At 40.0% G+C, this 240,376-nt stretch overlaps 3 protein-coding genes across 10 annotated transcripts; 1 reads left to right on the top strand and 2 right to left on the bottom strand.

Moving 5' to 3' along the window:
• Positions 1-10,045: 10,045 nt before the first annotated feature.
• Positions 10,046-63,386, bottom strand: DCBLD1 (discoidin, CUB and LCCL domain containing 1). 2 transcript variants are annotated; one of them, XM_032484770.1, is made up of 15 exons: positions 63,185-63,386; positions 47,077-47,289; positions 32,173-32,307; positions 30,763-30,814; positions 27,068-27,140; positions 24,244-24,377; positions 20,012-20,052; positions 18,839-19,054; positions 18,323-18,447; positions 17,756-17,915; positions 17,560-17,667; positions 15,539-15,623; positions 15,258-15,307; positions 14,131-14,250; positions 10,046-12,206 (listed from the first exon to the last, which is right to left on the bottom strand). In XM_032484770.1, exons 1-15 carry the CDS (start codon positions 63,264-63,266, stop codon positions 11,572-11,574), a joined length of 2,229 nt encoding a protein of 742 aa, XP_032340661.1. In that variant the 5' UTR covers positions 63,267-63,386; the 3' UTR covers positions 10,046-11,571. The 2 variants fall into 2 exon arrangements, with proteins under 2 accessions (XP_032340661.1, XP_032340662.1); XM_032484771.1 differs by having other exon boundaries at positions 10,046-12,116.
• A 37,156-nt stretch (positions 63,387-100,542) lies between these two features.
• On the top strand, positions 100,543-207,441 carry ROS1 (ROS proto-oncogene 1, receptor tyrosine kinase). Its single transcript, XM_032484769.1, is given in 44 exon segments — positions 100,543-100,778; positions 107,563-107,607; positions 109,628-109,687; positions 114,396-114,456; positions 126,277-126,425; positions 127,080-127,218; positions 129,898-130,099; positions 130,755-130,831; positions 132,319-132,441; positions 132,608-132,792; positions 133,541-133,638; positions 134,549-135,045; positions 136,435-136,647; positions 137,373-137,483; positions 138,519-138,697; positions 140,777-140,968; positions 144,768-144,868; positions 149,077-149,291; positions 149,604-149,764; positions 150,129-150,273; positions 151,899-152,161; positions 154,003-154,066; positions 154,391-154,506; positions 154,508-154,594; positions 156,100-156,305; positions 157,149-157,435; positions 161,681-161,857; positions 163,758-163,960; positions 165,362-165,506; positions 166,339-166,571; positions 166,659-166,835; positions 170,385-170,553; positions 171,253-171,370; positions 174,304-174,494; positions 176,156-176,239; positions 179,186-179,321; positions 180,522-180,684; positions 182,001-182,065; positions 182,997-183,126; positions 188,788-188,885; positions 189,112-189,315; positions 190,333-190,467; positions 197,073-197,236; positions 206,229-207,441. Coding segments are annotated over 44 exon segments (6,990 nt in total). The 5' UTR covers positions 100,543-100,655; the 3' UTR covers positions 206,528-207,441.
• Positions 207,442-222,013: 14,572 nt separating this feature from the next.
• On the bottom strand, positions 222,014-230,672 carry VGLL2 (vestigial like family member 2). 7 transcript variants are annotated; one of them, XM_032484764.1, is made up of 6 exons: positions 229,729-230,671; positions 229,342-229,435; positions 227,175-227,487; positions 224,542-225,081; positions 223,320-223,382; positions 222,015-223,233 (listed from the first exon to the last, which is right to left on the bottom strand). In XM_032484764.1, exons 1-5 carry the CDS (start codon positions 229,794-229,796, stop codon positions 223,339-223,341), a joined length of 1,059 nt encoding a protein of 352 aa, XP_032340655.1. In that variant the 5' UTR covers positions 229,797-230,671; the 3' UTR covers positions 222,015-223,233; positions 223,320-223,338. The 7 variants fall into 7 exon arrangements, with proteins under 7 accessions (XP_032340654.1, XP_032340655.1, XP_032340656.1 ...); XM_032484763.1 differs by having other exon boundaries at positions 222,014-223,382; XM_032484765.1 differs by lacking the exon at positions 223,320-223,382 and having other exon boundaries at positions 222,016-223,233; positions 229,729-230,670.
• Positions 230,673-240,376: the final 9,704 nt, after the last annotated feature.

Raw genomic sequence — 240,376 nt, 5'->3', positions numbered from 1 at the left:
AAAAGACCTGCTCGCAAAGTTCACCTGCGGCTGGTGTCCAGAAGTTTGGATTTCAGGAGTGATCCCCCCGTGAACTGATTCATTCCCTAACTGATAAGAGTGGTTTACTGTGCCTGAAATGTTTCGGTAAACTATAGGGTTTATGTGGAATACCTGCTTTCCTTCTGGAAATTGTGAATTTTGGTACATGCTAGGCAAAGAGCACCTACGTGACTGAGTACAATAAAAACCCTGGACTCCTGTGCCCAGCCTCAGGCCAGCTTCCCTGGTGGACAGTAATTTATAGGTGTTTTACGTCATTGCTGGAGGAAGAAATCTCATTCTGTGTCATGCCATTGGGAGAAGACTTCGAGCTTGTGCTTGGTTTCCTCTGGACTTTGTGCCTAGGAGTGGGATTGCTGGATCATATGATAGCTCTGTTTTTATTGTTTCAAGGAACCTCCACAGTTTTCCATAGTGGCTGCATCAATTTACATTCCCACCAACAGTGTAGGAGGGTTCCTTTTTCTCTACACCCTCTCCAGCCTTTATTGCTTGTAGACTTTTTGATGATAGACATTCTGACTGGTGTGAGGTGATACCTCATTGCGATTTTGATTTGTATTTAATAATTAGTAACGCTGAACATCTTTTCATGTGCCTGTTGGCCATCTGTACGTCTTCTTTGGAGAAATGTCTTCTTAGGTCTTCTGCACATTTTTTTTATTGGGTTGTTTGGTTTTCTTGTGTTTTTTTTGGTTTTTTTTTTTGATACTGAGTTGTATGAGCTCTTTGTATATATTTTGGATATTAATGTCAATTGTGTCATGTGTGAATATTTTTTCCCATTCTGTGGGTTGTCTTTTCGTTTTGTTGATTGTTTCCTTTGCTGTGCAAAAGCTTTTAAGTTTGATCTGGCTTGATTTGTTTATTTTTGCTCATATTTCTTTTGCCTTGGAAGACTGATTTAAGAAAGTATTTCTACGATTTATGTCCAAGAATGTTTTGTCTATGTTCTCTTCTAGGAGTTTTATGGTGTCATGTCTTATGTTTAGGTCTTTAAACCATTTTGAATTTGTTTTTGTATATGGTGTGAGGAAATGTTCTAATTCCATTAATTTACGGGTGGCTGTCCAGCTTTCCCAGCGTCACTTGCTGAGGAGGCTGTCTTTTCTCCATGTGTGTTCTTGCCTCGTCTGTTGTAGATTAGTTGACCATAGGTGTGTGGCTTTATTTCTGTGCTCTGTTCTAGTCCGTTGATCTATGTGTCTGTTTTTGTGCTAATACCACATGGATACCACGTGGACATAAACATCACTGTAGCTTTGTAGTATTATCTAAAGTCTGGGAGGGTTATGCCTCCAGCTTTGTTCTTTGTCCTCAGGATTGTTTTGTCTTTTGTGGTTCTGTATAAACTTGAGTATTAACTTGTTCTAGTTCTGTGAGAAATATCACGGGTACTTTGATAGGAATTGCATTAAATCTGCAGATTGCTTTGGGTAGTATAGCTATTTAACCATATTAATTATTCCAAACCAAGAGCATGGGATATCTTCCCATTTCTTTGAATCATCTTTAATTTCCTTTATTAATGTTCTGTAGTTTTCAGCAAATAGGTCTTTTACCTCCTTCGTTAAGTTTATTCCTAGGTATTTTATTTTTAAGTGATCTTTAATGGAATTTTTTTTTTTTTTTTACTTTCTGATATTTTATTGTTAGTGTAAAGAAAAGCAACAGATTTCTATATGTTAATCTTGTATCCTGCTTCCTTCTCACTCCAATGTTAATTCTAATCTTGTACATACCAGTTTAAAGTAGACTCAAAATTTATAAAGTAGAAATTAATAGAACCATAAGAAAGTAATAAAAATCCATCACAATGGTGAATATTGCAACGAAACTTTGAGAGAAATCAGGAGAGAAGGAAGATTTAAACAGTAACAAGGTCATTTTAAAGTTAAAACTGTATTTGGTTATAAATGAAAGACCTCTAGCCTATAAGTAGGAAGATAGATGAAAGGACTATAAGAAGGGAAATTAGATACATAAAATGTAAAACAGACAACTAAAATGTAGATTCTATGCTTTGGAAAGATAAAATTTGCAATTTGATAAAGTGCCAGCAGGGGGCAGCAGATTCCAAATGTGATAGTAAGTTTACTTCTGCCTATTAGAGTTGAAAGGCTTTATGAAGATTATCAAATAAAATACTGTCTATTATGAGAATGAATAAACTGAGGACTAGAAAAGCTATTACTTGTCCAGAGTCACACAGCTAGCAAGTGTCAGAGCCAGGGTTCAAATACTTCTGTTGATTCAACTTTAACAGGCTATATACAAAGAGGGGGAAGAAAAGAAACGCAGATGACATTGTCAGCCTTTCAGTCTTCCTACCTTAATAATTATTTTTATTTTTCTTAAATGGTGAAAGGTTTCATGGAGCCTCGGATTGATTCTGTTTTGATTTTTAAAAATGATGGTTGACCTGGACTTGAATTTCACTGCATATAGTTTCTGTGTATGAGTGGCTGTTCAAATGCAAGAACTCCTAAAGTTACAAGTAGATTCGCAGATCCTTGAGTTGGTAGCATCCCCCCACCCCATACACACACACACACACACACACATGGCCTCTGTGTGTGCCTGCGGTCCCCTTATTCTGTAGTAAGCAAGGCTGTAGTAGGTTATTTGTGACATTCGGAGAGGTGTCATTATCACTAGATGCCTCCCTTTTGTCACCCTCACCATTGTTAAGGGCATCTTTACCTCTGCCTACGGCTATAACAAACGGATTATCGGTTTCTGCAAGCAGAAAAATAGTAGAACTAAAAAAAAAAAAATTAAAAACTGATTTTTCAGGGGAAAAAGACAAAATAAACTGCTGGCTATACTTATCATGAAAAAGAGAGTAAAAGCAAATGTGCAAAATGAGAAATAAGGGAGAAATAGCCATAAAAATCTAAACAGACAGATTTCCATAGGGAAAAAAAAACAGAAAAAAAAATGATCAGCGTACTCCCTACCCCCACAAATTACCCTAGTATATGGTTTCACAGGGGAATACCACTAAACCTTTAAAGGGCAGATGATTCCCTAGAAAGAGAAGAGAAGTTCTAAACTGTTTTTGTCGAGCTAATAAAACCTGATAAAGATTGACAAAAAATGAAAGGGCTATCTTGCAAAAGAATATTAATGCAAAAATCCTAAATAAAATGTTACCACTGTGAATTCAGCAACACTTTAATAGACTCATACACCATAACCAAGTGTACTGATGTTAGGACATCCAGTGGTATAATTAATCACGTGGCTGGGTCTAGAGAGGGTCCTAGGGAAGAAAATCATTTGCTTCTAATTCCAAAGATGCTGAAAAGGCATTGGTCAAAATTTAGTGTCCATTCTGGTGAAGAAAAAAACGGGGGCTAAACAGATGCTTTCTTAACATGATAACATATACCCCAACATAATCTGTGCCCCAAAGCTAGCATCACGCTTAGTAGGCAGATACTAAAAGCAGTTAATATGGCACTGGAGGAATTAAATGTACAAATAAGTATTGTAAAGGAGGTCGCCCCAGCACTGTTTGCAGACATTATGATCACGTTCCCAAAACACTGAATCAACTGAAAACTACTAGACACAATAAGGAAATTTAGTAAAGGAACAGGATATATAAACAAATCAGTTAGGACAAAAAAATTAACTATATATTAAAATATGTATGTCTATAACTGCTAATACCAACATAGATTTTCTCATGGGTCAGGCACTGTTCTAAGGGTTTTTGTTCGTTTTAAACACATATTAACTCTTGTGATGTTCACCACAATCCCATGAGGTATATACTATTGTGATCTCCATTTAGAAATAAGGAAGTGGAGTCATAGGTAAAATAACATTTTCTCAGTCACACAGCTAGAGCAGAATTTGAACCCAGGCAGTCTAGTCCCAGAATTTATGCTTTTTTCCATTAGGGCCTCCTGGTTCTTGACACATAAAGTGAGAGGTGCGGGACCATTTACAGTGACAACAACAAATAACACATAAGCATAAATTAAACCAAAAATATGCAGTACTTATATGAAAACTAAAGTGTCCTGAAAGGATGCAAAAGAAGGCTTGAACAAATGGAAAGGGCTACTACAGAAAATGAAAATTCCTTTAGTAAAAGAATGAATGGGAGGTAAAGCATTTGAAAATTCCAGGTGTAAAGCACGTGCGTGAGAAAGAGGACCGGTGATTAGGAGAGTTGGGATGTTAAGGGAGAATTCTTTACATTTGTGAGATATCTGAATAAGTCTGCCGGCCAAGAGGAAGCTAACAGTGTAGAGGGAGAAGTTGAAGATAAGGGAAATGGAATAATTGGAGCAAAATCTGAGGTTGGGGGTGGGGAAGGCAGTGGGTGAAGGTCTCAAACACCTTTTCCATCCACACAGGAAGGAGGAAAGGATTGGAGTGGATGCAGCTCTTTGTGGGAAGAGGGATGGGCAGGTGGTTGTAGGATCTGATTTTAATGACTTTACAAGGTGAAGGAGGTGGCAAGATCTCAGGAAAGGGCAGTTGTGCAGAGCGGCACTACTTTGGAATAGTTGCTGAGAGAGATGGAAATAGAAGTGGATCCCAGATAAGTGAAAAGTTTGAGGAGTAATGGGCCCCCGGTAAACCGGGAACTGGGGAGTTTGTAAGCGCCTCCGTGTGAGTAGGTATGCGGTGTTCTGCTGCTGTGAGAGAGATGTGAAGATGGGGTCCCGGGACTTAACATCCTCGGGGCCTCAGTGTTTGGTGTTCCTGGAAAGACAGCTGAGTGAAAATACTCGGACAGAATGGTTCAAGTGATGGATGGGGAGAAAATACAGCTTAAAAAGTTAACAGCCAGAGGAAAATGGTGGAATCCAGGCATTAAATAGATCTTAATGAGATCAATGAGGAAGTAGGAGGGGAGGGGAGGGATTGGAGGTTTTTAGCAGAGACAGAATTACCAAAGTTTCAGAGCTGGAGTTCTTGCTGATAAGTGTGGACGTGTATGGAGGTGGTTTGAATGAACTGCAGGCTTCTAGAGTAGATGTCAGAAAACCGTAAAAGTGACCACGTTGGACACTGAACTTTCCAACATCATGATAGGGGAAGAATGGAGAAGAATTGAGCTAGGTGACAGCCCTCAATGAGTGGGGAACATGGCTTGGAAGATACTAAGTGCCACACTGAGAAGAAAAGGTGGTAGCGCCAGCGGGCATGGGTATCGTAGAGGGAGAGTTTTGCATGGGGGTGAAAGACAGAGTGGATGGGGAAGTGGGTATCAGGAGGAAGGTGTGCACTGTGCAGTGGTTAAAGAGAAAAGGCAACCTCCACTTGAAAAGGACTAATGGAAATGGTGTTGGACGACTAAAATTTAGACTTGGGCAGAAAGAAAAGGAGTCAGTATTTACTGTATGCAAAACACTGATAGAAATTCATCTTCCCAACAGCCCTCTTATAATTTTTTCCACTTTAGGGATTAAAAAGTGGGTTTAGAAATCGCCAATGTTAAAATACACACTGAGGCATATTAAAAATTTTAGGAGTTAATTTGAGCATTTATGGATCCTAATTGGGCAGCGACAAACTGAAAGTGGGTAGGAGCACTCTGCCAACAGGAGCCAGAGTGAAGACCTAGAGAAAGTGCGCGAGCAGAGAGAGAGATTATCCAACTGGTGTAGTTTAAGCCTATCTGGCTCTTTGTGACTGGTTGTCCTTAGGTTTGGATTTCATAATCTTGCAGGCATTTCCAGGTTTAGATTTTGGTTTGCTTACCCAGGCCACCGTGGCATTACAGCCACCTCAGTCTCACAGCCTCCTTGTTTAACTAAATTAACACCAGCAATGTGCTTGAAGTCATGTATTTAAAAAAAATTAAATCCCAGGCTAAACCCAAGTTCTGTATGGTTCAAAAGCCTGTGCTGTTGGCAATAAATATGCCATCCCCCGCCTGTCAGGGAGGCATCATTCCAAGATGGCAGACGAGATAAGATGAAAAACTGTCTGTAAATTCCTGGGTGAAAAAAAAATCAGGAATTCTTTAAAAGGCCCAGCTAATCTCAAGAAATAAAGGGAAACACCCAGGTATCAGAATCAAAGAAGACACTGAAAAGTAGAGCGACAAGCCCTGACTGGAGCTGAGGCTCTGAGCACCCTGGGGTGGGGGAGGGTTTCAGTTCCTCAGATCCTGGGTAGGAGACAAGGTTTGGGGTTAGGCACTGGCAGGGAGTTGGGACAGTGAAAGGGTGAACCAAAAAAATCTGCCAGAAAGACAAAGGATGAATGGCCCTGGATGACAAGGGCAGTCTCCCCTGAAGAATTAAAACCAGAGGCCCGTGCCACACACAGGCTTGAGTCTAAACTTTGAGTATAGTCTGGGAACCATCTATACTGTTAAAATAAAAGTTAAAAACTGGTACAGGGTGGGTGATACTCCTGGTGGTAGAAATGCCAGATTTAGCAAATAAAAATTACAGGACATGAGTACTTTTTTAGTATAAATCTGTCCCATTTCTCAGAACGTAGGTAAACTAAAAAATGATTTGTTGTTTATCTGATACTCAAACAATTGCAGTATTGTATCCTGTATTTTATCTGGCAACCCTCCCTGGTGTACCCGACAGATACTGTAAATGCAAACCCTTCAGAAAGGACATTATCACGAAGTCTTCACAAGGAGGAACAAGCCCTGCTGAGGGAGGGCTCGCAGGCAAACATCCGAAAGCACACAAGGCGCAGGTAAGAGTCAGGAGAGACTATACACAGGGCAGAACCTCGAGAACTTCTACCTGTTCATTCACCGAGCAAATACTTCTAGAACACTGTTCTAGATGCTGGGAAAACACAGGAAACAAAAACAGACAAAAATCATTTCCCTTGGGGAATATGGTCTAGCTGGAGAGTCAGATAATAAGCAAGAAAACAAAGAAAAATGTGTGCTGGAATAGACAGAGATCCACGCTGAGGAGAAGAGTAAAGCAGGAAAGGAGTGGAAAGTGTCCTGGAGAAATCTGCCCTTTTTAGACAGGGAGAGGAAAGGAGAGCTCATGGAGGGTGCGCTGCAGTGCAGGCTTGACAGAGGTGAAAGCAAGCCGTGCCGATGTCTGGCGGGGAGCTTTCTGGGAAGGGAGGGCAGCAAGTGCAAAGCGTGCCCCTGGCACGTGCGGGTGACAGCGGGAGCCCCGCGTGGCTGGAGTGGGGTGAACCAAATGGGGAGAAGTGGGAGACGAGGTCAGAGGGAGCACAGCAAGAGGGGGGTGCAGACCACGGACTCGCCCTGTCCACACAGTGGCCACACGTGGCTATCTACATTTAAATAAATGAAAATCCCACAAAGTGAAAAATCTATCTTCAGTCACTCCAGCCACAGTTCAAGTGCTCAACAGCCACACGTGCCAATGGCTTCCCTATTGAGCAGCTCGGAGAATATGTCCATTCTTGCCTAAAGTTCTACTGGACATCGTTGATAGAGCCTTATAAATCGTTGTGCAGGCTTTCGCTTTTACTGAGATGAAGATAACAGAAAAAGAAGATAAAATCAGTAGGTTTTAAATTATTTAAAAGTAGGAATCAAAGCCAAAGAAAATACCATGACAGTGTAGAAAAGGGTGGGTTTGAAAAATAATCAGTAGACCTTCCAGAAGTTTTTTTTTAAATTGACATTAAAACCTCAGTGACTAAATTAAACAGCAAGTCAGATAGCAGAATTGGGAATTTGTAAACTGGCATATAATATGTAATCATACAATGCTTCTCGTGGGCCAGACAGTGCACTAAAAGCTTCATTTAATCTTCACAACAAGCCATAGGTGGGGGAGAGTCTTTTTCTTCCCCAGGTAACAAGCAAGGAAACAGGCACAGAAGTTACGGTTCGTTGTCCAGGCAGTCTGAAGTCTGTGCACTCAGTGAACTCAACCACTATGCCATGTTGTCTTTCAGGCAGTTTACCTAGAAGGCAGCACAGAATGATAAAGATGGAGAGTAAGAGAGATGAAGAGATATGGGGGAGAGAACGAGAAAGTCCAATGAGCATCCAGTGGAATTCAAGAAGGAGCGAATAAAGAAAACAGCAAAGAGGCAAGTGGTACTGGAAAGAAGGAGCTTTTCATCGTTGATAAAGATGAATCCTAAGAGTCTAGAAGCACAAGTCCCAAGGGAATACAGTTGCATTCACAGCCAAACACAAAATAGTAAAATTGCAGAGTATCACAGGCAGAGTGAAAATCTTTAAAACCTCTAGGGGAATTTATTCCCAGACCAGGGAGAGGCTGGGAGAGAGACCCGAGGTGGGAGATGAGCAATCCGTAGTGGGCCAGGAACACAGCAGTGTGGGTTCAGAGAGGTCACTGGGTGACTGGATGGGCTGTGTTTATGGACAGGAACCACTGGCAGCACTGTATTCAACCCTCGCTTCTCGTTCGTTCGTGGGACTCAGCTCCTCCCAGGTCCTGGCGAGAGCCTAGGCATGCGCTCTCTCGACTGGATTAAGTACAGGGTGAGCATTGCTCTCAGAACCTTAATAACTATCTGGTGCATGAATGAATGCAAGAGAAGCATTTTGAGAGTAGTGAGGTCCAGCTGGTGGCTGCACTTGGATTGCTGAACTGATGTGTGTATTTATGCAAGGCTGTGTGGTGGTGGTTCATGCAAGGCTGTCTGTGGTGTCTACAGTTGTGCCTATACTATGTGATTTTGATTTCTGCTAAGAATCTAAAGCAGTGTAAACAACACAGAAAAACCTCTAGCATCCTTTCTAGATGTTTTCTAGGCTGATTATAAATATTAGTGCAAGTGTAAGTAACAGTGATAGAACCCAGTTTCAGCAGCCTCTGTGGTCAGTGGAGTTGTTTGTCAGAGCAGATGTGTTTCTGCCACAGTTGAAAGAAGTGACAGAATCCAATCTTTGCCTCCCACTAGGATTTGATAACATAGGAAAATAACAAAATTGTCTCATTCTCACCTTTTCATATATGCTAATGTTGCAAAACAATGAAAAAGTATTTTTCTGCTCTTATTCTCTAGTTTAGGCTTGGCTTAGTTGGGTGGAGCAGACTTTTCCACTCACCCATTCTGGGCCACACAGTGAGGCCATCCTGAGGAAGTGGTGTTCTGACACCAAGACCTGTTTGCCTCTTTCTGTCATGATTAGATCATGAATACAGAGAATAATGTGATAGATGGACACAGCTCTCCTGTAAAGAAGTCTGTTCTTATGGACTGTCCAAGTCTGTTCTTATGGACGAACATTTTAATGCAAAAATTATATGCAGCCCAAGTGTTTCCCAGTTAATTGTTATCTGTAAGTCCTGGAGGAAGACACACTCACATCCTTTTTACATGAGAGGAAACTGAGGCTCAGGGTTATATAATGACAAACTGAATATACAAATAGATCTGTAAATAAAAACAGAACTCTGACCGGCAACCTATAGCAATAAGCATAGGAAACTAACTTCACTGTCCACAGTAACCAGCCTAATGTTAAGTCGGATTTGTAGGAAGTCAGACCACTATTTCTGGTAACAACCAGGAAGCCAAACTAGAACGCCTGAAACAGTCCACCTCAGATGGCTGGGATTTGATTAACCCACAGCTTCCCTAATTTTTGTCCCCACTTCCAACGTAAGACCAACCAGAGGAGCCACATGTGCACCTCAGACCAAATACAGAGGATGGCCCGCTTCTGGTTAATCCATCCTACCGCTTCCCCAGCCACCAGCCTCCCTGCAGGGCATACCTGAAGCCCTCCCTTTTCCCCACCACAAAGTGTTCCCACTGCTCTGCTGCCTTTGAGTCTCTCTCTGCCAAAATGCAAGTGATGGTGGCCGACTTCCCTGCTTAACAAGTCTGAATAGCCTTCACTTGTTCCCACTTGGTCTTCCTTTATTTCCACAATAACTGGCCCGAGACCCCGCAGCTACTGTGTGGCAGATCTGGGTCTGGAACCACCACCTGTCCGACTCCAAGCCCATGCTCTTTCCACTGTACCACTTGCCCTTTTATGGAGCCTGAGCTTCCAGCAGGCAGGACACCAATGAGAGTCAGGGGCACATTGGTTTGGCAGAGTTTATTACAATTAGTATGCATAGAAAACAATGTAAACTCCACAAGGTAAATGGTTTATCCTCCACAGTAACCACAGATGGTCTGCTGTGACCATCCAGCACCCTGACTATTTCAACGTCTATATGTTTCACAGAAAGTCGTAGTCATACAAAAAGGATTATAATACATTTTTTTAGGGAAAGGAGTTTTTGGTCCACATTTTCTATTAAACAAACATATACTTTCCTCTTTGGCAAAAGGTTAAGTCCCCCCCTACAGTGAACTCACAAAGCAGACTCAGATAAAAAGCACTGAACATGAGGTACAGCTAAGGTCTGGGCTAATCTGGAATTACAGATACATACTTAAGGGAAAATTTTTTCTTAAAAAATGTTGTTTCCAGCCAGCTTAGTAGAAAAGCTCTATGTAGATTTGGCCTCGGTCACTTTTGTAAGAACATACTTCAAATAACTTTTTTGTGTTTCAGAGTACAATGTGCTATTTCTGAAGAAAGTCATGAGAAAGTGTGGGCATCTGACCTCAGCAGTATTTTCACTCTGCGGCACAAGAGCATCTGACACAGTAACTCAGGGCATAATTGCTGTGCCACCTTCATTCAGTTTGTTGAGAAAGCAGTTGTGGTTGCTGTAAGTCTCAGCATCTGGCTTTACAGACAGTTTGAAAAGGCAAATTTGCATGTGAAATGAAAGCCGTATAGTATCTGCCAGGCCAGAGGTGAGCAAGAAGCAAAGTATGATGAAGGCCGGCTGCTCAGAGAGCCAGGTCCCTTAGGCCGAGGGCAGGGAGGTGACCGCAGGCCACAGAGACCTCCTGCTCCTTGCAGGCCCTGGTGGGCCACTGCACACTCCCACCTGAAGTGGAGTCTAAGGAACAGGCAGCTACTGTGGTGGTTGTGTTCTGTTTGTTTGTTCTTTTTAATCTACAATCATAATTGCTAACAACCACCCTGGTGTGCTTTTCATGCTTCAAGTAATTTCATTCCTTCCAGAAGAAGAATGTTAACAATGCTTTTAGGTCTCCATATCAAAGGAAAGGAAATGAGCCATAATAGCAAGATTAAATTTAAACAGACCTGCTGCTAACACAGTATCAGATAAAATATATTTAAAAAGCAAACATACTATTATATACGTTTTTCCAACAGCTGCATTCTGGCACTTAACCTCTGTGCAGAACTAAAATCTGCAAAGCAAACTTAAGTTACTTTAATTCTTGTTAAATACAACTCTGTACAGATTGCACATTTTACACCGAAGCAGCTCAGTATCACAGTTAGAGAAATGAAAATGCCATCTGAAAATTTTCATTTTTCTAGCCCAGCAAAAACAAACAGACGCTGGCCCTAAGGCTCAGAACAAAACCAGCTGCACAACTCTGTAAACAGTGTGAGAGGCGGTCTCTACGACTCCACCGCAGGATCCTATGAAATCGCGTACACGTACACACACGCACACACACGCACACACACACGCGCGCATCGCCCTCCTTCCAGTGCGGCACGCAGCCTGGCGCTCAGTACCACAGCAGGTTGCTTTCACATTGTGTCACAGCAGAGCGGTCATAGGCCGTCTGGTTGAGGGGTCTGAGGCAGTCCCTGGGGGCCGAGTAGGCAGCGTCGGTCTCGGGGCCGGCCTGGGGCTTCTGGTAGTCGGGATCGGCGCGCTCTGCGGCCAAGGCGCCGCCGCCCTTGGGCTGGTCGTAGCCCGGGTCCGCGGGCGCGGGGCCGTGCGGCAGCTGGTAGCCAGCGGCCGGGGCGAAGCCGCCGGACGAGAGGGAATGTTTGTGCGCCGGCCTGGGCCCCGGCACGCGGTACCCGCTCCGCTCCGAGAAGGTGTGCGCGCGAGCCAGGTGCCGCTCCACGATGGGCGTGGCGTACTCCGGCTCGGCGTGGGTCAAGGGCAGGGCGTACTCGTGGCGGCCCGCCCAGAGGGGGCAGTCGTAGTGGCTGCCGGCCTCGGCGCCCCGCCCCGCCTCGTCCGCCTCCGTGTCCATCGGCCGGAAGGTGGAGCCCTTCCTGGTGACCGTCCCGGTGCCGATCATGAGAGGCTGCTGGTAATCTGAAATCCAAAGGGCAGACGTTTGAGCACCCCTCCGACCCAGCCACAAACCGGCTGTCTGTAGAGCGGGAACTCTGCCGAGTGCCTGCCCTGTACCAGGCAGGAAGAGAAAGACCGAGATGTCAAAGGCGCGAATGCCGCACTTGCGGGCTTACACAACCTCACACCTGCTTTAGGAAGCCTCAGAGGCCCAAAGGTACTGAGAGGCGCGGAGGTTACCTTTAACCACCTCTAGGAGTATAAGAGAAAATACTTCACAGAGCTCTTAAACAGGCTCTTGAAATGCCTAATTTTGGAGGTGGAGGTAATACTGTGAGGAAAGGGAAAAGTGATTGAACCCACTGACAATGAACATAGAGCGTGATGTGGGCTAGAGGATGAGCAACATGGAGTAACTTAATAGGATACAAAGACCAAAGTTATAGGGTGGGGGCTAGTGATAATGGTGATGGTAATGATAAAGCTCATGTTTACTGAGTTCTTACTTGGTGCCAGCCATTACTCTATGATATTAAGGTATCAATTAAATTCTCCACACACACAAAATACCACTACGAGGTTGGGACTATTATTCTACTTTACAAATGGAAAACTGAAGCAGAAAGAGATAAAGTAATTTTTCCAACATCACACAGCGCATAGCCATTGGGGCTAGAATTTGAACACATGTCCCAAGTGTGAGCTGTCATCCATATGCTAGATCATGGATGGCACTGAGTGCTTTGCTAGAAAGTATGGTTTAATTCTGTAGAAACCTACCGAGGGAGACTGAAGAGGAAAAGGTGGGGAAAAACAATAAAAAGCTGAGAAATGAAACATAGAAGTCACAAATTAGGGGACTGGCAGCAGCTTTGAAAGGGCCACTCTTCGGGGACAGGTATCAGGGGAATTTGTCACCAAAGATGTATATATGGTGGGAGAAAAGAGGATGCTTCAGGTCTTAAGCCCTGAAAAATGGGACGCCCAGTCAGAAGCCACTTGGAAAAAGTGCACTGGAGCACATGTGGGGAGGGTTGGGAACACTGGGTGTAGTTTTGGATCCTCTGAGGAACTGATAACACTTGCAGGTGATGAGGTCCAGCAGGCAAGGACTGACTTCTTGGGCATGGGGAGGGAAGTCTGGGCGTGAGCGGCAGAGCAGACAGATGTGAAAGGAAGGGCTCTGCTGGGAGAAGCTGCACTAGCAGCTGAAGGAGAAGAGTAGGAAGCAGAGGACAGGCCAGGGCTCCTCCCTCTCCTCGCTTCACCCCCACGGCAGAGCGAGCACCGTCCTGGGAAAGGAACAAGGAGTTGGATTTTGGTTGGAGGGTTGCTCCCTTTTGCCCCTGAAGCAGGTCAAGCTTTCTGACACAGCGCCTGGGAACTGCTGGTTCCGTAGGCCTAGGGCACGGCCTGAAAGCCCGCACTTGTAGCAAGCTCCTGGGCGCGGCTGCTAGTCCTCAGAACACACTGTGAGTAGCAAGAAGCTAGAGCCTGCGCTACTCAGCGTGTGGCCTGTGGACGCCTACGCGTCTGAGAACTGTTTGTGACAGGTCTGCAAAGAGAGAAGTGCCCAGACAGGGAGCAAGTGTTCAGAAACAGTAATTTGAGAGAGTAGTTTTATGTCTTTTGAGTCTAATTAAAAAATTAGAGCTATGTATTTTAGTATGTCTTTTAAAAAATGTCATTACTACTACTAATTTATAAAAATATTAGTCCTTGATGTATTAGAACTTTTTTTTTTTAAAGCAAAAAATGGATCCTTCCTCACAAATAGTTGGGAAGCCTGGCTCTAGACAATGGCTTGTCTGGGACACTGAGGCCATTCTGATTCCTTCATCTCCTACCTCCTCTTCCTCAAGGGCAGGAGCTGTACTTAACTCATCTTAAGTTTAATTAAGGGCTTTCAGGTTTCAGTGACATTGCAGGACCATTGCTATGAGAGTCATTATGGCCCCTGCAGGTATGTAAGAGCCCCTCCCCCGTATGCAGCCCCTCCTAGCTAACAGCCCTGTCACAGAGGCTTGGTACTTACCTGCCATGTCACTTGTGATGAGATCCAGCTTTTGTGATACCTCCTTTTCATTATTGTAGCTGATGGTAAACTCAGCTGACTGATGCCTAGCAAAAGGATATTTGATCTGCTTCCAACAGTCTGGAATAAAGACAAGAAACAAACCTGTACATACCTCGGAACACACATACTCCACGACGGGTTCCTCGTTAAGGCAGAGGGCAGGCTGCCTTGGCCCCCGAGCGAGATAAATGCACAACCACAGCTCTTCAGCTATGTGCGGTGGAAACAGCATGCTGAGGTCATTACAACAGCAGCAAACACCACACTTTGTGCTGGGCCTGAAAATGTATTTGTGTAGCCCTCAGGTCCCAGATTACCCCTAGGTTAGACCACCTGGCCAGAGGTTTCCCTAATCTGCACTGACCCAGCATCTGTGACTTTGAGGAGTCAACACAGCTGGCTGTTTAGAGCCTATGGAAGTGGAGTTGCAAGTTGACCTTGAGATTCTCAGGGATCCTGACCTGCTGACCTCTCTCTGGACCACAGATGACTCGTTGCTTGGCCATCCTGTGTCCTATGGATTCTCTGAAACCTGCCCAGCTAGTCCTTCCCCCACTCTTTCAGACAGAAGAGTCCAGTAGAGGCCTGCAGATGCCAGAGAGTGCTGGACAATGTTCAGTTCACAGATGGGGCTTTTCTAACTTCTCCTTGATGACAGGCAGGGTGGTGACCTAAATGCCAGTTGTCCGAAAAAAAAAAAGTTTTCAAATGATAAGATGTTGAACAAAAATAAAAGTAAACTGGCTATGAAAATCTGAATTAAAGAGATATGATATAATATATTCCTTCCTTATAGGCTTAGAGCCATTAGTCTACTTAGAGCCATTATAATTAGGTTTATTTATTTGTTTGTTTATTTGATGGAGGTACTGGGGATTGAACCCAGGACTCTGTGCATGCTAAGCATGCACTCTACCAATTGAACTATACCCTATCCCCTACTTTGAGCCATTAGCTCTTATTTCTTTAGCCATGTAAGGGTTTTAATGAGGATCTGCTGATTAAAAGCATGGTTAGGTCCTTTTCATCAGCAGATCCTGTTTCTTCCTCAAAGACAGAATAAAACTGTAGAGTTTTCAACCAACCTGTTTTCTGAATCTTTGCTGATCCATAAGTATTTCCTTTCTTCTTCCTCCTATCAAGACAAAAAAATCCCACTGAAAAGGCTTCTAGAGGGTAATTACTGTTCATAAAATAATACTTGATACTTTCTACCTCTAGCCAACTTGTTTTTAAAATGTAAGTTAACATTTTATTGTAGAAGAAGTAATGTTGCTTTTCTACACACGAACAACGGAAGAGTAAACTTGGTTTTCTGATTGTTTACATAATTAAAGAAAAAAATTTTTAATGTGAAGTCACATACCTTCTAAGGACCGCGAAGATTCCCACTGCAGCCATCAGCAGGGCGAGGAGCACCAGTGGAATAACAAGAGTTGTGATGTTTATTCCTAAGAAGGGGAAAAACCACCACGTTACAACAGAAATGAACAGCAACCGAATCTTACAATCTAAAACTGGACATGATTTGAAAGAGCTTCAACAGTTTAATATACAAGGAAAATAATACATGCTTGGCATTTACCGAAATTGGAAAGGAAAAAGGATTCAAAACCCTGGCTAAAGTTTAGGAAAATAAAATTTATCTTTTTTTTCCCCCAAAGGCACCTTCCAGTGTTACTTGGGATTAACATTCACTCTAAGTTTGTTGCTTGGACCATATTAGATTCCAAAAATCAAAATTGAGGGGGAAGGTGTGTATAGCTGGGCCACCAGCCAGGAGCTATTCAGGCAGGTGGATGATTTAATAAGCACAGGAGAGCTCTTAGTTTGGCTTAAGCAACCAGTTCCCCCAGACGGTGGGCGAGTTTGGACCTGTGTAGTAACAGAGGCTCTGGGAACCAGAGCTTGGGAACTGTGGGCTGAAAGGAAATGCAGCCTGATGATCTCAGCAGCATTTCCACTCTGCTGCGTGAAACACCAGAGCGCGTCTTCCTACAACTGTCTTTTTTAAGGAGGAAGGTCGCTAAAACAGCCACTGAAGAGGCCCCAAGCTTGTAGAAACTGAAAACTAAAGGATAAATGTTTGTTCTTCACTCTTTTCTGTGTTCCCTGGGAAGAAAATAAAGGAGTGATCAGAAGTAGAAATTGTAGTTCATGAAAGGGAGGATAAGAAACTTAGAAGGGAACCAAATTTATGCAGATAACGGTGATGTTACTCATAAGAGTAGAAATTTGGGAAAAATATAACAACTTAAACATCCAATAATACGGGAATGGTTAACTAAATGATGGTATGTCCATATGAAAAAATACTATAAAGATATGTTTTTCAACTATTTCAAAGCATTGGAAAATGCTCATAATACAGTGTCAAGTGAAAAGTGTCTGCTACAGAACAAAATACATGGTGTGCTACCATTTTGTCTAAAAGTTATACCTATGGTTGACTGCATAGAGTGGAATATGCTGATTATCTGTGGATGCTGATTTATGATTTTTATTTTCTTATTTATACATCTAATCTTTCCAAATTTTATAAAATTAATAAGCAAATTATTTTATATTCTGAAACAATAAATGTATTTTTAATATTTATTACTTGAATAGATTATACATTTACATGTTCAAAATTCAAAAAGTAGAAAAAGCCAGGGAGGAATAATTTAGGAGTTTGGGATTAACAGGTACATGCTACTATATATAAAACAGATAAATGACAAGGACCCACTGTAGAGCACAGGGAACTATATTCAGTATCTTGTAATAACCTATAATGGAAGAGAATCTGAAAAAGAATATGTGTGTGTGTGTATATATAACTGAATCACTCTGCTGTACACCTGAAACTAGTACAACATTGTAAATGAACTATACTTCAATTTAAAAAAATTTTTTAAGTATAGAAAGGTCTGGAATGTAATGTCTCCCTTCTACTTCTGTTCCTTCTCCACAGGAAGTGAAATCATGTTTCTTGACGTTTTCCCAGATATTCCCCGCTTTCACACATGTGGTAAAGCACTATATAGACTGTTCTGTACTGTGCTTATTATTTTAAGTTGTCAGTATATCTCAGAGGACTTCCTATATTACTAACACACTCTTTTTTATGGCTATATATTCCATGGTGTGGAAGTGTTATTTTTCCATAAAAGATTTCCTTAGTTTGAAGGGCACATACATTTACTTCCAATCTTTTTCTACTTAAAATATTTCAGTGAGTTGTGTGAAAATATTGGTCACTTTATACATGTGCAGATACCTGTGGACCAACTGCCCCCAGACATTTATATGACAGAGGAAAAAGAATTTTGTTAAAGCTACTGTATTACTGGATAGAGTACCAGTTATATTCCTTAAGAATCCACAAAATGATAACTGCTCTACCTTCTGGCATTTCTTCAGAGGGGGTGGGTTTTGAGATTGTCTCATCTTCTCTTTTAGTTGAACCAACAATATTTGGACTTGTTTTGCGCCACACCAATGAGTCATTCCCTGAGAGAGAAGAGAGATTGGAAAAACCACGTTAGTAACACCACCTTGGGGAAGGAGACGACCAGAGTCCAGTAACTCACTGACTCACCCTGAGTCTCACTTGGTGTAATCTGGCAGCCAATGAGCTCCACTTTCAAGGCTATCCTCTGGTGCCATGTCTGGGGGATAACTCGCACATATCTGGCCACAATGGGAGGGATGAAATTGTTCCGCACAGGATCCCGGAAATTCAAGTTGCCCTGAAACACCTGTCGCAACAAGTAACTCTTACCTGGAGATTCCATTCATTTCTAGGTCTTATGATTTTTATCTTCTTATTTATATACCTAATCGTTCCAAATTTTATAAAATTAATATGCAAATTATTTTATACTCTGAAAAAATAAATGTATTTTTAATATTTATTACTCAAATACATTATACATTTTCATGTTCAAAATTCAGAAAATATAAACCTGGTTATAGGAAATCAAAGCCAGGATTCTATGTCTGCTGTATTTTTATTGACATGCTTGCTGTTGACAACATGAGGCTTTGCAATCAAAGGCTAAGTAACCCGAGGGGGCGCTGTGCATCAGTTTTCTGGAAACACATTGATGAAGACATTTGGAGGTCCACTCTCCTACTCAGTTCTTTCCTCCAGAGTGTCTCTTACCTTTTCTTCATTATTCACAATTCCTTTATAGGTCTTCCACTTGGAGTCATTGTTTCTGAAGTTCATTACAAAACTCTTTACGTAAAAGTTGAAATTTGACTGTGTGGATCCTGTGGTCCTAATTCCTTGTAAAAAAAAATGTATGGGTTAGTTTTAAAAATATGTTATATATAGCATGTATTGCAATTTCAGGTTTCTTTTTTTTCCCCCCTCATTTGAAATTTCAAATCATTTTACAGGCCTACTTTTCTTATTTGCATTTAAAACGGGATCATAGATGAGTGTTTTCACACTGACAACATGCCATAAAAAGGGTTCAGCACCGAGATATCAGCTTTCTAATCCATACATCCATATTTACAACCTGCACACAGGCTCCTCCCACAGAGACAATGTGAAGATTTGTTACTTTTCAACAAGACGTGGAGAACTTTGAGGTAGGGACACCTAGGCAAATCGAAAATATAATTTCAACTGCAGGTCATTTTGCTTTGTGAAACTGCACTGTGTCACTACCTGTTATTTTCTTTTTCTCTCCCAAATCTATCCTCAGCCACTCTCGCTGTTTGTGGTTCTTGCTCCTGTCCCCTGAAGCCCACGACGGGCCTTGGTCCTGAAGTCGGGCTTGGCCAGGAGACCAACGAACCTGGTCTCCAGCCTCATTGGTCCACTCCCAAGAAGAAGAAGCTCTGATTTGCCTGTCAGGTTCCAAACTCAGGGATCTGTTACAACCTAGAAAAAAGGGCAGGAAAATATTTCAAATGTAGACACAAAATGAAAGCAAAAAAAAAGCAAAAAAAACCCAAGTAACCTGCTTCACCTAGAATTATTCAAGTGATTTACTTCTATTCTGATACTGAATCTACTGTTTAATTACTAGTTTGTGAATGATCCAGACTTGCATTTCACCCGTTGGTGCTGTGGTGTCTCGAAATTGTTGCTGCTTTTCTTTTCATTGGACCTATATCCCCTATTCGTGACATCTCTCTGTCCCTGTGTAGATTCTCCTTTCTAACCCCCTAAATTCACCCTGATTTCAACAAAGCACAAAGTGTCTTAAAGGTTTAAAATGCTGAGGTTCCTCTCCCTTGATCAAAGGGGACTCCACTCTCTGTACCCTTGAAGAGCAGTCCATTAGGTGCTCTGAAGATCAGTAAGTTGTACCCAACATCACCCCTGAGAGCTTAACTACACCACGTCCAAGACCAGGTGGAGGTGGCAATAACGGCCAAGAAGACAAGTCCATATTATTCTCCTTGAACTATTTTATATGTGAGGGAAAATATTTACACAGAATATATTCCATGATGGAGGGGCTAAAAAGCCTTCATTCTATATATTCATTTTCAATAACGTCATTCCAGATATAAATCAAATCGTACAATTTAAAAGCTTTTTTTTTCCTATTATAATCTAACGTAAAGGAATTTATCTTAAAATAAATGTCATTTCAAATTTTCATTTTTGGCAAAAGTCTGAGAGAAACTCTAAAGAAAAATATTTGCCGTTTAATACTAATTGGGTCTCTTGCCTTATGTATTTTTAAGCCACAGCACACTTGGTGCTATGTGACCTGAGGGAAAAAGAAGAAATAATCCTTTAAACTATTACCATCTGAGGGGTATGGAAGACTAAACTACCCCTGAAGATTTTAAAATGCCAAATTTTTAAGCAAAGCGTGATCCTTACCATTGGAGGTAAACAGAAATCGCTTGTCTGACAGGGAACCACTGAAATAATAAACACAAAGACGAGGAGGTGAGTTGCTTAACTGGATCTTAATGACGGACATACCGCTACAGCAGGGGCTCCGGGCCTCCCCACACCTCGTGCGGTCCTCGCAGCCCCCGGCAAGGCCACAGTTATTCTCTCAGTTACTGGTATTTCACAGACCAAGAAACTTGGGCCCATCAAAGGTAAGTGACTTTCCTAAGTTCATACAGGTACAAGTGGCCAGGACTCTTGAGACACTGCTTCTGAATCAAACTCCTGTGCTGCTTCCATCAGCGCACACCACGCCATGCTGTGAAGGGAAGCACTGTGCACATCCACAGTCTCTGGATCGCCCTTAAATCCCAGCTAACTAAGATGTGGTGATGGAGGCAGACAGGATGACGGTCCTGGACAGTCCCTTTACTCCATCAGTCACCCCACGGCGCCCTGCTGGCCGTCGACAGACACGGAGACCCTGCCACTGTTAGAAGAATGACCCTGCCATTTGCTAGCTGCCTCCTCTCCAGACATGGCCACTCCTTCCCTGAGGGCTTCTGCCCCTGCAGTGTGGCTCGAGGGACAGCCTCAGCCCAGTCTCTCTCTGGTCACAGTCCTGCCTACTGCAGCGGCCACGCCAGGCCGTGAAGCAGCGCCTGCTCCTGGATGACAAGGTGCAGCCAGAGAAAACTCAGCGCCTCACTGACCGGTCCTGAACTGGGCCTTCACCACAGCAAGGCAGCCCTGCTCACGTGGCATCCACCCCGGGCCTCTGGACCCTCTGGTTCCACGGCTTGTATCACTCTCCTGGGTAAGCTTATCAAATCAGCCTTGTTCTGCTGTTGTCCCCTTCTGTGGAGGAGAGATCCCTAAGGCCTAAGGTCACATTTACCTTCTTGTAAATTCCTCACCAACTCAATGGTGCAACGATACACAGCACAAATAGAAAACTTGGAATCCTCAAGAATTAATCTTATGTGCGTTATACTTACTATGTTAGATACCAGAGGTGAACAAAAAAAGGTAGCTGTCACTCATTGTCAATCATTTTACAGTCTGAGAATGCTGCTTCCTATTGTAAATGATTAACTCCGAGTGCTGGGTGGTAATAATGGACAGAGAGTACTGAAATGTGAAATCCACAGAGAGCCCCAAGATAGTCTGGACAAGAGTATAAGAACCTTCACAACAAAGGTTTTGTGGGTTTTTTGGTTTTTTGTTTTTAAGAAGTAGCAGGTAGTCAAAGTCTCTGGAATGGATTTTCTCTTTCATATTCTTCGTCCACTCTCAGGCAGAGACTTCATCAGCCTGGTTTTCCACATAAAGGTTCTGTTATAATCTGTGCCAAATATAATGCAGGCACCCGTCACTTCGGCACAGGAGGAAACGCAGGTGCACTTTCCTCGGTTCCCGGTCAGCTGCCAAGCTGGGGCGAGGACCCAGCTCTCCTAACCTTTGAAGAAAGGTGCATGTTGTTGCAATTCAGATTTAAATTTTTGTTACCATTTATTTAGAGCCACTCTTTGACTGACTTTTCCATTTTCTCTACTGTTCCTGCACTAAATATTAGTGACATTTGGCCCAGAGAAGCCCAAATAATAGTGCTGCAACCCGGATCACATAAATGTTCTGTCAGTGGCACAAAACATTAAAATGTTTATTTTGTTGCTGTTGAAAAAGAGAAGTTATGAAAAGAAGGTTAGCTTTGGAGTTAACCCTGAGAAGATGCCGGGGACGGCTCTGCTTCCAAGATCCCTCTGCCTGGCTTTCCTCTAGTATCAGCTGGAATATGCTTTTCCGTTTCACCCAGTCAAACTGACTAAATACAGCCACCTAGGAAGAACTCTGTAGACAAAAAAGCTTCCTCTTTAAAAAATGAAAACGCCCTAGGGAGAATGGGGTTCTAGGGCATTCACACATTAGAGTGAATGAATTCAACCAGATTCCAGGAATTGTCAGTCTTCCCAAGGGACTGTAGAAGTGATCAGGAATAATCTGATATAAACACACAGAAAAGCCTTCCCTGCAGATGGTCTGAGCCATCATCCTCTGTGTGAGGTCAGTCGCTCTTCCTGATTCCATTCTGGTCTCCTCAGATCCAGGAAGTGACCCGACCCGGGATGAATCCCAGAAGAACCGAGATATTTACTTTAGGGACCCTGTCTTCCTCAGAGGCAGCGCTTCCTTCTGTGTTTCTTCCTGAACGCCAAACAATGATGTGTGGGAACAGAAGTTCAATGACCGCATGTACAGTGCTTCCCGCACAGCAAAACAGCACAGGTCAAAACAGCTGCTCCCTGAAGATCCGGGAGTGGAAGCGAGGGGAAGAGACAGAGCGCACAGCTCGCTGCAGGCCGACAGCCCAACCCACGGAGCCAGAAGGGAGAAGGGGCCTGGCCGTAATTCTGGGCTGCCTATCTACTCCCACCCAAATAAAAACTGGACAGTTTGTTCAAACAACTATATGGGGTGAGGAGCAAAACTCTTCCTAATTCCTTAATAGTTTAGATTTCCAGACTCTTATTTTTGAAGCAAAGTGTAATATCAAATGAGATAAAGTGACTTCCTACATTTTAAGTCCAGTTGATGTAGCAGAAGTAATTGAGAACACTATGTCTACTTCTATTCAATAGATTAAAGAATTTTTCTTCAAAATTAGATAAAATCCAAATAGTACAAGTTAAAATTTTTTACTGTCCTATTTTTGGACAAAAGAAGCATTCAAATATATACAGACATAGGCAAGCGACTCCAACAAACAGATTTAAAGCCAAAGGCCAGTTCTTCATTCCTATTTGGAGACAGCAGCAGCCAGCAAGTCCAGGCCACAGCTCGTTGCCTTCCTCAAACAGCACCAGAGCATCAGTGGAGCAAACCACGGAAGACATAGAGGAACGGATCCTCGCAGGTCAAAGTCAAGCAGACATGTAAAGCTTACTGTGCATAAAGTAATCACGTTTACTATAAATCAGGATATACATTTTAATTTCCAAAATTTAATTATAAATTTTAATGTTCCAGAATCTGAGGCAAATACATAAGTGAAAAAATGAATACACATATGTGTATGAATACACATACATATGTATATAAAATTCATATGTGCCTATATAATATAAAATGTTATTTATATATATATATAGTACATATGTGTGTGTGTGCAGTTGGCCATATCCACAGGTTCTATATCCCCAGATTCAACCAATCATGAAGTGAAAATATTCAGAAAAAAAATTCCAGAAGGCTCCAAAAAGCAAAATTTGAATTTGCCTCATGCTAGCAACTAATTACATGTATTTACAACTCTTTACACAGCACATACATTGTATTAGGTGTTATAAATAATCTAGAGATGATTTAAAGTACACAGGAGGATGTGCCTAGTTATATGTAAATATTATGCCATTTTATATAAGGGACTTGAGCATCTACGGATTTTCATATCCGGGGGATCCTGGAACCAACCCCCCAGTGTGGCTGGAGGAACCCTGTTCCCTCACTAGGTCCACCCATCCCAGGGGAGTTTCCCTCTGGACCATTCCAAGCTGCCTGTTTATAGGGGTGGCCATCTGGAGCCCAAGACTGGTCTATATTTAATTCTAACAGCTCTAGTTTTCTACTCTAGAAGCTGAGGAAACCTGAAAGCAATAAAAGCTGAGGCCGAAACGTTTAAAGTAAGTGACATTTTTCTTATGAAGCTAAAAGATCAGAGGATAACACCAAAGAGAGAAATTAACAATGTCAACAAAAGCCATATTTTTTCACTTCCCAACTATTACTCATCTTTAAGAGACTGTGTCTAGGGATCCTCCAGGGAGTTCAGTGGTTCTGCCTGGGTTTCAGTCCCTTGTCTCCTTTAGTATCTTTGGTAATATTGGCGATAACCAGTAATTTATAGAAACTGGAAACACTGAAGAGGAATAAGCCTTTATACTCCCTCCCACTGACACACCTGAGAGCAGAATACTCTTTTGCCCTCTACTTCAGACGTGAGCCATTTTAACTTACTTGTCAGCATAACCAGTGAGCTTTTTTATTGCTACATTTGTCTTCCACATTGACACCATAAATGCTGCTCTAAGCACTCATACATATTTTCCCCAGTTGACAAACCCTTGGTATCACAGGCCTGCAGCTCTTTCAAAATTGTGAGCTGATTAATTATGCCTGCAGGGTTACCTTCCACTCAGAACAAAAGGCAAAGTACTTACTCCCTTGAGAGCACACCATTGGCCAGGATTCCTTCATAGTGACTTATCCCTTTCTGCAGAAGCACGCTGATCTGACCACCCACTTCATCTGCAATTATTCCCGCATGGATGGCGGCTTTGCACAATAAAGAGGTCTGAAACACAGCAACATCATTGCTTAGAAATTACTCATCAACACATCTGAACTACAGTGGGAGTTTTCCACTTTGTCACAACTTGTGGTCAGGATCCCTGCTGGACCCATGACATAGCTCAATTATAATTCATTTAAATAAAAAGTAGACAACTTTGGAAGAAAATTACTGTGTAACTATTTGAGAAGAACATCAGAGTCACCATATTTATGTGGACTAACTTAGGAACTTTCCACTAGGTAGGAAGGAAGGGAGGTAATTTACTGTATTCATGGCTCCCAGTGAATAACGCCTATGGTGGCCGTGCCCTGTGTAGTCACCTCCCACACCGACTCTGAACAGGACCCTGTCGCTTGCTTTGTTCTGCTGCAGGTAACGTGGCCCTGCCAACCGCCACCCATGTCGGTGAGGCCCCTTAGACTCGGGCCCCGGATGATCTGCCACATGAGTAGAGCTACAGGAATATTTCTGGGCAAAGGGAGCTTAAGAACCAACCAGCCCAAACTGCTGACCCACAAACTCATCAGCAGGGAACACGGCTGTCAGTTCAAGCCACTAAATTTTGAGGTGATTTGTTAAGCAGTTGACACTATCCTATGAATTGCTTCAGTGCTGCTATAGTCTTCATAATTACCATGATGACAGCATTTTCTTTAGAGAAGTAATATACATTCATTATAGAAATTTTGGAAAATGTGAAAAACATAAAATCACATTGTCGTCACTTGGAGACAATCACTCACCAATATAATGTATTCGCCTCTGGCAAATATGTACTGTCTGCCTTTAATTCACAATACCTCATGAATATTTTAGGGTCTAATGGATGGGGAATTTTACACATCTAAAGCAAGGTCCTAGAGCAACACTCCACTATGTGTGGCAGACGGCAGGGAGGACATGGAGGCAGTCTTCTCCCAGGGGCAGGGGAGGTTAGCAGTTATGGGAGAATTGAGGTCAGGCTGGCTCATTGGTTACCAGGGAAACCAGCAGGGGGCACATCCTTCACCACCCCTTTGAACAATCAAATGCTGCCAACACCATCACATAAGCTTAGAAGCAGTTCCTTCCCCAGGCAAGCCTCAGATGAAACTGCAGCCCTACTGACACCTTTGTGTCACCTCGAATGCACCCTTGTGAGTGTTCCTGAAGCAGAGAACTCAGCTAAGCCAAGCTCAAACCCCTGACCCACAGAAAGTGAGAGATAAAACATAAATTGTTTTAAGCTTCTAAGTTTTTGGTAATATGTAGCAATAGATATCGAATATACCCACCATATCAATGTATACAAAGAAGACACTATTCAGACCTCTTTGAAGAGGTTAGCTTTCTAAATACAAATTTTCCCTCCAGGTAAAATCAATCTAAAAGCAAATGGTGTAAAGCCAGTTATTGCACCAAATAGGAAACTTGTTTGCTAGCACTTGCCAATCAAGTACTCAGATCTACCATGCGGGACACCACTCACCTGTTACCCTGTTACCCTGAAAAAGACAACTCTGTCAAGAGGAGGCAAGATAAACAATGAAAGAAAGGGAAGAAAATGATACTATTTTTCTTATTGTACATAATTCATAAGTTTCTTACACATTACAAAATAATAAATTAAAACTTCATATTGCCAGGGGGAAAACCCATACCTCAACTTCTTATTTCTTTTAGTTAATTTCCTGAAGTCATTTAGGACTTCAGTCTGTGCCAAGTGTATTTTCAAACTGAGGTATGGTAAATCATTTTATGATTCAAATAGTTTATAGGTCAAATCAATACCTACCATGTGTCAATCCTGTAAATCAAAACAATGCGTGAAAAAGGGAACAAAGAGCAAAATCACAAAATCTGCTGCTCCCAGAATCAGGATGTGCTAAAAGCAAAATTAAAGCCAAGTTTTTCCCCTCCTGCTGGAGATAAGCGCTCAATCCCCTAAAAGCTGTGTTTTCCCCATGCATAAAGACACGTATCAGTAACTCTTAGAGAAGTTCCATCACTAGACAGATTTCCATATTTCTAATAACTTGAGCTGATTCCATAAATTATAAGCCTGACTATTTTAAATAGCAATGTAAATTTTAAAAAATCAGGTATCAGATTTCCAGGATAGAAATCTGTAAACAGTAAGAAATGAAGGACTGTGTATCTGGATATAAAACATAAACTTCAGAAAATGATTTCTTGTGAATTAATTTTTCTCTGGGAATATCCAGAGTGTCTCAATAGGCGTAAGAAACTGGGGTGCAAAGAGGGAGGGAAGTAATATACAAGAGCAGGGCAAATGGCTTCACTGGCCCCAGATACAGTGTCTCTGTTCTGTGGCATAAAATGTTCATGTCCTTGCCTGTACTGTATGAATCAATTGGAGTATTAAAATAAAGAAATAAATTATAAGAAAAAGGGTAATCTCTTATAGAAACTGGATGGAATTATACCCTTTGGGTATAATAAAGGGTTTTGTTTAACCCTTTCACTTATAGAATGCTTAACTGGAAATGCTAAAAATAGGAACCACTGCATGAGTAACATTGGGTTTTATATGTATTATTTCATTTATTCTCAGGACAGAGAGAACCGTGCATCTATCTACCAAGTTTTATATCTTACTTGACTTCACTTTGTAATGAATTTAGGCAGAGCCACAAGCACTAACTCTTTTTAATTCCCTCCCTGCCATAAAATTGCCCTCAGTTACTTACATCTCTATATCCATCCACCACATTCCCAGAAATATCTCCTGCTATGTCTCTACAACCCGCTGGGCAGAACTTGCTGGGAAAAGAAAACAGAGTTTATATTTTATTAAGTTGTGCTTAAGTTAAAACATATTAAATTATACACAAAAGTATTTTCTCTCCTCCATACAACATGCAGAGATATCTTCTTTTAAATAATAAGTCAGAAGCCTGATTTGTAAAAACAGATTAATCTAAAATGTTGATCTGAAGGCTAGTTTAACACAATAACTATTTGCTTTATGTAAGGATTCATAACAATCTCTATTAAACAATGAGCTTCCCTAATGCATCTTAATTGATTTTAAGATGTCCAAGAAATGTTTTCAAGAAAAAAGGTAAAGTTTCTAAACACTATATAACTTAATCTTGTTTTTATAAAAAGAAATGTGTAAAATATATAAAACAACAACCTATGTTTTCTATGCCAAGAAGGAAACAAGGAAGACTATCTCTGGATTCTCTCTGAGTGCAGGATTTTGAGGAACCTTCACTTTCTGTGTTATTTAACTCTGTAAATTTGGATTCATTCTACAGGCATTATCCTATTAGAACATAATGGAAACCAGACATGCAAATTTAAATATTTAGTAGCCATATTAAAAACGTGAAAAGTAACAGGGAAAATTAATATCGATAATATGATCTATTTAACTCAATAGATTCAAATTTTATCATTTCCACAAGTAATGAACAGAAAAAAATTATCAAGATACTTCCAGTCTTTTTTTTTTTAATAGTAAATCTTCAAAATCTGCAGTCTGTTTTATAGTGACAGCACATCTCAATTTGAATTAGCCAGGTTTAAGTGCCTGAGAGCCACATGTGGCTAGTCTTGGATAGTGATGGTCTACATTAGTTATAAATTACTTTTGCAATCAGAAGAAAAAGGGTATATATATATTTTAGCTTTATTGGCGTATAACTGACAAATAAAAAGGATACACTGTGATGGTTTGATATATGCACACACCGTGAAAGGATTCCTCCCGTCTAATTAACTAACAGAGCCATCACCACACACACACGTGTATATGCATGTATGTATACACACACACACATACACATATATATATATATATATTTTTGGTGAGAACATTTAAGTTCTACTCTCTTAGCAAATTTCAATTATACAATATGGTGTTATCAGCGATAGTCACCATGTTATACATTAGATCTTCAGACCTTATTCATGTTACAGCTGAAAGTTTATACCCTTTTATGAACCTCTCCCTATCTCCCCTAACCCCCAGCCTCTGGCAACTACTTTTCTACTTTGTTTTTATGAGTTTGACTAAAAGAGATATATTTAAAATTAGGATTCCATTTACTTCAGAGTCATTTTTCAAGAAACTTTCCAGAAAGATGTCTTGGCATATGGTTCGGTTGAAGGGGCTTAGGTGCAGTGACCTTGGCTCTGTTACTACCTAACTAGCCATGTGACCATATTATTCCTTTTAAATTCAGTTTCTTCATCTGTTTCCATCAGGGTCAACATATCAGTAGGCTGTGAGGGACAGCTATACATCTACAAAAAACATGCAAAAGGAAACTCAAAATATTATATGAACATTGACAGCTTTGAAGAGGGATGCCATATGCCCTTGCTTCTATGTATGCCACATTACAATCATGTTCACTTGGTTTGTTTAAGAAGAATGTACCAGCCCAAACAGATTCCAAAATAGCAGCTGCTTTTATGTTATTTCCTCTCAGTTTCCTCCTGCTAACTCAGCATATTAGATGTGTAACAACATCTAATTATCAAAATTACCCAAATAAAGGTTTCATAATTCTCCCCCATTGACCTAAGGGAATCCAGCACTGCAGCAAAACATCAAGGAATTAAGAAATAAAAATGACAAGAATCCTATTACAGGTTTACAGCTTCTTATCCTAATCCTTAGAGCCAGGTGTATTTCAGAATTCCGGATTTGGGGAGTTTTAGAAAAGTCAAACAGTGCCAATGATCCATATGATGCAAGACTTCAGTGAGGTCTGCTAATATTAATCAAAACATTAATATCTCTGTATCGAATGCCTGGATAGTCATATTGAGTGAAATATATATGAAGTCAGAACAGCCTCATGTTTAATTGAGTCCAATTTTTGCTGTCAGATGAATTTAAGGTCACATTAATCAGGTACTGCCACCAAATGAGTTACAAAAATCTTTTGACTTTTAAAACTTTCTACATTTCACAGTCATGGGTGAAGGATTACTGACCTATACTAGCCATCACACCTTATCTATAACGGACACTACAGAACAGCTGGACTACAGCTTAGGTGACCTGGCACCGCAACATCACACTGTAGAGATGAATGTATCCCTTTCTTTGAGAGGACAGGAAATGACTGCTGATGCCCAGAGGCCCTGTCACCACAGGGATTGTACACGTATGGCTGGAGGGAAGATGTTGGTGAGCATCTGTATTGGATGAACGACAACTTTAAGGGCAACATTTAATTATTTGTCCTTTTCATTTTTGTCTTTTATGTGCTAGACTTCATATTAGTAAACCATGAAGTTGATTCTGCATATAAAAGAATCTCATTGATTACAAGTCAGATGGTTAGGACCATGGACTCTTGAGCTTGACTTTTGGGGAAGTTACTTATTGTGTAGCCCTAAGCCAGTTACTTAATTGCTTCGTGCCTCTGTTTTGGGGGTGTAAGAGAACCCGCCTTGTCAGCATATTGGAACATGCACATGAGCCATCTATATGCTAAATCCAGCCAGCTGTACCTGGTGCCAAGAAAACACTCTGAAGAGTTAGCATTGTTGTTCGTGTTTTTGTTGACAATGGCTTCTAGGCCAATGGTTCTCAACTAGAGGTGACTTCTGCCCATCAGGAGACATTTGGAAATGTCTAGAGAGACTTATCACAAATGGCACACCGAATACCTAGGCCAGGGATGCTGCTAAATGTCCACAACGCGCAGAACAGCTCCTCACAACAGAAATCATCCATGCAAAATATCAACCGTGCCAAGGCTGAGAAACCCCCCCCCCCAGACCCTTCTACTTTAGAGATAAGAAAATGTACATCAACAAGATTAAGTAATTTTTCCTTTCCAGTGAAAGTAAAGTTGGGATGAAAATTTTCATCTCCTATTCTCAGTAGGTTTCTTTTTTGTGGGAAAGAGAAAATGAACCCCCTCCAGAATTACAAAAGTCACTTCCAAATGCTGGTCAGGTAAAAAATGCACTCTAGACTCCATCTTGGCTCAGTGGTACTAGAGAACTCTGGGGTCAGCAAACTATGACCCATGTGTCAAATCCAGCCTGCACTTTTTTTTATAAATAAAGTTTTAATGGAACACAGACACCCTCATTCATGCACACACACATTGTCTATGGCTGCTTTTGTGCTACAAAGGCAACAGAAGCTGTCTGAACAGATGCCAAAGAGACCGCATTGCCTGCAAAACAAAATATTTACTATCTGGCCTTTGCCAGAAAAAGCTTACTGACCTCTGCTGTATAAGAAACCATTTCAAATACTTCTCATTAGTTCTACATCTATGTTCTACATAGATGATTATTTTAAAAATTAAATTAAATACAAATTAGGTAATTTCTCTGGTTTAATGTCAAGGAAAACAAAATGTTCAGCAACAAATGACAGCTGCACAGCGAGAACCCCTGTAATTACCTGTATTCTGTGTCCAAATAATGATTAGCTCGTTCCAAACACGTTATTAAATCTGTCATAAATAAAGATAATTGCAATTAGCAGAATGTATGGAAGTTAGAACACTCGTGCCCTAAAGATTTAAAATAACACCCAGTTCTGTGAAAGCATTTATTTATTATCTAGTTATCTGAACTCTTCTGTTTAAAAATAAATTACTGAGACACCATCTCCAGGATTTCATCAGTTCCCTTGATTTTTCTTTTCTACCATCACTGATGCTTTTTCAGCATTTCTCTAGTGAATGGTAACAGAATCTATTTCCAACAAAAAACCCAACACTGGTTAATTACTGTTACCACATACCTCCAAAGGTCAGGTGTATAACCTCCCCTGGCAAAAGGAAAACAATTTCAATAGCACAATGTGGTTCACAGAGATGGTTCAGGAACATTTTAACAGTTTAGCTAGTGACATCTGTGTGACCACAAAGCCAGGGTTTAGGGAAACTACAGATAACCTATCAGCTTTGACCAGTGAGGATCAAGCACTTACAAGGCGTGTGCTCTCTGGAGTAATTTGTAAAATCGAACCAATACCCAGCAATGGAGACTCTAAGACACTGTAGATTTTGATGCTTTTAGATTGACTTAGCATAGTTTCCACACTTGCTGCATAAGTTCTTTCTTTCCTTGATCTTTTCAACAGTTCTTAGGGAGAAACATATGGTGAGCACTGGCCATGCTGGGGCCTGCTAGGATTGGTCAGATCTGATTGACTGGGTGGGAAACGAATGGGGTACCCTCTTCCCAGAGTATTTCTGCTAGAGGAGATGGAGAGCAGGAACTGTGGGCACATCTGTGACCCTGGGCAGACTCTGGGCTACACGGTAATTACTCTGGGTTACGAGGCCCAGGCGTGAGGTCATGCTTTCCTTTCTCATCAGTGTTCATGCTCCTCTTCCCTCCTGCTCATGTGTCAGCTCACTGGTTAGGGCCCCCTGTGACATGACTTTATCATCCTCACACTTGCATGCCTCCCATGCTGGTGCACTGGTGTGTATGAAGGGTGGGGGGTGTCACTGCTTAAAAAGCTTGTCCCCAAGGCTAAGAAAGGGTTTGGAGGGGAGCACCAAAGAATAGCCAGACCTTAGAAAGGTTAGAAGGTTAGGCCCAAAGATATGCAATCCAAGGTTTCTAGGAAATGAGACCAACTCTTTCCCACATAAGTCAGCTGATCAATCTAATATGTGCTATGAAAGTGCTCAATTCAGCAGTTCAGACATAACTACTTACAAAGACACTGCATTCCTGTTCCCTCACATCTTAATTCTGTATCTGAGGTCACCATTCTGTCCAGAAATGGTGACTAACAAAAGGAATTCTAAGACAGATAAAGGTTTATAGATTTGTGTTGGTTCTTCTGCTATACCTGGATGGTCGCTGCTGGCATAGGTTAGCAAAAAACCCCGCCCAGAAATGTGGGATCCACTCTCAAAGCGAACAGTTACTTCATTGGTGTTCAGCAAAAGTTCTTTGGGAACAGTCATACTCCCACAATACGGACCTACAAACAAAGCACACTTGAAGCACATTTTAAAATTTAGACTAGTACAAAGAATTAGTATATGGCTTTTTTTCCCCTTAAAGATCAAATTTACCAGACAACACATACATAAGATTATAATCTTTAATCAATTGAAATTTTGCTTAAAACTGAGACTGAGAATTAGTGACTGATTGTGAACCTGTTTATACAGACAAACCAAGGTGAGGGAAGTGGCTGACCCTAGATGAGCATAGGTTGAAACTAGTTAACTGTAAAGAACCTAAGAGATAGATTCAGTTCCATAAAGAGAAAACTAACAAAAAACCAAACACATTAAGTAGTAAAGAAAATGTTATTACAAAAGTGGTATTTTAGGGGCCTCCTAAATATGCTTAAAGTATGGTCTAAATGTTGGTGTCCCCCCTCAAATTCATGCTAAAATCCTAATGTCCAATGTCCTGATATTAGGAAGTGGGGCCTTAAGGAGGTACTTAGTTTCACAAGGGCAGAGCCCTCATGAATGGGATTAGTGCTTTTGCAAGGGAGGCCCCAGAAAGCTTGCTTGCTCCTTCCAGCATGTGAAGACACAGAGAGATGGCTATGAATCATGAAGTGGGCTCTCACCAGCCACCACACCGTATCTGCCAGCACCATGATCTTGGACTTCCCAGCCTCCAGACTGTGAAAAATAAATGTCTGTTGTTCATAAGCTATCCGGTCTATGATATTTTGTTACAGCAGCCTGGGGAGACTAAGACAGGTAGTAAATAAAATGCTTTCACAAAAATGATAATCTAGGAGATTCTTAAATTTGTTCAAAGAAACTCACAGAATCTAAATATATAAAACAAATACTAATACAGACATAAAGGGAGATACAATAATATTAGGAGACTTTAAAACCCCATTGACATCAATGGACAGATCTTCAAGACAGAAAATCAGTAAGGCAACAGATATCCTAAATGACACAAAATAAGAGTCAGACTTAACTAATATTTTCAGGACATTTACATCCCCTTCCAGAAAAACCCCCCAGAATACACATTCTTTTCGAGTGCACATGGAACATTCTCTAGGATAGACTACATACTCGAACACAAAACAAGCTTCAACAAATTTAAGAGGATAGAAATTATCAAGCATCTTTTCTGCTTTTCACAGTGGCATGAAACTAGAAATCAACCAAAAAAAGGAAAATGAGAAAAAAAACAATTAAATGGAGACTAAACAACATGCTACTAAAGAACCAATGGGGCAATGATTAAATCAAAGAGGAAATTAAAAAATACCTCAAAACAAATGGCAATGAAAACACAAAATCTATAGGATGCAGCAAAAGCAGTCCTGAGAGGGAAGGTCATAGTGATACAAGCTTTCCTCCAAAAACAAACAAACAAAAAACACCTCAAACAAACAATTCAACCTACCACCTAAAAAAATTAGGAAAAAAAAGAAAAAACAAAACCTAAAGTCAGCAGAAGGAAAGAAATAATAAAGATCAGGGAAGAAATAGATTAAAATAGAGATTAAAAAATAGAAAAAAATCAATAAAACCAAAAGCTGGTTTTTTGAAAGGATAAACAAAATCAATAAACCTTTAGACAGGTTGACCAAGAAGAAAAAAGAGAGGACCCAAAGAAATAAAATAAGAAAAAAAAAAAAAAAAAAAGAGGAGAAATAACAACCGACACTGCAGAAATACAAAAAATCATAACAGAATACAACAAACAATTATACGTCAACAAATTAAACTACCGAGCAGAAATGGACAAGCGTCCAGAAACATAAGGCCCACCAAAATCGAACCAAGAAGAAATAGATAATTTGAATAAACTGATCACTAAAAGTGAATTAGAATCTTTAAAAACAAAACAAACAACAAAAAAAAAAACTTTTTGCAAACAAAAGTCCAAGACTGGACAGCTTAACTAGAGGATTCTATCAAACATACAATGAAGAACTTATACCAAGCCTTCTCAAACTCTTCCAAAAGACTGAAGTTGAGGAAATGCTCCAAGGTCATTCTACGAAGCCACCATCACCCTGATACCAAAACTAGACAAAGATACTACCAAAAACAAATTGTAGGCCATTCATCTTTGATGAATAGGGATGCAAAACTTCTCAACAAAATATTAGCAAACCAAATCCAACAACATATAAAAAAGATCATACAGTATGATCAACTTGGATTCATCCCAGGGACACAAGAATGGTTCAATATGTGCAAATTAATCAATGTGATACATCACATCAATAAAAGAAAGGACAAAAATCACATCATCTCAATAGACGCAGAAAAAGCACTGGATAAAATTCAACATCCATTTATGATAAAAACTCTTAGCAAAGTGGGTATAGAGGGAACACATCTCAACATAATAAAAGCTAAATATGACAAACCCACAGCCAACATACTACTTAATGGTGAAAAGCTGAAAGGCTTTCTGCTAAAATCTGAAACAAGGCAAGGATGCCGACCCTCACCACTTCTATTCAACGTAGTACTGAAGTCCTAGACAGCAATCAAACAAGAAAAAGAAATAAAAGGGATCCAAATTGGAAGGAAAGACATAAAATTATCATTATATGCAGATAATATGATACTATACATAGAAAACCCTAAAGACTCCACACAAAAACTACTAGAATTGATAAACGAATTTATCAAGGTAGCAGGATACAAGATTTACAGAAATCTGTTGCATTTCTTTGTACTAACAATGAAATATCAGAAAGGGAAACTTTTTAAAAATCCCTTTTAAAATTGCATCAAGAAAAATAAAATACTTTGGAATAAACCTGACCAACGAGGTTAAAGACTTAACATGATGAGAACTATAAAACACTGATAAAGGAAACTGAAGATGATTCAAAGAAATGGGAAGACATCCCATGCTCTAGGATTGGAAGAATTAATATTGTTAAAATGGCATACTACCCAAAGCAATCTACAGATTTAATGTAATCCCTATCAAATTATCCATGACATTTTTCACAGAACTAGAACAAATAATCCTAAAATGTATATGGGATCATAAAAGACCCAGAATTGTGAAAACAATCCTGAGAAAAAATAACTGAGCTGGAGGCATAACCCTCCCAGGCTTCAGATACTACAAAGCTCCAGTAATCAAAACAGCATAGGTATTGGCATAAAAACAGACATATGGATCACTGGGAAAGGATAGAGACCCCAGAAATAAATCCACACACCTGTGGGCAATTAATCTTCAACAAAGGAGGCCAGAACGCACAATGGAGAAAAGACAGTCTCTTCAGCAAGTGGTGTTGGGAAAGCTGGACAGCCACATGTAAGTAAATGAAGTTAGAACACTCCCTACACCATACATAAAAATAAACTCAAAATGGCTTAAAGACTTAAATATAAGACATAACACCATAAAACTCCTAGAAGGGAATATAGGCAAAACATTCTCTGACATAAATTGTACCAATGTTTTCTTAGGTCAGTCTCCCAAGGAAATAGAAATAAAAGTAAACATAAACAAATGGGACCTAATCAAACTTATATTTTTGCACAGCAGAGGAAATCATAAACAAAATGAAAATACAACCTGAGAAAGGGGAGAAAATATTTGCAAACGATGTGACTGACAAACGCTAAATTTCCAAAATACTCAAACAGGTCATACAACTCAATAACAAAAAAACAAACAACCCAATAAAAAAATGTGCAGAAGACCTAAACAGACATTTTTCCAATGAAGACATACAGATGGACAATAGGCACATTAGAAGATGCTCAATCACTATTAGAGAAATGCAAATCAAAACTACAATGAGGTATCACCTCAAACTGGACAGAATGGGCATCATTAAAAAGTATACAAATAATAAATACTGGAGAGGGTGTGGGGAAAGGGAATCCTCCCACACTGTTGGAATATAATTTGGTGCAGCCACTCTGGAAAACAATCTGGAGAGTCCTTTAAAAACTAAAAATAGAGTTACCTTATGATCCAGCAATCCCACTTCTGAGCATGTATCTGGAGAAAACTCTAATTCGAAAAGATGTATGTACCCCAATATTCGTAGCAGCACTATTTACAATGGCCAAGACATGGAAGCAATCTAGATGTCCATCAACAGAGGACTGGATAAAGAAGCTGTGGTATATTTATACAATGGAATAAAAAAGAATAAAATAAGGCCATTTGCAGCAACATTGATGGATCTGGAGATTGTCATTCTAAGTAAGCCAGAAAGAGAAAGAAAAATACCACATGATATCACTCATATGTGGAATCCAAAAAAAGAAAAAAAGAAAAGAAAAAAGGAGATACATGAACTTATCTACAAAACAAACAGACTCAAAGACATAGTAAACAAACTTATGGTTACCAAGGGGGAAGGGGGTGGGGAGGGATAAATTGGGAGTTTGAGATTTGCAGATATTAACTACTATATAAAATAGATAAAAAACAAATTTCTTCTGTATAGCATACAGAACTATATTCAATATCTTGTAGTAACCTATAATGAAAAAGAATATGAAAATGGATATATGAATGTATACGTATGACTGAAACATTATGCTATACACCAGAAATTGACACATTGTATCTAACTGTACTTCAATTTTTAAAAAATGAAGTTTATAAAAAAGCAGAATAACTTCTAATGCTTTTGAAATACCACAGTATAAATTATGTAATTAAGAGTATAATACATTCTTTGTAGAATAATTTGCTTTCTTTGCAACAGGTTTTATTTGTTTGTTTTTTTGTTTTGTTAGTGGAGGTACTTGGGAATAAACCCAGGACCTGATGTATGCTAAGCATGTGCTCTATCACTGAGCTATATTTCCCCCCTATTTGCAACAGTTTTAAAAAACCAAACCTGATTGTAAAGATATATACAATATTTAATCCTGTCATTTAAAAATATCATGAAGAGTGAGGAAGGGAAATATAGAAAAACAAGAGAGGAAAGAAAATCATTTGTGTAATTGGATATATGGATTTTTATGAATTTTAAGTGTGCTCACAAGCATGGAAGATAGGCAATTTATACTAAATCCATTTTTGTACAGCGAAGGAGAATGGTAAGCATCTTTGCAAAATTAAAGTGAGTCAGATTACTGTTCTTGACTTTTGCAACTTATTCCCAGTTTGTTTTATATATGTTTCAAATTCCTTGGTTCTTGGCACAGGTTAAGTGAAGATCCTTGCTTTGCTTTGCAAACCTAAGAACAACGATGAAATAACTAGTAACTTGTTGTGATTAATACATCAGAATATTTTTCTAACCATAATGACCTTTTCCAAGAAGAAATAAAAGCATATGTACTCTTCTCCAAATAGTGATGACGATACCATCCCAATCTTACCTTAAATTTCTATAGCATTCTAGTGAGTTCTAACGAAAACAGTGAAGAAGGCAAGGCTAAATTGATTACCAGTGAGAACTTGTTTGGAGATATATTTGGCATATAACACTGTGTAATTTAAGGTAAACAACATGTTAATTTGGTACATTTACATACTGTAATATGACTGTCATGGTAGTGTTAATTAGCACCTCTGTCACATTATATAACTGTCATTTCTTTGGAGTGTCTGGAATAATTAAGTTTTAGTCTCTTAAGCAAGTTGTATGATTATAATACAGTATTGTTGTCTGTATTCACTATAGTCTGCATTAAATCTCTAGGGCTTATTTACCACTCGTTGCAAGTTTGTACCCTTAAACAACATCTGTCCTTTCCCCTTACCACTCACCCCCTGGTAATCACCTTTTTACTCTCTCTTTTTTTTTTTAAACAAGCCTGCCTTTGTTATATTCCACATATAAGTGAGATCTTATAGCACTTGTCTTTTTCTGTCTGAGTTACCTCACTGAGAGTAAGGTGCTCAAGATCCATCCATGTTGTTGCAACTGACAAGACTTCTTTCTCATGGCTGCACAATTGGATTTTTTTTTTTTTAAGATTTTCATGGAACAGGTGAAAGGTTGCAAAATTATAAATACTTTACACAAATAGGTAAGAGCATATGCTAAGAACTAAGTTGCTGTGCAATACATATAATTTCCCAGCTCAAAAATGTGTAAATATAGTAAAATTCTAATTTGGTTTAATCCTCCCAAAGTCACGATAGGCATGGTAGGTAAATGTTTCTGGAAGAAGGTCAAAGGAAGAAAATTTAAACACGCACACTCCTTTAATCACCCTTACCCCACAGGCACCAATCCCTCTCAAATTCTCATTGATGTGCTGCAAAAACGTAATGAAACCCAGCAGGGATAGGATACCCTCTCTGTATAATCGCCGTCATTAAAAGTTATTTGATAGGTTCATCACGGCACAGCCATCCCAACAGCAGGAGGCAGTTTCAGTCCAGGGCGGGGAACAGAAGCCAAGGACTGGCTGCTGCATGGCCTTTGGCAAAACATCCAAATGGTTGCCTGTCTGAAGGTCTGACAGATAAAGATTCCTTTTCACAGACTGGAAATTAGTAACTGCATTCCTAGCATTAAAAGGGAAGAGATGAACGGAGAAAAATGTGACCGGCAGTGAGATGGAAAAATAATGGGAAACCACAAAAGGCTCATACAAGCCTGTCTTAAGCAATGTTCTCAGTTTTCAGCCAGACTCCCTTGAGGATGAAATCTTTCCTTGTGAAAGCCTTTCTCCACTCACGCCTGCCCAAACGATGTATTTCACTGTTAGTACTCTCTGTCCCAATTTTTAAAAAGGATCTACACCTGTATTTGAACGTTCACAATGCCAGTGTCATTGGAAACCCACACAAGAGCTCAGAGGTGACTTCTAGCTTTGACCACTGTTTCACTAAGAAGCATTTTTTAAAAACCTTAAATTTATCCAAGCACTCTGCGTGTGAGTGATGCCTCAACTCACAGCCAGGCTGAACCCCAGCCCTTCGTGAGGGGTCTGAAGACATTCAGCAGACCTAAGAGTACCATCCGCATGGATGTTTGCTTCACACCTGGCAGTGTGCGTGTCTCACAGAACTTGAACTTGCAGTCTCACTCCAACCTTCCCTCGCCTCTATCCTTGTCAGGGATGCAAGTTCCATCTTCGGAGTCCCAAATTCCCACCCAACTGGGAGACAGCACAAAGGCAGTTCATCAAGTCGGCAGAAAAATCAGGACAAATAAATCCTTCTACCTCTCGTGAAGGGTAACGAGCGTGGGACTGTGGGAAAAGCTATCAAGGACACCAAATGGAACAGCACCGCGGCATTTGGCACCAGACATGAGACCAAGAGCTAGCAGACAATGGACTGATTCCTTGGACAAAAGGAATAAAGGGCCCAGAACTGCAGGAGCTGCCTGCTTTGAGCACAGTAGGCCAGTTCTTCTCAACATATCCCCTGTCCCGTGAGCAGCTGAGAGGGGAAACCCTTTATTTTCCCACATGGGAATAAAAGCAAACTGTCCCACAGGGAAGAATGAACTGCCTGCCTGGAGCCAGTCCTCTGGATTCCCTGGCAATCTGACAATCCGTGCAGCAACTTTTCCTCCTCTGCATTCTCCACACCCTGCCTGCCCACATCTCTGGACACTACAAGGCAACAGTTTGCTTAATAACGGTTCCAAGTCATTTCAGGTGGGCCTATGCTTTTGGTCTGAAACTGATAACACTAAGTTAATGTTTCATCAGTGAAAAAGATGTGTTTCAGTTAATGTTTCATCAGTGAAAAAGATGTGTTTAAAAAATGGTATTCATTCTGTTAAAAGATACCAAAGAGACCCCCTCCCTCTCCATAACCACGCTCTCGGTGGTGAAAAACAGACGAAATAAAAACCTGGCTCTTGAGAGACTGGTCATAAATCAGAATGAACAACAATAACAACAAAAAACTCCTAACAACTTTCATTAACCTTATGAGCAACTTCTTAAGCACACGTGTGATTTCTCATGACAGATAAGAGCGTGCTGAGGAGACCAAGTGATGCTCCCTGGGTGCGACCACACAGTCAGCCTCAGGGCGCATGATCGGCCAGCTGCCAGGACAGAGGTACCTGGCGCGGCCCAGGTCTGCATGCAGAGGCGTGCTGATAAAACAGTCTCCAGAAGTGCTGAAGGTGCCAACGCCATCGGATTTGTGTCTGCTTTCCATTTGTTTTTTCACTGCAGTCAAATGGCAGGGTTGCCCTTGCTTGCTAATTGCAATCAGGTCACTGTACAAAATTACAGAATTTTCTAGGCCATTTTCTTTGAAAAGGAGAGAAATTAGCATCAAAAAGGGATATTCCTGGACTGTGTCATTAAAACCATAGTCACGTAAGAATGTAAGTGGTATCCCTGGAGAGTTTTGGTCTCTGGTTTCCAGACAAAAATCGGTGACAGAAGATAAATGAAGTAGGCAGATTCCTAGACAAAGGTGAGGCTTTCCTTGGGGCTATGAGACTCAGGTCAGGAAGTGCCTTCATACTGGAACCCACCTAGGCCATTGCTTCTCTCCCAACAAAAGATGGGAATTCACTGAAATGAATTACGGTGTGTCTCCAGGGAGGTGTTTGGGGAAAAGGAGGAGGAGGCGGCCAATACTTTTTTTCTCCTTGACGCTTATGGTTTTGTTAATGAGACACCTCGCATGGAACATCTGGCTGATATAACCTTTTTTTTTTTTCATATGTTTATAATTCTTTCTGAATTCTATCTTGGCATAAAAGGTAAAATAAAACAAACCAAAAGCAGTCCTTCTGAAGAATTTCCACCAGAGTAGCCCCAGCCAGAGAAGAATGCCCTTCTGGGCGTCTGAGTCCCAAAACAGCTTTTCTTAAGCTGGAAATTTCTTCAAAACCTTTTGTTTCATCTTTAAAAGTCACAGAATTTTGCATTGTCCATAATATGGCTGTGAGACGTAAACCATTTTTAAAACAGAGGCCGCCAATCTTGTGTTTCACGCTATTTGGAATTTTTTTAAAAATTGTCAGCTAAGGCATAATGCTTAGCTCTGACTGCAATATCCCAGACAGGTATCATTCTAAAGTATTATCACAGATACCTTGTTGCAATTGTAAGTCAAAACACTTAGTATTGTTTCCTGCTTTCTCCATTTCTCTTGTCCCCGTATAATACAAATATTAACAGTTGACTTCACATCGTTGTACTTCTAAGTCACTGACAATGGCTAAAAAAATACTGGGAATGGAGGTGGACGTACAGGAAATGTAAGAGAACAATTCTGGAACTTCCTGGTTTCTCTATAGTGCAAATCACTTAGCACAACACAGCCAATTGAACTGACAACCATTAGGTTCACTGACCATGAGATGATGTCTCTCTCCCTTATTCTTTTTTGACTAAGAAGCATTTTTTTAAAACCTTAAATTTATCCTAGCTCTCTGTGTGTGAGTGATTTCTAAGCACTCCATTTTATTCTCAGGATACCCCTGGGGGAAGGCCTGCAGGGGTTTCCATGTCTTCAGCAAATGACAGACAAGGACTACAGCTCACGTCTTCTGCACAAGGCACGGGGTCAGATGGCTTTTGTCACACTGAACGGGAAACACAGTGCAAGGAGTGGGATCTCCGGAGTCAAATGCCCAGACTTGAATCCCAGATCTACTTAAGTGATTGTGAGCAAGTTACATGATCTCTTTGAGCTTCAGTTACCTTACGTGGGAATAACAAGCATGCTCTTACAGGGCTATTGTGAGGCGGAAGGGAGTAAGTAATCTAGGATGCCAGCCCAGTGTACAGACAGAGCCGAATGTTCCACCGCATGCACCTTCTACACTGTTCCATGGTCTTTTCCATATAATAAGTAGAGTCTGAAAATTTTATGTAAATAAGTCTTTTAATGCAGAAGTGATATTTACAGATTGAGCAATCTTACTGTGACTCTTCCTACAGTGTGACTAAAGACACTCTATCTTTTTAAATGTGTAATAGATTTTTAAATATATAATGCTTGCCAAATTCAAGCTACATGCAGCCAGATTCATTAAACACTGATGGAGAACCTATGTATAAGACTATGCTAAGCAGTAGGGGCTACTCAAAAGATGAATAAATGCAGTTCCTTGCTCAGGAACCTCCCATCTGGTAGGGAAGCTAAAATAATGATCTCAGCCTGAGATAGGTGCTCTACTAAAGGCTTAGAAAAACAACATGAGCCCAAAAGGAGAAGTGACTGAACCTGATGGACATCGGAGGAGGTTCTAGGGTAAGAGCATTGGATTTGGTTTGCCTTTTCTCTCTCTCTCTCTCTCTGTGTGTGTGTGTGTGTGTGTAGGGGGAGAAAAGCGAGGGAGGAAAGAGAGGGAGGGACACATGGAAGGAATAACATCATCAAATGTGTTTAGGAGAAGGCACAGAGAGGAGGAGACGCAGCGATGAGGCTGGAAATGTGGGTGGGGAAGAGGGCCATGCTAACGAGTGTCTGTAGGCAGTGGGGGCACAACTGACAATTTCTGAAATAAGGAAAGAAAGAAATTATTACAGCAGTATTTAGCAAGATAACCTTGGATGGCCTGGAAGGAATGGAGACTGGTGAAAGGAGAGAGGGGGAAATCAGAAAGATCTTTCCATAAGAAATAGATACACAAGATCTTGAAAGTCAGTATGGGGTGGGGGGTAGAGTAGCTCCGTGGTAGAGTGCTTGCTAGCATGCACAAGGTCCTGGGTTCAGTCCCCATACCTCCGCTGAAAAATAATTAAATAAATAAACCTTATCCCCCCAATAAGCAAATAACAAAAATATTTTTCAAAAGAAAGTCAATATATATGTTTTATTTTAATAAGTTTAAAAGTTTGTGTTTAAAAATATCTTTTAAAGTGTGTTTTGTTCTTAAACAACAAATTTTCTAAAGTAAGAGTGATACACTTAATCAATTTTGCTGTATCCTGCCTATTTCCAGGATATTTTGAAAGGGAGAGTCAGTGTCAGTGTCATCCATTAAAACACTGTTCTAATTGATATTTGAATCTGAAATATCAGTCCTGAGTGTAATATGTGACAGACAGAAGGATAGTAACTCCATCTGATCTGTATCTGGCCTTTCAGCATCAATGAGATCAAGTGCATATTTTGCTTGATTACTGTGAAAGCTGGTGTGGATCACAATTGTTCACAGGGCACTCTGCTACCATGAATGTGGATTATGAAAGCATCCAAAGTATATGAACCAAACACTTAAAACAAAATCATAGGGGGCAGTGAACCATTACGAACTGCATCACAAAACTGTACAACTTCAGCATATTCACAGTGGCTAACGTGCTCACATTCCAAGTAGTCCACTCTTGGCAGAGCTTCCAAACACTAATGCCAGAAACATTATTCTTTTTCAAAACATTAACTCCTCATTTAAAAGCCTGATAGTGTTGAGTCTTAAAATCTCTTGACAATGCAATTAATTAAAAAAATAAAAAAACAACCTGAGCTGGATAAACTGAAACTATTCAGCTTTTCAGCCACACGTGTCACTGTGTGCTAGAGCCCTGTACACTCAAATTTCAGGAGGGCTTCCAGAACATATGTTCCCCCAAGGGGCACTTCAGTGGGGACCCCCACCCCCTCACTGTCCCGGGCCACAGCGCTGTGGATCCCTGCGACCCTGCCCTGACACCAGGGCTCTCCATTGCAGTCCTGCGGCCACACTAGCTGCAGAGGGCCTCCCACACTCCAGGGAGCTGGGCAATAGCCCCACAGGAATGCCTGCTCCCTGAGCTCAGAGCTCGCACAAGAAAACAAAGCTCTTCTGCTTCATCTCCTCCTCTGCAGATGCCTGCACTACTCCAGGAAGTTCACACTGACCGGGGGGATATTGTAACTAAATTAAAATATAGGTCTAAAGTCAGTGTTCCTGGGCAAAGAAAATCTGCTTGTTTTTTCCTAAGAAACGTGTATTTACTAAGGAAAAAAATCGACAGCAGAGAGAAGTCATAACAATACCCACAGATGAACCTTCTAACGTCCTCCCTTTAACAGTTTGCTCCAGTTATGTTCTATCTTACTTTATTCAGAGGGTTTTTCCTGTTATTATAACATTACTGTGTATTCATACTTTATTCAACACTTCGTCATAAGCGGCTTTCCACATTAACAGTCCTTTCAACAAATAGCAGTTTTAGGGGTTTAATATTCCAAGTATTATACGTTTTACTTAAATGGTTCCTTTCCACTGAACTTGTCAATTCACTTTTAAAATCACTTATTCATGGAGTATCTACTCCATTCAAGTCACTAGATTAAATATTGTAAGTCCACATATAAAGAAGTGGCTCCTCCCAGAATGCTCTTTAAAACCACAAAAGACACAAACATATACATGCAGCATACAGGCATATGCTTGTGTACACCTGCTATATGTGGCCTTAAACTCTTTAGTTCTTTTAAAATAAGCTTACAGGATTGAAATATTCTAATTTCCTTTCCGTGTATTCCATTTATTGCTGATTTCTCTTATTCTTGTCTGTTGGACTTGCCTTAACATGACCAATCAGGGAAGCTTTAAAGTAGCCTCAAAAGAAAGAAATTCTGAGCATCATTAAACATTTTATCTTAAGAACATCTCCAATCCAAAATATTAACTACATCTCCGGTTTAGGCAAAACTGCTCTACAGTGTAATACTGGGTTGATCCACCTGGGATGGGCAATAATGCACTGTGGTTTTCTTCGGGTGCTGGGGCTGGGAGAGGAGAAGACATCTGCAAACAGATGTCTTGGAGCCACAAAGACACAGATATGAATTTTCCTTTCAGTCCTTAACTGGCTGTGTGATCATCAGTATGTTACTTTAAAAACACACAAACAAACCCAAAGAACTCAGTGTACCTCAGTCTCCCTATTTGTAAAAAGGAGTTAGTCATATTTACCTTGCAGGGTGGATGTAAAGATTCCAGAAAATCTATGTAAGGGCCAAGCATGTGCCTATCACACAATGAATATATTTATTTCTATAATGAGCACATATTTTGTTTTAAAAGACAAACATAACTATGTAGAAAAAAAAACTTCAAAAGAAAAATGAACTTACTGGGCTTTACTGAAGTAAAATGCAATTCATTCCTCATTTTCTAATGAAGAGTCTAAATCTTAAAAATTCAGGAAGCTAGAAATGTGGAAGAGAATGCCCTGAGGCTGACCACAATCAAATTGTAACCCAGCTCCCAAAATGGAGTTAATCCCAGGCTTTGCCTCCCTTTTGTACATTTGTGAGTGTACATCACAGATGATGGAACAAACGCCTGGGTGTGGGAAAGCCACGTCCATCCTCCAATCCCATTTCAGGACAATTTGCTCTCCTCTCCAGTTCTTCTCACCTCAGCCTCTGAGCTGAGATAGACCCAAAGCAGCAGCGAGGACCACTCTGCTGCTCTGTCAGCAAGTGGAATCAACTACCCCTCTTCCGGGAAGGTAGATGCTTCCCCAGGGAGACCAGGGTGGAAAAGCCATTTCTGACCCTGCCGCACTTTCCCTCGCCTTTTACACTAGAGCTCTGACACTCGACACCCTCCTCTGAATGGGAACGAAATTTCCTGGCTAGTAAGGGATTCCCTAAAGACGGTCTCCATAAATTCACACATATTTGATTAACCAGAGCTCACTGAACAGTAAGTGTTCCCAGAGGCCGGAAGCATCCCTGAAACTCTCAAGTTTCCCAGTTGAGTCAAACCAGTTTAAAAAGTTGCAACTAATTATATGAAATCAATCATCTTTCCTCTGTCAGAGTAATTCAACCATCATTAAAATAGAGATAATACTCCCAAGGATAAAAAAGCTTAGGTTTTTTCTCTGCGGGGTCTAGGTGAGTTTAGACCTCTGGACAGTCTCAGGGCTGGTCTGGGCTACCACACTGGGAGGAGTGAGGAATCTCTGGGTGCAAAGGTAAAGACAGCCTTGAAAGCTGTGTGTTTGAGAGAAATGGCTCATAGAACCAGCAGGTGGACAGGGTTTTGCTTAAAACCTGTATCATTTTTGGAGTTGTACACACAAAGAATTTCAGAAAATCTTGAATCTCAAAAGAACCTGTTTATAAGATTCTGTCTATATTTTCAAATTGTCTAAACCCAAGCTGTTTCCTTGGGCTAAGGATTGCAGGGTCACTGACAATGGTAATTTCAGACTCCATCACACTAACTGCACACCCCAAAGCACAAAAAGGTTACTTTGGAAACTGTCCTTTGCACTTAAACAGAAAACTAACCCCAAACGTGTGTGTAGGGTCCCTTCACTCACTCCATCCAGGTCTCTGCTCAATGTCCCTTTATGGGAGATGCCTTCCCGACCACCCCATTCGAAGTAGCACAAACACACTCAAAATCAGACTCGGTATCACCTTAGGAAGACTCTTTTTTCTTATTCCTTATCTTCCTTTCTCACTACCTCTCATATTATAGATGCATTTGTTTATTCTCCACCTGCCTCTCCACCAGCGTAAGCTCCATGGAAGGAGGAACTTTGTTTTTTCACAGCCATATCCCACCTGGTCCTTCACACAGTACCTGAACACATGATCACTGTTCAATAACTATTTGTCACATGAATGAATGAGCTGTAGGTGGTTTAGCCAAATGCCATACATCCCCAGTTCTCTCCCTGGCAAGATATAAACTCAAATCAAGCTCCTGAAACCCATGTAAACCTAATACTAACATCTCAGATGTCTTTGTTGCAGCTTAGGACGCCAAGGTATCCATGTGAGCTACCCTGAGAGTATCCAAAGAGCAAGTGGCTCTTCGGATCTTCCCAGGCTATAACACTAGTGAACACATCATTTGTCCTCCTCCCCACACCTCAAACTTTCCCGCACCCACAGATACCCAGATCTCTTTTCTTACCATACTGATCAGAAGAGCTAATGAAGAGAAGGTAGTCAGAAGCACAGGTCTGGGATTCAATATCCAAATCTCCCAACCTGAGAATCAATCTCTTCCCCTTCGGTACTGTGATAGTCTTTTCACAAACAGTGTGATTGGGGTAAGTCCCTGGATAATTCTTAGATGTCATTGTGCCACTGTCCTCGTAGGTCACTATGTGCCCACAGCCATCACCTGTTAAAGAAAAAAAGATACAAAAAGTAAGTGAAATTAATATTTACTAAGGATTGAGAAAGTCCAGTATAATCTTCACCTTATGTATTTTATTCCTTCTATGGAGAAAGAGAGAAAAGCTAAAAAACAAACAAACAAAAAGACTTTATTATTAAATAGTATCTATTATTCCAGGTTATTTCATCTCCTGTTTCTCAGTTTTATCTTCTGAACATTGTTGGTCAAAATGTTTCATGTATTAGCATGAAAAACCCTTTGCAAATACACCATCTAATCAAATTACTTTTTCTAATTGTTAGGCAATTAGATAGACATGAGCACCAGGCAAGGGGAGAGAAGGGGGAGGGAGCAACCCAGAAAATAGCAGTACCCCTGTGCTCAGGATAAGGGGATCCAAACTTACTTTCTCTAAATGAAGGCCAGCAAAGAAGCCGGCTAGAATCTAACGCTGTGGCTGCACAGTAGAGAGAAGGACTCGGCTTAACTTGACCCAGTGCTTATTACAATGTAATTAACACCGCAGTTTGAGCCCCCTCCCACAGGCTTCTCTGTGCACATCATGGGTAAGAACCTGTGTAAAAGAGATGGGCACGCCTGATACAAGGAACATAAGCTGTCAATCAATTAATCAATCACAAAAACACCCCCTAAACCAGGTTATAAAAACAGAAAAAAAGGAAGGAGTGGCACCATTTTTCCTCTCCTGGATTGGCCCACCCCCAGTCCTTGGGGGTGGACTATATTTTACTACCTTTTACTTCACTAATAAAATCTTCCGTTTATATCACGCTCTCTGTCTCTCATTAGAAATTCTTTTTTTTTTTTTTTTTTTTTGGATGACTAAGAACCAAGGTAACTTTTATTCCCCTCTTTCTGGTAATATAATCATCGATCCATCTACCCACCCATACCTGCACAGTAGGCCCTTGGCATTCACAGAGTCACCATTTGTGGTTTTGTCTATTAGCAAGCCAACGCCATGAAACAATCTGCAGTGGAGAAAATACTATTACTCACTTCAGGGGTTAATGTCCTGATTAAATGAGATAATATATGCAAAATGCTCCTGGTAGAATCTGAGGCTTATGCTGAGAGGACTTTGTTTAAGAGCAGATCGTTCAGCTGGGGACTGACAATCATTCCACATTCATATCTCAGTTAATACCAGTCACAGATCTGAAGGTTACTGATAGACTCAGGATGTATCATTAGCGTCAAGGATCTACTGTATTAAGTGCTTGCCACACACCAGACATAGCATTGGCTGTTGACACATGAATGCAGCAATGGCTGAGTCTGCTCAGAGTCAGATGGGAGAAAGTCACATGTTGAGATAACTATAATAATAAGTGCCCTGTACCGTATCAGGAGCTTGAAAGTGCCAAAGAGGCAAAAGAGAGTCTATTTCAGTGAATTATCACTACTTCACTAAAACAAGAAATTCTCTTAAGACTTTTCTCAATACTGAAGTTAATCAATTGACCAATAAGTTGCTCCATAAATTAAAGTGACCAAGTTAATCACTCAGATATCTAACAGCAAGAACAACTGGCTGGGCTGCGAGGTTAAGGAGCAAACATTGCATTCAAATTACAAAATGTATGTGGTGAGTTCAGCTTCACCGAAACAAAGGCAGAAGTTCTGCCTTCTGCTGAAGGGAGAGAAAGCAGAAATCTGCTGGAGAAGGAACTCCCTGCAGTGGTAAAAGACGGCCTCAGTATCCCGAAGCTTCCTATGGAGAAGCCCCAACGTGGGTATCCTGGGAATCTGAAGCCCAGGGAGGCCTTCTTCCTTCTCCAGCCTATGCACTGCTGAAGATTCACCGGTGGGTCTTCCTTTATTCCACCCTCTTCCTGCCCTGAGGCTTGCAGCCCAAAAGATGATGGAGGCCTCGTCAAAATAAGGAGTTGGGGAGAACTGCAGAATCTGACCCAAATCAGCAGGAGGACCCACCTATTATGCAGAAACTCCCACAAGATTCCAAGCAGGGAGTTTGGACTGGGGGAGAGTTGACCTCAAGAAGCAATGTGTTACAGAATACCAGGGGGAATGCAGATAGACAGCTGAGATAAAACCACTCTGCAACCCGGAGGTCCGGGCAGAGGCAGCTGTGGAATTTATACAGTAGGACATAGGGGCCCACAGAGGGCTTGAGGAGGGAGATAAGGAAGGGGTATTTGAAAAAGATTTGCCACAGGAACCAGCACGCAGGAGAGTCTGCATCGGAAGAGCAGTAGGAGGGCGAGGAATGGGGTGGCTGGGTTGGGAAGGGAAAGAAAAACGGGAAAGTTCACAAGAAAAAAAATTAAGACTCGGGTTTTGACTAATTATAGTGGGAAAGACAAGATGAGAGGGGAGGGAAAAAAAACATTGAGATTTTGAGTCCAGTAATGAAGCTAATATGACAGAAAGGGAAGCCCAGAAGGCAAGCAGGTTTGGGGACTAAGGTTGTAAGTTTGGTCATTAAGTTTGAGGTGATAGCTATGTGTCCTGGCTCTCTGGCAGGAAGGATAAAATTGTTGAGAATTAAATGGAAATTATACTAGAGCAAAGTATATGGTACAGAGAAGCACAAAGTGCACAGTTTTGATTTAAAATTTGAATTAAATTTTGTAAAAAACAGACCCAATTCACAATATCTCTTGGAAACTATAAGACATGGCAACCATGCCAACAGGCATTCTCACAGGGCTAGTGATGCCCATTAAAGGGGGTGGCTGCCCCTTTAAAGGAGACAGATACCCTAGCTCCCCACCAGCTCCTGGTCCCTCATCACTATGACTTGTCCCACCTTAGGAAGCACTGGTTTTGAGTGCTCTGATAAAACGACACTAGGGTAACCAGTGTCCAATTATGAATATAAACATACACACAACTAACCCTCTCTAAGCCACCAGCATACCAGCTGGTCAAACACTTACATGCCTCTTTTCTTAATACCATGAAATTCTGCTTTTGTAAGAGAAGAGCAAGTGAAGTCTTTTTCCTAGAAAACACAGCTAAATATAAAATGTGGATCAAGTACATGGGAATCAGCCTACACATGATTACTTTATTCTAAATTTTATTTAAGTGACAAGTCATGACAAAGGAAAATCCCAGGGTGTCCGTTACGCAAGCCTGCAATCACACTTCTTTCCGATGCCTTCTACTCTAAAGCCCAAGGGGAAACCCATTCTGCCCAGTGACACTGGCAGAGTGTAAGCAGGTTTAAGGCTTCCGCACTCCTGTCATTACTTTATGCGGGGTAGCTGTGCCTTCCTGGAAAAGTTTCCCTTTTCCATCAACTATCAGAATGAAACTAGGTCTTTGGTCTGCCAAAAAAACCTGAAAGGAACTGCTAAGTTCTAATTTATTAAAAAGAAAACTGTCATCAGAGGTTGCAATCTCCCTCTTGCCTATGGAAGACGATGGAGTTTTCCGGGGCAAGCACTAATACAATAAATTGATTCCACGGTATTAAAGACATCAGCAATTTTCAACCTATTGTTTTTCTACAGTTTTGATGACTTCAAAGGACTACATATATTTAACAACATTATATACGATAATTGGAAGTTGCTAAGAGAGCTGCTCTTGAATGTTCTCACCACAAAAAGGGAACAGTATTATGCGAGGTGATGTGGTGTCAGGGGATGCTACGGTGGTAAATAACTTTGAAATACATAAATGTATAAAACCAATGCACTGCAGACTTAAACTTACACAATATCATACATCAATTATATCTCACTAAAACCGAGGACACAAAGAAGTAGAAATATGCCAAAGGGAAATGAAAAGCTTCGAGGGAGAGAAAATGCCTCCGGTATCATGTATTGAATAAGATGCATGCAAATGAAAACAACAGAGAAGCACGATTCCCATGAGCTCATCCTAACACTCTTGTAGCTTCACCTGGGGCCTAACTCTAACCAAGAACCACTGACAAAGACAAGAGCTATTTAAAAATCTATCAGTTTGTGTTCCATATGTAGTGTATCAACATCAATACTGTGGTTGTAACATTACAGTGCAGTTTGGCGTGATGTTATCGCAGGGGAAACTAGGTAAAGGGTACACACCGCCTCTCTGCATTATTTCTTACAACTGCATGTGATCTATGATTACCTCAGAATAAAAATTTTAATTAAAAAATTGAAGGAAAAAAACCACACCCTGTTAGTCTGGTTAAGTTTGGCTGGCAAGGTGTGAAAAGAAGGGGCTTTTATTTTGTATTTTATACTTTACTGTTTGGATTTTGTGGTCCTGTACGTTTTGCCTATTTAAATTAGTTTTAATTAATGTATTTATACCAGCTTGCACTGAAATGATCTCTATGGAATGACAACTAATAAACGAGGCCACTTTTATTCTAAAATCTCTCTGTACCAAATAGGTTAACCAAGTTCTCACAGTTACCTAAGGGGCATGGGGTGTTGAGTCTGAGGGGGTTCAACATCCGTCCTCAGTTTACAGATGAGCAAACAAGATGCCTATGGACTTTCTGTAAGGCTACTCAGCCAATGGTGGATCCCAGACGACAATGCCCAGGTGATCCAGTAATGGCTTTAGGAGTTTAAAAATGCTTTTGTCTCACCTCTTGATTTGACTTTGTAACGCACGTGTATTTGTGTTTAGTCTTGGAAAACCACCTGAACTGCTGCCCTCCCAGACCTCTTTAGATACTTTTACAACATTCGTCTATTAAAATGAACAGCTCCCTGATAAGATGTAACTGACCCTGGCAATGGTCATAAAGAGATGGAAAACTCCTGGGCAGAAGGTTGAGAAACTTTAAAATGAAAGGATCAGGCAGGTCACCACCTGTACTCACCAATGGACCTCGGCAGGACTACGAGTGAGGCAACAGTTATTACGTGTCTCCTCACAGGACACTGTGCTCTAAACACCAACACCTATGAAGTACTCTAGCCAAAAAGCAAAACAAGTGAATTAATAATTGACCCTGAATCTCATCAAGCCTTTAGGTCTCACTTCAGTCTACAGGAAATGCAGAGGGTAGAAGCACAAGTGTACTGACACCATGAGGAAGTCATTAGCCGAATCCAGGCTGTGTCATTCTAGGTACAACTGACCCAGTTTCTTCAACAATGAACTGTATGAAAGGACGTTTTAAAAAGCGTTTATTTTAGATTAAAGAAACTAAGAACCACAACCACTAAGTGAATCTTGTGGGCCCTGATTTAAAAATCCAATCTTAAAAAACCATTTTAAAAGGATAGTTGGGGTATTAAATAATATCAGGGAAGTATTATTTACTTTATTAGGTGTGATAATGGTATTGATGTTAGAAATGGTAAGAAAATATCTTTTTTTTTTAGGGATGCCTACTAGCATATATAAGGCTAAAATACATAATGGCAAGAGGTCTGGGATTTGCCATAAAATACTTCAGCAAAAAAGGGAGAGAGGAAAATCAATGAAAAAAATAGGAAAATATTGATGGTTACCTGGATGATGAGGATTCACGAGCTTTTTTTTTTTTTAATTAAAATGAAAAGAAATAAAGGTCAATCTTTAAGGGAAAAAATACAATCTTGGTTTTATGATTAAGCTCTGCATGGCACTGGGAGGATTCAGGGCAGTGAGCCAGTGTGAGGGGATAGGGACACTGAACTGACACCTACCTACCATCAAAGGGTGGCACGTGGCAAGATGGGGAGGGGGAAGCTTCGCCACAAGGAATCTGTCTACTCTTCAAAAGTGGCTCCCATAAGACGTCTATCTTCTCCTTCCTTTGATCTATAGTTCAGTTGTCAAAGCATATGATGACTCAGCTATGTATCATTTCCTCCTCTCCTGAGACTGAAAGCTCCACACTTTAGAATATTTGAAGGGTGGTCCACCCACAATGGGCCCAAATCCTGAGGTCTGCTAGGAGCCACAGCTGGTTTGTGAGACTGACCAACCACCTCCTCAAAACAATTTACAAAAATAAAACCGGATGGATGAAGTTTAGATTTTGAAAAAAGCCACAAGTACTCAATACTTTATAACTCCCCAAGTGATTTCTACCCCAAATTTAAGCATTTTCATTCTAAGCCTTTGGAAACAATCTGAATTAGAAGAGTCAGACTATGATAGCGCCAAGCAATTTGATATTATGGAAAAGTTAAAGTTTTGTCTTAGAAGACTATTTAATTTTTAAAACAGAGTACATAGATGTGAGGGAAAAAAAGGTTTAAAGCGTTTATTTTTATGATGTGGGATTAGAATTGATTTCCATTTTATTTATGTATTTATTTTCTGCAATATGAATATATTATATATAAACCAGAAAAACAATATAATGAAAATGACCAAATCCACCTAATGTTCTTTGTCACATTAAAGGCTACTTTCAGCATTAGTCTTAAGGTATATAGACTGGAAGAATCTCTGTAAACCAATATACCCAAACTGTCATTAAAAACTTACTCAACAAACAGCTCAAAACTTAGTATAATGCAGCTCCCATTTGAAGGAGCTCACGATCAAGGGGAGAGAGAGGTAAGTTAACAAATAATTCTTGACAGTAAAGTGACAAGTCCAAAAAACAGATAATGGACTCAATATCTGGTCTCCAAATGCCTGGAATGAATGGCTATGCCTCTGCTTTTCAGCCTCTAACATCAGCCATTTAGGAAGTATGGCTATACAGAGTATTTTCTAACTAAGCTTAAAACAAATCCAAGATGCTTGTCTGCACGAGTCAACCATTTATTTAGTCTACACCAATTCCCCCCACTAAGACAGGAAAGCAATAACTTCCTTAAAAGACTATTTCCTTTTGATAAGAAATCAAGTTCCACTAACAGCAAAGTAAAATTAAGATATACCTGGTATGGACTAAGTTCTGCAATACTACAAAGAATGAATTTAGGCTTTAAAAGAAAACTTTTAACTGAATTGCACTTGTTGGAAAATTATTTGGATGAAGTAAAACAAACAGTGCAAAAGTACTTTTAAGATTAATTATTAATAGTCCATAAAATAAGACAGCAGGCTTCAAACTTATTTTATTATGACCCATAGTTAGAATACAGATTTTTCTCATCACAATCTAAGTAAGCACACATGCAGACAGCTGTGTAAATAACAGAAGTCTAATGTTATAATACTTTTGATTACATGGAATGCACTGTGATATTTCCTATCTATTCATTTCTTTTTTCAATTAAAAGCATGCTGGTGGTGCCAATGGAAGTGACTGTATCACCTACGAAATGGGTTACAAGCTGCAGTTTGGGAAACAGTGCTCTAAAACACCACAAGTGAAACCGTTTCTAGAACCATGATTTCATGACAGTGTCCATGCTCTTCCTGATGTTCAAGTTACGACAGGTCTCAACACAGACACCATCACCCATGTGTGGGTGTGAGAAAATTCCTTCCCATGTGTGAGAGCAAGTGAGCCCGTGATGACTATGATCTTTTCAACCACAAAAGGGAGCCTGCAATGTCTAGAGAGCTCTCTGTCTGATGGTAAGGCCATCAGCTTTTCCAAAGTATTACTAATTTCACTGTCAGCCCCCTGCTCTCATAAAGCGTGTTCTTCTCCAATTGTGCTCAACTTTTGTACTTTATGCGTTACCTGGAAAGAAATGGAAGAACAAAGGCAGGAGAGCCTTTTTCTTCCATGTGAGAATAAAAAGAGTAAAACTGAATTTATGATGGTAAAACTTCAATTATTCAAAACCTTACTTTTCCTAAAAGGAAAATGGATAATATTTTGATGAAAATTACAGCTATAGACTAGAAACACGAGATCAAGTTCTGCAAAACTGTTTATCATCTCTTTAAACCTTATTCTCACCACATATAAAATAGATGTTAAAGGCATAACCAATAATCTAATGGAGACGATACTTTGGTCTTAGCAGACAAAAAAACATATGAAAGTATAATAAAAGGAAAACACAAGGGATTTATTGACAAAAGTCTCTCCATGTAAACTCTTCAACACAGTGTTTCCTATCAGCTAAAAAATCACTTAAAATAAACCAATTTGAATGCATGAAAATGAAACAAATCATTTCAAGAGGTCCTATCCAAAAGCCCCTACATAATGGGAGACTATTTCCATCAGTGCGCAAAGACATCAATAATTTTAACCTTAACATATTAAAAAGCATCATTTATGCCCAATGGAAATAAAAATCTGAAAACCTAGTTTAATGCTATTCTTTAATGTGCTTTATAAGTAAAATCAGTGAAAATTCTGTAGTCCTCCAGTCCTGTGACTCCTACTAAAAGGAAAAAAGATCATTGAAAGGGGTTGTGGAAGTAGGGGGTTAAAAGGGTTTGCATGCCTATTGTTTTTCTAATTTCGTAAATTATTCCCATACACTTGGGAGGTGACAGAGCACAGTGGTTGTGACCCTGGGTTCCTGTGTCCTTGGGAACTGTGTGGCCCTGGGGAGTCCCTGTACCTCTCCAAGTTTCAATTCATCCTCTCATATAGAGACAGCGATGGTGCCCAAATCACAGGGTTATCATGCGCATCAAACCCTACAACACTAGTAAAGCACTGACCACACAGGCTAGCATATAGTGAGAATTCAATATACTGTAATTACTATATTTTTATTTTAAAATAATACACATAGTAAAGTATCAAGGATATTGCTTTGAATTAGCTGACTTCATCCAAATTCCAGCACTCGTTGGCTCTACAATCCTACAAAGTTCCGTATTTTGTCTGTTCCAATCAGTTTTCCTCATCTTCAAAATGATCAACCATAACAGGGCCTGGTAAGGATGAATGAGGATGCACGTGCTAAAAGCTAGGAATTGCTGGAAAGTCTAACTGGAATGTATCCCCCAGGATTTACCTGGGGCCTACTAACTGCTAGGTCAGCATCTCTCAAAGTAGGCACTGTGGATCCCTCAGCCCTAGAGGGTTTACAAAAAGGTCACACCCTCGTCTCCAAATAAAGAGGTGTAAGAGAAATAAGCTTACAGAATTCTGCCTTTTCATTCATCACAGGACATCTCAAAGCCCTTGCAGTGCATGTGAAACTCTAACAGAGGATGCAGCCTGCAACATTCCCAGGGAATTCTGCTCAACAGCATCTCCTGGGTGTAGTGGGACGTACAGGCTGGCTCCTGCACAGGCTCACAAAAGTGGTACTTACAGAGAGACTCTGTAACAGGGCTTCTGGAATTAAAGATCAGAGGTAGAGACATGAATTATGGCCTTTAGAATTCTAAAAATGATAATGAAATTGTCCTATGTGATTGACATTCAAAAGCAAAACCTCACACTGCTGCTACCAAGTTACAAGGGGAATTGGCAATTAATTGAACATGGTGTTTGAGAGAAGTTTCTTAATTTCACAGATGAAAATGTAAAAGAAAACACACAAAAAACCACCTTTTTTGCATAGCATAGCAAGTCTAAGATGACTGTTTCATCCCTGCTAAATAGATACTCAAGATAAGGAAGTTGGAGAAAAGGGGCTGCTGACGTTTACCGTTTACTAGTAACATCAGGAGGCTGATGTAACGTCCACAGCGACGTTGCTGAAGCTGAGGATAATAGGAGCAATCCTCCTGTCTCTACAACGGGCCATATTTTCTAACTTCGCTTCCATGTTAAATATGCATATCGCCAACAGTCACAGAAAGCAAAACTGGATACTGACTTTTCTCTCTGGTGTCCAAGAATTCCAATATCACCAAGTACAAAGTTTGTCTAAGTTTTAAAAGTTGAAACTGTAAATGTTTCTCTCATGTTCTCCCATATACACAAGGGTTTTCACTTTGACAGATTTTTTTTTAATTAATGAGAACCAAAAAGTTATTGGAACAGGAAAAAAAATAATAAAATTAATTGAAAAAGGACTCTTTCTCATACTTAGCATTTATTGTAAAAGGTGACAGATCTTGAGTGTTTGAAGAGACTTTATATTATCTTATTTAATCATCCAGACAATCATATTTGATGGGTGATACTATTGGGATGATTATTAATTAGGATGATTATTAGGATAATATCAAAGGATGATTTCCTTTTCAAAAGTTATGGAACACTTCATACAAACAGGCATACATACAGAGAGCTGTATATAAAGTGTAATATCTCAAACATCCAAGTACATACCCCATAGCTTACAAGACAACATTTCCATTACGGCCCAAGATGTGCACAGCACACTTTCCCCCTCCTACTATTCCTGTTTACGTGTGAAGACACTGAGGCTCTCAGCAGCTGAGAAACTCAGCCCCAAGGGCTGAGCTGGCATCTGAACCTCACCTGTCTCACTCCAGAGACCAAGCACCAAGGCTGCACTTGCTGGTCACCCATTTTAGAGGTGAGGAAACTGAGGCAGAGAGATTTAAGACAGTACCCAACATCACACTACCGCTAAGCAGCACAACTGGTATTAAAACCCACATCACAATTATTTATTCATAGTCCTACTCTTTAGGTCTCAAAATTAACACAAGAAGCCTGCCATGTTTCATTCAAGGTTTTTTGTAAATCTTATGAGAAATTCCACCGCTCTCTCTCTTTAATTACTAAAGTAAGCTATTAAAGGAACAGTCTGAGGGGCAACTATTTTACTTTCAACAAAGGTTCTTCTCTTGGAGTAGCACCAAAGATGCTTTGTAAATTAAAGTTTCAGTAGATTAAAGGGCTGCTTCTCAAACTTCGTTGGACACAGCAACCTCCTGGGGATCTTGCTAACACGCAGAGCCTGAAATTTCTGGCTGTCCAGAAACCTTTAATAAATACTGGCCTTGCTCTTTGTCGGAAATAATAGTGAAAATAAGTTTTGTTTTCTTTTCCTTTTTTCACGAATAGAGTGCTCCATAAAAATCATTTACACACACCCTTTAGGTACATCCCCTAAACACTCCCAATCATGAAATGTAGCCACATAAAATTAACACGACCACATACAAGGATTTACAAGACAAAGACACTTCGGCAAATATGAGGGATTACAACTCCCAAGGAGACAGTCTGTGAAAACTAGGTTAATAAATTAAGCAGAAATGGCATTAAATGGTCAAGGCATACCTGACTACGTGGCTTAACTGCTGCTAATGTCACAAATGCCTAAGCACAGTCCCCAAATGACCTTCGAGATGAAGCAGGCCCCTGATGCCCCCAATGTATAAGCATCCGCAGATCTCAGAAGACCACTGGCTCACCTGGGCTAAACGTGTAACACCTGCTCCCGTTCTCAAGACTGTGGGCACCTAACTCATGGCAGCGTTTCTGGCGTTGCCTTGAAAAGGAGTCTCCGAGGTTCCCAGACCTTTTCTGGGTTGAATTTAGTTATTTTCTTGAACACAGGTATGGTGTTTCTAAAGACATCACAACAGTCATGTATGTGATTTAAAACACCTCGATGACTATAAGCCTTCATCTCATTCTCTCAAATGGCAGCCCCAGTTCATGCACTGACTCAGGAAATACTCATCAGCCTGTTATCGGCCAGGCCCTGCACCCGGTGCTGGTGGGAATTAAAAGTTCGGTCCCTGCTCTCATGGATCTTAGACTTTCCTCCTATTTTCCTCCCTCCCCTCAAAGAACCCTCCTCTTCAACTCCCACTGTAAGGCAAGTTAGGCATTTGGTTCCAGACTCAGCACCTTATGGCTCACAGAATTTATTTCCACTTTGGGTTAAAAATCAACATGTGGTGTTTTTCTCATCAGCTGAAGTCTCTCTCACTCCCCCACCCACGAGGCAGACAACTATTTTTTTTAAATTTATATACAAAGCAGAGAATGAACATCTGGAAGATGATATCAACATGACTATTCAATTGCAAACATGCAAAATTACTCCACAGTCTAAAGAAAAAAAATCTGGAAGTCTGGCAACATTTTTCATCTTCAGTGCCAGACTTTGAATATACCAGAATGAGTTCCTCTCCTTTAAATCCTTCTTTTCAGACTATTTACAAACAATGTTGGACTAGACATAAAACTTCGTTACTTTGTCTCGTTCAGGGTTTGATTCTCAACTGCAGTCAGCTCTGAGTTTTTAACAACAGGTCAGGGACTGTGTTTTCACTGCCTTCTCCCCAGGTCCTCCCTGAGCACCCATCAGGTAGGCACTGGCCACTGTGCAAGGCACAAAGCTTCTCCTGGACCTGACATTCTCACAGGGGGAGATTAGTGAGAGAGCTGACATTTATTGAGTTCTCTCTATGTGCTAAGTGCAATTCCAGATAAGGAGCTAATACACAAAACCTAAAAATGCAGAACAACTGGTTGCTCTAATATGTATAGAGCTGACTTCATACTGTAGGACACACATAGCAGTAAGTCCAAAACTCTATATAGGAAATATTTCCCTAAACAAGTTCCCCCCGCCTTAATATGACTCAAACCTTTGCTAAATGCTGCAATTTATTTAATTTCCCTATGCATCTTAAAAATAAAAACATAACTTTTGATAAATGTCAGATATCTTGCTTATTTCCAAACCGTGGTTTTTTATGACTTTTCAAGTCTGCTATAGTACCATAGGTTAAAGGATTCAGCTTTTGAAAAGTTAATAAAAACAGTTTGTGACACTACTCAGAGTTCAAATCCTGCTTTCATAACACCCTTTGATGAGTTTAATGAATCCTTTAGCACAATTTTTTTTCCTGAAATACATGGTATAACAATGTTTCAGAGTGTTAGTTACAAATTACATCTAGTAGAGGCAGAAGATATGGTACATACTGTTCTGCCGGCCATGCTCCCATCTGTCTGCTGTACTTGCATTTAAAAGGCAATAAAAATAAGCATGCCAAGAGCTGGGATGGCTAAACAAAATTAACTAGTGCAAACACCAGCTGTACCTTCGTAAAGAGCTTTGGTAGATTCTTTATTACTTAGTTTCCACTAATTAGGACATAACTTGAAAATATCTAAATATAAAGAAATTGTTTAATTCAACTCAAACATTTATTGAGCACTTTGGTCAGGTGCTGTGACAATAAATACAATTCCAGTTGCTGCCCTCAGGAACTTACAATCAACGAGTGACTGAATCCCAGATCTTTGACATGAAGGTTAAAGTCTGGGGCGAGTGCATACACTGGTGCAGAAGGTGCCAAAATAAACTTGTGCTTACTTTTAAAAAAGCCATTCACCCAAAACATCAGACATCAGTCGTCCCCTGTCGAACCAAATATAAAGGAGTGATGATTTAAAAACAGGCCTTCCCAAAGTAAAAAGTTAGAGTTGGGCAGAATTTTTTAAGCAATTTTTATATATCCAATTCTATGTTTAGAAGTTTCCTCAGAGATTAACTGCTTATTTTTATGCTTTATCTAATGCTTAAATCACAAGGAGGAAATCTTTAACATCCATTTCCACATATTTTGGTGAAGAGAGAATCAGGGATTTTGAACACAAATTCCTCACATGAATTAAGGGTATTTTATTGCACAAAACTTATAATCAAAGTAAGAAGATCTAAGTCCAAGGCTCTCGATTTATACAATTGAATCAGTGCTAACAATCAACTTCCATGTGATATTATGTAAGGTCACAATCACATGAAACAATCTTTGTGAATACCTAACTTTAGTTAAGTGAGTTCAGAGGAGCAGGGCATAAGAAAGAGTGAAAGTCAGCCCGAACTCTGCTCATCAAGCCCTAGTGCCTAGAGTCTGGCTGGCTGTGAATTCAGAAAGACTGAGATTTTTTTAATAAATTGAGCAAAAACACCATACAGGCAAGCAGCAGCCCTACAGAGGAATCAGTATAGTTTCATGGGGTCACCACACTGACTTTAAAAATTTGAATAATTTCTTTGACCAGACTTATAAATATTCAGATTAATTTACCAAATTTGTTTCTTGAAACATAACACAATGAATAAAAGTCTAATAATTAAATGGTCTGTAACACAAATGGTAGTAACATATTATCATAGCTCTAACATTATCAGATGTTTCAACAGTCTCAAAGCTGATTTGAATCAGAATTACCTGTGGGAACTTTTTTAAAGTGCATATTCCCAGGCCCCACCCACTGGACATTTTGATTCACAACCGGGTTGAGGCTTTCTAAAGCTTCTGGGGAGAGTGGTGATCCGTCAGGCTGGGGAGCCAAGAAGCACCAGACTAAGTTGACTCCAAGAACAATGAAGGTAAAATGGAATACAGTGTCTTCTCATCAAAACCAGACTGTTATGCTAAGGCTACCCTCTTATCTTCTAAACACTGAGAGCACTGATTTCACTTACGACCATCCAACTACGCGTCCAGTAGCATATCTCAAAACCTAAAATGGGTGTGCATGCTTAAATTTACAGAAGCTTGAAAAAACCAGAGACCCAAGGGCTAAAGCGGAAAAAAAATCAGAGTTTTGAGAAATACTTTTAAATCACAGATAATGCCTTTTCACTCAAGAGATATCAAAACTCTAGATTCTAGGAGATTTTTTTCAGGAAATGATCCAAATCTATGTTTCACTTCTTTTGTGGTTGAATATCTATACCTTTACTGGTTCTTTTAATATCCTAAATATATAGGATGCTTCATGGAAACTTCAATAACATCCTCTTCCATCAGTCATGTGCAATAAAATCTCAAATTTCAAGCTCTAGGAATCTAAGCAATCACTCTTGTTTCCAGAGAACTACTCTATAAAGTGGACCCAGTTTCAGAAGTCATCCGAAACTTCATTTGAAAAGATAAGTGACAGCTTTGGCCAGATCAGTACAGGGACAAATTGTACCATTCATAGATGCATTTAAAGGTGCATCTTCCAAGTGACTTGAGAAACATTTTCAAGTGCTTAAAACACCCATGATCAAAATCCTACATATTTACTAAAAGCATACATAATTATTAAAATTTTATGATATGCTCAGCATTCTGCTACAGTGGCAAGCCATATTTTGTCTAAATTTAAGCGCTTTTCCCCCCTAACAAATTGGTATGTAAACAAACTTAGGAACCACTACGAACATCTTGTGTATCAATGTTGCCGACTGGGAATGGATACATGGTTCAGTGAAAACACAAAAATGCCAGCATTTGACTTAGTTTTTAGTTTTGATTCTTGTCTCATTAGAAAACACAGGGCAGGGGTGTGGGGCAGTCAAGATATTCTGGATAGACTCACTGCCATCAGCTGTAGAAGGAAAGAAGTAGGGGAGGGGGGAAACAATTGAAAAACTTCGCAGAAAGCTGCCCCTTGCTATCAATAAAGAACTAAATCACAAGGATTTGCCTATGGCTGGTAAAACGGCTTAACTGCTTTCATCTGTTGGATATGTAAACCCGGTTGTGGGCTCATTAGGTCCAACTTGAAGCCAAGGACCAGGTCCAGGGGAAAATCAGCCTGGTCGACTCTCTCATACACCCAAGAAGGAACCGAGCCCCGGGGTCCGAGTTGGGGCGCAAGGGGCACACTCACACTGGCGAGGAGCCGCGCGGTCGGGCTGCCGGCTTCCCAGGCCGACCTCGGGAAAACATGTCCCGACCATTCCGTGCAAGCCACAAACGCACACGCTAGGATTCCAGCCCCGCAGGGAGTAGAGGCGACTGGGGAAGCCCGGCTGCCCAGCTGCTGGGCAGCTCTGTGCAAAGGAGCCTGGAGACGAGCGTCCCCGTACTGGACTCTCCCTAAGACGGCTGGGGTCGTCAGCTCGCGGCCCCCGGGCCAAGTCAGTTCCCACGGGGTTGGCAGAGTCAGGAAGTCTGGAAACTAAGTGAGCGGGGCTGCGGAGAGAGAAAGTGGGGAGGCGCCAAGTTGATCCTCCTGTTTGGGGGCGAAGTTAGGAGTCTGGTGGGGAGCGATGCCGACTGCAGTAACTTATTCTACAGTCGAGAGGCCGTCGGCCAGAAGAGTCCAGGACTCCGCAGGGAGCAGGCGGCGACCCCGACTTCCTCCCGAGCGCGGTCCCGACAGGCCCAGCCCGCCGCCCGCGGGACGCGCTCCACTCACCCAGCTCCTCCGCCTGGAGCCAAAACGGCGCGGAGACGGCGAGCAGCAGGGCCAGGAGGTCGCTGCGGGCGCCGGCCACCATGGCTCCGCCGGGCGCCAACTTGGCAGGCTCGGCCTCCCCTCGGCGGCCGCAGCCCGGGCCGGGCCGCCTCCTCCGCGGCCGAGCGCGGCGCCGGGACTGGGCGCAGCCGCGGCTCCGGCACCGAATCTCATTGGGGCGGCCGGGGGCCCAGCCCGGCGGGGGCGTCTCCCGCCCCGCCCCGCCCCGCCCCGCCCCGCGCGCCGGCACCCGAGGAGGAAGTCGCTCCCCGGCGGCGGCAGGCCGCTGGGGTGGAGGCGCCCGCGCTCCCCTCTAGGTGCCGGGCGCTCTCTGCTTCACTCTCTAGGTGCCGGGCGCTCTCTGCTTCACTCTCCTTTTCCTCCGCCCTTCTCCCCCAGTGCACGTGAACCTGCAAACCTGCAGGACTCCTGGCCGTGAGACCTGCCCGGAGCCGCGCTGTGCCCTGGTCGTCCCCAGAGTGCCCGAGCGCGTGGTGGGCGCTCCAGAAAGATTACTCTCCTCTGGGGCTTTGCCAATTCCACGGTGGTGGGCATGCCATTGACTGCAGCCCTGGGGGACTCGAAATATTGTCAGAGAGAAAGATGATGGTGACAAGATCCAGTTCAAGTCCCTCCATTCATTCATTCATTCGAAAGTTATTCCAAAAGTGTGCCTGCCAGACACAGTGCTAAACCTTGTGACACTTGCAGACGTTAAATCAGTCAAGTATGCAATACAAACCGCAATCGATGACGAAGAGTACTAGTGGAGCATCTTCAGGGAGATCTAATTAGATGGCAAGTGACCAAACTGCGGGGTAGGAATTAGCCAGGAAAGGCCTCACTTAAAAAGTGGAGAGTGAATGGGAAACAGAAAGGGGATAGGAAACAGAAGGCGGAGGACAAGAGAACAGACACGGTGTGCAAAGAAGCTGAGGGAGGAAAGAGCCAGGGTCGCTGGAGCAGGGCGAACAGGTGGGCACATGACCAGAGGCGGAAGCCCGAGCACAGGGCAGGGGCCGGAACGTGGAGGGCCTGGAAGAACGTGTAAATGACGTTCAGCTTGATCCTCGGAGCAACGAGCAGCCACGGGAGGATCTCACGGAGGAGTGACAAGATCCGATTCTCTGTGGGGTGGAGAAGGGCTTGGGAGAAGGCAGGTTGGAAGAGGGGAGAATTACACGGCTATTAGCGAGTAGTTGGATAGGGACGTGGCCATGGCAATGAACGAGGACAGAAGAAACGTATTTTAAAGGCTCTCTGACGTCTCCAGATCCCCTGTGGTGCTCCGCTGGGCGCCCGGCGTTTGTCCTGGGTAAGGTTCAGCCACACTTACACCTGCACATGCCGAGAGGGGAAAGCACTGGGGTTGGGAAGGAAACAGCCGCTCCGAAGTCCAGTAGTGGCCCGTCACTTCCTCTCTGGATACCCCCGATAGATTCTGCTCATACATGCATTCCTTTTTAACTCTGTGTTTTTAAACAGAGTATAAGCGCTGTTGAAATTTCAGATGAGATTAACTTTGAGGCTTTGCTTTCTCGAAGGTAGCAGAACTTAGAGGAAAGAACTTGGTTGGGCTTTAGAAATGAGGCTGATTCAAGTCTGAACCTCACATCGGCCACTGACTGGAGTTGATTCTCTCTGGGCCCCTGTCTCTTGGAGAGTACACACCTAATACTCCTGGCTGTCACAGGGACGAAATAAAATACGTAGATGAAGTTCTAGCATGTAAGGGGTCCTCAGTAAATAATACGCTTAGCATATTCGTATTGAAAGCAAATTCACACCCATGTTAGTATTAAATATTCTTGCACACAAAACATAAAAAGATACTGTGATGAATTGATCCTAACTCTAGCTTTCCCTGGTTCTTCTTTTCATTCTAAGACGGTGAATGTGGGCAGCTGCTGCTGGCCTCTAACAGGCGTGGCTCTGTGAGCTATGAATGAAGAAAGACAATGGGAGCATTGTTCCTCAGAGGAATTCATAGGGTGGGGCACGTGGGCTCCAGGGGTGGAGGGTGGCGGGGAACCTTTTCCATCTCAGGTGGTACCTTGATGGGAACCCAGCAGTCTATTCTACACCAGAATCCTGAGCCAGATCAGGGGAGAGATTTAGGATCTGGTAACAGAGAGAAAACAACAACAAAAAATGCCAGGTGGATCCTAATATTTTCATTCGCCATTCCTTCCTCTAAAAAAAAAAAAAAAGGAAAAGAAAAGAAAATCTCTAGTTAAGAAAAGCATAGCAAAAGAAAAACGTGAAAATACAACAGATTATCAATTATATTTTTGTATATGAGAAAATAAATAAGCCTCATTGAATTGATACGCTTCAACCACAAAGACTTATGTTAGGCGTGTGAGTGAACCTGTTTTATTCTTGAGTTGATACTATTTTGACTTTTTTTTTTAATAACAATGCCTTATGGAATCTCAGAATTGAATGTAAAATTCTAAGATTCCATTAAAAATTATAGTTGTTAGACTCTGGCTACAACATCTCACACACGAAGATTTAAAAACTGCTTATCACATGAAACATCTCCCAAGAGGGTCTCTCACAAGTCTATTTCACATTTAACCCCTCCCCCTACTTACCATCCAGTCTTTCCTTATTTTGTACTTTTGACTACAATTTATGTTTATATTTGCTAGCTCTTCTGTAAAAATAGAGAATAGCTGTCCAGGGCTGCCTTGCTTTATATATAAAATATATATCCTGTATTGCTTAGGTAAGACAGAATTTCAACAGAACTGCAAGGCTAGTATTATTCTAAAGTAATTAGAAAGCTTTAGATTGTGGTTCAATTTGACAATCTAAACAATTTTGTTCTTAACATTTAGTAACCCTGATTGTGGGTCTATGGAGTAGAACAAAAGAGAGCAATTTGAAACTCTTACAGGCTTCTACTTGCTGAATACGCTCTCTTTTCCAGCTCAATTCAGTAAATATGTTTTAAATGTTTTCTATATGTGAAACAATGTGATGGTGATACAATGAAAACAAATACAAAAGCCTCTCTCTTTCCATAATTCATGCTCTAACGATAGAAATTTGAGCAAAGTAATGATATAGTTTGATAAGTACAATGATAGTAGAGGTTCAGTGTTACAGAATCACAGAGGAGAGGTATCTAACTGGATTTCAAAAACCTAGGAGGGTGTGGGAGGGGTGAGCATGAGAATTAGAAGGAATAACGTTTGGCAGATGAGAAGAAGGACTCATGAGAAAGCGGAGAAATAGAGATGACAGGGAACTTATTTGAAATCAAACCTAATTCATCCGGGCTGGAGCAGTGAGCTTGAGACAGGAGTGGGAGCCTGAGATCTGGGGAGGAGGCAGGAGCAGGATCTGAGGGCTCTAAGGGCAAAGGGAATCGGAAAACTGGCAGAACTTGTTCAGGTTTGCATTTTTGAAAGACCACACTGGCTGCAGAGTCGGGAATGGATTGGAAAGAGAGGCAGGGAGACCAGTTAGGGGCCTGGGGCAATACTCCACACTAGAGATGAATACACCTCACCCCTTGTACTCAAAGTTGGGGGTCCCCAGACCAGCAATGTCTGCAACACCTGGGAGCTTTCGAGAAACACAGACTCCTGTCCCCACCCCCACCAGGACCTCTGAACCAGAATCTGCACTTTAACAATATCCCCAGGTAAGGATAAAGCCGCGGGCCAATCTGAGAGATAAAGGGTAGAAACACAAGACAGACTGAGTCTTAGAATGTAAACCATGAGAGAGAAGAGAGATTAAATTTTAAATTCAATGGCCCAAATAATTTGTATCACCCACATTACTTCTCACCTCTAACTCCCTATTGACTTTTCAAAAACATGGGTTGCTGAGTTTCACTAGGAATTCTTAAATGCTGTAGCTCACTGTGGCCAAGTCTCACCTTCCAGTCCCCTCTTTTGTGGGCCCAGAAACTCGATTTTTGTCAGTGTGCCTGACCTTGGGGATACTGCTCCATGATAATCACAGAAGTATATAAACCAGCATCAATGCCAATTTTTTTTAAGTTTTGTATTTTTTTTAACATTTTTTATTGAGTTATAGTCATTTTACAATGTTGTGTCAATGCCAATTTATTAATTAACAGTGATAACTATAAAATGGTGAAGGACATCCTCTTCAGCATGAAAACGACTTTGGAAGCTAGACTCTATCAGAGGTTATTAGAACATAAAAGAAAAGCAAGGCTAATTATTTGAGTGGTTCTAATGTTTGAAGGCAATGAAGTAAGGCTGCTTATACTTCCCACCCCTCACCCTTATTAAAGTACAGTATTATTTTGACACTTATTAGAACTGTAAGGGAGACTTTGTTCAGGACTATTGTAATAGGAGAGAGAGGTCAGCACCACCTCTGAATAAGGCAAAGACACCTGGGGATTTTGAGCCCAGAAGCAGAGTGATGTGGGACTGGATGGGACATTACTAAGAGGAGACATTAAGCGTAGGGGGATTCTTATTAAACCCACTTAACAGGATTCCTACTGAAGGCAGGTTGAGGATTTAGGCATCAGAAGTGGGGAATGAGGAACTTGATCAGATATCAAGGGTGGGGGATTCTCTCTAAACTGATTTAGCAGAAGTCTTGCTAAAACCAGACTAAGCAGACCAGAGAGGACCCAAGGATAAGGCACAGTCAAAAAGGCGGCTCAGAGTGTTACCAAGGCTGTTGCCCAGAATCATATACCTGCTCCTCCCTTGAATGGAAACCAATTACTTTTATCTAAGTTTCAAGAGGAAGCTGCAAAGAGGAAAAAACGGGAACTGGTTAGAACCAACTAGGCTCAAGATGGTGGGAGATTTGACTTCCAGTAGATCTTGAGCCTCACCATACACTTGGTGTAATATATTAGCATGGGCTAAATGACACACCCACCAGTGCCATGACAGTTGACGGTTGCCATGACAACCAGAAAAGCCCACACAAGGATTGAAAAGGAGGGTTGCATCAGTTCTGGGTCCAAAACACCCCTGTTCTCAGGTAAGTTATGAATATTCCTCCCACTTTTTCCAGTTCCCTCCCTTTTACCTTGGTCCTCCTATATATTTGGTGTCTCCACCCAAACTGGGTTGAGAAGTTGATTTGCAAACTAGGTTCCCACTTCTCCATTCTTTGGCCATTGAATAAAGCTTGTGCTGTTTCAGTCTCAGTATCCTTTATTGGCTACACAAATCCGACAGAAAACAACCTTCCTGGCTGAGACTCCTGGCTAGAACCCTGGCGCAGGTCTAGTCGACCAATTCTGTAATAGGAAGAGCTTGACTTCAGTTTGGTCAGGGAGAGCCATCTTTGTCACTCGCATGTGGATATTTCTGCCACCAGCACTAAAGAGCTAGATTAGGCAGGTCAAAGCCTCTCCCAGTGCAGAGCTTAACAGAGCACTATGTCCACTTGCCTCCTATACTGGCCTTTCTCTAATTTCCATTTCTTCTTTAGATATATTGTGATAATCAGGCTTTCTCCTGTCCAGACTTTCTCCCGTGTATCCTCATCCTGTTTCTAATTCATTATCTATTGATTTATGGTGTTAGCTTTCAAGACGCAACCCTATTTTCAAGTTCTATTTACCTGCAAACCATTTGTGTAGTTTTAAAAAATAGTTTTTGAGGAACGTTCATACACTTGATATGAATTGGTACTTAAGACAACTCTATGGTAGCTGTTACCTAATTATGGGACACTCACAGAGCACTCTAAGGCTGGAAAAACTATGAAGCAAAGAAATTTATTTATTGAAACTAGTGTTTCCCAAGTGGATTTGAAATTTCATTTTTGTTTTCTATGGCATGCTGGATGGGGTGTGGGGGTAACTGCATAGTTTCTATTTTGTTCTGTTTTTTCCAAATACATTCAGTGGAGACAGAAGAGATGCAGTGGGGCAGCTTCATCCCCCAGGTTTAAGAGCCCAAAACTAACCAGTGGCCCATTTCTACACTCTCTAACTATGCATGAGACTCAGATGGAGGGGACAGACCTGATCCGTGTGTATTGCTGGAGGGGAGATCTAGGCTTTGCTGTCATCACTGTTGCCACCTTCAGTCCAGAGACCTGAGCCATTTGTCTGGGTGAGGAGGGGAAGGAGGGGCTCACTTCCACCCAGGAGGCTAAGGTCCTTGTATTTTGGGAAAATCTTCCTGGGATTACACATCATTAACAGCTGTCACTCAGAACTCCAAAGCAAAGGAGAGCCCTCTGCCTCATTCATAACAGCCATGACTATTGACCCAAGGATTGGAATTGGACCTGGGAGCTGAGTGTCAGTTTCAGCTAACAGGCTCAAGTTACCACCCGTCTCTACTCTGGACCCTCCTTCTGAGCCTAGAACCCAGGGAGGAAGAGCTGGAGAGGGAGCTTGAGGAACAAGGGGTTGTCAGGGAAAGGACAGCAGGACGTGGAGGATACCACAGTTGGGGGAGCAAGCCCTGGGTGCGGAGCTGCAGGTCCAATTCTGAGGCTGAAACTGAACTTTAGACCTTTAGGATGACTTCTGAGATTAAAACCAACATGCTTGGAGCTGGGGAAGTAAGAGACAGGGTTGGGGAACCCAGCAGTCCTCATCCCAGCCCCAACCCTGTCCCCAACTCTTATGTTCTTGTGACACAGGGGACAAGGGGAAGGCTTTGGACAAGTAGTGAAGGAGAACTGGGTCTAGTTCCAGCTCCACAAACTCTATGACCTGTGCAAGTCACCCCCTCCTCCCTTAGAGCTTTAGTTTCCTCATCTCTATGAGGAGGAGGCTGGACTGGACAGACTGTGGTACTTCCTGCTTGGACAGCTAGGATGCTATCCTGATGCTAATGTGAGCCACTGGGGAGGTGGAGGTGATCCTTTGTAATCTCTGGAGGCATTACCGGAAACTTAAAACATTGAACAAGCAAACAAAAACTTTCAAGGAGAGGTGGCTGCCATTCTCTGCCCCCCCCCCCCCCCCGTGACTCTCAGATATTCAGACCTGAGGGCTGAGGGTTTCAAAGAACAGGTATCTGGTATGGATGGAGTGAGAGAATATCTATGAAGACACGCTCCCATGCAGGGGAAATCATGACACCTGGGACAAATGAGGGCTCTCCATTCAAAAGCCTGGGCCCGTTCTATCAACTTCTGCTAAGAAGTGTTGACACCTGAGTTGACTTTATAGTTTGAAGAAAACAAAGACCATTAGTAGCCACCAGTCCACTTAAACAGGAAATGCATTTCTTTTAAACAAGACAATGAATGTTACAGCAGGCAGACCTCAGCAGTGGGGTCTGGTCTTTCCTAAAATCCCTTCAGTCCTGTCCCCACACAGTGGTTTGTAAATTTCATATAAACTTACCAATTCTTATTCTGATAAACGTTTTGAATGCAGAAACTCAATGAGGTAGGAAATAAAATCCTAAGGATGAGTAGGAAATTGGATGATTCCTATTAAAACCTCTTGTCCACTTTTTTCCTAAAGCCTTAGATCTCCTACCTTCATGAGCTTTATCTGATCATCATTTAGCTCTATATGTGAAGGACTGAATGTCAGCTTGTTTGAGAGACAGCTCTGCCTTTTCAGGGAGGATGTTTTCCATTTTCTCAAAATCTCAATGTTTATGTCACATGACTTAAAAAAAATTGTGACTCCAGGCTACAAGGGGATGATCATAGATTGGAAGAGATAAAAATCTTGAAATCAAGACATTTGAGTTATCTTTCTTAGCACAGAGGTTTCTAAATAAACAGAAACACCTTTATGGGTTTGATTCTGAAGTCCTCATTTAGACAACAATTGTCTTGGTTAATGGAATTTTTATTTGAATAGAAACATAGAATTAGGAGATGGAGAGGCAGGTTATAAGGACTGCAGAAGACTGACAGTCTGTGAGCAGAGCTGCTATAGGAAGCCAGGCAGTCTGACACCAGCTCTCTCCGCTTCCCCTCTCCATCCCCTCCCCACACTTAGCCACTCTTTGCTGGCTTCTCAAACTTACCAAACGAGATCTTTAAGGATACAGGTTTGGCAGACCATGGTTAAAATATGAGCTGAACAGCTTCTCTGCCACTCCCTCTCTACCCCTTCCCTCACTGCAGCTTTAAAAGGTCTTTCGTACTTCTATGAATCATTTTTAAAAGCTTTGCTTTCTTCATGTGGCCCAGAGATGTCTTTGGGGATGTTAACTGATCGCGTTTTAACAGAGAATTACAGATGGGTCCCAACTACTTATGATTTTTCGACTTTATGATGGTGCAAAAGCAATACATATTCTACAGAAATTGTACTTTGAATTTTGAATTTTGTTCTTTTCCTGGGCTAGCGATATGCAGTAAGCACTCTCTTATGATGCTGGGCAGCAGGGTGTAGCTCCCTGCCAACCACGTGATCAGGAGGGTAAACAGCTGGTACACTTACAACCATCCTGTTCTCATATGACCATTCTGTTTTTCGCTTTCAGTACAGTATTCAGTGAATCACATGAGATATTCAACACTTTATTATGAAATAGGCTTTCCATTAGATCATTTTGCACAACGGTAGGCTAATGTAAGTGTTCTGTACATGTTTAAGTTAGGCTAGGCTAAGCTATGATGTTTGGTAGGTTGGGAGTATTAAATGCATTTTGATGTATGATATTTTCAACTTACCATGGGTTTATCAGGACGTAACCGCATCGTAAGTTAAGGAAAATCTGTATTTTTTTAAGATGGTGTCTTAAACAACTTGGGTTGCTATAGCAAGTACCCTAGACTAGGTGGTTTAAACAATAGAAATTTATTTCCCACAGTTCTGGAGGCTATGAAGTCCAAGATCAAGGTGCTGACAGATTCAGTTCCCGGTGAGAACCCTCTTCCTGGTTTGTAGATGGATGGCTTCAGCTTCAACATATAAATTTTGGGGGCAGAGGGAACACTTGGAATTATGTCCTGACTATTTATCGAATTTGGGGCCTGATAACCCATCACATATATTATTAAGTCTTCTCCCCTGTTGACTATCACTGGGGTTCAAAGCACCAGCTTGGCCTGGAGTCACCAAACTTTCCCCGGGAGGCCAAGCTGGTACTACTTTTCATTGGAAGGAGGCCAATCCAGCCGATTTCCAGCTGGAGACATAACAGGGTACTATCAAAGGCAAAAAAGAACAACGTTGGGAACCACTGAGACCAAGCAAAAGGTCAAGAGTAGGCTGGAAATACTGTCAGGAGGGGGCTCAGAGCCAAGTGAAGAAAACAACCTGGTTTGAGGACAAGGCCTACTTCTGAGGGATGGCAAAGTTTCCATCATGCAGCTCACGCCTGTCTGACTGAGGTGTGAAAAACCACTTCGATGGTCCCAGAATGAAAGTACAGTAAGAACGACAGACTGAGGAACTGAAGGTTTTGTTGGGGGCTCAGCTGGGCAATTCCGCACAGCCTATTAGGTCAGTGGCTCAGTTCTGCTAGTGTCCAAGATTAACTGGATCATTCCCCTGGAGAACACCGTCTCCTTTCTACCTGCCTGGCTTTCACGACAGTAAGGCTTATTTCTCCCTTGTTCCTCTGCATGTTCAAATGTTGCAGAAATTCCATAAGCCTCTTAAGTCACTCTGCAGAAAATCTGCTCTAGAAAGTTACCACGTGCTGTGTTATCAAAATGCGTTATTTAAAAAGAAGCGATTGGACTTCTGCTTCTGGGAAGACAGATTGGACATACTTTTCCTTATTCCTCTCACTAAATACAACTGAAAATCCTGAAAATTACATATAATACAAACATAAGGAGATTCTGGGAGCAGGAGAGATGGCACAATGCCTAGAGATATTGGGACCCAAGGAACAACATGGTGGTGAGTTTCTTTCATATTATATGTCACAGACTTGGAGCTAAAGGCTGTAACCAGGAAACACCAATGGGCACAGACCAAAGAACAAACACACATGTACACACACACACAACCACCAAAGCCTGTTCTCTCTAGCCAAAGGACCAGAAAAGGGACAGACAGCATAGGAAGACAGAAAACTTTTAGATAATCACTTCTCTACTCCAGCCAAACACCACAGATAAAACTGTGGCCTCATTCATGCCCACACCAGCATAGGCACAGTGGGGAGCCTAGACTTCCACCCTCATGGAGCTGTAATGTTGAGTGCCAACACTCCCTCTAGGGGGGTGTTAAAAGACCAAGTAAGGAGCTTGGTCTTTTAACCAGTTGGGAAGTATTCGCTCCCAGCTGGCTACTAAGGAGGTCCACCTCTTAACCCTGCAATATCAATGGAGATCCACATGGGGAGTCAGAACTCCCACCCTCACCCAAGAGAAATGAGACCCCCCCAGTCTCTCTCTCTCTCTCTCACACACACACACACACACACAAACACACACCCCTTGGGTGTCACTGGAGGCCAAGTGTGGACCTGGACCTTTACCTCCACTTGGAAGTGACTAGGCAGCACACCACTTTTCCCCTGCTGGAGGTGTGTCAAAGAAACCCAGCTAAAACAGAAGGTTTAAATCAGACCCAGAGTCTCAAAACATAACAGGAAAACATCCAAGTTTCAATAAAAAATCACTCACCATATCAAAAATCAAAAAGATCTCAAATTGAGAAAAAAAAAAAAAAGTAGATGCCAGTACCAAGATGACAGGGATTTTTTAGAAAGATTTTAAAATGGTCATGATAAAACTGCTTCAAGGAACAAATATAAATGTACTTGAAACAACCATCACCACAAAATAGAAAGCCTCTGCAATAAAAGAAAAGACATGAAGAAGAATCAAATGGAAATTATGGAGCTGAAAATACAGTAACAGAAATTAAAAGCTCAGTGGATGGGCTGAACAGAAGAAAGAAGGGAAAAGAGGAAAGAATCAGGAACTGGAAGACAGAACAATAGAAACTAGCTTATCTGAACAATGGAGAGAAAACAGCCTGAAGAACCATGAACAGAGCCTCAGGGACCTTTGGGGTGACAACAGAAGATCTAATAATATTGCCACTGGGGTCCTAGAAGGAGAGAAGTGAAAGGTCAGGACTGAAAAAGTCCTTGAAGAAATAATAGCTAAAACCTTTCCAGATTTGGCAAGAGACATAAGCCTATAGATTCAAGAAGGTGAATGAATCCCAAACAGTATAAGTCCAAAGAAATCCATGGAAAGTCATATCATCATTAAATTTTTAAAAACTAAAAACAAATAAAAAAAAAACTTTTGAAAACAGCCAGAGAAAAATTACACCTTACTATTGGGGGGGAGGGCAGGGTGGAAGTGGGGGTGAAATGAGAATGATAGCAGATTTCGCACCAGAAATCATGAAGACCAGAAGGAATTTGCACAATATTTTCAAGTTCTGAAAGTCAACTAGAATCTTACACATAGAGAAAATGTCTTTCAAGAATGAAAAGGAGGTGGGGAGGGTATAGCTCAGTGGTTGAGTGGGTGCTTAGCATGCATGAGGTCCCGCGTTCAATCTCCAGTAACTCTATTCAAACAAACAAACGAACAAATCTAATTATCCGCTCCCACCCAAAAAAGGAAAAGGAAATCAGCATATCCTCAGAAGAAGGAAAAATAAGAGCTTATCTCCAGCAGATTCCCTTAAAGAATGGCTGAAGAAGTTCTCTAAACAAAAAGGAAACATTAAAAGAAGAAATTATGGAACATCAGAAGGGAGGAAAGAACATAGTAACCAAAAATATGGATAAATACAATAGACTTCCCTTCTCATCTTGACTCTTCTAAGTTATGTTTGGTAGCTGAAGCAAAAATGTTAACATTGGTGTAGTTTAAAAAAGTGACTTGAGAGCTAAGAAAATTACCAGAGACAGAGAGGGACATTCTTTAAGGATAAAAAGGTCAATCTATCAAGAAGACATAGCAATTCTAATTGTTCATGTACCGACAACATATGTAAAATGTTTTAAGCAAAAAGTAATAGAACTGAAAGAAGAAATAAACAAGTCAGTAATTATAATTAGAGACTGCAGCACCCCCTTTTCAACAGTTGATAGAGCAACTATACAGAAAATCTGCAATACATAGAAGTAAACACCACCATCGCTCAGAAGGATCTGTGTGACATTTAAATAACACCCCACCCAACACAGCTGAGCACACATTGTTTTCAAGTGCCCACAAAACATATACCAAGTTAGACCATATCCTTGGCTAAAAACCTAACCACAACAAATTTCAAGTAATGGACATAATAGACAAATGGACAGAAAATGTGTTCTCTGACCACGGTGCAACCAAACTGGAAATCAATAATAGAAATACCTCAAAAATTTAGAAAAAGAAATATAAACTAGACCCAAATCAAGAAGAAAGAGGAAACAATAAAGATGAGAACAGAAATCAGTGAAATTAAAAATGAAAAAATAGAGAAAATAAAGAGTTGGATCTTAAAAAAAAAAGAAAAAAAAAAAAAGGAGGTGGGGAGGCTATAGCTCAAGGGGTAGAGTGCCTACCTAGCATGCACAAGGTCCTGAGTTCAATCCCCAGTACCTCCATTAATCAATAAACAAACAAACCTAATTACCTCCCCCCATTCAAAAAAACAAAACAAAACAGAGTTGAATCTTTTAAAAGATCAACAAAAGTTAATAAACCTCCAGGAAAACTGATAAAACAGAGAGAAGGTACAGAGGACCAATTTTAGGAATGAAGACAGGGACAGCACTACAGACTGCAGACACCGAAGGGGTCACACGGGAACACTTACATTACAAACAGCTCCACACACGCGCATTTGACAGCTTGGGTGAAATACACCACTTCTCTGAAAGACACAAAGCATCTATCACAACGCACCCAACATGAAATAAATAATTTGAAGAGCCCTATAACTATGAAGGAAATTGAATTCATAATTTTAAAACTTAGAAAAAAGCAAAAAACAAAAAACCTGCAGGCCCAGGTGCTTTCATTGGAGAAATCTACCAAACGTTGAACAAAATTAATATCAATTATATACAAACTTTCCAGAAAATAGAAAAAGAGGGAACACTTTCCAACTCATTTTGTAAAATTAATTTTACCAGGACACCAAAACAGACAGCAAGCAAACAAGTGAAAAACATCACTAAAACATACAGAACAATATTTCTTCACACTGTATATTCAAAAACCTCTAACAAAATAGAATCCAGCAATACATGAAAAGAATTATACTTCATAAACATGTGGGGATTATGTCGGAGTTGCCAGGCTGGTTCCATATTTAAAAATAAATCAATGTAATCCACCATATTAGGAGGCTAAAGAAGAAAAATTGCATGCTTATCTCAACTCACGTAGGGAGAACATTTGATGAAATTCAGCAGTCATTCATAAAAAATAGAAACAGAAAGGAAATCCCTCAACTTCATAAAAAATATCTACTAAAAAACCTACAGTGAACATCCTATTACTGTGAAAGCCTGCTGCTTTCCCACTAAGATTGGAAACAAGACAAGGGTGTCTGCTCTCACCACTGTCATCCACCATAGTGCTAGAAAGTCAAGTGAGTTCAACAGGCAAAAAAAAAAGGGAGGGGGTAGGTGGAAATAAAGGGCATACAGATCAGACTGAAAGAAATAAAACTAGCCTTGTTTGCTGATGACGCGATTGTCTGTGTAGAAAATCCCAAGGAATCTTCCAAAAATTTCCTGGAATGCACAGATGAGCTTAGCAAGGACTGGATTGATTTGTGAGTTCTGGAACAGGTCTAGACAGCCCACTTTCTCTCTTCCCATTTATTAATCTACTGCCCAGAATAACTTGTTTTGTATGCACTGTAGGATTAGAGGGATATTTTCATTCAACTCATACTCTGTAGTTAACAAGTCTGTCTGCTCACATCACCCCAATACTAAAGCAAAACTTCTATCGAAAACAAAAAGGTACTATTTTAATGTAGGTAAAATAGGTCGCATGAATCTTCTCAACCTGATCATGTGGAAAACAACACATGTACCATCGCCTACCCTAAAGTGTCATAAGAAAAAATATGCACTCATTTAGGTTTTAGAAAGAACACAAGTATAGCCATAAAGCAAAAATAGTTTAGGAATTTGAAAAAAAAATAAGAATTTCTATTTTGCAAAGGATATACTGACTAAAATTCACGGGTCGATGAAAAACTATTTGCAACTCCTAAACAAACAAGGAACCAACATTTGGAAAACATTCATGTTTACAAATCATCCAGAAAAATCCAGGAAATGTTACAGCAAACAGGCAAAGTACATGACATGTCATTTACAGAAACATAAATGCCTAACATGTATACAAACAGCTGTCCAGACTTAAATTTTAAATGCAATGAAATACCACTTTGCACCTGTGAGAATGGCAAAAACAGAAGTGAGATAATATAAAATCTGGTGGGGATGTTGGATGATAGGGACCCTTCTGCACTGCTGGAGGGAAGGTAGGCAGGAGCCGCCATTCTGGACAGTGATGTGGCAGTGCTCAACCAAATTAGGTCCCCATACCTCCATGATCCAGCCAGGACCATAAGGGGACATGCATGAGGATGTAGAAGAATCAGGATGTCCATCACTTGCGGGAGTGAACAAGTGAAATGTGGCGGCTACACACCTTGGAGCACCAGGCAACATTAACTTGATGTACATAGAACAGCACAGACCCATGTTAAAAACGTGGTATGGAGTCAGAAAAAGTAAGACCCAGAATGGAAGCTTGTGTGTGCAAATCTGTTATCAAAACACATATTCAAAACAAAACTAAACAAAACAATAAGACTTTTTACAAAGTTGAGTATAAAGCTCAAGAAAACATCTAAACTGCATTAGTCTTGTTGCCTGTAGTGGGGAAGACAACAGGGGTGGTGTACAGATAGCTAAGCAAAAGGGGGCCCTGTGTGGACTCGACGCTGTTGGTGACTTGGGATGAGTATGATTAGCTCAAGCCTCTGCACCTGAGGTAATTAAAGGACAAAAAGATGAAGAAGTAATGAAAGGCTGTTTGTGCAGGAAATTGAAAGCTGAGATGATTTCAACGTAAATCAGCGAAGTGGAGCTGGTAAATTGGGAAAGACCCATTAGGCATATGCCACTCAGCTCTTTTCTGTTGTCTTGGGAGAGGACCTCCATCGCATGGGCCCGCTTAGGCCCAGGGCTGTCTAGGATGGGGAGGGCAAAATTTCCTAATTTCATAATTTAGTCAGTTGGCCCAGTTGGGTCTCATACTTCCAACCAAGGTCTACTGATAATGGCTTCCATTTTTTTCATTTTAATTTTATTACTTAAATGGTTTATAGCAGGGTGGGGGAGAGGGGTGCTATTTCCTGGGACCTCACCCAGAGACTGCCGCTGTCACAGACACACAAGTAACCTGAACTGTGTTGTTTTATTTATTATTTGGCAACAAATTTTTCTACCTTCTTACCCACCTGGGTTAAAGTATAGCCTGCACTTGGCAAAAAGCAGCATCCTGAGTTGAGGAGCAAAGGTAATGTTCTCACCGCTGGAGAGAAGTGAAGCCTTTATCAGAACTTGATATCAGAGCCTGTTGACTCAGGTCTGTGTGTAAAATTAAACAAGCTTGCTTAACAGGCTTTTGCTGGCTACTTTCAATTATTACTCTGTTCCTAAGGTGTGGTGTCCCAGAAGGGAAGATGAAGGGGTGGGGGAGCTTTCTGGGACATGCTGGGAACAAGAGGCAGCAAAGGAGGTAACAAGGGAGCCGGACAGCATGTAAAAACCTTAGTCATCTTGGAGTGCCGCATGTGGCGCAATGACTGATGCCCCTGAACCTTAGGACAAAGGGGATGTTCTCCTCCATATATTCTGTTCAATTAGGCGAGAAAATTTGTGATACAACCTAATAGATTGCTGTTAAAAATAAAGGAACATTTCAAATGGTTAACTTCAGCTATTTTAAAAATTGTTAATGCACCACACCCTAATTCCCCAATCTTGGTTAATAAATGAAGTATGACTTGATATTGCTATTTTAAAATAATTAGTGTATTTACAGAGTCTACTTTTTGTACTTTTCTAAAAATGTACACCTTATTCCTCTCTGCAGTTATCTAAGTGATAAGCCCCAATCCATTATCATGGGTTCAAGTTCTTTTCTAAAACCAATGGAACGTGTTAAGTGTTTTAAAATAAAAGAAGCATCTTTAATTTTAGCCATTGTTATGAGTGCTCTATTGCTTTACAGAATGTGGTGAGTTTGCAACATGTGGGTTTTGTGTTATGTAACTGTAGACTTTGATCAGAAACACATAGTTAAATAGTAACTTGTAATAAATTTATATTAATATATAGCTGGGTTTGCAGATTCTCTGTCCAACTTAGAATGATAATAATGACTTTTAACTTTGAATTTCTTCAGTTCCAATTTGACGAGACTGACTGTATTTGAAACCTTGGGCTGGCCATAATGTTTCTAATATGGCTAGAAATACATTTTCCAGTGCCTGTACTCTCATCTCTGCAGTCCTCATAGTTATTCAGATGCTTAAATCTTCCTGTGTGCTGAATTAGAAGGAAGCAATATGAATATGAGAAGACACCTTTATAATGCAGAGTAGAAATTCACTGGGAATTATTTATCCATCATATAAACTCCAGAAGTTGAACATAAATTTCTAAATTATTTTCTTCTGCTTATAATATGATATGTGATTATTGTAAAAAGGGAAAACATTTCAGAAGTATGGGACAGAATTAAGGGGTTTTTTTTTGTCTTAATTCCTCTCCCTCACCCATACCAGAAAACCACTGTTACATTTTTGAGTGAGTTCCTCAAAAACTTCCAAAACTGAGGTTTGATTTTGCTACAGGAATACCACTATTTAAGTATAATTATTATTTTGTGACTGGATTGACCATCACATAGATAAAATTTTTCAATGCAGATAAAATTTGGCTTACTATATGTGATGTGATGATAGGGGCTTTGAGGAACTTTTTGACAGTGTCACACTTAACTCATTTTAGAGTCCATTCCTTTAGGACAAAAAGAGCTGGTTAGGCCTGTTTTTCTTGGTTCCCACAATCGTTTTCTGGTTCCATCCAGCTTTACCTCAAATTGCCATACCCCTAGTAAAAGCTTGCTTGCGAACTATCTGTATATTTTTACTGTAATAGTTCTCGGATACATTACTTTTCTGCTGCTTCTCTTTGCAGGAAAAACGTCAGCTAGTGTAGGCACTAGAGGCTTAACCTTGGAGGAAAGTAATAGCTGCCTCTGCCAACACAAGAAGAGCTTCTGGCACAGTTAATACCAAGTCCTTTGCATCCTGGAGAGATAAGAAAGCTGAACAGTTTGCCATTTAACACTTTCCAGTACATTAAAGGGGTGGACAATTGATCTCTGTTGATTTGCAACTGAAATTCTTAGCACATCAAGTGGGTGAACATAAGCAGGGGAGTAATTCTCAATTTTTTATTTCTGTTAATGCTTAGTTAAAGTGAGAAAATACTTATTAAATAAATGTGCTTATTAAATTAATGGATAAATACTTGGCTCTAACGAAGTGTGGTAATGTTTTCTCATTAGTAATTGAAAAGCCAAATGGTTCTAAGTCCATTCATTAATTCACTCACTCACATGTTGTTTGGTTAGTGTATCCAGCCATCTATCCATCTATCCATCTTCTTACTTCACCCATCTTCTCAGAAAACACTTTTCCGGAACACCCTCTGTGGAGGCAGCCCTGTGAGAATAAGACAGCAGACAAAAACTCTGTAAAACACCAAAGGCATCCCCAAGAAAGTAAGCATCAACACTGCAGTTACAATTCTCAGAGTGGATTTTTTGGGGAGGTAATGTTTCTCTTGAAAAAATTATAAAAATGATTTATCTAGCCCTGAAGGGACTGGCCTAAGAAATTAAAATTAGAGGTAAAAACATATACTTCAAAGCTCCACCCTAGGAGATCTTGATTTATTAGGTCTGGATCTGTCACTTACTAACTGTGAGTTCTTGATCAAATAGTTTTACTTTTCGTTGCTGGATTCCTCATCTATAATAGAGAGAGGATAAAACCTACCTTTCAAGCTCATCGGGTATATTAATCGCTGATACTATGCACGAGAGCCTTTACAATTCCCAGGTCGTACACGGCTCTAAGGTATTAGTCACATTTAAGGTACCTCAATGAAGTCAAAACACATTTTCAGAGGCATAGAGCCTTTTTCTTAGTTTTTGCAAACATTTTTTAGTGGCTAACGGACACTCTGTTCCAAGGTAATCAGCTGGTTTTTATGAGTGAAGGTAAATCCGTATCCCCAAATTCTTTCTGATTAATTCACTGTGGGGTAGGGATAGGACTGGGAGTGGAACAGGATGGGCAGAGGAGACAAGAGGTGCTGGAAGGTGGGTGAGAAGACAGGAGTGGGCGGTAAGAGATGGTGTGTGGAGTGGCAGCTGCACAGAGCCGGCCTGACCGTGGACAGTCTTGTGGTCCTTCCGGGGCTGATCCTCTCAGTCACCCTGAGAGGCCATGGACATTTTGAAAGTACACTTTAAAATCCTAGAACATAAGCTCTAGAAAAGAAGGCACAGTTATATCCATTCCAATCTTCCCATTTGGGGAGGAGGAAATAGTATCAGAGAGGTTAAGTGACTTGGTCAAAGTCACACAGCTAGTTACTGGCAGGGACATACAATAATTGGACATAAGTTGATTTGACACTGGCCAGTTTAGAATTCTAAAGCATAAACTGTTGAACTTCTATTTGTTCTTATTTTTAAATAATGTGTATATCAGACTTGGGACTCATCCTATGCCAGAATCACCCTGGTGTCAGGGTCAGTGAGAGGGCTGGGCTGGGTGGGGATCAGATGCACGCTGGCAGAGCGCAGGTTACTAGCACTAGTACCCTGACCACAGTAGCTCCTCCCAGAATGGCCTTCATTCCATGAGAACTCTCTTATCTCTCCATTGGGTTACATCTTACATTCTATGCTTTCACTTATGATGTTACAATATTTATTTTTATTTACTTTAAATTAATAAACATATTTGTCTGCTTAACAAGGAAAACTACTCTTATTTTCACTTGACATTCTAATGCCTCCCCTAGCTGACTATAGGTTCCCTAACAATGCTAACCTTATTTGGGTGGGTATAGAGTAGACAGGAGATAATGGGGTATTTGGACCATAGTGTGATCCCCTAAGCTCAGTTCCACACAGTTCAGAAAATCCACAGTGCAATTTCATCATTCCTCCCATTTCTCAGTTACACATGTTATACTAAAAGCTAAATGCCTCCATCTTGTTGGATTTGGCCAATCTTTTTGCAACAAATTTTTTAAAAATGTATCTTCATTGCTTTAAAAATTATAAAAGTAACAAAGGTATAAAAATTCAAACAACATAGAAATAAATAAAGCAGAGAGAGCCTTGAAATGGGGCATGGTTAGGGAAGGATAAAAGTGAGAGATATCCATAATAAAAGATAATATGAGTACTTAAAAAAACAGAAAATAACAAGTTTTGGTGAGAATGGAGAAACTGGAACCCTTCTGCACAGTTAATAGGAATGCAAACGGCGCAGCTGCTGTAGAAGGCAGTATGGAGGTTCTTCCAAAAGTTAAAAAAAAAAAAAAAGAATTACCATATGTTGCAGCAGTCTCACTTCTGGTATATATATCCAAAAGAATTGAAAACAGGATCTTGAAGAGATATTTGCATATCCATGCTCATTGTGGCATTAGTCACAAGAGCCAAGAGATAAGTGTCCATCCACAGATAAATAAAAAAGTGACATGATAGAGGTGTTGTAGCTACAGTGGAAATCACATTGCTATATATAAATGTATCAATCAAATCAACACAATGTACACTTCAAACTGACATAGTTATATGTCAATTGTATCTCCACTAAATAAGAGAAAATGTGGTATACATATAATAAAATATGCAGTCCCTAAAAAGAAGGAAATTTCATCATATGTTACAAAATGAATGAAATTTGAGGACATTATGCTTAGTGAAGTAAGCCAGTCACAAAAAAGACAAATATAGTATGACTCCACTTAAATGAAGTATTAAAGTCATCAAACTCTTAGAAGCAGAAAATAAAATGCTGGTTGCCAGGGGTTGGTGGGGAGGGGAAAAGGGGGGTTGTTGTTTTATGGAGTTTGAGTTTTGTGAGATGAAGAATTTCTGGAAATCTGTTGCACAACAATGTGCATAGAGTTAGCACTTAAAATGATTAGGATGGTAAATTTTATGTTATATGCTTTTTTTCTTTACTGCAATAAAGAAATAGAACCCACATATCTTACAACAAACAAACCCCAGTGATTATGTTTTATTGGAGGGCACGTGTTCTGTCTGAGCAGTTCTGGGGCTGGGGCTAGAGTCTCCAGCTTTCTGACTTGTGAGGCCGGACCTGTGTCACTCTGCCATGTGTATCTTGGGACAGGAATACAGATGTTGCCCAGAGGAGCCCCTGTCCTCCCTTGTGTGAGAAGAATCAGTCCTGGGTTCAGATACTCTCTGCACTGAGTAGGTCCCTGAATCTTCCAGCCTCGATTTCCTTGTCTACTCCTGTGGATAAGATCCACTTTGCTGTGTTGTGAGGATTAGATGTCTAGCCTTGTTAGCAAAGCATTCAGTAACTATTTTGATCACCAACTCCAGGCCATTCTAGTTTGATTTTCAGGGCCTCTGTGTTAGCAACCCAGATTCTCAGTGGTTCCAACAAGCAATTCCAGGGGAAGTTCCTGGGGACAAAACTTAATGAGTTCAGAAGGCTGGCATTTCATTCCAAAGCAACCAACAACAGGCAGGTTATCTGAATGGGCCTTTGAAATCTGTTATAAAGGTGAGCAACGGTCTCTAAAAGAAACATCAAAGACACAGCTCTCAAAAGCATCATTCCTATCAGAAGAGTGTTTGCACTGCCTATGCTATTAAACAGGAAGCTACTATGTAAACGTCAGGATCTACTGAGAAACTGTAAGTGGGAGGTACCTGGCCACCTGTAGTAGGAGTAGTTGCATTAACTAATTAGCAGCCAATCGCCCCACACGTATTAAGCAACGTGATTTAGAGAATGTATTATTTAACCCAGATGATAACACTAATTTTTTGAGGAAAGCAGCTTTCACAGCCCTAGATATATATTTTATGCCTCAAAGATCTTCTGCAACAAGCAGACTGCAGTCCTGAAGGACACTTGTTAGTATTAAAAATAATATTAAAAACAATCTAATTATAGTCTAATTATAGTCTAATTCAATCTAATTATGATTAGTCAGTGGTTATTTTTACAAGAGTTGTAGAAGTGGGCACAAAACAGAAGTTCATAGACAGCAGAATAAGAATTTAAACATATGCTTCCTTCTTCTCTCTTAGAGAATTAGACAGAATTAGAGAATTAGGTAGGATTAGAGAGAATTTAGCTAGTCACTGTCTACCTGTTTAGTTCCAGCAGTGCCGTGATACATATCCAAGTCAACATAGGCAAACAAAAGACAAACAGCTAAGACTAGGACCGAACACTCCTAGAAGAAAACAGATTCCAGCATGAAGAGCCCTTAGGGATCAGATTACTTTTCATTCCATGGACATTGTGACCTGATATTAAAAAAAAAAAGAGAGACCAAATATATGTCACTAGATTCATATTTGGTCTGTGTTCTTTCCTCCTTTGCTAATTGCTTTTACTCAGCTGTGGAGGCTGCAGCACCGCGTTACTCACAGGCGGTGTGCGCTGGCCTGTGGTAGCGCTTAGAAGCTGTAACAGGGAAGCTGTTTTTCTCAGTAATTTCAGTGCTGTCTTTCTGTGGAGCAGAAGAAAGTTGCCTTTATTTCCCTTTACCCCTACCTTTAGTGATGTGAACAAACAACAGTTTCCAAGTCTGCTGCTATTTGTAGTAAAAAGTATACATTTTCTTCTAGATTCCTTTTTTTTAATGTAAATAAGGAAATGTATATAATTTGTGAATATCATGCCTGCAACACTGGATTTATGCTAATAGAGCTAATGCAAATTAAATGTAATTGCTCTTTGTGCCCATTTCCCAGATAGATAACTGTTAAGAATGTTCTAGAATGTTCATTCAATGAGAGATTAGACTAAGATTATGTTTTCTCAGTTTAAGAACTTTAACACACTCGTGTCCAGATTTGGTCTTAAGCATGCAAAAGTAATTTATTTCTAAAAATCAAGTATTGAAGATAGTGAATGATTAACTTAAAAACAGAGAAGATTCAAGATTATCCTTATAATAGCCCTGTCACTCAATATCCCTGAATTTCAATATCCTTTCTTAAATTGAGGGAAAGGGGTGAAGTTGTAACTATCGTGGGCATGTGTAGTATCCGAAAAAGTGTTTTGAGGTTTTTGATGGAAAAAAGGCAGAAAACATTTAATTTTGTGATTTCTAAGGCTCCTAAGAGTCTATAATTTCACCAGAAACAATGAAAACAAAAGCTTTTTAAAAAGGCATGAATTGATGGGCTTTGAACTGATTAAATTTGTATTACTTGTCAGGGCTCCAGGGAGGTTTGCAGACATCAGTAGTTAACCATACGTGTCCAGTTTACCAATATAAAACAAGCCATTGATCTCACAATGAATTGAATGGCCTTATCCATTTTCCCATAAAACTACATTGTTAAACCAAAGATCTGTTTTTATTAACATAGCTTTTACTTACATTCCATTTGGGTTTATAGGGTGTCACACTGCCACCCTGTGGACATGAGGCTTTTCAGCTTTTAGGAGGTCTTTTAGTTATTTAGTTAATGAGTATTCTACCTAAAAAATATGCAGGCCATCAATCCTAGCAAACATACCACTCTGGGGAGAGATTCTGATTACGGGGGAGGCTATGCATGTGTGGGGGCAGGGATATATGGGAAATCTCTGTACCTTGCTCTTAATTTTACTACAAACTTAAAGCTGCTCCAAAAAATAAAGTTAAAAAAAAAATCACATGCAAAAAAAAAAAGGGCAAATAACATATCTATATCTATATATATAATTTATCCATATATGATTATATATTAAATATGTAATAACTTTAAAATTAGAATATATGAAGTTGTGAAATTTGGGGGCATTTTTCACCACATAAGAATTAAAAGAATAATTGTTTCCTACTCAAATGAAACTATGTAAAACGATAGTTACTACACAAGCCAGTTTTAAAAATATAACTATACTGTCACCAGAAACTGCAAAACTCATCCCAGGAAGTGGGCTTCTGCAGAATTGCCTTCTGAGTTAAGTCCCAGTCTAGGCTGACCAACTGTCCTGATTTTCCCGGAACTAAAATTTTCCTAGGATGCAGGAATTTCCATGCAAAAACTGGGGAAGTTCTGGGCAAACCAGGAAGAATTGGTCGTCCTAAGTATGAATCACATATTGCTGTCTTGCCGGGGGATTTTAGCCTTCTTTGTTTCTAGTAGTTTGTCACAGACTTAGGGAAGCTCGCTGTAATGGCTATAGAATTGAAAGAGAGTCTGATGAAAGTATATGGAGCCAATATGATGAGCAGCATTATTCATAATAGCCCCCAAATGCAAGCAATTCAAAAGTTTGTCAACTGTTAAGTCAATGCATAAATGTGGTATATTCATACAATGGAACATCATTCAGCCATTAAACAAAAAGGGACTGAAGTACTGATACATGCTACAACATGGATAAACCTTGAAGACACAATGCTAAGTAAAAGAAGCCAGGCACAAAAGGCCACCTGTAGGATTCCATTCCTATGAAATGTCCAGAATAGGCAAATCCATAGAGACAGAAAGCAGATTAGTGGTTGCCAGGGGCTAGAGGGAGGGGAAATGGGAAATGTTAATGGGTAGGGGTTTCTTTCTTGCATGATGAAATGTTCTTAGATTAGATAGTGGTGATGATTGCACAACTCCGTAAATATACTAAAAGCCATTGAGTAGCACACTTTAAATGGGTGAATTGTATGGTATGTGAATCACAGTTCAATAAAGCTGTTTACAAAAGAAAATGGATCCTTAGTGTCACACTGTAGCAGACTGTCAGCAAACAGGATGATGAGTAATATGGAAATAATATGAAAAATTAATGAACATGTAAGAGTTTCCATGATTAACCCCTCACAAATCTACAAGCTATGGAATCAATTAGCTTGTAAATGATTCAAAAGAGCAAGGAAACCATCAATTTCAGATGCAACTTTGTCTTCTATAGAGATTAGGAGATTTAGTGTCTGCTACATCTATCTGGGTTTGACTCCTGGCTCCATCACCTAACTGCTCCAGCTTCAGTTTCCTCACTTGTAAAATGGGTTTGTTTGACAACATATTCACTGAGTTGAGTCGCGGTAAGGACTGAAGACGTGCGGGTCTTGAGTGATGTGGTTGGCCTCCTGTGACAGGATTATCGTGGCTGTTGTTCATGCGAATCCTACTTTTCCTGTTGTCACCCCAGGTACTTAGCAAGTGCTGAGCTGGGCGAATTGCTGTTCTGGGTGAAGGAGGGAAAGCCTCCCTGCTCAGGCCGTATAGGGCTCTTGTCCTTTGCAGGGTGGCTGTGGTCTGAATACCTCGATGAGCTCCTCAGAGCTGCCATTCATCAGGAAGTCAAGCCAGCAGCATCCCCTCAGGCTCCCTGGGAGAGTCAGGGCTCCAGGGTTCCCTGGACCTCAAGTAGCCCATGAGGCCAGATGGATGGGGTGTGATGTTCTCCAGAATCTTCTTCCTGAAGGGCCTGCTCCTATCTTCTTAGACCATTTGTTCTTCCTTCATCTTTCTTTCCTTCTGGTCAGTTGATAGGCATTTTAAAATTTTATGATTTATACCACTATCTTTTGCTTTATATTTACAATGCAATAGTTTCTCTAGTGTTCCAAAGCTTGGGCAATTAGCAAAGGTTTATTTTATTCATTTAATTTTTTTTATTGGAGGAACTGGGGATTGAACCCAGGACCTTGTGCATGCTAAGCACTCACTCTACTACTGAGCTGTAATCCACCCTCGAAAAGGTTTTTAGTAAAAAGGTGTTTCAGTTGACTATTTTTCTCAGTATCATTAAATCACATCTTCTTTAGGTACAAGCTTTGCTGGATTTTGGCTTCGTGAGGCAGAGCCCAGTGCCTCTAAGGCACTGATGCTCCCTCACTCATGGGGCTGGCACCCAGGACGTGCCGCTGAATGCTTATGGGAGGTGAGCGAACCAGTCAGCTTACAACAGTGAGTCACAGGGGCGGGGGCCTTAACTCTGGTGCCTCAGACATGGCATCACTACAGTTTTTTCTGTTGTGTTTGAATCACAGGAGTTCTATGGAATTCTACAAGTTAGAGGAGTTAGGGTGAGGCATTCCTGGAGAGAAGTTCCTGGCTGAGCGCAACAGTCATGGTTATAAAACAGTTAAATCCAGTTCAGGAGGGGAAAGTGGAGGAGGGCTTCTGAAGTTGGAAGTTGGTGGGGGAGAGCTGGCAGTGCAAAATCTAGATTCGGTTCTGGTTCCTCCTTCCAGGGGTCAGAAGGAAATCATATATGGAACTCACCTGCAAGGGCTCAAGAAATGACAGTTGGAGCTAAGTCTCACAGAAGAATGAAGAAAACTAAGGTGAACTGAAAACTGACCTAAGATCAAAGCAGCAGAGGGAAACTGCTGAAGTTGTATTTCAAACGGGACCCCGTTCTGGAATTTATTATTATTGTATTTAACTTTGAGAAAATTTCTGATACCTAATTAAATTTTTAAAACTTGGCATAACAAGAGATTCTTTTGATAACTGCTAATACTAATAGCTGATCACATGTCAACTAAAAAATGCACAACCTAAAAGCTGAGACTTCTGTTTTATTCGATGGACTTTCTGAGGACTCGGCCTGAGAGGTGGCCTCTCAGATCGCTTTAAGACTGCTCCGAAGAAGCAAGGGAGGAACCAGGAGGTATAGGAGTTTTTTCAACAAAAACCAGGTAGTCAGAACATCAAGAGATTGTTAATTAAAGAAAACCAGTTATCTCAAGCTAAGGAGTTCAGTGCTTTTCTATGTGTGGGAAGGTGCAAAAGTCTGGGCTCCTGCGAAATCATTCCTTTGATATGCACCTTAGCTAGCTAGGGCCAGCATCCTGTTCTTTCCCATCCTGAGTCCCCTCAGGGTGCACCGTTGGCTGCCTGCTTACTTCCATCCTGAGCTCCCTCTGCTCACTGTTGGGGGCAGTGGTAGTGGCTGATTATCCTGATGGCCGAAGCATCCTTTGTTTACTGATATGGCTGGCAGCATTTTTCATTCACACTCACACACACACACACACACACACACACACACAGAAAGCCTAAAACCACAGTGACCGGGTTTTTCAAAAATGTATTTTTCAATAAATATTTGTTGAAGAGGTATTAGGTTGAATCATATGAAATGGATGTTCAACTATCAGCCATCTCACGTGTTAGAACCTATTGGCTAATGTCGTTTAAGGAATCGGTAGTGAAAACTCTCCTGCTCTCAAGGGATTGAAAATCTGGTGTGGAATACAGCCTTTCTACAAATAATTGATCAGCAAATAGTTACAAGTGTGCCAACCATGAGCAGAAAGAGAATGCAAGGACCCAGAACAATGGAATGAAGACTTGGGGGAGGTGGGGGTGGGGGTCCCTGGGAAAGTGATGTGAGGGATGGGTAGGCTGGGTCAGACTGAGGAAGGGGCAGGTCTTCCAGTCAGCAGAGGCTGATGAGGGAAGGGCCACTGGAGGAGGAAGGAACTGAAGGAGTTCTGGCCGGTTGGAGGGTGTCGTAGGAGAACAGAGGGAGAGAAGCTGAGCAGGTAGGCAGAGGAGACCCTTATAAACCACACCAGTTTTAGAGATTTTAGATATTGAATGGTCAAAGGGTAAACGGAGGCACATGAACAATTTTAAGAGTTTTTTTTTTTTTTTTGAGCAAATATAGATGCTAATTGGGCAGCGCCAAATCAGAATCCATTAGGAGCCAAGTGCTTAGGAGCACTCTGTCCACAGGAGCTGGGGAAGGACTTCTGTGGAGACGGGGAGAAAGCCAAGAAAGGGAATTATCTGATTAAGCAGTTGCCTCATTTGGGAAAAACTGGTTGGCTGTTCATGATGTGTTGTCCCTAGGTTTTGATTTCTCAACCTTGGGGCATTTACAGGCTTAGGTTTCAGTTTGATTACCTCCGCCGCCAAAGCATTAGAGCCACCTCAGTCCAATGGCTTTGTTTAATTAATTGAACTATCTGAAGGGAAATAGGGAGGCAACAAAGTGTTTTAAGCAGGAGAGCAACTGATTTTTACACTGGGTATTGGTGGAGAATTAGTCTCAGGAGATGGTGTAACTGACATTTCCAAGTGTGGTCCTAAGGTCTGAGCAGAATGAATTGTCCAAAGTCTGAACTGGTGTCCAGCAACCCAAGTCCTGAGAATGCAAAATCTGTGCCCCTGTCCCACTAGACGGGGTGTCCACTCATGATGAGGGCAGTGCTCGTCCTGGTGGACAGGGAGGCAGCTATCTTACCACAGCCCTCACAGCTGGGGCACTTGAGATTCATTGATAGGCTCTCTTGTTCCCCTGGGAAAGTGACTATTCAGTTTCCAGAGGAACAGATGGAAGTTGAGATTCAGAATGAAGGGGGCCTAAGGAAGACATCACAGTTCTCTTGTACCACTTGAAATAAATGGCTTGGGATGGATCAGCTGCTGAAAAGTCCCCTCAGAACAATGGAGCTAGGGTTTCAAAGTGACTATTTCAGTGAGAATTCAAGGCAGGTATGAAAAGCAACTGAAAAAGGACAATGATGACTACAGTAGCTGATCTGCTCTATGCAGTCACATTACAGATTGCACTGGACACAGCCGTGTTAGCTGTAGATAGTGCACTGTGGTTGGCAAGACTGTTTAATATCTGCGACAAATCTTACTAGTAAATAACAGCCCTGTGCTCCTGAGGCTTAATTAGGACCCTTCCTTCCCATGTGAGTGGGGTAAGCTACCAGAAAAAAAAAATGCAGAGTCCTTATTTTGAACTTTTGACATTCGATTTTTTCCTATTTGATACCCATACTTAATCGCTTACAAACATTTTTGTATCACCTGCAACATGCTGGGCTTCATCTTTACTTGTTATCATTTTATATTCTTTTTGTTTTTACTCTAGTATATTAATTTAGAAGCTTCTGACTAAGTATCAGAGTAACAAGTTGAAATGTCTTGAACAACATAAATATGATCTCATTTAAGGAAGTCTGGAAGTAGGTGGGCCTAGTGTTAATTCAATTTTTCATTGATTTTTTTATATTAAAACATGTTACAGAGTAAAACACTAAATTTGCATGCACTTTAAAGCCAAAGTTAGAGATACAAAGAAAATTTGAGCTCATGAGCAGCTCAAAGCTCAAAACTCAACCACAGGTCCAGGGATGGCCATAACCTCCACTTCACTTATTGATTCTCCTTGGCTGTCAGGTTCTCCCAGGGAGAAGATTCAAAACCACAGGGCACAGCAATCTTGTGAACACAGTGGTGTTCATGGTTAGAACAGACCAGTGAAGTCTAGTTATTTCACACATGTCAAAGGAATTTATTTGAATAAACTTTCCACAAAACTAGAGATCAGGAAACAGTCTGATTTGTTAAACTGATTGACCTAATGACACATCAAGGTCATAGGACATCTTTACTTCCTAATGAACCAAAGTGTAGTACATTGTCCAAACTCTATTCAGTCTTAGATCTCAGTCTTGGTAACCTTTTGAAAAATAGGTAGTATATTTCATATTTTTTGAGAAATACTAAATACAATGTAAATATTTATTTAAGGAATAAATATTTGAGGAATGTTACTATTACAAATGATAATAATACACTTAAATACTGCCATTCCCTCCGATGGCTTTATTCAAATCTAAAAACTGAGAAATGATTAGTTATAGCAACAATTGGAATGCAGGGATTTTTTCTCCTGTTTTTTAATTATTATTATCATTAAATTTTTTTTTTGGATGAGAGGGAGTGGGAGCAACTCTGAACTTTAAATTGATAGTCTTAAATAAAATACATTTCCTCCTTAAAAGAAGCAGGGCCATTCTAATTAGATATTCCAGTTCAGAAAGATGAAAAGAACACTGATGACCCACTGAAAACATTACCTGGCTAAAGGCAGTTTAGTGTCAAGGTTAATGTTAAGGTTAATTTTTTAGACTTTAGGTTCAATTCTGTACCTCCCATCTGTGTGAACCCAAGAAACTTTTTTAACCTTCTCAGGACTCAACCTTCTTAACTGTAAAATGGGTATGCTAATTAATGCTCAGTTTATTGCATCTCAAGAGAATGTAATGAGGTAATCCCCAGAAACATTTGTCTGTGAGCACTACACAGACACTGCTCATTCAGTGAGGCTTAATCACAACAGTGATAATTGTGTGTTGATCTACAACACATGGTAGAAGAAAACCACTAGAACCATTTTGAATTGAGTATATATTTCAAAACAGGAAGATAAAACTTTGACACAAATAGCATATCTTCAAAACTCCAACTGCAGAGTTTCTTTTTCTTAATAATTACCTTTCAAATAGGAAACCCTGATGAAGGCCCGCAAAGCATTTACCTCACTCTTGCCAGGCTTCTTTGATAATACAGCAGGTGTGCACTGAGCTCCACTCTCTCAGCTGTCGGCTACTCATGTCCTGATGCCTGTGATTTGAATTTCCCTGCTTCTCCAAGCCCAGTCTTTGAAATAAAAAAAGTAAGTGTTATATCATTTATATTGTTAAATATGTTTTTAGTAATATTAAATTATATTATTTAATAGTATTTAAGTATATTATAATAATGTATTATTACTTATATTTAATCATATTTAATTAAAATATTTGGAAATATTAAATAGTATAAACATTTTAATAATATTTAAATAAATATTGATTATTTTAACTACATAATTATATTATTATAAACCCCTATTTTAGAGGGGCTTTGCAACCATTTTGCCTCATAAAATTTCTTTCTTCTTAGCGAAGGATTCAATCAGAACCTTTGTCTGACATATATGTTGCATTATTTGCAAATGTAGATCAGGTAATTTAAGGAAGAAATATAGATCCTTGGTAAGTCTGAAGTAATGGTTTCCTAGTTCTTCATCTTCTCTGAGTTAAACAGTGTGCCTACAAGGGATTAATTTCCAAAATATACAAACAGCTCATAGAACTTAATATTAAAAAACAAAAAACAATACGGTTAAAAAAACAGGCAGTAGATCTAAATAGACATTTCTCCAAAGAAGACATACAGATGGCCAACAGGCACACGAAAAAATGCTCAATATTGCTAATTACTAGAGAAATGCAAATCAAAACTACAACGAGGTATCACCTCACACCAGTCAGAATGGCCATCGTTAAAATGTCTACAAGTAATAAATACTGGGGAGGGTGTGGAGAAAAGAGACCCCCCCACACACTGCTGGGGGGAATGTGGCGCAGCCACTGTGGAGGACAGTACAGAGGTTCCTTAAAAAACTAAAAATAGAGTTACTATGTGACCCAGCAATCCCAGTCCTGGGCATTTATCCAGAAAAAAACTCTAAAGATACATTCACCCCAATGTTGATAGCAGCGCTATTTACAACAGCCAAGACATGGAAGCAACCTAGATGTTTTGGTTGACAGATGAATGGATAAAGAAGATATAATGTGTATACACACACACACACACACACACACACACAATAGAATATTACTCAGATGTAAAAAAAAGAATAAAATAATGCCATTTGCAGCAACATGGTTGGACCTAGCAATTATTATAGTAAGTGAAGTACATCAGACAGAAAAAAACAAATATCATGATGTTACTTATATGTGGAATCCAAAAAAAAAAAATATATAAATATATAAATGAACTTAGTTACAAAATGAAAAGAGACTCACAGACACAGGAAACAAACTTATAGTTACCAAAGAGAAAATGGAAGGAGGGATAAATTAAGACTTTGGGATTAACATATATAAAATAGATAAACAACAAGTTTATACTGTATAGCACAGGGAACTAAATTCAATGTCTTGTAATAACCTATGATGGAAAAAATCTGAAAAAGAATATATATATAACTTAATCACCTTGCTGTATACCTGAAACTAACACAACAGTGTAAATCACCTATACTTAAAGAAAAAAAATAAAATAAAATGAACACTGTGTCTATTATCACAATAGCAATAAGAGCTTTTGAAAGTAAGAACTTTGCTCTCAGCCATGATATTGTAAGTGGTCAAAGTGCTCTCATTGAAAGTATGTGAGAGATTGTGAAATCTTTTTATTAAATATAAAAAGCTTAAGAAAACCATGTTTGTGCAAATGTTTCTAATCTGTGAGCAGATAACCTTGTTATATTAGCAAAGACTAGTTCACTGTTGCAATTAAAGCCACAATTTTATATCTTTTTAAATAATAAACAAAATTATACAAAGTTTACACAGTGCTATAATATCTAAAATAACAACCCGCAAATCTAGGCCTCTACCTCCCCGGTTCTGACCTTTTTCTCTTTAGAGCTCATTAGCAAATAACTTAGCATGTGCCTTACCTGTTTGTGTCTGGTGTGTCCTCCTCTGGCTCCTACCCAAGTGACGACAGGGATTTTTATCTGTTTGGTTCACTGCTGTCTTCAGAGTTCTTTGTATGGTCTTTGGCACATAGTAGGCATTCAATATCTGTTGAAGATTCATTCAACAAATCATTAGGACTAACTTAACCTCTAACTGGAACAACCTGGATATCTGCAGCGACAAAACTCTTGAACATGTGAAGAAACTGACTAAGAACGTACCAGGTGACAGGTACTAAAACTTTGTGACTAAGTCTGCTATTATCTCCATTTACAGACGAGGAAATTGAGGCAGACAGAACTGAAGTAACTCCCAAGGTCACTTAGCTGGTAAGTGGAGCCAGGACTGGACACAGGCTAACATGGGAGTTCCTGTACTGACTACAGCACTATTTCCGGGAGGCAGAAAGGGTGAGGGCTTTGCATTGGAGATGTGTTTTGGGGCGGGTGGGGTGGGGAGCGTAAGAGAAATAAAGTGCTTTGAACTCTAATACTATGTCTACCACCTAATAAACTCTCTCTCCATACATGTTAAGGGTGAAGAAGTGCTTTCTGATGCACCAAGAACCTCTCTTTACCTGCAGTAATTTTTGAAGCAAAGAAATCTGGAAGATTCCCATTCTTCTCTTTCCTAGGTGAATTTTGGTATATTCTTGGATAGACATTTTTAAGTCTGAAGTCAGTATGCAAAGATAATTGGTTTTGTGCTCAGACTAATCAGTCATGAGAGATAATAATAAATGATGTAATTAGCCGTTAGTAGAGTGTCCTACTCCCCCCACCCCTTTTTTTAATTGGTTTCTCAATTTCTGTAAAAAGGCCACTGCTGGAGCTTTTTCCCATGTCACTCAGTTTAATGATTACAATTATAATCACATATTTCCTAAAATGTGTGACTTCCCTCCAAGATAAAAGTCCTGGAACTTGGTTCTCACGGGTCAAACTTGCTGCCTCCTTCACCTGTTTCCCTTTCCCATGGTTTCCCTGCCTCAACGAGCTGTATTAGCACTTTCCTTGCTCTGTTCGTCTATTTCATGCTTGGAGTAGGGTTTGAAACAGCAGTAATTCTCACCTAAGCAGGGGGTGCTGGTGGTGTGTGAGTGACAGTCTGCAAGGTCACTGGTGACGCTATGTGATGGGGGTTCCTTGGCTTCAGTGCCTCAGGGGATGGAGAATCTGCATTAAGAACAAAGGTTATGTCTTTTTATATCTTCCATGTCTCTACTTAACTTTTGGACATATGAAATACAGTTAAAATAATCTTTTTTTTGGATCTGTCTTTTTTTAAATTGAAGTATAGTCAGTTTACAATGTTGTATCAATTTCCGGTGTACAGCATAATATTTCAGTCATACATATACATACACATGTCCCTTTTCATATTCTTTTTCATTATAGGTTACAAGATATTGAGTAAAGTTCCCTGTGCTATACAGTAGAAATGTGTTGTTTATCTAATTTATATAAAGTAGTTAGTATATGCAAATCTTGAACTCCTAATTTATCCCTTCCCACCCCTGTAATAACTTTTAATGTCATTCACTTCTAATTCTATCATCTGTGTCATATATGTATATAAACACAGGTTGGGGACACTCTGGAGGGAGAGGAATCGTAAAACACTGTTGTAGATTCTGGGTCCTCTGACCCAGAGGCTGGGAGAAGAGGGCCTGATTTTGCATTTGAAAACCTCTTAACTTTCTTAAAAAAGCAGTTTTAATTTCAGGGCTAGCTTTAGGTAAAATGTTTCAGTGGTCATCCAGTATCTCTGGAAATATCTTCCATGAAAACAATGCCTTTTAGTCTCAATTAGATTGAAAAGGCTCAAAAAGTGCAAATACTTGGGAGAGTTAACACATAAAGAGCAAAACTTTTGTCAGGAGATAAAAAGGCACTGGGTGCCTGGAGAGAGTAGTGGTGGGTTGTCCTAATCTCTGGACAGCAGGGCCAGGACAAACCATAAGGGCTCAAATGCAAGGATTTGCCTTGGAGACCAGAGGATCTGACTGGAGAAAGTTCAGCCAGCAGCCAGTTCATGGAAATCAGGTATCTAGGAACAGATTGAGAAAATACAAATTTGGAGTTGTCTAGTAGAAGTTTACAGAACCGCAGACTCTGGCAGAAACTCAATAAATGGAAGGGAGTCAACAAAGTTAAAGGGAGAAATCCAGCAAAGTGGACTGGGTGCAGGCTTCATTTATGGAACGAGGGCACCTGAAATTCTGGCCAATGGTAGGACTGAAAACCCAACCTAGGGGCACTAGTGAGTCAGTTTGAGAGAGGAAGGAAGAGGGCAGGGCACAGCCATTCAAGGAATGACTAATTAACACCAAGATGGTGGAAAATTCAACTCCCAACAGACCTTGACGTCCAAGATGGCGGGAGATTTGACTTCCAGTAGACCTTGAGCTTTACTATACACTGTTTGGAATACATTAATACGGTAAATGGCACTCCCACAGGCGCCGTGACAATTCCGAGGCTAACCATAGAAGGTCAAAAAGTGGGCAATGGCCCAATTCCTGGAATGCCAGCCCCTTCCCCAAAGGTAGCTAGAATAATCCTCCCACTTGTTAGCATATGAAGTTACGGAGCCCATAAAAATTAACAACACCCCCACACCTCATGGCCGCTCTCCCTTCTGAGTAGGACGGACTGCACTCTGCCTATGGATTGTGTATCTCTCTGAATAAACCTACTTTTATTCAGCGATGGCTCGCTCTTGAATTTTTTCCTGTGTGAGGCCAGGACCCACACTTGGCAGGGCATGTCCCAGGGATTCAACCAAGACTTGGGACACAGCCATCCTCTCGTCCCACAGTTTTTTCTTGTATCAAGTTCTCCAGTAAGAAGTTGGGGGCCATGGGCGCCAGGGGTCTGGGGAGCAGACAGGGAAGATGCTGTGAAACACACGTGAAGGAACCTCTAGGGACAATGATGAAAGTAATGCCCTCGGATTGTGATGTCTGTTCTTGTAGACAATGTGAACTAAAGAGGAATCAAGAAACAGGTTTTCTTTCTTTCTCTCTTCCTTAAAAAAAAATCACTCAGAGAAAAATACTTTGTTATATTTCTATCCATTTAAAAAATGTACGCAGTTGAGACCAGGCTCAGAACACTAAGTAGCTTTAGATACTTCTTTCTACCTAATATTACAGCATTAATTCCTTCAAGCTATTAAAAACTCCTCATGAGGCAGATTTTTAATAACTGTTAAGTAACTCACACAAAGAAAGAGCAGCCACTTAAAAACCAGCCTCCTAGAACTTTGTGATTCTGAAAAAGTTCCAGACTTGGAAGCAGCAGGGAAAAATGCTCTAAGCAAACACAACAACAATAACAATAATAAAGCCCCTGAGCACTTAGAGGAAATGAATATTTGAGAAGAGCCAAAAAACCCCAAATTATGCCTTTATGTGGTGATTTTTATCTTTTGTGGTATTGAGCAAAAGGCATGGGATGATTGACTCCATTTCCTTCTTCAAGCCTCAGGGAAGGAAGGCATGCAGAGAACAAAACAGTCAAATCACCCACTTTTGCATTTCAACCACTGAGGTCCCAGGCTCACAGAGAATTTAAATCTGATAATAAGGCCAGCAAAAATAAATTGCAGACCAGACACTGAACTTTATTTGTGTTTGTAGCTTCCATTGCTCTAGGCTGGGACTTTGGCTTTTGAAACTCAAAAGCTAATTATATCCTATTGTCCTTCTTTGCATTCTGTAGCATCACCCTTTCCCTGTGGCACAAGGATGAGGGGCACAGGTTTGAGGAACTTACAAGGAACTTAATTGTACTTAATGCAATTACAGTTAATATATGGTGCTAACTGAAGTCTGAAATATATTGTTTGTGGACTGGAACTATTTAACTAAATTGTGATAACTGGAATTTCTGCATTTCAGAACCATCCAAACAATGACTGCCTATAGGGTAGAAGATTTTATTTTCCAAAGGTGGTGCAACAATCTCTCCCATTCTACATGTTCTTCTAGGACCTTGCCATTCTCACATCAAAAGGTAGGGTCTAATTCCCCTCTCTTTGAGTCTGGGAGGTTTTTTGCTTCTCTGGTAATCAATAAAATGCAGCAAAAGTAGCTGCATAACTTCTAAAGCTGAATCATAGAAGACAATACAGCTTAACAGCAGAACACTTTCACCAAAGCGCTAAGCCACCATGTAAGCAGTCCAGTTGCCTGGAGACCATTATGCTGTGAAGAAGTCCAAGCAAGTCCATTTGGAGAAATCACCTGGAGAAGGTGTGTGAATTGGTTGATCCAGTATTATATTTTTGGACTTTTAAATTGTTTCAAATCTTTTGCTAACATAAGTAATTCTGCAATAAATATCTTTGAACACACTCCATTTTTCACAAGTGCAAATCTATGTGCCTGTTAAATTCCAAAACCCAGAGTAAGTATATATCTTGATATTGGAAGGAGACTTCTTTTTCACATCCACTGGAGAGTTAGAGCAAATGAGAGTACATAATGTCCTTAGATTTTCAAGGAAGGATTCGTGGTCCATTTTGTCAGTGAAATAAAAGTTACAAATATTATCTGAGCTAATAAGGCAGAAGGCACTGGTGGCACGGTGAAGAGGATAAATTTTGTTGGGATGAAAAAAATCCCTGAGCAAGGTAGTTAATTCTCTGATTTAAAAGTGTTTTTGTACAAAGATGGCCATATTCCTCTGACCAAGAAATTGGACAGTTGCATATTCTTTAATCTACACTCTCTGAAGTGCAGAAAATGAACAAACAGCAGGTGGACAGTGGGGAATTTTTTTTTAAGACAACAAATTTTAGGGGTCAGTTCTGGAGTCAGTATCATACTTCTTTATGTTGTTTTCACCGGTTTTGTCCACATTTACTAAAAGATGTTCAGCTTAAAACAAATCCTCATGCATATGCTACTCACAATGGGAACTTCATGCCATTAAGAGATGGTTAAGTTACATTAGTATAATTAAGAAGACAAAAAAGTTGATTTGACACTTTGGATTGTCCTAAGAAAGAACACCAACACAAACGTAGCTGGCCTTAAAGAGTTAACCCTCAGCAATCTAAAAAAGTAGTGATCCAGAATTACTCACTTTGTACCTTGCAGATTTCAAATTCTTTGTTTTAGACTTAAACTTTATCTTGATGCTAGGCTAATTGAAATTTGTACAATATTTCCTTCCCATGACAGCTATATGCACCCATATCTTAGGTCTCTATGGTGGCTGGTTTCAGCTCTCTGTCTCAGTAGACCTGATAACGCAGTGCTTTAGTTAATGTGTAGTGAAGTTCTGAAAGTGCTCTAACAAACTTCCTTGTCTTTCTCTAACCCTCAGAGTATTTGTCTATTAATTAAATTGCAGCTTTGTTTGCTTTTTAATTTTAAAATATGTATCTTGTTTCAGAGGGTTCTGTTTTCCCTCGCTGCTCCATCATTTAATTTAGGCGCTTCCATTTTTTCGATAATTCTTTATTAGAATAGTGTTACTGTTTGCTAAACAGATGGTCAAACCCAATTTCCCAATAGCTGGACAAACCTCAAAGAAGTGAAGCAGTGGATGATCCACTAAAGCGTCCCCGTCAGACAGTGCATGTGTCTCACGCTTGCTGAAATGCAACTTGCGTTTTCTCATGTGTTTACTTTCCATGTGAAGCGCTCTCCTAAGACCTAACCTTTACGCAGCAGGTGACTTTCTTTATGGGAGTAAAAGGAAGCTATATTATGAAATAGCTATTATGAGAATGATACAAGCTTTCTAGCATTCAAAGATCTAAACATTATTTTTAAAAGGCAAGGATATTCCAACATGACAAAACAAAACCAAAAAAATCCACCAGTCACTGTTACAACTGAAGTGATGAAACCCAAAGAATTCAATAGCGAAATGGAGAAAATGAGAAGAAAGGACATCTAAAAATCCGCCATTGATGAAGTGATGAAGAACATTTTCCGGCTTATTCTGAAACTTGTCAATTTTGTGACTCTTGGCTGCGTATGGATTTCTGTGGTACAGTGCACAGTTTTAAACAGCTGCCTAAAGTCATGTGTAACTAACCTGGTAAGTTTTACCGATCTAATATTTGTCTTTGTAGGAACCTGAACGTGTAGAATTCAGCTTGTTATGAAAGATTGAATTATTTTCTCTTCATGAGAAATTTTCTCATGAGAAGTGGTAGCGAGGCAAGAAAGATTCTTTCTCCAAAATAAATTAGAAACATTAGTAATTACAGAAGGTAGGGCAGGGCTGCTTTATTTCTTTAAGTTACCTGTTCATAGATTTTTTGGGGGGGGGCTTGGGGGAATGGGATTTGGGTAAAGGAGGCTAAAATGAAATCAGTTTTGTACACCTTCAAAAATGTCAGTTAAACCTCATATATTACAAAATCATTTATATTTGTCCTGAAGCATGAAATAGGTTTGGCCACGGGGCAATACTTTCTAATTGCAGACAGCAGCAATGTTTGTATTGTCGATGGAAGATTGTCTTGGGAGGTGGGCAATAAGAGAAGCAGATATAGATGCCATGTAGAACATTTTATCTTATTATTATATATTTTACATGATATATTTATATAATAATATTATTAAAAGAAAGCATTGTTTGTAAATTCCTTTCTTCCTACTGTGCATTTGTAATTCTTTTGGTGAGTTTTTTTGGTATGGAAATTTACAGTTTTCTTCTCACTTCTGGGTGTCATCTTTCCTATATATATTGTTTCATATCTTTTCAGTTCTTGTGACTTAATTGTGCTTAAAACAGTCACTAGATCAACTTTAAAAACCAAATGCATTCGAGCCAGGGAAAGACACACTCTTCTTACCTAAAGACAAAGGAAATAGCACGATAACTGTCATGTGACAACTCTTATAGTTGTATTTTTTAAAATAATAAAAGTACCAATTATTATGCTAAAGTATTGGAGATTGAAGTCTGTGGTAGAATAAAAAAGAAATGTATTCATGTTACACTTTTGGTTTAATTTAATTTATAGTTAAAACACTACTTGGGCTTGCTATGGTTAGTAGCACGTTTTAAAAAAGTTTAGTATTTTAAAAAATTTAGCATTTTATATAAATCTTTGCTGAAAATGTCATTGTCATTAAAGAAGAATTGCATGCTTTATATTTTTACAGTTATAACTCAAACTTAAAAATATAAGAATGGGACTATTAAATTTTTTTTACTAAAAAATTGATCAATTTTCTGATTATAACAAGAATAAATATTCATTGTAAAATATTTATAAGATAGAGAAGAAATAGAAATAAAGGGAAAAATCCTATAATTCCACCATTATTAACCTATAATTGTATTTTCTTTCAGTGTTTTTTCCTCAAATATGTATATAATTTTCACACCATTGTACACTGAGGTTTTTCATTGAAAATTACTTTGTGGGTTTCCCACTATATCCTGAAGTTTTTTTTTATGGAAACAGGATCTTTAATGTATTTTGAATATTCCATCAAATGAATGAACCACGGTAATTTGTTAATTTCCTATTATCAAAACTCATGTTGGCAGCTTCCATGAATGTAGTCTCCATTTTATTTTATTTTTTAGCTAAGTTTAGTTTTATCTTATTTTTTTGTGTGGGCTCCTTGATTTCAGGGTTTGGCAGAAGAAGTAGACAGTCTGTTCCTTTGTAGAATTGCCTTCCGTTCGCCACCTACAGAGAAAGGCACAGCTGATGTGGTGGCGGCTGCAGAAGACACGGTCTGCCAATTTGACTGGTGCCTGTAATAAGTGATCTCCATCTGGGCCTCCCACACCAAGGCCGGAGGGACAAAAGCTAGGTAGAAGAACAATGAACGGAGCCATGGATCGGGGGAAGACGTGAAAAGTGCTCAAGTGTATTATATACTGTTTGAGATTTTTTTTTTCCCTGTGCTATCCTTTTAGCCTGGACATTAGCTGTGAAGGTCACCTTTGATTTCACTGGGTGGGTCCTGATACTGAGGCATCTTTGCCTTTTAAAAAGAAGCAGAAAATTCTTGTAGAAAGGAACGTTAGAATTGCTGCCCCCACATGCACAAATCCTAGTTCTGTGCTTGGGCATGGGTTTCCCATTAGTGGATGGATCTGTCTGTATTAGTTCAGTGTATTAACTGACCTGATATTTTAAAGTTACATATGTCACGTGCTGCACAGACAAAAACGGATTAATGTTCTTCAGAACACTAGTATTGTGAGATCCTTTGTGAAAAAGAAACAAAAGAGATTCCTGGTCAGATAATTTATGGAAACGCTTTGTTGTACCTTTTTGTTGTAGAGCTACACGGCCCAATCGCATAATAATGGCTCTGTTTAATCACAAATTTTCTGATCTTTTTTTTTTTTTTTGAGTAACAAATCCCAAGAGCCGAGGAGCTAGTGTTGAGAAGTGTTCTTTTAGAAGTATCAACTCAATTTGATAAAAGACTATTAGAAACAATAGAATTCAGAAAGTTGACCTGTTAAAAACGTGTATAAACATCAATACCTTTCTTATATACCAATATATAACTTTACAACAAGCTAGTGGAACAAAACCATAATCCAAAAATTCCATAAAATAGCCACAATTTGTACTGGTGTAGGAATAGACTAGCCAGTAAAAGAGAATACAGTCCAGAAATAATACCACATACATAAGAGAGTGTGGAATATGATAAAGATGATAATTCAAACCAAAGTGGGGCTGTGCATTTAGAAAACAAAATAACTCCTTCCTTTAGTAGGTGAATGAATCAGTAAACTGTGGCAATTCAGATAATGGGATATTATTCAAAGCTAAAGAGAAATGAGCTATCAAGCCATGAAAGACATGGAGGAAACTTAAATGCATATTACTAAGTGAAATAAGCCAATCTGAAAATGCTACGTACAATATGATTCCAACTATATGACATTCAGAAGGCAGAACTATGGAAACAATGAAAAGATTAGTGGTTGAGAGGGATGGGTTGGGCTAGGGCGGGGGAGATGAGTAGGCAGAATGCAGAGAATTGTTAGAGCAGTGAAAATACTCTGTGTGATATTATGATGATGGATGGATGTCACACAAATGGATATATGTATATACAATTGTGTAATACATTTGTCCAAACACCAGGTGTGCACCCTAAGGTAAACTATGGATCTGGGTGATTATGATTATGTCCATGTAGGTTCATTCTTACTAAACAATGTACCACTCTGCTGAGGGATGCTGATAATGGAGGAGGCTATGCATGTGTGGGAGCAGGGGCCATATGGGACATCTCTGTACCTTAATCTCAATTTGTCATAAACTTAAAGCTGCTCTAAAAAAAATAAAAATAAAGTACTTTTTTCTTTAAAAAAAGTTAAAAAAAATTCAATTCCTACATCACTACCAGATTCAAATAAATTCCAGGAGGTATTAAAATCAAAAGGTATGATTTAAATGTAAACAGACAAATAACAAAAACAAAGCATAAGCCTTACCCCATAATAATACTAGAATAAATTAAAGGTGAATATTTCTATAATATTGGAGTAGAAATGCCTAAGGAACCTGCTTCAAAAATCCAGAAACACTAACAGAAATTATGAATAAATTCTACTGCTTAGAAACAAACTACATGACAATAAGCAGAATATAATAAAAAAAAGCCAAAGAATGGAAAAAATTTTTACATATGATAAGCATAATTTTCCCAACTCTTCTATATATACAGAGAGAGAGGAGCATTTAACATAAGTGTAGAACATGCAGACCTACTTCAAAAAGAAGAAATGTAAATGGCTAAAAAGCACGTGATGATAGATGTTTAACCTCACAGCAACCACGGAATTGCACAGCAAAAATGAATTATCGATTTTTCTTTTGTCTGATTGGAAAAGACAAAAACATTTAATAGTTGGCAAAGTTTGGATAAGCTGGCACTTTCATGTAGTGTTGGTTACGATGTAAGTTGGCAGATTTCTAGAACGTAATGAGTTAATAAATATCAAAATTAAAAGTGAAAATATACCTTTAACCCTGAACACCAAGAAATTTATCTGAGGAGATTATTGCATAACTAATTAGCAATGTGTCTGCAAAAGGCTGGTTATAGAAAATTTGTATGTAGTATTAATAACAGATTTCTAAGTGCCTGGCACTGTACTATAATAAGAAGTACATTATTTAACTGAATCCTCACAGAACTTTATGCACTAAATATTATCCTACTTATGTCTCTGATGAGAATACTAAATTTAAACAGCGCAGGTCTCTTTTAAACTATCATATCAGGAGCAATATCGTATGTGGGGTTAAAACGTGGATCATTCTGCTCTGTTTCATTGTTAGGCTAGGAAGTAAAGAAGGAAATTAGTTCCGGCTCAGGTGGGCAAGATAGAAAAGTCTGTGCCAAGAAGTAGGCGTTACACTGAGGATTTAAGATCCGGAGCTGGGACTGTGTCTTTTACACAGATAGTTGGAGCGGGTGGATCTAAGGTAAAGGGGTGAGGATCCTAGCTCCAAAGTGAGGAATTTGGTGCAGATTACTGGAGGCATCTGTGCTTTGGTTAAGAGCGCAGGCTCTGGAAGCAACTAGCCCTCCACTCCCTTCAAATCCTAACTCTCGGGCAATTTACTAAGCCTCCCTGTGTCTCAGAGGCACAATGGAGTTAACAACAGTGCCCACCCAATGGGGCTGCTGAGATGTTGAATGAGATTTATAATAAAACTCCATGAGTGCCTGCAACATAGGAATCACTCCCTAATGTTGGCTCTGATAATGAGGAGGAGGGGGATGAGGAGTGAGCAGAGATTAGGGGAGAGTGGTGACAAAATCTGCTTCATCAGAACCCCACAGACCTGACTCAGGAGGCTACCTTGCCCAAGACCACTTGATGGGCACTCCATTCAGCCTGTTCAATTTAATTTTGAGAGCTGCCAAAGGCAGGACCCAATACTGTTACAGCGTGACTTTACGGTCATCAAGAAACATCACTGTTATTTTATTGATTAAACACAACCCAGCATCGACCTCTCTGCTTTATGAGCTAACATAAATTTTTGAAGAGATAGGAAAAAATCCAATGGCAAATTCACTATCTTACACTTGATTGTGTATGGTTGTGTTTCGATCACATAAAGGGGAATGAAAAGCTTCATTTTGAACAAAATTATGAAAACAAAGAACTGTGAAGCACATGGTTGCATAATTAATCTAAAAGATACAGTTCTTGCTCTTTACTTATTATCTAAAAACAAAAACATATTAACCATCCTTCTGCTTTCCCTGCAAATATAAGTGGTTAGGGAATGGAGATTAGAGGGATGTTTACTCACACATCAAATGAGAGGGAATAAGCCACTTGCCACTTGGTTCCTGTGTCTGGGTACTCCTCAGGTAAACTCCCACAATTCTAGTCCACTAGTTGATGCTCTCAGGGGACAGGACTTCTGGAGTGACCCTCAGTAGTAAGCCACCTTGAATTCATGGATGTATTCCTTCCACATGTATTTACCGAATACCTATTGTCCTTTAGACACGGTTGTAGATGCTGGAGAGAGTAGAGGGCAAAATGGATGGTGCTTCCATGGAAGGGAGAGAGAGGGCTGCATGAGCTCAGTGATGGCTGCCTCCGCTCGTCCCTCCAAAAGCATGGGCTGCTCAAAGGGCCACAGGAGATTTGTGACCACCTCGCAAGCCCCTTTGCATTTTCTGTTGTCTCTCTTGGAACATATCTTGCTTGTAGCACTGGGTCAGCCACGGACAAATGTCATGCTCCTTGCTGAATTAATCACCTCTCCAATTTAGTGGTTCAAATTCAGTAACTTTTAAGGGGAGGTTCTGGTCAGTACCAATTAGAGTTACTAAAAAGATTCACCTAATTTTCCTCTGCCTGTAATTCTAAGTCAATGAGTGAGGCAGGTCGACCATTAGGTCACATCCATGTAAGGCTGTTCAGGTACATCACTGATGAACAAGGGCCCAGTGCTGCCGTCCCTTGTAAGCTCTTCTCTTCATGAAGGACTCTACTCAAATAATGACCAGGAAGAGGATGGAAAATTTATAGATTTCTTCCCCCTCCTTAGTTTCCATGCTTTTATTTTCATCTAGCACAAAGAAGTTCTTAAAATCTGTGGAAATGTGAGAAATGAAGAGAGTACTCTGGTGTTTTACTATATGCAAAATTTATATTTTTCCTCTGTGCTGAATAAGAGTGCTTTTAAAAAAGAAAAATTCAAACATAATTCATCTCTAATCCAAGAGTCCTTGATTAATTGACTAATGTCACACATTTATTTGATACTGTGTGAGAACCTCTCCATTGTTGCTAACCACTCGTTATGGCCATGCCTCCACTTCCACCTCTATCATTTCTGCAGAATTCTTAAGCATTACGTCTTACATGGGCACAGCTCGTTTCACTGCACTGTGCACATATTGCAGGTTTTTTTTTTTTTAACAAATTGAAGATTTGTGGCAACCTTATGTTGTCTGATGATGGTTAGCATTTTTTAAGAATAAAGTATTTTAAATTAAGGTATGTACATTGTTTTTATTTTTTAAACCCAGTACTATTGCATGCGTAATAGACTACACAATAGTGTAAACATAAATTTACTATGCACTGGGAAACCAACAAGTTGGTGTGATTCTTTCTATTGAGGTGATCTGGAACCAAACTCGTGATGTCTCCGAGGTATGCCTGTTAATTTGCATTGGTCTTTTGTCTGATTTTGTGACTGATTCGATGACTTTAAAACATCTGGTTCCTCACTTTACAGTTAGAAAACACTGAGGAGGCAACACTGCTCCAGGAAGCTTTTTTGAAAAGGGTGTGGGAGTCACAGGGAACACAGGATTGATAGGCGTGTGCATTCCCTCCTTCATTTCAGGGCAGACAGCTTGACGTCGGCACACCGTACAATCTGAGCGAACCGGTGAGTAATGGCTTCCACTGTCTGGGACTTCACGGTGTTTGCACTGATAAAAAGGGTCAATGGTCAGGTTTGATTACCTAAGAATAATTCCCCAGTAAAAGCTCATTTCTTGTCCCCGATGGAGGAAGCTGGATGGAAAATAGTGAGAAATCCGAATGACAGTGGATTCAAACACAAAATCAGGGACAGTGTGTTGAAGTGAAAAGAGCACAGGACCGAGCCACAACCAGGATTTTGATTCTACACAGCTGTGTGGCTTTGGGCAAATCGCTTAAAATTTCTGAGACATTATGGTTTTATTACTTTTCTGCACCTGTATCCATTTACTCAACAAGTGTTTAGTGACTCAGAGTATAAGTATAAACCAGGCACTGTGCTGGGTGATAGACACTTATGCATGAGTAAAATAGGGTCTCTATTTTAAAGGACTCTCAATCTTGCAGGAGAGACATATACATAAAACCATGGCCAGACAGCATCGTAAGAGTCAGAACAGTGATGTGTGTGAGGGGCAAAGAGAATACGCAAGAGGAAAAGCACCTTGCTTGCCTGTGTGGCCTTTGAACTAAAACTAGAAAGATGTAAGAGTTTTCTAGAAGGACTAGAGAGGAAATGTACACCACTCAGTGGGAACCCTTTATGCCAAGACACAGAGTTTGAGGCAGGCTAACTTGTGCAGGAAACTAGGAGTATTTCAGCTTGCTTAGAAGACAGGGTGTGTGTGTGGAGGATGGGAGGTGGAAGACGAGGTTGGTGGGGCCAGATCGTGGAGAGCTCTGGGTATATACCATGGTGGTAATTTGGTTTTCAGTTACACATAGAGTTTTAGGTAAGAGAAGGGTATGATTCCATTTTGTTTTGAAAAGATCACTCCAAATGTGGAACCAAGAGAGGTCCCTCATGAGGCTGCTGGCCAGCAGTGGCAGGCACAGAAAAGCAAGGGCAGTGAGTGAGCGAGGAACCCAGATGGAGACCAGGTAATGAGGAAGTGAGTCAACAGGACCTGATGATGGATGAATTGTCCCTGGCAGAGTGAGTGGGATAATGGAAAGGGAAGCCCCCTTCTTCCTGGCTTGGGCAGCTCTGGAGATTGAAACACATTAATAGGAAACACAGGAGCAAGAGCAAGTTAGAGGGTAGAAAGTAAGGAATTTGATGGTTCCTATGCTGAATCTAAGGTGCCTGTAGGGACTTAAATGGAGATGTTTCACAAGCAATTGGAAATCTGGGTCTGCAGCTCAGGAGGGAGTCTCAGCTGAAGTTCTAATTTGTGAGGTATTGACACCTCAGATGGTTGAAGCTGAGGTGGTGAATGAGCTCACTCTGGGAGAATTTAAAGAGAGAGAAGAGAAAAGGTTGAGGTTAGGACACAAACACAAAAGAGGTGGGGAGAGGGGAAAAGAGACGGCAAAGCAGAAGGAACAGAGATAAAGGAGAAGGGGATCCAGGTGTCATCGTGGCCTGTGGATGGAACAGCCAGCACAATCACAGGCACAGACCTACCAGGTAAGGGGAGGAGGAGCCAGTCCAGTCTGCCCAATATGAGCCCAGGGCAGCTCTGGGAGAAGGTTTCCAGGGCAGCTATGGGCTGAAAGTTAGCTAGTGGGCAGCCAGCTTCCCAAACTGTCCACCCATTTAGGTTTTGATGTGCTGCTTTCTGGTTGTGTCCCCAGCTTTGAGTTTTGCATGTTGGGTGAGGACACTCATGGACCTGTATGATCTGCCTGATGCCATGCTGTCCTGGACTTTATCTTCTGCCAAAACCTAGTGGACCATGTGTCCCTGAAGGTCAGGTGCTCCCTGGGGTCTAGGCCTACCTGCCCCAGGCTGGACTCCACTCGGCAACCCTGCTCCCTGCAGTGAGCCACACCACGCCCTACTCTGTAGAGACGACTACTCTGCTTAGAATCCCATAGGCCCTGATCTTTTGGAGGCCAAAGTTTCTTTGGTAGAGTTCTATTCAGAAAACACTTTCAGGTGACAAGAAAAAGTCACTATTGTCTCTTACTGTCTCTTGTAGTGCATCCAAGGATGTCATTTTTGGAACTCCGCAGATCAGGAAAACTGTGCTTTAAAGTGTGTAAGTACTAATTATGTTTCTGTTTTGATACTAATGTTTCCATCAAGAGAAACGTTTTCCAAGAGGTTTCCGATTTGAGTTTCCATTGGCTTTCAATGAGTCTGCTGGACTCTAAAGCAAAAGTACGATTGCCTGAGTAATACATAATAATGGAAAAAATAAGATCAACATTATTAATGCAACTGGAGACCAAGGGAAGTTAATGTGAGCCATGGAACCCAGGGATGCCCAACTGCTCCAAATTATAAAGGCCTTTTAGCAGAATATGAGGTATTTGTTAAATTTCCTAGTCCTGCACTTCTCAAATTTTACTATGCAAATAACTGGGAACTTGTTAAAATGCAGATTCTGATTCAGTAGGTTTGGGGCTGGACTTGAGAGTCTACACTTGTAACAAGCTCCCAGGTGATGTATTCCTGGTGGTCTGCAGACCACACTTTGGATAGCAGGGTCCTAGGTCATGTTCAGAGTTCTGCAGGGAACATGGTAGCAATCTAATCCAGAGGTCAAACACCTAGGTTTATTACACTTTGTGTGGAAAATCCATGCCCCAATATTTTTTCATTTTTAATTTATCCTGGCTTTGCCACTTAGTGTATGACTTCATTAAGGTGCTTCACCTTTACTTTCCTCATTAATAAATTAGGATAATAATCGAATCTCCCTCCTAAGGGTAGTGCCTGATAGTCTATAATTATTCCAGTCTCATGGATAAGAATTTTATAGTTTAAAAGTGGGTTGCTTTGTTCAGGTTGTTTAGGTCAGAGGTTAAGTCAGTTAGCATCATGGTCACCTTGGGTAATATCATTTTCCATTAATGACTCAAATAATAGCACTGAGATTTAAATAAGGACATTAACATCTCCTTAAATATACTCCTCATAGCTTTTCTTGTGTAGCGTGTCCTCACTGACTTCCATTATGGGAGTCGCTTATGCCCACGCTCCTGTCTGTGACTGTGCGCTCCATACTGGAGATTACCAAGAGATGGAGCAGGAGCTGTCTGGATTTGTGAAATATTATATGGTCCAAAAAAACCTCTACCTCTCCTTGCTAGCACGCTGTGTGAATGGCACTTTAAATCATTATCTGTCTAATTATGTGTTTAGTATCTTTTGCAACACAAAACATATGTCTATCAGGGCAGGACCGTGAGGGCAGATGCTCTCTGCCTTGTTCACACCACACCCCTCGCACTGAACACAGCGAGGGGCACGTAGCAGGCGCTCAGGCAGCCCGTGCCAAGTGAATGGCTGGGAAGAACCATTTGTCCCCAGAAATAGTCCAGGAAGCAGAGTGGATGCTAGAGTGGTCAGTCTGGGCAGAGGAACCTGGTGGCCTTTCCTAGCCAGAGCGATGGGTGGTTTTCATTTTGGGCTCTGTCAGTCCAGGCCCCGGCCACCAGCCCTTCATTCTCTCACCTGGTTCGTCACAGATAACCTCTTAGTTGACTGGGACTTTCTAACAGACATCATGTGCCCCTGTTTTTCCAATGATGCAGACAACATAATGTACAGTAGCCTTCTTGAATGGAAAGGCCATCTCTGGGCTCCCTTGCTTTTGATTGTTTTTTATTGATTATTTTGTCAATGGTGGGGCAAGAAATTAATTTGGAAGAAATGCCTAGCTAAGTGTCATGAAAATCATTTACAACTTTAAAGATTTTAAATAGTTTTACTTTCCTCTTTTGTCTATGCAGAATGATACCTATGCTGCTGTTAGTGAGGTGAGTGGTGATCGCTTACAACAAAGGTGTCATCAAACCCCATTTCTCTCTTGTCCTGTTAAAATAAAAATGAAGAAAACTGAGTCATTCTCAGTGCACCTGAAACATTCTTCCTGGGAGTGCTCTAACTGGTGTAAGAATGACTGCCTAATTCCATGTCTGACACCTTGCTGTGTTTTCTATCTCTGTGTGCATGTATACAATGCATATGTAAATGTGTACAGATGTACGTACACAGACACATTACACACATACACATATATTACTCTAATCTGGTTTGAAAGGTCTGACTTCCTGAAATCTGGGTGGGAGAGGCGTCAGGAGGAGAGGAAAAGGAACATAGAGCAGTGCCCTTCTCTCTGCTGATTTCATTTCTTTCCCATACAGCCTTCGTGCTGTCATTAAACACAATGCATTAAAAGAGAGCCCTTTAGTTGCAATGTTCTTCCTTATTCAATAAACTCCTTTGACAACATTTTGAAACAGAACTTTAAAAAATTTCAACTAATTAATTTTCCTCCTGCTATGGTAATAAAGGATCTCCCGGGGACTCTGGCGGCCCAGGTCTCTCCTCGTTCCCCCGCCGGCCCTCCCCTGCAGAGCCCTCCCCTGCACTTGGCGTTCTCCTTCCTGGGAATTTTGATCTTTTCTACTCAGTCTTCCTGAACTAAACTTCCCTGTCCTGGATCCCACATCCTTCAGAATTTGTTTTAGATTATTTGACAATAAGCATTTATGATGAAACTACATTCTTTCTCAGTTTGAAATCTATGCCGTCTTCTATTTAATATATCCTTGAAACCAGAGAACAGAACTATCCTATCTTGCTGGAGGAAGAATTCCAGATTGTCACTCATTAGTAAAATAGAAAAATTCCCTTTGAATAGAAAATGAAAATTTTAAAAAGCTAAATTGGAATATTTTCTCAATAGTCTTTGGTGACTTTTCCTTGCAGGTAGAAGGTGATGGGGTTGGCTAAGAAGAGATAAAACAGACTGGAAAATTTGCCCTGTATGTAAATAGACAATTAAAGCGCTTTCCGATTGAGATTAGAAAGAAAAAAAATAAAACTGCCTGAGAACCCTTTTATGTGATTAAAACAAAAGTAGTTCAGACTCTGTGAATTCTTAAATTCAACTTCCTTTAGATTGTCTCCAGGCAACTTGAGTTTGAGAAACACTGAGTAACTTCATTTGAAATCTAATTCTAATGTTTGGAGATTGGAGAGACAGAGGGAGGGAGAGAGAGAGAGAGAAAAGGAAAACCAAATCAATAACTTTGCCTTCACTTGTGATAACATTTAAACTCCTTAGAGCACAAACTTCTAGTTGTAAGATTAACAGGTTCCAGGGATCTGATGTACAGTATGGTGGTTATAGCTAGTAACACTGTATTATATACTTGAATGTTGCTAAAAGAGTCAATCTTAAATGTTCTCATCATAAAAAAGAAATGGTAATTACATGATGGGATGAAGGTGTTAGCTAATGCTATGGTGGTAATCATCTATCTTAATAAAGCTGGAAAAAAATACAAGCTTCACCAATGTAAACAAAACAAAAAGATTTAACCCCCTAGATAGATCAGAATTGTATTATCTACTTTCCCCTGAAAAAGTGCAGGAAAAATAGGCCCACAGTTCCCCCAATAGTCAGGACTAGCTGTATTTCCAAACAAACATCTCCTTTCTTCTTCCTCAGTTTTCTTTCTTGAAAAAAAAAAATCCTATGTTAATGATAATTTTGCTGCCATTTGGCATATTTACTCTCTGCAGTTAATTAATATGTTGAATGTATTTCACTGAAACCTGAGAAGAAGATGTGAAAAGTATACTAAACCCTTACGTGACATAATCCTGAGTCCAAACTGAGGTATTTAAATTAATCCTTAAACAAGCAAACCTGGGCTCATCAGGCTCCACTTCCTCTGAGTGCACAGATCAAACATGGGGCAGCTAAGTATTTGCAAATTACAGCCCTTCTCTACTTAGATGTTAGGGCAAATGCACTGTGTCAGGGTCTCCACTATTATCATGAGAAACAACAGCATGTTGTCCTGGGTATTGTAACTATAAACTGAATGAGAGCAGAAGATTGATCATGATTATGTTGTAGTTTTACGACGTGTGCCTTTTCCCTAAGTATTCCCCCCCCATAACTATTGTTAACGCCTCTGTTAAAAGTTGCAGGAAATTTGTGTCTCAGTCATCAAAATGTTTACTCAGTTAACCATCATTAGGTTTTTGCAGACCTTAAAATTTAACACTGGTACTGAGACCTCCATTGAAATGTTCACTAAAGCTTATAGTTCATTTTCAAGGAAGGCATGAATATAAGAAATAAATAGGCATAATTTTAGGCTAGAGTTTTCGGTTATTAACTCACTAAACTTTTGACTAAGGTGGAAAACATAATTGCATAGTTGAGCTCAGTATTTTGTCAAACCAGGGGGTGTCACACATTAGAAGGTCATGAAATCAATTTTGTGAATAGAGAGTCACAATAAACAAAATGAAATAGAACATGTAAGCTTGCATCACAGGTACGAAATTTCCTTTGTGGTTGAAAACATTCTAAAATTGGATTGTAGTGATGCTTGTACAATTGTACAATTTGACTACACTAAATACCACTGAACTATGTGCTTTAAATGGGTGGATTTCATGGTTTGAAAAATATATTTCAATAAAACTGTTTAAAAAGGGAAAAAGGGTACTGTTTCAAGAATGTGTTTTTCCTCCAACATGTATGTGTGTACTAAGTTGTTTGGAAGTATCTTGGAATTTGGGACACGGTCAAAAAAGTTTGAAAGGGTATTGTTCTAATCCCGCTAGCAAATGGGAACTTCTAAGTATTACAGTTGAAATACTTGATATACAGGTAAACTTATGTATCAGACTTTCATATTTCAAAATTCAGTTGAAGCTTATCAGCAAAAGCAGTACAAAGGCTGCACTGACTGGCATGCTACTGTCTTCCGCAGCGAGAATCCTGCGAGGTCGGCTGCAGCAGTGGGGAAGGTGCATACGAAGAGGAAGTGTTAGGTAAGCAGATGCATGCAACTGTTATTGAAAATAGTCCACACCACTTGAGGCACTTGTGCTACTGTAGGGCAGTGAGCCACCTCTTAAAATTTCTGTTCGTCTATGTCTCAGTATGATCTATCTATACGATATTGAATATATATATATATATTTCAGTAACTTAGAATGTGAAAGCCATTTTGATAGAGATTCAGCAAGACTCTTCTTTCAGAGCAAAATATGGGAACCAGCACATGACATGTTCTGTGGATGCAATCACTTCTGTCTTAACTACAGGGACAAATGTGAATCCTGAGCACCTTGATGTCAGGAAATGCCACTGTTTTAATGAACTGAAAATGTAGAAGCATTTTATTTAATGCACAGTTCATTACTCAGCTAACAGGTATGCAGTAGAATGCCTACTCCAAGTATGGTGCCCTACAAGACTCTGGGAAATCTGCAGAATGTGTAGAAGTTACACTTCTCAGTGTTAGATTTCGAGTCAATGAAGAGCTTGGGTGTTTATGTCTCTATCTCCCTCTGCCTTATTTCAGAGCAGACTGAGTGTGTCTCAGAGACTTTGCCAGAGCGTGTTAATTCTCTAGTGGTTTCTGAAGGACCAACACGTTGATAAGTTGCAGCTTGTTTCCTCTCACCGAGAGACAGATTATTCTTTCCAGAACAAGAGATGATTGGCTCTACCATAAGTTGTATCCCTTGTTTCAGTGGCTTGCTCCTTGCTCTCAGTGGCTGGTGGAAATTAGAAGGAGGAGCATGCCCTGTTATCCTGATTTGCTTCTGCCCTTTAGTGACCCACAAAAGACCCTCCTTGACATTTCTGTAGCGAGGTAGTGATGTTACATTTTTTTCTCTCTGTGTAGCAGAAGTTAGCTGTGTTTTCCATACTGTGAACTGAGGTTCCCCAAGGTATCACATCTGCCTCACAGGGAGGTGTGGAGCATTTTAAATATGGAGGGAAACACAAGGGTAGTAGACATCTGTTGGACATCGCTGGAACTACTAGCTAGAGATAGTTGACAGTATAAACAGTGGATTGCATTACGTTTCTTTCTATAATAGCATATCTTTGTAATGCTATTTTCTTGGTGTTGCTGTGATAAAAAGCAAGTATAAGAAACTCAGTGTGGAACAGGAAATGAGGATGGTGGTGCCCAATCTGATCACAATATTTGAGAAGTTCTGCAGTGCCCAAAAGGCACCCGGATCCCATTCATAGGCAATTATTTTTATTTAAGGATGAAATAAATATGTTACCTTGTCTTTCAATTTATTTGTTTTCCCAAACATCTAAGTTAATAGGACATGCATACTTAAGTTATAATGTTTAATACATGGAACTGTTAGGTGATTCTTTTGGTCGAGGAAGTCATGAAAAAATTATGGAGAAACTAAAGATGCCATAACTGAGAAAGTTTGGGAAACTCTGATTTACATCATTTTCTTGTATTCTGAAATTATACTGCCAACTTAATTATACAATTCTGTTAGAATACAAGTGTAATCAGTACTTTATTTCAAATTTCTCATTGGCTATGGATCATTGTCTACGTACTACTAACAAATGAGTTGTACCAACTCCAAATATATGGCATTCGTGCTTACAGATTGTATCTTTGATTTGTTGTAATGAATCCTTTTGCCTGTATGCTTAAGACCCTGTTTGTCTCTAACATCTGGTGCTGGTCTGTTTGTCTGTGGATCTGCTATATTATTCTATTTCATATATACTCCATGCCCCTTTTCCACATGGTGAGAATGATAATTATTAGGAATATATTAAAATAAAAAGTTACTATTTATTAGGCATTGATGAGTCAGACACAGTTCTAAGTAATATATAGCTTTCAGCTCTTTACGTCCTCAGAAGTATAAACATTATAATCATCATTTGACAGATGAGAAAAATGAGGCACAAGCTGTAAAAGCTTCTTTGGGGCTGCATAGCCAGAGAGGGATGTAACTTGAATTTTAACCCAGTTCTCTCATTCCAGAGCCTGTTCTTATCCACTCTGCTATGTACTGAAAGTAGTATATAGCTCAGGTTAGCTTCTTTTTCTCATTTGGTTCACTCCTGCCTTGATATTTCAGAATAAACCTGTCTTACCTCTGTTTTTCAATATGCATCACCATGGCTTTGAAACATGTCTTTATTTAACTATAAAATTTGCATTTACTTGTACTTATCTAATTCTAGTCCCTATTGCCCAGTTCTTAATTTACATCTTTTCTGATGCCTACTGGTCCTTCTTCCTTGCTCTGCTGACAACTCTATCTTTGAACTCTTTAAGGATCCCACAGCTATTCCAAGCCCTGATATTAAGCATCTCACACCATAAAATGGGGAAAGTAGAACTGTGCTTTACCTGTACAGTTATAATACTCAAAAGTGAACCCTAAGTGGAAGAATCAGCAGAGAAGTGCTCTGCTAAGCCTCTCTGTGGGCTAAACTCTCAGATTATAATGGCTTTATTTTTTCTGGGTCACAGAGTATTTTTGTAGTGTGGACTTTAATTACTTCAGAGTCAGTTAGTTCAGATTCAGTATCAGTAGTGATTAGAATTATGTCAACTTTTCTTTTAACTGGAAAGAGATCATGGGAATATGTATTTAATCATTTAAGCTCCTCAAAAAATTTACCATGCTTTCTGAACCAGGGTAGATTCTTTTCTATAAAAGAAAGTGTATCCTCTAAGTTTAGACAGAGATGCCTCCTTTTGCCACTTCCATGTAGTACTTGAAGTCCCAGCCAGAGCAACTAGACAAGAAAAAGGCATCTAAATTTGATGGATTCAACAAAAGGCATCCAAATTTGAAAGGAGGAAGTAAAAATTTTCTTTGCAGATGATATCTTATACACAGAAAACCCTAAAGATACCACAAAATACTCTGTTAGAACTAATAAACAAATTCAGGAAAATAGCACTTGAAAATCAGGTGCATTTCTATACACTAATAATGAGCCATCTGAAAAGGAAACTAGGAAACAATTTCATTTAACAATGGCTTCAAGAAGAGTAAAATACTTAGAATTAACTTAACCAAAGAGGTAAAGGACTTGTAAAATGAAAACTACAAAACATTTCTGAAAAAAAGAAGACAAATAAATGGAAAGACACCCCATATTCATGAATTGAAAGACTTGGTATATTGTCATGATGTCAATACTACCAAAGCAATCTAAAGATTTAATGCAATCCCTATCAAAATTCTGAAGATATTTTTACAAAATGAAAGAACCATCCTACTATTCACTTGGACTCTCAAGGGACCCCAAATCCTGAAAAGGAGAATAAAGTTGGAGGACTCGTACTTTCTGATTTCAGACTTTCTACAAAGCTACAGTAATCAAAACAGTGTGGTACTGGCACAAAAACAGACACATAGATCAATGGAACAGGACAGAAAGTCCAGAAATAAATCACACACTTGTGGCCAATTAATCTACAACAAAGGAGGCAAGAATATACAATAGAAAAGACAGTCTCTTCAATAAGTGTTTCTAGGAAAATTGGGCAGCTATATGTAAAAGAATGAAATTAGAATATTCTCTAACACCACATACAAAAATAAACTCAAAATGGATAAAGACCTAATGTAAGTCCAGATCCTATAAAATATAGGCAGAACACTCTTTGACATAAATTGCAGCAATATCTTTTTGGATCTGTTTCCTGGAGTAATGGAAATAAAAACAAATAAATGGGACTTAATTAAATGTAAAAGCTTTTGCACAGCAAAGGAAACCATAAGAAAACAAAAAGAAAACCTACAGAATGGGAGACAGTATTTGCAAATGATGCAACTGACAAAGGATGATTTCCAAAGTATACAAACGGCTAAATATCAAAACAAAAAATCCAATTAAAAAATGGGCAGATCTAAATAGAAATTTCTCCAAAGAAGACATACAGATGGCCAACAGTCACACGAAAAGATGCTCAATATTGTTAATTAATAGAGAAATGCAAATCAAAACTACAGTGAGGTATCACCTCACACTGGTCAGCATGGCCATCATCAAAAACTCTACGAAGAAATGTTGGAGAGGGTATGGAGAAAAAGGAACCCTTCTACATTGTTGGTAGGAATGTAAATTGGTGCAGCCACTATGGAGAACAGTATGGAGGTTTCTTAAAAAACTAGAAATAGAGTTATCATATGCTCCAGCAATCATACTCCTGGGCACATATCTGAAGAAAACTCTAATTCAAAAAGATACATTCACCCCAGTGTTCATAGCAGCAGTATTTACAACAGCCAAGACACAGAAGTAACCTAAATGTCCATTAACAGATGACTGGATAAAGAAATTATGGTTTTATATATATATATATATGTGTGTGTGTGTGTGTGTGTGTGTGTGTGTGTGTGTGTGTGTGTGTGTATATATAAAACATATATATAAAATATATATACATTATATATATATTACTCAGCCATAAAAAAGAATGAAATAATGCCATTTGCAGCAACATGGATGGACCTAGAGATTATCATATTGAATGAAGTAAGTCAGAGAATGACAAATATCATGGTATCACTTATATGTGGAATCTAAAAGATGATACAAATGAACTTATCTACAAACCAGAAATAGACTCACAGACATAGAAAAAAATTTATGGTTACCAAAGGGGAAAGAGGTGGGGAGGGATAAATTAGGAGTTTGGGATTAACAGATATGCATTACTATATATAAAACAGATAACCAACAAAGGCTTTCTGAATAGCACAGGGAACTACATTCAATAACTTGTAATAACCTATAATGAAAAAAACTTGAAAAAGAAAAGATTTACGTATGTGTGTGTAACTGAATCACTTTGCTATACACCTGCATCTAACAAAACATTGTAAATCAACTATTCTTCAATAAAAAATTAAAATAAAAATATGCTCAACATTATTAGTCATTAGAGGAATGTAAATCAAGCCTACAATGAAATGACTTCAAACCCATTCAGACAGCTACTTAAAATAAAAAAAAGCAAAAAACCTCAGAAAATGAAAAGTGTTACCAAATGCAAGTTCCTGTGTGCAATGAGGCCAAAAAATACAAAATGTCAGAATTTGGAGCAGAGAAAGTTTTGTTGCTGGGCTAAGCAAGGTGAACTTGTGGCTCATGCCCCCAAAACCCTGGACCTCCCCAAAGGGTTTCAGCTGAGCACTTTTAAAGGCCAGCTGCAGGAGGGGCATTGCAGGCTGTGCACAATTCTCTGACTGGTTGATGGTGATCAGTCCTTAGACACCAGAAGGCCTGGGGGCTACGTGCTCATGATCATCAAACAGTGAATTTCTTCCATTTGGTGGTGGCTTTTTAGCATCTGAGGAGACATGCATGATATTCTATTATCTAGGTACTTCAGATTATATATATATATATATATATATATATGTATAAAACAAGAGCTACTGGTCACTATATGTCTCCTTTTCTCTGCTAATATCTGATCTAAAGCAATTTTATTGTCTGAAAATTTAATAGTTACAAAAGAGGAGACCTTGAGGTCCTAAGGTTGCAGCTGCCATCTGCCAGCAGACGCTGCTTTGGGAATGGCTGGTGGCATCCCAAGTATGACACAGCTCAGAAAATTAGAGTTCTCAATAATACAGGAACATGTCTGAAATCACATCCACAATGGTCCCTAGTTTTACCGTGGATGTCTGAACCACGGCTAGTCTATTCTGACTTTCAAATGCATTCCTCTCCTCAAGGCCAAAGCAGATGTACAATGCATGTCCAAAAGGCCTTATATAAAGTAGGCCCCCATGGTCAGTAAAGTTTAACTCAAACCATGTATAAGACAGAATGACTTCCCCATACCTCAGTATGTGCAGATTTTTCCATCATTTCCCCTTCTGATTACCAATCTTTCGATAGAAAGCATTGATGATCAAAATATCTGTCCCTTGATGCTAGGGTGGTGGCTCTTGCCCCAGGTTCAGATCATGTCCCTTGGTGCTAGGTCTCCTTTATATTTGCCTAGTTATTCCTGTTGGGGGAATAGTAATCAGATATTATGAACAGGCTCAGAGGTATGTTAATGGGAAAATAATTTACAGGCCATACATTTTATCACTTATACCTGGTTGTTACACAAACATTGTATATGTGGTTCTAGCAATAGACTTAAGCAAGCATTTTTTACATCATGAGCAGTTATACTCTGTGGCAATTCCATTAGAGAATTCCTAAACATTGGGGGCAGTATTGATAGGGAGACAAACATTTGGTAAAAAATTCAATTAGAAAACATAGATTAAAAGTCAGAAATATTTCAGACAAAACCAAAAAATTATTACTGTATTCATCAGTTCACTCAGTCCTATGTAATTAATCCTTTTTACTAACAGTTTTATGAAATTAGAGTTTTCATTAGACTTTTAAAATCTCTTACCCAGCTTAGCAGTATGATTTAAAAGAAACCTGTACTTGTCAAAAAGTCCTTTTTATGAATCTCCTTGAAGATGAAACAGTTTTGCAAAGCATCAGCTTAACTGTCTATGAATGACAAAAGGGCAACATAAAAGATCTGATTACGTTGTTTTTGACAAAGAAGCTTAATCAAGTTGCTGTGACTTACATTTTAAGTTAACAATTAGAATTATGACTGATAGCATTATACCAGGACATGTTTAAAGTTCAGAAACTTTATATAATTTCTAGAATGTCCATATTAACAACGTTTATCCATACTGTATACTCCAAGGACACTTATCACTCATTTGACAATGTTTCATGTGCAGTTCAACACACCAATTGTTACGGAAACAACAGGGCAGCCAAGAAACAAGAACCACTTGGAGGGCTGGAGTACTCAGATGTATTCCACCGGCAGGCTCAGAGCGGCTTCTGCTCTGAAGCTCTGAGCACCTCCAAGACGTGCGCATGAGGTTTTATAGGGTAAAGTACAAGCTTGGGGTATTCGGCCAATAGGCATGGAACAGCTTTAGCAGCATCATTATCACAAAAGTGGAGGCAGGGAGGCAGGAAACCAACATTCCAAAGCCAGATATATATCTTTGAAAATCCAGCTGGCTACCAAAAAAAACATGAACAGCAAACCAACACTAATTAACTTAGATTTACGAGTTAGTCCAGCAGAACTCAGACCAGTATTCCGATACTTAGATTTGTGAATTATCTTGTTAGCCCAGCCCAGCTTTTCTTTCACATTCTTAGACTTGTGAGTCATCTTGTTAGCCCAGCCCAGCTTTTCCTTCACACAACCAATCCTAGTCAGTTCAATACCCCTCTCTGAGATGTCTCGGGGGCCCTCTGAAGCATCCCAAAGCCAGCTGAAGTCAAAAGAACTTTAATTCAAACTCAATAGGAAATTTGTTAAAAATATAAAATAATTTCACACAATCTGTTATCAGAAGCATTCTAAGTAAACTTGCTTTCTTAACAGAAAGGAACCAAATCTAGTCCTGCATCAGCCTACTTTTAATAACAAAATCCATTCACCTAATTAAGTTTAATCTAATCTCAGCCTGACCATGCACAGAACTCTTTTCTGGGGCTCCCTTTCTACAAACTTCCTACAACCTTCCATATCTATCCTAGTGTGTCCTTTATTTTTTCCCACCTAGAAACAGCCAGCTCTAAGATCAAACCATTTTCTTTTCCTTTAACAAAATGCAATTCCATTCCTCATACCTTTTTTTAAAAACTCAAAACCTGTATCCTACTTTCCTCCCGTCTACCAAAATATGTCATTATTTTAAGAAGTAGTAATTATTTTATTTATTATTATTTTATATTTATTATTTTAGTAGTAGTAATTATTTAAATTACATATATAAATTGGAATCCTCAACTCTTAAAAAAAATCTTACTTTATAGCGAATGTTTCAGGATCTTATTTTGTTTGGAAATGACCTAGCTATTCAACTACTCAATAAACTTCCATCGTTTAATTTAGCACGATTCTTTAATTTTAAAATACCAAATATCTAGAGAGATCATTTTTAAGTAGACATTCCTAAAACATAATTATTTCTAAAGAGTTCATCTAAAAGCTCTTATCTCATTTGCATTTAATTCACTTATAAGAATTTCATCATATTGCTAATTTTTTTCTTTCTGCTGACAAACTCTGCAACAGAAACAACATGAACCTACTGACATTCAGAAAACCTAGGTACAGTAAAAGATATGTCTGTATTGATTATTCCAACAAGCTTAAGCTAGCTTTAATATCAGATATCAATTTAACATTGAATGTTTCCCAGATCACATGAACCTGAAATTTGTTCTGTCTGGCTTCTCCTATACTTAGAAGTATTTAATTTGTAAGCACTTACGTTTAAGTCAATTAAACAGAGCTCATTTGCAAGTTAATTTTTAATATAAAGACAGAAACAGAGAGCTCACAGTTTTTCTGACTGAGTTAAAAAAAAATCTTTTTTTTCCCCTTGAGAGCTCAGGTAGATCATTTACATCTCAAAGGACAGGAAAAGAAATGCAAATTCCTCCTCTAACTGCTTTTACAAAACCCAACCATCCTGGCTATTTTCGGGGAATTTTTTTCCAGTTCCCAAATATCCACTTCAGTTTAAAGAAATAACAGTAATAGACAATTTTATATATGTATTTTATCATTTATATATATAAATATATAAAATCATTTGATCACATTCACATGCCTCACTTTCAGCAAGACCAGGAAGACATAACAGGATTTGGACTCAGGCACTGAGACAGGCAGGCAGACAGGCAGGCAGAAAGACAGACAGACAGACAGACAGACACACACACACACACACACACACACACACACACACACACACACACACACGCCTCGCCAAAATAAAAGCCAAAGTAATTGCAAAAGGCCCGCTTTGATATAATAGCAGAGCCATTAGGGGCCATTATTCTCCAGATTTCAGGGAGTACTGAGCCCACACAGTGTTATGTTAAAAAATATATTTTTTAATTTATCTCTTAGTTTTACAAAATATACTCTAGGGAAAATATAAAATGGAACAGAGCTCTGATCATCCATACTTAATTATTCATGGCCGATGTTTATCAAATATCAAGCAAACAATTCAAAACTGTCTCTCAGGGTCACAATTCCCTAGCCCCAAAAGGCAGGTTCCCAATCAATGCACCATCAATCCAAAAGGGGAGAACTCCAACCAAAGCCCCATCAGAGATGAAACTGAATGAATGTCTAAGACTAGTTCTAAAAGGGAAAATCCCAACTGTTGTAGGCAAAGCCAGCGCAATAGGGAAGGATACCCTGGTGTCATCACACTTGACCCCTGTTACCAAAGATATCTCAACAGGCCAGTGCAAGTACTGACACACACACACACAAGAAACAACACACTTGGTGGTCCCACAAACAAAAGATCTGATAAGATGTAGCCCCAGAATTGCACTTCCACTCCCAAATGTAGGCTTCCAGAGTGGCCAGGCTCCTGAAAAAGAATGGACTCAGAGTGGCTCCCAGTGAGCCCAGAATGGTTCACTTCCTGGAAAGGAATGCGCCCAGATGCAGTGAGTAGGGTTTTCCTGTCCTGCACAAGCCTGAGTGGCTCACCTTAAAAGAAGACACACAAAACACAAACAACTAATAAGCTGTGGTTGCACAGACAGACAATCAGAAGAGGTGTAATCTAAAAATTCCACTTTCACCCCAGACAGAAGCCTCCAAACAGACTGACCCAGTTCTTGAAAGAGAATGGACCCAGAGTGGCTTGCAATGAGCCCGGAGCCCACTTCCCAATGGAAATGAGCCCAGATTGAGTGGAGAGAATGCCCAGCCTGCATGAGCTGAAGCTACTCACCCCCAGGCGACACCAAGTGTGGACAGCAGCTCTAGACGTTTCTCGGCTCCAAACAGCCTCGTACTGGCGTGGCCAGTGCCAGTCAGGGAGAGTTCCACCCTTCAGTTCCCCAGAGTGAAGTGGGCTCCAGCAGCTGCTGGGACCCAGGGAAGGGGCTGCACTGGCCTGGGTCTACCTGCCACGGACACAGACTCCTCCTGGGCTGACTTTGCCGAGATTGTTACCAAATGCAAGTTTGTGTATTCAAGGCACAGTGAAGCTAAACAATACCAAAATGACGGAGTTTGGATCAGAATAATGAGAACGGGTGGTTCATGCCCCAAACTCCGAACTCGTCAAAGGGTTTCAGGTGAGCCTTTTTAAAGGCTAGCTGAGGGACAGGCCTCCCAAGGTGTGTGATTAGCTGTGCACAATTCTCTGATTAGTTAATGGTGATCAGTCCTTAGACATCAGAAGGCCTGGAGGCTATGTGCTCATGATCATCAAGCAGTTAATTTCTTCCACTTGGTGGTGGTGTATAGCATCTGAAAAACGCAGGAAATACATGTGAGATACAATTATCTGGTTACTCCAGAGAGGAGCTGCAGGAGAATATGGGGGAGGGGTCTGTCCTGGGAAGGACTATAGGGTCCTGCTCAGTTACAAAACTGTTGACAAGGATGTGGAGAAATTGGAACCCTGTGCACTGCTGGTGGGAATGTAAAATGGTATAGCTCCTGTGGAAAATGTCATGGTGATTCCTCAAAAAAAATTAAAGATAGAATTACTATATGATCCAGCAATTCCACTTTTGGGTATATACTCAAAAGAACTGAAGGCAGAGTCTCAAAGAGATATTTATACACCCATATTATACTCCCATATTGAATTCACAATCGCTAAAACCTGGAAACAAGCCAAATGTCCACTGACAGATGAATGGATAAGCAAAAGGCAATATACACATACAATGGAATATTATTCTGACTTAGAAGGGAAGGAAATTCTGACATATTCTACAGCATGAATAAATTTCGAGGACATTATGCTAAATGAAATAAGCCAGTCACAAAAAGACAAATACCATTTGATTCCACTTGTATGAGGTATTTTAAAGTAGTTAAAATTATAGAGACAGAATGTAGCATGGTGGTTGCCCAGGGAAGGGGAAAGAGAGCGGGAGTTATTGTTCAATGGTTAGTTTCAGTTTTGCAAGAAGAAAAGAGTTCTGGAGATGGATGGTGGTGATGGTTGCAACAATATAAATGTACTTAATACCACTGAACTGTAGACTTAAAAATAGTTAAGATAGTAAATTTTATGCCATGTATATTTTACCACAATACAAAATTCCAGAAAAACAAGCAAGCTAAAGCATTAAATTAGCACGATTTTGGAAAATAGAAAAAATAAAGATACTTTCATCCCAGTAGTACATACCATTCAGAATTCCAGTCCCTTATACAGTGCCTGAGAAGTAGCACCAATGACTATGCGTACCAACTATAATGTCGCTACTGCTCAGAAGCCATGAGATATTTCACAATAAAAAACAGCTGAACATAGAATCCTTTAAAGTACAATTACTTGCACATATAAAAACAGTGTGTTGACAAGATGGGCAATAGCTGTAGATCTATAGTGTAAAATTTTTAAAATGTCTTGGGATACATGCCCTGGGGCAATGGAGGGTTCTGTTGTCCCAGACATGCCCTTGGTACCCATCCCAGTAGCCTATAAAGAAGTGGAACCATAAGAGAAAACCGGACAGTCTCAGAATGCTCCCTGTTACCTGCCCGCAAAAATACTCTATCTTCAAAGATAACAGTGTATTCTGTGGGGGGAAAAGGTTGCCAGGCCAACTGGCTGATTTAAAAAAAAAATAAACTAATTAAAATTACGTGCATCAGATATGGTTCCGGTGAATTATTGAGGCAAAATGTATCAAGAGGGTGCTGATGGCACTAGATGAGGCAGGCACACTCTCTCCTGCCTTGACAGACAGGGGGCATGGGGAATGAAATCTTGCTTTCTCCTCAGAAAATGCAGACTTCCCCACTGCACCCTTTGCTTCTTCCATTGGAAGCCACAGTGTGACACTGCGATGGAAATCTGCCAACATCTCTGGAGTGAAATACATCATTCAGTGGAAGTATGCACAACTCCGTGGAAGCTGGACTTACACTGAGGTATGAAACACTGCCAGTGGACCTAAACAGAGACTTTTTCTTCAAGTTACTACAAGTGCCAAATTACTACATATAATATATGTATAGAGACCTTCGAGAGAAGATTCAGACAGAAAATGAGTGGTTGGATTACATGAACTTTGTCTCCACTACTCTTTATGCTAAACCTTTTAATCTTGAGGAAAACATATCATTGGACATGTATATTATTTCTTCAGCACAGTATCACATAAGCAACTACTCATACCACTTGTCATTATCTGCCCATCCCATTTAAAATGGTTCCACCTGGGATGAGGGGCAGGGAGGTCAGCCAGGATGGTCCCTTTTAAGAAAAGCATGAGCAAGTTCAGAGAAAAAGAGTCCCAAGACACCACGTATATTAACATGGAAAAATTAAAGCTTTGAAGTAAATGCCAAATGACTGAATGCATAATTTTGCAGTTTGGAAGAAGGAAAGAATTTCTGTGTGAATTATGTAGAATGATGTTGAGATGGCCCACCTCCAAGCTCCAGGCCTCCATTTCATCCGATCTGGCAGGCCCTGGGTCACCCCGTATCCCAAGGCCATCCATCATCTACAAACGAATCTGTGCTCTTAAGTATACGGTGGTGAATCTATAAATGCTGATTTCTGATCTCTCATTGACCTAGGCTGTGTCCAAGCTCTCCTACGTGGTGGAGACCCTGCATCCATTCACTGAATATATTTTTCGAGTGGTTTGGATCTTCACAGCCCAGCTGCAACTGTATTCCCCACCAAGCCCCAGTTACAGGACCCATTCTTATGGAGGTATGGCATGCTTAAGAAATAAGGGATTATCCCAAAGCTTCAGTTTAGTTTGTTTTTATGTTAAACAATGAAATACATTTAGTCCTTCTTTAATGGATCCATCCAACAACAGAATACCTAACTAGGTGCTAAGTGGTGTTCTAGGTGCTCACCCTATCTCTGGGATCAAAGCAAAACCCTCTGCTCTTGGGGAGCCCACATACTGGGGGAGGAGAAATAGTCTAAGCTGGAAACCTAATAACTGAGGAAAGTATATTCTAAGTGGGAAGACGCAGGGAGCTATGGTAAAACGAATGTTTTGAGCAGGGTCTGCCCTTTAAAAACGGAGAGTCTTTCAAATAAGGTGGTCAGAATAAGCCTCAGTAAGCAGTTAGGAGTTATGGAAGGTTTTAAAGATGAGCAATTGCTTTGAGTGCTCCTTCAAAAGATCATTTTGGCGATTACACATAGAAAGGATTGAAGGAATGAGAGAGACTGGAAAGTAACAGAGAGAGAGACCAGCTAGGAGGTTGTTATAATACCTAAACATTTGATTATAGATAATTTTTAAAAATATCACATACATTGGAGTGTTTTCTGATTTCTTCTTTCAAAGATGTGACTTCTTTACCAGGAAAAAAATTTAAGCCTAGAGCCTTTGAGGGAGGTGAATACCTGGGGCAGAGACTCAGGAAAGGTTGCCTGGTGCCCTCCCCCTCAGACTTAGCTGAGGGGACTTGGGAGGGTTTATTCTAGATGTTAGATGTCCCTACCCCTCAGTTCCAGACATTCAGCTGTGCGCAGAGACCCTCACGCTGAACTAAGCCTTAGACCTATGCATAGCTGGACAACTGATGGTGCTGGTGGGGGCATTTTCTGTCCTCCCTGATTCATGTCCTCTTCTTGCTTATCAGATGCTAGGATGTGTGTGGCCACCCCTGCTGATTATTCTCTGGCCATCCTTAGAACCTCAGGTCAGACATGGGCCATGTTTGAAATGCTCCAGATCAGAGTAGAATCCGTGGATTCTTTGTTCAGAGCAATGCTGCATGTACTCCAACAGCGGTGGAACATTTTCCAGTGCTGGAGGGTCCAGGGCGCATGACTAGTCAAGTCAAAATAATGAAGAAGTCAAATTTTGCTTTCCATTTCTGGGCCTTTCTGTGGATATGCAAGCCCACATACCCTCCAGGCAGGCCAGACCCTGTACTGAAGGTTCTTCCCATGGATAGCACCTCACGCTTCAAGTTTCTCTTACTTTTATAGCCACATTAAAACTTACGAAGTTATCTGTTTTGTGCTCCATTACTTCATGGCTCTGTTCTCTTTTAGCTATGGGAAATATATAATTTTAGATGGTATTATTGCCTTTTAATTGGAGCCCTTAACTGGAGCCCTTATGAAGATAACTTCTTAATCAGGTGGAATGGTTATAGGCAAGGAATACCTTGCTTAACCTGACCAGCCTTTCACGGAAGATTTTTGTGGGAGGAGATTTGGACAATAATCACAGCTTGTCATGTAGGTGGCACCTAATGTCTTTGAAGTGGAGCAGATGATATCTGGACATTGACCTAAAGAGTTAGGTTTTCTGACATCCTGATTCTAATTCAGTGGGAGATGTTTCTTTCTTCCCTGTTCACCAGGGTGACTGAGTACATGGAGCAGGGGACTGATGCCATGATGTCTGTGTTTGCCAAAGATCGGTCTGAGGGTAGGGGCAGAACCGTATCACAGAAAGGCTGAGATATCAATGCAGAGACCTTTTTAAAACTCATCCAGGGTGAGGGCTGAACTGTCTCATTTCTCCCGACTCTAATGAGTCAGGGGTGAGGCAGAGCATTTGCCAAAATTGTTCAGAGGGAGAGAAGTCTGCTGAAGAGCAAAGTGACACCACAGTCCTTTCTACAAAAAGAGGAAATAAACAGGTGTGGTTTCTGGGCATGGGAGATACGGAAAGCAGTATTCTTGGGGTGGAAGAAGGACTGTTAGATCATTTGTTTTCCTTTCTGTTCTTTGCCACTTAGGTAGCTCCTGAAGTCTAAGGGTGAGTGCTTAGTTAGTTAAAGCATGCTCCTTTAATTCCCTGCAAGGCACAGTCCTCCTGGATTCCAGGGGACCTTGGGAGCTGGGGAAAGGAAGGCAGAGCCTGGGTCAGCAGTGCTGAGGCCAGCAGGGGTGAAGTGGACTGTTCTAATTCAGGCTTATCTAAATCCCTATCTTTAGCTGGAACTAGTCTGGCCACGGCACTCTAGTGAGGGAAGAGGCCCCAGGACTTCTTTCAACTCTTGTTAATCATTGACTCCAGTTCTGTTACAGATTCTGTTCTCCTTACTAGCCTGGTTCCATCCTACGTTTCAAGTCATTTAGATCTCTAGAGATTTTTGACAACTTTTTTTTATGGAACATGTATCCTATTTGCACACTTCCACATTTAATTTTACTGCATAAATTAGAAGTGAGGAAAATAATGTTTGAAAGCCTCCCTTAGGAAAGTAGCCAACTGGTGTCATTTAGGGGTTGGGAGTTGCAATTCATAGATATATTACCACCTTCTCTCTATCTCACACTTATTATTGTGAATATTAACAAAAATATTTCATGCATGCCAAGTTTTCAAAAAAGAAGACTTTTTCCCCATCCTCTCTGCATTTTCCCCTGTGCATTTTCTGCTCACAGTGTCACCATTATCTCTTCCAGTTCCTGAAACTGCTCCCCTGATTAGGAATATTGAAAGCTCAAGTCCTGACACCGTGGAAGTGAGTTGGGCTCCACCTCAATTCCCAGGTGGACCCATTTTGGGTTATAACTTAAGGCTGACCAGCAAAAATCAAAAATTAGATTCAGGGACACAGAGAACCAGTTTCCAGTTTTACTCCACTCTAGCAAGTACCACCTACAGGTAAGATTTTAGTGGCTCACGACAAATGTAACCAGTGTGGGTGTGGGCATGATAATTAAGAAATATGGCTAGAAATTAATTTAAATGTATTTTGAGAAATCCCATTGAATTTGTACTGTTGGTTTGAGGTTATTGTGGTTTTCCTCAAGTTTGTATGCTTCTATTACACCATCCTAAGTAAAAACATTCTTGAGCATTTCTATTGTATTGAGATAAATATAAATATGGGTTAATAAATATGGGCTAAAGAAGACATCATAAACACCAGAAATATCATTTCTTCATTTGATCCAACATGAAAAAGTAAGGAGGGAAAATTCTGTTAAGAGTATTTTTGTATTAACTTGTTAAGGGGGTTATTTTATTATTGCTAGCTTTTCTAGCATTCACTAAGACCTCTTTAAATTAGGGCATGAATGAGGGTCATGCAGATAGCAAAGTTCAGTTTTTGACCTCAGTGACCCTGAACTATTCTATGGGGAATGCAAACAAGGATGTAATTGATGGTCATTTTAGTGCTGAGCAGTGCAACCAAGTAACCAGATACATGCATTACCACATGGTCCTTTAAATAGAAACGTTATTGCTCCTATTTTTATCTCATGTTCACAGCATGCCATGTAAAAAACATCTCTCCAAACTGTTTTTGGAATAGGTTTTCTATTGCAGCAGTAAATGAAGTTGGTGAGGGGCCGGAAGCAGAATCTAGTATTACCACTTCATCCCCAGCAGGTACAGACCGGGGACGCACCTTTGGTTACAAGGGAACTAAGGGAGTGGCAAGGGTGGGCTCAGATCTCAGAGGTCCTGGGTCATCTGGTGTGCCTCAAGACCCTAACTTTTCTGCCCAAATGGACACTGTCTTTTGAGTACTAGGTAAGTTTTCAATTTTAAGTGAGTCCCAGTATTTGACCAATCAATGTAAGTTGTTAGATGAAAAGTTTTCACACTAGAATTTAAATTTTTTTTAAATTAGGGATTAAAAATGGCCTCAAGTAAGCCCTTGGTTTCAGTTAAAATCACTCAAGATTATGATTCTCATTTATACACTTATGGGACACATATATTCTTTCTGCCCTAACCTCCATTTTATATTATGTATCATCATTTAAAAACCTTTTTTTTTTAAATTACCATTTAAAAAAACACCAGTCTCCCTAAGATTTAAAAATATATCTGAACTTAATAAGTTACATTTTACCATTTGGATATTCAATCTATCAAATCAGTTTTGTTATAATTTTGCAAGTACCATTTTTTTTCTTTTGGCTTTGGAATTTTAACAATTGTATGGAGAGACTGAAGGCTTACTGCATGATGTGCATCTGAGAAAAATAATAAAAGAACATGTTCTAAGAAACACTGGAAATATTTGGGTGAAGCTAGTTAAAAGAGTTTGGAATAACAGACAAAGATTCTGAATTCTAGGAGCCAGTTTTCTGTTTTCTTGGGAAACTCATGTGCTGACTTGACCGCCCCTTCCCCTAATCTGCACATGCGTGCATATGCCAGTGGGTATTAAATGTCATCTATCACTAGCCTTTGGTTTTTTTGGCTGTTACTAGAGTCTAGGAAAGAAGAGGTATTTTTGTTATGCAGGAAGCATCCGAAGGGCAAATTAAATATAGAGCAGGCTTAATATTGTTGTTACTGTGATTATTGCATAACATTTATTAATTACCCTAAAAGTGCTCATCCATGCGTGCTGCGTCCGTCTCCAGTTGAACAGGACGTCAAGCAGAGTTCTGCAGTCCTCAAATTTCATTCCTCCAAGGACTTTTCTCCTGCCTCAAAGGGAGAGATTATTGAAGACAAAACAGAGACAACCAAGGTCTAGCTATATGTGTGTGTTATGCAACATCCCCCTCTAGCTTGGGCTGGACCACCTCTGCCAGTCAAATTCCCATGGCTGAGGATAATCAGCTGAGCTCCTGACTGGGACAAGGTGGTTGAGAATGGTGATACTGCATGTGATGTTATTTTGAGGGCATTTAGGGGCACATACACAGAAATTCTACTTGACTGACATTGCACTTCCCACCCTAATCATAGAATAATGTGATTTATATCACAGTCAAAATACCCCAGTGCCTTCAGAGATAATCTGACCAGCCCCTTCCATGTGCTAGTCCCCTTGCTTTGAAGGGTGGTATTGATCTTTTTTGTGTCAATGTGCATATGGTTGATCTATCTGATGATAAATTGTGGTATTGTTTCAGTTCAAGAAGAGGAACAGTGGCTCTTTTTATCCAGGAAAACTTCTCTAAGAAAGAGATCTTTAAAGCATTTAGTAGATGAAGCACATTGCCTTCAGTCAGATGCTACACGCCGTAATATTACAGGTCAGTGTAATAGAGAACAGTGTTTCTGTAGTGTGAAAGGAAAGATCCCGGGTGGAATGCAATTTTAATCCCATTATTAAAGATTAAAGAAATACATTCTCTTTCATGTAAGTCTTTTTTCTGGTTGCTATGTAATGACACACATGTATTTGCATGGCTCTTCCAGGAATATCAGTTAATGTCCACCAGCAAGTTGTTTATTTCTCTGAAGGAATGCTCATATGGGTGAAGGAAGCTGCCAACATGTCTGATGGGTCTGACCTGAGAATTTTTTACAGAGGTTCAGGATTAATTTCTTCCATCTCTGTAGACTGGCTTTATCAGAGAATGTATTTCATCATGGATAAACTGGTGAGTCTGAGAACAACTAGATATTGATAGTCTTATGATTATCTTGGTATATTTATAAGTAACATAATTCTTTATTTCATTCATTAAATACTCATTGAGGGTTGATTATGTTTTAGACTCTAGGTTAGCAATGAATTGTAGACCTAGTCTTCAAGAAAGCCTAGACTTTACCTAGTATTAGTCCTGACCTACCAGTCAGTCACCTTTACTGTGATTTTTCAGAGCCATGAGTTTATACTAATGATAATTCATTTTCCATAACATATTGGTTACATACTGAATTATCACTAGGTGAGACTGTCCACCGTGATCAAAGTCAGCTGCAAGCATCTTACATTCTATAATAACCACGGGTAACTTTTGTAGGATTCTGAAAATACAGGTTTACTGAAATCTTTGAGAAGACACCGTCTGGATGTGTTTCAAGTTTGCTTCTTTGACAGGGACAGGCTGATCATAATCAGTATGGCTGGAAGCCCATCAGCTTGGATACAGCTTAAACATTAAAAATAGTTGAGTGCCCGTCTCCACAAGCCAGGAGAATAGGTACTTGTATTTCATGGACACCAAGAGGATATGAACTCATTAGGATATAGGATATAAAACTGGTTTTTAAGGGATTTTTTTTTTATGTTTTCAAAAAGTGCTCAATGATTAGCAAAATTCTAAGCACAGAATAGATACTCAAGAAGTGCTGGCTGGCCAAAGCGAGTGTAGAACTAATCCTACTGATAGTACTTTTCTCTAGGTATGTGTCTGTGATTTAGAGAACTGCTCAAGCATTGAGGAAATTACTCCTTCCTCCATTATTGCACCTCAAAAAATTGTGGCTGATTCGTACAATGGGTGAGTGTTAGCCTGGTCAATGTGAATTCTCTTCCTTTGGCAAGAATCTTGGGGACACTTGCTAATAGCACCTTAGTACCAGATAAGAAGCCAATCTATGTACCTTCACATTTAATCAAATCCAAGCAAAGTTTTCATTCTATGGAGCCAAGAAGACATTTCTTTCAAACTTGATCCACAGCTTTCCTAGGTAAGTGGTTTTCCTTTCTCCTTCAAAGTAAAATATGGGCATATGGGAAAGACCTCTTGCCCGAGATTCAGGGACCTGGTTCCAGTTCTGAGATTTGTCTCTATTTTACAGCACAACTCAGGGTCTTATTTCCCCTCAGTGCTCCCCATAGAAGCCCTTCCTGCCTCTCTTTCCTCTTTTCATTGCACTGTTTCTTTTGCTGAGCAAATCAACACCAGTTCATTTTTCTGGTTTAGTTCTCACATCTATCAGGAGGCTGGTTTAGAGAGAATGCTGCTAGCATCCACTTTAGGAAACAGAAATTGATGGTTAATAACAAGTTAAAATTTGCCGTTACAAATAACTATTTTTCCATGCCACAAATGAAATGGACACATTTTAGCTCAGTTTTGGAGTAGGACTTTGAGAAGTAACTTCGTGTCTGTGACCTTTGCTTTATCCATCCGTGTGGGGAAGACAATAATACCCAGTAGGGTATTTTGAGCATGAAATGAGATATTCACTGTGAATGAATTATATGATCTCCAAATGCTCATTAATGTGAAGCAAAGCATATCTTTAGTAAATACCTTTACCAGTTTGCACCGTGGTGAACCCTGTCCTTATCGACTCTGGAGGTAGACGGTTCTGATTGCCCTATAGGTTAAAGCAATGGGCTGAGACAGTTACTCATGCACCCTAGCACTGAATCACCCCAGGCTTCTTTTGCCTCTGTGTCAGGTATATCTTTTATCTCCTGAGAGACGGCATTTATAGAATCAATCTCCCTGTGCCCTCTGGTCGGGACTCAGAAGCCATGCATATTGTGCAGAGTTGCACATTAAAGGACTTTGCAATAAAGCCGCAGTCCAAGCGGATCATTTACTACAACGACACCACCCAAGTCTTCATGTCAACCTTTCTGGACGGCTCCGCTTCCCACCTGATCCTACCTCACGTCCCCTTTACTGATGTGAAGAGCTTTGCTTGTGAAAACAATGACTTCCTGGTCACAGATGGCAAGGCCGTTTTCCAACAGGATTCTTTGTCTTTTAATGAGTTCATTGTGGGATGTGACCTGAGTCACATAGAAGAATTCGGCTTTGGCAACTTGGTCATCTTTGGCTCGTACACCCAGCCACACCCCGTGCCGGGCCACCCGCAGCAGCTCTCCGTGCTGTTCGGCTCCCAACAGGCCCTGGTTCAGTGGACGCCCCCAGCCCTCGCCATCGGAGCCAGTGAGTGCTCTGGCCCCAGCCAGAAGGAGGGGGGAGCTTGAAGGGCTTGACATTGCAACTCAGTTTTGAGAACCCACATGTGACCATTGAGTCATCAACCAGAATCTCTACGTAGCTCACACACACATGCACACACACAAGCACGCACAAAGTATTTACACATTTGTCCTGCATTTGTTAGTTCTGTGTTAAGAGAATCTCTGTATTTCCCAAGTACACCCCAACAGAATTGTTGGAGCATTTATTGAATGTTTCCTGGGAGCCAGGCACTGATATTCCAGTCTGAGGGACTATATCAGCCCAGGGGGATGGAGCTCTGGGGTTGAGATTTTGTACCATAGAGATCTTAATGTGAATTTGAACAACTCCTTAAGACTCTGTGGACTTGAATTTTCATCTCTGGAGAGGCTGTGGTTGGTGGATACGCAGGTGGGCTTCGGAGCCAGCCTGCATGGATTCGTAGGCTGGTCTTGCCATTTATTAGCAGAATGACCCTGGGCAAGTTACTGAACCACTCCGTGCCTGTTTCCACTACTAGGAAATGAAAATATTAATTATATCTTTCTATGAACTCTTCATACAGACTAAATTAAGATCCACAGGTAGAACACTCAGGACAATATCTAGCACAGAGGTTGGCACATTTTTCCTATAAAGGAAGAACCAGGCAGTAAATCTTTTTCAGCTTTGTGGGTCATATGGTCTCTGGAATAGCGACTCAACTCGGCTTTTAGAGAATATGTAAATAAACAACTGAAACAGCCATAGATAATATGTAAATAAGTAACTGGCTGTTTTTCAGCACAACTTTATTTACAAAACCAGGCAGTGAGCCCTCTAGGTCACTGTGGGCTGCAGCTTGCCAAGCCCTGGTCCCCTAGAGTGTTTAGCAAACACTGGCTACTCTTTACTTTAAGACTAAGTTAATTATGCCTGTTTGCTGTATATTTCAAAGATGGCTGAAAATGAATAAGCAAAAGAAAATTTTTTTTCTATTGTTTGGGCTCCTAGGAGGGAGATACTACCAATACTGGGAATTATATTAGAGGTTCGTCATTAAGCATTTGTTTAGTAGGAGCTTGTATAGGACACCCCTCTGATGGTTCCATGCAGCCAATCAGACAGCACGGACTGAGGAAGAGTAGCCTCCTATTTGTTGGGCATGAGATCTCCTTTGATGGGGCAAATTGAGTGTCATGGGTGGAACAGCCACTGTCCCTATCATATCACAAGTTAACCCTGGTAATTAGGGGGCAGCTAGCTAGGAGGCATTCCTGCTCAATTATCCTTCCACTCAAGGTGAAGCTATAGATAAATTTACTGACAAGCTTCTGTTTGCGCTTGCTGATGTCACCCGAGTCAGTAATACTGTTTAACTCTTCTGATTAGGCCCTTCCGCTTGGCAGAACTGGACTTACGAGGTGAAAGTGTCAACCCAAGACTTTCCTGAAATCACTCACATTTTCCCTAATATAAGTGGGACCATGCTTAACGTACCCAACCTTCAGAGTGCTACGAAATACAAGGTTTCTGTGAGAGCGAGTTCTCCCAAGGGGCCCGGCCCTTGGTCAGAGCCCTCAGCGGGGACTACCCTGGTACCAGGTGAGAACACGTTCTTGATTCTGTGTACTCCTGTGACCTTTAACCATCCTCACCTTCAGTGTGGTAGAGAAGGGTGCCTTGACCCCTTGGGTATGTGTTTATTCTCTGAGCTTAGGAAAGCAAATAAAGTACTGTGTGGTATTTATGTTTCTAACCTGCTATTTTAAACATTCCAAGATGTTTCTGAACAAACGATATAATGTCCTTCTTCATGGTTTTCTCCTTTCTTGTGGTTTACTAAGCAGTATCGTTCCTTGAATTCTGAGGGTCTTGGTGAGAGAAGTTGAGGGGCTGTGACTCATGCTGAGTTCCATCCTCCTGGCTGAAAGAAAACGGGAAGATGACTGACCCACTTATACTACTGTTATTGCAGTTGCTTCTGGGTGCTCTGAATAGGACCATGGCAACCAATCGCCAAAGCAAAAAAAAAACAAATTCTGCCATGACCATGACATTGCTGTAGAGGCAACATCACCACACATTCCTCTTCACCTTCAATTTCAAATAGTTACATAAAAATCAGAAAGTATGTTTAATATGATAAATGATTCTGCTAAGCAAATATAATTACTCATATACTTCCAGGGTATTTTTCAAAAATGTTGATTTACTGTATAAAGGAAATCTAAGGTATAAGATGTATATCTAAAAAGTGGGCTTTCTGCGATATTTCTTTCAATTTTTTTCTTTTCTTCTTCTTTTTTTTTTTTTTTTAAACTAAACAGCTACAGAACCACCATTTATCATGGCTGTGAAGGAAGATGGGCTTTGGAGTAAACCATTAAATAGCTTTGGCCCAGGAGAATTTTTATCCTCTGATATAGGCAATGTGTCAGGTAAACACCAAGTCCCCTGTACATGGATGACAGGTTTCTACTCATAAAACTTTCTGAGCTAGTCATCAAATCAAAAGAATTGAGTGTTTTACTATTAGGTCAGTAATGAAAGGAAAAAATATTGACTGAACTATAGTGCCAGTGACACTGTTAAGAAAATGTCAATTCTTGAGTAGGAGTGCTATTTATTATTTCACAGAATGTGAGGTTATTTAATGATTTAGGTGTATTTCAGGAAGGCTTTGATATACTTCTCATGTATTTTAATCTGTCAGTGTCATCTCACAGTTAACAACCTATCTTGCTCCATGAAGTTGGCTATAGTTAAGTAATTTATCAGGAGTTTTCTGTAAGACTGGAGCATAGAATAGCTGTGTGAAGTTCTAAATAAAGTGTTAAGATAGAATTTTGTGATGAAGAAGATTAAGTAACAAATGAGTACTTTTGCCTAGAAGACAAAAGGATGAAGTCTTCATTCTAGGATGGTACAACAGTGATCTTGCCCAAAGGTGGCATCTCCTAGAATTATCTAATTATCTGATCTCTTTGGCCATTAACAATATCACAGCATTTCTGACCACCATTTGAGCTGGACTTTGGGGACAGTGTGGTACTAATGGGAAGAGTGATGCTTTGATGTTGGCTTGCATCTGGGCACCTCCTCTTTTCATCTGTGAGACCTTGGGTAGAATAGATAATTTCAGAGAGTCTTGGGTTTGCCACATCAAAAATGGGGATGATTTTCACCTCATAGCTTTGTTTTAAGAGTTAAGTGCGATATGTAAAGGTGCCCAGGGCAATGTTTGGCAAAGAAGAGATGTCCAATGAATATTAGTTCCTCTCTCTAGTTCCAAGGGTTAAGATTTGGGGATAACATTATTGAAATATCCTTGACAGATCCCTGAAGTTCTAGTGACTGTCTATGTTAGTATGTGCTTTAACATTATGTTGAGGTGCACGTGGGATTTGTTGACTTGCCATGTTTACGTTGGCATACCTGAAAAAATGACCACTATCAATTCACTTTGTTTGGAGACATGGACTGGTATAACAACAGCCTCTACTACAGCGACATGAAAGGTGATGTTTACGTGTGGCTGCTGAACGGGATGGATGTCTCAGAGAATTACCACATACCCAACATTGCAGGAGCCGGGGCTTTAGCTTTCGAATGGCTGGGCCACTTTCTCTACTGGGCTGGAAAAACATACGTGGTAAGTGAAAGCCTGGCATTCTGGGGGCTCTTGAACAATGCTCACCCACTTCAGTGACCTGAACATCATTTTCATGATTTTTTTCATACCTGGGTACCACTTATGCTATTAGTTATTTAATATTTGTCTCTAAACCTACTCACTTTTCAATTAAAATGGATTTATGCGTACAGGAAATTTATATCAGTATTTGGTATATGAGTTACCTGTTTCTGATGATATCTTAAAATAAATCTATTAAAATGTTCACTAGTGGGGTTACTGTGTTGGAGGAAGATGGCCCACTCCAAAGGCATGATTCAAAGAAGCTAAATGAGGGGACTGTTTTCAAAGGTGTGGACAGAGCTAGGAAAAGCAAGCAAAGGGTGGTGAAACATGCCCTGGGCTAGCAAGTGTGGGAGGATGTTACCACCTCCAGGCATAGAGAGTAAGGGGAAGAAGGGAAAGAAGCTGGTGAGGGCTGTAGCTTTAGGAGGGCTGCTGACAGGAAAACCAGCCACTGTCAAAATGTATGGTCTGGCAAGGAGCAAAACGGAGGTATATCCCTCTTTCCTTTGGCCTCTGCTCTTCTGCCAATGCTTCCATTGGCTGAACCTCTCTGGAAGCCAGAGAATGAGGGAGCTAAGTTGGTGCAGTCCATCCACGCTAGGCTCAAGGGGCACCGGGTAGGGTGGAGAGGGCAGAAAGTAGACCTGGGGCAAGATGGAGACATCCTGCCCATTGTCCAGTGGCACACGTTGAAGGAAAGGATGGCTGATGATGAGAATACTGGCCTGACGGGTCAAGAAATACAGTACAGAAGTCATTTTCTAATCAGGATGGCAGTTGTCCATTCATTTATACATTTGTTATCTGTTACCAATGTGTTTAGAGCCTTGAGAATGGGCCTAGTAGAGAATATGAAGTAGATTGCAGACAAGTCTCCACTCTTAAAATAAATATATATATCTCAGCTTTATGAGATATAATTCACATGCCATAAAATTCACCCTTTGATTGTGTTAAGTGCAGTGGTTTTTAGTATGTTCAGTGTTGTTCAACCATCACCACTAGCCCCTGCTCTTTTAAAGAGATAAAAATATATTCACAAATTAATAGAAAAGCATTCAGAGCAGTGTATTTAGAAGCAAAGCAATATAGTATAGTCTGAATTCAAAAGTGCCAATGACTTGTAGGCAGAATGGAGCTGAGTGGGGTTAGAGAATGCTCTCTAAAATGGGTTAGTTTGAAAATAGTTTTGAAGGAGGAAGTGGAAGAGTATAAAAACTAGTTTCAAATATTTGCTCTGTCTCTTATAAAACTGTGTAACTCCGTGAACAATGACTTAACTTCTCTGACCCCAGTTTACTTGGGAAAAAGTAGGAAATAGAAATCCTTTATAGGCTTAATGTGAGGGTTACAAGAGCTAATATTTCGAAGATTAAAAAAAGAAGTACAGAGGGGTGGGTATAGCTCAGTGGTCGAGCACATGCTTAGCATGCACGAGGTCCTGGGTTTGATCGCTAATACCTTCATTAAAAAAAAGAAAAACCTCAACAAAACAAAACCAAACGAAACCAGAAAAAAAAAAAAAAAAAGAAAGAAAAGAAAACCAAAAACTGCAACAAGCTTGTGAATAAAACAGAAAATCACTAACATTAAAAAAAAAAGTACAGTGCTTGGTACGTGATGGAATTCCATAATGGTAGTAATTAATATTAGGGAGATAAACTGGTAGACAGGAAGCAAGGAGAGACATCACCATTTATCGGGAGCCTACCTCTTCTTTGGGAGTCTAATCAAATACGTATCTAGCAGTGTGTTGATTGACTGAATGTATGATTACCAAGTATTTTAACTCAAAATAAATTTATCTCCATTCTCTTTAGAGATATGAAAAGGAATAAGCTTCCTTATAACCTGTAACTTTCTTATAACTGTTTGTGATGTTTCCAAGACTAGGCACATAGGGCCAATCAATATTTGTGGTTGAACAATTGAATAGACAAAGGCAGTGATTTACTAACAATTGCAATAAACTACTCAGAAATAATGATGCCATTTGAAAATCATCAACTGACTTATGATTATGTTTTATAGATACAAAGGCAGTCTGTGTTGACAGGACACACAGACATTGTGACCCATGTGAAATTGTTGGTGAATGACATGGTGGTGGATTCCGTTGGTGGATATCTCTACTGGACCACACTATATTCAGTCGAAAGCACCAGGCTAAATGGGGAAAGTTCCCTTACACTACAGGTGCAGCCATGGTTTTCTGGGAAAAAGGTGACAAATGAAAAATAAGATCTGATCACTTAATAATACTAAACAGTGCTATTGTATAGGTATAATACTGTTCCTGCTTATGGTGAATAGTTACGGTAGAATCTGAAAGGAAGTACTGTTATGGTAAGATCTTGGTACAACCAAGATTTCTCTAAGTCTTACTTGATTGTTGAAATTGATAAAATATATTAAAATATACTACAGAGAGTTTTATAGTCCGCTTTACTTTGAATGGACTCACTCTTTAAGAGCATTTTAACCTCTGTCTGCTTTTACAGTCTTCAGGAATTCTACTGGATATTTTAGAGCTTCCTGTTGGGAGACGATTAGGTGTTTTATTCTTTTCTTTTCTTTTTTTTCCCTTCAGCTAAGACAGCAGAAGAGATGGTTTATTGTACATGTGTTACATTCAGCCACAACTGAGAACAGAACTAGTCCAGAATATTACAGGTCCAGGGCAAAGGACCAAAAGGGCCCGTTTTGATAGGAGCAAGATGGGTCTCTTAAAGGTGGTCAAGGTGATCAGAATGGCAGTAGATGTTCCAGATCCACTGAGACAAGTTCTAGACAGTAGACATGCAGTCCAACAGTATCTAACAGCGTCCCTGGCCTCTGGCTTTCCTTGCTTCTGCTCCTGTGGCTTCCATGGGTGTACAAGTTCACTTGGACCTCTGCCTCATCTTTCTTCTTTTGTGCTTCAGCCTGAGCATTCACTTCTTCCTCCACTTCGCTCTCATGGCGAGGAGACTTCTCAGAAGATGGCGCTAAGGCCGAGAGTGGTGTTTTATTATTTTCAATCAATTTTTGGTACTGACTGCTTTAAAAACTGTGGGACTTCTAGGAAAATTATTTGACTTCTCTGTGTCTGTTTCCTTTTCTGAAAAATGGGAATATTAACAATTGTCCTACCACTTAGAGTTGTTGTGAAGATTAAAGGGGACAATTCTTGGGAAGTAGTGAGGATAGTTCCACGCACATGGTAACCATCACTCAATTGTTAAGCTCGTATTTTTAAAATTCAATCTAACAATACACTGTTATAGAAATGTTTCTTAAACAAATGTTATTTTTACTTCCTCATCATCTAGAAGCAATAACTATTTTTCTTGATCCCTTTAAGCTTCCTTCTAGCTAGCCATATACATTTCTGAATTTTGTCTTTTCTGATTGTCATAATAATATATCTACTGTAGAAAATACAGAACTTACAGAAAAGCATGAAGAAGAAAGAAATATTCATACTATTTCTACCTAGGATATTTCTTAAAATTTTCTTAGTTTTTAGCCTTTTTTGCTGCCAATGGAGATAAAATATGCTTAACACAAATACACCAACAAATTGTTGAGTCACTTGATTCTCAATTCCAAAGAATATATCAGTTATAATTCCTAAGGTTTGCATATACAGATTATAACACAGATATTTAAAAGAAGTAGAAATTTACACACCATATCCAGAGATTAATCATCCTTGTCAAGTAATGGAAACAACCCTTAACTCTATTTTGGGGCTACTTGAGTCTGAATACAAAGTTAGTATTTGTTATGTCTCAATAATAAATGTTAGGGGAAAAAACTTTTATTTTTGTCGAAGCATATTAAGGATAACAGTACCTCAGGAGGAACTTTCTATCCATCCCTGAGGCTTTTGTTGGCAATCTCTCCGCAGTCACTATCTGGTTGTTGGAGGTATTTCTACTCAGGACCGCTCTGGAGTGGCCCTGGGGACTTTTCTGTAAATGAATGAATCATTAAATTTCTCAGCATGTTTGGAGAAATACACTTTTCTTTAAAATCCCACTCCAAATCCTCTCACAGGCTGGCTGGTGGTGTTGGTGCTTGTGCAAATCTGGGCTCTGGTTCCGTGGTTTGATGTCTTATTTATCTGCCTCTATTGATGCTCGTGGGTGTTCTGAAGAAATATGATTTGCTCTGAGCAAAGCTCTCCATCTCACTGTCGTTCCTTTATGTGTTACTCACAGTTTTATCATGAAGTCATAAGATACTTTGCAATATACAGGTATAATAAAATAGATAGCCAATTATTTATAGAAAGACTAATTTGTGTGATGAAATGAGATGATCATCTAAAGTGAAAAGATACTTTTTGCCACATCTGATGTGTTGGGCTCACAGTATGTAGTGCATTTTACCACAGGGTTAAACTTCAAGGTTTTAGTTTTCATCAAAGGGATTATTTCCAAGGTATACATATTACTAGATATAACAATGATTACCAAAGATTTATGGAACACCTCCTGACACTTTTAAAATATGGATCAAAATGGCTGGTGTAAAGAAATGGGGTAACGATCCAACACCTGAATTTGACCTATAGCTTGAATAGTCCGTTGTATTTGAGCAAAGGGAGTTGTAGAATCGCCTTTTTAAGAGATAAACTGGAGTTAATCTGTAATTTAGAACTCTAGTGCATCTCATTATAGACAATCAAACAGTATTAACCTGGTTTAACTTTAACTAAAAAAATAAATAAATCTCTTTCTGCCTGAAGCAAGGACCTGACTCAACTCCCCAAAGGCTAGTGATTGCTAGAATAGTCTTTTACCTTTTGAGAAGGGAATAGGTTGAGTTTTCTTGAAGATGGAAGGCTGTGATTTATTTGATACCTGAAGCTACTTGCAGCCATGTGCCTTGAGATTATTTGTAGCAAGCCTTGGGTAACCTGTTAGCAAGTATTTTTAGTTCTTGGATACTTTATTGTATTCTTTTTACATTTTTCATTGGTTCATTGTTTTCGTTTATATGCTACTGTATCTTGCCAAAGATACAGTCATCAACTTTAATCCTATCTGATACCTCTCAGCTCTAGGTCTGCTATAGAAAGACTCCTCTCTCCGAGGTCAGGTTCCTGGTAATCTCAGCTTAATTGAAAAATACTTATAAAGCCAAAGAAAGCAAAAAAACAAAAACAAAAGCAAAACTCTTGGATTGTCACTTCTATTTCATACACTCTATTTCATAGGAGAAACAGTCTTTCCTCAGGCCTTACCTAGACAACTGGACGTAAAATTAAGACATAGATTGTAACAAGAAGACGAAAGAGTAGTAAGAACTGGTTTTCAGATGTCAGCTAGAAATGGGACTTTATATATACATGGCTCTATTCAATTATAATCACATAAAAATCTTGCCTGTATTATATTTTAGAAATATGTCAGGATGTTTTTGGTTGTAATTAACAGAAAATACGACTTTAACCAAGTTGGTTCTCAAACTTGGTGACACTTTGGAATTATCTGGGGAATTTGAAGACATACTGGAGACTGGGTACCATCTCCAGAGAGCAAAATGTAATAGGATGCAGACTGGGAAATGAGATGTTTGAAGAACTCCACAGGTGATTCTAATGTGCAGCAATGTTTGAGAACAACTGATTTAAACAACGATCAAATTCACTGGCTCATGTGGCTGAAGAATTCAAAGTTATGGCTAGCTTTAGGCAGGGCTTAGCACAGTGGCTCCAAGTGTGGTTGAGAATTTGTATTTGTAACAAGTTTCCAGGTGATACTGATGCTGCTGGTCCAGAGAACTACTAGAGCTAAGTATACAGAAGTGAATAACAGTTCCTGCCATTTGAGGATTTTTAGGAAATGAGTGCTTATACTCAAATTATATAGCAGTAGGCATACTCATATAATATTCATATTCAGTGAAAGGTAAAAATCACTAAGTTTATTATTCCAAAAAGGATGTTAAAGGGAAATTTGTAGCGTAAGTGTGAGTTATTCACAAAGGTATCATGTATTTGATTCATTTTCTTATCTTATCTTCTATTTAGGTAATTGCTCTAACTTTAGACCTTAGCGATGGGCTCCTGTATTGGTTGGTTCAAGACAGTCAATGTATTCACCTGTACACAGCTGTTCTTCGGGGTCAGAGGTAAGTAATATTAAAGGCAATTGGCTGAGAATAGGCAACTAACTTGCCCCTTGGTTATAACCGATAGTGCATGAGGATTCATTTATACTTCCAATAAACATTTACTAATTATCCACTGTGTTGCAGGCATTGTGCTTGTAAGGACAGATAGGTTTGAAAGCAACTAATTACTGTAGACTATGGTGAGTACTGTGAGCGGGTATAAAGCGAGTCCAGTGGAGGCACCGAGGAGAATGTTCCTCAAGAGCCCAGGAAGTGGGTGGATGGGTTTTTCTGCTTCTTAACATAGTCTTCAACTATGGTTATAGATTTGCCTGTGGTCCTCTTTAGTTGATGTATCTGTGTGCTTTGTATTTAGTATTGTTATCCATAGACTTGATTATATTTCCTTTTATCACTATAAAATATCCCCACTTATCTAGGGTAATACTCTTCATCTTAAAGACTACTTTGTCTGATATTAGGATAGCCACAGCCACACTTATGCTTAGTGTTTGCACAGTACATTTATTTCTATCTCTTTACTTTCAATCAATTTTTGTCTTTATATTTAAAGTGTGTTTACTATAAACTGCATATAGGATTTTGCTTTCTTATGCAGTCTGACAATTTCTGCCTTTTCATTGAGGTGTTAAGTTCCTCTACACTTAATATAATTATTGATATGTTTGGATTTAAGTCTGCCATCTTGATGTTTGACTTCCAGTTGTCTCATCAGCTCTTTGTTCCTTTGTTCCACTTCTTTGCATTTTTGAGGGTGAATAAAGCACTTTTTGTATTCTACTTTATCTCCTCTCATGACATTTTAATTATGTCTATTTATACTTTTCTTTAGGTTGCTTTGGAGAGTAAAATATGCATTTTTTATATTAAACATCTTCAACTTACCACAGTCAATATTCAAAATATTCTTCACAAAAGATTTTAAAACTTTACGATAATATATTTCCAATTACTACCCTCTACTCTTCGTGTTCTTGTCATATTTTGTTTTACCTACCCTATAAAATCCATAGTTTTTAACTTCAAGGAAACAGTTACATATTTCAAATTAAAATATAGAACATAAAATTATTAGAGAGCAGCAGTTAGAGGAGAATTTAGGGGTCATTTTATTTCATAGATGAGGAAACTGAGACCAGAGATGTGCATAAATTTGCGACTGCCACACAGTAAATTAGAGAGATGATTGGGAAAGGGTTAAAGTAAAACAGAAGGTACTGCTCTGGGGCAGAGATTTCTAATATTGGGTATTGGAGTTCATGGAAGGCTTCAGGTTGAGTATGAATGCTTGGAAATTGAGCATCCATACTTTTCATCAAATTTTTAAGGCTCTAATCTTACAAGGACCAAGAATTCCTGCTTTATGAAGACAATGTCAAGATAACTTTTAGATTAAAAAATACATTTTTTTTGGTTTATAGAAAAGTCTCAATCATAGAAACTATAAAAAAGGAGTACACACACACATATATATATCTATAATGCATACAAGCGTATATACAGCAAGTCTGACCAATCATTTATTTCATAGCAGCTATGCCTTACAGCTCCAGCTAGTTTCCCAATTGTGAACCATAGAAAACTGGTTGTTCCTCTCCCTAGAAATGTGAGGTATCAGCAATCTGATTGTCAAAAGAATCTGTCTGTGAGATATAGACAGTGTTCAAAGAATCCGTATGTTGAAGGATCAGGGCTCGTTCTCCGTGTCTGTACATTCAGGGGACAGGCTAGCTGGCATTGTTTAAGAGCCTAGCTTCTCAAGTGTCCAGAGAATCAATATTATCGGATTTAGGAGATAGAAGAAGTATGTTTCTCCTTTAAAAATGCATTTCATCATCTCAAGGTTAATAATTTTCCTTGTATGCATGCCTGGTGGAGTGCAGCAGATCTTGACAGGGTTACACAAAGGACAGGCACTTTGTGCCCATGTAAGTCTTGCCTTTTTATCACACCAGGAAAAAAAAAAAGAAAAACTGTACATAGAGACAGGAATTCCAGAGCCATCTTACAAGCAGAAATTTTTTTCTAATATATAACCAAAATTCCTTCTTCTGCATTTTAAGTTCCTTATCTTTACTCTAAATCACCATTGTCCAATATAGATAATGTGAACCACATATATAATTGTAAGTTTCCTAGTTGCCTCATTAAAAAAGGGTAAAAAGACATAGGTATATTATTGAATTATTTGACATTATTTTTTCATATTAATTTCATAGAATTTCAAATAAATTCTCATATATTTTACATATACAGCATATCTCAATTTGTACACTAAATTTTCATAGGAAATACTTGATTGTAGTTAGATTTTATAAAATTTACAACTGAAAAATTTTATCCAAAATACTTAAAAATTTTCCAATAAATCATACACATGATTCACAATATATGAATCAAATATTAGTTTTACTTTTTAACCTAAATTAATGAAGATTAAATAATATTAAAAATTCAGTTCCTCAATTGCAGTAGCCACATTTCAAGGGCTCAGGGTCACCTGTAGTTAGTGGCTACCTTATTGGCCAGTGTATTTCTAGCTTATAGTAGAGATGAGATTAGCTGTCTGCTGTCGTTAAGCATATACTGCACTTGACAACTATAATGTAGATGCCTTTCAAACTCCTCTTTCCTCATAGCCATTACCTTTGGTTTATTAAAGAATGAGTCTATTACCAGTACAGCAACATTATCCAACTTGGAGGTTGAAAAGCGTGCATGTGTCATAAAAGTTGAGGCATATTTAGCTATGTCAGGACTGAGTATATTGCTCCAAGGGAGCCTAATCCTCTTCTGTTCCCTCTGCCTAAAATGGTCCCACAAACCCAGATCTCTTGGTTAATTTGTGCTCAGACTGCATGGCTCAGCTTAAACACCGTTTTCTAAGAGAGACTTCCTCTGACCCTATCAGGTCTCCTTGTTAAGGGGACTGTTTTGGGAAATGCTGAACAAACAGCCGTGTGAGGAAGGCTAACATGAATACAGCCCCAGGATCTAGGCTGGGGCAGCTCTGTGGGTGGTCCAGAAGGTCCAGCCTCCTTAGGCCAAGTGCATCCTGCTTGGTGAGTGACCTTCCCTTCCATGTGGAATTTGGTTTTATATTATCTCACCAAGGAGACTGGAAAGTTCTAATGAGAAGTCAAAACAACAAAGTGCAAAATTAGACAAGTGGGTGAAAGTCCAAAAGGCAAACCGGATCTTGCTTTTACAACTGACTAGGTATGAACAAAGTTTTTTGTGGTTTTTTTTTTTTTTTTTTTAACAAGAAAAAGGACTATGGGAATAGCACTGGTGAGTGGATTTTTTCTTTATAAGTTTCACAACTCCCGGCCATGGTCCTTTGAGATAGTTTCAGTTTTCTCAAGGAGGTCTTATGAAACTCTCAAAACAAAACTTTTTATTTTCATTTTAAGTGCCATACTTCATACTTTTCCAAAGAGGACAATGTCAACACTTTAACAAGATTTAGAGATACCATTTTTAAAATAGTCAAATCACCACTCCAAAAGGTTGAGAATCACTGAGATCGTTTCTATTGAGTCCTAGGCAACTGGAGTAATTTTAGAAACAACCAAGCAGATTTTTAAAGTAAAAGCTATTGTAGAACTCCTCGCCATTGAGAAAAAACTTTAAAAGCAATTTCAACAATAGTCTGTTTTCCTGAATTCCCTGGTCTGAAAAGAAGCATCTTGATGGAGCTATGGGTGTTGATAAGTATCATTGAAGCAACGGACAGCTGTGAACAGTACAAAGTGAAGGACCAAACAGCCTAGAATAATGAATGGCAAGTAGATAAGATGACTAACCAAGAACAGGAGGGAGGGGTGCCACAGTGAGGAAAAATAAATCACTAGGTTGTGCCTTTGATACAGCGTGTTACCAAAAGTCACAAGTATTTACTAAAATCTGTGTAACACTCTTGCCATTGCAGTATCACATTCATAAGAAAAGCCCCAGGAAATTTGCTCTAGGTACACTTCATGAAAAATGTAAAAAAAGCAACTTAATGTGGAACTAAGACTAATGGCAATAATTGTTGCAAAGTATTTTCTCTTTGTTTTCAGACACACACACACACACACAGACACACAACACACACACACACACACACACACACACACACACACACTTCTCTCCAGTCCTTACGTGTACCAGCCCTTGTCCCACTCCAGATACACACGCTAATCGCCGTCGTGTTTTAGCAGCACCGGGGATCCCACCATCACGGAGTTCGCAGCCTGGAGTACTTCCGACATTTCCCAGAACGCGCTGATGTACTACAGCGGCCGGCTCTTCTGGATCAATGGCTTTCGGATTATCACGGCTCAGGAAATAGGTCAGAGAACTAGCGTCTCCGTTTTGGAACCGGCCAAATTTCATCAGTTCACAATTATTCAGACATCCCTCAAGCCTCTGCCAGGTACAGTATTTTATTCCTGTTTGCCCGCTCTCCTCCATACTTTCAGTTAAATAAACGTGTAGGTTGGGATTTGTTCTTAAGACTTCTGTTTAAAGAGGAAAAAGGCTTTAGAAGTTTCTGTTGATTTACCTGCAGCCATTTTACTCTTAACTCAAATTTACAGACTGAAAAAAAGATACTCCGCAGGATATAGGAAAGGAAAAGAAAATTTTGTTTCAGTACTGATTGTTAGTAATTTCTATTAATTTTCCATGTATCTGTGAAGATAATAATCCTAAATTCTGTCTCTCTACTCTTTCTTTCATCCTGTAGGGAACTTTTCCTTTACCCCTAAGGTTATCCCAGATTTCATTCCAGAGTCTTCTTTTATGATTGAAGGGAATGCTTCAAGTTTTCAAATCCTCTGGAATGCTCCTCCAGCAGTGGATTGGGGTGTAATTTTCTACAGTGTGGAATTTAGTGCTCCTTCTAAGGTATGGCATTGGTTCTAGTAACTTCCATTTTTCAAACAGACTGTACCATCTGCATCAGCCCTGCCCGTACTGATTTGTACTTTCTTGACTTAGCCAAGCCCACCTCCTTCGTTGTTCCTGTAGCATTTGGTTAAGATTATCCCTGACAGCCAGTCTCTGATTGCTTTGTGGTTAGTGTTAACTATCAGAGTGTTAGATACACTGGTCTATGTGGAATAGCATGGAACTTACCAACATTAGTGTTTCCAAAACTGAAAGTTTTAACTTTACATGTGAACCAAGGTTTGACAATTTTAATTAATTAGGAATAAAAGATTTTATGATTCTCTCCCTAAGAAAATAATGTTTTGTGCTTATATTTTAGTTCCTGGCTAGTGAACAACAGTCTTTACCTGTATTTTCTGTGGAAGGGCTGGAGCCCTATGCCTTATTTAATCTTTCTGTCACTCCTTATACCTACTGGGGAAAGGGCCCCAAAACATCTCTATCACTCCGAGCACCTGAAGCAGGTACAGGGGTTAAAATATCTTTAAAAAAGGAAAAAAAAAAAACCTCACTTTCCATCATCTAGAATGGATAGTTAATAACTTTAAAAAATAACTGTCAGTTTTGTACATGTGTTTAGATTCAATATGCTTTCAATGACTTTTGGAGATTAGGTTAGCACCACTAAAATAAATATGCATAATTGATCCCAAAAGAATATTTCAAAGATTTCTTAAAGACTGTTTCACTTGACTATAATGATATATGTATAATGCAGAAACATGTTTCAGGTAATTTGTGAAATGCTTCATAAGGAAAAAGGGGGTTTCAGAGCAGTTAAAATCTCCTGAAAGGCAGGCTTACTGGCAGATGTTTTCACAGACGGTAACTCAGAATCTTCTGTAGGTGAATAACCAATGTCTAAATTTAATGTTTTTCTTTGAAATATATTTTAAAAAAGGAAAGTACATCTTTACATGTGTCTATCACTTTAAAGCATACAAAGCACATTTCTGTGTATTACTCCTTTATTAAACATTTCTTACATCCCTATCGTGTGTCAGAAACGTTATTGTATCATTTCATTTGATCCTCACACACCTCTGATGTAGGTAGGACAGTGTGCCAGTCCTATACTAGATCTGGGGGGGTTTAGTGAGGAATAAGAGAAGGTGCTTTCTCTGCTTGAGCTCATTAAACAGTGGAGAGATAAATGCACCTGCTGCTGAGGATAACAGAAAGAAGACTGTGACAACTGAGTAGCAGTGGCGTAGAGTGAGTAAACGAGACGATGAGACCTCCTCCTCTATCAAGCTGCCTCTCTGCATTCTTAGCAGAAGGCCGTGCACATGGACGGGGATGGCCAGGGAAGGCCTTGGGGGGTGGAAACTTTAGTTGGGCTCTAACAGGTAAAGCAAGAGGAGGTACCCCATGTAAGTACAGTGTAAGAAGGCCTGGGGGCTGGATAATGATGTGCGTGCCGAACATTAAGAAGCAGTGTGATTGGCATGGCGGAGTGGGAGGGGGCCTTGTGGAGGCATCCTAAGAAGGAAGAAGGATGTCTTGGAGAGAATGACTTGGGAATCAGGCAGAGGAATTTCTCTTAATTAAGAGAGAGAGAGAGAGAGAGAGGAAACTAATCAAAGGACTGGGAGAGGAGTAACTACTTGGATTAGCTCTTGAATAAATGGCCACAGCCAGACCATACTCTCAGGTGACTTCCTGCCTCCCAGGAAGGTTCAAGTGGAGAGGGGCTGGATCCTGGATATGCTGTATCTAAACCCCGAACTGGCTAAAGGCTGAACAGAGATACTGTCTTCCTTACTGGTGACTGCCATTTCCACCTCCAGGGTGAGAGTAAATATTGTATTTTATAAGGAGAACCAGCAAGCTTCCATCTATACCAGCCATAGACAAGAAAGATGTGTCTCTGTGGCAGTCAGCAGGATTTAGGCTGGAGTTAAGGAAGATTTCCTGAAATATCAGGATAGGTATCTGAAGAAATCTAAGGAATATTCTCTCCTGAAGATCTATAAGAAGAAGATAGATCTTAATTGACTAGAATGAGAAATATTTATTACTAAGTTGCTCTGCACCCTCATTATGAGCAGTAGAAGTTGACCTCATATTCTCTATCTCTGCTTTTCAGTTCCATCAGCACCAGAGAATCCCAGAATATTTGTATTACCAAGTGAAAAATACCACAACAAGAACGAAGTTGTGGTGGAATTTACGTGGAATAAACCTAAGCATGAAAATGGTGTGTTAACAAGATTTGAAATTTTCTATCAAATATCCAAAGAAAGTGACACAAACAAAACATTTGAAGACTGGATTGTTGTCACTGTCACTCCCTCAGTGATGTCTTTTCAACTTCAGGGCATGAGTCCTGGGTACACTGTTGCCTTCCAGGTATGAGAATGAAAATGGGGATACAGTGGTCTTCATAGTGTAAACAGAAGGTTGATTAAAGGACTAGGTTAAGAATTCTGCCATTCTGTTGATACTTTGAGGTAGGCTGTGATCACAGAGGTCAAGTGGGCAGCAGAGGTCCAGAAGGGAGAGGGAACAGCTGGGGTAGAGGACATCTTGACTGTTTTCTTGCTTCCAGATTTGGAACAAACGCTGTTTTTTTGACTCCATCCCTATAGGTCATGTACCACACTAGGTACTTTTATATTCATTAGCTCATTTGATCCTCACACTGTCTGTGAAGGAAGAGCCATGTCCTTGGGTATATCAGTGAGTTGCCAAATCTGCATGGCTGGGAAGTGGCTGCTATGGTCCAGCTTCTAGGGTCCTTTCTACCATATCACGTCAACTGCTGTGAGTCATCTGGAGCCCCCCCCCCCCCTTGCAGCTACCAAAGGAAATAAAAGCTGAGGGTCTGAAGTAAAAAGCAATGTCACCTACTTTGACATTTTAAATTTAATGACAGCTTTCCACTTATGATAGAAGGCTTGATGATTTTCACATCCTCATTAAATGCCAGGTTGCTGAACAATGTTGTACATATATATGTACATACATAGAGTTGTTTTCCATTTCTTTTGAGGGAACATAATGTTTTGGGGAGTGTTTTAGAGATCTGTAGTTTTGATACTAATCAAAAAAGAAGTACATAAAAGGTGTTAATATACGTTCCTATTTATTAAGAATTATGTGTGTTCCAGTTAAAAAAATATTCTGGTTAAGCGTATTTGTCTTTATGTTTATATAGGTTCAAATCTCAGTCACCACAGAACTTTGCAAAGTGCTATGAATGGACAGACATGAGATTTACTTAACATGGTCCCATGCAAAAGTGAAGACTGCTTGATATATATGTATACACACACCATGATACACACACACACACACACACACACTCTCAAGACACTTAGTAGTTTATAGAATATAGCAAAATAGATTTAATACTAGAAGTATAATAAAAACAATCCAGTGTTTTGTTGATTGAGAGGGCACTTGAGGGTCTATCTTTCAAGGCTATTATGACTGTGGCAAATTTCTTTCAGGCTATTGTACACAGGCAAGGTTTGGAAGTGGAAATAACTATTACACAGTAAAGGACATCTAATAAAACCTGTTTTAAAAAAACTTTGCTGTTAGGATGCAGTGTGGCACAGTGAGGAGAAAAGCATATACATAGAAGACTTGGTTCTTATGGCGGTTTCTCCATGTGTCATTGTGGATGGGTTTTACTTCCTTTAATTATTATCTTTGTCCAGTTTCTACTCTTAGTGGTTGTGAGGATCAAAAGAGATCATGTATGTAAAAGTGGTTTGAAATGCACAATTTATTTTCAAATATAAGGGTTAATTACTATTTTCATTTTATAAATCTCCTTTTTAAAAAGGACAGGAAATTTATTTATTTGAAGCTTCCAGTTGGTGATTTCATGGTAAGTGGAATTTCACTGTAGTCTATATAGTTTTCTTTCTGTTAAATGTTTGACGTAACCTAATTCTGGAAGTAGCTAAGGATCCTTTTGAGAAATTGAGATCTTTTGCAAGAGAGATTTGTGCCATTATTTTGTACTTTTCTAGACAAAAAATATCTATCAATGTGAGTCTGGGACAATATTTTTCCTCTTAGTGATTTATTGCTATATACTTTGATGTAAATAACTGTTTGAAACTATTCTTAATGTATCTCATAACTGTGAGATGAAATAGTCATTTATCAGTCTCAGAACTTAATTGTCACTGAGGACACTTTTGAATGCACTCTTTTGTATTCTTTTCTTTCTTTAGGTTCGAGTCTTCACATCCAAAGGACCTGGCCCATTTTCTGACATAGTAAAGTCCAAAACATCAGGTATTTATTATCTAAAACCTGAGCAAATAACAATTAGTGACCCTCGGTATTCTCAGGGATACCCTAGTGCTATCTCTGAGCTGAAATTAAAGTCAAATAAGGTAATCAGTCTTTATCATCACCAAACATGCTTAAGCAAACCTAAGATTAGAGCACCTGGGCGGTCTCGATTGAGCGGAGTGTAGGGAGAAAAGCCAAAGGAGGCTCATGGATTTCAGAACGGCCTGATACTGAATCAAGGGGTTTTGCGGAAGTTGTTTTTCTGTACGTATTATCTATGGTTTTTTTTTTTTTGTTGTTGTTGTTGTTTTGTTTTGTTTTTAGAAATCACCCCATTTCCATACCTCATAACTCTTTCTGGCAACAAGATAGCATTGTTAGATATGGATCAAAATCAAGTTGTGTGGACGTTTTCGGCGGAAGGAGACATCAGTGCCATGGGACTACACGGCCGACGATGCAGTGGGGTACTTTGCGCAAGGAGACGCACTCTTCCGTCTGAGCATGCATGATCGGTCCAGCTCAGAGGTGTTTCCCTACGTAATTCTTTTGAAAGGAAGGAAGTGGAGCATTTGTGGATAGCACCATGCTGTAATTAAAACGACTGGCCAGCGGTTAAGCCATTAAGATTATAACTGTGAACGGGACGGATGTTGTATAATGATTTAGTCACAAATGAATTCAGGTTAGGTTTTGGACAAATGTGGTCAGGCTTAATTTAGCAGTTATTGGGTTTAAGGCACTGTGCTACCTGAGATAGAGGTTAAAAAAAAAAGTCACAGTTCTTGAATAAACACAGTCTAGTATTAGTCTAACACTAGGAAGACAGTATTGCTTTGTGATTAAGAGGGAGCGCTTTGAAATCTGACAACCTAGATCTGTGCCCGTCGGTAACTTACTTAACCACTATGGTTGTGTAGTCCCTCATCATAGGGTGAAGATTAATGAGATAACCATGTAAGGCACTCAGGACAATGCCTGGCATGCAGCAGGCATTCACCGAACGTTAGCTAGTGGAGAAGACAGGCAGAAGACAGTACAAGGGCCATGCTAAGGGCAGGATGCAGTGGAATCACAGAGAATGGATGCTTAGTCCAGGTACGGTGGTGGTGGTAGAGGTAGAATGGAAAGACATCTTGGGTACAAAGATGATGAACCAGGTGAAGGTGGGGAAAAGCTGAGGGAGCGGCAACTGCAAAATCAGGGAAGCAAGAGAGCCATAGCCTCTTCAGGAAGCTATAAATAGAAGGATCTTGGAATGGAGTGGAGGTGAGGGCAGGGTGAAGGGCAGCTGGTAAACCTGGAGAGTTGAGCAGGAGCCTTAAACTAACGGACTTTTTTTTGTGTGTGTGTGCTAAGGAGTTGACTGTCAATTAACTGATCAAGTTACGTTTTAGAAAGACCTCTCTGTTAGCAATGTGAATGATGATTTAGAGAAGGTTGCGTCTGAGACAAGTAGGAGGCTGTCACAGAAATCCAAGCAGGAGATGTTGGGCAGGAAGTAAGAGGCAGCGAGGTGAGAGAGGAGAGGACAAATTGGGGAGGTATTTAAAATGGGACTAATTCTCTATGGGTAGTAATGGGAGAAAGATGTCAAGGGTGAACCACAGTTGTCAGGATTGCTCCTGGAGTGTGTTGAAAATCCGTAACAATATAAAATGCAAGGAGAAAAAGGGATTTGGGGGGTGTGGTGATGAATTCTGTTTTCTGGGATCATTCAAGTGGAGATACTCAGTAGGCAGTTTGATATTTGAATCAGTAACACAATGAGGGATCTTGCCTGAAGATGTGGATTTGTAACACTGGTCTACAGATTACAGCTGAAGCCATGGTTGTTGAAATTAACTAGGGGAAAATATACAGTGTGAGAAGAGGACCAGTGTTACAAAGGCACACAATCAAGAGTTGTTGAGGTTTTGGATTATGAAAGAGAATTGCGGTAAATAAGTAATATGGTTGATTACAAAAAGAGCCCTCAAAGTTGAAGAAAATGACCAATATCTTCTTGATTGTGTTTTCTGCCTGTTGTTAAGATTTTCCGGGATGCACTGGTTTTTGATATCACAATGATTACAGTTGACTGGCTTTCAAGGCATCTCTACTTTGTGCTGAAAGGATTGCACAATGGAATGCAAATATTTGATCTTGATCTTGAAAACAAGGTGAAATATCCCAGGAAACTGAAAATTTGTAACAGAAATTCAACAATAATCTCTTTTTCTGTGTATCCCTGTTTAAGGTACGTGAAGTGTGAGTGTCTGTAGTGTAGTATCTCTGGTTTACTATCAGAAGTCAATGATGGCACAGTAGGATGCTTCATGTCCTTGATTCACTACGTTAACATAGTAATTCGACGTATAAATGATGAGCCCACAACCACCAATATGTAAAATTAATCCACACAGGCAATTCGACTAACCTAAAATTAGGTTAATTACCAGCAGGAAACCACAGTTTATTTTTATACTGGTAAATTTAATAATATCCTCAGTTGGTAAGGACAAGAAGGGGTCTGAGATAGTGGCAGGAATGAGCAGGAGATAGACAGGTAGCATGTCTTACACGGCAAATGCTGTTCTGGGCTCATTCATCTTTAATTGATGTCCTCATGAGATGAATTTTAAGGTCTCTACCCAGCAACTGAACAGGAGTTCCTCAGGCTGGAAAGATATATTTTGTTTGTGACATAAGCATGATTATAGTCTATTTTGAAACTAGATTGGTAACTAGTTTAGAAGCAGAAACAAACTTGAGAGGAAGAGAATGGAGATGGTGTTGATAAAAAGTATGCAAATGAATTTCACATTTACAACCTTTAATGAGCCATTTAATACACTGCCTAGGTCATTATAGTCCACGGCTTTCGTTGGAAACACATTTACTGAGAAATCATTGGAAAAGGCTACAAACTAGACTTCTTGTGACCTCTTCCATCTCAGAGGGTTATTGAACACTAGGACATGTTCTCTCCAAAGGTGACATTTGTCCCCACTATCATTAGAAATGATTGATCTTCATTAGGAACTGATATTTGCAATATGTTTTACTCAGTAAGTTGGAGGGTCTTTTTTATCCCCTACAGTCGCCTGTATTGGACAGAAGTTTCCAATTTTGGATCTCAGATGTTCTATTACAGTATTATAAACCAGACCTTGCACCAAATTCTGCAACCCACAGCCATAAACCATCCAACTGGAAGGAGCCAATGTTCCTGCAATGTGACTGAATTGGAGTTAAGTGGAGCAATGACTATTGATACCTCTGACTTGAAGAAGCCACAGATATACTTTGTCAAAGGGCAAGAGATCTGGGCCATGGATCTGGAAGGATGTCAGTGCTGGCAAGTTACCATGATGCCTGCTCTGCTTGGTAAGACACTCATGTGTGCCTGTAGATCTTCACAAGTAGTGGCAGCAGTCCCTATCCTATTACTCCTCCTGTGTTCAGAAGAATGTATACATGGTATTTGCTCTGGACTGTGCCAAGTGGTTTTGTAGAATTCAAATGGTTTTCAGACAAATTGTACATAGGTAGTCACATAGTTTTCTGGATCTGTGGGGGGCTTTTCTGTTGTTATTTTATAACTAAGAGTAGAGTTGCAATTTGTTGAGCTCAACTATGTATTGTAAGCAGGTTACTAAGCATTATCTTATTTACTCTTCAAAACACCTCAGTGAAGCAGATACTAGTATCTTCATTTTACAGATGAGGAAATGAGGATGAGAAAAACCTGTCCAAAGGGCCACAATTAATAGAGGAGCTGGTGTTGGAAACTAGGCCTAACTACAACATCCATGATCTTACTTTCAGTGCTGTCCTTACATTCTGATGATCTTATTGTCTCCACATTCAGCATGAGTTGCTCAATACTTGACATGTTTATCTATTGAAATTCATGTGCTTGTCGAAGAAATATTTGAAAGTCTAAAATGATTTGGAAATCTCCTAATTAAGAGTAATTATAATAGGAAAAAAACACTCTAAATACTGCCATAGAAAGCTGAACAGTTACATGTAAATCAATGAAGTTAGAGCACTCCCTCACACCACACACAAAAATAAACTCAAAATGGCTTAAAGACTTAAATATAAGACAAGACACTATAAATCTCCTAGAAGAAAACATAGGCAAAACACTCTCTGCTTAGCAATGTTCTCCTAGGGTGGTCTACCAAGGCTAGAAATAAAAGCAAAAATAAACACATAGTACCTAATTAAACTTATAAGCTTGTGCACAGCAAAGGAAACTATAAACAAAATGAAAAGACAGCCTATGGAATGGGAGAAAATATTTGCAAACGATGCAGCTGACAAGGGCTTAATTTCCAGAATATATAAACAACTCTTGCAACTCAATAACAACAACAACAAAAACCAGACAACCCAATCCAAAAATAGGCAGAAGACCTAAACAAACATTTCCCCAGTGAAGACACAGAAATGGCCAATAGTCACATGAAAAAATGTTCAGTTTCACTAATTATTAGATAAATGCAAATCAAAACTATAATGAGGTATCACCTCATATCAGATAGAATGGCCTTCAACAAAAAGTCCACAAACAATAAATGCTGGAGAGGGTGTGGAGAAAAGGGAACCCTCCTACATGGTTGGTAGGAATGTAGTTTGGTACAGCCATTATGGAAAACAGTATGGAGATTCCTTAAAAAACTAAATAGACTTACCATATGACCCAGCAATCCCACTCCTGGGCATATATCCAGAGGAAACTCTAATTCAAAAAGAAACACACCCCCCAATGTTCATAACATTATTTACAATAGCCAAGACATGGAAGCAACCTAAAAGTCCATCAGTAGGTTAATAGATAAAAAAGTTGCGGTATAAATGTATGTATACACACACACACACACACACACACACACACACACACACACACACACACACACATACATACATACAAATATAATGGAATGCTACTCATCCATAAGAAAGAATAAAATAATGTCATTTGCAGCAACATGGATGGACATGGAGATGGTCATACTAAGTGAAGTAAGCCAGAAAGAGAAGGATATCATATGACATCACTTATATGTGGAATCTAAAAAAATGATACAAATGAACTTATTTACAAAACAGAAACAGACTCACAGACATAGAAAACAAACTTATGGTTACCAGGAAGGAACAGGGGAAGTGAAGGGGTAAATTGGAAGTTCAAGATTTGCAGATACTAACTACTATATATAAAATAGATAAACAACAAGATCCTACCATATAGCACAGGGAACTATATTCAATACCTTGTATAGCCTATAATGTAAAAGAGTATGAAAAGGAATATACATATATATTTATGTGTATAATTGGATCACTGTGCTATTTGCCAGGCATTAACACAATATTATAAACCAACTATATTTCAATAAAAAAATTAATTAATTGATAAATACCCCCATATATTCTTAAGGGTCTATTACTTACTGTCCAGTAGAGTAATCACTAGTTACACAGGGTGATTTAAGTTTAAATTAATTAAAAATTTAACTCCTCAGCAATGCTAGTCACATTTTAAATGCTCAGAACCCACAGGTTACTAATTGTTACTGTATTGGGCAGCATAGATATAAATTATTTCCATTATCAAAAGTGCTAGTGGTCATTGCTCGACTATATAGTAAAGTTTTGAAATTGCAAGTTTGTGTGTGTGTGTGTTTGAGTGTCTGTGTTTGTGCGTTATAACTGCATGTATGGTTTTGTTGACATGTTACCCAGAGCCTTTTAGAAACAATTCCAGTGTACTTCCAATGGGCTTAAGAGTAAAGATAATGTTTTGAACTTCTCTTATTAGGAGAATGACTTGTTTATGTTGAATCTGTGACAAACACTCTTTCCTTGATCAAACTTTAGTTAGGCTCCTCTGAACTCTATTCTCAGCTAGGCTTCAGACTTGGCCTTGGGTGTCCATCCTTACTGAGTCCAGTTCTAGCAAGCCAAATCAGTTTAAAGAGATTCCCCGACCCTTGGCATCTGATCATGTTCATCCTCCACTCTTGATGTTCTTAGCTTGCCTTTAGCAAAAATCCTATTAGGCCAGTTTAGTAGGAATCCTCCTCCCCTTGATGTCTCCTCTTAGTAATTTCTGTCCATTAGCTCCCTCATTCTGCTTGTTGGCTGTAAATCCCCAGCTGTCTTTGTTGTATTTGGATTGCAATATTGCAATAGTCTTGATTAAAATCTTCCTTACCAGTTTAGACAAGTGTCAGAATAATTTTTCTTTAACATCTGATATGCAAGAATTATCTAATGGGCCATTATCTTATAGGTACAGAACTGGTCAGTCTTTCATGAATCCATAATTGAAATACATAATCCTAAAATTGGAAAATCAGAATGACTTTAGAGATCATTTAGCTGACATATTAGAAGTAATCCCCTCTACAAAAAGTCTTGCTCGAACACATGCTTCTAAAACAATTTACTACCTTGTAAGGAAGTCTAATTTCAGGACAATTCTAAATATTAGATATTTTTCTTATGTTCAGCCAGATTTTTCTCCCCATTCCTCTCATTCATTGGTCTGAGTTCTGACCTTTACATTTGCAAAGAATAAATCAATCACTTTCTGCATAGTGGCCATTCAACTATGTAGAGACAGCTGTCATCATAGCCCGTTCTCAGCATTTCCTTTAGAGGAAAAATTCAAGCGTCTATAACTACTCCTTAGGTGATGTGGCTTCTAGATCTTTCTTTGTCCTAGTCACCCTCCTGAGGTTTCACCCTAGCTGCTCACTGTTGTCTTAAATGTTGCCCCATAAAGACTCACGGTACCTTCAATATGTTCTGGTCAGTGCAGAGGGCCTAGGACTTCCCAAGTTGTCTTTTACTGCAGCTCAAAGTGGCATCAGGTCTTTGGGCTGCTTGCCGTTTGAAGAACCCATCGTCTTTTTTGTTTTTTAATTGCAGTATAGTCAGTTACAAGGTGTCAATTTCTGGTGCACAGCATAATATCCCAGTCATGTTAACTGCTATTAAGCCAGATTTCTTTCATTCATTATTTATAGATTTGACTTTAAACTTGAATTTAGGATGTTACATTTGTTCCTGTTAAATCTCAATCCATTTCATGATTCTGTTGTGATATTTTTGAATGTCAAGTCAGTGACTAAACATACTAGTGACAGTAAGAATCATGCATTATCTGCACATTTGATAAATATGTTTACTATGCATTCATTCCAAATCACTATAAAAATATTGAGCGAGGCACTGAGCCCTGTGCCTCATCCAGTACCTCCCATCAGTTGGCATTGTTTGACTTGGAGTCCCACAGGTAGATTTTAAATCCTGGCTCTGCTCTTGACTGACTTTGCGGCCTTTAGGGGATTATTTAACCCCTCTACAAAACGAGGCTACTAATTATAATATTTACTTTGTTGGCTTGATATGGAGATACAGTGAGAAAATAGCTATAAAATCCTTAGGCTAACGACAGAAAATAAAAGTTATTTTTTTCATAGTGAAATGATAGAAAGATTCAAAATTTAGCAGTTATGCTGCAGAAAAAGGATTTCACGTATCGCTGAGAGTGGAAAACATCAGATATGTATTTTGTTCTTTATGTTCTTTTGGTTTGTTTTTCGTCAACAGGAAAAACGCTTGTTAGCTTAACTGTAGATGGGGAGTTTCTCTATTGGATTGCCACAGCAAAGGACAGCACACAGATTTATCAAGTAAAGAAAAGCAATGGGGTCATCCTCTCTCAGGTAGAGACTCCAAGGAGTAAGCGTATCTTGGTTTACAGTTCGGTTCTGCAGCCTTTTCCAGGTAATAAACTCACTTTCTTAATCTGTTACGGAAACGACAGGCCAGTCAAGAAACAAGCACCACTCGGAGGGTTGGAGTACTCAGATGTATTAAGCCGTCGGGCTCAGAGGGGCTTCTGCTCCGAAGCTCTGAGCACCTCCAGGACGTGCACATGAGGTTTTATAGGGTAAAGTACAAGCTTGGGGTATTTGGCCAATAGGCATGGAACAGCTTTAGCAGCATTATCATCACAAAAGTGGAGGCAGGGAGGCAGCAAACCAACATTCCAAAGCCAGATATGTATCTTTGAAAACCCAGCTGGCTAGCAAAAAACATGAACAGCAAACCAACACTAATTAACCTAGATTTACAAGTTAGTCTAGCAGAGCTCAGATCAGTATTCCAATACTTAGACTTGTGAGTTATCTTGTTAGCCCAGCCCAGCCCAGCCTCTCCTTCACATTCCTAGACCTGCTGAGTTATCTTGTTAGACCAGCCCAGCTTTTCCTTCACAAATCAGCTTGGTCTCCCAGTTTAGGATCAGAAAAGTCCCATAATGTCTCCTCCAGGGATGGTCCTCAAACTCTTTCTTTAACTGAAGTGCAGTGGATTTACAATGTTGTGTTGTTAACCTCCAGTTTTTTTGCTGTGCTCTCAGCGTTGCTCCAGACGGTCAGGATTTGATGGGCACCGCGACTGCCCTTTGCCCTGGTCGCCGTTGATCTCCATGTGTATCCATGGCTTGGGCTGTGACAGGCCACCTTAGACATGAAACCCTGGTCCTGTCATTCTCTCTCTGTCCTCTTTCTCTTCTCAATCCCATAATTTTCCTTCTTTCCATCTTTCTTCTCCTCTGATGCTATTTTAGACCATCTGGTAGTGTCAAAAAGCATTGCATTAAAACTTCGGATCTTTTTCTGGGTAAAGCACCTTAGTTATTGTAGTGTTAAGTATGTCAGGCATTTAACATGTGTATATTTGTGCTACCATGTTTATTAAATTCCTATCTATTTTGTTTAATGTGTCACTCGTGAAGTTGTGCCCCAACTTGATTTCTGCCATAAACTCTCTGGATTTTATTGTGCCGTTTTGTGTAATGCGATGACTTTTAGGAATGCGTGTATCACGTGATGCAGAACGGACTACATATTTTTTTTGCTGAGAGTCATAATAAAAGAATACTTGAAATATAAAAGCCAACCAACCAAAAACAAAAACAGCATTATATAACCTCATGGGGAACATTCAAACCTAGAGTGGTTTCTGAGTTTTTTCAAGCTCTCTCTGCTGTTAAAGTCACAATGTTATTGTAAATTAAGTATAATTCCCTCTTACAAAGGGATGGAAAGGGACAAAACAAAGCCTCTTTGCTTAAATGTATTCAGTTATAAATTATGTAAGTTATACAATATGAAAAGTGGGAGAATTTATAAATAAGCTAAGTTCACATTTTGGTAAAAGAATTCATTTAGGAGATTTAAAAAGTCCATGCCATTTCTATTTGAAGTTGAACACACACGTATCTCTAAAAATAAAAGTCCCAAAGGTAGTATCAGTTTTCATAGCTGTAATTCATTTAAAATATGATTGATATAGTTGCTCATTACTTTCTTCAAAATAAAAGAATGCTCAATTTATATTGCTACTGTCCGGGTCCGTTATTAAGGGTACTTTACCTCCATCTGCTGGCAATTTGAAGTAATTACCAGTTACTTTGCTCTTTCTGTGCAGCATTTAAAGATCTTCAAAATATATGAAAGGCTTGTCTTCCTGTCCTTGATAACATTTCCAGCACTCCAATATATCATACCTTATCAGTTAAATAAATATAAAGGATATTACCCTTGATGTTAAATGAATCTGCTGTTTCTCTCTTATACATGTGTGTATATATTTAATCTTTTTTATATTATTGTTTTAGATAGAGCATTTCTGTCTTTAGCTTCAGATATTGCAGAGCTGACTATACTTAATGCCACTAACACCAGCCTCACAATCAGATTACCACCTGCCAGGACAAACCTCACGTGGTACGGAATCACTAGCCCTACTCCAACGTACCTGGTTTATTACAAAGAAGTTAATGGCAGGAAAGACAGCTCTGAACTGGAAGATAGAATGCTGGTAAGAGTGGAGCTGATTGTCCTTCCACAAGATGCCCCTTTTCTAAAAAGAAAATTCTCAGCCGCATTATTTATTATGTTCTGAAACAGGCCATTATGCAAACTTTTACAGCTGATTTATCCAAAAATATTGTATTTTAGTCTTCTTGTCTGAGTATAAGTTAAGCTTCAAGGTGTATATTAATTCTAACCAGTTGGTGGATTGCATATAGTACCTGTTCGCTGTGTGTACTGAAAGAGCTGGGTTTGTTGCCCTCCCTGATAATCTAATTACCCCAGAAAGTGATAGAGACACTTTTGTGGCCTCTCCAGCAGATTGAGGGGTAAGAAAGGAATTGGACAGACATAGCATTACTGTGTACCTCTCCTCCATAGCATATAGGTAATACAAATATAAAAGTTGTACATTATATTTTTATGTCCTATATTTTGTGAAATGTGCTATTATGCAAGAACTATATCTGTTTTTATTCATTATTGTATTCCTAGCACCCAGCATAGTACTTGGCATTGAATAGGCATTCACTAGATATTTCTTGAATCAGTGAATAGACACAATTCGTTTCATCATTGGCACTGGTGTTTCAGTTGTCCTTGTGATGGAATCAAAGGTATCCAGTATTTTTCTTTGTGTTATTATTTAACTAAATGTAAAGATGAACTTGACCATCATCTATTGGTCGTTAAGCACTGTATACTTTGCCAGAAAGTACACTGATTCTTATTACTTCATTTTATCTATTTTAAACTTTCTTTACATATTTCTAAGAGAAATTGTTTCAGAGACCAAGATGGGTTTTCTGGCATTGGACATTTCTCTTATTACAGCTAATCTATCCTGTTGTCTTCACACTGATTAACAGGGGTCAAAGGCAGTGAGTGGCTTTTAACCTTGATGGCAAATGGGAGCTTTTAATATCTCTGGGCCCACGCTTCACCAGTGCAATTAGTATCTCTGGGGGTGGGACCCAGGCATTAGTATTTTCTTAAAACTTCCAGATGATTCCAAAATATAACCAAAGTTGAGAACCATTGATCTAAGGAAAGCCTTTTTATTTTCTTAAACTTTATTTCTAAAAATGATTAGATAATGTAGCTTAATCTTTTATTGTATTCACTAATATATCACAGCCTTACAATACCTTCTTGCTGAATTTCTAATGCAATGCTAATGAGATAGTGTCCACTGGGAATTTAGCTTCCCACATGAAATGATTATGTCACAAAACTGACTGAGGGTTGCCAATCAATCATTTGGCATTAATTCTTGGAGACATTAAACCACCCAGGTCTGGGCAGACTAGGACAGTGAACATTGTCATTTTTTTTCCTCTTAGATTAAATACTTTCTCCCCATTTGTACAAAAAAATAAGAATCAGATTTTTTTTTAATTAATTACAGGAATTTCAGAAGAGTATAGCCCTTATTGAAGGTTTACAGCCATTTTCAACATATATGATACAGATAGCTGTAAAGAATTATTATTCAGATCCTTTGGAACAGTTACCTCTGGGAAAAGAGATTTGGGGAAAAACTAAAAGTGGAGGTGAGTTATGGGCATGGTGTGGGTTTTTAGAGTGGAATTTTGTGATAATGTCACGTGTGTGTCTATATTTGGTTTTTATCTGGATGCTAAGTAATATTTATTATGTGAGCTCTTTAAAGTTTAGTAAGGAAAATGCATTTTCAGAAAAATATTTTGATGACCTGATTCTTTTATTTTTTATTTTTTAACATTTTTTATTGATTTATAATCGATGACCTGATTCTTACTCTAACACTAGAAGATGATAAATAATATTCCATCAAAACAAAAAGCAACTATAAGGCAAAACATCACCATTGATTCATTGTGACCAGAAACCCATTCTTTGGTCTTACCACACAGTGGCACTCTCTTTACATTTATTTATCCACATTGTACATGTGGTGAGACCTAGGAAAGACAAGCCTTTTCTCTATGTGAAATTTACTGAGGCCACTGAGATTTAAAGTAATCTAACATCATTGCCTTAAAGAAAATGGATCTTGAATCTAAAAAGGTGTTCTAAGAGGGGGCAGTTATTATGAGGTGATGCCATTTCTTTCAGGTGTCTCTGATGGCATTCACAAAACTCACCCGAACTGAATTATTCATCTTTGGCCATGTTCTTGAGCTGGAGTCAGAGAATGAGTTAGTCATTAGGCAAAAATAAGCGAGAGTCTTTCGGGCAGCCTGTGTCAACTTCCCATTATGTAAGAGGCTGGCTTTCCTTCGGAACATCTGTCATTCATTCTGCTCACATGATATGCTTATTCCTCAACCAAGACCCCGTTATTTGTTTCCATCTTTCAGAGCTGTTGCAACATCCCTTATCATGTGTTGCTATTTATTTCAGTACCAGAGGCAGTTTGGCTCATTAACACAACTGTGCAGTCAGACACCAGCCTCGTTATATCCTGGAGAGAATCTCCCAAGCCAAATGGACCAAAAGAGTCAGTCCGCTATCAGGTGGCAATCTCACATCTGGCCCCAATTCCTGAGACTCCACTAAGGCAAAGTGAATATCCCAATGGAAGGCTCTCTCTCCTTGTTACTAGACTGTCCGGTGGAAAACTATATGTGGTAAAGGTATGGTGACTGTATTGGGTACTTTTATTGCCATTCTCAAATGCAAAGTTCTGGAAAGGTTAAGCAATTACTCTTTTTTATGAAAAGGTTTTGGCCTGCCACGCCGAGGAAATGTGGTGTGCTGAGAGTCGTCCTGTCACTGTCGAAATGTTTGACACACCGGAGAAACCTTATGCCTTGGTTCCAGAGAATACTAGTTTGCAATTAGACTGGAAGGCTCCATCTAATGTTAACTTCATCAGATTTTGGTTTGAACTCCAAAAGGTAGATCTCACTTTTAATGCAAATCTTTGTTTTATGACATAGAATAAATTCAAAGTCCTTTTTTATACCTCCAGAACACTCTCTTTTATAAATGAACAATATATTTGACAACATTCATTGATTCAGGTTTGCTAGATTGAAGGAGTAAGCTCTCTAGACTAATTTATGATGGAAAGAATTCCCAGAGAGATTAATTTGCTCTTAAAAGACTCCATGTAAAAGGGTGTAAGTTATGGTTTACTGGTTTCATAATATTTTCCTTGGTTTAGATGTTATCGCCATAGTTCTCTGGTTTAAAGTTCACAGCAATTTGGTGTTTTCTATGAAAAAATGCAAGAAATGAATAAACAAAAACCCCAAACCTTGTTTTCAAATGTTCTTTCAACCATTTAAGGGCTGTATAGCAGCAGGAGAGAAGTAAATGTAAAACTAGTTTATTCCAGACTAGTTTGAGCTTGGTTTGTAAATTTTAAATGGTTCCTTATCCAAAAATCTTCCCGCATTAACCAATATAAAATATCCATTGAATTTTAAAGCATCAATTAATATAATTAATTCACTGCTAGGGAAAGTCTACGTTGATTTTTATATTGATACACTTGGGATGGTATAAACTTATTACGTTTTTATAATTGTGACATTTAATTTTAAAATACTGTATGTTTGTGTGTTCATATTTGTAAAGATTGATTAGGAAAGTTTCCTTCAGTGGGAACTTAAAAATAAATCAGTATAGCTCTGGCTTCACTCTTCTTTAAAAATGAAGGATGTACCCCTAGGATGTTTTAAAAACTTTACTATATAAAATATTTTTTATAATCTTGTACTTTTAAAGTAAAAACTATGAAAAATGTGAAACAACAGTGAACACTGAGTTGATAAAACCAAAGACTGTAGTTTAATTGGACTTTTTCCACTGAGTATGTTTATGATAATTTGTTGCCTATTTAAAACATGGTCATCTCATAAAACTTCAGTTTTAAATTGGAGAGATTGAAGGGTCCTCTTTTTCTGGACATCTATTTTAAGTAAGCTTAATGTGGTTCAGTTTGAAGTCAAGGGGAGGGATGTAAAGTTCACTTCCTAGATCAAAGAAATGAAATGAGGAAGAACCTTAGAGATGATGCCTCTAGCCTCTCATTTTACTGATGAGAAGCTGGAGACCCAGACAGGCGCCACGCTGAGTCAGACATCACCAGCCAGGCAGGGGAGGACCCGTGGGGGCTGACTCATCTCTCCAGCAGTCCTACTTGGGTGCTGCCCATGGAAGGAACATGAGTCATTGTCACCCACCTCACTTTTCAAAGTTCAGGAGAGGGACAGCAGACAAAGACCACCCGGTTCAGACCTCATGACTTCTATGCAATGCTTTTTGTTTCAAAACTTCCTCTACACTTGCTGCATACAGGTTCCAGATAGACTACTTAGGGAATCGTGATGCTAAAAAATGTAAGATACAATCATTTCTACATGTGTGACCATTTGTAAGTACCAATTGATGAGCATAGTAGAAGGCTGTGTTCTGAGAGGGCTGGTGATGACATCTAGTCAGAAAGTTTTATCTCTTTTGAGCAACTTGAGCTTAGCTCATAATGATAGGACAGCTAGAAATGGTCCTGTAACTCCACACTGAAACTCTGAAGGGAGAGTGATGAGGGTGAAGGTCTATCTTTAATGAATCGTTTATTTTTCAGAAATGAAAAGAGAAAAGGATAAACTTCCAGTCTTCATCTTTTCCTTTCATAGAAGAGTGAGGGAATCAGTGCACAAGGCTAAATTTCTATCTAGGTCTTAAATTCCATAGATTCTTTATCACAATGGTGTACAGCAGAAGAATATATTCAATTTAAGGTTGAGGAGAAGCAAGTAATTTCGCTTTGGTAATTTTTTTTTTGATAGAAGTCCATTAAAATTGTGTTTTTCTCAGCTTCCAGGAGAACCCCTACAAGAACCAAACATTCCTGAAGTGCTGGTCTCTGAGGCATTGTGGTCTGCAGCATTCCCCCACACCCTTGTCCAAATAATTTGAAGGTCCTCTGTAGTAGCCTCCTCTCCTGCACTTGTTGGTCTCTGACAAAGGGAAGGTCCTGACTCCCTTGTGATTTCCTAGGGAAGGACCCGTGGCACCTCTCAACTTGGTGGCCTGCCCAGAACATTCACTGCTGTGGTGAGACCAATAATCTACAGTTTTCCAGCAATATCCTTGGTCAGGCATCTCCCTGACATCCCAAGGAGCTCTGCTAATTCCTGGATGGTGTGGAATGTTGAACTATCTAGACTATTCACTGAAGGTAGTTTCTATAGCAGATCATTAAGGAGTCAGGACCAGAAAAAGATAATTTTTTAGGGCTAAAAATTTTAAGCCAGGAGTCAACATTTCTTCTCTCCTCTTCTCTCTTACAGAGGCTTCAGAGTAAATATTATAGACCCAATGCATCTGTTTCATTCAGCTGTATGTCTCAGTGGGATTGATACATTTATGAGTTTAACAGGCAATGTCCCTGACATCAGTATTTCTGTTTTTTTTTTTTTCATTCCTTCTGTTCCCCTTTCTTTCTGTAACAAGGTGGTCTACTTCCTAAGGGTTCTATAGAAAATCATTTCTAACTGAATAGGAAACTGACATAAAATGCCCATCGAATGGAATGACATGACCTTGTGAGTGCTAAAGGAAAAAGGAGATGTAAAGTAAGGTTTATTTATGGAAACTGACCTTCTTAGGAAACTCTACTGGGGAAAATACACTAAGAACCCTTGACAGAATGCCACATCCTCAGTCTTTTCCTATTTGTACATTGAAAAAAAAATCGCCATTTTCAAATAAGATATTAAGGGTCCAAATACACAGATTTTTTTTTAAAGCAAAGTTACAGAGAAAGAAGTTTAAGATAGCTATATTGGAGACCCAGTATCTAAAGTGGAATGTAAGTAACATTTCCTATATTTAACTTGTAACCTTGCTACTTAGTGGCTAAGTGATAGTGGGCAAAATTTTCCTTCCTTCAGGAAACTAGGCTTCCTATATATAAAAATAAGGAATGTTAGTTAGAGGTCTGAAAAGGGTTTGGAGAGGAAAAACTAAATGTTTTAATTTATAAGTCGCTGTGGACTTCTTCAAATAGTCAAAATATGTAAAAGTATTATTGTTTATTTTCAAATGATCAAATCTGTGGAATTGAAAGTATCAGTTCTGAGCCATCATTTTCCCTAAGCTGTGAACTTGCGTCGTTAGCCATCCTGATTTAATAAAGATGCCTATGATTAGGGATAGCGAGGGGTCAAGCTCTGAATCTTCCCTGATGATATATAGTCAGAGGTGCCTGCCCCACCTTGGGCTTGCCCTGAGGACCATCATTCAAGTTAGTTACAACTTGTCATAAAAAATAAAATGGCTGTCGGTGGTGGGATCAAAAATGCATAAAGAAGCTCTTATTTTTTAATAAAAAGTAAACTTTAAATATTAATTGCCTGCCACAGGCTTTTTAATTTCTGTGTTTAAGAAGTTTTTCTTAAAGAAACAAAAATGTTAATTGAGCCTTCTTTTTCTAGTGGAAGCACAATGAGTTTTACCATGTTACAGCTTCGTGCAGCCAAGGTCCTGCGTATGTCTGTAACATCACAGATCTACAACCTTATACTTCCTATAATGTCCGAGTAGTGGTGGTGTACAGGACAGGAGAAAACAGCACGTCTCTTCCAGAAAGCTTTAAGACTAAATGTAAGGACAACATTCTCAACACTCAGAAAACCCTAGACATTTCTCAGTTCTTTTCTCATCGCTTATTTTGCTAATAGAGGTTGAAATTTTTCTTAAAAGAGTAAATTACTATTTTGAGAGCTTGACTGAAGAAATTGAAAAGAGGTAAGGGTTCTTACAGGCAGCAAGGAGAATTAATACTCATCTGGCCTTGCAGGGCCCTGAAATGGATAAAATTATTTCACCTTTCAGTATTCTGATTTCCTGTCTAGCTATAATATTTTGCACTAAGAACTAAATGGAAATAGTGTTACTGAGTGTTCAAATATTTGTTTAATACTATGACCAAATACTTAAAAAAAAACCCAAAACAAAACTAACATATACATTAAATTAGTGTTCTATAAGGTATACCCTAACTCCAAGTTGATCCCTGTTAAGAATCAGGGGAAAACGCTCCAAAACTTACAATAGTCTTTTATTTACATCACTTATTTCCTCTCAAGTTAAGATATATTGCTACTCCTATCACTAATTCATCTAATCCATCACTAATAAAACCTTAAGATACTCGTTTAAAAATATTCTTAGATGAGAGTATTTCTGAACATTTCTTTAATGTATTTGGTTTTCCTTTAGTAAATATAATCTACAGAAAGATGTTATGCAGAATATTTTGTACTTCTAACATATCAATCAGATTTTCTTTTGTTTCCAAAGCTGGAGTCCCAAGTAAACCAGGCATCCCAAAATTATTAGAAGGGAGTAAAAATTCAATACAGTGGGAAAAATCTGATGATAATGGAAGCAGACTTATGTACTATATCCTTGAAATCAGGTATGTCTGTTTGCAAAAATGCTTTGTAAACTACAAAGGGCTAAGCAGTTAATGGTAAGATATTATTAGATCAAAATTAATCATATTTATGCACGTGTGTTTATAAATAAACAAAAAGGATCTTTAGTTTAAGGACCTTGTATGCATCATTACGTTCTTTGCTCAATGCCTAGTGGTCAGCCTTGGCACTCCAATTATAAGGCAGATAACATCATTCTTCTCAGAAATCTGCAACTGCTTGTCAAAACATAAAGTTTTTTTTTTCCATAAAGGAAACAATTCAGTCTTTTGAGCATGCAACTAATATTTACTTAATATCTATTCTGTTCAAGAAGCTGAGCTGATGTTTGCTGTTAGATGATGGTATGCATGTAAATTTCTGATGCTAATTTGTTCTAGGAAGATGAACAATGTCTAGTGAGAACTGGCAATGAGCTAGGTAGTTTTCAGAATGTAAAATCAGGTCAAGATCTGAAATGGTCTGAAGTGTATAGGCAACCTAGGATTCTCTATCCATTGTCAAGACTACAGTTTGTAGTGTGTTCCCAGGGACTGAAAATGTGCCTTTGATGAAAACTATGCAGCTGATGAACATACTGCAACCTCAGATCCGGCCAGTATGGGGAGCTGTGTGGATCATAACTGGCTCAGATGAGCTGATTTCATGCCAACTTGAGGGGAGAATTCCAAATTCCACAGACACTCCCCTCACGGGACTATGAAGCCATCTTTTAAGAAGCTCCAAGGACAAAAGTCACTTCCATAATTATAGTCCTGGCAACTTGAGCTTTAGATCTATTTTTGCTTCATCTTGTTCTGGCATTCCCATAACCTTAAAAATTTTTTTTCCTGCTCATGCTAGAGAATTACGTTGGCCCTATTTCTAACTGAAACCTTCTTGAAATTTCTGTTACTTTTTTTCATGCAGAGTGAAATACATTCTGACCTGCAAATACATCGTGGTGGCCTATGAATGCAATTATGTTTACCAGCCAGGCCACTCCACAGTCTTGCTAGGACCTCTGTAGTGTGTTCCCCTCAGTAACACCTTAAGCACAGCTCCATAAATACGTTGCCTTTCCTGTCCCTGAGTCTTTATTCTCAGGACTAGGACTAGTGGGATAATAGAGTGAATTGCTGTACCTTCAGCATCTCAAAGTAACTTCTTCAGGCAGGTCGCTCTTGTGCACCCTGTGAACTTGCTGGTGGTGCCACAGTGGTCGTGGTGCAGAACGCACGCTCTGGGAGCTGACCAGACTGTAGTAGTTTCCCTGGGCAGCAACGCACCAACAACTGGGTGGCTTAAAATACAGACATTTATTCTATCACAGTTCTGGAGACTAGAAGTCAAATCAAGATGGTGGCAGAACAGTGTTCTAGGGAAGAATCCTTCATTGCCTCTGCCTAGTTTCTGGGGAGTGCCAGAAGTCCTTGGCTTTCCTTGGGTTGTAGATGCATCACTCCAATCTCTGCCTCTGTCATCACATGGTCTTCTCCTTGTGTGTGTCTGTGTCCAAATTTCTCTCCTCTGAAGAGCACAGCAGACGTTGGATTTAGGGACCACCATAATCCAGTACGACCTCATCTTGACTGAATTACTTCTGAAAAGACTCTATTTCCAAATGAAGTCATAGTCACAGGCTCTGGGGGGCATGAATTTTGGGGGGACAGTATTCAACCTAGTATGCAGACCATGTTTATATCCTTGCTTTATTCCTTTTTGAACTTAAGTTTCCTCATCTGTAAAATGGGATGATGCTATCTACCTCTTTAGGTTGTTGTGAAGGCTCAATGAAGTGAAACAACATGTGAAAAGCCCAGCACTGTGTGTTGTAAACAGAAGGTGCTCAACCAGTATCAGAATTCTTTCTCTTCCTCAATGGCCAATATCTGTGAAGACCCACTCTATACATTTTTAAGGATCTCTTTCTACTGGATCAGAGTTGTCTGGGTTCAACAATGAAATTGCCAGGGCGCAATGTGAACTTCACACAACATACAAAAATAGTGCCATAAAGCCTTGCTCAGGGTGGTCCTGGTAACAGTTGTGACCAGCCCTGCTGCCCTGGTCCTCCTGATGTTCCTGCTCATCCCCTGTCCCTCAGAGGCTCAGCCCTCCTTGTCCCTGTCGCTCTTTCAGGACAACCACTCAATTTGTAGGAGTAGAACCGGCTTCCCTACATATCTTCAAGCTTAGCTATGGGTTGGTACCAAGTTTTAAAACCACTGTGGTCTGAAAAGTTTCAGACTTGAAAGGTTCATTGTCAGAAAAGGCATAATTGGAAGGCCTTGAACTTGCCTTCAGTCTATGATTCTGTTAAAAGTCATTTCAGTCATGTCTTTTGAACTCAGATCTTGCTCTCTTTCCACTTTTCACATGAAGAATAATGAGGATTGACTTTGCAGTAGAGTGCAGGCCAATAAAAATGGAAGCAATGAATTTTGGAATCTCAGATGTAGTGATAACTGTGGTAGCTGGACTATTATGTCTTCCTTATCAATTTTATGTTCTGTGTTTTATCTAGGGACAGCATAAGTAAAGTACAGATAGCAAAAGAGACTGAAAATTAAGAAAAATTTAAAAATCCCCAGTTAAAAATTATGAAATAATTGCCCTATGAGTTTGGAATTCTGAAGAAAGTTTACACACTCTGAGAGCAGGAAAAGGACCTTCAGCTTTCTTTTGGCCATTGATTATTCATAACTTTCCAGATGGCCTGAGTTGGTTGGCCTCATGCATTGCTGAGATGACTTTGTAAGACTCTGCTATGTTCTGTAGCCAAACCATGTGAGAGGAATGAGATCAAGGGCAAAGTGTGCAATAGGAGACACTCTGGAGTTCTGTCATTAAAATGATATATGGGCATCTGGAAATAACACATATATTATCTTGTATATTTCCTATGTTTATGATTTTGCTCTTTCTTTTGCAGAAAGGGCACTTCAAATGATTCACAGAAGGAGAATTTAATGTGGAAGGTGGCATTTAATGGATCATGCAGTAGCATTTGCACATGGAAGTCCAAAAACCTGAAAGGAACATTTCAGTTCAGAGTAGTAGCTGTAAATAATCTGGGGTTTGGTGACTATAGTGGAATCAGTGAGGATATTGTATTAGTTGGAGGTATGTTACCATGTCTGTCTACATACTAGCTTATTATGCAAAGGTTCAGAGATAAAAATAAGTGAATTCTTAACATTAGCAATAAATTGAATGACTTTCTAACTTCACCAGACTATCATCCAAACTATTGAACTATTCATTTCATCTGATGTGATCTTCCTAAGACATCAATATCAGCATGTCGTTTTTCTCCTCAGTAATAATCAGCTTATCCTTAATGTCCCCCACATCAGGTCCATGCTCCTAGATGGACTTCCAAGTTTGTCCACAGTCTGGTTTTTATCCAGACCTATTATCCTGTTCTGGTACCCTCATGGCCTAAAATTCTACTTTGTCTCTTCCCCAATATTAGTTTATAATACTAAATTATATGTATATGTGATACAAAATTAGTTTATAATACATCATCTTTCTAATTACATATGCTAGAAATCTCAGTTCCTTATTTGCTTTTTTCCTGTACCCAGTCACCATCTTGATTTCTGTCTAATAAGTTCTCTTCCTATTTCTACCTTGGCTTTCCTAAGTTAAGCTGCCATTTCTTGCCTGTGCTCTTGGCTTAGCCCCACTGCTGACAGTTAATCTAGTTGGAAGTACAAGCTGGATCACTCTGCCCTTCTCTGAAATGCTTGAAATGGCTCTCCATTCACTGCCTTCAGAATCAAGAGCATACTTTTCTAGGGCATTTAAGGTCTTCCATGATTTGCCCCCAGTGATGGTTCATCTTTCCTAATATTTGTCCTTATGCTGGAGCCATACCGGACAGGTAAAAAACTTCCATGACACTAGGTCCTCAGCCTTTGTTTCCCTGAGTCTAGAATGAAGTCTTGCCTCACCTTCCATTTGCCTTTAGCTGGGGTTTCCTTTCCTTCACTTTCTGTCAATTGAAATTCTTCTCATCCTTTAAGGCCTAATTTAAAATGAACCCATTGTGATGCTTAACTGCTGCTCCTTAGGCAAAATGAACTGTTGCATTTTATGCAAACACAGCCCATCAAGCTATACAAAACCTACATCATTCTTATTGGTATTATAGTTAGTCGTCTGGGTAAGAGCTCAGCAAACCTTTTCTGAAAAGAACCAAATAGTAAATATTTTAGGCTTTGCAGGCTACATTCGATCTCTGTAGCATCTTTTTTTTTTTTTAAATCATATTTTACAAATGTAAAAATTATTCTTAGTTCATGGGCGGTACAAAATCCCAGATGCAGCCTGTTTGCCAAGCACTGGTCTACAGGTTTGTCTTCTCTGCTCGACTAAACTACCTAAGAGCAGGTACCATGTTTTCATGTTTGTAATCCTCAGTTCAATATTCATAGAATTAAATGTAGATGAAGATGTTAGAGAAGAAATAATACTCCCAACTATATGGTATACAAAGACTGAGACTTCTTTGTCCCATGTTTCCTCAGCCATTTTAAAGAAGGAGATGGGGTGGGTATATCCCAGTGATATGTTGGAAAATAAAAAAAAAAAAACTTGATTTTGATTTCTCCTGATGTAAATACTCTCACTGTGGATAATTTCAAGTTACCAATGGTTTCGTAACAATTGGCTTGCAAAAATCCAGTAGGAGCTAACGCAGGCATACTGGGCATATCATTGAGACAATCTAGTTTTATTCTTTGAATTAATTGCTTTTTTCTCATTTATTTAATTAGATGGTTTTTGGATACCAGAAACAAGCTTTATACTTACTATTATAATTGGAATACTTCTGGTTATAACAATTCCACTGACTTTTGGTAAGTATAATAGATTTTAAAATATAGGTCATAAACTGTTTACTTGATCATATTAATTGATTTATCTCTTAGTTTATTTAATCTCCCACATGAAATAAACTCATAAAATTCACAATGCTACCTTTGGCTATATATTTTGATAACCACTAACTTCTGTGAATTTTTTTTCTCATCTGGGAAAACTATTTTATGAAAAATATATCTGTATTTATACTTCATGGTACATTTTAGATAAAACTACTTGCAAGATAGTTTTAGCCTTCTTTAAAAAGTATTTACTATGGACTGGCTACATAACAAGTGTTTGGGGGCTTATAGTGTGAAATAAATAAAAGAAAAATAACTCTGGGTATTAAAAAAAAGTATAGGATTAAAGGCAGACCAGTGACAATCCTTGGTCGGGATAGTTTGGGTCTCCAGGCAGACAGCCTGGGTTGGAATGAGCAGGGCCTCTTTTGCAGAAGATCCATTTCTGGCTTACAGGATTCACTCTCGCTTTTAGATGTCTGGCCGGCTTATTTCAAATCTCTGCTCATTTGTAAATGACCAGTAAAGCAGAAGAATTAGGTTAGGTAGAGAAAAGCTAGCTATTTCCTGCCACTCATTTTATACTAATGTGTTAGTCTTAAAAGTCTTTTTTTTTTTTTAAAGATGTCATGTAATGGTGAGAAAATACAGTGACAACCCCAAAAGGGATGATTACGCATTGAATCCATAGAGTTACCACAGTGGGTCATATATCCTGCTTCATTCCTATTGTTTCAGCATAAACATTAATAGTACTTTCTCTCAGTCCCCAAAATGTCATGGTTTGAATTATAAAATATACAGTTACTGTATCGTTATTAATACATGAGTCCCTGACATGCTGAAGCATTAAAAGAAAGACATATACAAGACAGTCATACCAGAAAAGAACACTCAAACAGTTTAGGAAATTGTGGCTTCTTTTTTGTTCATACATAAGGGAAAGTTTAAGGAAAAGTTACAAATATAAAGTTAAACTCTCAGGATAAAGAAAGCCAATATTTCACTAAGTGTTCTAAATCTTTATTCCTTCCCTGAACTGAAGTCATAAGCTCTTAGCACATTGAAGCTTGAACTGAGATTTCTTTTCAGAGATTCCTTACAGATAATAAATGGAATATATTATTCCTTCAGCTAACTTGGAAAGCTAAAAATTTCAGCTGACCCTGCCAGGATTTTAACCTGTGGTTCCAGGGAGTCTACGTATTGCACAGCTGATGTTTGTGCTGCTAAGCCGGCCCCTCCAGAGTTACGCGTATGACTGCAGTATATTTGGCAGTTGGCATATAGGCTTGACGGCTTGTCTGCTCTCCTACTGGGAAGGAGCAGTACGTGAAGGATCCTTCATCTGACCTTTGCCTACCAACTTGTACATCACCATTGTTCAAACCTAAAACTCTAGTGGATGAACATGAGATAATTTCAGCCAACCTATTGTGCTTTCAAGACATCCTATGGATATCTGACTTTCTCAGGACTTAAAGGTCTTTATTCTACTTAAAACTCATGGATTTTTGAGCGTAGCTAAGCTAACCTGGTTCTTTTGCTTTTAGGAGTGGTGCATGTGGCTTTACTGGTAGGATTGTAAGAGTGCATGAGAAAAGATCGAGTGATTCAAATAATGAAAAGTAGCAATTGTTTAAAAATATGTACTGTGCTGAGGGCTCTTACGAGTCATACTCGTAAACACAAAATTGAAGCAAGGGTTTTAAAATAAGCATTGACAGCCTTTGCTTTGCAACATGATGTGCAACATGAGCCGAGTGCTGGGAGCAGAGGGAAATATAAAGCTGTAAAATACAATTGCTTACCTCGGGAGCTTGCCGTTTAACGAAGGAGATTTGACATACCTGCGCGAAAAGATAAATAGGGAGATACGTGTTAAACAACAATAAAAGGCAGTAGTAGTGCATGAAACACACAAGCCAGTGACAAAACAGTGCTCAGAGACGCAAGTGGTCTTGTAAGTCAGAGACGAGAGATCTGCCAAGGTTGCAGAGGTCTCAGAAGGCATCCCTGAGGCTGTGGGGCCTCAAGCTGGGCCTTTAAAAATGAAGAGGGGTGGTGAGGGCATTTTGGGTTTGAAAAATTACATTCGCAGAGGTACTTAAGATCTTTCTCTGTGTGGTCCTTCAGATGGAGTTTCACTTGAGTAAAACTCTAACCCGTTGAGTACAGAAGCTACTAAGGAATAAAGTTCAAATTTTAATCATCATCTTACCGAGCATCCTTGCTGTTTTCAACTTCTGAGCCAATATTCTAGTATAGATGGGTGATCTTAATGACATAATTGTATTTTAATCTTTGAAAAATACTACTCATGTTTTATGATACAAAAATAATATTTGCTCGTTACATGAAGAAGACAATACAAATCACCCATGATTCCACGACTAGGGAGGACAGCTGCTAATGCGTGGTAGATTTCATTCTAATAACTTTTCTGTGTATTTGACTATGTGTATAGGAAAAACAATGGATAGACACTCTTGTAGTCACATTTTAAAATAAAGTGTGCCATTCTGAACATACTTGGATTCAGAAATGAATTTGATCACTAATAATTATTACACAAATATGTTTTGGTTTATTTTGACTTTATGGGTGATTTTGAGAAATAAGTTCTGATATTAAGATACTTCAGCTTGTTTATAACAGCAATAAGAAATAGATCAAAATTTACCCTGAGAAGTGAGGGAAAAAGTGATTTGGTGTAACTTAACCTGTTTTTTTTCTTTATGGCTTTGTACCTGGATTTAATTAGTTTTTCTATTACAGGTATATTTTTTTCAATCAAATTCTGTTATTCTATCAAGAGTGTTCTTCTATATAAACATTAAAAATGTTATTGTTGGCATTTCCTAAAGAATAGGGAAGCAGTGTTTTATTTTGTAAATTATGCTCTTTTTCTCTTTATAGTCTGGCATAGAAGGTTAAAGTATCAAAAAACTCCTAAGGAAGGGCTGACAGTTCTCATAAACGAAGACAAAGAGTTGGGCGAACTTCGGGGTCTGGCCACTGGAGTAGGACTGGCCAATGCCTGCTATGCGATACAGTATGTAACCTGAGCCATCTCCATGGACACCTGGATGGAGGGTGGGCAGCTCTAGAGAGAGTGCCCGTGCATGTCACATTGTCCAGGGATGTCCTGGTTCATGCCCATCATTCTGGCATATTTTAAAGTAACATCCCCTTTCCCTCTGAAATGTGACCTATGATGGATAGCGAGTTATGTTGTTATCTTATCCTAAGAAAAAGAAACAAAGCCAATTGTTTTCCAGTGTGTTATCACATCATTTAAAAAGAAATAAACCAAGGAGATAAATACTACACGAAAGGGAGTAGATGGTAGCGTGACTGGTTCAACTAGAGGCAATTGAAGAATTTTAAGTTCTCTTGTGTGTGCTATTAAGTCAATCTTATTTTATTTTCAGAAGTTGTATGGTGATTGCCTACAGAACTTCTCTAAAATAGATGAGTTTTGAACTTCCACCATCATTATAATTAAAGAAAATGTATAAGTGTCTCATTGTACATTGTATATTATGCTCCATGCAAAAAGGAATTATGTAGTCATGGGCCCTGCTTCGAGAAATTAATTTAAGGACATAGGAACAAAGGATTTGAAGTAGACACAGAGGTGACTTTTCCTTGAGAAAATATGTCATGCATGTGATATTCGATTCTCTTCTAAAAAAAAGCATTTTAATGGATTTCCACCTGCCTCGTAATACACCAAGTAAGAAGCTTGGCTTTCTAAAAGTTAACCTGATGGACATGGAGTGATTTTGTGGTCATAGTAAATTTTGTTTTACATGAGAGATCAAGTGTGTGAAATAAAGTAAAAGCATCTGAGCTCAGAAGCCCAGCTGTATCTATTACTAATTTTGCAATAGCTTTTTACACAAATTGGTACCCTGAAGGAATTAATTACTGGTAACTTTAACTAAACAAATTATAGTGAAAAATCCTGAGGCAATGCACACACAGGCGTGATGTCAAAATGAAGGTGCCTGGAAGTGTAGTAATATGCTCTGTGTGCATTTTGGAATAGAGAAGGAATATTCTGGATGGTGGACTAGGAAAGGAATAGGAATGCAAACATGTCATTAGATCACATGGAATGCACTGTTGTGTTGCAAAACCATGAGATTTCTCTCCCTCTTTCTCATCCTCTTTCTCCCTCAAACACTAACACCAGCATCCACTTGTAAACCATATGTATTTTGAGACCGAAAATATCGTTATTTTCCAGTACTCTTCCGACGCAAGAGGAGATTGAAAGCCTTCCTGCCTTCCCTCGGGAAAGACTGAGTCTGCGTCTCTTGTTAGGAAGCGGGGCCTTTGGAGAAGTGTATGAAGGGACAGCAGTAGACATCTTAGGAGCTGGAAGCGGAGAAACCAAAGTAGCAGTGAAGGTACTGTGAGTCTTTTAACTCCTCGATGTGTCAGGTCAGCCTATTTCACAGATTTACACGGATACAACTATGATAGAAGATGAGTGATCTTAACCAAAAAAAGAGCGTAGAAGCCTACCCATGGCTACAGAAATCACATTTCCCCCCCCATTTTCTGCATAAGCTCTGTTGTGAACAGTGACCTCTGAGGTTACTAATTAGCTAAGACTCGGCAGAAAGTTTTTCCCTTCAAACATACTACAAGAGAACTGGGGTGCTAGGTACCAGGGCAGATAGCAAAGTTTTAGGCTTGCTGGCCAGTGTCAGTTGCAGTTATGCAAGCCTGCCACTGCAGCCAAAGTGGCCGCAGTCAGTACGTGAATGAGCAGGTGCGGCTGTGTTCCAGTTAAACTATTTATGAAAACAAAAATTTTAATTTCATGTAATTTTTATGTGTTATGAAGTACTGTTTTTTTTAACTTTTTCCAGCCATTTAAAAATGTAACAAGTTAATTATACCTCAATAAAAATGGAAAAAATAAAACAAAAATGGGACAATTATGCTCAGATCTTAAGCTATACGAAAATAGGTGACAGGCTGGAATTGGTCCACAGGCTGTAGTTTGCTGACCCCTGTACTACACAATTATCCATCAGGATGTATTTGATGTAATTTTAAGGAAGCACTGGATATGCTCTCATATTTTTATAAAAACTTTCTTTTGATCAAGGGATGATGAATCTTTTACATGATGAGTAATAATCCTGGTCCCTGCTTGTTAGGAATTTGTTGCTTTGAGCATGGGCTATATACAACCAGAAAAGTTGGCAGAATTCTCTCTACTTCCAATTGATAGCATTTGCAAGCCTTAATTTACTCCAGCCTCAACTGGTTTAAACCAGTGTTTCTTTTTCTCACATAACAAGATGACTGCTGGCTGTGGTGGAGTACTGTGTCAGGTCAGAGCCAGCATGTCTGAAATTCTCTCAACTTTGCACATGCCTCATGGTCCCAAGATGGTTGCCGAAGAATAAGGCATCACATCTTCATTCAGGACACGGAGAGGGGGAAGGATGGTGTTGGGTGTATTTGTTCAGGAAAGTAAAAGTTCCCCACACACTCCTCTCTCCCTCAGCAGTTTTTCCCTTACATCTCATTGACCAGGACTGAGTCATATGACCACCTCCACTTGCAAGGGAGGCTGGACAATTTTAGAACACAATTTTTATGATTAGGGCAGATATTACAAAGCAAAACAGGGGTTGTCTCCACTAACCCACTGAACTCACCAAAACGCCTGCTATTCTGATTCCTGGCTTATTTTTATGTTGCACAGACTTTGAAGAAGGGCTCCACGGACCAGGAGAAGATTGAATTCCTGAAAGAGGCACATTTGATGAGGTATCAGGGCAGCTCTGAAATAATTTCCCCTTTGTGTAGGTAGGAAGCCTTTGCATCTGATTGGTGGATGTTTAAAATGACCTGACATAAGAGATCATGCCCCAGATAAACATGGCTGAAGTTTAAAAGGAGATATGTTTGTAGTGACAAGTATTGCACAGAAGCCAGTCTTCTGAGCCTGGGCACAGGCAATCCTTAGGAAGAAGGGCTTCCTTTCTTTTACCTTCAATAAGAAGCATGTTCTGCAGGTGATTTCAGAAGCTGTTCAGCTTTAATTATGCTTGTGTTCTTCTAAATGTGTAATAATGGGTCAAATAGGCCGAGTAAGGGAGAGTTCTCTTAAGTACAATGATGTCAATGAAGATATCCCTTGTCTTGGTAAACTTGGCTTCAAGGTTAGAGCCAGCTGATGGTCATGAAAGCTACTCAGATACATCTTAATACACCTCGAGGCAGTGGTCGATGAGGTCCCAGGTTTGGAGTTCTAATCGTTAGATTGGGGCTTACTTGCTTTGACATCTTGAGAAAACAGTTGTAGCCAAACCTGTGTGTCTGAATTATTTTTCTAAAAGGGAGAGAATATCACTTACTCATCATGACCAAAACCTAAATGTTTTAAAATATCTTTTGAAGAAGGGTATTAGTTTAAAATGCTTTCTTTTCCAAAACATAAAATACTTAATATAAACGTCACTTCCAAAACTCCCCCTGTGCTCACCATATGCGTTGGCCACTAGGGGCTGCAATATTCCCTCTGTAAGGCAATGACACAGACCAGTACTCGGAAAAGGAGGCTTTCATTTATGAGAGGAAAGAAACAATCAGGGTTTTGAAGGAAACCAGAGATAAAGAATTTCTCTGTTCCATAAAGGCCCTCTGCTAGCACTTTGTGGCCATCATGTCATCCTGCCCGTCTCTCTCCACCCTTTAGCAAGTTTAATCATCCCAACATTCTGAAGCAGCTTGGAGTCTGTCTGCTGAACGAACCCCAGTACATTATCCTGGAACTGATGGAAGGAGGAGACCTTCTGACCTATTTGCGTAAAGCCCGGATGACAACGGTAGGAAACGGGGTCCATGGTATTGGTTCTATAATGCCAATGACCTCTAAGTTCCTTTTCATTTCCTTTCAGTTCAGTACGCTGCAGTTTTGGCTGATGGTGGAAACTTAGAAGACTTCTGTTGAAAAAATCCTTGTATTTCCTTCATGTTGGATTAGTAAAACTAGAACTCTGGGCTAATTTATGGTATTTTCTGGCAATTTGAGCCTGTTTTTAGTATTAATAGAAAAAACAGGACCCCTCCCTGCCAGAATCCTGTTTTCTGGGGAACAGAGAGTGTGTGGAGCTGGAAGATGCATCTCCTTCCGTGCACTTAATCTGTATGCCTGCCTGTCCTATCTTGGTATTTTCAGCCCTTGTGTCTTTACTGAGTACTAGTCTTACATGTTCCTCCCCAGTTGACATTTCCGTGTGGATTTTCGCGGGTATCTCAAACTTCTTTTGTCCAAAACAGAACTCCTGGTTTCATACCTCCTCCATCATGCCATCCATCCAGTTCCTTGATTTGTCTTTCTCCATCCGTGCTTATTGGCCCCATAAGCCCCAATCCATCCTTTTTGTCTCCCCAGTGCCCAGAGCAGCCCCCGGCTCAGCGTGGACACTGGAAATACGGGGAATGTGTGGGGAATGAGGGCTCGGGGGTGACAGCACTCGCAGGAACCTGCTTTAGATCTCAGATGAGAAACACCTAAGACAAACAAGGAACTAAAATTTAAATCTGTAGATTTTTAAATTACGGCTTTTATTTCTATTGAAGTACACATTTGAAATAGATGACAAAGTTCATGGTGAAAAACGGAAGTCCATGCTCTATCTCATCCCCACATCCCAGGCCTCTATATGTTCCTTCTGGTATTTACCTCCACATTCTGAAACACTCTGCTTATATTGCTGCACAGTGAATTTTCAACCTTGGGAGAAATCTGTTGACTGCAAGGATTTAACCTCTTACTCGTGCGCCAGCCCTGACCCCACCAGCTCTGCACACAGAAAACTTTGTTTCCTCCATCCTTTGACAGTTACCATTTGCAGATAAATCAATATTGCAGGTTTACATTACTGACTAATTATTATTTGCAGCTGACTTACTCAAATACTATGATTGTATGTTTTTTCTTGGGTAGTTTAAATACATGCCCCCTTTTTTCCATTTCCATTGCTTCCATTTGCATTTTTCCATTTTTCCATTTGCTTCCATTTGCTTTTTTCCATTTCCATTTCCATTTGCTGTGAGACTTAAATGCTCTCACAGAATTGTAGCCCTGTTCTAATATGGTTAATTATATCAGATAATCCAGCTCCTCCCAATTTTTTTCCGGACACTTCCCTTCTAGAGTCAGTATACAGGTGCTTGTCCTCTGGGCATCTACACTTCTAGATTAACCCTGGTAATTTCCATGTTGGATCTTTGTTTCCTCAATTCCATGACTTCTTTGTTCTGTTTTAGAAAAGAGAAAGCACACAAAGTAAAAATCTTTTTGTTTTCTTTTTGAGAAAATGTTTTTTTCTTCCCTCACACTTCATTAATAATTTGGCTGGATTCTAGGTTGAATACCCCTTTTCCTCAAAAATAAATCTTATGTGTATTTGTTTCCTAGCTTATACGAGTGCCTTTAAAACGTTGTATGCCATTCTGATTCCTCGACCTGTGATCAGTGTCCTGCTTTTTGCCCTCCTCTTTGGAAAATTTTAGGAACTTCTCCTTATCTGTGGTACTTTTTACTCATCTGGACGCTCAGCCTGAAAAAAAATGACTTTCAGTACTGGGATTTTTTAAATATATATATTATTTCTTTGGTAATGAAGAAAACTCTTTGTTCCCTCTGTTTCCTAGTTCTAGAAACCCTATTAGCTGGATAACGGTCAGCTTTGTTTTATCCTTTTTCTTTATTAGCTGTTTTCTTCTATTTACTACTCTTTGTACTTTTGCTCTCAATTCTGGTAGATTTCCTCAACTTTTTACTAGAATTAAAAATTTTCATTTTCCACAGACTCATTCTTATATTTTGACTGCCTCTTAAAACAGTATTGTGATTTTTTTTCCCATACGTGCAAAATCTTTTATCTTTCCTAGGATACTAATTATAGTTTTTTTTTTAAGTGTTAATTTGCTTCCTGCATTGTCTTGACTTCCTTTTTGCCTCTTTGTTCTGGGATCTGTTTGTAATGTGAGAAGCTTCTCTCAAAAGCTTGGTAATTTGTGGCTGGTCTTCATATTTAATAATGAGACCTAAGAAGCTGATTGGAGCCTCTGTGTCTGCGGCAGCTTCCTTTTGGTTGTCAGGTGGGACCCTGCTGTTCTATAGGGGTCCCCTAATGACAGCATCTGGATGTCTTCCTTGGCATATGCCAGCTTCCCGGAGAGGAATCCGCTGGTCTCCTGCCTGGGCAATAAATGCCTGAGCCTCAGTTCAGGGACTTGAGAGCGGGGAGGGGGCTGGAGGTCTCAAGGCTCAGAAGGAGGATGCTCATTTAATTCCCTTCTCCTTTTTCAGCACAGTGCCTTAGTATGGCTAGTATCCTGGAACTTGGAGGTGGTCTGGTTCTCTCTCTGTGTGTGTCTGGTTCTCTCTCTCTCTCTCTCTCTCTGTGTGTGTGTGTGTGTGTGTGTGTGTGTGTGTGTGTGTGTATTTTGCAAGGGAAAGCCTCCTGCTGTGATGAGGAGGTCCAGTTAATCCTTGAAATAAACTTTTAAATATTCATCTTGCTTTCAGTCCTGCCCCTCACTCTGAGTTCAGAGATACTTGCTACCTCCGATTCCAGAGTGTTTACAGGGTCCTACAGAGAAAAACATCACTCACTTCTTGGCTTCTGCCTCTGCCAGCAGCCAGCTTGCATCTCTCTTGACCCTGCTCAATGACCACACCTATGACTGCTTTCCTTCTTCTAAAATGTTTAATTATGCTCGACCTACTCTCCTGATCTGATTATGCTCGTGAGACTTTAAGATTTCCTCTATGTTATTTTGGTAAGGTTTGGGGAGAGAGTGGAACGAAAAATGTATAAATTCAATTCCTCACCTTTAGCAAGAAAGTTTCTCTGCAGATATTATTTTAGGTTTTGGGGGGGAGATGGGCGGAGGAGAAGGGACAATGAAGATCGAATTGAAGAACACAAGGAGCTGCTTTTCCCAAATGAGCCCTGTTCAGCTGGTGTCCCAGGGGTTATGATTGGTTCTCAAGGGCACGTCCATTCTGCTGCTGCCTCTCCTGCCGGCTTCATCTCCCTCACCCCAACCATGCAGGGCAGGGCGCCGTTAGGTGCTGAGTGCCAGAGCAAAGGTGTAGGGCCTGCAGCGGAGCACCACAGGCCCTGAGCCCTCGTCCTACTAAGTTCATTTGGAGCAGCCAGCTCTCCACGGAGAGTGCTCAGAGGCACCTTTCCAGAACTGCCACAAGCGTCCTTCTCCACTTCCCCACTCTGAGACTGCTTTGCTGGGCTGAATGCATAAGAATTGACTGCAACTGGGTTTATAAAGCTTAGTTTAGTCCTTCATTTTCAGGACCTCATTTCCTGCCTCCATAAAATGGAATAGTGAATCAAAAACTTTCTCTGGCTCCTTTTAGCTTTGACATTCTAAGGTTGTACTAAATTAGAAAAAATTTAAAAAAGATCAGTCTAACAAAATAATACAAACACATAGCCAGATACAATTCAGTTCATCACATTTTGGCTAGATGTTTTACGACAGTGGAGGATGTGGCTCTTGCCATGAGGGATCTTGCCACGTGGTAGGGAGGTAAGTCTCACATAGATAACTCTTTAAGGTAGAGAGTGGGAAGGCCCATGAGGATGGAGTAGGGAGTATACGGCTGAAGCTCAGAGGAGAGAGAGATGATTTCCAGCTGGCGAGACATGGGGAGGCTTCAGGAGGAGGTCTTCTGTTTGAGATACAACCAAGGCAGGAGCTCAGTCTCTGAAACTACCCTATGTGAGTCGTGCAAGGCTTTGACTGGGGAATAAGTAGAGATGGAGGTTCAGCATGTCCAAAGGGTTTGACAAGTGTTGACAGGCAGTAGCCCGGGACAGCACCTGGAGCTTTGGAGGCACAACATGGGGTGTTGAGGTGTCCCAGCAGGTTGTCACAGCGATGATCAGAAGCAAGTTATCGTTAGAGATTCAGGCAGGCAGCAGCCTTCTGAAAATCTGTCAGCAGGGAACAGGGCACAGGCCACCAGACTTGAAGTTCAGGAGCATGATTCTTGGTGAAGAATGTCTTCAAGAGTAGGTTTTGCCAAGAGCAAAGCAGAGTTCCACTCACAGAGGAACCCTGAAACAGCTGGGACTCAGACACAGGGCGTGAGGTGGGCATCTTGCAGACCTGAGCAGGGCTGCAGGGCGCTGATTCTTGGGATTAAGATGGAGCCTAGTTACCAGATGTAGGTGTGGGTGAGAGGGACCATGGCAGTGTTGAGTCCCAGCACATCAGATTCTTCCTGATTTGGAGACATGAGCTTGTCAGGGGAGGCAGAGGGAACAGCATTTAAGAGCACCCATCTCTGAGGAATCAAGGGATTTCAAGGTTGTGAATTCTTTGAGATGCTCAGTGAAGGATCTGGATGGAAATCGAGAATAAGGAGGGCATTCCAGGGATGAGAGCAGGGATAAGGGAGAGAGGTTGAGAAATGCAGAGCAGGTATAAGGAACAGCAAATGGGCCAGGATGACCAAGGCACAGATTGTGAGAAGAGAAACTATGGAAAATAAATGGACGCCAAGAGAGGCTGGTGCAGCCTGGGGCTGCCAGGGAGGCTATGCTCAGGAATCCTGTAATAGACTCTGCAGGCAGTGGGTCACAACAAAGTGAGCTAATAAAAGCACAGGAGGCTGGAGACATGGGAAGTTTGGGAAGTGTCAGATAGGGATGACAAAGGATTGAAACAGGGTAATTGCAGGGAGCTGGTAAGGGACAGACAGTATATGAATATAGCCTCCAGGAAGGAACTTTGAATTTTTTCCATATGGTACTAATAAAAACTTCAACTGGCTTTTTTCATGCAGAAATCATTGCAGCCAGTGCAGGCCCAACTGTGTATTTGTGCTGGCTCTCTTGGATAAGAAGAGTAATCTGTGACCTTGAAATAGAGTAGTGCTAGCAGTTTCTATGGGGCTCATGTGGAAAATAAGGCCATTGTCATGGCTGACATGGTAGTGTGACATTGGGCCAATAATTAAACTAGCCAGCACCAATTAAACTATCATTATTACTCCCTATCCGAGCAGCTACCATTTATTAAGTGCCCATTATGTACCAGCAGATTACATATCTTATCTCAAATCCTCCACCGTCAATGATATTACTCCCATTTTACATCTGAGAAAGTTGCTTAGTGAATTAAGCAATGCCAGCGAGTTCACACAGCTCATAAGTAGCAGAACTAGGTTTTAAGTCTTGGTCTGTCTGACCTGACACTCTGAGATCTTTCCCATAAAGAGTCTACATTGCCTCTGCTTACTAGAGAGTCTTATTTATGTATATTTTGGTAGAAAGCATATAAATTGTTCTTTTCCTCTTTGTTTGATTTCTTGGGACCATAACTAAAAATTTCTTTAAACATCATATATATGTGTGTACATGTATACATATGTAGCCATATACATATACATATATATTTTGTACAAACTGGAAAAGTACCTGTAATTTTTCTTTTATTTCTTACAGTTTCATGGCCCTTTACTCACCTTGGTTGACCTTGTAGACCTGTGTGTAGATATTTCAAAAGGCTGTGTCTACTTGGAGGAGATGCACTTCATTCATAGGTACAGCGATATTCTGGCTACAAGGTTCTTATGGGTATTGGCACCATAATAACCTATAGTTTGGGTAAAACGGAAACGATAGTAAAACATTTTCATTCCTTCAAAATAGCAATAATTTCCGTTAAAATCTCTCTTCTCTGCAGACCTGCTAGTGTTACTTCCCTGGTCTCTGGAACTTTGTGATTGTTATTATTACCAGTAGTATTAAACACAGCTTCTGCCACAGGGATCTGGCAGCTCGGAATTGCCTTGTCTCCGTGAAAGAGTATGCAAGTCCATCCCGGATGGTGAAGATCGGGGACTTTGGACTTGCCAGGGACGTCTATAAAAACGACTACTACAGAAAGAGAGGAGAAGGCCTGCTGCCTGTGCGGTGGATGGCTCCAGAAAGTTTGATGGATGGACTCTTCACTACTCAGTCTGATGTATGGTGAGCTCAACGGGAGGACACAGAGAAGTGTGGGCAGAGCCATCCAGTGTCAGAGCCACCGGGGATCGTAAAAGGTCATCTAATCTTGTTTTCCATGTGAGGAAACACGAAACCAGAGAGGTTAAGTGACTTGCCTCAAGCTGAAGTGGAAGCTGGTGGTCAGGAGGGACTGTTCCTGGGTCTCAGCAGTTTACACCCCTCCCTCCAGTTAGTTTTGATATTTGATCTGACTGTGCATGTGAAATAAGTGCATTTTCTTCAGATACCTTACTACTCTCCAAAGGTGTAGAGGCTGTGAGCAATAGGAATTGGTACCTATGAATTAATGTCCAAGTATGGGTCCAAATGCTTACAATTTGGGGATGTTTGGTTATTAATTTGAAAGTAGACTTTAAATCATATATCTCAAAGTTAGGACATGGGGGAGGTTTGGACAGCTCTTCATTATTTGAATAGAACCCTTCATTTTTGCTTGTTGACCCCAAACTTTTGACTAGAGCTGTTCAAAATGTAAAGATTTGTCCAATAACTTTTAAGCTTGACTGGACCTCTGCCAAACTGGGGATGAGATAAAGTTGGTCCTCAGTGTTACCAGTTTTTAATTCATGCCTTCCCTCTCCACATTTACTGGCACTCAAACTCAGAAAAAAATGGTGACATGCTTTTTTGCTCACCCCTAGTGTGTCTGCATAATGAGGCTATGAGAGCTCCACTCCATAGGTAGGTTCAGCCAGGGAGAAGGAGCTGAGTGGTGTGTGTGTGTGTGTGTGTGTTTGTGTGTTTGTGCCTCCACTAAGCCTTCCTATCACCTTTGAAGTGTCACTAGTAGGTAGTTGCTTGTTCTACTTTTTTGTGGGGTCAACTTGCTTTTAAGTCTCCCATTTGCCTTTTATGGGGCCAGTAATGCCAATCACAAAGTAGACTCTGATAGCCCTAGGAATAATTATGTTGCAAAAACCACCATAAACATGATGTTTGTAATAAGTATAATTAAAGCAAACTCTTTAATATCCCTAGGTCTTTTGGAATTCTGATTTGGGAAATTTTAACTCTTGGTCATCAGCCTTATCCAGCTCATTCCAACCTTGATGTTTTAAACTATGTGCAAACCGGAGGGAGACTGGAGCCACCGAGAAATTGTCCTGATGATCTGTAAGTTAATTATATTACCATAAGCACCCAAAAACAAAAACACATGCACATGCACTCTTATGCCTCACTGGTGTGGTATTTTAAAATAAAAACTGGAATCTCTATATTTGTATATCCTACATAAAATGTAAATTGATTGTGGCACTTAATTTACTAAATACACGATGGTATTTATAGGCATGATATTTCACTTCAGAAGCAAAATTTAGAACAGCAGAATATGTTTATACTCTAGGTTAAGTGAATTCTAATAAATAAATAAAAGTTCTTTGTGTGTGTGTGTGTGTGTACACATACTCATTTTATTTTGGAAGATCCGATTTGACTAACATCTTAACCTGCATATTAAAAGTTTCTGTTAAATAAAAATATATTGTTTAAAAATTAGATTGCTTTTGATAAAGCTGATATTGGGGTCTAGTACTACTTACTTATATAGGTTGTTATCTATTTATGAACTTAACATAAAGTGACTAAGTAAGTATTAGTGGTTCTATCAAATTGATCCTGGCAACTATTGAATTCTAATAGATTTGTGATCCTCAGAACAGTAGGTGATTTTGATCTACTTGTAAAGGAAAAACAAGCCAAGTTATTTTGCTGAGTGCTCATCTACCTTCTTGTGAACAACCTTAGCAGAAATATCAAGTCTTGACACTTTTTCTAAGAGGTGTTTTATGCAAAAAGTTTCTAAAAGAAGACATAGACAACTAGGATAAAGTCCTCTGTTCTGGGCACTACACAATGCTAAGCATTATATGGAAGACAGAGGAGTTTAAACCAGGGCCGTGGTACTGCAGCATCTCAGAATGTATTTTGAAAGAAAAGACCCACACATGCAGCAGTTGGATAACAAGCCAACATGTGATAAAGTGCTAAACTGTGTGGTACAGACAAGTGCAAAAGGAATTAGCAGTATGCGGATACACACCATGGTCGTACGGCCTTGACTGTGCTGTGTTATTTAGAGGATTATTCAGACTGGAGCCAAAGGATGATTAAGAACTGGGCACTTTGGTTGGACGTTCTACTGGTGAATGTTGTTGTATTATTTAAATCTTCCAGCTAGGCGAAGATTTGAATCACTGTTTCTGATTTAGCTTTTATAGCCTCTGGACTATTTACAGAAAGATCAGTTATACATATCCCTCAACAAAATTTGGTGGTGGTGGTGCCTAAAAATATGATTCATGATCCGTCTGGGGCAGATGGGAGAATATTCTCTAATTTGGGGGTAAGAAATTTATACAAAATTTGAAAACCTTTAGTTGGGCTTGAGGGAAACCCCCAGTGTACCTAAGTATTGAATACACTTTTATTGAAGGGTTAGCAAAGTCATCACTGTTTTGCGTCTCTTACACATTTGTTGAACACTCAGAAATTTCCCCCCAAATTTCAATTCTACAAAATCTTCCTTGTGCTGTTAGAATTGTGTCTGGCATATCTTCCCCTCTAGGAGCTCATCATAATCATGCAGTTTTGGGGGACGAGCACTTTAGGAATCAATCACTGAATTATGCATTTTGATTGACATGTACATTTGTTTTGTGTGGGGACAAGAAAGGTGGATAATTAATTGCCCTATTGTGGGGAAAAAAATGCAGTTATGTTGAACTTCGCTCTGTTCAAAGGTATCCAACAATTCAACCAGAAGCAGGAGGAAGGAGTGCTAGAAACATGCTAGAAATACATTCCTAATATAAGTGGGAAAAGATAATATTCTGTATAATTTTATCTTGAATAATTATTCAGTTGGATACATTATTGCTCTAATATTTTAAAAATATAGTTTCCTTGAAGCCAAAATTTCCATCGCTGGTTTTGAGGTTCATACGAAAGTAAAAGTAAACCATGCGGCAAGCCCTCCAAGGGCTGCATGCTCCAGTCCCTGCGAAGGGTTAACGATCCTTCCCCAACCAGGAAGACAAGCTGTCCTGAGGAAACAGAGCTCTCGGTGATGCCATCCAATCTGGCCACAGCCTTAAGTTGTCACGATAAAGATTAACTACTCTCCTTAGAGGACAGAGGGAACTGATTTTTATTTGAAGCTGTTCTCTGAGATCACAGTTCCAGCTTAGAGGGTTGAAAGGCTGTGCTGAGCCAGGCTACACCTTCTATTCACTGCTTAAATACTCAGCACCTGGTTGTACTCTGACTCAGGTGAGCCCATAGATGGCTACGCAGTGCTCAGCTATTCATGGAATGTGAGAGTTCAGAGCATTCCTGCTCTTCTTTCCATAGCCTGGGATGTACCGTGGAAAGCCAGGCCCTCAGCATTCTCTTCAGCTTTTAGTTTGCACAACAGTCACATCACTCTCAAGAAGAAACGGGATCAAAGGGCAATCGACATCAAGTGAGAGCTCTTTGGGGTTCTCTGACACAGGTGTCACAGGGCAGCTGAAACGGCTGGAGAGTCTCTCCAATCTAGGAGGCCATGATGGGAGAACATGGAGGCTCACTACCTTGTTCTCATCCCTGAAGAATGTGTATACCTCAGTGCTAATTGGGTCTTTCCAGGATTGGGTATAATAAATAAGGGTGATCTTCAAATCTCCATTTTATGTGCTTTGCTTAAATATCTATAGAAACTCGTCCCCTTAATACTGAAAGATGCCATGGAGTTTTCATCTGTTGAATTTCAATTGCCTTGTGAATGCAAGGATATTACTCATAGAGACTAATAATGAGCATGGGTAATGAGTCTTGTGCTATTCTGAAAAAAACTGAAGCAAAGAGGAGTAAAGGGTTGGCATGGTGAATGAAAGAATTTGAACAGGAATACTTAGTTAAATGAGATAGTTCAAGTACAATGAGTAAGTATCTATTTTGAGGTTGAACAACCAGCCCAGGTAAATTTGAACAAAAGTGAAGGACCTGTCAGTTTATTTAGAGTGACATGCTTGAGTATTTGTAACTATAACTTAGCAGAAGTGTTTAATGAATGATACTGAATTGTGACAAGTGCGTATTTGTAAGAAAAGACCTCCTGCCAAAGGCGTAGTCATTGTTACTAATTTTCCTGAAAGATGTAATAAATGCATTTTTTAGGATTGATAACATTTTAAAAGCCTAGTCATTTTATTTTATTGCCAGTTTAATGCTGTTTAAGACCACACATTGTGACTATTGCTTTATAGAGCACCTCTTTTCTTAATCCAGGACAATTCAGCGCTCATTTGTCCCTGGATCATGGGAGAGAAAGGTTTTCATACCATCAGGTCATATGTTTTTGTCATCAAAGAGTTAAGAATGATGATTGGAGTCAATGTAAATTAAAGCCTCCACTGAGGAAAAATTAAGAATATCTGCTTAAATCACTTGCATAGATTAAATGAGAGGCTGAATTTTGGGAGGGGAGTGTGAGTGGGTGAGGTGCAGAGTGGCCAAGGGACAACTCTAAGGATGGCTTCTCTCTCCTCCCTTCCTCCCTCCTCTGCTTTCTCCTTCTTTCTCACTTTTTCTTTCTTTCTCTCCTTCTAAATCATCTCCTTTAAGTACTGTGAATACTTTGAGATGGGTTATAAATAAATCAAATAACTAAAAACTTCATAACTGAAATGTGACAAGTCTTAAGAGAGCCTATCTATTCTTTGGCAATATCTCTAAGTCACAACTTTATTTTCAGAAGGGAGAGGCTTCCTGTGGCAAGTGACACTTTCCTTTTTCCTCTCACCTCTTAGGACACCCTTAGGTTAGTCATCAAGATTCGACTTTATCTATTGGTTTAAATTCTGTGATTGAATATAAGTTACATGGTGTTATTTCAAAGTCAAATTGTCCTACACTGAGTGCTTTGTATCAACCGTTTCTAAAAGCCATAGATTATAAAGAAATATGTAAAAGAGTATGATTCTAACTTTTAAACAATAGAACTAAATTTGGCACTCCATATCCAGAATGTAAGCTCCTTGTAATATATATGAAAAGAATCAGATCAATACCAAAAAACAGATCAATATTAGGTGTCTCCATGATACTCTGGCATTAACTCTGACCTGCGGTGCTTGTCAAGAAATGAAAGAGATGGAAGTGGGGTTTGCATGATGGATTATTATGGAATAGAGACTTTAAATACAATACCTATGATGATTTCTGGGTCATTGTCACCTAGTGATTGAATTTTTTTTTAACTCTAGCTCCATTGTCATTGCCTTAGTCCAAACCATTACCTCTTATCTAGTCTTCTTAAATAACTTCCTTGCTTCCTACTTGCCCCTCTGCAGTCCATTCTCCACACATATCAGCTAGAGTCATCCTTTAAAAATGCAAAGGTCATGTCTGTTTAGAAACCTTCAAAAGCTTCCCATTGTGATACCGCAGCATCCGGCTCGGAGCCTGGTCTTTGAGACCTGCGTGATCTCGCCTTCCTCTTCTGACCTCATCTCATATACTGTCCCCCTCAATGACTGCTCTACAGCCACACTGGCTTTCTTTCAGATTCTAAAATGTGGCAAGCTCTTTCCAAATTTAGGAATTTACACATGCTTTTCTCTCTTCTAGAGTGTCCCCTGACTCCAATCCCCACCCCATCCCCAGTTCCCATGAGTAGCATCTTATTTTTCCACAAAGTTCTTTGGCTTAAATGTCATCTCTGCAGAGGGTCCTTCTATGAGCCACTTACCAAAAATGTTCTGTCTCTAATTAGAGCTCACATTTAGTTTCTTTAGTACTTTTTTTTTTTTAAAGAACTTATGATTTGTAAATGTGTATTTATCTGTTGATATGGTAGTCCTAAAATTTAAAAATACTTCCCACTTTATGTTTCTTCATCAGTTTTTCTCTCTCTGCCCCAATCTGCCTGACGGCTAGTTTCGGAAAGTAAAAGAAGATGGCAGGTACTCGACCTTTTTTGGTAGTCAATAGACTTGAAAGCCAAGCTCCGAGGTGGAAGAGCGTTACTGTGAATCTTTTAGCTCCTTGTTAGTATGCCAAATGCCAGGTTTGAGTGACTAAACCTACAATTCTGTATAAGGGTAATCTAATAAAAAAAAGAGGGGTTGAGTAGAAACCTCACTCCTGTTAAGCCCCAAAGAAGTGTAGGAAGAAGAGACCTTGACAGATAGAGGTAAGAGCGTAAAGATGTTGGATATTTAGGCCCTGAAACGTCTGTATTCTTCAGTTAGATTAGGTGTGGCACCAAGGGCAGGAAGCAGCTGCCCACTCCTTCCAGTTTGGGAGGATGGCAAGGAGATCACTGAGCAGGGGATCCCTCACATTGACATGGAGACCTAGCATCATGGACAGGGTAGAATGGCATGTCCAGACAGAGAACATGGAGCTTGCATTTCCAAGCCTCCTTTGTTTCCCACGTAGTGTGAACATTTTGTTGAAAGCTGGAGATTTGACCAAGGAGCATCCTGGGGGCATGCAACAGGAATGGATTCCCTGGGCCTTGTCAGTAGATATAGGACATGATGCAGTCTCAGAGAAACCTGCAGCTAGAGAGAGAAAAGGAAGGACCAGTTCAGTGGGGAAGAGCCAATAGAACGGGTAAGGATATCATGGACTGCAGAGAGCAGCCAATGCCTACAGGATGGACCAGACCAGTCAGTCCCTATGGAATTCCTCATTATTCCACTCTGAGACTAGAGAAGGTCTGGAGGGCACAGTGGGGTCCAAAGGCTACTTCACTGTGCCACTCTAAGTTCCATAAAAGTTTCCCCCTACATATATCCTGACACCATCTTGGAGAAGAAGACAGAGGGAGTAGGAATAGCCTAAAAATAAGAGAGACTGAGTTATTTTTCAGAAAAGACTGAGTATTACCTAAAAAGAGTGGTTTAAAATATTGGAACAGACTAGCTTATAAATGGCATTGTACTAAATGAAGTTAATTTTCTTTTGCTAGCTGGGGCTCTGAGAATTAGGTACAGAAATACAAAAGAGCTCTGCTCCTATGAGTTGGAGTGGATAAACTTTAACACCTTCTTAGATTTACTGTATCTATCATATGAGGACAGGAGCCACACCGCCACATCTCTATCTGTTGATACATTGCTCATATACAATGTCCAAGAAATCTTAGCTAAAGGAATGAATGAACACTAGTTGAGTGCTGCACAGACATTTCTTAGGAAAAGATAATGTTTAATCAACCAGCTACTTATGTCTAGGGTAATTGAATCTCTTAATTAACCTGACAGTGTAATGAGTAAAAAGCATTAGAACTGAATCTGATTTCTACCTCTGGTTCTGCCACTAAATATCTGTGTGGCTTGGAGTAAATCTTAGATTTTGTTTTAGATATCAATGTATGAATGTAAAATTTAATCTCAGCTTCTTCAATAATTTTTATATCTGTTAGTTCCCTTATGTGTTCAGTAAACATTTTCCAACTGTTTATCTATCTATTCATTTGGATTACTAACTTAAAATAAATATCAACTTTTCAAAAGAAAGATGTTTCTAATAAAGGTAGTAATATTGCCAGTCTCTATTAAACAAGAAACAAAAGCTTTTGTTCTGGTTCAGTGATATTAATTACAGAAAACTGGCAATAACTCAATTTCTTTTCCTTCTAAAATGACCTTCCCTGGGTTATCAGGAATGATTGCCTAATGATACCCAATCACCATTTACTTTCGTGTCTTTACCCACACATCCAGGTGGACATTAATGACCCAGTGCTGGGCTCAAGAACCTGACCAAAGACCTACTTTCCATAAAATTCAAGACCAGCTTCAGTTATTCAGAAATTTTTCCTTAAATGGTATTTCTCAACGCGGAGAAGAAGCAAAACCTAGTGGAGTCATAAATGAAGGCTTTGAAGGTAAGTTGGATTCTTCTTCAGAATTTTTGTGTTTTCTCTCCAGTGTGAACAGAACAAGGTTAAAATGGGAGGTGCGTGGAAGACATCTTATGAAGACAAATATACTGGCACCATCCTCATAATTAAGTACTTATTATACTCCTCTTTGAAAAGAATTTTGATTTGTTCGCTAAACTAAAAAAAGAATAACGACCTAAATAGACATTTCTCCAAAGAAGACATACAAATGGCCACAGGCACATTAAAAGATGCTCAATATTGCCAATTATTAGAGAAATACAAATCAAATCCACAATGAGGTATCACCTCACACCAGTTAGAATGGCCATCATTAAAAAGTCTACAAATAATAAATGCTGAAGAGGATATGGAGAAAAAGGAACCCTCCTGCACGGTTCGTGGGAATGTAAATTGGTGCAGCCACTATGGAGGACAGTATGGAGGTTCCTTAAAAAAACTAAAAATAGAGTTACCATATGATCCAGCAATCCCACTCCTGGGCATATATCTGGAGAAAACTCTTAATTCGAAAAGACACATGCACCGCAATGTTCAAAGCAGCACTATTTACAGTAGCCAAGATATGGAAGCAACCTAAATGTCCACAGACATATGAATGGATAAAGAAGATTTTATATATATATACACACACATATATATATATATACACATATACATATATATACACATATAAATGTATATATATATAAAATGTAATGTTACTCAGCCATAAAAAAAGAATGAAATAATGCCATTTGCAGCAACATGGATGGACCTAGAGATTATCATACTAAGTGAATAAGTCAGAGAGAGAAAAATAAATACCATATGGTATCACTGATATATGAAATCTAAAAAAAGCTATGAATGAACTTACATACAAACTAGTAATAGACTCACAGACATAGGAAACAAACTATGGTTACCAAAGGGGAGGGGGGAAGGGATAAATTAGGAGTTTGGGATTAACATATACACACTGCTATATATAAACAACAAGGACCTCCTGTATAGCACAGAGAACTATATTCAGTATCTTGTAATAACCTATAATGGAAAAGAGTATGAAGAATATGTATATACATATGTGTGACTGAATCACTATGCTGTACACCAGAAGCTAACACAACACTGTAAATCACCTATACTTAAAAAGTTAGACAATCTAAACACTTACAGGCCCATTAGTAAGGGAATGATTAAATAAATTTGTTTCATATTGTAAAATGGCCATTTAAAAAGAATGAGATAACAGATACTGCCATAGTTTAAGGTTGAATAAATAAAGAAATTTGGAGGATATGTAAGAAAAAAAATAATGATATGACCCCTGGATTTATAATCTAAGATAGCAAGGAGGAGAAGTAACATGTTAGACTATATTTTCATGAGGTCTGTTCTCTCTGTCCTCCACCACTCATGCCAGTTTGGACCTCAAGTTGCCTTAATTATAGACTCTTAGTTGATGGTAAATTATCATCGTTGGTCTACGCAGTGCTTCTCTTTCATTTTGTTTGTTTGTTTAGTCCCTTTATCTTTATATTCCTCTCCTGTTCTATTTCCTCCCTCCACTTATCAGGCAGCCATTCTAATGTATTTAAAGTGTATCTTTTTATTTATGTATTTTCCTACAAAATGTGTATTGTGTTATGTAATGCTTTTCTTTCTTTTTTTTATTAAGCACTATCTTTTAAAGAGCCATCCATGTTGCTATGTATAAATCTAGTCTGCTGCCTCTAACTGTTAAATAATTTTGCTATGATTATTGTAGTGGGTCATGCCTTGCTAACGTCTAGTGTGATTTCACTGCAGTATTTTGGTATTAAAACACAGTAGTCACTTAATTCACTTCCAAAACCAGATTTTATAATACATTTGCCCAATTGGCTGCAGACAAGTGAATTTTAAAATGACCCTTCCCAGGTGTTCTAGAACTCCTTCCCATGTTTAAAAGTTTGCTGGACCCTTTGTTTGTTTTTTAATGCAAACATTCTTGCTTAGAAATAAACCTGTCAAGATGGACCATGACTCAGAATCTCTCAGAAATTAAGCCTCGTGGTCTTTGCAATGATTGATTATACACTGGCTGATGGCTGTCCTGGAGTCATCTCTCTACAGTGAGACCTTCACCTTGAGTGATACACTTGACTAATAATAGCAGGGAAAATAAGAAGCCCCAGGACAAATATCTGCCTGTCTTGTTTGCTGTGTTTCTGGCTACACGTTTTGAGTAACTTTGAATCCATCACATGAATGGAGGTGATGCTGATCTTGTGACTCCTTTAGTGAAAACAGCTAAGTGACAGATTGGAAAGGGCTGTGTGTGCTTTGAAAAGCACAGCTTATAATCCTCATCAGAATAACCTTGTTGATAGTCTCAAATTGGCTCTACCTGTGTTCTCATCATGGAACTGAGCTGATTCCAGGAGTGTTGATGGTGGAGCCCTTAGGAGTTACAACTGCAAGGAACTCCCATCCTGTTGGAGGGTTCTGTACGTAGTTTTGCCTGTGTGAAGATCACACAGGTTAAGGCAAAACATACCTTAAGCCATTCTACATACTATAAAGTCCTTCTCATTTTCTAAACATTTCCTTAATGTATTTCTCCAAGTGAATTTTTGATAAAATTTAAAAAAATTATTTCAACAGATAATTATTGACTTTTGTACAAGGCATAGTGGTAAGCACCCGAATTTAATGTGTTCCATTGGGATGCTTTAAAAAAAAAAAAGAAGGGGCAGGAATATATTATTTCCCTTGAGAAACTAGAATCAGTTTCTTTAATTTTGTATGTAAAGTGTAATAGTGAGCTCTGCTTCTACTGGAGATTTCAAGAGTTGTCCTTGTCATAGGACTGTGTCTCTGTCCACAGGAAAGGTGGATCTCACCAGTTTACTGTTGAATAATACTGTTCTGCTGAAGCCATTTGAATCTGCTCCTGCTCTGCCTGGTTCTTATTTGTTGTACCTTCATGTATGGAAACTTTAGAGGAACCACAATCTGGAGTGGTTTGACAATATGTGAAAAGAAATCTTTTGTTCCTGAGATAGAGGAATGGCAGTAATTGGGTTGAGTTGACTGCATAGATGTCTGAAAGGCAAGGAGAACATGGTTTTGCTCACTGGGCATTGAAAGTATGATTGTCTTACCAAATCGCTGTTCTCATCTCTAGAAAACAACACTTAACTGCTAAGCCTCTGATTCAGGTTTGCTTGTGAATATCATTTTTGTGGCCCTTATAAAATTAAACACAACCATTAATTGTCTTCTTAAATGTTTAAAAAAGAATTTTATGTTATTTTATAATCAATCAAAAGTGACTGCTGATCCTTTCTGATTTTTCTTCTAACTTTTCTAGTAATTAATCTCTGTAAAGGAGCTTGCTATATTATTTTATAATTGTATTTAAAGATCTTTACTATAAGAGTTATTTTTATTGTTTTAAAAACATAAAAGTATCTAAGCAGAGTAAAAAGTCAGAATCTCTTACTTGCTCTCTGTCCTCACTCCCCAGTGATAACCATCATCTGCAGTTTGATTGTATACTTCCAGGTACCTTACATGCATATACAGCCATTTACAGATAATATCATTTGTATGTGTTTGTATATGTACTGACTGGTCATCTAGAGGAATGCATTGGATGTAGAGTCTCTGGTCAGTTCTCCACCATTTTTTTCTTACAAATGAGCTTATTTTTTTAAAAGATTTGTTGAACAGACGATTTAAAACTGTATCTTCTGCCAGAAGCTGGGAGGTATTCTATGTCACCACTGAGAGGGAATCCATGTTCTGTGGTAGTCCCAAGGAAGGATGACAAATTTACACCCGTGTGTCAGAGGAAGAGTCAATAAAAGTCACTGAGAGGTTAATCCTAAACTGAGTTCTGCAGAGACGTGAGAAAAAATTATCTCAGCATAAAAACAGCAGAATGTATAAAGGCAGGGAATAGTAAAGAATAGGGTTTTCACAGAACTGCTGATAGTTGATCACACATGAGGGTGGAAAATGGCAAGTGATGAAATTGGAAGGATAGTGGTCACACTAATCAGGTAAGAAATGAAAATTAATGAAAGCAGAAATAACAAATGGTGACAGGTACAGGGAGAAGGATATGGAATCCAGACTTAGCACGGGGGTAAGTGCTGTAGGATTTGGCATCTAATTGGGTGAAGAAGAGAGAGGAGACCACGGTGAATCCCAGTGATTTGACAAACTAGATGAAACGCAGCGCTCTTCGCAAAGATGGGGGTGCACAGGGGGAGGAACAGCTTTGCACATGTTTAGTTTGAGTTGAGTGTGGGAGAAACGAAGAAGCCCAGAATTCAGCTGGAAGGTCTGTCTTGTAAATAGAGGTAGTTGAAGTCAGTGGTGTAGATGAAGTCATTCAATTAAAGTGTATAGAATAAGAAGAGAAGTAAGCAGTGCATTGAACCCAGAAAATAGCCAGTATTTGAGGGACTGACAAAGAAAGATGGTGGGCACTGGGAGGAGAAGTCAGGACGGGAAGGGGAAAGTTGTCATGGAAACCTGGAGGAGCAAGGCTGGCGGAGTTGGGAGCGGTCCAGTGTTGCAGAGATGAAAAGCTCCGTAGGGATGCAAGGATTTTACAGTTGACTGCTATTATATTTTAAAATTCAACTCTTTGCTCCTGGAAGCCATTCCTTCTAATGTGTACAGACCTTTTGTAAAAATCACAGAGGCAGACATGGTGGGTGTTAGAGGGCTTAGCTTTACCGTAGGAAGTCTCCATGAACCCTTGAGAAAATCTTTTTTACCATGTCGCACTACCTAGTTTATCTGTGAGGCTGAGGTAAGTAACAAACAATGCTCACAGCACATATACAGAACAAAATCCTTTTTTTGTGAACAGCTTTTCATTGCAATATTAGCTAATTTTATTTTAGCACTTTTAAAGTGCCCCTCATGCTACATGGGTTAACTCATTGAGTCCTCACAATAGTCCTATGAAATGAGCATTATAATATCACCATTTTACAGATGAAAAGACTGAGGTTTACTAACTTGCCCATGGTCACACTGCTGATATGGGGCTGAAGTGGGACTTTGCTCTCAGCCCTCATGGACACACAGCTCTGGTAAGGAAACTGCCCCCACTCTCTTCCCACTTTGATATCTTAGGTGTGCTGTGGACCTAGGGATAGTGACTTAATACTTTTGGCCTGCTAGAAAACATACACTAATCTCTCCTGGTTATGCCAAATTTATCTAGGTGCCAAGTTGTTGACAGACTGAATTAAAATTCTAAACAATATTCCAAAAAAAAAAAAAAGCAGACATAACTAGGCAGAATAAGGATGTAAGAAGAGTTCAACGGGGAATATAGCCAAACTTTGATACTTTAGACAGAAACAAGCAATTCTGTGCCGTAACAGATATATAATTCTAGTACAAGAGAAATTCTCATTCTGTTATTTACAGTGAATGGAAATCCTGAAGATAAGGATTGGAAAGAGATACGGGAATCACCAAAAACTCTGATAATTTCAATGCGACTGAACAAAAGCAGCAGGGAAGAGAGAAGAAATAGAACGAAAGGCAGAGTGTCCATATTTGCAAAGGATAGAAATCATGGAACAGTCTCTTTGAGGCAAGCCTAAACTCAAACTTCTCTTTTTAATAAAAGAGAATGTGTTTAACAATAGTTTGCTGCTTTGCAGACTAGTGGGCATATTTAGCAAAACTGGGAGAAGTCTGTCTTCATGTTATTGTCAGAGATGTGTAAGAAGATAAGAAAACCATTGGGAGAACTTTTGTGAAAAAAAGAAATAAAGTGCTTTAGGATTACAGGGGGTAATTATACCAAGCCACTGCTATGGTCCTACTGACCTAATGGGGTGGAGAGGGGATAGAGAGAGAAGATTAGTAACATATCTGGGCATCCAGTAAAAATATCCCAGTGACTTCATCCAAACATTTGTGTAAACATCACCTCATCAGTCCCAGAGAGTTCTACAGGAAACAAATCTAAATGCTCCTCTGCTGTGCTAAACATAGCCAGTCAGCCGGCATATGTCTCGTCTGTAAATACCCTATCTTACTTGGAAGTCTTTAGTTTAATATTTCCCTCTTAAATCAAGAGTTGCCGTGTTTGTGCTGTCTTTGTTCAGGATCTTTGCTTTAAGGACCTGCAGGTTTTCTATTCAGGAGTTTTTAAACAAAAATAAACAACCCACCCCATCTCTCATAAATTCTTTATGTAATAAGAAGATGTAGTAATTGCTGAAAGCTTGTCAGGTCAAGTTACTAAATATTGCCCTGAGTACTATGAACCAATGAAATACTTAGCTAATGGTTTTTTTTTTTTTTTTGACATATGGCACCAGAAATTGTAAAGAGAATTTATTTGCCTTATGTAAAACATTTTTTCCCAATAACTCAATATAGGCAAAAAATTTAATCATGTTTCAGTAGAAAGTTTCCCAGTATGCTATTTAATGGGCTAAAGGTATGACAGCTAAGTAGCTGATGACATGAATAGCTGGACCTATATTGTAGATGTACGTTTTTGTCGAAATTCTAAACTCCTGTAGCCTAATTCCTTTAATCCCTTTAGGCATATCATCTTAATTTCCTCAATGATCTGGGCCAATAGACCATTTAAAGTTAAATATCCTGCTTCTTTCATTTTTTGATGCTTTCAATTTCTGTTATCATGTACAGCAAGTTCTTTGGAGCTTCTCAGTGGCTATCGGTACATATTGACAATAATCTTAACAGTTGGCTCTTTCCATAGATATTCAGCACTTAGGCACTGGCCAATCTTGGCATCTGATGAAGTTATTTCTGTGGGAGAGGTATTGTACAACACTGTCTGTCTGTTTGCGTGGTTTGCAATATGCTACAGTGAAGTTTAAAAGTGAAGGGGAACATGAGATGATGCCAAAGAGCCTGTGAGCCTGCAGCGCGGCCTTCTCGTTCTGCAGCAGTGGGGGGTGGTCCTGAAGCGAAATGAGGGCATTCTAATAAGACAGAGCAAGGACAGTAGTTCATGTGCTTTTATAATAAAATAAGCTTTTTAGTTCAGGTTTGGAACCTAATAAACAAGCAGGTCCATTCAATTCCTTTAGGGAAAAATAGGTGCAATTGTGCTTCCCTTTGTCCTTTGACAATGTTTAGATTTTCCCAATATTACAACTTAAATACATTCCAAATAAACCCAGTCTGGGTGTAAGGCAGGGCTAAGCGCTTGGCAGCCCAGCAGGCCTCCCCCTCACATGTGGATGCTCTCCTGCTGGAAGGATGAGGAGGAGAAAGGGAAGGACCATCATCTATTGACTGAAAGGTTTCTGATTTGTAAAATGTGGTGCTTTATGAAAGGACAGTAATACTTCTGATCATAAATTTTTCATGCAGGTAGTAATGCCCAGAGACTGGAAAGCATTGATAAAAACAAATAATTCCCACGACATACATTTGCATATTTATCTTACTGATTCCCTAGAATTTTGTGGAATGTTTTGGAAACCTTGCTATTAGGTTTCAACAAGGATTCTTACACTTCTCTAAGTAAGAAGGTCAGTTTTTAAGTACAGTAAGACAGGAAAAAAATGAGCATAACTGTAAAGAAGGTCAGTTACCCTCTGGCCACCTGGTTTTCTGCTGCCACCCACACTGCACACCCATGAGTGTCTGGAATCCGTGCTTCTCAAGGACTCCTGGAGGGCACCCTGCCTACCACCTCCTCCTCACACAGCGCGGCAGCTCCACCCTCCCCTCAAGGAGGTAAATGTGAGGACACAGACTAGAGCAGACAGTATGGGTTCAAATTCTAGGTGTGTGACCTTGGGCAAATCATTAAACTCCTCTGCGCCTCAATTTCCTCATCTGTTAAACAGAGATCATACTAGTACCTACTTAACAGGAGAAGAATGAGTTGATATATGCAAATAGCTTAGAATAGTGCCAGGTACGTAGCAAGTATCTGTAAGTATTAATAACAACATCGACAATTATTATTACTATACTCCATGTCATTTTTCCTCTCCCTCAACCCTGCCACCAAAACTTGCCTGTGTCCGTTCCCTCCCTAACCTTGCCTTTGGAGGTCATAAGTCTGTTAGTTCTAATGTATACGTCAGTTAGTGTTAATGATTTCATATGCCACTCGTCCAGGGAGATGACTGAGGGGGACCAGCCACACTGGCTGCCTCGCCCTTCCCCCGTCCACACCCAGCGTGCTCCTGCCTCTTCCCTGACCTCTCTGCCTTGAATCGTCTTCCTAAGATATTCACGTGACAAATTCCCTGGCTTATCAGGTCTCTCCTCGAATTTTGCCTCATCAGAGAGGACTTTGCTGACCCCTCATCTGAAATAGCAGCCCTCTCCCACCACCACCGTTCTTCTCTTGTCCCTTTTGTTCTGTTGGATTTTCCTTCGTGGCGCTTATGTCACCTGACACATTTTTAGTTGTCCACTAGTATATTGTCTGTCTCCCCCCCATTAGAATGTCAACCCCAAACAGCAACAGAGTTCTTTCATTCATTACTGTATCACTGATACTGAGATGACAGCCTGGTATGTAGTAGGCACCCAGTAAATATTGCCCCAATAAATGATTAAATCACTTGACCTATAGAAATACATCTTTAAAGGTAGATATTTTAGTTGATGTGGCATCTTAGACAAGTGGGGTTATCCTAGGGCCACTTAGTTCCTGTCACAAAGACTGTGACCCGTTTCACCTGTCAGGGCAGAGTCAGTCACCTCTGTGCTCTCACCACTTATATGTTCCTTTCTTATGTAAGCACACACCACCTTCTGTAGCACTATTTCTGCTCCCCTATGAGACCTCGGTAGTGTCAAGGACAGGGCACATGTCCTTTTGACCTTTGTGTTCCCTGAGTGGTTGCCACACATGTTTGTGAACCCACGTGTAAGGCTGGTGTGGTTCTAATTCTCATACAGCCAGGATGTTACAAATCAAGGAAATCAAATCGATGCTAGAATAACTTTTATATTTTTTTCACAGATGAAGATGGTCATGTGATTTGTTTGAATTCAGATGACGTTATATCTGAAGCCAAGAACCAAGAAGGGTTAAACTATATGGTACTTGCTACAGAATTTAGCCAAGGTGAAGCTAATTCTGAGGGTCCTGTAGACTCCAAAGAATCTGACTCTCGTGGTCTGAGGAAAGAAGAGAAGGAACCACATGCAGACAAAGATATCTGCCAAGAAAAACAAGTGGCTTACTGCCCTCCTGGCAAGCCCGAGGGCCTGAACTACGCCTGCCTCACTCACAGTGGATATGGAGACGGGTCTGATTAATAGCTCTGTTAGGGAAGCGCAGAGTTGAGACAAACACTCCTCCCATTAAGTAGTCACTGAAAGAAAACCTGGTAGAGTGACAGATGTGGTGGTGTGGTGGTCTATGGCTCCTAATGAACACCGGAAAGTGCCTGAATTCTAATCTTGGTTCCAAGAGCCATTTGGTTTTAGTGTGACAATCCCCACGCCAACTGTGTAACCTTCAGCAGAATTCTGGGGTGAACCTTTGAGCATTTGGAAAGCTTAGTAAGACTCACGATTCTGGAAGGGAAACTGCTTCTCCTTACCCCAAGGGCCCTTAGGCCATTGCCCACCCCCTTCAGTCTGGGCTGTAACAGAAACAGTTAGATGGTTAGAGACAAAGCAGGTTTGTTCTGAGACCTGAAGGAGGAGGGTAGAAGCCTGCTCAGGGGAATGACTGAACTACAGGCTATCCCCAAAGGGACAGAGGAAATGACCAAACAACTCTACCCACACAGAAGGAACCAGCACCTACGACACGAGAAGTCATTTGGAAAGAGATGACTACAATAAAAGATGGTCTTTCATGACTCCTCTAAAATATTTTGTATTTTGGAGGCTTGGAACAGTAGCTTCAATCATTGAAAATAGGACAATGAAGATCTCTGTGTCCTAAAGTTTAGCATTCCGTGATCTTTGGGTTGTACATAAATCGCTCTGTGATTTGTGTGCTATTACAGAAATTAGCTAATATAAAGATTGTTTTTGTTTGCCATATCTATTTTATATATAACATACTTAGGATTACACTTACTATCAAATTATCCTTAAAATTAAATATAAGTGATTGTATAATGTTAATTCAAGCTATGTGATTTTTAGCGACCATACAAAATAATAAATACCTGAATGAGAACTATTAAAAAACTTCTTCAGAGAAACACTCTGATTTAAAGCCAGTTTTTTGGTTTTTTGTTTTTGTTTTTGTTTTTGCAGTTACCTATTTAAATCTGAATGCCTCAAATGCTCTAACAGTAACACTAATAAAAATACTCTCTGTGTTATTTAGTTGCAGTGTACAGGATGTTCACGAGATACAAAGAACACTTTGATTATAACATTTGCTAAAAACTACTGTGGAAGAGGATCACTTATCCGTTTCCACCTTGGATCACTTAGTTCATTTTTAAATTTGCCCAGTGCCTGAGAAGCTGCCCAGATGATGGGCTGTACAATAAGGATGTAGATGCAGGGAGGTCTGTGGGTTGGTTCTGCTGTGAACAGCCCCCAAGTAAAGGTCCAGGATTTGTGGCCACTCAACTGCACCTTTTATTCTGCTAAACAAGGCAGAATATTTTCCCTCTAATCTTCTGACCTTCTAATGAGCATTGACCATTCTTTTCAATAGCCTAGCCTGTGACGCCCCTTCCCGTGTTGGGGATTTCCTCTACCTTTATCTTTGGAGAGTGCGAGCCAAGATCTCTTGCAGCAAGAAGGCAGGCACCCCTCAGACACACCCACCCCTCAGACACACCCACCACAGGCTACTAATTGAAGCGAAGAAAGCAAAGAAACAGAGACCAGGGGAGTCTTCCCTGGTGACAGTGGCAACTGAGGTTGGTCTGGCTCCATAGTATGCAGCGTCTGGGCCTGGAGCCTGGGCCTCTGGCAGCCGGGGTAGCCAGACTTGACTAGTTCTGCTGTCTGCTTCTAGCCAGGGCCCCTTGTTCCACAGCTGCCAGGTCGGGTTCTTAAGCCCTCTCAGGGATTCTGTGACTTACCTCCATATCCTTTTAATAAGTGCTTTTCTTTTAAATTAGCCAGAGTCAGTTTCTGTTTCTTGCAGCCAGGACTTTTGCTCTGCCAGTACCACGGACCTTTATTTTGGAATACACAAAGGGATCAGAAGTGTATAGGAGAATTGGATTTTCAGTACAATAACATTTGTACTACAATTGGGACAACAGAGAAATTTATAGAATATCTGAGGAGAACAACCTATAAAATATCATGTTTCAGCCAGGATATAAGTGCAAATTAGTAGTCTTTTAAAAATTCATAATAAATAATATTGGTAGAAATATTTAATGCAGCAAAAAATAGACAGTGGCTGAAATCCCATAGGTAAAGTTATAGATCAAAGTAGTTGATAAAATATAAATGACTAGTAATACTGAAAATTATGTAAGTTAATTCTGGAAAAATTAGATTTTGTAATCAAGACGGAAAAAGTTGGCCATGGCTAAAATTGGCACTTGTTAAAATGTGTTTTTCACTAAAAATTAACAGAAGAATGAAATCTTACTGATAAATTTTTTTCTCTGCAAATATGGCCTGGGGATATTAGACTTGGGAGAAATTGCTCCCAAAAGCATAAGTTATAATCGGTCTAAACAGAAAAAAGCAATGCAAAAACCAGTCAATAAATCTCACCTTCACTTTAAATTATTCAAGGAATATAAATAATCCATAAGAAAAATGTTTAAGTTGAAAGTGAAAAATACTGTTTATAATTTAACATTGTCAGTTCAACAAAGGTTTACCTAGATAAAAATAATATGTTGCTACAATTCTGATGAAAATGCTTTATTCAAAATGTCCTGGAGAAGAGCCTGTCCCTGGTCCCAGATATTCTCTGTGCTGCAAACCCATACTGGTTTTCCCTGCCTGTTGGAATGTTCTCACCTTTTCTTCCCTACTTATCTAAATCACAGTCATCCTTTAGGATCAGCTCATATTCCAGTTTTTTGGAAAGGCTTGTCCCTAACTCCCTCCCCTCTCCCTTTGCAGAATTACTGTTGCCCTTCTTGCCTTTACATCTCATTTGCTGGCAACCACATATATTTCCATCCTGTTTCTATGTATTTTTGCCTACTCAAATAAACTGCAAGCTTTCCAAAGCCAGGGTGATGTCTTTTAACCCTTTGTATCTTCTTTAAGCCAAAGCAGGTGTTCATATTTAATGGATGAATTGGCTGATTTTCTCATCAACTTTTTTCAACACATTTCACATGTCTTCCATTTTAGCTCATGGAAAGGATGCCAGAAGATTGGTCTGTTGCCAAGGGGGACTTGAGAGGATTCTTTTGACCCTGACTTATCTCTTGAAACCTAGATATATTATAGAAGTTGGGGGACTGCTTTGAGGTTCAGCTCAGACTTAGGTGAGGCCTGAAATTCTGGAAGCCCTTGAAACGATGGTAAAGGGTGTTAAAGGAGGCAAAAATTTATTTTATTGTTATCATTTCTTCTCTTTCTTAAACCCAAATATATCCACAGAATGGGCTTATGGAGGTGGCCTTGACTTCTCTTTGACCTTCTCTCTTGGGTAAAGACCAGCCCATCCAATTTTGCTTTTTGCATTTGGTCAGGGATATGGGGTGCCCAAATCAGAAGACCTGTCCCAGTCCTTCCAGGCTTCTTTACAACCAGAAGAAGCAAGAGGCCCAAATATATGACCCAAACTATTATAAATATTTTCTTTTTTTAATGTTTTAATTTTTTTGTAAATATTTTAGACTATTTCCTTCCAGATTTGTTTTTATTCACCAATGTGAGGGTTTTTTTTTTTTTTTTTTTCATGGCTGGAGTAGTTACTGTATCTCTCCTGGTTTTCTTTTTCCACTTAACATTATTGCAAATGCTTTCTCCCTTATCATTAAAAATTCTTTGTGAATGCTTCTAATGGCTGCATAAAATCCCTTTGGATGGATTTACTGTAGTTTACTGCTCCCTTATAGATTCATTCACTCATTCAATAAATAATTACTGAGTGTTTACTACACAGCAAGCATTTTTACAGGTACTAGGAATAGAACAATAAAGCCAAGTCTCTGCCTTGTTGGAGATTACATTCTAACATTCTAGATGGGCAAGAAGACATAAATAACCACCTCCCTCAAATATGACAATACATTAATAGGATAATACACCATGATCAAGTGGAGTTTATTCTAGGATGCAAGGATGGTTCAAATACCCACAAATGAGTCAATGTGTTATACTGTTTAACAAAATGAATAATAAAAATCATAATCATTTCAATAGATGCAAAAAAAGCATTTGACAAAATTCAACATCCATTTATGATAAAAATTCTCAGCAAAGTAGGTATAGAAGGAATGCACCTCAACACAATAAAGACCATATATGACAAGCCCACAGCTAACATCATACTCAGTGGTGAAAAGTTGAAAGCTTTTCCTCTAAGATCAGTAGCAAGACAAGCATGTCCACTTTCACAACTTTTATTCAACAGATTATTAGAAGTCCTACCCAGAGTAATTAGGCAAGAAAAAGAGATAAAAAGCATCCAAATTGAGAGGGAAAAAGTAAAACTGTCACTATTTGCAGATAACATGATATTATATACAAAAAACCCTAAAGAATCCATCAAAAAACTATTAGAACTTGAACAAATTCAGTAAAGTTGCAGGATACAAAATCAATACACAAAAATCTGTTGCCTTCCTTTACACTACCAATGAATTGTCAGAAAAAAATTAAGAAAATTATCCCTTCTTACAATTGCAACAAAAAGAATAAAATACCTCAGAATAAATCTAACCAAGGAGGTGAAAGACCTGTATTTTAAAAACTGTAAGACATTAATGAAAGAAATTAAAGAATACACAAATAAGTGAAAAGATATTCCATACTCATAGATTGGAAGAATTAAAATTGTTAAACTGTCCTTACTACCCAAAGCAATCTACAAACTCAATGGAATCCCTTTCAAAATTTCAATGGTATTTTTCACAGAAATAAATAATCCTAAAATTTGTATGGAACCACAAAAGAGCCTGAATAGCCAAAGTAATCTTGAGAAAGAAGAACAAAGTTAGAGATATCATGCTTCCTGATTTCAAACTATATTACAAAGATATAGTAATTAAAACAGTGGTGGTGTTGGCATAAAACAGACACATAGATCAATGGAACAGAATAGAGAGCCCAGAAATAAACCCACACATATATGGTCAATTAATTTATGACAAAGGAAGCAAGAATATACAATGGGGAAAGGACAGTCCCTTCAATAAATAGTGTTGGGAAAATTGGACAACCACATGCAAAAGAATAAAACTGGATTGATATCTTATACATAAACTCTCTTTAGTTAACAAAAGTTAATGCATAGTGGATTAAAAACTTGACTATAAGACATGAAACTGTTAAACTTCTAGAAGAAAACATAAGTGATAAGCTCCTTGACGAAGGTCTTGGCAATGATTTTTTTTTTTTTTTTTTGAGTCTGACACCAAAAATAAAAGCAACAAAAGCAAAAATAAACAAGAGGGACAACATCAAACTAAAAAGCTTCTTCACAGCCAAATCAAAAGGCAACCTATTGGATGTGAGAAAATAATTGCAAACCATATATCTGAAAAGGGGATAATATCCCAAGGATATAAAGAATTCATATAATTTGATAGCAAAAAAAAAAAAAAAAAGGTGGGGGGAGGAAAAGAGGGGAGAGTGATAGTGGGGGTTAGATCATGCAGGCAATTGTATGCATTAGAAGGACCTTGGCTTTTTTCCCTGATAGGAAGTCACTGGAGGATTTTGAACATATGAGAGACACGATTTGACCTTGGTTTGAAAAGGGTTATTCCAGAAGCCATGGGAAGAAGAGACTGAGAGTAGGGTGGGACAGGGAGGTGGAAACAGGAAAATCAATTAGAAGGTTGTGATGATGATGATGGCTGGGCAGGGAAGGTGATGGAACAGCGGAGAGAGAGATGAAAGTGGTTGTTGGGCGATTCTTATGAAGGTGGTGCTGACGATTAGATACGGAGCACAACGAGAAGGGAAGATTAGCGTTTTTAACCTAAGCAGTAGGAAGAATGGAAGTTACAGCCTACTCAGATGGGAAAGCTGCAGGAGAGATGATTAATTTTGAGAGGCGAGGTGGCAATTAGAGGTTCAGTTTGTGATATTTAGTTTTAAGATGATTTGCAGCAATGTAAGGGGAGAGGCTGAATGTGCGGTTGGAGAGGGGGTTATGGAGGGGGGTTCAGACTGGAGAGTTGTCAGTATACAGATAAGGCTGAAACTAACCATGAGTCTGGTTCAGCTCGACCATGGGTGTGAATAAATAAGAGAGAAGGTCCAAGGACTGAAGCCAAATTCATTTCATGTTTAGACATTAGGGAGCTCATGAGAGACTAGCAGAGGTGACTGAGAAGGAGGGCTCAGAAAAGTAGCATGAAAGTCAAGAGTGCGTGGAATCCTGGAAGCCAAATGAACAAAGCATTTGAAGAAAAATGGAATTATGAACTGTGTCAAATATTATTGACAGGTTAGGGTAACCATATGTCCCAGTTTGCTTGGGATACTCCCAGTTTATGCCATTGTCCTGGATTATTACCAGTGTCCCTTTTACACTTACAAGTGATCTTGTTCAGACCATAAATTTTACGGTTCCCTGTGGTGGATGTGGATAGAGGTGTGCTGTTGAGATCATCTTTCAAGAGCACCTGCTATGGGGAGCATGGCTAATTGACACCTCCAAGTGCTGTACCCTCACATTTACTGTGACATTCATGCCAGATCATGCTTCCAGTGGGCCAGTTCCAGCCAATGACCGAACACAGGGAGTACCAGGAATGGGCCACTCCTGCCTGATGTGGACGTTATTTGGCCACTTTGACCTGGGGAGTGACTCCCTATTAGTCTGGTTGAGGCTTTCCCAGAACTGCACTGTCACCTCAGCCTATCCCTACCCAGTCCTTCCTTCTCTCTTAACAGGTGTCAGGCCAGCATTGCAATCTGAAGGCTCTTTTCACCTACATTCTCTCCCTCTCCCGTTATCTTCCCCAGGCATTTCTCCAAACAAATCATTTGCATGTCTGTTCCTCTTGGCATCTATCTCTTCGAGGCCCTTAACTAATCCAGATAGTACCAGGAGTGGCCTGAGAAAACAGATAGCAAGATGGGGTTTGGGGTCTGACTCACTCCTCACCCAAGTGGCTCAGAGGACCTCATCATGAGGGGTATGTGGGCACAGATAGTTCTGGGCACAAGGGGCAGCCTACATACTAAGGATGAGCCAGGAAAATGTCCCGTGGAGGGAAACACCTTTGCCAGTGATGATTCAGGGCTTTGAAAGACAGAGAGGTGATATAGCCCATGAGGACACTGTGGAACTGGCTGGCTGTTACTAAGTTGAACTGATGACCTGCAGAAGGATAATGAGAAATTAAGGGTATGTAGCAAATAAAGGCTAACTGTGAGAGCTAGAGGGGGCCTCTGACAGCTCAGATAGAGGCCTTTATAAACTGTAGAGTAAGAGTAGACACAAATGAGGAGCAAGCCCAGCATGTGTCAGCGCTCCAGAGAGGTCCAACTGCTCAGTCACGGTAGGTCTGTTGAGAAAACCTGCCACCCTGAAACGCTGGGTGGGGGCAACAGGATGGATGCCCGAGGAATTCAGCTCAGCAGACCCCTCTCATCCCTCACTGCTTGTCGAGTTGGCTCACACCTTTAATGTCAGAGTGAGCACTTTCTCTGTCCAGGAAGATACTCCCATGGCCTCTCCCCAGCAAGGCAACAGGTGCCCCCTTGGGATCTGCCCCCACCTCCTCTTGAGATGGCCAGGTTGATAACCAGCGTTCAATCCCAGCATAATCTGGCTTGGGATATGCTGTGTCTGATGAAGAAGGAAAGAGATTACATCTCAGAGCTCCAAGAATTAGCTAACATCTAATGGTGGAAGCCAGTGGAGTACTGCTGAGATTACATGCTGAGGGTACTTGAGCAAGAGGGTGGGATGGTAAGACTGGATATGCAAGAATTCATCCACTCACTGGAATATCCTGGAACGTGAGATTTTTAACATCTTGGAAAAGGCCCAAGAAGATGGGGCAAATTTTTGGCTAGGGTAGCCTTGGAAGCTTGGAGAAAGCAAGGGCCATGCTGAGATTCCCTGTCAGATGGGAGAGGATGGAATAAAAAGGCTGAGGGAAGTCAGACTGCTGGCTTGCACATATTGTGTGAGGCCAGAAGACCCACCAAAGGACACATCAAGGTCATCAGGAATAAGCTGATGAGAAGGGTGCCTCACTAAGCATCACTTAGAAGCTCAGTGATGAGCTCCTCTGCAGGCCAGAGCTGATGGGAGGAGGGGCCCACCTGCACTCTTCAAATGTGTGATAGGGATTGACATACTCGGTGGTTGGATCACTGGATCCTTGGCCTGGGGGGTAATATATATCATAGTGTGGAAGGCCAAGTGGAAACCTCTGGAACTGCTGCCCTCCCCTAGCCAAGACAGGAAGTCGAAAGTAAAATAGAATCTTAAGGAATTACAATGATTAGCGATGTTTGAAAGGTTGCAGGGTCCATGGTTCCTGCGACACCGCCTTTAAACTCACTAGAGCTCCTGCGGAAGCTGCAGGGATCCTAGGGGATGGGTGGCTGCAGCAAAGAGCGAGTTACAGTGAACAGGGGCCCCAGTGCAGCTGTGGTGCCAGGTGTAGCATCTTCGCTAGAACACAGTAATAAGACCTCAAGTGCACGGTATGTGTCTTGGCATCTGCTTTTCAGAGGCTCTTCACTGATGTATGACCCTATTAGTGAGACAAGTAAAAGGTTGCTGAGAACTGATCTTCAGGTTTATATGGAGCTAACTGATGGCCTTGACAAGTGTGTGTGTAGCGGAAGCTGAACTAGAGTGGGTGCAAGAGAAAATGGAAAAGGAAGTGGAGAGAGCAAGAAGATGATTCATTTAAGGCTCATTGCCATTTACAGGGAGCAGAGAAATGAGTTAGTAACTAAAAGGAGATGGGGTCAAAGAGGGTTGGTTTTTTTTAAAGACAGGAAATATTGCAGCCTGTTTCATATTAGTGGGAATGATCCAGTAGATGGGGAGGAATGATGTTGCAGGAAAAGCGTGGACAATTGTTGAAGTGATGTCCTTGCGCAGAAGACAGAGACTGAGGATCAGGATACAAGTGCAGGAAAAAGATACTGGACACTAATTGCTTCCTAAAGTTTCAGAAGCTCTCCCCGCTCCTTTTAATAGAGGGTTTTCTTTACCAAAGCAGGCTTCCACAGTTTTTTTTTTAAACTTATACATTAAGCCTCATATCAACCTGTATTTTAAAATTTGTTTGCACATGATAAAATAGAAGAACTCAATGCAATAATGTGTGGGTTTTTTTCCATACTGGTTGGTGGTACCTGATTAGTATACTTAATATCGAGCTAAAGGGTAAAGAACGTAAGTCAAGAATGAATAGGATGATATTTAGGATTACTACAACCTTTTAAATCCTGAACTTGTGTCAGAAGACATTATGTAATAAATGCTAAATCAATGGCATAGACACTAGAAGGTAAGAGTTCCAGTACGGGTGAGACCACTCACTGTGTCTGGTGTGGAGACAAGGCTTCGTCCAACAGGCAGAACTTAAGTTAGACTTTGAAGAACAGATAGCATTTGGATGAACGGGTAGTCAGGGTGAAGGTTTTCTAACAGAATGGGAGGGAGGAATTTACAAGGAACCTTCTGTGGTGTATGAGGACAACATTGCTGACTGTGCTAACTTAAGAGGCACAGTCAACTACAATTGTGCTTAGGGACTCTGGTCATTTCTAGACTAGGTACTGCTGAGCTGAAATCATCTGACGGTGAGCTTGATGTCCTCCTGAGTGACAAGATAGCTCTAGCTTCACTCTGAACACCCAAATGGACATATGGGATGAGAAAGTGCAAGAACCAGATCAGGAAATGGACAACATGCAAAGCATTTTCTGTAATGTCACTTTTAGAACCTCTCTGTTTAGAGTAAGAAGGAGAATAAAGGGTGCGTAACTGAGTTCAAATTAGAAATTCCTCTAATAAAGGAAGTGACAAAATCAAATATGCACTCTAAAATAGCAGTAAAAATGTGGTCAGAAGCGTTTATGAACTGAAAAAAATATACTATTAAGCTGTATAACCTTGCTTTAATGTTTAATTCTTGACCTTGTTGCTGTTCTGTGACACAGGGAGTCAGTGGCACCTATACTTTCTACCTCATTCTCTTCAGACCCAAAGCCTAGACGAACCTGTAGTCTGGTACATTTTGTGGTAATAAAGCATTGTCTGTTTTTCTCTTTCAGTACATTTCATATCTCAAGCAAAAATGGGAGATGGCAGTATCCCAATGGTCAATTAAAAATTTTTTTCAGTCCTTAAACATCAAATAACCAAACATTCCAAACTTCAATGTAAGATGATGGGGCCAGTATTATTATTATTATTTTTTAATTTTAGTAAGTAGATCATTTGAAACTGCTAAGTATAAAATTTAAATAATTTTCCTTTTCCCCAATCCCAATTGAATAAAACTTCATCATGGTTTTGCCTCAGGATATACATCTGACATCTCCCTAGACTCTTTCCTTACTCCTTTCAAAAAGTACGAGCAAAGAATGTGTTTTTAGAAGAAGTCTTTGAACAAGGAAGAACAGATATCAAAAGCTCTGTTCTTTACTTTTCTTACCAAATCTGTCAGTCATTGCCCTCTGTCAGTTTCTGAGTGCGGAGGAGAAATTGCCTGAGGTAAAGATAGGATTCCACTCTCTACAAAGCAAGAGGGGATAATATCCATAACACAGAACCTTTAGGCAGTGCTTCCAGAGAGATCAAGAAACTTCGTTTAACAAGCAGGTACAGTGAAAAAAAGTAACATGATACTAGAGGAAAAAGTATCCAGTTGTTTTCTGAGATAGAATACACACTGGGTAAAATGTGCTAGAAGAAGGAAAAGAGAAATAGGATCGTACCTAGTAAAAATAAACAGTAATAACAGAAAGTAATTGTTTTGTTTTCCATCCCATTCCTTGAGAATGCCATTATTGGCACAGAGCGGGTAACATAGTTGCCGAAAACAAGGGCAAGTCTGTAGTAATGAGAATTAGCAGGAAAAGAAAGAAGCTCTGATGTTCCCATCAATTATAAGCCATCTTTTAAGCAACTGTGTTTAGAATTTTAAGATACTTGATTTGCTTTTCCTGAGTGAAAACTATTTTTATTTGAAGTATGGTAAAGAAGCTTCCAAATTATCAGGTGGAGTATTTTCCTAGTTGTAAATACACTTCTTCAGTAAATGCTGGTGAAAATTTCTAGGTGATGACCAGATCATGAGAGTCATGCAAATACTGATTAGGAATCAAAAAAATTTTAAGTCTTGAGTTGTGTTTTCTAAGTTTTAGTCTACCTTTTACCTAAATTTCTTATATGTACTGATAATTGTACGTTTATTAATTTATGCAGTTTTCATAGGAAAGGGAAATAATGATGACAGGATAGTTTGAGTAAAATCACGTTAGTGATTCTGAACTATTGGGAGACAAGCAGAACTCAAGCTTACTAGGAGATTCTAACAACAAAACAGAGGAATAGGAAATATGCTGCTGCTGCTTTTCCAGGTGGAAGAAATACATTTCGCAAGACAAAGGAAATTTGGATGTCATTTCTGTTTTAGAAACACTGAGTCCCATAGGAGTACATTGGTAAACTCATAGAAACACTGTAATTTGAGATAGACATGACACTATGTTGCAGAGGACTTTAGATTTTTCTTTTATCGGTTAAACTTGTGTTTTAAGGTGAAAAATTCCAAATAAGAGGGTAGTGTTTTACCAAAGAATTAATTACTCCAGTAAATTCACTGTATATTTCTCTAAAGAATGTGTGTTTCTCTAAAGATTAATTTTTCAGTAAAATCTTTCACTGTTTTCCCTCAAAGGAAATTTGTCTATTTTTCTTAAAGGGAGCTTGGATGAGAAGAATCACCTCTGCAGACTCTGCCCCTGGCCACACTGCCTGGAGGCAATGTTTCCCAGGGGTGGAGGTCAAGGCTGGAGACAACTGGGAGCACCTCTTGAAGGCCGCCTTGCCTTTTTAGGTTATGAGGGTCTCTCTGGGTTGAGGAGAACATGATGGACAGCTCCATGCCAGCTCCAGTTAGCACCCTCTAATTTATTAGCTTCTGCTTTCAGATTATGCGGTAACTTCACAAATATTTCAGCCACGGAAACAGCAGCTATCAAGTGTCTCTTCCCTGACCAGCCCTCTGGGGCTGGAGTGAAATACAAGGAAAGAGCAGTACAGTTGGTCTGTCAAGTGAGAATAATCATTTGTGTCTGTGCCTGTCTGAGGGACGGTGTTTCTGACTTCTCTTTAGGCCTGCGTTAGTGGTGTATGTGTGTGTGTGTGTGTGTGTGATACTTATAGATAAATAGATTCTGTTGTGTAGATACTGATTTGTATAATGAGTTTCATTTATTCATGGGAGATGAGGGAGTTTCATATATTCATGGGGAATACTGAGGAAATATGAAATTTACATTGTTTAACCCTGTTGTTTGTGTAAATGTCAAAACTTCAGTTATGGGCAAACAGCAACTGTAATAATGATATTGCCTTTAGGACATTTTCTCCTTAACTCCAGATTTCAGAAATATGCAACAAATACTGAATAATAATAAATCCTAAAAATCTTGCAAGGAAGAATGGAATACAGGGAGCAGACTTTCACAAGTATGATAAAATTGTGAATTATCTGCCTGTAAATTATCCAAAGACTGTTAGAGCAATTTTAGAAAGGAATCTATGGTTTTTGGTTTTGTTTATTTTTAAAATCTTTTCAAATATCCTTCCATTTTCCTTACATGCTTGGACACTTAGTGAATTATGTTTAAAAATGCAATTTATGGAAATCGTATTTATATGCAAAGCAGTCTGTCTGTTTTATTTTTCTAAATCTCTTCCAACTCTTAAGTAACAAATCACTAAGTGCTTAAAAAAAAGAGCTTCTCATTTATTTTGATAGACGGTGTGTGGGTGCCGGCACATAAACGCAGAATTTGTGATTCCAAGCAAATGGGAGGTCAAAATGACCTTATGAGTTGCTTCCCCCAATTCGAAAGGGCACAGAGAATGCAGCACTTACCCAGAAAGAGTGGCAAGAGAAGCTTCCAGTTAGGGAGCCTGCGTTGCAACACCCACCACGCCTGCCCTCCCCCACATCCAGGCCTGAATCAATCTTAAGTTATTGCTAGGATTTGCCACGCATTGAAATAGAACTTCAAAGGGGAAATGAGACAGGATGGCAACTCCTATTAAAGTAAAGGAGTAGAACAGATAGAGTTCCCTGCAGTTGGGAGACTGAGTTCTCAGCCAAAGGGCAATCGGCAACAGGATTACTTGGTGGCAGAGAGCTGTCTCTCCCCTTTTCGTCACCTCTCCCTCAGCCGAGGCCAAGTGCAAAGGGAAAACCATGGGTGAGGAGGACACCAGTGCCAACCTGGATGATCAGAGGAGAATTTAATCTCTCAGACCCCCAACCAGGTATCATATATGTAAAAACATCATCTTTACCTTTTCTCCTGTCATCCCTCCTTCCCTTGAACATCCTTTTTTCAACTACTAGGGCCTTCTCTAATCTGCGTGGTTGCACGAATGTTAGCAAGACAAGCATGAGAGTTCATCTTTTACATGACTTGGTAGGCCTAAAAGAATGTCAAAAAAAAAAGTCAGTTAGGGCTATGAATCCACCAAAGTTCCCTTTGAAACTCTTCTTACGCAGAACGAATGATTACAGTTCTAGGTGATCTTGCATTTCTCCTTTGGGAATGTACAACACGGAGGCAAGTGCTCTGCTCCGAGCGTCCCGTGTGCCGGGTCACTGGAGCCCTGGACATGTGTGTTCAGGACTGCCCCAAAGGCCAGTTCCAGTGAATGAATCGTCTCACCAGCAACCTGATATTCAGGTCAGACGCAGCTCAGGAGAGAGGCTTCAGTTATCAGAACCTCATGGCTGGGAAAAGTGTCCCTATGGGTTCTGATCAGAGATCTTGTGAGTGTGAACGTAGGTGAAGCACAGGGAATGCCTCTTTGGGGGGCAAGGGAAATACTTGGAAAAGATGTCTAATGGAGAATGCACCACTGGGCTTTCTTCTTCCATCCACCTACTCAGTGGCAAATTTTAAAGAGTTTTCTGGAAGCTAATACATTTTATTTATGCTTGTCTATATCAGTAATCCATGCCAATGGAACACAGATTTAAAAAATCCACAGAGAGGTCCAAAGTTAATTTTAGTTGTTGCCTCAATGTCCAAACCTCAGACTAATGCTTAACATGACTTGGTTAGGTTGAGTGTGAAGAGCTTCAGGGCAGAGAAGCCTATAAACACTGAAATGAATTAATGAGAGAAGCAGTAATAATTCCTTCCTGGAGATGAATGGAAATCTGCATCTGGCTGAATAGTCTACAGGTAGTGCCATTTGATGAAGGAGTCTGGACAATATCCTATGATGCTTTTTCTGAGACCTGGGATTATGTAAGTTCTACAGCATGTTAGTCTTTGCTGCCCTGCCTCTTTTCCCTTCTTTATTCATCTATTGTGGAGGAGAAAGTAAGCCCAAAGTTGAACATCTCAAGACAAATCGGAAGTGGGCCAGCAGTTACTGCAGGGATTAACAGTGCAGTCTGTGCCCCTGGGCTGCCTGGGTTGGCATCCTGGTTCTGCCACTTACTAGCTATGTGACTGGGCAGATTACTTCTCCTCTGTGAGCCTCAGTCTTCTCATAGGTAAGGAGACCATAACAATAAGTACCACACAAAATCGTTATGAGGCTTAAATGAGTTTGCCTATATAGACAGTCCTCAGACTAGTACCCAGGCCATGATCAAACAATTAACATTAGTTATTATTATAGGTAATGCAATTAACTATTACTAATTGCTATCACATCTGGTACAATATAATCATATGGTACCTTCCTTCTGAGCAAAACCAGTAGTGGGTTCTTGTAATGATCATAGTTTACTTCACAGGTACCAAAATGATGGAAAGAGGGGATGGGTAACTCTGCTAAAGTCATACTCTGAGGAAGGCCCCTTAGCTGTCTCCAGCTCTTGAGACAATTGCCCAAGATTAATTATATTTGCCTCTTGTGTTAGAAAGAAGGTCAAGATTTAGACCAAATATTTGGACTATTTTTGCTTTAACATAAAGGGTGATTTGGGCATAATACTAAATCTCTGTCTCTAGTGAAAGAACACAAATAACTTTGATATCAAAGGAAAACAAAACCATTAATTTCTTAATAATTTCTTTTCACTTTTTCTTTCTTTCTTTCTTTTTTTTTTTTTTTTTGCCTAGTGGTAGGTTTGGTTTCTTAGCCTAGCTGATTAAAATATAAAATAACCCAAATTTCCAAAACATTTCTAAGCTGATGACTCTATTGTCTTAAGAGTCTAGAATTTAGGTAATAACAATAATTCTCTTTTGGAGAATAATAAATGTGTATGTGACTGAACGGTGTCCAAGCAGGGCTTTCCGTACCTCTCTGCTCTTACTCGATGAGGGCTCCCAGATAGCCTGGGCTCCCGAGGGCCCCGTTTTCTCATCTGTAAAACAGAGGGGGGTACCTGACTTCTTCTCTCCAGGGTTGATGTGAGGTGGAGAGGGGTTTACAGGTTTCGCGGCATGGCAAAACAAACACTTTGAAAAAATATACGAAGTAATTTTCCTTACTGACATCAGATCTTACTACCATAAACTAGTTTATTCTATTAGAGAAAAACCAAGACATTTGTTTTCCTTATAAGAAACAGCACAGCGACCTCGTGGTAAACAAACATCTTTAATGTTCGTTTCCTCTTCCTCATTCTCTTCAGCTTTGCCCACCACTACCCCTTCCCCTGTCCCAACACTAAAGTGACCAAATCATCACCACAGAGACTGAAAAATCTTTGAGGTCCTGGAGACTCCACGGACATCTCTTCCCCACGTGGTGATTCCTAGTTCTTCACGGAGACAACTGGGGTCTCCTAATGCTTTCCTTTTTTCATCCAGAGGAGGATAGAGGGAGGGACAGAATTTGTGGGAGAGAAGGCAGAGAAGGGTTTCTTCTTTCGTCGTAAAATGTTCTTTGTAAAAAATCTGATCTATGTACACACACACACACATATAAAATATATCCAGTGCAATTGCAATTGTTGTGCCAAACACTGGGAAGTGCCACCTTGGTCGATGTATTTCTGGAGTTTTAAACAGTTGTCCTACAACAGCTGCATTTTAGTAAGACTAGGGCAGGTGGCTCCAGATAAGCCACTTGCCACTCACATTCAGGCTGAGGCTTCTGCGTTCACAGTCCGAAGGAAAAAGTGTGTCTTTGTTTCTGGAGTGGGTGCTGCAGGGAGGGAGTGGGCAGGCGGGAGCTGGAGGCTACAGGTGAGGAAGAAGGAACTGGCTTCTTTTTACTTCTCTACCACCATCTTTGATGCAAATCCAAATCCATTTTCAATCTGAGGATATTGACATCAGCAGTGCTATGATCACACTACTTAAGGAGATAATTCAAATCAACATAAAAAATATTCACACCAAAATGTCTCTTTTCCTTTCCCTCTTTTCAAGAAAACTAGGATATCATGTCACCTAGGTCATCTCACCATGAATATTTCCAGTGATTGTCCCAAAGTCATTAAGCATCATTCAGAGTCTTTGGATCTGCTCTTTGGGCAGAAGGCATTATTTTTAGATGAAATTTCTGGAGATGTGTGTTTTAGTTTTCCCAACACACGGAGGAGTCTGAAGTCTCTGCCTTCCCCCATGTCCTCGTCCATGAAGTGAGAGGCACAGGTGCTGAGCCTCCACCGCTGGTCAGAAGGGAAAGGGAAGGGGAAACCCTGGGTCAGCGGATCAGCTCAGGAGGGATGCACCACAGAGGGAATAACGACGAGCTGCAAACCAAGATCAGAAGCTGTTACAAACCCACTCGATTGATTTCAGCTCTGAGTGTCACCAATCATGCTAAGCAGAGACCTACAGGGAAGAAGGTGGGTTGTCTAAAACCAGTACAGATCCTTGCTTTTGTCCTGAGGCTGCAAACCTGAAAACAGAGAGAAAATAAAAGGGGGAGAGAGAGAGGGAGGAAAGAGAGAGAGGGGGAGAGAAGGGGGTGAGGGAGGGAAGGCACAAGATATTTAAGGAAAGAGAAAGACAAATACCGCTATTTTATTGTGAAAGTCACAGAATTCATCTAAGGGGCACCAATGAAAGTAAAAGTAAAGCAAACAGACATGTCAAATCTGCACCTGAGGGAAGGGCAAGCGGGCACGACTACAAGCCAATAATTGCATTTATTATATAACTTTTTTTTTCATTTGCCCTGAAAATAAAGCAAACAAAAAAGCAAACCCTGATTTGAATGTACCCTTCAAACTGAACTCTTTAAGCCAGGGGCTCAATAATATCATTCAGATCATATTCCTGCTAAGTTACATTTTTAAGAGTCCTATTTAATTTGGCAATTAAGTTGATATCAGAGTCATGAGTCATAGTTTTCTTTCCCTGTAACTACCGCTAGGTGACAAGAGACCCCTCCAAGTTGTAGAGGATTTTAAACTACACTATTAGCAAGTACTCTAGATCAGCACTATCCAATAGAAATACAATGGGAGCCACAGACATAATTCTAAATTTTGTAGCAGCCACATCAAAAAAAAAAAAAAAAGGTGAAAAAAAACAGGTGAGAATTAATCTTAGTAACATTTTATTTAACCCAATGTGTTCAATATGCAATGTGTTGAAAGTACTTCAACATGCAATCAATATAAAATATTAGTAGACGAATTTTACATTCCTTTTTTGTACAAAGTCTTGAAATCCAGTGTATATTACACACTGACAGCACGTCCCAATTCGGCCTAGCCACATTTTACGGGCTCAACCAACACAGGTGGCTGGTGGCTATGCTACCGAACAGCACAGAGCTAGAATCTTTCCAACAAATTTTATTTTAAAAACATCCTCCAACATTAACCAGCCAAGTTAAGGCAGGGTCCTACTTTCTCATTCTGCCCACACTTATGGCATTGGGTCATCCGTCTGTTGAAACACAACGCTCCCCCTACCCCTACCCAGACAGACCTTCAGGCCTCAGGGGCCCTGGGGTCTCCAAGGAGAAATAACTGGGGTCCTGGGCTCGGCCCAGGTTTGGGCACAGGGCAAGAGGTGCCCGAGGATGCCACGTTCCCTCTCCCGCTTACCTGAGTCCACGCTGAGGCCCAGGCCCCCGGCCACGTCCCCCGCGGGGCTCCCGAAGGGTCCCCCGGGCGTGGCCCACGAGGCGCCGGCCGGCTCGCCCTTGGCCGAGAGCTCGCAGGGCGGGCTGCCGGGCGCTGGGGCCGGGGCGGGCGCGAGGCGGGCCGGGCGCCCGGAGGCGGCGGGCATCAGCAGCGGCCCGTAGCGCGGGTCGAAGTGCGGCGCGTACACCTCGTGCACGGCGGCGGGCCGCGGGTAGGCGGCGGCCTGGGTGCCGAGAGCGCCTCCCAGCGCATAGGGGTGGTGCGGGTGCGCGTGGTGCGGGTGCGCGTGGTGCCAGGGCTCGGCCGCGCCCTGGTGCAGGTGGCCGTGCAGCGCGGCCGGCGAGTAGGGGTCGGCGGCGGCGGCGGCGGCGGCGGCGGCGAAGGGCAGCTCGGAGTGCGCGGCGGCCAGCGGACTGCCCAGGGGCGCGGGCATCGGCGTCTGGTACGCGCTGTTCCAGAAGGAGGCGGGGAAACTGCGCTGGCTCATCGGGAAGGAGCCGTCTGCGGACCGGTGAGGCAGAGGGGAGAAGAGGGAGAGAGGCGCGCGTCATCCCCCGGAGACGCGATGGCCGACCCGGCGCAGGTGCCTCAGAGCTGAATGCGCGCGGCGGGCAAAGGGCGGGAAAGGGCCGGAAAGGCGCGGGGCGGGTGGGCGGCGTCTCTCGAAGCGGGCTACGGCGGAACGAGGAAACCCCTTGGGGAGGAGCGCCGCAGCCTCGGATTTTGCAGACGCGTCCCGGCTGCTGGAACCCCGATACTGGCCGGGAGAGGAAGGGTGGAGAGACTTCCCTTCGCAATCCCAGTTTCGGGGCGCGGAGAGATTCCCTCAGACTCCCGGCCGAGCTGCTGGGCGGCCCCGGGCAAACACGGCCTCCCCTTCCCGCCCCGGAGCCTCTCCTCAAGCTAAAGATGCCTCTTCCCACTCTTGGTCGGCCGCCTAGCGATCTCACTTCCCCCTCTCGCGTTTCAGCCTCCTTTGCTCCAGAAAATGTGCCCCTCCAAGGCATCTGATGGACTGGAAGTCCATCGACATATTTCGAAGTCTTGCTGTTATTAGCCTCCTTTCTAGAAACCTTCTTTCAATTTTTTTCCCCAAGAACTCAAGCAAAAGAGTAAACTTAACCTATTAAAAGGGCAGCTGTATTATTTGCACAGAGGGACACGAAGGGACAGGTCTTTTCAGTTTTAATTAGCAAACTTTCAGCATCAAAATGTGGACGACAATAATAAAATAATAACAACAACAACAATAACAACAATAATGATGATTATTGTCAGTATCATTGTTGACCCCCTAGTGTCTGGAAGCATTTTAAGAGAACAGAATTTAGATCAAATTTATTGCTTTTAGTGGGGAGGGAGGGAAAGAAAGACATTTAATTAAAAAGACCTTTACTGAGCACTTCCTCTGGAGAAGTCATCTACACTTCATAGTGGAGAATTTAAAATGCTTTGAAAATGCATTCTCAAGTACCGAGTAGTCTTCCTATTAAAATATTTAATGCAACTGGAGAATAAAAAGAATGTTTCGTATTTAAGTTTTGGATCTTGTCTAGCCAAGGCTTGTACAAACTGTCAAGACTCTTAAGAAAAAAAAAGAGAGGGTGAAGGTTGTCATTTCTCCCCAAATATAATACTTATTTTCCTTTTTAGAACAAAGTCCTCATTTCTCAGCTTGATATGCATCAAAAACTAAGATTAGTGAGAAAGTTTACCAAATAGTTACCTCCATCCTTGTCTTGATAGTAAAGGGAGGTCAAGATTTCAGGACAGAAGGGAGATTTAGTTGACTTGTCCAAGAAATCACTGTCCCAGGCAAGATAAAGCAGTGCTTTGTGGGAAGGGTGAACAATAAGGAGGGGATGTGTTTGGGGGAAAACCTTTAGAGATGTTTTGGCTGCATCCAAATTCTTATTTCTTTGTTATTTTACTTGCTTATTGAAAGACATTTTCTGCTTTAAGATTTCCCAAGTTATTGAAACCTGGCAAAAGGCTTAAGTAGATTTTAGGAGACATTCTTCAGCCAATTTTGCTTGCATTGCATTTTAGGATTTTTTTCCTCTGGGCAAATCTTTACAAACAGGATAAGGGTCCTGTAAGCTGCTGTAGGTGAAGATCCACTTTCCCCTAATCCCCCCACCCCTGACACCTGACTTGGGAGACTGTTGGAAACCTATTTATTTCCCTAGCACACTTACATACATTTTTCTGTGTGTCTTACAGCCATCTCCGGGGTTACTTAAGAGGTCAAATATTATTCTAATTTTAGAGGCCAGTAAATAGAGTGACCTCCAGGAGGTTAAGAGACTTGCCCAAGGTCATATTGCTGGAAGTGGTGGAGCCAATACACAAACCTAGGCTTCCCAATTCCAAGGCTAGTGACTTTCTAAGTCGCTGCTCTGCTCTGCGCCTTCAGAGATACCTTATGCCTGTGTCTACTCTTCCTTTGATTTCTTTATCGTCCCCAAATGCCTCTCCTCACCTCCTCTCTGACACCTAGCATTCTTTCTACGGCATCTCCTTGAGTCCCTGTAGGTGGACCCCAGGCTGTGAGGGCTCTCTATCCTCCGTTGCGGGTGGGGCCCCATACTCACCCCGCCAGGGCCCGGAGCTCCGCGGGGCTTTGCTGCTTGTACAGCTTGGGGAATAGCTGCTAGGCTGGCTCAGGGCCCTGCTGAAGTGCTCGTCCACCACGGAGCTGATGTCCCCCTGGAAATAGGTGAAGAGGACGCAGCGGGAGTTGATGTACTCCGCCTCTGGTGGGCGCTCTTTTTCCGGGCTGCCTTCTTCCTCTTTTATATTCGCCGGAGTCTGGCTAGAGAAGGAAGAGCTGCCGCTGCCGCTGCTGTTGCTGGGGCTGGCGTTGCACTCCTGGGCTTCCTGCATTTTGGAGTAATAGGCTAGTTTCTGCCCAAAGGAGAAAGGGAAGACAAGTCAGTTTCAGAAGAGATGGCCAGTTGGGTTCAGACTGCACGCCCTCTTCCGGATCCCTGAGGTATCCAGGCGCAACTGACTCAATGCCTATGTTCTGTGCTCGATAATGTGGGCGGCAGTCAGCAGGTCTCCTAACCTGCAGCTGAACAAAGCCGGGTTCTTAAGAGGCAGACTGCCCTTCTTGGAGCCTCCAATTCCCCGAAGTTGCTTCCAGGACACAGGGAAAGCTCTCTGAAGGTGTCAGGGTGAAGGTCCTGGAAGATGCCTAAGCAGTTTGACCGCAGAGGCAGGCTCAAGGCAGATATATTTTTAAAATCAGCCTCCAAGGGTAAAGGGCACCCAAGTCCAGTTAGGGCCTGACTGTTCCCTGCCTGAGAATTCAGGGCAGACGTACAAGATGAAGGATTAAGCATCCTTACAATGGAACATGAAAATAGCAAAATCCACTCCACACAACCAGGATGTAAAGAACTGCTGCAGAGGGTTTGAAACTGTTCCACGTAGGGAAGACTGATGTGGGATAAAAAGGTGGACTCACGCTGTGACATGGATCATTTTAATAAACGCAAGTTGGTATTTGGTCCTCCATAAACTGGCCAGTTAAAGGGCTCGGCTTTTAAAAAGATAGTCTTTTGAGTAAGGGAAAAAAAAAAAAAAACCAATGGGCTAAGAGAGTTTCTACTCTTACCATGTCAATGCACATTGAGGAAAAGAGTAATAAAAAGGAGCAGAAGATGATCTTGGCTGTGAGGCTGGGTAAATGGTGACTGATAGTGATTTTAAAAACCAGGTGTAGCTGCTGAAAACATTTTTTAGAAATAAGCAATGGACTGAACGCAATGTTAAAGCATTTTGAGGTGGCCTTAAAGGGGTGAACCCGATCATTCAAAAATGAACAGAGATCTTGGTGCAAAAGATTGGTACAGGGGCAGGGAGGAGAAAGGATCTAACAGAAAACCAACCCACCTCTCCTCTTAGCAATACTCCCAGCCTGGGAAGGAAGCTCATCTTAGACACTGAAGCCAAAAGACTGGAGTATTTAGCAGTCTCACCACCTCTACCACATTCCCACAATGAGGGACTCTGGTGATTCCTAAAATTAACATTAGGACTAAACAAACTCCTGGTCTGAAAGTTTTTTTAAAAAGGAGAAGAGGAAGGAAAAAGGCAAAACCCAAACCCCCAAATCTAACCACTGCATCATTAATTCATCAGGAAAATTTCAAATAGATATTCTGCAAGCAACATTAGCAAATGCATGGATTCGGGACGTTGAGGGTGTATTTCCGTTTCTCGGAAGCAGGAGTCTAGGCCCTCACTTTTGAACCTGGTCCCGACTCATAGGGGGCCGCTCCTCCGTAAGTGCGATCTTATTCATTTCCTGGACTACTGTCCTCAGTTTCGACTACATCAGCTGAGGAATGAAAAGAAAAACTGTTCGACAATATACAGCCCCAAGAAAAGAAAACTTGTATAATTAAACAAAACTTGAAGAGTTCGCAGAACCGGAGTTGAATGGTCTTCTTAAGAGTGGGTTTGTTGTCAGGGACTCAGGCTCGCGAAAGGCGAAGTATTACCTATGAAGCTTGCCTCTGCCGGGTCAGTCGTACCCAATAATATTCCCCCAGAGCTTTGCAAAGCAGAGATTATAAAACCAAAGAGTTTCGTGCCCTTCTCGTAACGAATTAGTGGGTTCTGGAATTAATTGGCCTGATCGTCCTGAGATTTGAAACGGAAAAAATATGCCTTGCAGGGATGAGAACTCGGGTCTTTGTATCTCAGAAAGATAGAGGCAGGCCTTTGCTTTTGTTTTGTCGTCACTCTCACCTTTGGGACCAAAGCTTGTTTTTCCCTGCGTGAGCTTTGTTCGCATCTCCCAGCGCCAGCACCGGGCTCGGAAGAATCTGGAATCGGATAAACTCTACGAAAAGAATGCAGCCCGCGCGATCCTCATCTGATTATTCCCAGGAAGACCTGAGCAAGCATTAGTAAGACTTAGCTGTCTTCCCGAAAGAGCAAATGGGCAAGCTAAAGGGGTTAGCTCAAACTACTGGGTAGCCAGGCAGGCAATCCAGGCATCCGGGAGGCCTCGGCCGCTGGTCCGACGCCGGGGGCCCGCGCGGAGGCGCCGCGGACCTCGAAGTACTGGCGGTGCTCGCAGAAGCCGGGGCGCGCCACCTGTCTACGAGGCCCCGGCCCGGAGAAGACACATACCTGGTGGTAAGGGGTGTAGGCGGCTGCGAAGTAAGGCTGGGGAGGACCATAGACTTGGTACATAACATCCAGACAGCTCATGGCTCCCCGCAACGCAGACAGTTAAGTGTTTTATCATCAAGTCTCGGTCGGCGTAGGGCAGGGATGTTGCATGGGTGGCACTTGGACCCGAGCTCGCGAGTCATCAGCGGCAGAGCGAGGGGCAAGCGCGCTCAGCGGCTCGGGATCCCGCTCGCACGCTCGCCTCCCACCCCTGCAATTCTGGCCGCCAATGTGCTCCGGGATAGAAGCGCCTGGGCTCCCGCTAGTGGGCATTTAAACCCCACGCGGGGCGGGCGTACTGACGCCACTCCCAGGCCGCGAAGGGGGAGGGGTGGGAGGCGGGGACGGGAGGGGCAATGGGGCGCTAGGGACTGGGACCTAGGGGCTGCCGGTGCGTTTCCCCAGGCTACCCTGCGGCGAGCCTGTGGCCAAGGGTGAGGTGAACTGCGCAGCCCGGAACTTGGGCCCTGAGGCTTCGAACCCGGAGGAGTAGGGATTTCCCCGGCTAAAACAGGAGAGAGTTGTGGGGGACAGAATAAGAGAGGGGGAAATGGAGGCTCTTACACTTGGAGAGAGAATGTTGTTGTGTGGTGAGGAAAGGTCTTGTGGGAGTGTTCCGGCCTCACACTGGAGAGTTGAGTGTGTGCGTCCGGGGGTGGCGAGGTGGGGAAGATTCTTTGCTCTCGGTCCCTTCTGATATGCGGGAGGAAGGCGCTATCCCCAGGAATCCCCTAGGAGATCCGGGTCGTCGCAGATAGGATGTCAGAGTCCGGGGACTCCTCTGCGTGCGGAGGAGCTCCCTCTGCGGGGAAATGGAAGCGGCTGAAGCCTGTAACCACTGCCCTCTGCACCTCCTTTGCGCCGCCTCCGAGCGGATCAACCCGCCGTCAGCTCTCCCACCTTAATTCCACTCAGTGGGGCCGCTCCCTTCTGCCCCTCTAGAGTACAGTTTCTCTTTGACGTCTTTCATCCGAACCCGCGTCGTTCGCGCCCCGCCTCCGGCTCCTCCCGGTACAAGCTGCTTTCGAGGAGTCCAGGAGGCCTCACTCAGCCCCCGGGCGCCCCGAATCTCCACGGCCGGCATCCTTTAAAAAGTTTCGGTAACTTTGGGGTCCAAGGACTCTTTGGTTGCAAGAGGAATTATCCTAGGAACCGCAGGGGGGTCAGAGAGGGCTTTTGCTGACTTTTCAGCCCGTAATACAGCAGCTACGATTTTCTGTTTCAGTTCTAGAGGTGAAGGAGGATACGCTCCGATTGTGAAACGCGCATTGCGCATCCCCGTTCTCTTTCTGGCCCTGAGAGCATTCCTGGCTCTTGCTTGCTGCGACGCTTTCCATTCTTCTCAAGGACTCCTCCCCGAGCTCTGTGGGGAGGAGGATTAACAGTGGAGTCCTCCGTCCTTAAATTTTAGGAATAATAGAGACAAGGCTCTCTGTATGTCTGGTCAAGGATGGGGAGGACAGAGGATGGGAGCATTGAGACCAGACCCAAAGAAGAGGCAGCGTGGATTACTGACACGAACGGACTCTAGTCATTCCCTGGTTTAAATGCAACAAAAAGTCCGACATCGATTCGCAGGCTAAAAACTGCGAACAGATGCACCCTTAAAGACATTTGTCTTCAATACGTGAATATTATACACCAAATAGTTTCGAGTTAAATTTTTGGTTTTGCCCAGTTTGTAAGTGGGCAAAGGGCTCCATGTCTCCAGTGTATAAATGGTGAGAGGTCCTGAGTGAAGTATTTCTTTAATTAACTATCATGCAATCTATTAGAAAAATCTATTATTTTCTAAAGAAAATTAAAACAAACAAACAAAGACACCCCTGTAGTATAGTTTAACGCAGTTTAACTCTTTAGGGGCCGGGCTGCCTTGTGGTTGAGTTCGTTGGCTTCTGGAGCCTACCACTATCCAGGCGCACAGGTGAAGCAGAACATCCTTCCAACCACTACCCAAACCCTCCCTCTCTAGGAGTTCTGGAGGAGGGCAACAATCGCTTTATCCGTATTTCCTCTGGGGACAAAAGAGCGAATAGCCAAGGGAAGAGCCACAGTGCGTGCTCCTGGATCCAAGAAGTGGGCGTGCAGGTCCCATTTCGCTGGAGGCCACAGCACACCCTCACTGCTGGGGACCGCTCTGTCCCGCCCCGCTCCAGGCCATGGGTGGGTCGGGCCCTCAAGCCTCGGGTCAAGTGTAAGGACACCGCGGGACCCGAGGTGCCCACGCAGCCTGCTCCCGGGACAGATTCCTGCCAGTAGGAGCGGCGTCCGTGGGTCACACTCCCCTATTTCACCTAGGTTCCGCTGTCCATCCTCGGACGTAGAGGTTCTACTCCAGCTTCTTTGAGTCAGGGCATCTCCAGGAGCACCTGTAGCCTGAGCGTGCTCCTTTCGGTGCAGCCCGGGCTGGGCGGCGTGGCTAGAGGCTGGCAGTACTGTACTGTGTGGGGATTGGGGAGGGAGGGAACCACTTGTCAATATTCACCTCCTATTCCCTGTACCCGCTCACGTTGACATTTTAAATTTGACTTTGACCGTAAACTTTAGTTTTCACGGAAATTCAAGAGAAAATAACAACCGTTCCGAACCAGTAAGGCCCAGCAAATCGTTATTTTTGAAAAGGATTACAGGAGCAGGGATTTCCCAAATTTTGAACGAAGAAAATGAAGAGGATATGATGCCTGTTGCCTAAGGCTCCTTTCTGTTCGCATTGCTCAATCTTCTCTTACTTGAAACCGTTTTTAAAAACTTCACTGAAGCTAAGGGTACTGACAACACAGGAGTTCAAAGGAACACAGGGGATTGAGCCAGTGAACATCAATCCTGAGTTTAGGCAGAAAAAAATCTCCTCCCCCCAAATTCGAATTGAAGAGAGAAAAACAGTCTGCAATTTTAAAATACATCCAAAGATTGGAGCATGTTTAGTCTTTTCTGTGTATCTGAAAAGCTGTCATTTACACGTGGATGGTATTTATCCACCTGATGAGGTCGCCTCTTATTTCTGTGTTGAGGCAGAAAGTAAAACACAGCTAAATTTAACCCCTTTACTCTCCTAGCCATTCAAACTGCCAGGACATTAGCAGGGTCAAAGAAGTCAGGTTTTGATTCAGAGCTTTGGGGATGGGCTACAGGCTGAAGTAGAAAACTGGGGGGAAATCTCTCTCCTCCTCCCTCTCTTTCTTCCTCTCCCCCAGTTATTTTAAGAGAGGACACTGCAAATCAGTTAAATGTCCCAGAAATTGGGTCCTGTGGAAAAATGTACCAACATCACCAGAAAGATCAACTATCAATTGCATCTAATCATACTGATTTTTAACTTCCTAATTGGGCCAAGGGAATTTAAAAACTTCTTTTGGAAATGAATTTCACTTTACGATAGCTTATGGCAGTTTACTGAGCTGCCAGGGTGGGTGCAGGGGGGAGATGGGAGAGGAGTTTACTTTTGGAAATAAGGTTCATTCCACAAAATTCCCTTTCAGTACCCTAATTCTAGTGTGCAACTCTAGCAATATCTAGAATTATGTAAAAATAAAAGATACCTTTATTCTCAAAGTTAATAACTGAAGTCAAATTACTTTTAAATGAATACATACATGTTTCAAGGTAGCATCACAATGAAATTATTTTCTCTCCAGAAGAACTGCTTCTGATATTTTTAATAAGCTAACTGACTTCATTACCTTCTGAATTTTTCCTGTCTGCCTGTATCATCTTATTCTGAAAATGGCAAAGTCATTTTAAGGGAATGATGTATGGAATAGAACTAATTTGAAGTACTGACCTGCAGCAGCCCAGCCTGCCCTTGTCCATGGTGTATTTGGATCATTGAGCACTGGCATTTTATGCTGCCTTATTCTGCCAGCCAAAGAGGATGAACATGATGGTAATCTTGCAGACTTTTTTTTAAACCCCTAAACCCATCATTGCCTGTTTTACAGAGCAGAGATGTGTTTGGACTTTGGAGAGTAGCTGATAAGATTTTGTGGATTCAAGCTATTAATAGTATTAGTTGAAAACATATTTGTGGAAGCCAGCTTTTTCAGGCATGGTGTGTTACTTAGTAATGATACTCTAATATTTAGTGGGCAGTCTGAATGATGATTTTATTTTAAAGAAATAAAGGATAAAGGAGCAATTCTTGTTCTCTGAAATCTCACTAAAATGCTTAGTGAAGGAATTCCAGTTTAACTTAGTGAAAAACCAAGAAAAAGAGGGTTCAATTATTTTTATACAACCTAGAGTAGCTCTTAACAGTGTTTTCAAGTAAAACTCCTCCATGGTCTATCCTGATGAATAGATGAGACTACTTTGTGATTATTATTATTTTTTAATTGAAGTATAGTCAGTTACAATGTGTCAATTTCTGGTGTACAGCATCATGTCCCAGTCATGCATATATACACATATATTCATATTCTTTTTCATTAAAGGTTATCACATGATACTGAATATAGTTCCCTGTGCTATACAGAAGAAATTTGTTTTTTATCTATTTTTATATATAGTAGCTATTATTTGCAGATCTCAAACTCCCAAATTTGTCCCTTCCCATCCCCTTTCCCCTGGTAACCATTAGATTGTTTACTATGTCTGGGAGTCTGTTTCTGTTTTGTAGATGAGTTCATTAGTGTCCTCTTTTTTCTTTCTTTTTTTGTTTGATTCCACATATGAGTGATGTCATATGGTATTTTTCTTTCTCTTTCTGGCTTACTTCATTTAGAGTGATGATCTCCAGATCCATCCATGTTGTTGCAAATGGCATTATTTTATTCGTTTTCATGGCCAAGTAGTATTCCATTGTATAAATTGTATAGATATACCACTACTTCTTTATCCAGTCATCTGTCAGTGGGCATTTAGGTTGCTTCCATGTCTTGGCTACTGTATAGTGCTGCTATGAACATTGGGGTGCACATATTTTTTTGAATTAGAGCTCCCTCAGGATATATAACCACTGCTTTGTAATTATTGACATATATTTGATTATTATAAGAAAGTTCAACTTTTCCTCCTTTACATCTTAATGACTTTTCATGTTGTGTGCAAGAAAATTTTAGCTTAGTGAAATAATCACAACTTTGAATTTAGTTGTCTCTTGAATTCATGTTGACAATAATGTCCAGTTCCAGGACTGAGACATATATTTAATATCAGATTCATCTCTCAGAAGTGAGTTCTTTTCAGTGAGTCTCTATGAAATGCTTAGTATAAAGATATTATTATACAAATACAATTCACATGACTCAAATCTTTAAAATGATAACAAATGGGGAAAAGGAGATCTGGAATGGTTGTGTGTGAAATATTTTGGCTTGTTAGATTTTTACAAGAGAGGAAAATTTAGAAGGAAATGTACATTCTCTGATATTTACTTGAACACAAAGAGTTAAGTCAAAGAGCATGTATCGATTATTTCTTAATGGGAAGAAGTTGTTTTTCATCTTTACTTGGCTGGAAGTCACCCAACTTACCTTTAATTTCTGACCACAGTGATTTTTTTTCTTCTTTAAAGACATGCAGTCTGGAGATAGCAGCCTAGAAACAAACTCATGCTAGAAACTAACCTATGTGTGAAACTCCTTTTGTAAGATGCAGGAACATAGAGGAATTTACAGGTTCAGAAGGTGGAAGTATACCAATGGATTTAAACTGTTGGTTTAGATATTTTACATTATTGGTGTTGATCCATTCCCAAACTTTTGTTTATAAACTTCATTTCAGCAGGGTGCTAAAGGGATTAAAAGGAGAACACAGCAATGACAGAAGGTGAAGATATCCATCTGAGTGTGATGTCCTGTCACATGCTTCAAGAGGTCTTGAAACAGCTTCTTAGAAACTCACTCATAGGAAGTTTCTCTTGGCATGTGTGGAAGAATTTTTAGCACTGACTCCTAGACTGGCATTGTCTGACTCTAATTTCTTTGGTTATTGTGATGGGTTTTTAAGTAAATTTCATGATGACCCAAATAAATTAGGCTTAGCTATGCCTTAAGTATAACATGTAGAATGAAGTTTGGTGGTGTATCAGGACACTTAGCCTAGCAGATCCCAAAGCAGACTACACCTTTTATTTTTGTTCTTAACTTTATACTACAAATACTGTGCATCAAATTTTAAGGTAAACATCCAATTGTTGACTATGAAATTTAAACCCCACCAGCTGGTATTATTTTTCATCTTTCTTTAAGAGGGGGATGAATTTGTAAGGTAATCCAAACTGTGACGTTACCTGAAAAAAAGTGTTGAAGTTTTTAAATCTTGAAATGTAAAATTTAAAGACAGTATGTCATTTTATATGTTTCATGTAAGATATTGCCTGAATCAAAGTGGAAATCTGGCAGTTGTTCAGCTAACCTGGAATGAAAACCAGCTACATGTGACCATGTAAGAAATCCAACTGAAAAATTCAGGTCTCAAAGTGGCCTTTCACCAAGGAAACGTCTTCCCATATTAGTAAGTGAATGCTCCTCAGTATAGTTTGATTCTTTCTCCAAACAAGTTATATGTGCTCAGAATATGACCGTGACCACAGTAGTGTCTGTTGGTCTTTGTAAATATTTTAAGAAGATGGTGATTCTGAAATGGTTCAAAATGAACACATATTTTTACCCTTTAGCTTTATTTTTCTCTGTGGGGATTCAGTGGCAAAATAAATTTGGAGCCCTAATCTGCATCAGTGTATATGGCTTTGTTTCTGGGTATATGAGGGAGTAGCTAATTGCAAGGTACCACCCTTCATTATTTTTGGTAATAAATGTGATAAAACAGACTTTCAGTAATGCAGCAGAATAACTCTATTACTAAACAACTACTGTTAGAAAAACAGGCTGCGTCTGTGCGTTTGAAATAAAGTGCTAAATTAAGGAAACCCAACAAGTTAAAGAGAAACATAGATCTTGTTTTTTTTTTTTTTTTTTTTTTTCTTTTTAACTTTGGGAAGTAGATCTGAAAACTACAGGGTTATTTCTGTAGAAAGAAAATCCCAATAGTAGGTGTCAAAAAGAAGACATTTCAAAGCACATGTTGTCAAATAGTTATGTAAGTAAGTGGCTGAAGAACTGGAGAGAACCCCTAGCTCTTAAACAGAGAGGGGAAAGGTGGAATGGCCTGCTGCTGATCTCCACCTTTAAAGCACACGAGGTGGCAGACTTAATCCCTCAGTGCCTGTAGCTATAAAGGTCACATACTTTGGGATCTCAGCCCAGTGACTGCATTTCATGGGACATTGCCCTGTCTTCTCTCTGAAAGTAATACACCCTCAGCCTGATGACATTATCTTAGTTACCTTCTTAAGAATGGAGGAGGCTGACAAATAGCATGGAAGGAGTGATGGACCAGATATCAAGACACTGTGAAATGTTGTCAGCCTCTGTTGTCAACATGTTCTCTGCATACAGGAACACGTATGATTCTGAGCACATGTGATTTGTTTGGACTCGATATACTTGCTAAGGATGTTTATGATTCCAAACTTTGAATTTGGAACAAACCCACATTTGATTTGAAAGTAGTGTATAATGTTTGTAAAAATTTCCAGTCTGGGTGTTATTTCCAATTGAAGATCTTTCTTGAAGAATAGCACATTACAAACTTTCCTTAAAAATATTCTGTGTTCCCCAAATCTCACCCACCAGGGCCTATTCTTAAATGTTGGACAGAATTAGCTAGCCAGGGATCCTTTAGAATTCCAGGGAAATGTGATACAAAAGGGAGCTGTGTCTTCCAAGTGGCAAGTGAGTGAAGCTGAGATCTCCGGTACGCAGTATCGGAAGCAAAACTGCCCAGTACGTTTGCTTTCTGTGGGCCTGAGGACATGTATGTACACCCAGTGTCTGCTCCTTGGGAAATAAAAGTTCAGCTTTCCTGAACTTTCATGTGATTTGGAACAGAAGATAACAATTTTATTTGGTAAAGTTGGGCCTTGAAACTAGAATTTTTTCATTTTTATCACAATATGTAATTACTGGATATTTTAATATGCAGTAATATATAGCTTATTTAATGGAAGAAATAAATGACTGGAATTATTAGCCATAACTTCCTATTTGGTGATGAATACCCACAAATCCCCCTGCTCAGGACAGTTGAATGATTAAATAGTAGATTTTTGGAAGAAAATGAGCAACCATGCACACTGTTAGGAGTCTTAGTTTAGATCAAAATTTTGTTATTTTGTTTATCCTAAAGAATATATGAAAATTACTTCGTGTAGAGATGAGAGTGAATTAACCACTAGATTCACCCCTTTTGCTTCAAATACATACAACTAATAAAGAAAATGTAAAAAGAGCTAACCAGAAAACATGATTAGACCCAAAAGCAAACATTCTAAGGCAAAAAATAAAAAATAAACCCAAAGCCATGAGTGGAGTCGATGCTGTGGGCATGCCAGGTTCTAGGCTGGAAGTTGGCAGTCAGGCTCTTAACTTCTGCAGGCACGTGGGACAAAAAGTTCTGAACTAGACTCCCTACCTGAAAGCAAGACTCGTTCCAGGGCTTTCATGCCCACAAAGAGGCTGAAAACAGAAATGGCTGTTGATCTGGTGCCCTGGCTATATCTTTATTAAAGCCTCATGCTGGCAAGGCAGGGGGAAAAACAGCCTCATGACAAAGGACTGGGCTAGATGACCTTTGACTCAGCTCCTAGACTTATACTGTCTTTGTAATCACAGAGGGGCAGGAGCTCTGAAAAACACACCTAAATCCAGGTTGTGGACTAGGATGTGTATGTGGTGATGGGAAGGGTGGGTGGAGGCAATTGGGAAAGTGTTAGCAGGGCGAGCAAGGCAGTAAATGCTCACATACTCATTATGTGAGGTAAAGGTACCTCTCAAAACAAATATATGTAGTATATGTATGTGTAGTATATGTATGTAGTATACATATGTGTGTGTGTACATATGTATATGTATACCAACAAAACCAGGGACCTCTTAGCGAGAAAAAAAAAGAGGATGATATTGGATAGACAAGGGTATCTTGTATAAGGTAAAAAGACATTTAAGATTGTATCGTTTCATTGAAAAGATGACATATAATATTGTTCTATAGAATCTACCTACAAGCATCACCAAATCCTCTGTTTCACAAAGTATTTGAGAGAATAGAAAAGATCTTGATACCAAAACTGGGCAAAGAAACAAGAAAATAAAGTTAGTGATCAGTGTCACATGGAAACATTGATGCAAAAATCCTGAATAGAATACAATTCATTTGGTTTCAGCAACATTTAGGGAAAAACATATTGTAGCCAGACAGGAGGGTTTTATCCTAGGAATCCAAAGGCAGAAAACCTATTAACTGAAACATACTACATTAGCAGATAAAAAGAGAGAGAGAGAAAAAAAAATAAAATTATCTCAAAGGATGAAGAAAAAGCGTTCAGTGAGATTTAACTCTCATTCATTATAACAATCAAAATAGATATGAACGTTACTTTGATTAAGGATAGTTGTCAAAAATATACTGTAAAAATCATACATAATGGATAAATTTTAGAAGCTTTTCCACTAAAAGTTAGAACAAGATAAGGATGCTTCCTATCATTACTTTTCGTCAACATTGCATTAGTTATCCTAGCCAATCTTGTAAGACAGGTGGGAAAAGTAGGCATGAGAATTTGAAAGGAAGGGGACGTAAGTCCTATTTGTAAACAAGATGGTTATATATTTAGAACCTTTAACATATTAATCTTACCAATAATGGTAACCAGAGTAATGAAAGTCAAACTAACTTTTATAACCAGTTGGACTGGAAAAAAATTTTTTTAAGTCTAAAAAATCCAAATCTTTGCAAAGATGTGGAACAAAGGAAAATTTCAAACTCTTTTGATGGGAACATAAATCAATATAGTAGATTTTGAAAGAACTTTGGTAATATGTAGTAAAACTTTGAAGATTCACATATCCTCAATCCAGTAATTTCATTTTAAGATGTATATTTCAGATAATTTTATGCACATGAACACAGCAAAATATGCCTAAGAAGTTTCTCTGAAATATTACTTGTAAGAGCAAAACCAAAGCAAAACAAAACAAAACAAAATCCCAAACAAAATAAAGCAAAGCAAAAACCAAACAAACTTACAAAAGTGGAAGGATAAATAAATTGTGATACCTTAATACAATGAAATACTCTATAGCAGATAGAACTGATAATTTATAACTACATGTATCAACATGGCAAATATCAACAGCTCTGTCAGAAAATAGTGGTTGGCAAAACAGAATAATACTGTTTATATTTATAAAGTTTGAAAACCTCTGAAACAATGCTTTATACTTTAATGCATAGATAAATAGGTACAGTTGTCCCTCAGTAGCTGTGGGGGATTGGTTCCAGGACCCTCATGGATACCAAAATCTGTGGATGGTCAAATCCCTTATATAAAATGGTTTATTTGCATATAACATACTTACAGCCTCCTGTTTACTTTATTTTTAATTGAAGCATAGTAGATATAGAGTAATATTATATAAGTTACAGGTGTACAATATAGTGATTCACAATTTTTAAAGGTTAGACTCCATTTATAGTTATAATATATTGGCTATATTCCCCAATAGGTTGTACAATATATCCTTGTAGCTTATTTTATACCTAGTAA

Source organism: Camelus ferus, chromosome 8 (assembly GCF_009834535.1).
Source record: "Camelus ferus isolate YT-003-E chromosome 8, BCGSAC_Cfer_1.0, whole genome shotgun sequence".
Classification (NCBI taxonomy): Eukaryota; Metazoa; Chordata; class Mammalia; order Artiodactyla; family Camelidae; genus Camelus; species Camelus ferus.
This window is presented reverse-complemented; position numbering and strand designations above follow the sequence as displayed.

Coding starts and splice junctions, on each gene's coding strand:
- DCBLD1 (XM_032484770.1), bottom strand. CDS start 63,266: ATGGTGGCCGGCGCCCGCAGCGACCTCCTGGCCCTGCTGCTCGCCGTC. Junction 30,815..32,172: donor TGCCAGCAGCGACCATCCAG/GTATAGCAGAAG, acceptor TATTTATGACAG/ATTTAATAACGTGTTTGGAA. Junction 12,207..14,130: donor CATCACAAGTGACATGGCAG/GTAAGTACCAAG, acceptor TGCCTGGTACAG/GGCAGGCACTCGGCAGAGTT.
- VGLL2 (XM_032484761.1), bottom strand. CDS start 229,796: ATGTTATGTACCAAGTCTATGGTCCTCCCCAGCCTTACTTCGCAGCCG. Junction 229,436..229,728: donor CCTACACCCCTTACCACCAG/GTATGTGTCTTC, acceptor TTCTTTTCGTAG/AGTTTATCCGATTCCAGATT. Junction 225,082..227,174: donor GAGCTCCGGGCCCTGGCGGG/GTGAGTATGGGG, acceptor ACCGGTCCGCAG/ACGGCTCCTTCCCGATGAGC.